The 211,722-nt window shown below is 41.1% G+C and overlaps 4 protein-coding genes and 3 long non-coding RNA genes across 16 annotated transcripts; 4 read left to right on the top strand and 3 right to left on the bottom strand.

The window, feature by feature from the left end:
* The first annotated feature begins 7,301 nt into the window (after positions 1-7,301).
* On the top strand, positions 7,302-75,669 carry hecw1a (HECT, C2 and WW domain containing E3 ubiquitin protein ligase 1a). 5 transcript variants are annotated; one of them, XM_028025813.1, is made up of 30 exons: positions 11,394-12,308; positions 12,393-12,752; positions 13,989-14,310; positions 14,588-14,695; positions 16,107-16,201; positions 36,842-36,917; positions 37,504-37,673; positions 39,799-39,941; positions 40,073-40,173; positions 46,342-47,246; positions 48,515-49,091; positions 51,707-51,805; positions 52,736-52,889; positions 55,265-55,350; positions 56,461-56,567; positions 58,341-58,526; positions 58,935-59,069; positions 61,094-61,208; positions 63,067-63,163; positions 63,597-63,680; positions 64,316-64,422; positions 67,607-67,721; positions 67,817-67,930; positions 68,015-68,167; positions 68,883-68,981; positions 69,287-69,416; positions 72,020-72,166; positions 72,745-72,859; positions 74,330-74,528; positions 75,036-75,669. In XM_028025813.1, exons 1-30 carry the CDS (start codon positions 12,306-12,308, stop codon positions 75,145-75,147), a joined length of 5,214 nt encoding a protein of 1,737 aa, XP_027881614.1. In that variant the 5' UTR covers positions 11,394-12,305; the 3' UTR covers positions 75,148-75,669. The 5 variants fall into 5 exon arrangements, with proteins under 5 accessions (XP_027881616.1, XP_027881614.1, XP_027881615.1 ...); XM_028025815.1 differs by lacking the exons at positions 11,394-12,308; positions 12,393-12,752 and adding an exon at positions 7,302-7,387; XM_028025814.1 differs by lacking the exon at positions 51,707-51,805.
* On the bottom strand, positions 55,745-56,400 carry LOC114149826 (uncharacterized). The gene is made up of 3 exons (XR_003596592.1): positions 56,185-56,400; positions 55,918-56,107; positions 55,745-55,836 (listed from the first exon to the last, which is right to left on the bottom strand). It is a non-coding gene; the product is annotated as an uncharacterized LOC114149826 (long non-coding RNA).
* A 10,871-nt stretch (positions 75,670-86,540) lies between the features above and the next one.
* On the top strand, positions 86,541-114,343 carry stk17a (serine/threonine kinase 17a). The gene is made up of 7 exons (XM_028025896.1): positions 86,541-87,047; positions 96,387-96,599; positions 100,262-100,409; positions 109,807-109,933; positions 110,029-110,077; positions 111,581-111,760; positions 113,054-114,343. Exons 1-7 carry the CDS (start codon positions 86,851-86,853, stop codon positions 113,442-113,444), a joined length of 1,305 nt encoding a protein of 434 aa, XP_027881697.1. The 5' UTR covers positions 86,541-86,850; the 3' UTR covers positions 113,445-114,343.
* A 5,818-nt stretch (positions 114,344-120,161) lies between these two features.
* Positions 120,162-143,089, top strand: vopp1b (VOPP1 WW domain binding protein b). 4 transcript variants are annotated; one of them, XM_028025927.1, is made up of 7 exons: positions 120,338-120,370; positions 133,307-133,365; positions 134,602-134,736; positions 134,813-135,030; positions 138,156-138,233; positions 140,303-140,436; positions 141,240-143,089. In XM_028025927.1, the coding sequence occupies exons 4-7, from the start codon at positions 134,996-134,998 to the stop codon at positions 141,440-141,442; spliced, it is 450 nt and encodes a 149-aa protein (XP_027881728.1). In that variant the 5' UTR covers positions 120,338-120,370; positions 133,307-133,365; positions 134,602-134,736; positions 134,813-134,995; the 3' UTR covers positions 141,443-143,089. The 4 variants fall into 4 exon arrangements, with proteins under 4 accessions (XP_027881727.1, XP_027881725.1, XP_027881728.1 ...); XM_028025926.1 differs by lacking the exons at positions 134,602-134,736; positions 134,813-135,030 and having other exon boundaries at positions 120,162-120,370; positions 138,156-138,224; XM_028025924.1 differs by lacking the exons at positions 134,602-134,736; positions 134,813-135,030 and having other exon boundaries at positions 120,162-120,370.
* Positions 143,090-149,499: 6,410 nt separating this feature from the next.
* Positions 149,500-150,248, top strand: LOC114149845 (uncharacterized). Its single transcript, XR_003596611.1, has 2 exons — positions 149,500-149,740; positions 150,003-150,248. It is a non-coding gene; the product is annotated as an uncharacterized LOC114149845 (long non-coding RNA).
* Positions 150,249-158,126: 7,878 nt separating this feature from the next.
* lancl2 (LanC lantibiotic synthetase component C-like 2 (bacterial)) lies at positions 158,127-176,513 on the bottom strand. 3 transcript variants are annotated; one of them, XM_028025900.1, is made up of 11 exons: positions 176,009-176,513; positions 174,328-174,612; positions 171,692-171,809; positions 170,767-170,805; positions 170,598-170,670; positions 165,946-166,093; positions 165,044-165,190; positions 163,990-164,172; positions 160,228-160,404; positions 160,062-160,134; positions 158,127-158,788 (listed from the first exon to the last, which is right to left on the bottom strand). In XM_028025900.1, the coding sequence occupies exons 2-11, from the start codon at positions 174,490-174,492 to the stop codon at positions 158,712-158,714; spliced, it is 1,200 nt and encodes a 399-aa protein (XP_027881701.1). In that variant the 5' UTR covers positions 174,493-174,612; positions 176,009-176,513; the 3' UTR covers positions 158,127-158,711. The 3 variants fall into 3 exon arrangements, with proteins under 3 accessions (XP_027881701.1, XP_027881698.1, XP_027881699.1); XM_028025897.1 differs by having other exon boundaries at positions 170,598-170,805; positions 176,009-176,509; XM_028025898.1 differs by having other exon boundaries at positions 170,598-170,805; positions 174,328-174,524; positions 176,009-176,509.
* Positions 176,514-182,835: 6,322 nt separating this feature from the next.
* Positions 182,836-183,314, bottom strand: LOC114149849 (uncharacterized). The gene is made up of 2 exons (XR_003596614.1): positions 183,271-183,314; positions 182,836-183,167 (listed from the first exon to the last, which is right to left on the bottom strand). It is a non-coding gene; the product is annotated as an uncharacterized LOC114149849 (long non-coding RNA).
* Between the last annotated feature and the right edge of the window lie 28,408 nt (positions 183,315-211,722).

The raw sequence follows: 211,722 nt of genomic DNA, 5'->3' as shown, positions 1-211,722 counted from the left end.
ATGTGTTTGGTATGTCGTACAGTGTTCCCTTGACCAACTTCTTCACCTTTCTCCAAACAACTGTTTACAACATAGATGTTGGAGAAACAAAGGAAACTCCCAGAGTTGCAGAGTTGAGAGCAAGAATGCTCCATTAGTGTGACATCAAACAATGAAGTGTTTCATCTGCAAATGTGACAGTGATGCACCAAACAGCCTTGTTAAGCACCTTAAAGTAATCCATGGTCTTTGTTCTGGCAGGACTCTCCATATTAAATGTGGTCAAGTAGGATGTTCACGTTCTTTTGGTAGTTTTTCTGGTTTTAGAAAGCATCTAAATAGATGTCATCTTAGTGGTTCATTTGAATCTGTAGAAGATGGGGAATTTTCACCTTACAAAAATGTTATGGACACAAGAGATGCCAGAGATGTTGAAATGGTGACTGAATCTTTAGAAGTTGACACAGATTTATCTTCAACAAACATTGTAAATAGTTGTGCATCAGTAATTTCAGATATGGAGGCTGCAGGTGTTGGTCAAAGTTTGGTGAATTCTGTTGTGATTTCCATGGAAGAGATTGTAAAAGACATCCAACATCACGCTAAAGAAACTGTAATAAAGAATGTATTTAGCAGTGAAAGAGACACTGTAATGTGCAAGAAAGTTGAAGCATGTTTTGAAGCACTTGAGAATCCTTTCACAATTCTTAACTAGGAATACAAAAGATCAAAATTTTTGTCAGGCAAGTGGGAAACTGTAAAACCAATTGAATGTGTAATTGGATCAAGATTTGATACTAGACGAAATAAGAAGACAGGAACATATGATCAGGTGGTAGTTCAAGACAAGTTCATGTATGTTCCACTGCTATCTACTTTGGAGTCTATATTTAAAAGTCCATATTCTACTGAAATGTTGAAAAGCTCAACTTTTGATGACTCAACACTTAAAGATATTTATGATGGATCTTTTTTTAAGGGTCATTCTTTGTTTTCAACTGAAAAGCACTCAGTGCAAATCCAGATGTTTTATGATGATTTTGAGGTAGCAAACCCTCTTGGTTCCAAACGAGGTATTTACAAATTGGGTGCAATATATTTTACATTACGTAACTTCTCTCCAAAATGGAATTCTCTTTTGGCTAACATACACCTTTGTGCCTTGTTTCATGCACAAGATGTTAAACGGTATGGCTTTAGTGAAATTCTTGCACCTATTGTTAGAGACATTAGAGTTTTGGAAACTGATGGAATTTTTATTCCGCTGTACGGTTGCCATGTTCGTGGGAGTATTGTGCAGGTTACTGGGGATAATTTAGGCCTACATAGCTTGTTTGGCCTGGTTGAGTCCTTCAGTGCAAGGTATTGTTGCAGGTTTTGTTTGGCTGAAAAAGGTGACTTCCAAACAGAATTTTCCGAAGATTCTTCCAAAATAGTGCTGCGCACCAAAGAAATGCACACTGCACACTGCCAAGAAATGTCTTACAATCCCTCTCTTCCTTATATTTTTGGTGTGAAGCGTTCATGTATTTTAAATTCACTCATGTTTTTTCACACAACTGAAAACTTCTCAGTTGATGTGATGCACGACATTTTTGAAGGTATTGGCCAGTACGAGTTGAAAATTTTGTTTGAGTATTTTAAAGAACACATTACTTTGGAGGAACTGAATTTGAGAATACTAACTTTTGACTATGGATTCATGGAGAGGAACAACAGGCCAGTGGCCGTGAATTTATGTGGAGAATCTAATGATCTGGGACTAAATGCAGTTCAATCATGGTGCTTGCTGAAGAATGTTCCTCTTATGTTTGGAGATCTGGTAACATTTGATAATCCACACTGGGGCCTCCTCCTTTTACTACTACAAATTGTAAATATTGTTCTTTCTCCAATGTTAACCCAAGGTCTGTGTGTATATTTAAAACATTTGATTGTGGATCATCACAAACTGTTTAAAAAGTTGTATCCACAGAAAAAACTTTTACCAAAGCACCATTTTCTCATCCATTATCCTAGGTGCATTCAGAAAATTGGCCCTGTACTTCATAGTTGGTGCATGCGCTATGAAGGTAAACACAATTTTTTTAAGAAACAGTTAAAGTCATTTAAAAACATTACCAAAACACTTGCTAAAAAACATCAAAATTATATGGCACATGTTTGGCAAGCTTCATCAACTTTTAATCGATTGGACATTGGACCAGGGAAAATGGTATCTTTAAACATGGTAAAAGGAGGTTCTGACATTTCTGAGGCAGTGCAAGTGTCTCTTGAGGTTCAAGTTATGAAAGTGAACTGGGCAAAACACAGTGGGTTTATTTACCATCCTCATCTGGTTATTTGTGGCAAAGTTGAATCTGAAATGCCTGTCTTTTACCAGATCAAGTCTGTGTTTATAATTAAAGACAAATTGTTGCTGCTTACATTGCCTTTATGTACAGTATCTTTTCATGAACATTTTCATGCTTATGAAGTTACTAAAATGATGCAAGGTTTTGTTGTGTTTGATGTCAACCATCTATGTTATCCGAAGCCCTTTGACATACAAATGTCATATGGAGCAAATGACACTGCTCTTTTTGTTGTCCCATATTGCTATCTTTGGTGAACATTGTTTTGAAGATGGTTAAACTGACACTGTTACAGTAATTATGTCACTGGATCATAAAGTTGAATAAATGTTGTGACTGTGAACTTAAAACTTTGTGATTATTGTGATTGGTAGATTTTATAAAAGCCATATAATGCTAAAATTTAGCATTATATGCTAAACAATGCTAAATTTTTAGCATTATTTAAAAAAAACTGGAGAAAGGAAGAAAAAAAAACAACACAATAAAGTGTACATTTTTAAGTAAATTCAGTGTAAAATTAACTCCATAAAAATAACAATATTACTCTGAAGAGTGTAAACAAACAATAGTGTTAAATAATTTGACTCATTGACTTGTTGATTTTGACACTAAAATGAGTAAAATTAACTCTGAAAATTTGACACTGGCTATAGAGTACATTTTACACTATTTTCGAGTGGGACCAAATATTATCTGAAACAGAGTTAAATTCAACTCTATAGGTGTTGAAATGACACTTCGTTTTTTACTGTGTAGCATTGCATTTTGGGAATGATGTTAGATTCAACGGCAAGGAGGCTCTCTTTAAACAGAATGCTACTGTATTTCTCAAGAAGACACGTCGTTGTGACATGTGGAAGCAACCTCTAGAATTTTCTTTACAAGGACTATCCATTTGAATCCTGCATTTTATGAGCCAATCCGGTAAGTTGGAGCATAATTTATTTGTCAGATGATGTTGTCATACAGTTGTCATTTTTAAGCAGACTGTAGCTGTTTGAAAGTTAGCTTAGTTAATCTGTCATGCTGTAATAAGTATGCTAGCATAACATTTTTTGATATATCTTGACCCTGACTCCTTAAGCATCATATGCTAATCTGAAATTACTGCATTTTCAGGCACTTTCTTGATATCAACCCTGAAAGAGGGACCAAGGCCAGCTGTGGCAAGATCGTCTCCAAGAGGACAGGAAAAACTGTTCAAAAGAAGTCGGTCACTGTCAACCCCCGTGTTTCAACTCTGCTAAAAAACCTCATGGACTTTGAGTGGAATTTCATATAGGTTAGTGAGAACTTTCTAACCAGGCTATAGATATTGTTGCCCCTCTGCGCAAAAACAAACAAACAAAAAACTATACAGGCATGAAGGCAACTTATCCCTGAACAGGAGTGTTTTGAGAGATTTCTTTTGGTTTCAAGGTCAGCATAATCTTAGACATCTCTTTTAATTTATAGCATAAATTTTGTTAAGGCTCCCACTTTCTGTTCTTCAGATGTAATTTGTAATTTTGACTGTACAGGCACAATGTTTAACTTATCTTGGCAGTGTGTTGTCAAATATTGTTTCATTGTTTTATCATTTGAAGTTGGAGCTCTGATTTTGCCCTAAAGGAAATTCAAGTCTAAATGTTTCATTTAAATTTTTATCAAACTAAAATTTGCAATTTTTTTCTATGCTTTAGATTGAAAGTTAAATGTTTCATTTGTTTTATGTTGCATCATATTGTTCCTCACTTCCACTAAAAGTAGTATTTTGTATTGAAAAAGTAGTGTGCTGAGTTGTACAATGGATTATTTCATAATTTCTTTCATACTTATTTTATTTCAGACTAATCAAAAGGCCACAATTCATGCTTTATTCAAAAACTCTTTAAATCAGTTATTAAGAAATTTATTTTACAAAATAGATGGTGATTTTCTTACTGTTTTTCCAGAATACGACTTACTTTGGGCAGTTTACCCTCAACATTCTTGTAGAAAAGGTTTAGGTTTGAGGCACACATACATTGTCATTTCAAAACCTTCTTCTTTATTATGTGGCCACTAAAGACTGTGTATGAGTCAGTGTTTGAGTTGGTTCTTTTTTTTCCCCAAATAAATGTTGGTTGACATGATGGAACTTACATTTTCTAAGTGTTTTTTTTATGTTTCTATTTTGTATTGGAAATTTACAGTAGTAAGCTGTATGTGAATTCAACAGTAATGATACCATAGAAAAACTGTAATATACTGGCAACACAGCTGCCAGTAGTCTACTGTAAATCTGATAAAAACAGCAATGTGCTGTAATCAAAATATTTCTTTTGTGACAGTAATATACTGTAAAGTTGATTACAGTAAGGGTACTGTATAATTAACAGTAAAATGCTGGCAACCCTGCTGCCAGCATTTTACTGTAAAAATACAGGGCAATTTGTTACAGTCTATGTAATAGGACTGTAAGTTAGCTTTAGGTATAAATGTTTTGCATAGCATCCTGCAGACTGTTTTATGCGTTTGCCCACATTTTTCTGTCAAATACATAAAGTCAAACAAATAAAAAATCATGACCTGTGACCATCAAAGCAGAAGAAATTGCAGTTTACTAAGATGGGACATAAATATTTCTATAAAAGCAATGCTTGACAAAAGACATCAGCAAAATTGCTGCACATCAGTCTGGGAAGAATAACAAGGCCATTTCCTGACCTTAAAGTCTTTCAATCTGCAGGCAGGGGAAATTATTTTCAGAACAATCACCAAAAGCATTTGCCAATCTTCCCAGTACTGGAATTTTCAGAAAATCCATGATAAGACCAGAGTTTACATTGCTTACAGAGAAACTGGACCATGTGACATGTGCTTCTTGCAGTCACTGAGACACCCAGCTTGTCTGTATACCAAATTTGGGGACATATTTTTGATAGATTAAACTTTATGTAGACTATGTCCTCAAAAAAAAAACAGAAAAAAAAATTACAAAAAAAACAGGAGATTCACAAAAGAATAGCTTAAATAGGAAAGAATGCCCCAGTCAATGTTCAGTCCCTAAATTGAGTGAAATGTTTAGATGGGACCGATACCAGAAAACATCAATGAAATGAAACAGTGTTGGAAGGAAAAAATCCTCCACGGTCCTTCCATAATGAAATCAGAGCCACATAAAGTTAGACCAAAAGGAACTTAAGACGTAGATGCAGACTCAATCAACCTCAACATGAAAACCTCCAACCAGATGGTCTATGGAGCTTTGCTGTTATTCAGGTAACTGTTGTGAAACAGTGTGCAGAACCCATCATAGTAGAACTGGCAGCTGAAGCAGTTTGTGGACTGGTGAGTATTAAAAAAAAGAGGATCATTTAATGCTAGCTTTGGATAAAACGTTTTGGCTCTTTCCTCTTTTCTCTTCCGAGTCCTTGGCTAGTGACGTTCCCCGTGGGCGACGTGCAGCGACGGCGTGCTGCTAAAACGAAACAACAACAAAGCGTGTTGACGTCACAGATCACAGAGTTTAATTCCATACAAAGCAATGAACAACAAAGCTGTAGAGGAACAGAGATATGCATTTTTCTCATAAAAATAAAGACACACAAGGGGAGACAAACAAACACGAAACAAAGACAAAAAAGGCAAAAAATAGCGGCCGCTCTCTCTCTCTCTCTCTCTCTCTCTCTCTCTCTCTCTCTCTCAGCGTGCTGACCTGGAATTTTTAAACTAAAGAGGTGTTTCCCTATTTAATATATGCAGTCAAGGCGTTCCGTTCTTTGACCAATTAGAAACTCCCTCAGCCCTCAGAGAGACTTGGAAACTCCCCTCATTTATGGCAAAGGTGTCTGGTTTTTGTCTAAGTAAAAGGGCGGACCACTTCGTGTTCATCTCTGTCTGGTACGGGGAGAGGCGCCAAAAAGTCTCTTCCCCCCTTTGAATGTAAATTTTATTGCTTTGTGTATGGGGGAGGCAAAGGGCCCTGCTTGTTTAAATGTCTGCTATTTTAGCTCCCACATGCTCAACAGAAAACTGTTCCAAATCAGAGTGTTGGCTATATCTTTACACATGTCGTAAGATTAACTGTATTAAGCACCAAAATAATCATTATTTCTTAACATGAGTAACTATTTTCACAACTTTAGAGCTTGATTGGGCCAGACCAACAGCATTTTTGGCAAAGTTGTTTGGTGGTGTTGGTTTGAACTTATGGCAGAAGAATAAGTTGGAGTGAATGTAAAAATGTGTTTAGAAGACTAGTAGGAGACTACATATATTTGAAAAGAATAACAGTAAATGACTAGTAATGGAAAAGACAGGAGGTAAAGTATTTGCACAAAGACAATGTGTTGAAGACAGCAGCTGTCTAGTCCCTAAATTATCAACCTAACAAAAGTTAAATTATTGAAATAAATAATTTAAAAGTCAATTTTTATAAAGTGCAGCACCAAGTGGAACGGGAGACTAACGTGAAGAGTGAGACTATCGGAATCGCAGAGGCCATGTAGAAAAGGTCCGCGGGTGTTTAAAGTTTTGCAGGACTCCATAAATGCCATCTTAGTTCCAAGATGAGTTGAGGATATCTATTGTACTTAGAAATAAATATTATGATCCTTTAGGAAATAAATCAAACATAGCTGTTCTCAGAGCAGATGTACTCCTAATAATTGTTTTTTGGGGGGACACAGAGCACGTGAACTCTCATCAATGTGCATGAAACCATGTGTTTGATGTTTTAAGTTTTGAGCAGATGTTTCATTGTAAATGTAAGTTGCTGTCTCTTTGTTCTCTATGTCTTTGTCTCTTCTTTGTTGTTCTGCTTGCCCACCTGTGTTTCCACTCATTTTTGGTAATTTATATTTTCATCTGAACCAGATGAAATCTGAAATGATTATGACAGGGATGTTTCCTCTTTGCTCCAACATGAGAAAGCACAGGTGTCTCATACTTGACTCTCACCTTCTGCTGCCACTGCTATGTGTTTCTGTGTTTTGTAACACACCACCGTTCTCCTCCCGCTTCCCTTTAGGTTTTGGTCTGCTTTGGGTTACCTGGTCGTTATGCTGATGCAGCTTGGTAGTTTCAAGGTCAGTGTCCCCCTTTGACCTTCCCTCTTACCCTGTTTTCTTTTTGCATCCACACAGGCCTAGTTTCTTTACAGCGTTGTGAGACAGTGAAACTTCATGATAAAGACTTGCTAAAACATGGGGCTATATTCTCAGTGTCCTTACAGGATGTTCCCATCATAGCCCTAAACAGACCTAGCTTCAGAAAGATTATTTTTTGCTGCTGAAAGTGACTGAGCCAGGACATGACAGAAATTCCCATATTAGTGAGCAGAGGTGGTTGACCCCATTGCTAGGTGTGGTTGTCCTTTTCCCAGGCACTGTAACTGGTTCCTCTTCTTCTTCTACTTTTGTTGTGATTGGCAAATAAATTAATAGACCATTACCGCTACCCACTGGAAATAACCAATCAATTATGTGGACCAAATAAAAAAAAACCTCTTATCCTATTTTTCAAAATACACTGTCTTAAAAATAGCATATGGTAGCTTTTACTTCTATAAAGTCTTTGGTTATGTTCACACAAGACTTGATGCTCAATTAATCTGATTTATTTATTTTTTGCCCGATCTTTCATTGTACTAATTAAATCCGACCGCACTTAGACTTATGTGTGAATGGTTTATGTTCCCAAAGCACCCCGCTTGAGCTGAAGAAGAACATTGGTGTCACACAGCAGTGCACTGTTTATAGAAGTAACAATGGATGGAGCCATTTTCGATTTTATAGTTTATTCAGCAATGCGAGCCAACGGCATTGTCACAAGATCACTCACAACAACATGAAGGAAGCTGATAAAAAGAAAGCTCAGCTAACAAGAACAGCCCTTATTGGAGCATTTGCTGCAGCTTCTATAGAGAAGTCTGGTTGGATGTGAAGTCAAAACAAGGAGTGGTCTGATTGTGATGTGCTTCAGTGTCACAGATTTCTTTCATCATTTCATAATCATAATATAGTCATTGTTTATGTTAAGATTTACAGCGTCTGGCCTTTTCTGGTGCAGAATTATGACACGACTCACTTCAATGACATGAAGATCAGATAAAATGCGACATGACCATTCAGACTGCAGGCACTGTGCGATTAATTTCCTATTATGGAGGTGGAACACATTCGATTTTGTTTTGGGTGAAACGATTGGAATCGGGCTGTTCAGACTGTGGTAAAAAAGCCAGATGTAGGTCATATTTGGGAAAAAATTTGAAGTATTAACCTGTTGTGTGAATGTAGCCTTTCTGAACTAAATTAATAAGGTCGAATTCAGGCTGTAATCACTTGATACATGGAAACCTCCAGATTGAGAGGAGCCAGTTGGATGCCTCCTGGGAGCCTCCCTGGTGAGATGTTTAGGGGCCCCAGGACATGCTAAAACATTGTCCCTACTGTCCTGCTTCTGCACACCTGAGTCGAATAATGTTATTTCCCTTTGAGACCTAAAGAAAGATATCAAGGACATTATAAATAAAACATATTATTATTATTATTATTATTATTGGGCTGCACAGTGATGCAGTTGGTAGAGCTGTTGTCCTGCAGCAAGAAGGTCTTGAGTTCGATTGAGCCCAGGGTCTTTCTGTACGGAGTTTGCATGTTCTCCCTGTGCATGCATGGGTTCTCTCCGGGCACTCCGGCTTCCTCCTACAGTCCAAAAACATCAGATTAATTGGTCTCTCTAAATTCTCCCTAGGTGTGAGTGTGTGTGCATGGTTGTGTGTCCCGTCTGTTTCTGTGTTGCCCTGCGACAGACTGGCGACCTGTCCAGGGTACCCCGCCTCTCGCCTGGAACGTTAGCTGGAGATAGGCACCAGCACCCCTCCCAACCATTCTAAGGGACAAGGGTGTACAGAAAATGGATGAATTATTATTATTATTATCATCAGGACTCTGGAGAACTTGATGGCATAGTGAGGAGCTAATTCAGTTATTTGATTCAGGTGTGTGGACCAGGAGGGCATCTAAATGTTGCAGGACACCAGAAACTTTTAGTTTCTTTGTACACCAAGTGTACAAAGGTACACTTTGTGTTTAGACAGTTTTTCTTGATGTTGAGCTGCAATCCTCGTCCATTTTGACCAATCAGTCAAGGCTGGCAGAGCTGTGCCCTGAAGCTGCTTTCTAACTGGAGCAGCCTCTCACCTCATCTGGGCTTCCATCATAGTGAGCTATCTCGCTTGTTCTGACCATTTTATACATGGATGATCTGGTAATGGTGTTATACTAGGATCAAAGCATTTAATTTAATTTAATTTAATTGTTTATTTTAATAGGACAGTGCTCATTGATCAATAATATTCACAAACAAAAATCTACTTAACACCTCATTGTATAATTCATAGGACAGAAGACAGTAGTTCTGTTTACACAAGAAATAACAGACTTAAGCAATCGAGAATAAGACCCTCTAGAGCAGTGGCCCCCAACCTTTTTAGTCGGGCGGACCGGTCAGCCCTTAGCAATTTTGCTGCGGACCGGTGGGGCGTGGGGGTGGGGGAGGACCTTCGTTTTTCTCGGAGATTACGTTCCAAAAAGAACCTGTGATAGGCGAAATCCGCGAATTAGGAACCTTTATTATACAATGAAATATTTCATAATACATTGAAACTAAAGAACAGAACCTCTTTACTACTGTACTGTAAAATAATAATTTTAATATGAACTGAAAGCGGATTCCAGTGCCCGAATTGCGGAGATCAGCGCCGCCCCACCGCGACCTGAGTTATTGGATTAGAACGGGAGAAAATAAAAAATTATTATGAAAAAACAAAGTACAGTAGGACAAATAGTGACTCACGTGTATTTCATTGCACTTCTGACTGAGCCGCTGCATCCTGACTCCGCTCTGTAGCGTTTTTTTTTTTTTCTTTTTTCTTCTAAAACCCGCGGTGCAGGTGTGTGTTTTCGAGAGAAGAATATAGTTATCGGTAGCTGTTGTCGCTCTTTTTTCTTCTGGGCAAAATGATTCTTATAAACCGACATGCCACCATCGATTATGTTAAATATGGCAAGCTGTTTTACGTACTTGTACATATTATACCGCAACGTTGTTGACACACAGGTGAAGAAGCGAGAGACTGTTTAGCGAATCAGAATGCAGAACACAATGCACGATGCAAATCCGCGAAGCAGCGAGAACGTAAAAGGAGCTGAGTGAAGCTGACACACTCAGCTCGTAAAAGGTGAACCGCGAAATAGGGAGGGTTCACTGTACTCAGATGTTGTTTTGTTACTCATTCTGCTGCAAGTTGGCTCAATTCAAGACGTAACCGGTAAAATCCGGTTTAGGATTTTCAAAATAAAAGATCCGAAAGTAGTTCATTATTTCTTGCGAGGCCCGGTGGTTGGGGACCACTGCTCTAGAGTACAAGACCCTCAACAACAAGCAGTGGAAATCACTGTGAATGAATACATAACTGGTTTGCTTTTGACCAATGCTTGAGTTTCTTTTTAAAAATGATACAGTTATCACTTTCTGTGATAATACGCTAACCGTGTCCGTTCTATTAATGTCTGCCTCTGATAGATGCCACATTCTGGCTGAACTGTGTTTTGCACCTCAGCATGTTGCAGTCTCTTCTGGTTTATGATTTTTACAGTAGTGAAAATGGGATGGTTTCTTGTCAATGGTTTTAATTGTCCTCTTGAAGAGAGACATGATGGGTTTTAGTATACTGGCATAATTTCAATATATTTACATTTTTCCACCATATGAAGTCTCTCTCTTTTTGTGTTAATGATAACACTTGGTTCCTGGCTGGATGATGAGAAACAAACATGCAGACAGCTCTGCAGTTCTGTGGAAATCTAGCTGACATCTATTGAAATATCAGTGCGGCTCGATGAGTCCAGAACTGTTACTTGTCATTTGAGGCACATTGAAAATAACATAAATGACCAGTGTATAATTAAAAAACCGTTTGTATTGGCAGTGATTATTGGTGACACACAGACATGTTCCATCAGAGTAATGGATTGAGTACATCTTCTGGGTTGAATTCTGTCGTATTGTCTTGCATTTTCTATGGATTTCCTGTATGTTAGGAGTGGCCCTTAGCGGGAGGCTGAAATAGGAGTCTGGAGGCAGGGGTAGTGCAACCAACCAGGTGTTTTAATCTCCAACATTTAACAAAGATGACATTCCTGCTTACATGGTCATGAGGTGTCGCAGCACCCGCACCTATTACTCCTATCATGTGGCCAACATGCAGGCTTTGTAATCCTGGGCGGCACCAATTAACACACTTCTCAAAAGACAGGGTAGAACAAACCACATATACACCAAACAACCAATCTTCAACACATAAATAACAAACATTCTTCATGGTTACATACTCATTTGCTATCTAAAACTACCCTCATATAAATATTAATTTATTCATCACTTCTAAAATGCCTCAGGCTTTGTTCCCCCTCTTCCATCTGCACTTGGTCTCTTCCGGAATCTTTATCAGGTGTTCATGGCCCCCGGGGACTCTTTTCGCCTGAACACCCTACAGAGGAACAGACAGAGGTAAGCCATAATCTACCAACATTTGTAATACATTTCATAATTACCATACCTACTTCATTTATATTATTCCCCCCAGGACACCCTCAATACCCACTGAGATGTCCTGCATAAAACACCCAATAAAATACTTCAATCTATTTGTACCCGTCTCATTATCATTTACACATAATTAAAGTGTTATCCTGACCAGTAATGAAGACCTTCATTACACTGTAATTACCACCCACAGTGTTGGGAACCAGGGTTTTGGTTTTCCTTGTGGGTTTTTTCTCTTGCTGCTTCACCATTCATCCACCAGATAGCATCAGAGGCTGCCTTTTCCTGGAGGGGCGTGCCCATGGTTCAGCGCACCTGTGTCCGATTATCTCATTACTCCTGGAGTTCAAGAAGAGCTGACTGCCAGTACTTCTACGCCTGAGTGTTTTGCCAGCAATGGTACTCTGAGCCCCCCAGAGCTAGCTCTCTGTGATTTCCTAGAGAAACCTTCTGAGTAATCCTTCTCGTGTCCTCCTTCTTCAGGTGTTTCTTCGTGAAGCCGTGGATTCTCCTAGAGAAGATCTTGTCCTGGTTATTTGGATTCCCTCTCCTTGTGACGCCGTGAATATTACCCACTGGTTTCCCGAGTTCCACTATCACCTCTTCAATCTGATCACAAGCATTTCCTGGATTCTCCAGCTATCAGTCGGACCGCTCCTCTGTTCTCCCATCACGCCTGAACTTACCTGTCCACCGTCCACCGCACCCTCCGCATCTCCATCCGGATCCTGCTCAGCCAAGCTTCCCCTCTGGAACCTGGACCGACTCAAAGATATACACAAAGAGACCAAAGCCCTGAACCCGCTGTCGACCCCTCCCAGACCGAGATCATCATTCCAACAAGTAAGATCAGTTTAATTTGTCTCACAGCTCCCATTTCTGATTACCTAAAATTCACCATCTGTTTTTACTGTCCCATAGTGTGCCGACAACTCTGTGAGCCTTCCCCAGGGACCATACCTTCACCACCCGCCTTGTCTTTGTATTTCAATAAACAACCCTTAACTGATTTTCTGTTCTCCTGTGGTGTTCTGCATGTGGGCAAGGAAAGTAGATCCCAACATGACACACAGTCTAAACACATTTGCATACAGATTAAATTATTGACATCATTGATAAATTAACAAGATAATTAAAGTAGATGAGGTGAAATGCATATTTCTATAAGTCACATCCACATTTATTATTATTATTAGAAATTATTTGTTCCTCAGATCCGTAAACACATTCTTAACCTTCTAATTTCATTGTTGGTTAGGGTTACTCTTCAAAAATCAGCTATCAGCTGCTCATCTTACTGTGGATGACTGTAAATTAAACTACCTTCCAATATTGGATGCTTCAGATGAAAACCCAGCTGACCTGATACAACAACCATGTGCATTATTAGCTTTTAGCATCTATCAGCACATGTAATATGTATTATTAATGTGAAAGTTTTCATATAAAATGCATAGCTATATAAAGCAGGCCAAAACAGCTGGATAACATCTATATTTTGAAATTTAAAATGTTTTCCACACGGGAATATTACCAAATAAATAGCATCTCATTGGCTTGCTCCACTTTATTCATGGGGGAATTGAAGGCTGTTCTAGATGACATTGCCACTCTCCAAATAACAAAAACAATAGAAGTACAGCTAGCTGTGGATGACTAACAGACTGAATTAACACTGATTTAGCAGCTTGCTTTGCTCACGCTTAAGCTGCTGAATCATTTATCTTCACACATTGGAGATGTTTTGGCTATCACAAACTTCAACACTATGCCTGGATCCCAAAATGTAATCATGCAGGAGAGGCTAATTTGTATTGCATGCAGATCCTCTATTTAATACTAGCATGTAATAATGTCACTATTGCCATTACAGTGTGACTAGTATTGCTTATAAAAATAATTAATAGGAATAAGAGGAATAACAGGACAAGGCTGAGTGTCTCTTTCTCTCAGCAAGTTTCAGAGTTTAAGGGGTATTAAACTGATGCCAGCAGCTGTAGTTAGTCAATAAGAGTTCATGCACTAAAATACCAACAAGAGATCCAGTCACTATATTTTCTGCTGCGTATGTTTATGCAGAACCTGTACCAGAACCGGCTCCTGAGCCTGGCTGCCATGGCCTCCCCGACCCGCAGTGGGCAGCCCCGCCAGCGCTGCAAAGGTGCAGTGCGTCACAGCTGTGGTCCAGACACGTATGCAGTCAATGGTTTGAACCAGGAGGCCTTTATGCTGGGGTTACAGCGCTCCACCAGTGACACCGACTTGGTCTCACCCGACACCCGCTCCACACTCACCATCAGCTCTGCCCACTACACCATTGGCCAGTCTGAAGATCTGCTCATCAAATGGGACATCAAGGAGGAAGTGGATGCTGGAGACTGGATTGGAATGTATCTTGTTGGTAAATTAGACATGACTTATTTTTATTTCCACTATTTTCATGTTTTATTGAACATTTATTTTTTTTCTTATATAAATATTTCTCAAACAATACCATGGTTAAACTGTTTTGTTTTGTGTAGGAAATTGTTCCAAAATTCTAAATAAAACAATGTTAAAGTTCATAAAACCGTTCATATCTTATTATGACAGTAAAATAAATGACAAGAGGGAAAATAAAAGTGAACTGTGTTAGTGGCCGCTCAGTGTGTAATAATCGATTTTATTTCTCTTTCTAGATGAGAATCTTTCAGATAACTTTCTTGATTACAAGAACCGAGGCATCAGTGGATCTCACAAGGGACAAATAGTTTGGAAAATTGATTCCAGCTCCAACTTTAGAAACTGTAAGTATCTCAAAACAACAGCAGCAACCAGAAGATTGAAAGAAACAATAAAAAATCCAAACTCTATCTATGATCCTCAAACAGCAGGTTTAATATTCATGGTTGTTTATTATGGAGGACCTGCATGCAGCCATACAAGAGAGATGTCTTTTTAATAGAAAAAAATAACAAAAGATGACTTACAGCAAAAAATAACTGATTAACATAGAATGTGGAGAGGAGACTGGGTAATCATGGAGAAATATTGTGGAAGGAGCCAATGGAGAACAATGAAATCAATAGGCTATCCTGTATTTATACTGAGAAAGAAGTGGAGAAATGACCTGAAAACCAGTGAGTCTAACGAAATGAAAATGAGAATAACTGAGGGAGCTATGAGGTGACAGAACACAACTAAAGCAAGCTAGCAGATAGAAGGACGGAGAAAAATAAACAGAGCAGAAGAATAGAACTAAACAAAGGGAAAATCCTGAAAAGAACACAGCTAAATCTAAATGCACAAATAAGAACCCATGCAGAGGAACTAAGGCCATATCTAAGCAAATAAATGATAAGGTAATGATAAAAACAGATCATTTCTGGGTGTCAATTTGGGCTCAATTTGATGCCCAGATAGTACCCGAAGTACAAATACAATCTAACAGAGAGACAGACACAGATGACTGCATTTGCTGTTGCCTGTCTGTTTGGAGTTCTGAGTTTGTTTGTGTCAAAACAGTGTAATTAAACCCAAAAGTGACTTCTCTGTGAGACTAAGCTCTACAGTGACAAGAAACACACTCTCTGCTAGCTGCTTCAATTCAGGTGGCATCCGATGTACTTCAGCCTAGACACCATGGTGGTGTATAATTTATTAAAATTAATGCTCTGATTAGGTCTTTCAGTTCCACTTGGTGAAATTATCAGACATCATAGAAGTATTTAATTTTTAGGCTGATTATGCTAAGCTAATACCTATGTTTAAATTCTGGTAAATGCTACCAACACATCCACCGAAATTATAAGGTTTGTGTTTACTGCTCATTAACCTTGATAAACAGAGGATCACTGAAGCTTTTTCATAGCTCATGCAGTACTGTTGGGGCATCTCCTGTCAGAGTGTGTCTGGTGAAGTGAAAACAGACAAAAAAAACATAAAGCTTTACTATGACCCTAATCTCCCCATGTTTCCCACAGAGCTGGTTTTTAACATTTGCACACAGTTTGCAAATATCTTTAAAGTAATTACAATAGCGCAATCACTACATTTTAACTTAGATATTCAGTTTTGACTCATTTATTTCTGTTTAACTCATTTATTTCTGTTGATCATTTTTGTGTTTCTTCTGTCTTTTTTTGTCACATATACAGACAATATCTAGCAGAGACCAGTTCAGAAACTTTAATGTCTTGTCATGTTTTTCTCACACAGCTGAGACCCAGGTCTGCTTCAGGTACTACCACGGTGTCACTGGAGCCCTGAGAGCCACTACACCCAGTGTGACCATCAAGAAGGGCTGCCCACCTGTGAGACTTTTTCACCTCATTCCTTTTCATAAAGCTATGCATGTGCAAATTGTATAGAAGCTAAGCTCCCTATAAATACTACAATAAAACAGTCAGACACATCTTTAAAGAATTTTATTTGACCTAAAATCAGCAGAGTGAAACTGTTAAAGCTAAAGTAGGTAATATTTATAAAATTAGCATTGCAGAAAGCAAAGGGGAGGGTTTGTCACAAATGCATGATTGACAGACCCTCCTCCCATCTCTGATTGGCTCTTTCTGACCAGGAGCGAAGTATTTCTGCAGGTGGCAGACCACAGGGAGGTGACAGGAGAAATTAATTTGGTCACAGGTTATTTTTCTCATATTGTACTGTCAGGACATAGTGGCAGTTTTAATAAATATGTAAATGAAACATTTTTATGAAAAGTTACTTACTGCAGCTTTAACTACACTTTAGGACTGTCATCAGCTTAGATGCTTAAGAGAAACTTTCAGAAATTTCCTTGGAAATCAGAGAATAGATTTGACTAAAACCCATAGTATTTAGTTGATGATTGAACATCTATTGATGGCTTTGAACTAACTGTTCTTTAGATTACAGAGTCAGGCTTTTAATAAAAATAAGAGATTGGTTTGGTTTTTCATTTTAAACTATAGACATTTACACCATATTATCAAAAGTATTCCATCTGAAAGTAGACCACATCAAATGTACTGCAATGTCAAATGCAAATTGACCAATGGCTGTGGAAGTGATTGGAACACCTGAATGCAGTTATTTGGTTTGGTGAATAAATAAGACAGAACTTTATTGTCCACTGACGTTGAACATTTTCTTTGGCTTTCCAAACAAGCCAAAGAATAAAAAATTACAACTCCAGTTGTAATTTGATCAATATGTTTGAATACATCTAACCATGTTACTTTACGTACTGTAGTTAGATGTAATTAAGCTTGGTTAAAAATGGTTATTGCATTGGGAATAAATGATTTCTTCTAAATGTATTTTATGCATGTATTTCACAGAGAGGCTAATTAGTAACTGATTTTAGGAATTTTTACGGTAAATTCTTGTTGTCCCGTTGTCCATCAAAAGCCTGCCAGTCATTGAGAGAGTGTTTAGCAGACGATTGAATTTCCATGGTAGCCTTGGCATTGTGCTGCTGTGTGCCTCTGAAAAATGCTGATTAATCCAAAACCTGATATCTTCTTTCTTCCTGGGAACAGAGAAATATAAATAACTGCAGCCAAGGAGGCAGAAAAGACAGGGAGCAAGCAAGCACAGATAGCACCAATCAGTCCCGTCAATGTAAGCCTGCCAGTTGTTTGGAGTCCAGGGACAGCACTGTCTCTTCCTCATCAAAAGATGAAGGAAGATTTGGTGAAATGTAACGGAGGTTGAGGAACATTGATCCAGTCTGCTTGATGCTTATTGTGGTTGGTCAGAACCTGTCAGGTGGTGCAGTCAAAGAAGATCTCCTCCTTATCTGAGTCTGTGTTATGGACAGCCTGTGTCTCCAGCTGGGAATATTGTTCCCAAGTCAGCCTGGGAAGAGGACAAGGCTCAGCTGGATAACCTGGGTAACTTCAATGGTTCATTATGTGTTCCCAAGTTTCCTAAGTTATATCTAGACTTTTTTTCTGCAGCAGCTTTAAAGTCACTGATGTTCAGAAGATCTTTAGGTAAACTCATTTACGTGTGCAACGCATATGTTGTTGCCTTAATCTTGTTTTAGACTATAGCCTGTCTGATATAAAGCTGGAACTAATTGTTAGTCAGGATGAGCTGTCTGGACCCCATTTCAGAAGGCAGGGTTAACAAGCTCTGAGTAGAAGGTAGATACTCTGAATAAACCTACCAGCTCTGTGACACTCAGGGTTTTCTGTTTCAGAACAGGAGATGTTAATTAGGTAACTCAATTCCGAGTCAAGTTACGCCTGAGCACGAGTATAGAAGAATCCCTCATCAATGGGAAGCAGATAATGCGATTGACCACAGGAGAAATATAAAACCCTGAAAGTGTGCATGTCTTGCCAGAGGGCAAGACGAGAGCACAAGGGGAATATCAAATCATATTTATCAAAAAATATATAAAACAAAAAAACTCTAGCAGCAATGTTGATGCTACAAAATGGCAAAAGTTAGCAACACACTAAGTTAATGCATGATTTAGTAGATGTAATGTTTGTACTGCAGTACATAAAGGAAGCCAAGTCTTTTAAAGTTATCTGGTTTATTAACTAATAGCATCAGTCATTATACCCTCTGGTTTTTACCCGCTCCCTTCTCTGGCTTCCTCGTGTCGCCTTTTCTTTAATCTTCTTGCATCACCACCTACTGGTGCTGCATATCATTACATCCCCGTTTCAAGCTTGTTTGTTAACGTGTCAACTGCTTTCACTAACAGAGTCACCAGTAACAACATCAACAGTAACAACAGAGTCACCATACAGACTCAGGAGTTAACAGAACTTCATAATAACAGAACTCCACCCTGAACAGTCTAACACTGTTTCCACTTCCTTAACCTTGTTCAATCAGTCTCTCTGGTGGCCTTTGTGTCCCAGTTGACCTTCTTAAGACATGTGTTGAACTAGTGTTGTTTGGTAAAGCATCCTTACCCACACCGTGTGGGTCTGTCGTCTCTCTGGCCTGATGGCCTGCATCGCTCTCATCCTGACCCTGTTTCTGTGAGTCTTGTTCCTGAGTCTTGAGTAAACTCCTCCGGTTTCTCCTGAGTACTTGTCCATCATCCGTCTGCATCTCGTATGACCTGGGGCTCACTTCCTTGAGGACTGTGGCCTTTCGCTCCCACGTGCCTCGATCCTCGACTCTCACTGTGTCATTTTGTGCCAGAGCCCTCAGCCTCCTGGCTGTTTTATCATAGTTCTCTTTTTGTTTCTGTTTGAGCGCTGTTTGCTTTCCTGTCAGCTGTTTTGTGTTAGTCTTTAGTGATAGGTGTGGCAGCGTTGTACGCAGCTTGCGACCCATGAGGAGCTCAGCTGGGGAGAACCCGCATGCCAGTGGTGCAGTGCGGTAGCTCAGCAATGCAAGGTAAGGGTCAGATCCACTGTCACTTGACTTCTTTAACAGTCTCTTAATGATCTGGACACCCTTTTCAGCTTTCCCGTTCCCTTGTGGATGCAGTGGACTGGACGTGATGTGTTGAAACCCATAGTCCTGTGAAAAACTTCCTGAATTCTCTGCAGTTGTACTGTGGTCCATTGTCACTAATGACAAATAAAAACAAAATGGCGCCGGTTTAGCTGGCTGCTTGCAGTTGCAGCTCCCGTTGTATGTGTGTTAACCTGTGTATATTTCCTGTAACCGATTAAGGATCCGTGCTTAAAGAACCCATAGATCATCAGTTAAGCTCCCACAAGGGCTGGATGTGGTTCTGTCGGTTCTGTTGCTGTTCTTCACGGAGTAGAGGCATGATTGCTACGGAGAACCTCGCCGAACGGAGCAGGGGCATTGTTTACACGCGTGAACGGCTGATTGCGCTATGTAAGCATCTGCTGCGGCCCAGAGACAGGCCGGTGGTCCCAAAGGAGCTACGGAGGAGACGACGGGGCTGCAGGGCTGGAGCTAAATGGAGGCGTAAGAGGAGACGGCACAAACCGGCGATACTGGCGATTATTATGGGGAACGTGAGGTCTTTGAGGAATAAAACAGATAAAATCACAGTGCTGGTTAGGACCCAGAAGGAGTACAGGGAGTGCAGTATCTTCTGCTTCACGGAAACCTGGCTACACTCGCTTATTCCGGACTGCAGCATGGAGGTTCCTGGATTTTCCTTGGTGCGGGGGGACAGGGACTTTTCCAAGAGTCGGAAGAAGAAGGGCGGCGGGATTGCACTTTATGTGAGTGAGAGGTGGTGTAATCCCGGTCATGTTAACGTGAAAGAACAGATTTGTAGCCCGGACATTGGATTTCTGGCTGTGGTAATGCGGCCGTATTATTTACCGAGGGAGTTTACGTCCGCCATTTTGATCGCTGTTTACATTCCCCCATCAGCTGATGCAGCGGTGGCCTGTGACGTCATGAGCGCTACTACAGCCAAAATACAGACTAAAAACCCGGACGCCTTCATGGTCATCACAGGTGACTTTAACCATTGGACAAAACTCTAAACAACTTCCAGCAGTATGTTGACTGTCCCACCAGGGAAAACAAAATGCTGGATCTCCTGTATGCTAATGCCAAAGATGCATACAGCGCCACAGCCCTGCCTCCCCCTGGCAGGTCGGACCACATCTTGGTAAGGATGACTCCCAAGTATGTCCCCTTAGTGAGCAGGCAGCCTGTGCGCATCAGGACGGTGAGGAGGTGGACACAGGAGGCAGCTGAGGCACTGCAGGACTGCTTCGGGTTGACAGACTGGGATGTGCTCTGTGGGCCTCATGGGGAGGACATCGACAACATGTCTGACTGCATCACAGAATACATCAGATTCTGTGAGGACACTGTCATGCCAGCCCGGACCGTTCGCTGCTTCTCCAACAATAAACCCTGGATTACCAGCGACCTGAAGGCACTTTTAAACAAAAAGATGGCTTTCATGTCTCAAGATAAGGAGGAGCAGAGGAGAGTCCAGCGTGAACTCAGAGAGACACTGAGGACATGCAAGGACAACTACAGGAGGAAGCTTGAGTCCAAACTCGAGCAGAACAGTGTGAGAGATGTGTGGAAAGGAATGAAGAACATCGCTGGAATGAAGGGGAAGGACACACAGATGTCTGGGGGCCGGGATAGAGCAAACCAGTTCAACCAGTTTTTCAACAGCTTCAGCTCACCTCCTGCTACTCCCATACCACCACCATCCCCCCACACATCCACACTGCCCCAAGTCGTTCAATCCACCTACCGGCATTCTCCAGCACACCACCTCTCCTTCAGTCCCCCCCCATCTCCACTGCAGACAACAACACCCACCCCCAGCTAACGGTGACTACAGGCCAGGTTGAGAGACAGTTGGAGCGATTAAACCAGGGGAAGGCTGTAGGACCTGATGGCATTACACGACAGATCTTGAAGACCTGCTCCATCTAGCTAGCCCCGGTACTAACACACATGTACAACCTCAGCTTGAGGCTGGAGAGAGTCCCGCTGCGGTGGAAGACATCACATGTGGTTCCTGTTCCCAAGAAGCCAAGGCCAGCCGACCCAGAGGACTACAGACCAGTCGCTCTCACATCTCATGTGATGAAGGTCATGGAGAGACTGGTCCTGGCCCTGCTGAGGCCTCAGGTGAGGACGTTTCTAGACCCCCTGCAATTTGCCTACCAGCCCCACTTAGGAGTTGACGATGTCGTCATCTTCCTGCTGCAACGAGCACTGTCGCACCTGGATGGTGGAGGAAACACTGTGAGAATCACATTCTTAGATTTCTCCAGTGCCTTCAACACGATCCAGCCTCTGCTGCTGGGTGAGAAGCTGCGGAGGATGGGTGTCAACGACTCAGTGATCTCCTGGGTGACTGACTACTTGACAGGCAGGCTACAGTTTGTCCGTCTGGACAGTGTCCTGTCTGATGTGGTGGTCAGTGACGTAGGAGCTCCACAGGGAACTGTGCTTTCTCCCTTTCTCTTCACCTTGTACACCACTGATTTCCAGTACAACTCTGAGTCATGTCACCTACAGAAGGTTTCTGATGACTCAGCGGTTGTCGGGTGTATAGGGGATGGAGGGGAGGGGGAGTACAGGACACTGGTGGACAGCTTTGTGGAGTGGTCTGACCAGAATCACCTGAAGCTCAACATTAGTAAGACCAGAGAGACGGTGATTGACTTCAGAAGGAAGAAGATACCTTCACGGCCACTAAAGATCAAAGGGGAAGTGGTGGAGGAGGTGGAGGATTACAAATACCTGGGAGTTGTAATCGGCAACAGACTGGACTGGGCATCTAACACTGACGCTGTGTGCAGGAAGGGGATGAGCAGACTCTATTTTTTAAGGAAGCTGAGATCCTTCAATGTGTGCAGCAAGATGCTGGAGACCTTCTATCACAGTGTTGTTGCCGGTGCCATCTTCTTTGCTGCTGTGTGTTGCATCAGAGCCGGCGACTCTAATAGACTAGACAAAATCATCAGGAAAGCTGGCTCTGTACTGGGATTAAGGCTGGAGTCCCTGGAAACTGTGGTGGAGAGGAGGATATTGAAGAAGGTTCTGTCTGTTATGGACAATAAACAGCACCCTCTCCACAACATAGTGGACAGACAGCGGAGCACCTTCTCACATAGGCTGCTCCAGCTCCGCTGTCATAGGGACAGATACAGGAAATCCTTCCTGCCACATGCCATCTCACTGTACAATAAAAGCTAAATCACTGTTCTGGACTAATCAGTCCAATTTCGCACAATGCACTGTGGCACACTTGCTGTACATATATTTACATATACATTCTGTTCTGCATTTTGAATCCTTGCAAGGACTACTCTAAGCTGCTTTTTATATTGACAGCATGTCATATTTTATCTTGTCTATATTGCTACTCAGTGGTCGTTGTTGTGTGTCTTGTCTCTATGCTGCTGTAACTGCGAAATAATTTCCCTGCTGGGATGAATAAAGTAATTCTATTCTATCCTATTCTATTCTAAATAAGGGAATCCCATGCTGGGAGAAAACACTTTTCAGATGAGTAATTACTCCAGCAGCTGATGTGTTAGAAAGCTGGGCTATTTCTGGATAGTTAGAGTGATAATCTATTATCACAAGATAGTCTTTACCATTCAGGTGGCATAAGTCAGTTCCCACTTTTTGCCAGGGTCCTGTGGGTTCATCAGTGACCAGCATGGGCTCTTTGGTCTGTTTATATTGATGTTTAAGGCACGTGACACATGTGAATATCCATCCATCCATCCATCCATCCATCTTCTTCCGTTTATCCGGGGTCGGGTTGCGGGGATAGCAGCTTCAGAAGGGAGGCCCAGACTTCCCTCTCCCCGGCCACTTCTTCCAGCTCTTCCGGGGGAATCCCGAGGCACTCCCAGGCCAGCCGAGAGACATAGTCCCTTCAGCGTGTCCTGGGTCTTCCCCGGGGCCTCCTCCCGGTGGCACGTGCCCGGAACACCTCACCAGGGAGGCGTCCAGGAGGCATCCTGACCAGATGCCCGAGCAACCTCAACTGGCTCCTCTCAATGTGAAGGAGGAGCGGCTCTACTCTGAGTCCCTCCCGGATGACTGAGCTTCTCACCCTATCTCTAAGGGAGAGCCCAGCCACCCTACGGAGAAAACCCATTTCGGCCGCTTGTATCCGCGATCTCGTTGATCCAAAGCTCATGACCATAGATGAGGGTGGGAATGTAGATCGACCGGTAAATCGAGAGCTTTGCTTTTTGACTCAGCTCTCTCTTCACCACAACGGACCGGTACAGCGCCCGCTTGATGGCAGACGCTGCGCCAATCCGCCTGTCGACCTCCCGCTCCCTTCTTCCCCCATTCGTGAACAAGATCCCGAGATACTTGAACTCCTCCACTTGGGGCAGGACACCCCCCCTGACCCGGAGAAGGCACTCTACCCTTTTCCGGCTCAAGACCATGGCCTCGGATTTGGAGGCACTGATCCTCATCCCAGCCGCTTCACACTCGGCTGCGAACCGCTCCAGCGAGAGCTGCAGATCACGACCTGATGAAGCCAAAAGGACCACATCGTCTGCAAAAAGCAGAGATGAGATCCTAAGGCCACCAAATCGGATCCCCTCAACACCTTGGCTGCGCCTAGAAATTCTGTCCATGAAAGTGATGAACAGAATCGGTGACAAAGGGCAGCCCTGGCGGAGTCCAACTCTGACCGGAAACGAGCCCGACTTACTGCCGGCAATGCGGACCAGACTCTGACACCGGTCATACAGGGACCTGACAGTCCGTATCAAAGGGCCCGGTACCCCATACTCCCGGAGAACCCTCCACAGGGCTCCCCGAGGGACACGGTCAAACGCCTTCTCCAAGTCCACAAAACACATGTAGACTGGTTGGGCGAACTCTCCCATGCACCTTCCAGGACCCTGCCGAGGGTGTAGAGCTGATCCAGTGTTCCACGACCAGGACGAAAACCACACTGCTCTTCCTGAATCCGAGGTTCGACTATCGGACCCTCCTCTCCAGGACCCCTGAATAGACCTCGCCAGGGAGGCTTAAGAGTGTGACCCCTCTATAATTGGAGCACACCCTCCGGTCCCCCTTTTTGAACAGGGGGACCACCACCCCAGTCTGCCAATCCAGGGGAACAGCCCCCGATGTCCATGCGATATTGCAGAGTCGCGTCAGCCAACACAACCCTACAACATCCAGAGCCTTAAGGAACTCCGGGCGGATCTCATCCACCCCTGGAGCCTTGCCACCGAGGAGCTTTTTAACTACCTCGGCGACCTCGTCCCCAGGCTTAGCTTCCCCAATGGAAGGCATGTTGGTGGGATTGAGGAGGTCTTCGAAGTACTCTGCCCACCGGCCCACAACGTCCCGAGTAGAGGTCAGCAGCACACCATCCCCACTATAAACAGTGTTGGCGCTGCACTGCTCCCCTGCTCCCCCCCCTGAGACGCCGGATGGTGGACCAGAATCTCCTCGACGCCGTACGGAATTCTTTCTCCATGGCCTCTCCAAACCCCTCCCACGCCCGAGTTTTTGCGTCAGCAACCACCCGAGCCACATGCCGCTTCGCCCGCCGGTACCCATCAGCTCCTTCCGGAGTCCCACAGGCCAAAAAGGCCCGATAGGACTCCTTCTTCAGCCTGACAGCATCCCTCACCGAAGGTGTCCACCAACGGGTTCGGGGGTTGCCGCCGCGACAGGCACCGACAACCTTGCGGCCACAGCTCCGATCGGCTGCCTCGACAATGGAGGCACGGAACACAGTCCAGTCAGACTCCATGTCCCCCACCTCCCCTGGGACGTGTTCGAAGCTTTGCCGGAGATGGGAGTTAAAGCTCCGTCTCACAGGGGATTCCGCCAGACGTTCCCAGCAGACCCTCACAACTCGTTTGGGCCTGCCAGGTCTGACCGGCTTCCTCCCCCACCACCGGAGCCAACTCACCACCAGGTAATGGTCAGTGGACAGCTCCGCACCTCTCTTCACCCGAGTGTCCAAGACATACGGCCGCAGATCTGATGAAACGATGACAAAGTCGATCATCGAACTGCAGCCTAGGGTGTCCTGGTGCCAAGTGCACAAGGCCTGGTGCCCTTATGCTTGAACATGGTGTTCGTTATGGACAATCCATGACGAGCACAGAAGTCCAACAACAGGACACCGCTCGAGTTCAGATCGGGCGGGCCGTTCCTCCCAACCACGCCCCTCCAGGTCTCACTGTCATTGCCCACGTGAGCGTTGAAGTCCCCCAGCAGAACAAGGAAGTCCCCAGGAGGAGCACTTTCCAGTACCCCCTCTAAGGACTCCAAAAAGGGTGGGTAATCTGAACTGTCGTTCAGCCCGTAAGCACAAACGACAGTCAGGACCCGTCCCCCCACCCGTAGGCGGAGGGAGGCTACCCTCTCGTTCACCGGGGTAAACCCCAACCTACAGGCGCCGAGATGGGGAGCAACAAGTATGCCCACTCCTGCACGACGCCTCTCACCTTGGGCAACTCCAGAGTGGAACTATGTCCAGCCCCTCTCAAGGAGACTGGTTCCAGAACCAGAGCCATGCGTCGAGGTGAGACCGACTATTTCTAGCCAAAACCTCTCGACCTCACACACTAGCTCCAGCTCCTTCCCCACCAGAGAGCTGACATTCCACGTCCCAAGAGCCAGGTTCTGCAACCGAGGATCGGACCGCCAGGGTCCTCTCCCTTGGCCGCCACCCATCACACAATTCACCCGACCCCTTTGGCCCCTCCCACGGGTAGTGGGCCCATGGGAGGGGGGGCCCATGTTTCCTCTTCGGGCTGAGCCCGGCCGGGCCCCATGGGTAAAAGCCCGGCCACCAGGCGGCCGCCATCGTGCCCCCCCTCCAGGCCTGGCTCCAGAGTGGGGCCCCGGTGACCTGCGTCCGGCCGAGGGAACACCAACTCCAAGATTTTCATTCATAATTGGGGTCTTTGGGCTGCGCTTTGTCTGGTCCCTCACCTAGGACCTGTCTGCCTTGGGTGACCCTAACAGGGGCATGAAGCCCCAGACAGCATAGCTCCTAGGATCATTGGGACACTCAAACCCCTCCACCACGATAAGGTGGCAGCCCAAGGAGAGGATGTGGACATGTGGATATCATATTATCTATTTCATTATTGATTCCTGGCCAGTACACTGCCTCTCTGGCTCTTCTCCTACATTTCTCAACCCCGAGGTGTCCCTCATGAATGCAGCACAGCATGCCTTGTCTCATTGACTGTGGGATCACCATTCTATTGTGTCGGAGCACCAGGCCCTTTACCACACTCAGGTCAGCTCTGACTGGATAATATTGTGGACAGCTGCCCTTCTTCCAGCCATTTTTTAGGTTGTCCATCACTCTTTTCAGAGTAGTGTCTTTTCCTGTTTCCTGTATTATCTTTTGCAGCATGACATCAGACACTGGCAGACCTGACATCACTGTGTCCACATGTACTGTAACATCTGCAGCACTGGACGAAACTTTGGCATCAGTGTCAGGTAAGGAGGCCCTGGACAGTGTGTCAGCCACAACTGTGTATTTTCCTGGCGTGTAAACGAGGTCAAAATCATATCTTTGCAACTTCATCATAAGTCGTTGGATTCGAGGAGACATCTCATTCAGATTTTTTTAAAAATTGAAATCAGCGGTTTGTGATCTGTCTCCATAGTAAAGGTAGGTAATCCATATACATAGCAGTGAAACTTTTCACACCCATAAACTAGCCCCAGAGTCTCTTTCTCTATCTGAGCATATCGTTGCTCGGTGTCCGTCATTGTTCTAGAGGCATAGGCCACAGGTTGCCAGGTGTCACCAACTGATTGCAGTAATATGGCACCTAAGCCCTCCTTTGAGGCATCTGTTGAGATTTTTGTCTTTCTTGCAGGATTGAAGAAGGTAAGGACTGGCTCGGTAGATATCGTGTGCTTTAGCATTTTCCACTCTTTGTTATGTTTCTCTGTCCACTCAAACACGGTTTCTTTTGTTAGCAATTCTCTCATGCATGTTGTTTTGGATGATAGATTTGGAATGAATTTGCTCAAAAAATTGATCATCCCTAGAGCTCTCAATACACCTCTGTTATCTGTGGGGTGTGGCATCTCCTGGATGGGTTACACTTTTGAGTACAGAGGCTTGTCAAGAAAATCCGAGCTCATCCCACTTCCCCATGCTGGAGATTTTAGTTTAACAGTAATAATAAATAAAGTTATCTTTAAAATGAATCACTCAAGTGACATCTAGGCCCAACAGTAGACTTAAGTGTCAATAAAATAAATCTGGTTGTGTGTGTTGTTTTTGTCTCATGCAAACTTTGCTTTAATTCTACTTTTTTCTATCTAATCATAAGAAATCATAGTCAGTCAGAGAGAGTCATTAAACAGGAAAAGCAGGTTTCCTGGAAAAAGAGGAAGTTTCCAGCCTGCAGATTTATAAAAATAGCTGAGACTATTCCTTAGTTTAAAGCATGAAAGTTTTAAAGAATGAAATCTAAACATTATTAGTAATTGGATAAGATTCAAAGTAAAATACTTATATTAATATTGGTTTACTTGTAATAATACTTACACTTATATTTGTGGGAACACTTACAAGAAAAACAAGTAACTGTAACTTTAGTAGTAAATAATTAGAATCATGGATTATTCTTGGTTTCTTTTCAGAAAAATATCTGTAATAACTCACATTAAGATCATAATAAGAGTAACTAATAAGTTATGGTTATAAAATCATAAATGAATGCTAAATCAGAGAAGCTAAAGAAAATAAATGTGATATAAATGTGATTTTGACATTGAACTTGAAATGGTGTAAAAGGTGTAACTGTAATTAAACATCACTGATATGTTGGAGGTAGAGAGTAGGTGAAAGGTTGTGCAGGCAAGGGACACAGGAGGTTGAGCAACCCTGAGACATTAGCACAGACATCAGGAAATGTCTGTAAGACAGTGATGGATATGAGATCATCTGTCTAAGCAGACAGCAGGCGCACCAGGGGGGTGGATAAACCCTATATAAGGTGGGTGCAAAAGAGGAACCTTTTGTTGGATCCTCCGGGCAGCTTCGAGCCAAGATCGAGATGGACAAAGAACTCTGCAGCTGAAGAAGAGCCGGGGCCACAGAGCCGAAGACTGTCCTGTGCATGCATGGGGACCAACCCGTCTGGCCCACAATCTGTGGCTTCGAATCGCACTTCTCTCATCGGCTGGGTTCAGACCCCAAAGACAAAGATGAAGACAAAGGCAAAGACAAAGAAGAACTGGTGCCTTTTTTCCTGCCAGCACCAAGTCCTGTGTGACCTCAGCATCCATGCGGAGAGGAAGCTCATCAGACCTACAGAGATCCCTGCCTTCGCCGATCAACATCTTCCTCCTGCTGCAGCACCTTCTTCATCATCAAGCCAGGTCTGGGGTTCGAAACGCCAAACTCCGTCCGTCTCTCTCAAAGGTTCCCTTTTTTAGTTCTCAGTGTCAGCAGTAGGGAAAGATAGACTAGATGATTGATTTTACTTATTTGATTATTTCTGCTACTGAATTAAGCTGTACTGACCCTTGCAAAAATGCCTTACTAATAAAATATTTAGCATAAAGAAAATCTAAAAGATGTTGTGGACATTCAGTTAATGAGTCACCTTAAAGTTCTTTGATGGTTGTAAAATAGCTGTGATGTTTGATTCTGGAGAGGAAAAAGTGGAAAATGTTTTTAGGTTGCTGGTAGCCCATATTTAAAACATCATTCTTGGGACTCGCCCGAGTTACTAAACCTACCTGGTTCAATAACAAATGCAAGTTGTAAAATAGAGAACGAGCGACCGTTAACAGGTGTGCTCTGTGAAACTAGTTGGCTGTAGGCTGCTCAGTCTGGCTAATTCACAGGGGGAAGAAGGGTGGGACACCTGGATGTAGGCCGTCAGATAACCAGGCGAATCGTTTCTCGAAACCAGCTTAAACAGAGTTTACTTCAGTTCTGGACAGGGTAAATCCCAGCAGATTTAGGAAACTCAATTAACCCGTTAGAAGGAGAGCTGGTAGCACATCTCCCCTCTCAGAAGAGGAAGTATGAGAGTGAGAGAGTAGAGACAGAAAGGAGGGGGGGGGGTGTTGCGCAACAACAGGCTCCACACCCTCTCCTGATATCTTGTCGCCCAAGAAGACAACCTCCCTGACCCCAAACTGGCACTTCTCTTTATTAAGCTTCAGCCTGCTCTCCCGGATCCTCTGTAAAAGCCTAGTAAGTCTTTCATCGTGTTCCTGTCGTGTTTTTCCCCACACCACTATGTCACCAATGTAGACTCTTGTGCCTACCAGACCCTCTGTTATTTGCTCAACTGCCTTTTGAAAAATCTCAAGTGCTGATTTAATGCCAAATGGCAGCCTGAGAAAACAGTACCTTCCAAACGGGGTGTTAAAGGTGCATAGTTTGTTGCTTTCAGCATCTAACTTCATTTGCCAAAAACCCTGCGAGGCATCTAGTTTGCTAAAATACTGAGCGCCTGCCATCTCGCTGGTGATCTCCTCTCTCTTAGGAATCTGATAATGTTCTCTCTTAATATTTTCATTTAGATCTTTGGGGTCTAAGCAAACTCGTAACTTTCCATTTGGCTTTTTCACACAGGTGATTGAATTTACCCAGTCTATGGGTTGTTCAACTCGCTCAATGACCCCCAGTTGTGTCATCCTGTCCAGCTCTTTTTTCAGGCTGGAGCACAGTGCAACTGGCACTCTCCTTGGGGCATGCACAATGGGCTTAGCGTCACTCTTAAGTTGTATTTTGTATGTGAATGGCAGGGTGCCCTGTCCTTTGAAGATGCCTGGGAAGCTATCTACAATGTTATACACCCCTGCACCTTGTTCAGTCACGTCTACAGTGTCTTTGTTGAGCTGATATATTCTCCTGACCAAACCCAGATCCTCACAGGCCTTGTCTCCCAGGAGTGACTGTCCCTTAGGAACGACTACAAACATTATATTGTGCACATTACCCTTTATATTCACTTTAAGTCTGCACACACCCTCTGTTTCTATGCTTTGCTGGTTATATGCCCTGAGTGCAACTGTATTTTTTCTTATCTTAGGTTTCTCTTTAAGCTCTCTAAGATCATTAACATTTATAATATTCGCCTTTGCCCCAGTATCAAGCTGAAATGAAATCAGTGTCCCATTTACCACAAGTGGTGCCACCCATTTATCTCTTTTGTCTGCGTTCCTAGCTTGATGTACATCAGTATTCTTTGTTGATGGACCCTTTCCATCTTCCTTGTTTACCATACTGATAAAAAGTGAACCACTATCATCACTTTGGTCACCACTATCATTGTCATCCTGAACAGTATGGACTTTTTTTTATCTTTGGACATACACATTCTGGCAAAATGATGTAAACCTCTGCATTTTGAGCATGCATTTCCAAAAGGTGGACATTGCCTCGGTTTATGATCACTTCCACATCTTTTGCAGCTGAATATGCCATCATTCTTGTTCCTATTCTTGAACTTAGCTGTGCGCTTCTCTCTGATGGAGACCGCGTCCACTCCCTCGCATAGCTGACTGGCCGCTGCCGCGCCTTGCTCTCTTTCGGCGAATGTCTTCGCATATTCTCCTGCCATCTCACTGGCTTGACCAATTTTGACTGCTGTTTCCAGTGTAAAGAACCCCACTATACAGTAGGGATGTCCACAGTTTTCAGATAGTGTCATGCTTTTGGAAATCTGTTTAACCCACATGCAGAAACACCAACTAGAGATCAGAACAGTAATTTAGCTTTATTTACAACAAGTTGCTACAGCGTGTAAATGCAGGTGCCCAGTACTGAAACAAAACCCACATCGGGAGGCTGGCTCAGAACTCCGGGGACGAAAGAGATACTTGAGTCCAAATGAGATGCTGGAGCAGTATAGTGCAGGAGGCACTTACTGGTGCTGGTAGGGGGATCCACTAGGGAGGGGCAATGTGGGATTAAGAGGAAGAACGGTGGAGCTGGGACCAGCCGGGGCAGCCGTGAGGGCGGGACCGCTGGGGATCACGGCGAACCAGAAGAAGGAATCCACAATCTGGATGGAATCCTAAGTGCTGCGTACCTAGTAGGGCAAAACACAAACATAGGTGAGCTCAAAACTCAAAAGACTTCAGACAATGACCTGAGGCTCTGAGGGGCTGGAGATACCACATAGGCAAACAATCTGGCGTCGGAGGATCAGCAGCCGGCTCTTCTTATGCTCCACCAATGAAAGACAATGAATCGCAGGTGTTTGGGGCAACCTCAGGGGAATCTACTCCCATCCTGCTCCCTGAAGACATCTAGTGAGGGAAGGAAGGGACTTGCAGATGATGACATAGATTCCCAACAGATAGTGAGTTATTTATAACATTGTGACTTGAATGACTGTTGATCATTCAAGTCACAATGATCAACAGTGAGAGGGGTTTTGTCTGAAAAGCTCTTTTATAAAATTGACCTAAAACTAAGTTATTTGTGCACAAACATAAAAATAATATCTTTAATGACGAGTCGGGGATTGAATTCCGGCGTCCCACATGACAGCTGCAGACACGCACTACATTTACACATTTGCTGTATTTAAACAGTATTCCTGTATTCTTGACAGTATTAAAACCAAGTGCAGCACAAAGAAGGTCCTCATTGTGTCACATGAGTGATGTGAGACTGAAATTTCACGGAGCTAAAATGGCTAGTGAAAAAAAGTAATGGTCAAAAATATATATATTTGGAAATGACAAAACATCCAATCGTGGTTTGATCGCCCTGTGTAAAGGGAGATTTCTGCAGAGTATTTTCTCTCCAACATCTGCAGGTGTGCACACTTTTCTTGTGCCAGCTCACAGCTACAAAGTACCACAAACTCAGGATTTGCTCAAACAATCCTGCTACCGAGCAGGATTGGTTCAAGGAGTAGGTTTGAACGTTTTGAAACTGAAAACCTAGGAAAACGTCTTGCAGAATCTCCTGTGAGACGGAGCTTTAACTCCGGCAGAACTTTGAAAACGTTCTGGGGGAGGTAGGGGAGTCTGAGTGGACCACGTTCCGTGCCTCCATTGTCAAGGCGGCATATCGGAGCTGTGGCCACAAGGTTGTCATTGGCTATTGCGGCAGAAATCCTCAAACCCGTTGGTAGACACCTTAGGTGAGGGATGCTGTCAGGCTGAAGAAGGAGTCCTATAGGGCCTTTTTGGCCTGTGGGACTCCAGAAGCAGCAGATGGGTACTGGCAGTCGTAGCGGCATGTGGCTCGGGTGGTTGCTGAGGTAAAAACTCGAGCGTGGTAGGAGTTTGGGGAGGCCATGGAGAAAGACTTACGCACGGTTTTGAGGTGATTCTTGTCCACCATTCGGCATCTCACGGGGGGAAGCAGTGCAGCACCAACACTGTTTATAGTGGGGATGGTGTGCCGCTGACCTCGACTCAGGACGTTGTAGGCTGGTGAGCAGAATACTTCAAAGACCTCCTCAATCCCACCAACATGCCTTCCATTGAGGAAGCTGACCCTGGGGACTGGGTCGGGCTCCCCAATCTCTGGGGACGAGGTCACCGAGGTGGTTAAAAAGATCCTCTGTGGCAGGGCCCCGGGAGTGGATGAGATTCATCCTGAGTTCCTTAAGGATCTGGATGTTGTAGGTTTGTGTTGGCTGATGCAACTCTAAAATATTGCATGGACATAGGGGGCAGTTCCCCTGGATAGGCAGACTGGGGTGGTGGTCCCCCTGTTCAAAAAGGACAGAATGGACAGAGTTTCTAGGCACAGCCAAGGTGTTGTGGGGATCCGTTTTGGTGGCCTTAGGATCACATCTCTGCTTTTTGTGGATGATGTGGTCCTGTTGACTTCATCAGATCGTGATCTGCAGCTCTCGCTGGAGTGGTTCGCAGCCAAGTGTGAAGCGGCCGGGATGCCTCCAAATCCAAGGCCATGGTCTTGAGCCGGAAAAGGGTAGACTGCCTTCTCCGGGTCGGGGTGGGGGGAGGGTGTCCTGCCCCAAGTGAAGGAGTTTAAATATCTCAGGATCTTGTTCACAAATGGGGGAAGAACGGAGCAGGAGATCGACAGGCGGATTGGCGCAGCATCTTCAATGAAGCGTGCGCTGTACCGGTCCTTCATGGTTAAGAGAGAGCTGAGTCAAAAAGCGAAGCTCTCGATTTACGTTCCTACCCTCATCTACGGTCATGAGCTTTGGGTCATGACCAAAAGAACGAGATCACGGATACAAGCGGTCGAAATGGGTTTTCTCCGTAGGGTGTCTGGACTGTCCCTTAGAGATAGGGTGAGAAGCTCGGTTATTCGGGAGGGACTCAGAGTAGAGCCGCTGCTCCTTCACGTCGAGAGGAGCCCATTGAGGTGGCTCGGGCATCTGGTTAGGATGCCTCCTGGACACTTCCCCTGTGAGGTGTTCCAGGCACGTCCCACCGGGAGGAGGCTGCGGGGAAGACCCAGGACACCCTGGAGGGACTATGTTTCTCGTCTGGCCTGGGAATGCCTTGGGATACCCCCGGAAGAGCTGGAACAAGTGGCTGGGGAGAAGCCACTTGCCCAGCTTAAGAAGGACCTCCTTCTTAAGCTCCTACCCCCACCACCCGACCCTAGATAAGCGGAAGAAAATGAATGAAAACCCAGGATATGCTCATAGTTACTACAGAACTTACTCAGAATTTTCACTTATCCTGCTTTCTGAAACAGAGACCTGGTGTCTAATGGCTGTTGTTGTGCATCAATAGGTTCTGGATTAACTATGAATAACTACAAATGGTAAAAGGTCTGTACTTGTAAAGCACTTTATCTAGGCCAGAGGACCGCAAACTGCTTGACACTAAATTCAGTCATTTATGCATTCACACACTGATGGTGGTAAGCTTCTAGATTGCAGCCACAAAAACAAACACAAAATAATTGCTGGTGTCATTTTTGTATAATTATTAACAAAACTAGTAATTTAGTTCATAATTATCATGTTAGCGTACCACCTGATTATCAGAAAAATAATAGCCACATAGTTCAGTCTCAGTTATTGTTTAAGAATTCCTGACTGGTGATGTTTTGGTATTATAATAATAGATGGCATTCTTCAAACAGCAAGACACTACACATGTATGAAATAAACACAAACAATTTCTCTTCAATATACAAGAGTTTACTAACGCAAAGAACTTGGAAATTAGTCCAAATTAGACCTATGCGAATAAAGCATTCATCAGCCCATTGTCGTCTCTATGTGACTGGCAGAGTCCAGTCACATAGAGTCTGTTGCCTCAAAACAACCCTGTACGGCCCTCTGGCTTTGTGTGATTATTTTTTCAGTACAGGTCCTTTTCATTACAAGTTGTCTCTGAACAATGGGTTTATATTTTGAGCACAGAATAACAAGACCTGATTTCCCAGAGGATGTCTTACTTTCAAGATATATGAATCCTTGATATTTGCACATAACAAATCCAATGTCTTGTTAAGAAATTCAGGAAGTCATTGAGATCTATCAGTCTGGAAAGGTCTACAAGGCCATTTCTAAAGTTTTGGGACTCCAGTGGACTACAGTGAGTCATTATCACTGTAGTAATGTTTTGACAAATGGCCAAAACATGGAACAGTGGCAAACCTTCTTAAGAGTAGTTGGTAGGGGTTGAACGACTACATATTTTTTAAGGTCGACTACATCATGATAATAGTCGAGTCGATGTCGACTAGTCGCGGTGACGTCATAGTGACGTAAGCGCAAAAACCCTTCACAACTACTTGGAGGCTTTATTAGCTATTTTCACGGCAAATATTGACCCCCCCACACACACACACACACACACACTCTCCCCTTCTCCTGCTTTTACTAAGACTATTATGGAGATTCTTCGTGAGCAGCGGGGAAAAGTTTGTTGCACAAAGTCGGGTCTGACTTTTTTTTTCTAAACACCGGCTGATGCTGATGATCTCTGGATAGTTACTATAGGAGTCAAATTATCACACTGACTACGTGGTGCTTTTGGAACATCACAAGCCAAACTTGTTATGAACGGATCCCGTTTGGTTACAGCTGAATTCAACGAAACCACCTGCTTCTCCTCCGCCCGATGCGCGGCAGGAAGCTCTGCTGACTCAGCAGATTGAACGATTTAAGATATTTTCTAGTCAACGTCAACATGATAAAAGTCGAGTCGATGTCGAGTTGACTAGTCGTTGTGACGTCATAGCAACGCAAGACGCAAAGCTTTGGAGTAACGTACAGGCTTTATTACCCGTTTTCACGGAAAAATACGGCATTTACACAGAACAGTTAAGCCAGAAGAGTCATCTTTAGTGAAATATTTCCACACTGTTGACGAATTTCTACCTGTTTGACAAGATCCGGGCTTGTCCTCGATCTGTTTTGAAGACGCCATTTTGTAGCCAGTGTTCTGTCAGATCTGCTGTCAGAGTGTCATACACTTCTGACAGCTGATCTGATGACACTTCTAAGCACAAAGTGTCATTCTTAGCACGAACTCACGGCTATATATATGTCAGACAAGTATACACTGTCATTACCAACTACAGGCTTTTATTTAATCAGCAACATAACATCATAATGTATTAGTTAGATCGTCGTGACAAAGACACTCGCGAGCCGGCTAAGTGACATCCTTAGCGGGAAGGGGGCGAGTTTTAGATGGCTCGTGTTTTGTAGTGGACTGCAGCTGCAACTCCATCTCCTTTTAAAAACACTGTAAAACCACAAATATGCATCCATCTACATATCATTTAAACTAATGTATTAACTTATTTTTCTTGTGTCTTGTGACGTATACTGTGCTGTCAGATCAGCACAGGCTGTCACCACCAGCAATCACATGACTGCGACTAGTCGACATGAAATGTAAAAACTCGCGAGACGTCCTAGAGTCGACTAGTCGACTAATTGGTTCAACCCCTAGTAGTTGGCCAACCAGAACTGTCTCAAGAGCTCAGTGACTACTCATCGAAGAGGTGACAAAAGAACCCAAAACAACACCTAAAGTACTGCAGACTTCACTTGCTTCAGTTAAGGTCAGAGGTCATGTCTCCACCATAAGAAAGAGACTGGGAAAAATGACTACATGGCAAAGTTCCAAGAAAAAAACACTGCTGAGCAAAATTGACACTAAAGCAGTTTTTCCAGAACACATCTTGATTATCCAAAAGCATTTTGGCAAAACTTTCTGTGGACTGATGAGAGTAAAGCTGAACTCTTTATAAGGTGTGTCCTGTTACATCTGGTGCAAAAGTAACACCACATTTCAGAAGAATGTCATACCAGCAGTAAAACACGGTGGTAGTCGTGCAATGGTCCAGAGCTGTTTTGCTGCTTCAGCACGTGGAAGACCTACTGTGATAAATCTAAGCATCTACCTATAGTGTTGATGTGTTTTTGTTTTGTTTTTTTGCTGGCTTTAGCAGGAATTGTTATTTTCTTTCTGTGTCCCACTTTCACCACTATTAAAGATTTATACATCAGGTATGAAAAGACAGAGCAGGTTCAGTGGAGCGGCAAGAACTGTGTGTATTTTCTTGTTCTTCACATACAGGAACAGATCTTAACTCTTCCCATTTTGTGTGTCTTAAGGTATTAAAGCCTGTGGTTAGCCCTGAGGTGAACCATGGACTGGGCAATAGGAGACTCATTAACTTTTCTCTGTCAGGTACACTGCTAATGTTGTTTAATGCCTGTTTTTCTCAACACAACATCCTCATCAGGCCTTTTCTTTTCTCTACAGGATGTATATTTTTGAACAGTTGAAAATGTGAAAAGGTTCCCCAAAATGTGTGTGGTTATATACTCTGTAAAAGAAAATGTCTTTTACCAGCAGCTGTGGTTGCCAGTATTTTACTGTAGTAAACATGGCCATAGTATATCAGACATTACAGTTGGATACACTTTTATAATATAGTTTGTGCAAAACATTAGGTGTATACATACTTTTCTTAGAAACTATACACTCTAAATTCTAGTGTGTGACCCAGTTGTGTATTCTATACCATAAATACTTAGACAGAAATCTTAAATTGAACTCTTGAGCAGAATCACACTAAACCTTATTGAAACCATATTAAGTGTTAATATTTAAATTGCAGGTTAGTTCATACCAGTAAGTTCATAAGAGCCTAGATGGCTGGTTTCTGGTCAGTTTATGGCTGAACACAGTCTGATCCTTCTTTTTTATTATATTATTATATCAAGAGATTACCCCTCTTTGTTTCTCTGTCTGCTTGTGTCCAATGTGTCAGATGTTCAGGCTGTTGGACTGAAGAAAGGAATGTTCTTCAATCCTGACCCGTACCTGAAACTCTCCATCCAGCCTGGGAAGCACAGTATATTCCCCTCACTACCACACCACGGCCAGGAAAAACGCTCTAAAGTGGTGTGCAACACAGTCAACCCACAGTGGAGCTCAGAGGTTTTCACACACATGCACACGCCCTCATCTCTGACAGTGCTTAACTTACGTGTAAATAAAAGGTGTTTAAACAGTAACTTTTTAAAAATGTTATGACTATGTCAACCAATGGCTAACTGGGACAAGGATTAAATCATAATGCATCAATCAGTCAATCAATCAATCAATCAATCAATCAACCAATCAATCAATCAATCAATCAAATTTATTTGTACAGCCCATTTCAGCAACAAGGGAGTTCAAAGTGTTTTACATCATAGAAACGCAAGAATACATAGTCATAGTAAACGCCATCCTGTCTGCAGTTGAGAAAACCAGTAAACATTACATTTTGATGAATGCCATCACCAAAATCATAAATATACATCAAATAGATTGATGAATGTTTTACTTATTAAGATTCAAAAGCAACTCTAAACAGGTGGGGTCTTAGTCCAGATTTAAAGGAGGCCAGTGTTTCAGTTGTTTCTTCAGCTGTTTGAGGATTTGTGGTGCATAGAAGCTGAATGCTGCTTCTCCACAGTTGGTTCTGGTTCTGGTGTCACAGAGCAGAACCAGAACCAGAACTAGAAGACCTGGGAGGTCTGGAAGGTTGATACAACAACAGCAGGGGCTTCATGTATAAAGCGTGCGTATGCACAAAAAATGTGCGGCGCCACATTTTACGCACAAGCCGCCAGGTATAAAAATTTACCTTGTGTCAAAGGAAAAATATACTCACACTTTTTTCCTGGATTGAAAATGTGTGGCAGCCACGCAAACTTTTTCTGTGAACAATATCAAACTACAAAGTGTCAACCCTCATCTTAATACACTAAAATCTGACTCCATTCAGTTATTTAGACCAAGAAGCATCAAACCCGATGTTTCTTTTTATTATTTTTATATTTTATTGTTTAAACGTAAACGATGAAACTGAACAACAACATAACAATCCTCAGACAATAACATAACACATTGTTGGAGAATTATCCGTTCTCCATGCTGAGTTCTTGATGTATGAAGTCAAAGAAGAGTCAGTGAGTTGAATTCATGAATTTCATTTAATACCAAAAATACAGCTGGCCCATTATGACCTGCTACCTTTATGAGCTAACAGTCAAAATAGCATCCCACAAGAGTTTCCCATTCCCTTTGTCTCTCTGAGCTACGCCCCAAAGAGGGCATTACCTAGTGTGTCATCCCTTACCACAGCTCTCATTTACATTTTCTAACGTGATTTCCTTTAGGTTTAGCTTAGCTTTAGCTTAGCAACTAGCTAAAAGAGATAGAAGGAAAACACAGAATTATTTATCCTCAACAACACACACAAAATAAAGAAAATAAAAATAAAAGGATGTGAAAACCTCGCTCTAATGTAAATGGTACTTTTTCTCACTTTTTGTCTCATAAAGATGTAACGCATCGGTCTGTGCGCATGAAATGCATCTGTGGGATAATTTCATTTTCACAAAAAAAAACAAAAACAGGGTTGGATCAGCAGATTAACTCCAAACAGGTTTGATTATTTTAAGGTGATGAAGGTGTGTAGATCAATATGATCAATCAAGACACAGGGGAAAAAGCTGTGTAATATGTTGAATTAGACCAAAATTATCAAGAATATCAACCAAGCCCAAACAATTGAGGTCACACACTAGACCTGGTTATCAGGAAGGGTGTGAATATTTCCGATGTCTTAGTAACTGATGCTGCCCTGTCAGATCATTTCGCTGTTATCTTTCAAAGCACAATCAACCAATCAATCAAGGAATTTTGTGCATGTAAACATGACTACTGTCTCACACTTCATAAAGGGATTTTCTTTGGTATTTTTCTGTCTCTGAACTGTTGAGCAGCTAAGAACTTCACATCTACACATCTATATTGGTATATACATTTAAACCAAACCTCTAGCCTCTTTTGTCCTGGTAACCTTCACTGCCTTGCAAAAATATTCATATATTTTGGAAGTTCAAAATATTTTGCCATCCACAAACAGTATTTGTTGAGAATTTTTTGTAATAGATTGTAACTAACTTGTGCATAATTGTGACTCTTTTTGCAATAATAAAAATCTAACTTAAAACACATTTGAAAGACCATGTTGTAGGCAGTCCACCAACACTCTCATTGTTCCAAACAGAGATTCAACTTTGTGTCTCTGCCCACGGATGTCCTGGAAATTGAGGTGAAAGACAAGTTTGCCAAGAGTCGGCCAATCATCAAGCGCTTTCTGGGGAAGCTTTCTGTCCCTGTCCAGAGGCTGCTGGAAAAACACGCCATCGGGTAACATACAGCACTTCCCTCTGTTTAATGCTTTTTAATCTGAAGATAGCTGTCGCAGCTTGCGCATTATTGTTTATTTCAGTTCATCTTTGTTTATCTCCAATACTCTTCTAATATTTGTCTGTGCACAGAGATCGTGTGGTGAGTTACTCTCTGGGTCGCAGGTTGCCAACAGATCATGTTTGCGGCCAGCTGTTGTTCCGCTTTGAGCTGACCTCTTCGATTCATCCAGGTACACATCATCCAGCAGCAGGCAGCATCTTTTAATATTGTTTATAATACAGTGTTGGATTTCATTGAGACTTTAAAGTGACCAACAACCTTGCCTAACAATCCAGATTTGTGGTTAAATGGTGTGTTTAAATGCTGGTGGAAAGCTGGGTCATATGATTTTTGTTCGGAGTACAGTGTTTTCATCCTCTGAACATTTGTCACTGTGCTTGTGCCGAAGTGGCAAAGACGATATTACGTTGGAAAACGGAATATTTCAGTATTTCTTTATAATACGGTAAATGTTGCAGGACACCAGACATTGATGCCTGGATCTGAGGATCCTTATTAGAGGGCCAGTGTGTTCGTGCCACTGCTCCATTGGATCCGAGGGTTGATGAGATTTGAAAGACCCTGATCCTCCAATAAGGAAAATAACACGAGACCTGATCCATCAATCAGCCACTCTGTCCTGTGTAGAGGTAAATAAAGATGTTACTTATACATATAGAAATTCAATCAATTAGAATTGAAAGCCAATTTATTTCACTTAATTATATTCATGCCCCATATACCATGTCCCTTGGGAGCCATGTGGGGGGTTCTCCAGGAATATGGGGTACCGGGCCCTTTGATACGGGCTGTCAAGTCCCTGTATGACCGGTGTCAGAGTCTGGTCCGCATTGTTGGCAGTAAGTCGGGCTCATTTCCAGAGATAGTTGGACTCCACCAGGGCTGCCCTTTGTCACCGATTCTGCTCATTACTTTCATGGACAGAATTTCTAGGTGCAGCCAATATGTTGAGGGGATCCATTTTGGTGGCCTTAGGATCGCATCTCTGCTTTTTGCAGATGATGTGGTGTTGTTGGCTTCATCAGGTCGTGATCTGCAGCTCTCGCTGGAGCGGTTCACAGCCGAGTGTGAAGCGGCCAGGATGAGGATCAGTGCCTCCAAATCCGAGGCCATGGTCTTGAGCCAGAAAAGGGTAGAGTGCCTTCTCCAGGTTGGGGTGAGGTGTCCTGCCGCAAGTGGAGAAATTTAAGTATCTCGAGATCTTGTTCACGAATGGGGGAAGAAGGGAGTGGGAGATCAACAGGCAGATCTACCCTCATCTACGGTCATGAGTTATGGGACATGACTGAAAGAACAAGATCACGGATACAAGCGTCCTAAATGGGTTTTCTCCCGTAGGGTGTCTGGGCTCTCCCTTAGAGATAGGGTGAGAAACTCGGTCATCCGGGAGGGACTCAGAGTAGAGCTGCTGCTCCTTCATGTCGAGAGGAGCCAGTTGAGGTGGCTCAGGCATCTGGTTAGGATGCCTCCTGGACGCCTCCCTGGTGAGGTGTTCCGGGCACGTCCCACCGGGAGGAGGCCTTGGGGAAGACCCAGGACATGCTGGAGGGACTATGTTTCTTGGCTGGCCTGGGAATGCCTTGGGATTCCCCAGGAGGAGCTGGAACAAGTGACTGGGGAGAGGGAAGTCTGGGCCTCCCTTCTGAAGTTGCTACCCCCGCGACCCGACCCCGGATGAAGCGGAAGAAAATGGATGGATGAATATATTCACTTGGTGAATAAAGTAAAAGGCAAATCAGAGTATTTCACACACTACACAAATATTATCAATCAGCAACGTGACTTAGGAATTTGATTGGAACCTGTTAGGCAGAACAAATACTGTAAGAACCACCATAGAGATTTTATTTATTTTTTTACCCCTCCAGGGAGTCTTTTGTGGGCTCGAGTGTCCCTATATGAAAGTAGGCTGACAGGAAAGGGGGAAGTAGAGGGGGGAAGACATGCGGCAAATATTGTCGGGTCCGGGAGTAAAACCTGCGATGACCGCGTCAAGGACTCAAGGCCTTCAAACATGTGTTGCACTATCCCCTACGCCACCTTGGCACGCCCTGTAGAGATAATTTTAATGGATCAAATATACTCTCTTAAACTTCACTTAAGTGTTGACACTGAAGATGCACGGATTTAGCTACCAACAGCTAAAGTAGTATAGCTCACATAAACATTAGCCCCCACTAACAGAAAAATATGAGGAGGACAGAGTATCAAAATACCAGATATATAAAAAGTAATCTAAAATGATTTATAATTGCTCGATGTATCATTATAATCGGCGAACAAAGCGTGCAGATTTAACTTATTTCTGAGGGCAGACCACCGGGAAGCTCCGTCTTGTTTGACAGCCTGTTTTTCCAGCCAGCGAACCATTCCTCCACCCACTGGTCGTTTCTCAGACCACATAATCTCATCTGTACCGCTCAAAAATGCACAATATGTCTATAAACAATTTTGGAATATTATAAATAAGTACTGAAATATTCCGTTTTCCAACGAAATAACTTCTTTGCCACTTTGGCACAAGCACAGTGACAAACGTTCAGAGAATGAAAACACTGTACTCTTAACAAAAATCATATGACCCAGCTTTCCACCAGCATTTAAACGCACCACTTAAGCACAAGGGACCAGACAAAGCGCAGCCCTAATACCCCAATGATGGGTAAAAACATTGGACTTCGTGTTCCCTTACCCAGAAGTGGGGTCACCGGGGCCACACTCTGGAGCCAGGCCTAGAGGGGTGGCACGACGGCGGGCGTCTGGTGGCTGGGCTTTTTCCCATGGAGCCCAGCCGGGCTTAGCCCGAAGAGGAAACATGGGTCCCCCCTCCCATGGGCCCACCACCTGTGAGAGGAGCCAAAGGGGTTGGGTACATTGTGAGATGGGTGGTGGTCGAGGGAGGGGATCCTGGCGGTCTGATCCTCGGCTGCAGAAGCTGGCTCTTGGGACGTGGAATGTCACCTCTTTGGTGGGGAAGGAGCCAGAGCTAGTGTGTGAGGTTGAGAGGTTCTGGCTAGAAATAGTCGGTCTCACCTCGACGCATGGCTCTGGTTCTGGAACTAGTCTCCTTGAGAGGGGCTGGACATACTTCCACTCTGGAGTTGCCCAAGGTGAAAGGCGTCGGGCAGGAGTGGGCATACTTGTTGCTCCCCATCTCGGCGCCTGTACGTTGGGGTTTACCCCGGTGAATGAGAGGAGAGGGTAGCCTCCCTCCGCCTACGGGTGGGGGGACGGGTACTGACTGTCGTTTGTGCTTACGGGCCGAACGGCAGTTCAGATTACCCACCCTTCTTCGAGTCCCTAGAGGGGGTACTGGAGAGTGCCCCTCCAGGGGACTCCCTTGTTCTGCCGGGGGACTTCAACGCTCACGTGGGCAATGACAGTGAGACCTGGAGGGGCGTTGTTGGGAGGAACGGCCCCCCCGATCTGAACTCGAGTGCTGTTCTGTTGTTGGACTTCTGTGCTCGTCACAGATTGTCCATAACAAACACCATGTTCAAGCATAAAGGTGTCCACACGTGCACTTGGCACCAGGACACCCTAGGCAGCAGTTCGATGATTGTCATCGTTTCATCGGATCTGCGGCCGTATGTCTTTGACACTCGGGTGAGTTGGCTTCGGTGGTGGGGGAGGATGCCGGTCATACCTGGCAGGCCCAAACATGTTGTGAGGGTCTGCTGGGAACGTCTGGCAGAATCCCCTGTGAGACGAATGTAAGAGCCTTATGATTGAAATAAGCAATTACTGATGTGGCAGGAGCACACGGCTTTGACACTTGGGTGGTGGGTGTGTCGAGGTGGGCGTGATTGTCACTAAGGTATGAATGGGAGCCATACTGGCGCGCTGATTTGTATGTAGGAGGAAGCGGGTGCGCCGGTGGTGGTCATAATTTCTGTTGACCGTGTTGTAATGTCGTTTATTGTTAGCCACATTGTATGGTTTAGCCTGGTCAGTATGTGTCAGTCCTTGAAAGGTCTGAAGTATGGCTGTCGCAGTGGAATAAATTGATGATTGCAACAACCTGAAGCGACTTGGAGTATAATGAAGCACGAGTCGGACAGTTTGAAATTCACCGCGTTAACCCAGTGCGGCCCTCTACAATATCGCTAGTTTGCCGCACATTTAACGGAGCTTTAACTCCCATATCCGGCAGAACTTCAAACACGTTCCGGGGGAGGTAGGGGACATTGAGTCTGAGTGGACCATGTTCCGTGCCTCCATTGTCAAGGCGGCTCATCTAAGCTGTGGCCGCAAGGTTGTCGGTGCCTGTCGTGGCGGCAACCCTCGAACCAGTTGGTTGACATCTTCGGTGAGGGATGCTGTCAGGCTGAAGAAGGAGTCCTATCGGGCCTTTTTGGCCTGAGGGACTCCAGAAGCAGCTGATGGGTACCGGTGGGCGAAACGGCATGTGGCTCGGGTGGTTGCTGAGGCAAAAACTCGGGCATGGGAGGAGTTTGGAGAGGCCATGGAGAAAGACTTTTGTACGGCTTCGAGGCGATTCTGGTCGACCATCCGGCATCTCAGGAGGGGGAAACAGCGCAGCACCAACACTGTTTATAGTGGGGATGGTGTGCTGCTGGCCTCAACTCGGGATGTTGTGGGCCGGTGGGCAGAATACTTTGAAGACCTCCTCAATCCCACCAACAAGCCTTCCATTGAGGAAGCTGAGTCTGAGGACTCTTGGTTGGGCTCCCCAATCTCTGGGGACGAGGTCGCAGAGGTGGTTAAAAAGCTCCTGGCAGGGCCCCCAGGGTGGATGAGATCCGCCCGGAGTTCCTTAAATCTCTGGATATTGTAGGGTTGTGTTGGCTGACGAGGCTCTGCAATATCGCATGGACATCGGGGGCAGTTCCCCTGGATTGGCAGACTAGGGTGGTGGTTCCACTGTTCAAAAAGGGAACCACCCTTCCCAAAAAGGGTGGTCACACTCCCCCTATAATTGGGGGAGTGTGACCCCCCAATTATAGGGCGGTCACACTCTTAAGCCTCCCTGGAAAGGTCTATTCAGGGGTCCTGGAGAGGAGGGTCTGTCGGATAGTCGAACATCGGATTCAGGAAGAGCAGTGTGGTTTGTGAGGTTGTAGTTATAACAAGTTAGCTCTGTCGTTAAATCGAGCTTTTATCACCTGCGGATTTTAGCAAAAGTTAAATCTTATTTTGGTTTTAAGGACTTTGAAGGACTTATCCATGCCTTCATTACATCTCGTTAGGATTATTGCAATTCCTTATATAGAGGCATGGATAAATCACAGATGCAGCGACTTCAAATCATCCAGAACGCAACAGCACGACTTCTTACAGGAACCAGGAAGCGTGACCATATAAGGCCCATACTGGCCTCTTTACACTGGCTGCCTGTTTTTTATCGAATAGATTTTAAGATTCTTTTATTAACTTATAAAGTTTTAAATGGATTAGCTCCCCCTTATCTTTGGGACCTTTTAAAATTTCAGTCTGTGTCCAGAACCCTACGTTCAAATAATCAGCTTTTACTGACAGTTCCTCGGACCCGACTTAAGAGGAAAGGAGATCAGGCTGTTTCTGTAGTTGGTCCTCTTCTATGGAACAATCTTCCTTTCCAAATTAGATCTGCCCACAGCCTGGATCATTTTAAATCGCTTCTTAAAACTCATTTTTATTCCTTAGCATTTAATTAAACTAGTGTTTTGATACTCTGTTTTTATTCATTTGTGTTATTGTCATTCTTGTACAGCACTTTGGTGCAGTTTTATGCCTGTTTTTAAAGTGCTATATAAATAAATTTGACATTGACATTGACATTAAAAAGTTTGTATGTAGAAATTTAATATTTGTAGAAATCGTAATTGTGTATGTGTACTTTTATTTTGTATTTGTAATTTCTTCATATTTGTGACCCCATATTTACAAGTACATGGAGTTACGCACAAATATTCTTTTTACGATTTACAAATCATGTTTCACAGATACAACTATCCAAAGTTACACACAATACGAGTTACAAGTCCATGATTACACACTTCACAAGTATTTTGAGACTATTTTCACTCCATAGATGCCCACTCTATAATAAAGAAGCCCCTTCTCTAGTCTTGTACGCTAAAATGAAATTTGCTGAGAGATTTTAAAACTGCAATTTCAACCGCATGTTGATTGGAAATAAATCACCAATTCAATCAGTTATGCTGTCACCAACACAGAAGATGTCCCTGCCACTTATAAAAGAGATCATGTGTCTCTGAACACCTCAAAGTAAAACAGTGTGTGATGAGGATATGCAAACTTTTGACTATCGATGCAGCTCTGATTAATCAACGTCTAAATGTACATTTAATTAACTGTTGTATTCTGGCTGCAGATGATGAGGAGGTTTCTCTGGTCATGGAGCCAGCTTGCAATGAGGTGGAAACTCCTGCTGAAGGGAACCATGCAGCCGATGCACCAGATGACGACACACTGAGTGTGAGCCTCGATATGCCGGATCTCCCTCTGGATGCTCCTCTGGACACCAACACCTCAATGGCAGGAGCACAGAGCCAGGACGTCCCTTTTACTGTTCGGCAAGAAGACAACAGTGCTGCAGAGGTGGAACCAGGAAGAGTGGAGCAGCAGAGCACAGTTAGGAATGAGACCTCAGCTTCACAGCCTGAGGGAGAGCCAGGGGATGGGGCCTCACCTGAACGGCAGGAGGGCAATGGAGAAGAGGAGCAGGGAGGGGAAACTGGAGAGGAGAGCAAAGAGGCTGAGGGTGCAGCCCAACCTGAGTCAGACTCAGACTGCCATATAGAGGCACAGACAAATGGAGGGGCCACTGGTGCTGCTGTATTGGCTCCATCTGTGGAGGCGGCCCCAACACAGGAAGAATGTGTAGACTCTACCCCAGGAGCTTCACAGGAGCCCAATGAGAAAGGAGAAAGCAGCTGTGAACCCTGCTCCTGCCAGTCTCTGTTCTCCAACTGCAACTTCCAAGCTTCGTCACGGCGTAAAGCACGGCCCTGCTCCCTGCCTGTGTCAGAGCTGGAGACGGTGATTGCCTCGGCGTGCGGGGAGCTAGAGACGCCAAGATCCCACTACATCCGGATTCACCACCTCCTGCACAGCCTCCCATCAGCCAGACCTCCCAGCCAGGAAGAGGAGGGGGAGGTCACCAACTCCACTGTGGACTCCAACGCTACAACCTCCCCAACCCTGAAGAGCTCCAAAGAGGAGGAAGAGGTGGAAGAGGAGGAAGAAGAGGAGGACACAACACAGTCCCCATCTCAGGTGAATTTGGATGAAGTTATATTTAAAGGAGAGCTCAGGAAAGCAACACTCAAAAGCCCCTATTGGACTTCAGTGCTGGGCCCAGGCTGAGCAGAAGAACAGCATGTGTTGTTATGTTGAGAGGGTGGAGTAGTAGATGGCAGGGAGGGGCCGCCCAAGTGAACGATGCTGCCACGTGGGGGATTGCATCAGCCTAGGTTACCATACTGGGGGGCAAAGGATAGGAGGTCCTAGTTGAGGGTAAGGGGATGTTTATAGCTATTCATATGTGTGTGCATGTATGCATTTGTAAGTAGCCCCTCCGCCCCCCTCACCTCCTCGGCCATGGTTCTTGATAGGTGATAGAGCGTTTATCAACAGCCTCAGTAGAGCTCTGATGCAGGCCCATAGATGTCATGGGAAAGGGAACGGTAATGGGAGCAGAGCGTCTTGTTTACATAATATCATGCAGAATTTGAGATAGCCATCCATTCAAGGCTTACACAGGGGGAGCCAGTTCAGATAACAATTGTTTTGGGTTAGACTGGCTACATTAATTTTCCATCTGCCTTAAAGTTTCACTGATGTATCTCAGTGGTGACTCTCAAACAGCCAAATTTGTAGTTAGTCCAGCCGAGCCAAGCTTGTAACCTCACCAAGGTGCGTTCCTTCCTGCCAGCGAGTTTCAGGTACCACAGCTGGTCTGAGACTCTCAGCAAGAATCGCTTCCAGTTTGCAATTCTGCTGACAGTGTCTGAGTCTGAGTTTGTAGCCTGGCCGCTTGTCAATGGTCCCAATAGTTGCTGACATGACACTTCTCGATATGCTAGCTAACTATAAAATCCAAAAAGCAGAAATCCAATTATATAGCCATCTCCAACATCCTTGGATGACAATATGGACAGATGGTCTTGCACTTCCCCCAGGAATCCTTAATGTATCCAACAGCATGTGTCACGTTGGGGCAAGAGGGCTCTCCTTTGCCCACTCTTCTTGTCGAGAAAATTAGATCAATTGCATTGAGAGATCAGCTGTCCAGATCCATAATTTGCAATTTTAAAGGTATGCAAAGAGAGGCTCCAAAAGAAAGACAGCACAGAACACAGAGCCAAAACAGGGCAGACGGGGGAGGTAGAGAGTACAGAAAAAAGTGTCTCCAAGAGCACGTTGCTTACATATACAGTAGTGTAAGTAACGTGATAACATGGAATTGTTCAAGCAGTACACCTATCTTCACAGTGTTTTCTTATACTGTGAAATTCCTTCAGGCTATATTTCTGTTCTTGTAGGTCCCAGAGTGTCCAGGCTCATTCTGCCGGCGCTCTCTGCCCCGTAGCCTTTCCATTGAGCGCCTGTCTGAGTTGAACCAGCTGCTGGAAGGTGAAGGAGGACGAGGAGGACATGCAGTAACAAGAAGGATCTCTCCATCTTACTTAGATAATGAAGAGGGGGATTCTAACTTTGAAGGAGGGCCCAGGATGTGTAGCAGGACCCATAGACCTCCGGGAGAGAATGAGTGTGAGTTCTGTGACACGTCCTGTTACAGCACCTCCTGCTACAGCACTTCCTGCTACAGCACCTCCTGCTACAGCAACTCAGGTTACGAGGAGCGGGGCCGCTTTTGCAGCCACAACCGCCTGTCATCAGTGGACAGCAACCGGCTCTCCGGCAGCACCGTCTTCTCCTCCCAGGATGAAGAGGAAGATGAGGAGAGCGCCTTTGAGTCTGTTCCCAACCCGGTCCAGAATAACTCTCAGGATCCGGGTGGGGACGGGGGAGAGAGGAGGACTGGAAGATGGAACGAGGCTAGAAGAAGGGAGCAGGGAGAGCCAGCAGAGGCCGGACCCAGTGATAAGAACTGCATCGGTGAGACTAAACATGAGCTTCCTGTCACCTTTCTCTGCTTTATTCAGAGCCCAGAGTGCAGCATCACTCTCTGGCAATGATACCGCTAAACATCTCCATGACAATGACTTTCAGCTTTTTAGTTCATCCTGTGAAAGTTCATTAGCATTAGATTAAGTAATACAATATCAGCCTTTAATAAAAATTTTACCACCATAGCTTTTAAAGTTTTTCATATCTTGCAATCTGCATATTTCCCTCATGCAGATCATAGAAAATTATATACAGTAAGTTGAAAATATTCAAACTGTGCTTACTCTGAGATTGCTTGCAGAAAATGACATTTGTGTGTTTGCAAAATGGAAAAAGAATCTGCAAATAAAAAGCAAACCAGGACATAAAAACCCAATTTAGAATAAATTAATAAATGAAATGAATTGTGAGTTAATAAAATAATAATTTTTAAATAAATAAACAATATGAAAAAGCTTTGATAAAGAATAAATAAGAAAAAAAGGAAACTGATAAAACAATAAGATTGGAAATAAAATGAAAAATTTAATAATGGTGATAATGTTAAATAAATTTTGCTGAAAGCAAAACAGTTTAATTTATATGATTAGACAGCCTGACTGTATAATCGAATAAGTTGGGAAAGGTTTTCTGATGCAATATTTGACACATTGCTTTATCAACCCATTTATTTATTTATTTTATATTGTTATTGCTAACTATGTCAGGAGCCATCCCCCATGGTAGATGATATCGTGTTAAAATTAATTAACTTTTCCATTGTCTAATTCATTATAAAACACAATAAAAGAAATCTGTTTTGCATTTGCACATTTTGTGTTTATATTGTATTTTGTTTCAACTGATGAACGATCTTGGTCAGTTGACTTTTGTTACAGGTAAATGTATGGACTGCTGGGCTGTATTGAATTGCCCTTAGAAGTTGATGAAGCTGTCTGAATCTGAATTAGAATTAAACAGAGGGGGCAAGTGAGAGATTTTATAGTGGCTGTTTCCCTGCAGATTGTAGTGAACCGCAGCAGCAAAAGAAAAATCGTATCAAACCAAAATATCATATTAACTTTCTGTTCTCTAGAAAAAAATATTTTTGTAGTGTGGTTTACGGTTTTACACTGTAGATCAGGAAAATCTGTAAATTTGTAACTTTTGTTGACTTTGGCTGCTGGCAATATTAAAGGCATTTTTCTATGGATTTTGCAATTTTTAAGATTTTTACAATAAATTTCTCTGTTTTCTACATTCCATAACTGTAAAAATAATTTCAAATTTATGTTTCTTGAGTTATGGTAATTCATTGAATCTTCCGTGGTAATATAATTTTTTACAGTCTGTAATTGTTGGTATTTTACACTTTTAAGCGTACATTTTATTTATTTATTTATTTTACTATGTAGTTTTCAAGCGTATCCTCTGCAGAAAGTTGAAATATTAACAAAACTGGAGAGTAGTAGGAGAATGTTGCAGCGTGAGGAAGGGTATAGTGGTCATTATATGACCACATTATACTCTACACATTTTCCTGCTGCTTATAGCAGCAGGAACATGTGCCTGCTGCCTGTGTGTTTATGCCCCTCCATTTCCTCTGTGTTTCACTCTTTATTCTACTCATCATACATTCTCCTACAACATTGCAGTTGAAATATTAACAAAACTGGAGAGTAGTAGGAGAATGTTGCAGAGTGAGGAAAAGTAGAGTGGTCATTATATCCTCCAGCAGCCTAAGTCAATGCAAAGATAGTTCAGGATGGCTAAGCCAGTCTAACTATTAGCATTATCAAAAGGCTGCCTCACATTCTAAGTCTGGGAACTGGTTCCACTGGAGAGGAGCCTGATCTGTTCACATTCCACTTTTGTAACTTCTTCATTGGTAAACCTGCAGTCTGAGAGTAAAGGGTTCTGTTAGTAACACTTACTGTTCAGTTTTTTCGTGTGGGTTAAAAGTGGGGCTGTTAACCTCACTGTACCTCTAAGTTTGTGGTTTAAGAGCTCTTGTTCTGCAGGAAAACTGCTATGTTTCTGCTTATGGTCATGCATCTTCTCATCATTATTGGAAGGCTTCTTGAGTGCTATAATCATCAGATTGTATGAATTACATTTCCATCAGCTTGCTTAATTGTCCCATTTTCCCCCAGTCTGAGTACTCTCATTCCCGTAGGGTTAGGGTTAATCTAACCCCTAACCCTACCCCAGATCACATATTCTGCTAGAAATAATATTATAGGGGCGCTTGGGAAAGCTAATAGTTTCAGTGGCTATTTTGGCACCATATTCAGTGATAATGGAGGAAGGAGTTTCTTGAGTTAAGATCTTCATGACTTCCAAAATACAGACCCAATCCAAATGCATCTCAGAGGTATTTTGAAGGGCAGTTTGTTACAGCTTTGGATCATTTCACAGTTTCAATACATATTTTCTTCAGGTGTTTGAGAGCAGAATTGAAGATGCAGACCAAAAACGCAGATCAAAAATGGATACATTTACATAATTGTAATAAACTTGTCCCACCTTTCATTAACAACATTGAACAAGAAAATATATAATATTTTAAATAACTAATTTATAAATAGTAATCCCCAACCATGTGTCTCTCTGATGTTCTGTAGGTTCAGATCTCTCCCCTCCTGTTGGCCATCTTCCAGTACTGCGACCCAGCCATGACCCAAAACATTTTCCTGCTGCCACTGACCCAGCCTTACCTCCAAGTAAGAACCCAGAGCTCCCATTCTTACTCTGGAGTCTTATCCTAAATTCCCAGTATGCTGGAAAATGTGCCTGCTGCCTGTGTGTTTATGCCCCTCCATTTCCTCTGTGTTTCACTCTTTATCCTTCTCATCATACATTCTCCTACAACATTGCAAACAGCTTCATTCTGCTCACTGCTTGGAAAAGTTACTGGTCTAATTAAGGAGTTTGCAAATGTCTGGATCCTGAATTAAATGTGACCAAAAAAGCAAAACTGTAATGCAAAAGGGCATTTGTCACTCAAATTCGTCTCAGTGGTGAGGTGACTTTGTGTACAGAATAACTCAGCTTATTGCTGTAAACATGTAGATTTGTGTTATGGCCAAAGACTTAAATTTAGGTCCAGTCTTTGTAAGAAATTTTCTCCGGTGTTTGTTTCAGTGGGGCAAGCCTTTCTCCTGCCAACCATTTGAATCAAGTTTCTACCAGACAAATAGACTATTTGAACCTTTATTTAAACAGAAGCTGGAACTTTAAAGGGAGAAAGACCAGAAACCAAATTGTTTTTGAATTTACAATGATATCTTATAGACTTAATGGAAATAAATAAATCTTTGAAAACTCAAACTTAAGCTTGAGATTTTAACTGCATTTGGCAGGATGTCAGACTGAATTAACATTGTTCCTCAAAAGTTCAAATAAATGCAACCATTAACATAATCTGTTTTACTTGAAGCCAAGTTAGGAATAAGTTCTAAATGTTACAAAGCTCTCAATCCAGAGTAGTCAAGTAATGATATTGAACCAAAGCTTTTTTGGTTGGTTGTCTTCAAAGTTTGTGATGCTTAGGAACATCAGTATTCCAGTCCAGCTTAGTAGAAGGGGTTCCAGAACCAACAACTGGATTTAAATTAGGCTGTCTGCTTTCTCTGCCTTCTCTGTTCCCTCAGACTGGGAAGCTCGTGTTGACAGCCATGGCAGGGTCTTCTATGTCGATCATGTCAACAGGACCACAACTTGGCAGAGACCAAGCCATGGTGCCAAGTGCAACCATGGCATCCCTCGCTCGGGTTCTACACAGCAAATGGAGCAACTCAACCGGAGGTACACTGGGCAAAATTCATGCTCTGTTCTGCTTAAATGATATGCGTGTTAACATATAAGATGACATCCTAAACTGTAAGTAAGAAAAAATGGTTTTTAGGCCTGAGAGAAATTTTCACAAACTTTGCTGCTTCATTGTGAGTTTTTTTTGTATGATGTTTTTAAAGCATTCCTTGACAAAAAAAAAACTTCAAGTACATTTCTTGTGTTTTTATTATTATAATATTGTGTTTTTTCTTAAAAACACAATATTAGTTTGGCACCATTCCCATACGGTCTTAGCTGAGGTGTCCAAGATGTCATGTTCACCTATTTAGGGAAATAATAGATTCAAACCAGGAAGAGCAGACAGAGGGTTTAGAATATGGCTGAATAAAGGCTTAAATAAAATATGGGACTTTTATAGTGAAGGAGTTTTGATGTCCTTTGAACAACTGGTAAATAAATACAGTCTGCCCCAAAAGCATTTTTTAACTATCTACAGATTAGAAACTCTGTTACTGCCTCATAGAAATCTACTGCCGAACCTCCGCTTTCTACCATAGAGGATATAGCCGTTCACCATAATCAGAGTACAGGCCTACTTTACCGATTCTGTAATATTTTACTTTTAGCCTCAAAAGAAAATAGTATCTCATATTTACAAGCATGGAAAACTGATCTACAAACGGAAATCTCTGAGGATAAATGGAATAACTTATGTCTATTGGCACAAACTCAAACTGTTAACACAAGGTTTAAACTAGTACCTTGTGTGTTTTTTTGGGGGGTGGTGGGAGGGATTGTACTGAATGTTTCTTAATTCTCATCTTTTTTTGTATGTCAGTATAGCATAAAATTCTAATAAAAATATTTGAAAAGAAAAAGAAAAGTGGCCTCATTTTCACCCTTCTTCACAACAGGTCAGTGTTGTGCCAGAATTATCTGTGAACAAAAAGTAAAGTTTTTTTGTCTATTATTTTCAACTTGTCCCACCTGAAACTTTATCTGATTGGATTTTTCTCTTGCTATATTATTTTCATATCATTGTTCATCCCAAAAAAATCTCAATCATTTTTTGAAAAAAATTGTTTAATCAACGTAGTGATCGTTTATACAGAAACATTGTATACTTAAGAAGCAAACCCTTAGTCAGGAGACAGCTCTGCCACCTGCTGTATTCTCTTCATAAGCCTGAAGCTTTTTTCACAGCAATTTGTTGCTGTGAGATTTGCTGTATGTGAGAGGCTGTAAAATTCAGCTTGATTTAAAGCGGAACTCACAATATACTCAAGGGGGATCTGTCACAGGAATCAGCTAAAATATGTTACACCATTGAATTTGATAAGAAAATAAATATCCAACCACTCAATATGAAATTTGTTGATTTTTAGCAACAATGATTTATTTTTAAAAAATCACAATACTAAGAGATAATAATAGTTCTTCTGATAAATAGATCAGTAACCAAAAATCCCTCAAAAAATAATTATAGGTTAGATTTAAATCACTCAGTTTATATAAGCAAAAAAACCTAAATAATTAAATGTCCAAAAATTCCCGTTCTTTTTTGAGGAGAATAATGTCCTCAAAGGAGTTCCATATCCTCAAAAAAACAAAACAAAGTTCTGGAAGTATTTCTCCGTTTTAATCCAAAGTCCCAATCCAAAATGAAAAATCCAAAACGTCAACCCCCCCCCCCCAAAAACAGTTGAAAAAGAGTGGTACCACCAAAAATGCCCAAAAAGAAATGTAAAGTCCTGATCTCACCTGGAGCATCTTTCTTCCCCCTCAGTGGCGTCCTCTTGCACCGGGTGGCGTTTCATGGGTGCAAGCTCCAATCCAGTTTCTAAATGCACGATCTGCGGCGCTGGGGCAAACTTTGATTGCTGTTTTATGTCTTTTCTTTGATTTTTTACTTGTTTTAAACATTCAAGTGAAATCTTCCGCTGCACAGATCTGACGGTGTGCGTCTTCCTCTTCGGTTGCACCAACGCACATGCCCCCTTTTTATTTACTAATTTCAACCACACCTAAAACCAGCATAATGCTGCCCAAAATCAGTTTTAAACAGTGGAAATACAGTAATTATATAATTTTAACAATGAAACAACAGCAACTGTTCTACAAAACAGTTTGATACATTTACTCTTTAATGTATTTATTCAGAAAAAACAAACAAACATGATGGTTATGTTACAAGGCTACCATTTTTTTTTCTGAAGTGCTAACTCCACTTATCTTCTGGTGTTTCTTATTTTAGGTGAACTGCCCAAAATGTCTCCCCTGACCCCCCTCTCCCACCTGCTTTTTGGTCTTGTAATTCACCACTTCTTCATATGCAGTGCACATTTCATTCTGTCTGCTTCTGACATGAAGCTATGATTTTCTTATAGATACCAGAACATCCAGAGGACCATGGCCACAGAGGAGGATAGTGGGAGTCGGAGTTCAGATGGTGAATTGGAGCCTGTTCAGACAGGTACCTCTTTCACAAACCTGTTTCACCAGCAGTTTAACTGCTGATGAAACCCTTTGAAATTTAAAGTTTGAATCGCCAAAGCTAACTCATTCAGAATTAACTAACCCTGATAGACATTAAAATCCCTTGGCCTATTGGAAGTTGAAACCAAAGCAACATTTAGTGCTTTTACTAACTTGAGTAGTTTAATGTTTGCTATTGAGTTCAGAAGTAAAGTGTCACTAAAGGAAAGTTGTGTTGAAGAATTATAGCAACTGTCAGTTTTGGCTTCTAAATCAGCAGACCGTTTGGGGTTAGGATTATTTTGATTTGCTTATTGCTTACCAGAAACATGTTGTCATGTTTGGTTCCAGTTTACGAACCCACATGCACGAACACAATCAGGAGACGCGTGTGCAAAACAATAATGAAGTTTATTGACAAGAGGGAATAGGGTTGGGGAGAAAACACGGAGCAGGAGTCTGGAAGGGGCAACCAGTTCAGCCACTGTCAACGAGGAGAAGCTGTTAGAATATACGAATCTAGGAAGGTGGATGAATATATATGTTGACGCAGGGAAAGGCTTACTAGGAGCGGATGGATGTTTCCTTTGGAGCAACAACGGACCCAGGGGCGGCGTGGAGAGGCAACGAACCGTTGGAGGGCGGACAGGTAAGTCAGAACTGAGCGGAGGAGCGAACTGACGGCTGGTCGGAGTCCGGGACAAACGACCCACAGAACTCTCCTCTCGGAAAACTCCGGAGGAATCCAGGTAAACCTGACAACAGGAAAAAAACACAGGAGGCGATTATCTCAGGAAATGCTCAGAGGGCCTACTCAGGAACGATTTGTTACCAAGGTAAACAAACACTCAGGCAAGGAAGTGTCAGCTCGCCGCTTCTTAAATACTCCCAGCCTCAGTCAGACAATGCGCCACAGGTGTGTCCCCGGGTTCGACCCCACGCCTCTCCAGGGGCTCTGCTCCTAGGCGGCATCTGGTGGAGGAAGTGGGAAGCAGCAGGCTTCCACAAAAAACAAAACAAAACACCGATCCTGACACATGTACTAAACACAGTGCAGCCATCATTCTTGATCATTACTAAAGAATAATAGTTCTCTTTTTGTTTGCAGCCCCTTCCTCCCCGGTCAATCATCAGAAGATCACATATCTCCTTCAGTCACCGGCTGTCAAGTTCATCTCACACCCTGAATTTTTCACTGTGTTGCACAGCAACTATGTGAGTGCTTCTTACAAGAACACACACGCACACAGCTATTTGTGGAAATGAAATGAACACCATCTTTGAACTCATCAACAGAGATGTTTAGCCATAACTCACAACATCATGTTTGGAGAAAACTTAAAACAAAAGCCAAAGCACCTTAGGAATAGCTAAAGCTGAACTTAGTAGTTAAAAATATTCCATCAGTAACTTCACACTTTTTTGTCTTTGGATTAGTTTTCTTTAAGTCTTGAGGTAATTTTGCTCCACAAGCAGAAGATAATCATTAAGACCAGATCAGTATAGGTTTATAACAGTGGTGTACCTGGCTATTTGAAACATTCAGTGGAATAAAGTTTGATATCTGTGTTTTGGTTATCCTCTGTTTAGAACTCTTTAAGTAGACGTTTATATTCATGCTCTTTTTTGAAGTCTGTTTACGCAGCAAGTCTGTTTCCTCTCCTCATGTTTTTTTAAATAAATCTTAATGAGTAAGTGGCAAGTATGCAAGAAACAAATGAGTTATGCAGTAGGGTTGTTAATACACCAAAAATTCACATGAATTGTTTTGAAAGCCTCACTATCTCCAGCCATGATTTAGAGCAGCAAATTATATTAATTTTGTACCCAGAATGCTTTGCTGTGGTGAATATAGAGCTTTCGCATTATCTTCTGCCAAATACCACGTTAGTATTGACCCTATACAATGATTTCACTTAATCCCGCAAGGCACCAGGTCTTCTTAAGTGAGAAACGGAGGGACTGAGATCATTTTCCCTAGTTGTTTTTGTTAATACAGTCATGGCTTCTACTTGTTCAAGTGGAGCTAATTTGTCTGTGGAAGCAACACACCTAGTTGGGGTCATTGATGGTGGTTTTCACTAAAGTTGGAAATAGCAAGCTTATGAAAAGTGTTCACTACATATATGGAATTACACTGAGGGCTACCAATCTTTATGATTGAAGACTGCCATCTATTACCGCAGTATCTTTCCTCATTAAAATGACAAATTTGGTTTTTATCATTGTCTGTTTGTGTAGCTAACCGCACAGCACACTATGACAATTTTTACAGTGAAATCAACTAAATAAAAGAGATATTAGGCTACCAACTGTCTGTTTTAGACAAGCCTCATATGAGCGCATGTTGGATGTCTTTATGTCTGTCATGGCAGAGTGGGCCGTGTTCCAAAGAGCATGACGTCACGTGCAAAAAGGTCAGTAGTGTGTTAGCAGATCTAATGTTTATGACCAGTCCAGTAGGTGTTGTGGATAGGTGAGGGGCAGGATCACATGGTGTTATTAGTGATTGTAGATCACCTCTTGCGGACCTAGTGACTTTAGTGAGTGGGTGATGGGGGAGGTTTTACTTTTTGCTGACCGCCTTTTGCTAATATGGTTTTTTGTCCTTGATCACTGTTTAAACCTGCGGATCCAGTTTTAATACTCTTTTGGACACTGTTCTTGGATATTGATAATATGACAGAATAAAACCATCTTAATTGCATCCTGGAATGGCGTTTTTTGATCAGCTGGCGCGTCAACAAGGATTCCCCTATTCAGCTGCTCGGCAACTTTGTTTGACAGTCACTAATAGTAGGGTTACAATAACTAACTAATAACTAGTTATCAGTGACCACCATTGGTTTTTTGTATATCTACATCTGATTTTACAAAGCAAAAAATTATCCAACACAGGTAGTGATCACACAACTAATTATAGAATAGGAAACATATAACTTTCCTTACAGTCACTTTCTTAGTACTTCTTACTGGTTTCCTCCACAGGCAGCTTACCGTATGTTCACCAGCAGCAGCTGTGTGAAGCACATGATCCTGAAGGTGCGTCGTGATGCCAGAAACTTTGAGCGCTATCAGCATAATAGGGACCTGGTGGTCTTCCTTAACAAGTTTGCAGACACACAGCTGGAGCTGCCAAGAGGCTGGGAAATCAAGACTGACCCACAAGGAAAGGTAGACTACCCCCTCTCAGATTTCAGATTTTTGCCTTACTGTTACACTTTAATGTTTGAGATCATCAAGTACGTTTCAACATCCAACAAACATAGCCCAAATGTGAAGCACTGTTTTGTATTGATTTCATTTATTAAGGGAAAAAGCTTTCTTTACATGATAGAAAACAGTAATTGCCTCCTTTGTTAAATTATTAATGGACTACAAAAAGTATGTTTGATGGGTTGTACAGTGGTGCAGATGGACTGTTGCCTTGCAGCAAGAAGGTTTGAGTCCCAGCCTGAGTCTTTCTGCATAGCTTTTGTATGTTCTGTGTACACCGGCTTCCTCCCACAGGGTTAGGGTTAACCTTCACCCATCATCTAGGAACAGTTTCACTTGCAAGATTTCTGCCTTTTATTTCTCTAGTCTTTCTTTGTGGATCACAACAGCCGAGCCACAACCTTCATTGACCCTCGGATCCCACTGCAGAATGGTCGACTGCCAGGCCACCTGGCCCACAAACAGCACCTGCAGAGACTCCGTAGTTACAGCGCTGGAGAGGTACACAGCCAACACACGTCTATCTGTCTGTGTATCTCAGCACCTTCCCTAGGAGAAACAGAGTTATCCAAAAAGGAACTGTAGCTCCTCCTCTGTCTGCATTAACCAATGAAAAGTGCAAGATATAAGTTTAGTTCACTAAATTAGGTTTACACAAGCAGCCAATCTGTAATGGTCACCTGGAGACAGACTCCACATGCCTTGCTGCTCTCATGTCCTTCAGATGGTTCAGCAAAAAGATGTCTTGACCCAGTCATGTGGTGACAGACCACATGACCCCATATTGAGGTTACATGACTGCATCATAGGGTCATCAAAGACCCCATGATCATTTCTTGAGAACTTTGATAATACTAGAGCGTTTGAAGCAGGAAGGAATCTCTCCCAGCTGGGTGTAGTATATTGGAGGAGCAGCTTATCTACAGCTAAGGAGGAGGATCAGGTTAGAACAGTTCATTAGGAAGTCCATCTCTGTGCTAGCGTCACACTATATAACCAACACTCAAACAATCTCGATAAGTCTATATGACTCTGCTGTTCTTTTCACATCTGTGTTTGCACACTTTTTTCGTTAACACTTTATTTGACGGGTTGTGAATAAGACCGTAATGACACCGTCATAAACATGACATAACACCTGACATAACATGAGCATGAGTAAGTCTTCATGAATATTTATGACTGTTGTCATAAAGTGTCATTAAGTAAATCGTGACACTTTTAATACATAGTGGACATTATTCAAAATGTCTTTATGACAACTTGTCATTAACCAAGAAATCATGATCTGATATAAACTTGTTATAAAAGTATTACTGATTAAACTTTAAAAGTTATGTAGCTTTATGTTATTAAAGCTAAAGTTTAATCAGTAATACTTTTATAACAAATTTATGTCAGATCATAATTTCTTGGTTAATGTCAAGTTGTCATAAAGACATTTTGTCATGGTGAGAGGTTACCAGGACTCGAAGGCAAGCAACAACTACGGACACCAAGCGCAGTTTAACAGATTTATTGAATAATGAGTGCAAATGGGGAGAAAATAGAGAGGCGTTGATCTGCAGCAGCAGGGAGGAACCGGGCCAGAGGAGGAACTGAGGAAAGGTGAGTGGTTAAACAGGGAAGCAAATGAAGGGAATGATGGTGTAACCTGGTGATGGCTTACTGGCTGAGGGTTAGGATGAGCAGAGGTGGGTACATGGGTTTTCCAGCAGTCGGTGCAGTGTGGGATTTCCAGGTGGAGGAGTTCCAGCATGAGACTGAGGGTGGACAGGCAGCAGCTGGCTGGTGGTCGTGGAGGTAGCCAGGAGCGGAGCAGCGAGGATCAGGTAATTAGGTAGTCTGAGCACTAGGGGGTGATCAGAGCTAGTTCTCTGAGGAGGGAATAGATGAGAGAGGAATCAGAACAAGTTAAACACAGTAACAGCAGCACAGAGAGCCAGAGTGTACCACTATAGAAGCAAAATCATCTGGCGTCTGCCTCAGGGAAGCCGCTCCTATTTAAGGCCTTCGCTGATTGGTCTTGATGAGCACCAGCTGGATCCCGTCAGCCTGCCACCCTGTAAATGTAGAGAAACCACTCCCCTGCAGAACCCAACACATTTTGAATAATGTCAACTTTGTATTAAAAGTGTCATGATTTACCGAATTACACTTTATGGCAACAGTCATAAATATTCATGAAGACTTACTCATGTTCATGACAGGTGTTATGTCATGTTTATGACGGTGTCATTACGGTCTTATTCACAACCCGTCAAATAAAGTGTTACCACTTTCTCACTTCTTGTAAACACCCAGTTTTTTTGTTTGTTTTTTTAATTTGTAGGCTGTGTTTTGAATTTACAGAAAGTTGAATTGGATGTAGCTAGAACTAAGATGTGTTCAATTTCCAAAACAATTTTTGGTCCAACAAGTATAAGACAAATGAGACCATGAGGCTCCTGAAGTGACTCTCCAACTGCTACCGATCAGTGAACACCAATCAGTGAACAGTGTCTCCTGTCTTGGTTTGTACTCAGGCCTCTGAAGTGTCCAGGAGTCGAGGGGCGTCTCTGATGGGTCGGCCCGGTAACAGCCTGGTAGCAGCCATACGCAGTCACCGTCAAACTGACCCAAAGCAGCTGACTGCTCTCTGTAAGGGCTGAAATAGCATCTTGTCCTTGACATGGAACCACAGAATACAATACAGTGGGGCAAAAAGTATTTAGCCAGTTTTAGCCAGCCACTGATTGTGCAAGCTGACAACAAGGTCAAACAGCTGCCATTGACACAGGTAATGAGTGGAGAAGATAAGAGGTATGTAAGAGGTAGAAGTCTTGCTTATTTGTGGATGACCAAATGCTTATTTTCCACAATAATTTACAAATAAATTCCTTAAAAACCCTACAGTGTGATTTCCTGAATTTTTGCCTCTCATAGTTGAAGTGTACCTATGATGAAAATTATAGACCTCTCTCAAATTTCTAAATGGGAGAACTTGTACAATCAGTGGCTGACTCAATCTGTTTCCCCCACTGTACAGTACTGTATCATATTTTGTAGAAATTCTTATGGATTAGCTTTTTCCCACCCTTAAATGTTTCAGATTATCAGATGTCAGTAGATAAGTTCATTGTTTTGAAATTATAATTTTATGTATTTAAAGACATAATTCTTTGCAAATAGAATCATTCCAACTTGTTAGTTTATACATTGAATGTGAACAACCATATTTGCCTAAATTTCACTCCTGTCCCGATTACTGACTAGTGTGTATTATCAAGAAATCTCTTAAAATAACCTATTTGACTGCATAGAGTGGATTAAAGAATCTAAACAACAACCCTCACCCTCAATCTCACATTTACCCAAAACATATACAGTGAACCCTCGTTTTTCGCGGGGGTTGCATTCCGAAAAGAACCCGTGATAGGCGAAATCTGTGAAGTAGTTATCTTTATTTTTTTACAATTATTATACAGCATAATTAAATACTCTACATTGAAACCAAAGAACAAAACCTGTTTTCAGGCCTAAGCATTTTTTTAACAAATAGAATGCTTTCTTACAAATAACTACAGTAAAATAATAATTTTAATCATCAATACGAAGTACAGTAGGGCAAATTGTGACTTGCACATTTCACTGTGCCTCTGACACTGCAACCTGACTCCGCTCTCTAGTGGCTTTTTCTTATGATGCAGGTGGTGCAGGTGTGTTTTTTAGAGAGAAGAACATAGTTATTGGTAGTTGTTGTTGCTCTTTTTTCTTCTGGGCAAAAATATTTGCCAAAATTTGCCAAGCTGTATATTTAAGTACCGTAACGTTATTGGCACACAGGTAGAGAAGAAGTGCTGAGACTGTTTAGCCAATCAGGACACACAACACAATGCACTGTGAAAAAAAAACTGCACAAAAAACACTGTGAAGCAGTGAAAGGTGAACCGCGTTATAGCGAGGGTTCACTGTATTGATGACCTCCAAAACCTTTATAAAAAATTTTCTGTAGACTGATGGGACAAAACTGGAACTTTTTGAAAGTTGTAAATTTGTGTATTCATTTACATCTGGCATATAAATGAATGAATAAATAAATAATAATGACAAGGACAACTGTCATGAAGTGCGGTAGAGAGGTGGTGAGGCAGACGCTGAGGACCCAGGTTGGAGTGAATGATGGTTGTTTAATGATGAAATAAATTACAAAAGCATAATAATCCAAAGTCTAGGCAGCATAGAATGAATGGAAGGCTAAGGCTCAAAACTGGTAGCAACAGGTACAGTAGACATCTGACAAAAGACTTGACTGCAAGACAGCTTGACACAACAGATTTGACAAGGACTCAACAAGGAACACAGGTGGGATTAAATAGACAGGGAGACAATCAGGGGAAACAAGAGACAGGTGCAATTAGGTTTGAAAACAGAGGAAATATGAAATCAGGGAGTAAACATTTTTAACTGCAATGTATACCAGTTAGCAGTTTGTAATTTCTGTGTGTATCTGTTATAGCTTACAATGACAAGATAGTGGCATTCCTACGACAGCCAAACATATTTGACATGCTGCAGGAGCGCCAGCCCAGTCTAAGCAGAAACCACGCATTAAGGTAAGCATAGACAAAAAGGGAACTACATCTGCAAAGTATGACCAGAAAAATGTGAGTTGTTTCTGTAGTATAAAATCCAAGTATTTTACATTTCTTTAAATTTGGTTGCTAGAAGTGAAGAAAAAGTCTTTTAGTTCCAACATCATCTTTTTACACAGATTTTAGCTACAATATGTGCAGTTGGGCAAATCCCTTAACGCATAGATTTGATGTTCTGTTGATGTTAAGATCACCGTGTCCTAAAATCCCATGTTGTTATTATGTTAATAGCACCAATGAAGGCTGCATGGTAACTGAACATTATCAAAGTCTTTTGTAGTTAAGCAGAAGAAGTATCCCAAATATATGTTAGTTAATATCTATTTCATAAGTGAAATTAAACTACTTTATTGTATAAATAATGTTTTTTTATCTTTATGTCTTTTTGATGTAGAGAAAAGGTGCACTACATCCGGACAGAAGGTACTCAGGGTGTGGAGAAGCTGTCATGTGATGCAGACCTTGTAATCCTGCTAAGGTAAAACTTCATGAAGGTCACATTTGCAGAGCTGGTACAAGTCATCATCTGTTCACAGAATTGAACCAGAATGTTCATCCAGTTCTGCATTAGAGTTTTTAAAACTGCCCTCATTTCTAAATGAGCTTGTCATATTGGTCTTGCTCAGCCATGTTTTTATCACCTTTTGTGAACTGCTGCACATTAAGGTTAGGACAGGAGGAGGTTAAAGTGCTCTCACAGAATCAGGAGCTCAAACTTTTCCCAAAGTAATTTGCTCTTCAGAAGTGTTTCTCTGGAACTAGAGGTCAAACACAACTTGACTCCCAAGTTGGATCTTAGAATTTCTATGTGTTTGACATAGAAACACTAAGAAAGCTTAGATCTAAGAAATCTAAGCTTTCTTAGATTCTAAGAAAGCTTAGAATCTGCACTTTATAAATTCATAAATAACTCAAAACACCCGCAGGCAGACTTGCCTGGAACTAATCAAGTTCCAGGTTTTATTAAGGTCAATCAATTTCAGAGCAAAACCTGCATCAGACATGATGTGATAATAAATTTTTAAAACCTTTTATCAACTTGACCCATGTCCACACAACATTATGTTCCGACTTTTTGTAATAATGTATCTTCTTCTGCTTCTGTCTTTGCAGTTTATATGAAGAGGAAATCATGTCTTACATTCCACCTCATGCCGTCCACCCTGGGTTCAGTTTCTCCCCTCGCTGTTCACCCGCTTCCTCCCCACAGAGCTCTCCTGGTTGGTTTTTTTAACTGTTCATGTATCATTCTGGCATCAGGGCTTTCTTAATGCACTCTGGCACATCTACTGGAGGCCACAACGCACGTGTGGGGGTGTGCACGCATGTGTATATACTGAAGGGAGATTCTAAAAAAGGAAGTTGGGTCACAGCATCAAACTTTAGTCTATAATTGCTCTTCTTTCTCTGCTGTTCTATTGTCTTTGGGAAAAACATAAAGTGGAAAAGCTGTCAGCACACACCAGGGCAAGATGAATGTAGGTTTTGATGTCAAACTACTGAGCCAATTGTCAGGGAAAAAGTATTTCATGCTAAACTGACTCTTTGAACCCAATGTTGAAGTTTTTTCCCCCTTTTCTTGAAAAGGAAAACCGAAATGAGTTTTACTGATCGAGTCTGGGTGGACAGTCCTGACTCAGCAACAGGTCTACTGCATAATATTGAATAATTGTTTCTTTCAGAGGCACAGAGAAGACAGAATGAAAATGCATCATGCCAGTTTAGATTTGGGGACAAAAATGTTTGAAGTTCCTGGATGGATTAACAAATGTATGCAAAATGGGCAATTCCAGTATATGAACACTTGTGTTTTGATAAATTAAATACCTGGAAATAGTTGGGATTCAACCACCAAACATACATTTATTTATATTTTGGTGACTTTGCCCGCATAGTTTTCAACACAGATCTACAGAAGACAGCAAAGATATTTTTCTGTCTGATTTTAAAGTGACAACCTGACAACATAAGATTACTGACTCCGAGGGAAGAGGCAAACAAATCCTGAAATATTTGCACTGCCACCTCATGGACTTAACTTTACAAATACTGTAGGTTCAAACCTATTGTATAATTACTGCATGGGTGATTATCTTTAGTCCCTACTGATTTGTATTTACCCTGATGCTATGAGTAGTTTCATTTTATTTCTAAAACACTCATGTTGGAATTAAGAGTATTTCCTCATTGAAAATGCAAAAATGAACTCAAAAGATTAGGACTGAACAAATGTGGATCATTAGCAAACCACTAATCAGTAGGCTAACAAGACGTAAAAGCTTCATATGGGACCTGAAAGACAAATGACTGAAAATACAGATTTACAATGCTGACTGTTAGACAGCCTGTGCATCCAAGATATCTTAAAATGTTGTATTTCATTGGAGTTGTGTTCTCCTAGTAAAACTGGTTGCCTGGGATCTACCTTCCAGGCAGATCCTTCTGCCCCACTCAGCTTCTACTTTTAGAAGCTCTGGGAACCAGCAGTAAACCTGCAGTATGAGAGCAAAAAGCTGTTAGGAACATATGGACCAATTAGGCCTGTGGCATACGATAAATTAAAACTATCGACGTCATTTTAATTATCGGCATTATCGTCTCTTCCGGCCTTTTTCTCTTTCTGTTGATGACACCGAATGAAAAAAGGCTCAACTCCGGTGCTCTCCACTGACTCCCCCTTCCTCATTTTACTTAGTGTAAAGCCCAGCGCCATGACACGATCTTACAGCTGGGCCCATTTTCAAAACCTGACAGATCACACATTAGCCGACAGAAATCCTAGGTATATCGGTTCGATCGGTTCGTTTCTGCCGTGTGGTTTCCAACAATGGGCACAAAATAATGACTAAAAGTTAAGTGAACTAATTTTAAAACCAGGCATTAATCAATGCTTTACTACAATCTACCTGCAATGCATGTGGCTAGTGTCAGCGTAAAATCCTGACTGAATGAAAATCATTATAACCTATTTACGTAACGAAATACAGCTGAAACGTTACCGGGTTGCAACTGCGGTAGCAATTTCACTCCAACTCCTCCCCTTGTCATTGCTATATTCTTTGCATGCTGAATAGACATTAATGTTGTTTCCACATATCATCTCCAATGTCCGCTGGACTTCGGGTTGCGTCTGTCAGCTGTTTGGGATTCCCCTCCGTAATTTCCCCTCAGAAAGCACAGAGGGAGTCCACGCTTTCTGATTGGCTACCTGTCACATTCAACAGGCTGCGTTAACGCTTCCTGTGGGAAAACTCCTGATTTGGATCGGAGCGGCAACAACGATCTACCGTAACACACCACACAATCTTAGAAAGACCAACGTTCTAAGATTGTTGTAAGGGGAAAATAGGAGCAAAAAATCCCGTAGTGTGAACTATTGCATCAGGTAGTCGGATGTGCCCATTTTCTCTATTTAAATCTAATTATTACTGAAGGGCAACATAATATACAGACTTCATAATCTGCACTCTTTTGGTTGAATGCAGTATTTATTTCCACTTTGGCTTTATGTTGTTTAGTTGTTTTTTTTCAATTGAGTTTTTTGTTAATGGAGACTGAGAATCCATTTTATTTCTGTTTTTGGTTGTTTTGTTTATTTTGTTTATCAGCTCAAGTGTTAAATGTTCTTTTGAAAATAAAGTGTATCTATCTTTGGCAGGAAATCGCATGCATTATTACGTCATTTCCATTAAATCAGTGTAAAAAGGTCTTCAAACAATATTATCGTTTATCGCAATAATTTTTGAGACAATTAATCGTTGAGCAAAATTTGCTATCATGACAGGCCTAGGACCAATCAGATATCTGATGCATGATGAAGTTTGGTTATTCAGAGCTTGTAACAGCCGTAATTGTGTAGTGTCTCTTTAAGACACTCTAGTGTTGCTAGTGACGTCACAAGTATGCGCCACGGCTTCTCTGTAGAGAGTGTGGGAGAAACGTGCTACGACAGGTTAGCTTTCCTTAGTAATGTTACGGGTTGTTTGGACTCTGCTAATTTGCATGTTTGATATTATAGCAGCCGTTCAACCGGGCTTGTAAGGTTGGTGAAGAGAGTTTATTAAAAGACAACACTGTGGAAATTCCCAGTACCAGTGTGGCTGTGCGTTTTTGATCGCCCAGACGAGTCTGCCGCCTCCTCTCCTCCCTTAAATACAACCCGAGCATTACAAGCTTCTGGGAAATAATTTCTTCAGGTTAGTATCAATAAGGCACAGTGATCATAGTCATGTCTACATCAGGTATCATGAGGTCTGTAAACAAAATACAGAGAATTACTGGCTGAGCTGAAATAGCCCCGAACAGCATGGAGGTGTTGTTATGAGGAATGTAGTACCTACATCAAAGACTGAAAATAATAAGTTATTCTTTAAGAGAGGTTTTGTTTCATGTGTACACCTGCAGGTCTGCAGAGAGCCAGGGCCCCAGCTCCTTATCGCAGAGATTTTGAAGCCAAGCTGCGAAACTTCTACCGCAAACTAGAGGCTAAAGGCTATGGCCAGGGACCGGGCAAGATCAAGTAAGAACAAGCACTCATCACCTTGTTGTGACCTCAAACTGAAGCTGAAATGCAATTGGATCAAAGGAAGTGCTGTGTTTGGTGTGTTCTTACAGACTGCTGATACGAAGAGAACACCTGCTGGAGGGAACCTTCAACCAAGTGATGGCGTATTCACGCAAAGAGCTGCAGAGGAACAAACTCTATGTCACCTTTTTAGGGGAAGAAGGGTAAGCGTTGCTTCGCCACTCCGTACAGCTCTGTGTATGTTTCTGAACTGAATATGAGGACGGCCTTTATCTTGTCATCTATAGATTAGATTACAGCGGTCCATCCAGGGAATTCTTCTTCCTGCTCTCCCAGGAGCTCTTTAATCCATACTATGGTCTGTTCGAATACTCAGCCAATGACACATACACCGTTCAGATCAGCCCCATGTCAGCTTTTGTTGAGAACCATCTGGAATGGTAAGTAGAGCTTTAACAAATTGGGATTTAGATTACTAAAAACTTTCACTAACTGTGACTAACACCAATAATCGACTATGCAAAAGCATTCAAGATTTTAATGTGACAAGACAAAGTGGTACATACCGGTAATTATGATGTAGAATAAAAATCTTACATGGTTTTAAACATTATGAATAAATTACACAAACATTCATAAACCTCAAACTGTACTACTTGTTTTAATACTGTGTCCTGTCTTTGTGCAAACCCTATTCCTATGAAGTTGGAACATTGTGTAAAAATAAAAACAGAATATGATGATTTGCAAATACTTTTCAACCTATATTCTATTGAATTCACTACAAATACAAGATATTTAATGTTCAAACAGATATACTTTATTGTTTTTTGCAAATATTTTCTTATTTAGATTTTGGTTCATGCGACACAAAGTAGTATCATGTATCATTAACCTTCCACTCCAAATTGCTGCACTACTTTACGTTGGTCTCTCAAATAAAATCCAATACAACTTTGTGGTGGTAACACAACAAGATGTGAAAACATTTGAAGGTAAACATTGAATGACGGTAGAATATACAACACATACATGACCAGTCAGATGTGATGTTGGTGTTTTATTCTGTAGCTTCCCTTCTTTATACTATCAAATTATGATTATCTGGATACAAAAACTTTTTCATTTCATCTAATGCATGTGTGTCTGGTTCAGGTTCCGTTTCAGTGGCCGTATTCTCGGCCTGGCTCTGATCCACCAGTACCTGCTGGATGCCTTCTTCACCAGACCCTTCTACAAGGCTCTGCTCAGACTGTCAGTACAACATGCATGTGTCATTTTGATTCAACATGTACCACATATGAAAATATTCCCATTTTTGGAGATGTAGTAATTCCTCATGGTAGATTTGGAATTTGACAAAGTGATACATGTCAGTTTTTTAAATCACTGATATATTAGAGTTTAAGGATTTATTAAAGAAGCCATGGAAAGCTAAAAATGTGCCTCATTTGAACTTCCCTTCTTTCCAAGACCACAACATGTATGTAATGCAGATAACCTGCCTGACCCCAGTGCAGCAGTGTGGACTGTCAAATTGAGTTGTGTGTGTCTTGCAGGCCCACAGACCTGTCTGATCTGGAGTACCTGGATGAGGAGTTCCACCAGTCTCTCCAGTGGATGAAAGACAATGACATCACTGACATCTTGGACCTCACCTTCACTGTGAACGAGGAAGTTTTTGGCCAGGTTAGAACACATCTGCCAGCATCAATTAAAATGTATTAAGTAAACCATCTTCTTAAAGATATACATCTGTAATTAGACATGCTATTCAAGTAATTTTCATAGTTTAATGAATTTAGATGAACTTGGAGTGCATGGAAAGGTTGTACTCACTTGAGACACTTTTCCACTAGGCCACCTCTAACAAGTTAGGTCTCGGTTCGCCGCTGCCCAATTAATTTTTCATTAGCAAATCCGACGAGGCTCAGCCCGGCTGTTCTCCGAACTTTATACCTACTTCAGGAGTAGAACTAGCAGCACTGAGCAGGGTACGGCACCAAAACTATTTGATTAACAGCTGACCGCATTGACTGATTGGCTCATGATTTATGTCACTGAAAACAGCAAACAACATTTAGCATTTAACTGTGGACCACTGACATGCCATCTATCAGAGAGCTGCTCAGTATGGAGTTTATTTATGAGTTTAATCAGGAGCACCAGCAGGAACACATACTGTAACATTTGCAGTAGAATGACTGTGAATTCGCAGCGCTGCAATCCGGCAAGCGGTTCTTAATATGGACTGTAATAAAGAAGAGAGACACACTGCAGATGTGGTCAATTTTATGACGTTGCTGCTGTTTTGCGTCAACAGTGTGAAACACTGGAACTACATAATGTTAACTTGTGAATTAAAAAATAATAATAAAGTTTATGCATGACTATTGGTTGCTATTGGTTTATATCTTTTGACTGCATTACCAAAATCCAAAGGGTTGCACATTTTAAAAAATAAAGTGCCAGACCGTAATTATAGGCACAGTAAAAATAATCAACTGATCTGAGCCTTTATCTTTATTATCTTTGGGCCAGCAATAAATTTCTATAAGACAAAATTAAATATCCAGATTTGTTTTAGTCCATCAGGACCAGAACCTCGAGGTTCTACATTACTGAATGTCTGCAAACATCAGCAGAGAGTTGACCACAGCTGCTGCTGCTCATGTCCCGCCCACAATAGTGAGGAACAGAGCACATAATGGGGTGACACATGGGGTAGGACCAACTGCACACTAACAGAATCCATTTATGTTGACTAGTAAGTGATAAAATGGTAAATTACAAAATCATCTTTTTACAATATAAAAAACAAGAATCAACAAAGTAGATTGTTTCAATGGGAAAAACACGCCCTCCAAAGGTTGAGCCTTTACCTTATGGACAAAAAATATATAAACACCCCATGGCTCTGTCTGCAAGAATAATGGCAATGCTGCAGGCTGCAATGCTAACAGGAGCCGAGTGGAAAGACAATAACCCCTTAATTTGCTATCTGTCTATAAATATTCCAAAGAAATAGCATCTCAACATATCTAATTAGATCAGTCACTATTTGTGGTGGAAAATACATTTATACATGGCCAATAATTAGCTATTAGTTGTCATATACTACCATAACTTTGTGACACTGAATCATTTATTGAAATGAGCTTGTTCAAATTAATGGCATATGTAGTTTAATCTGTGACTGATTTGCCATTAATTGTGTGAACACCAGTTTCTAAACAGTTGCTCCTTATTCAAGGACAAAGGCAACAAATGGCGTGTAAAAAAGTACCTTCTGAAGTGTCTTGATACCACACAGCACAAAAGTAAAGCAGTCTCTGAAATAGTGCTTATACAACTAACTCAGTTCAGTCATTCCCACAAAAGCTAAAACTGTAAAGGAAAAATTTAGTAATAATGTTTAAATAAATTTGAGTGTACACTTTATGATGTTTTTATTAAAGGTTTGCACTCAGTTGCAGCTCAACAGGACATATGCTCTTCTGACCCTCCTCAAATAAGTTAAGAACAGGGTGTTCAGCGGTTAGAAATGTGAGACATGGCTAAGGTGATAAGCCTATTTTGTAGAAGTTCAGTTACTAGTATCTGTTTAGCCATCAGCAGAGAGGCTTTTTTGGATAATGCCTAAAGTTGAATTGTGAATGTGTATGCAACCCTGCTCAACTGAAACTTACAGATAAGTAACTTATAGATTTTTGCCTGACACTTGAGCCAGGGGGTGTGACTAAGTAATGTGTGATGTATCCTATCTAGAAGAGGGGACGTTCAACTCCAAGTCAGAACTCATCCGATTCTCACTGAGATGTGAGCTTTGTATGTTTTCTCCATTTGCAAATATTAATTAAAGCTGTGTTTGTTCTCTCCTAAAGCTGAAGTTTGGTCTCGAATTTTGTGCAACTTAACAAAACTTTAAGCACTTTTCAATTAAAACAAGTTTGAACAGCCATTACATTCATGTGTCCTCACTCTCTGTGTAATGGTAACAGTTTATATTGGGGTTTTTTCATGCTTTAGTTGGCTATAGAATGTGCAGTGTTCCCAATGCTTTGATGTGAATGTGAAATGTTATTTAATCACTATGTTAAATACGTTGCTTTTATGTTGAGTACAGCTGTTGATTCTAACACACTCCTAATAGAATGAGCTCTTCAATGCAAAAGTGCCTAAAAAGAGATGGATCTGCTAGAGGGGTACATATTGTTTCCACTTTGGTATTATATCTGGTTTAAATCAGTTTTCTAAACTCGCCTTTGGAAACATTGTGGCTGTGTTGCTAGGTGACAGAGCGGGAGCTGAAGTCAGGTGGCTACCACCTCCAAGTGACGGAGAAGAACAAGAAGGATTACATTGAGCGAATGGCGAAGTGGAGAGTGGAGAGGGGGGTGGTGCAGCAGACGGAGGCACTGGTCAGAGGCTTCTATGAGGTGAGCATGAGTTCTCACTAAAACACCACTGCTCTAAACCAAAGGGATACACTGTAAAAACACACAATCCATAACATTGTTTTCCTAACTGTCAGACATTAAAATAGATTAAACTTCTCCTGTTTTTATGTAAGGATACTTTTTCTATTTGTTAATGTCATAATGTTGCAAAAGATCTTTTTTTTTTTGTCTGTCGGTCTTCAAATCCAAAAATGTATAGATGGTAACAGAAATATAGTTATTGAGTAAATATTCTGAAAGAGTTAGAGACTCCATTTGAGCTTTTAAATATTGAAAAAAGATTGACCTTTATCAAGTAGATTTTCTTCTGGAAAAATAAAGTTGGTCTGTGCACATGATTTGGATTTCAAAATAATTAACTTTTAGGGAAGTTATTTGTCATCTGTGTGAGAATGAGCATATATTTCACTATATTACATTCAAGTTGTTAAAAAAAAAACTAAATACAATTTCAAAAGGGTTATTATTCACAGCTAAACTTCAATCAGGAATGTGATAAATTGATCCTAAACTGCTCGGCTTCCGGCACCAACTGTCTCCGCTGTGCTCCTGCTCAGGTGGTGGACTCCAGGCTAGTGTCGGTGTTTGATGCGCGGGAGTTGGAGCTGGTCATTGCTGGGACGGTTGAGATCGATCTCAGTGACTGGAGGAGCAACACGGAGTACAGAGGAGGTCTGTGTCATCTGTTCAGTTTCACTCCCAGATTCCAGACAAGATATGTGCAACTCAAGTCACATACTTGACATTTAGGCCTAGACACACTCATTTGTTTGCTTTGTTTTTTGTGGTAAAAAGTAAGAATCCTGTTGTCAATGTTGGGGGATGCAACAAAAGTACAAATGCATATGTAAATGAAATTGATGTCTTGCAGTATCCTCTTTTTTTCACCGGTTATTGCATGTAAAGGCCATCAGTATTAACAAACAATAAAACTGGAACTTGTTTACAAAATAGCAAAATAATTAAACTAAAACAATAAAATTAAACAAGAACAACAGAGTGGTATGAAAAATAAAATGTTCAACTGTAACAGAAAACACAGAGGTCAAAGATGGAATGGAGTTGAGCAGCATCGCAAAAAATGATCGGTTTTAAAACGTTTTTGTACACTCTGATTAGATTTTTATTTTTTTATTTTTGTTGTTGTAGTGAAACAGGGTTTTATGTTTTGAGAGATTTACATCATGTTATGTCATTCCCTTATTAAAAATCTACCTAAAGTGTTGCCTTGATTTTTTTTCATGCATGTTTAAGAAATCCTTGAATCTCCCATGGCAACCATTCTGGGGTGCCTAAACGCTTGCTCTCATAAAACTGTGATGACATGCTGCAGGCAACATGTTAGAAAGAGCAGGAGCTCCTTAAAGCACAGGTGTCAAACTCCAGTCCTGGAGGGTCACTGCCCTGCAATTTTTAGATGTGCCTCTGCTGCACCACACCTGAATAGAATAATTAGGTCATTAGCAAGGCTCTGGAGAACTGATCTACACAAGCAGGAGGTGATTAAGTCATTTCATTCCAGTGTTTTGTAGCTGTGGCACATCTAAAAACTGCAGGACAGCGGCCCTTGAGGACTGGAGTTTGACACCCCTGCCTTAAAGGGACAAAGGCCAATTTTAACATTAACATAGTTACTTGTTTGTACTATGTGCGTAGAAACTACATAATACTGTCCCTTTAATCTGGAATCACACATAGATATCTTTGGTAATAGTGGAAGAAAACAAGATAAGAATAGGATATAAATAGAAACAGGATAACTTAGAGCATGTGTCCTGATGTTATTATCTGGTTTCCTTTCTTCTCTGCTGGTGTTTCTACTAGTGGGTGTATTTCTTAACTCACCAGCATTGAGATGCTGCTCAGAACTGTAGAAAATATTTTAATGAAATATTCAAAACAAGGATCATTTTGAATTAATCATTGAATTTTGGTAAAAAAGTATCTTCTTTATAGTGTTAATGCTTCCTTTATTTGAAAGTGGTGTTATCATCCATCAGTTTAAATCATCCTTTATTGTTTTCAACAGAGGAGTCAAGTTAAGGTGGAATAACTATGATAGTTTGAGAAGGAGAATTATATCTCCAGGAGTTACAGCCCAGCATGTCACTGTATTAACAATTAGTGTGCTATCCCTGCCAGGTTACCATGATGGCCACATAGTAATGCGATGGTTCTGGGCAGCGGTGGAGAGGTTTACCAATGAGCAGCGTCTCCGCTTGCTGCAGTTCGTCACAGGGACGTCCAGTGTGCCGTACGAAGGCTTTGCATCCCTAAGAGGATCTAACGGCCTCCGGCGTTTCTGCATTGAAAAGTGGGGCAAAGTCACATCACTACCCAGGTATATCAATGTTTAAAAAAAAGTTACACCAAAATATCCAAATTTGCACAGAACCATCTTGGTTTATCTGCAAAAAAGAGAGTTGTTTTGAGTTTTAATTAATCTTTAAAATATTTTGTTTTAAAAACATATCTTTTATAAAAGCTAGACACCGCAGCTTTACCTAAATGTCATCTGGTTATTATGTCTGAGCTGGACTGGCTTTTGGTTCAGCTGAAGCCCTGCTGCTTGCAGGATGAGGAAATCCTCTCAGTCAGAGAGTCTTGCTGACTTCTGATCACTTTCATTGTCCCCACTGGGAACTGAAGAATAGAGCATCAGCAAGAGAAAAACACAAAGCAGTTGTTTGGTTTCACTCTGAGCTATTTGATCAGTTTGTTTTTTGAAATCTTAGGGGTGATTTTGAGAACAGTGAAACATCATGTATGTTCTTCTGAATGAATAAAATGCCTCACCCCTAGCTGTCACCAACACCAGTCACTGTGTGTATTTCACTTTCTCTCTCAGGGCTCACACCTGCTTTAACCGCCTTGACCTTCCTCCATACCCCTCATACACCACTCTGTATGAGAAGCTGCTCATCGCTGTGGAGGAAACCAGCACTTTTGGCCTGGAATGACCCATAGGAATCAAATGGTTTCACTCTGGCTAGGCCTGGAAGCTGAAGGAAGGAGAGCAGCCCATGTTGGCTCCAAGTCTTGTAAAGATTTGTGAAGTGTAACAGACATTTGGTGAATTGGCCTGGTTGGGTTCTCTGTGTTCAACTATCAGTTCACTAGAAGGAGGTTTCTGACTGCAGCCATATGATGACAGTTCTAGTTTTATTAGTGGTAGTGAAACACCACAATGACTTTTCAAAACTCATTATGTCTATGTCTGTATGAAGGAATCCAAAATTCTTATTTGCATGAACCAAAGTGGATCAGCCCTCCAAAATACCAAAATGCTCATGGTAACAAATAATAAATGGAAAACAGGCAGATAAAGTGCCTGTTTTCCATATGACTGGAAAACAACAAAATAGTTCTCAAATAAGACTTCTACAAATCTAAGATTGTTGACATTGTTAGATTTACCGATATTCCATCCATCCATCCATTTTCTTCCACTTCATCCGGGGTCGGTTCGCCGGGGTAGCAGCTTCAGAAAGGAGGCCTAGACTTCTCTCTCCCCAGCCACTTGTTCCAGCTCCTCTGGGGGAATCCCAAGGCTCTCCCAGGCCAGTCGAGAAACATAGTCCCTCCAGCGTGTCCTGGGTCATCCCCGGGGCCTCCTCCCAGTTTGATGTGCCCAGAACACCTCCTTGGCACTAAGGGACGCCAAGAAGGCATCCCTTGGCATCCTGGTCAGATGCGCGAGCCACCTCAACTGGCCCCTGTACCCCATACTCCCAGAGAACCCCCCATAGGGCTCTCCGAGGGACACGGTCAAACTCCTTCTCCAAGTCCACAAAACACAAGTAGACCGGTTGGGTGAACTCCCATGCACCCTCCAGGACCCTGCTGAGGACGAAAACCACACTGCTCTTCCTGAATCAGAAGTTCGACTATCCAACCCTCCTCTCTAGGACCCCTGAATAGACCTTGCCAGGGAGGCTTAAGAGTGTGCCCCCCCCTATAATTGGAGCACACCCTCCGGTCACCTTTTTTGAACAGGGGGACCACCACCCCACAACGTCCCGAGTTGAGGTCAGCAGCACACCATCCCCACTATAAACAGTGTTGGTGCCGTACTGCTTTTCCCCCCTGAGACGCCGGATGGTGGACCAGAATCGTCTCGAAACCATGCGGAAGTCTTTCTCCATCGCCTCTCCAAACTCCTCCCCCACCTGAGTTTTTGCCTCAGCAACCACCTGAGCCGCATGCCGCTTTGCCCGCTGGTACCCATCAGCTGCTTCCAGAGTCCCACAGGCCAAAAAGGCCCGATAGGACTCCTTCTTCAGCCTGACAGCATCCCTCACCGAAAGTCTCCACCAACGGGTTCGAGGGTGGCCGCCGTGACAGGCACCAACAACCTTGCGGCCACAGCATCGATAAGCCGCCTTGACAATAGAGGCACGGAACATAGTCCACTCAGACTCGATGTCTCCCACCTCCCCTGGAACGTGTTCAAAGTTCTGCCGGAGATGGGAGTTAAAGCTCCATCTCACAGGGGACTCCAGACGTTCCCAGCAGACCCTCACAACATGTTTGGGTCTGCCAGGGCCCCCTCCCTTGGCCGCCACTAACCTCACTTTGCACCCGACCCCTTTTGCCCCTCTCATAGGTGGTGGACCCATGGCAGGGGGGACCCATGTCTCCTCTTCTGGCTGAACCCGGCCAGACTCCATGGGTAAAAGCCCGGCCATCGTGCCCCCCCTCCGGGCCTGGCTGCAGAGTGGGACCCCGGTGACCCATGTCCGGGGGAGGGAATACCATGTCCAATGTATTTGTTCATCATAGGGGTCTTCGGGCTGCACTTTGTCTGGTCCTACACCTAGGGCCTGTCTGCCTTGGGTGACCGTACCAGGGGCATAAAGCCCCAGACAGCATAGCTCCTAGGAACATTGGGGCACTCTAACCCCTCCACCACGATACGTGGCAGCCCAAGGAGAGGAGATTTTACTTAACAAAAACTAAAAACTGAAGCAATTACAGAATTTTGAACACGCTAATAACAGATTGCTCCTTTAAACGCAAACTGATTAATTCTAACATTTTAGATGAATTATAGCTAAGTTCTTGGATCAAGAAAAAACCTCTTGTTATTTATTGTTGAAAATTAATTGGCAAATAAAATCTGAGAAGGAAAGGTTGAAACTTGACTCTGCCTTAGCAATATCATATAAATTTTGGACCAACATACAGTATATGCAGAGCTTCAGATTTTTATATAAAAAGAACACCTGAATTAGTGTTCATTTTATTTCAGTACTGTTACATAAGAGGAATAATCCACTCAACAGTGTAATTAAAATTGTGCACCCATTTAAAATGCCATGAGTTTATTTAGATCTTTCCAAACAGAGATTTGTTGTTATTAAGCTATGTAGAGATTAATTTATCTTAAAAAGTTAATCAGATATAGACATAAATTTAACCTAAAATAAATCTGGGAATATTCTAACATACATATAGGTTAAAGCCATTCACTCGGGTTCTCTGGTTCTGCTCTTAGTGAACAATCACATTTGTGTTTTAGGTCTTGTGGGTGTACTAAGAAGTTGGATGCAAATACCCAACATCTCTGGAAGGATGACATCATGGCCAAGTCCTGCTACATGGAGGTTCATTTGTCAAAATGCAAGAGCACCGGTTTTCATTTAGGAGAATGAATTCTTATTTTCTCTGATACATTGTGCAGTTCTCACTCAAAATTCTCCCCTCACAGTTAAAAAAAAATCTGAATATTCAATGCTGTCTATCAGAATTTCTGATTTTATTTTTTTTCTTCTCTCAAATTTGAATTCTTTCAAAAATTTGTCTTCTAGTTCACACTCACACAGAGAGACAAACACATGCTCATAGCGGTGTATTTTAACAGGAAAGAATATTCATACAATAACAGGCTTTTATTATATCACCCGTTACAGTTAATTTCAGTGGATGGTTATAAACTCAACAAAAACAAACAATTTAGCCTCTGTCCCTACAAAGAACTGGTGTCATGCAGAATGCTCTATATCTGGACGTGCAGCTTTTCAGTCTGGATCTCTAAGTTCAGTGTAACATAGAAACATCAGCTGGAGACAGACTTCATCTTTGAGAAAACAGCATCATTAAGGACAGCTGTCCTCCACAACAGTCCTCCTCTCTAAGCACTTCTAAACGACCATGATGTGATTAAATCAGTCATCATTTCCCATCATTTCCAACTTAAGGACTTCTGAGACCTTCTATGGAAACTTGGGGGATCACATCGTCCAATAAGTGATGTGCTCCCCCACAACACATCGGAGTGCATCGGCAAACCGTGCACTCCAAGGTTTGCCGATGGCTGTTTATGGTCCGGTCCCAAGCTGTAATTGGGGGATTTCAGAAACTCACCAACCTGTTGAGGGATGCTGCAGCTTTGAACTGCTCTTCTGCTGTTTGAACAGGAACTGTCATGTTCTAGTCTTCCACAGATGACTGCTTCATCTCAGACTGCCGTTGCTCTCCAACTTGTCACTCATCATCATATCAAATGTTTTGAACTGTTGCAAAGCAGCATGCAAATGTCCAAAGGCTCAAGATTAATGGACACATTTACCTTCTAAACCACTATGTACCGGAGCTCCAGGACAAACCAGTGTAATGTATGCAATAATAGAGACTTTGACTCCAACATGTACCACAGTCATCTTGTCTCTGACGGTGACTCACTGCAGACTCCTGCATTCATCCCCTAGTTTTTGCTTCCATGTTTCTCTGAATAATGAAACTGTGCCTCAGTAACTTACTGCCTCAGGCGTGGTGTGTGGGGTTACTGGGTTTCAAACCTGGCGTCATTTTTGGTTCAGTTATTTGTATGCTTATTTTTGTTTGTGAGTGTCTTCTCAGTCAGGTGGACTTGGCATTCTAGAGAGTGCTTGTTTTATACATCATGTCTGATTAATATTATTTTGATGCTTTAACAAACCTAAAGATATCAGGAGTATTTATTCATGGTCTTTGAAATGAAGAGGTAGTAAACTTACCATTTTACAATCATGTTGCATTTTTTATATATAGTAAAAAAAAGAAAGCCCGCAAGAAAAACTGCTCAGGTTGCAAATATCTGTCATTTTCATTGAGGAGATTTTTCTTGCCACAGACAATTTCTTTGTTATTTACATTGTTTTTGATTGGTTGAATTTCATTGTTTTGGTTGATTTTGTTTTCTGTTTAAATACACTATATTGCCAGAAGTATTTGCTTTTCTGCCTTTTCACGCACATGAACTTGAAGTGCCACCTCATTTTCATCTATGACAACATTTTGGGTAACCCTTTGTAGCAATAACTGCTGCAACTCCTCTTGGAGGGTTTCCTCAAGTTCATCATTTAGCGACAGAGAATATTCATAGATTAAAAATAAAATAAAATAATAATTTAACCTAATCTGTCTTTCCCTAATGCTGACATTGTAGGATTCTAAATGGAAATTGAGTGTCTTGGATGTCCCAGTCAGGCTGGATCTTCTGGAAAACCACTTGCAGATTTCTTGGACAGAGTCCACATCCATCCATCCATCCATTTTCCGTTCACCCTTGTCCCTAATGGGGTCGGGAGGGTTGCTGGTGCCTATCTCCAGCTACATTCCGGGCGAGAGGCGGGGTACACCCCGGACAGGTCGCCAGTCTGTCGCAGGGCACAGAGTCCACAGTTTAAGTTTTTTTTCTTGACTTGGTGACGTAGATGGCACCTAATGAGTTCTCTTACTGTAGTTTGGCTCCATTCCTATTGAGACCTGCTGCTTCAGCATCACATGGTCATTCACTCATCACTTTGATGCAGTAGTAATCATACGCACATATGTTATTCTGTTTTCAAGATCATTGTCAAAATCACAACTTCTTTCATCCAAAATCTAATCATTTTGGATATATGCAATAAATGTGCAATTATTTCTCTAATGATTGCATATTTGTCCCTTAACAACTAAGGGGCCATTATATCTTAAGTTATAATCATCATCGTCATAGTTTAATTTAATGCAGACTATTAAAAGAAACATAAATCATTAATTATTTTAATTATTTGTAATCAAAATCATAGTTGCACACCTCTATAAGAGTAAACAATGCTAATCCATGATTTTTACTTCCCACTTTTATTTATTCAATAAAGTGATAGTACTTTATTCTTTAATCAGTCTATGCATGGAAATAAGTAATTGTCTCACCTATTTTTGACAGATGTTTTGCATAGCTGTTGACAATGTTAGCTATGGTCACTTATTCTATGAAGTTTTATATTCACTGCTCTCAAGTCAATCTAAAGGCTGCATGATATTTGGATATCCATAGATATTGACTTTATAAAAAGTTACAGAATTCTCCACAATATATCTGCTGACCCAGCTCTGATTGTATCTGATCTACGGCTTCATGGGTTCCCAGTAACTTCCATTTTGTTCTAATGTTAGTGACAGTTGACATCAGAATATTTAGTGACAAAAATTCAGCTGGACCTTATTACACAGGAGCTGCCCTTTGACAATAACACAGTGGAATCCATGAGTCTGACCCATATTTTTATGTTTGTAGAAGCAGTGTGCCTTTGTGATGAACTTTATTTACATATGAGAATAGAAGTCATTTCAAACACCTGAATTCAGAGATTTATGCAAACAATTATGGCAATATACAGTACAGACCAAAAGTTTGGACACACCTTCACACATTCAATGGGTTTTCTTTATTTTCATGACTATTTATAAGGCAAGAAATCCCACTTATTAACCTGACAGGGCACACCTATGAAGTGAAAACCATTTCAGGTGACTACCTCTTGAAGCTCATCAAGAAAATGCAGAGTGTGTCAAAGCAGTAATCACAGCAAAAGGTTGCTACTCTGAAGAAACTAGAATATAAGGGGTATTTTCAGTTGTTTTACACTTTTTTGTTTAGTGCATATTTCCACATGTAATATTCATAGTTTTGATGCCTTCAGTGTGAATCTATAATGTCAATAGTCATGAAAATAAAGGAAACTCATTGAATTAAAAGGTGTGTCCAAACTTTTGGTCTGTACTGTATATATTTCATACTACTCTAAGTTGTAAAATGTAAATTGGTCCAAATTACATAGATGATATTCACTCGCTGGAATCTACATTTTGAAAAGATCTCCATAAAACTTATGCAGTAGTGCATTTATTACCAAAGAGAATCCATTTTAACATAGCTAAGTATTTTTTGGAAGAAAAAGCTGATTTTTGAAGGAGCATTGCTTGAGAATCATAATTTGTGGTAATAACATTATTCTCTATCTCAAAACAGTTCTTACTGGAGATAAAGGTCCAAACTGACAGGCATGGATTGACTAGATGCACTGTGGTACAGTCAATGTGCATTCCCCTTTAATTAGCTAACCCAGATATAATTGTCATTGTAAACTGTTATTAAACAATTGTAGGCCCGGGGTGGAGAGGTGGGTGGTGAACATTTGTACCACGTCACCCAAATCAGAAACCTGCGCTGTAAAGTATACACTGACATGAAATCTTTTCACCATCACCTAATTTTAGATAGAATCGGGTACAAATTCAGATAAGCAAAAGATTGGCTTAAGAGTGAGCTGGCATGTACACAAGGGGCCAATCAGAGTGCATCAGTGAAAACATCTGAACTACAGCAACTGAGTAACCTACAGTTGCTGGAGCAGCTGACAGTCACTGAAAACAGCAAGAAAGTTTCTAAGGGCCTGAAATAAAAAGAAAAACTGGCAGTATTGATATCTCATCACATGAGAGACAATCAGAATACCCTTGTTAGTACTTATTCTTTCAAAGAAAGTAAATTTTAACACTCTCTGGAAAGTGCAGGCTATTTCTCTGCAGAGGAAAGGTGAAGTGGCAATAAATGAGAAAGTTCTCTGAAAAAGGAAGAAATTTAAAATCTCGCAGCAAACAGAAATTACAAGATGTTCAATATTTTTGCCTCACATTCAGAACTAACAAATGATTTTTTTGGGCAGTATATTATATTTTCAGAGTTAGACCTGTGGATCACAGCTGAATAAGTGAAAGTTGACCAATTCCATTATCCTAATTCAGGAGTTATTTCCATTTTGGGTCTTATCAAGATCATGAGGACATTCATGATAAAAGGGTTAAATGAAAAAAAAAACAACAACTACCAATTAACAAACTGTTAAAAAAATAATAAATAACTCAGTAATTCTTAAAATGCATTCATATTAAAAATGTTTTCACATTGATGTAATTTGGCAGTACAGAGATTAAAACAGATTTGATAAAAAAAATAATTTTTAAAGCACACAAGAGTTACCTTTAAGGTTCTATTTATGTGAAACACTACAGTCTTTAGGGACAAAAAAGTTTGACACATGTCCTAATCTAATCTCATCTAATCTAATTCCTCCCTATCACAGTACATTTCTAGATGTTACATAACAATGAACAAGACCGAGGTAGGTCAGGAACTGAATACGTTCTGTGACAAAAGTTTGAGTCCTGGGCGAGTTTGAGACTCATGATGAGAATGAGTAGTTTAAGACAAACGGCTCTAATGTGGAACAACAACTCATGTAGGAATCCATAGAGTATCGCTTTGGCTTGGATTAATAAACTACAAGATCTCCCATAACATTAGACAAAGAGGAGGCCTCAAAGACACAATGAGATGGGTTTACTCTATCATCAGCAAAATCTCTCATGGTAAAATAAAGATAACCAGGTCTTTGGTTGTTAAATACAACCTGGTCCAGTGTGACAAACATGAATCGAAACAGTTCCAGAAATGTTACAAAGTGAGCAGTGTGAATGTTGTGATCTCATTATGAGACCTGCAAGTTCCTTTAAAATCTAAACCTGAACAAGCCCATCAGTATTTGGTCACTGTGAACCAAATTACATCTAAACTTAACTGTTCCAACTGGGTGCCCATCTTATTGCTGACCTTCTTTTTATCCAGACGAATGTAAACTATCCTTCCTTGTGAATAGTTAGAGTTAATGTTCATATGAAGATGTGTATAACTCATATTAGTATATAAATAGAACACAGACCTTAGCTAACTTTGTATCCGGTCAAAATTTCAAGTCACTGCAATTCAGTTGTCCCAGACAATCTGCTAGAATTGGTAGGTTGTGTTTCCTAAAATGCTGTGCTAGAGGGAAAGTCTGCCTTCCATCACAGCTTACAATTAATTCTGTTTTCTTTTTAAGAATGTTTTTGGCACTACTGGCCTTTATTCAATAGTGATCTGACAGGAAGGGGGGAGAGACATGCAGCAAGGAAACCAAGGAAAGGAGTCACACTTGGGACGGCAGTGTAGGTCTGTGACCTCCACTCTAACCACTGCACCACACGATGGCCCAATTTTGTTTTCTTAAGACATTTAAAAACCTCTTCCAATTGCCAGAGACTGAACCAACAATTCCCTCTGTACTTAACATGATGACAATCATTTTATCTGACCTAAACCACACTGTTGTCACTGTGTATTAGTGTAGACAAATAGAGCAAGATTTGTGTAAATTCTGAATAATCTGTGAAAAAATTTATCAACTGTCGTATTCCCCTGGGAGCAGCTGGAATTGGGCTTTTTACACTTTTGTTTTACTTTTATTTTGTTACTTTTGCAACAGAAAATGTGATGACATTTTAAAATTAGAACCACTGGACGGTAAAATTAAGAGATTAAAATATTTTGCTAAGCCATTTGTTAAGTGAGCTCAAGTACTTATTGAAATTGGAGGAAACTAATTTACAAATCGCACACTCTTTCTTCTGTTGAAGCCTTAATCATATTTATTGCATCTCCACAAGATGCAATAAATATGGTTGTTTTTGTGTCACCTCACAGATACCCACTGCCTTTGTCCACTCCTTTCACTGCAGGCACCCTCAGTTGTTGTATCTCCTATGTCAACATGTCTCATCTTGTCATAGCTTTCACTACTGCATATCCAGCTGGAATATTCTATGCTTTGGAGGAAGATTGATGGATGCTCTTTGGCAACCATAAGAAATACTCTTTTGATACATTATGTTCTAATTTAGATTAATGCATAAACATTTATTCATTCATATAATGTACCACTATCACTGACCTGTAAATGTCAAATGAATAAACTAGAAAACAGTTGAGGTTTCAACAGAAAGGTATGGGAATGGATAATTGTAGCAACATTCATTTATTAATTTATTTTTAATTTTACATTTTAAAGTCAGAATTCAATAAAAATAGTTGTAAAGAAAATATGATTTAATGGATGGAAATGTTGTGTGAGGTGACACTGAAGCATGCAGAAGCTTTTGTTTTTACTTTTGTTATACTTGTTTTATCTGTTATATATCTGTGCAGAATTTTGAAAGGTGCAGTTCTGAAATAAGTGATGACGGGTTGCTAAATACTCAGGCTGTACTAATATCCACCATGCCATACAACTGTTTATGAACCTTAATAAAATTATCACTTTGTTACTGCGCTGCTGCTCTGGGGATTTATTCTACATGCACAGTCGAGTAGGAATATAATATAAAGATGTTAATCTTTGGGGTAGGGGGAATCCTTACAAGGAAATTTCACTAGATTTTCTTTGAAGTTCTGCTGGAGAATCAAAGCCATATTTGCCAAAAGCTGTTTTACAATCTTTGTAGCTTCAGTGTTTATGGGTTAAAATTTTAGTTGTTTTTACATTATTGTGCAGAGAGATCAGAAGTGAAGAGGTTGACCAGCCTAGAAATTTTCTGTATAAAAAACTTGTTCAGATGTAGTTTTAAACAGAAATTATTAGATTCATCTGAACATAATCAGCCCTTCAGACAGGTGAAGCTGTGAAAGTCAACATGTAGACAACTTAATACTGAACATAAGTAATAATCTATCCATCCATCCATCCATTGTCTGTTCACCCTTGTCCCTAATGGGGTCGGGAGGGTTGCTGGTGCCCATCTCCAGCTACGTTCCAGGCGGGAGGCGGGGTTCGCCCTGGACAGGTCGCCAGTCTGTCGCAGGTAAGTAATAATCTAATATTGTTATTTTTTAAATGTTATTTAAGTTTACATTTTTCTCTATTCACATAAAAAGAATGAAAAAAAGAACATAGCAACCAACAGACCAAGATGTGGTTGGTGTTACAATGACACCAAGTGGATTATAGTTTGCATTGCTCAATGACTCTTAATATAATGAGTTAGTCTTTAATGGCCTGCCAAGGACTTGTTGTCCTTAAGCCACTATGTAACTACTTTACTTGTAAGCTGGTTATACATAGTTCTCATGTGACATCACACTTCCAGGAACTTTGTAGGTGACAGCCATCTTGGTATGCAGTTGCTATGGAGTTGCTATGACAACAAGAAATAAACCACAAGCTTATTACTTGCTCTTACCTAGTATATTATAACTATTATTCAATCACAACTTTTGAGTACTCTACTCACCTCTGTGTAATACTTCAATAAATATCAGTGATATTTACAGTAGTATTTACTGCCAAACTAGCTAAATTAGCTTAGCTAATGTAGCTTTTATCTTCAAGCCAAGACGGACATGTAGCCTATGTGTATGTTACTGCATGTACTTACACTGCCAGTCACCAGAACCTTCTTATTCACACAAAGAGTTTGTATGTTCAACGGATTTAATAAAAAATCCGTTGAAACATTGATTGTATGTGTCAGTGGATTTCAGGTCATGAACTTCCGCCATAGTGTGCACTCTTTATGTTCACAAAGTAGTGAACTTTGTCATAATAGAATATCGGAGGCAGGTTGTCTACATCATCTGACATGCTTCCATAATCTGTTTCATACGGGTTGATCCCAACAGCAGCAATTTTGTTGATATTTCTCTTGCACATTGGTTGAGAGTGTCAATATCCTTTCTTTGTCAAAGGCATGATTCATCTACACTTTGTGCTGCACTTGCCTACTAAGATGGTGCAGATCACTTCCGGTTCAGACTTGTGGGAAAATTCAACTAAGAATCGTTAGCAGTGAGACGGTTTTAGGCCAAATATAATGCCAAACTAAAAGGAATTGCACGAAAACGTCACAATTCACACAAAAAACATAAAGAAAGGTTGATTTGGGGGCAAGAGGCAGAGTATGGCCTAGACAGGTGATCCATCGCAGGGCAACACAAAGACTCAAACCCAGGACTTTCTAGCTGCAAGGCAACGGTACTTTGGCCACTGTGCAGCCCTGAAACGCATCAGTGACTTGAAAACAAGTACCAGTCTGTAATTAATGTATTTAAGTTAGTATATTATCTGAAGAAGATACTTTTTTAAAATCAATACTAATTTATTAAATATACGGTCATATAAATATATGTTTTGAGACAAAAAAATCGATCATCATTGCTCCTGCTGCTAATTGGCCAGGACACCTGTCTGTCACCAGGAGTTGCCATGGTAACAGTAGAAGAGCACCTTTGCTCCACGGAGTGCCTGTGAGCAGAGCCAGAGCAGGGTCGCATAGTGGAGCAGGATGAAGGGGGTTTGGCAGAACCTCACCCCAATGAGGCGCTCAGAGCCGGTGTGTGACAGGTTTCTACGCAGTGCGAAGCTTCCTACCGTCCAGCCTATCGGACAGTGACACATTTACGAAAGTTTCCTTTTCCAGTAGCCGCTTAGTAAACGAGATAGTTTACTTGTTCTGCAAAAGTTGGACTCTCGAAGCGCGCCATGATTCCCGAATGCCCTCGCGCCGGGGACATGAGAAGCAAAGCCCACTTCCAGACGAACCCAAGTCCGGTTCCTGTCGCAAGAGGACCGAGCCACGCTCACCCCGTCAGCGGCTTGCTTTCGGAAATCCAAACCTCCATTAGGAAGGAACCTTTCAGTGTGCACTACACAGTCACCCCCGGCAGAGAACTGGGCAGGTAAGTACCAGTTATCTGGAAGTATTCGCTCTTTAGTTGTCACTGGCTGTTATTGGAAACAGAAATAAGTCTGTTTTGAGCTTGAAATATTGGATCGGATACAGGATACACCTTAAACATGAGCTTGAATATTCTATTCTATTTTAAAAGGTTTTAGTTCTCCTTCTATTGGTTTTTACCTGGAAATATTTCATTTTTTGATTCTATACAATCAATCTCAAATCTGCGGAGTACCACGGACTTTCCACTAGTATTTTGTTGTAAAAAATAAAAAATATAAAAAAAGGAGTTGCCACATTTTTGGATCTGGATACATGTGAAAAAGAAAAATAAGATTCTGGGCAATCTCTTTTACAAAACGTAATCATTTATCCCATTGTGTTTATGTTCATCCATTTATCTCTGTTCTTTTCTTAATTCCTTCATTCATCCTTAATTTCATCTTACTGTATTTGTTCCCTCCCTTTCTTAAACAATGGAAAAGATTGTGGCTCCTTTGAAAATATTTATTAGAAAAGGGAAGTGCCATGGTAAACCAAATAGAAATATCAAAACATCCAGACCTCAAAAGCCTTGAGGACAAAAAATTAGGAACAAAAAAAGACACATAGTCATAAACAGGAGTCAGTTTTTAAATTGTAAGAAATTGGCTGAAGGAAAGAAGTTGAACAACCTAACTTGAACAATTATTAATCCATAAATGGAAGAAAGCAAATCAGATGAATTGTGATTTTCCCATGTTCAAGCAAGATAGTCAAATGTTTGACTAAATCTTAAATTTTTCCTCTGTGATTTGAAAAAAAGTGCCTATTGGACCCTACTACGACATGTGCCAACTGAAGGTTTCCTCAACCTTCTCGTATATGCTATGAAGCCTTGTTAGTACAAAGCAGAGAAAGCACTTCATAAATCACATTGACTGAAAAAACCTCATAAGCTATGAGGTATAAACACCCAGATGAAGGCAACAAGTAGTGTGTGTTGTGTATGTCATTTGCATCGCATGACCTGACATTGTGACTGACATTAGCTTCCACAGATCAACATGAAAGGTTACAGTCTGCAGTGCAGCACTGGAGAAGGCAGATCAGCTGAGACATCATTGTTAGTATTATGGCAACATTTTCAAGAATGATTTCATTTACAGTACTCTCCCTTCAAATATTTGACCCTTTTTTAACACTAGGAGTCGAAGGGTTTTCAACCTGTCCCCAGACTTACTGAAACAGAGCCAAAAGACCCTGAGTCCAAACTGACGACTCTGATGGCTCAAATTAGCATCCCTTCTTCAATTGTAAATGTGGCCGTTGACCGTCAGGCCAGAAGGTAGGAGTGTGAATAGTCCATGTTGGGGGTGGGTATCTATGATACCAACAGGAGATCAGATCTCCTGTCTAGTTTTGAAGCATACATGAAGTGTTTTTGGAGAGATGTGACCTTTTGCAGCTGATCCATGATGTTGTGCTGCATTATCCAGGTCATTTTGCCAAATGTACACAGAGTTTGCAAAACATACAATCTGTTTCAAGAAATATGCAAAGATTTTTCTGAAAGAAATTAGTAATGTTTTTCTTTTAAATAAAGCTAAGTGGGTTTAAAATGACAGTTTAGAAATAAACTAACCAAATTAATTGTGTTGATCCACCTCAAAAAATCATGCAAAAAGTGTAAGCAAAAGAAATCTGGGAGACTTTGCACATGCAAATTTGCATGCAGCCTTTTGTGCTGTGGAGGATAAATAGGTGACTGCTTCACCTATTTAGTTCACAAGAACTAATGGCATTTATTTCAGTCATTATCTTGCGAGATTGACCAAGGTTCCATCACTATGTGACAGCTGGTCAGCAAACCTGGCAAACATGATTGACATGGCAGCACTGAATGCACATGTGCTTTATCAGGCATGCATTGGGGTGCAGGAGAGACGGGTGGACGTCCTGGTTGAGCTTGCAAAAGAGTTCGGTAACTCTCATGTGAGTGAGAAGAAGGCACACAAGGAGAAACTGCTTCGGCAACAACCTTCCACACCCAGCTCAGGCAAAAGGGCGAAGTGTCAGGTCAACCATCGATGCAGGATGCGTGTCCTGAGGCCGAAACATCATCAGTGACCCCTCACACCCCCACCATGGACTGTTCTCCCTCCTGCCCTCTGGAAAGAGGTTCCGCAGCATCCGGTGCAGGTCCACCTGGTTCCGAAACAGCTTTTTCCCACTTGCCATCAGACTGCTGAACTCTTAACTGGACTGCACTCAAAAACTGGTCTCCACTTTATACCTTGCACATGTATAGAGCTAAATAACTTCTATTTTACTGTCAGTCCTGCACTTTATATTTTATATTTAGATTTATATTCATATTTTATACTGTATTTTATTTTACTCACAACATTGGAACCTCAAACATTGTCCTGAGCCGTATGCAATGAAATTTCGTTCTGTATACACCCTGTGCATGCAAAATGACAACAAAGTCAGTCTAAGTCGAAGTCTAAGTCTAAGGAACAATTGTGCAACTGTGAGATGCGTTGAGGCCATTACCAGGGTACTTATAAGGTAATGGCCTTATTTACTGAACAAAAGCACCTACTAGATCGGCGTTTCCCATTTCCGGTCCTCAGGCCTCCCTGCCCTGCATGTTTTAGGTGTTTCCCTTCTGCTACACACCTGGATTGAATATATGGGTGATCAACAGGTTTCTGCAGCACTTGATGGTCATGCAATCATTTGAATCAGCTGCTCTGGAATAGAGGCACATCTAAAACATGCAGAGCAGGGAGGCCTGAGGACCGGAATTGGGAAACACTGTGCTAGATAAAATCCTTCAGGCCAGTTGGCCCATCTCTGGACTCCAAAGGTAGAAATGCCAAATGGCCTTTCTCTAGTACTTCCAGTGTTGCTTTTACAAATCAATCAGTGAAAATTTTATTTGTATAGCACATTTCAGCAACAGGGCATTTCAAAGTGCTTTACATAATAAAAACACGAAGTCATGCAACATAGAATCAACAGTTGAAACATTACATGTAGTCAAGTGGCATCGTTAAGTTCTTAATCCATTATGTTTCAAAAGCAACTACAAACATGTGGCTTTTTAGTCTGGATTTAAGAAACTCAGTGTTTCAGCAGATCAATCACGATTAGCAAAATTTGATTGGAAATGTTCTTCAGATGATAGAAGACCAACTTTGTAACTGTCTCTATGTGGCTCTGAAGGTTCAGATCAGAGTCCATCACTATTGGGCGTGGTCACTAGCTTCTAGCTGTAATAACTGAGGTCAAAAAGGGGGGGGAGTGAGTTTCAGGCGACTGCTTGCTGAGGTGGCTGGTTGCGTTCTGTTTGTCATTTTAATTGATCAGTAAGGTTGGTTCATTTCCAAAACCTGTGACCTTGATGTTTACCTCCAATTGATGAAACTTAATTTCTTTCTCTTCAGTTCTCTGCAGTATCTTGTCAGGCCTCTGTGCTTAACAGAAACATTGTGTTGTAAGATGTAAAGAAACAGACTACATGTGTAAAACAAAGCAGAAATTGTCTAGAATGTGAGAAACTCCACACACACTGAGGGTGTGTTTTTAAAATGACTGTAGAGCAGAGTGATAACTTTAATATTTCTTTTCATTGCTTATTCTTAAAAAAAACAAGATTTTAATGAGCTACACAAAGGAGAGGCTTTGAGAATTTATATTTTAGTGCATTTCTTAATTTTTGGACACCAGCAAATGAGTAATTCCATTTTTGTTCCATTGTCCTGTAATGCCATATTCACAGATGGCTTTACAAATCACAGATCATATGATCCATCAAACTGCTTTGGCCAGCGTCATGACCGCTAACTTGCTTTCTGTTTGCACACTCACACCAAACAGGCACACACACTCTCCGTTTACGCATGTGAAAGGTTTTTTTCAGGGTGTAGTCTGTGAATGAAGCTGCAGGTTTTGGAAATGTGCTGATGCTGCTTTGCCAATGGCTGTGTGGCACAGTGTGGTGGTTGTTAAACTGCAAACTATGCTGTTCATTGCTGAATCCATCCTGCTCTAACATCCAACTTCTTCTCCAAGGACTTTAGAAATGAGCTGATATGCCACTAATTCCATATTTGCTTTTCATTCAGAAAGGCTCCTGTCTTCATTGTTGTCATTTGTTAGTTTTATGTTTGAGACGGTAGAAACACATTGATTATAGGAACACTCAGGTGAGTGGACACTGCGGGCAGCTGCACTGTAGTTAATGCTTAATGTTAGTTTTACGGATGAACCGCAAAATAAATTTCATATCATCCCGGTCTCAACAAAATGGTAGCGGAACACATGGCGGTGGCACATCGCTGGTAGATGTGTTTCTGTGTGTGACGAATAAAGGTGTCAAATCCTGTTGCTAAAACGGACACAAGAGCTATAAATAGCTGGGCAAGGTGAGAGTTAATCTGTTAAATTGGCTGAAGATGTATACATAAGCTAAAAGCTGGAGTATTGAAATTTTTTACAAGCGTATTTGTGGGCCTGCATCTTTATTTTCAAATTGAATATAATTTCGGATTTTTGTATAACTTTTCTTCAGGTTAACTTAGAAAATGAGCTATTATTGTTCATTTTCTAAACTACAGAAAAGTGATTGTTAGAGATGCTCAAATATGAAAAATTGGACTGATGTTGATATCCAATAGCAAAACTGCTGTTAGATTTACCGATTTACCGATATTCCATCCATCCATCCATTTTTTTCCACTTCATCCGGGGTCGGTTCGCCGGGGTAGCAGCTTCAGAATGGAGGCCCAGACTTCCCTCTCAACAGCCACTTGTTCCAGCTCCTCCGGGGGAATCCCAAGCTCCCAGGCCAGCCGAGAAACATAGTCCCTCCGGCGTGTTCTGGGTCTTCCCCGGGGCCTTCTCCCGGTGGGACGTGCCCAGAACACCTCACCAGAGGCATCCTGACCAGATGCCCAAGCCACCCCAACTGGCTCTTCTCGACATGAACAAGCAGCGGCTCTACTCTGAGTCCCTCCCGGATGACTGAGCTTCTCACCCAACTCTAAAGGGAAAGCCCAGACAGCTTACAGAGAAAACCCATTTCGGCCGCTTGTATCCGCGATCTTGTTCTTTTGGTAATGACCCAAAGCTCATGACGATACTTGAGGGTGGGAACGTAGATGGACCTGTAAATCAAGAGCTTTGCTTTTTTGACTCAGCTCTCTCTTCACCACGACAGACCGGTACAGCGCCCGCTTCACGGTAGACGCTACGCCAATCTGCCTTTCGAACTCCCGCTCCCTTCTTCCCTCATTCGTGAAGAAGATCCCGAGATACTTGAACTCCTCCACTTGGGGCAGGACACCCCCTCCTCCCCGACCTGAAGAAGGTACTCTACCCTTTTCCGGCTCAAGACCATGGCCTTGGATTTGGAGGCACATCCTCATCCTGGCCGCTTCACACTCGGCTGCGAACCGCTCCAGCGAGAGCTGCAGATCACGAGCTGATGAAGCCAATAGGAACACATCATCCGCAAAGAGCAGAGATGCGATCCTAAGGCTACCAAAACCGATCCCCTCAACACCTTGGCTGTACCTAGAAATTCTGTCCATGAAAGTAATGAACAGAATCGGTGACAAAGGCCAGCCCTGGCGGAGTCCAACTCTCACCAGAAACGAGCCCGACTTACTGCCGGCAATGCAGACCAGACTCTGACACCGGTCATACAGGGACCTGACAGCCTGTATCAAAGGGCCCGGTACCCCATACTCTTGGAGAACCCCCCACAGGACCGTGCTGAGGGTGTAGAGCTGGTCCAGTGTTCCACGACCAGGACGAAAACCACACTGCTCTTCCTGAATCCCAGATTCGACTATCCGACGGACCCTCCTCTCCAGGACCTCTGGATAGACCCTGACCTTAAAAGTGTGACCCCCACTGTAATTGGAGCACACCCTCGATTCCCACTTTTTGAACAGGGGGACCACCACCCCAGTCTGCCAATCTAGGGGAGCAGCCCCCGATGTCCATGCAATGTTGCAGAGTCGCGTCAGCCAACACAACCCTACAACATCCAGAGCTTTAAGAAACTCCGGGCGAATCTCATCCACCACCGAGGACCTTTTTAACCACCTCGCCTTTTTAACCGTCCCCCCACCCGTAGGCGGAGGGAGGCTACCCTCTCGTTCACCGGGGTGAACCCCAACGTACAAGGGCCGAGATGGGGAGCAACAAGTATGCCCACTCCTGCCCGATGCCTCTCACCGTGGGCAACTCCACCTATGTCCAGCCCCTCTCAAGGAGACAGGTTCCAGAACCAGAGCCATGCATCGAGGTGAGACCGACTATTTCTAGCCGGAACCTCTCAATCTCACACACTAGCTCCGGCTCCTTCCCCACCAGAGAGGTGACATTCCACATCCCAAGAGCCAGCTTCTGCAACTGAGGATCGGTTGCAGAGGGAGGGCGGCCCCCTCCCTCAGCCGCCACCCATCTCACATTGCACCCCACCCCTTTGGCCCCTCTCATAGGTGGTGGGTCCATGGGAGGGGGAACCCATGTCTCCTCTTCGGGCTGAGTCCGGCCAGGCTCCATGGGTAAAAGCCTGGCCACCAGACACTCGCCATCATGCCCCCCCTCCAGGCCTGGCTCCAGAGTGGGGCCCTGGTGACCCGCGTCCGGGCGAGGGAACACCAAGTCCAAAGTTGTTTCTCATCATCGGGGTCTTCAGGCTGTGCTTTGGCTGGTCCCTTACCTAGGACCTGTCTGCCTTTAGTGACCCTACCAGGGGCATAAAGCCCCAGACAGCATAGCTCCTAGGATCATTGGGGCACTCAAACCCCTCCACCATGATGAGGTGACGGCCCAAGGAGAGATTTACCAATATTTTATTTCATAAAATTTTTTCTTAAAAACAATTACTCGATTAATCGTAAGAATAATCTTTACAATACTCAATTAGTAAAATATTAGTTTACAACAGCCCTACTCTGTTTAATATGTCAGGTGGTAAAATTTTTGCGAATTAGAGGCTGCACACTTATGCACAAACATTATTATGGTTATTATATCCATCCATCCAACCATTATCCAACACGCTTATCCTTGAAGGTTCGCCAGGGGAACTGGTGCCTATCTCCAGCAGTCATTGGGCAGGAGGTGGGGTGCACCTGGACATGTGTATCTTTCTGAAAGGACTTGTAACTTTGTTTTTTTTATATTACATTCATTTGACATTTTAACAGGTTTGTGTGTACTTTTATGTTCACTGTAATTTATCTTTGATGATTTCTAGAAGCAAATGGATTGCAATTTAAAACACGTTTTGTTTTTAACTTAGCAAATATTGCATTATTTGAAAACTATTAAAAATTTGACCAGAAATTTTTGCCTGTCAATCGAACACAGTTGCACTTTTTGTGAGCTGTTATTGCAACTTAAAATGATGTAATACCAATTTTAAAATGTTTTTCTTTTTATTAAGATTGGTGGGTAGATCTAAGATATTTTGAGTATTTAAATGAATTAATCTATTTCGATGCTCTTCGTGTGATGGGATGTGATGCTTCTAGGCAGCAGGATCCTCCTGACTCTCACATGAAGCTGCTGCAGCAGCCCACGGCACTGCACAAAGCCCATGGTGGGTAACAATAATAAATTTTATTAGAACATGCTTTTCAGGTCATTAAAGGTCACCGAACACTGAAAGTACAAAACAATAAAAAGATAACAATATAATCAAACGCAATAAATGGTTACAATAAATAATGACATTAAAATGAACAAAGAAGTCTGAAAAAGTGAGTTTTGAGGTTAGATTTAAATGACCGACATTGAATGACAGGACATTGATTTTAGATGTTCTTATTTCCTATGTTATCTCCTGGCTGAGTCGTTGGTGTGCTCTTGGAGTAATTTCAGTCAGCCAGCAACTCTTGGCTCGACTAAAACTTTGTTTCTTACCGGCTCTTAAATGTTGCTATTTGAGATCCTGTAGCCTATTTCATGCTTTTAGACAGGTTCTATTGAAGCAATTGCTTTCTTCTTTAGGACTGAGGTCAACTTGTAATACACTTACACTTGTAATATTACAAGCACTGGTAATAACTAAGTGCTGTTACACACAATGAATTTATGTTTTCTTTATAAGGTCAGGTAAGTTTGGTTAGTTTTCTTCTCCTAATGAATAAAATTAAAATTTGAAAATTACATGTATATTTACTCGTGTTGTCTGATAGTAACATTTGTTTCATGATCTGAAACAGATCAAAAACCTATAAGGGCAAAACTTTTTGAAGGCAAAGCAAACTGCTTAAAATACATAAGCATTGAAACAGAAGCAAATTGTCAAATTATAGAAAGATAGGGTAATACACATTAAAGTAAGACATACAAATTCTGGAGTTATTTCAAGTTAAACTGTTCTTTCTTCCTGAGTGATTTTCAGATGTTTTGTTAGCAAACCCAAAGGTAGTTCATTATATTTCTTCAGTTTTTATTTTCCAGAAAGGTTCAGATTCTGAAATATATCAAAGTGTACTCATGGCTCACTGTGGGTTGTAGCTGGTGTCATACAAGCATGTGCAGTGTGTTCTGTTTTTGGGTCAGTACTTTAGCCAGGCTGATGCTGCCGACTGCCAGTATTGATCAGAAGTCTGGCACCATACAGACCCATCATGTCCCATCATTTCATTTCAGAGGCTGTGCCTGCGGCGGTATGTGGGACATTGTTCCACATGAGGCCACCTTCACTGTGCCAACCTTATTTAGGTCATAGCAAATGGCAAACTAATAGAAACACTTCCAACATTCTTCAAACACTGTTTACCAGATTCCTTTCAACTACTTTTTCATACTATACTGAATTCTTAGCTGCTGCTTGACAAATTTTCTCTTTCTATGTATAAACCAGAACACCTTTGGGTGGAGTCAGTCAGTGAGTGTTAAAGTTTACCCAAAACCAGTGTTACCAGTGGACCCATTTTATTTAGTTTTTATTTTTGTCTTCTCTTTAAACTTGTCCTGTTGGGACTGTAGCAGTCAGAATTATTTTCTTAGTACCAAGGAGAAGTCCAACATGTTACGGTAATCAATAATCAATCAATCAAGTTTATTTGTATAGCACATTTCAGCAACAAGGCAGTTCAAAGTGGTTTACATCACAAAAATGCACACAAAAAAAACAAAGTTGTAGAACACACAGTCATCAATTGTCAAGTGCCGTCATTACACATCAATATGATGATTAATAAACTCTAAACAGGTGGGTTTTAACTATAAAATCTCAAAACCTTTGGTTATACATGACAATAATGTGGCTATAAATACTGTAGATCTTGTGCTTTGTTCTGAGATTGTTCCTCTCTTTTAGGGGGAAGTTTTCCGTGGTTAGAAAGTGTATAGAGAATTCCACGGGGCGTGAGTATGCTGCAAAGTTCTTACGGAAGAGGCGGAAAGGACAGGACTGCCGGATGGAGATCATCCATGAGATTGCAGTGCTTGAGCTGGCCACAGCTAGTCCACGCATGGTCAAACTCCACCAGGTCTACGAGATGGCCTCAGAGATGGTGCTTATTCTGGAGTTGTGAGTACAGAACATAAACATAAAAACACATTTATTCCATCTCAAATGTTAAATGTTTAATATTAAGGGAAGAAAAGGGCAAACTTTAATGATCAGCAACAGTTATTCATTTTATCACATTTTTTCCGTGTGGGCCCCATTCTCAATATGTACCGTATTTTCCGCACTATAAGGCGCACCACATTATAAGGGGCATAGAATAGACGCTACAGTAGAGGCTGGGGTTACATTATGCATACATTAGATGGAGCTGCACTAAAGGGAATGTCAACAAAACAGTCAGATAGGTCAGTCAAACTTTATTAATAGATTACAAACCAGCGTTCTGAAAACTCCGTTCATTCCCAAAATGAATAAAAAGCTGTTTTATTATTTTCTCCGAGGTAAAGTAAGTGACGTGGTATTTTCGTGACATAGTTTATCTTTTAACAACAGCAAGGTATAACATATAGTGGAGGGGAACTTTTCCTCGATTCAATAAACATGTAAAAAACAGTCTGATACTGTTACGGTAAATCAAACATTAGTGCAATCACAATATATATCCACTTCTGCACCATTGATTCGTTCATGTTAAATTCTCTCGCTGCTGCTCTATTCCCATGCTCTACTGTGTGACTGATCGCCTTGAGCTTAAACTCTGCTTTTGAAAAAATTGAAGGTTTTTAGGTGCGCCTTATAGTGCGGAAAATACAGTAGTTCCCACAAGAACAGACCGGAAGTCAATGCCCTGGAAATGCACCATCTTGATAGAATACCGGTAAATAGCATTGCCTATGGTTTTTTTTTTTGTTTTTTTTAATCTTTGATACTTTGTCTTTTAGTTTTTTGTACTTGCTGTAACATCAATTGCCCATTTGGGATATAAATCAATCTGAATCTGAATCTATGCAGCATTATGATCTACACTAGAATGATTATCTGTGCTTGACCCCGCAACTATTACCAGTATTTCTGCAGACTTATAGTGACTTCCCAGACTACTGAATGTAGTGTGAAGTGCTTTGGGGTCCTCTGGGTTTGAATAATCACTATACAAGTACAGGCCATTTTACCGTTTAACATTTAATTATTAAGTTGTCAAGTTACACAAATGAACTTAGATAAACCTAATTCCACTAGTTATCAATTGAAGCAGTTTATTTTAGTTAGATCAACTATTCTTTTCCTCAGAGCAAACACACACAAAATGCTGTTGACTGTAGTAGCTGTACCAGTTGTCAGTGTTCTCATCACACTGCTTCACTTACTGTAGTTCTTATAGTATGTGTGTGCATGTGTTCATTCATGCTTTATTGATCAAAAAGGCCTTTCTGACTTCCTGTGTCTCTCTTTATGTCATTGTCTGGCCTCTGTTCTGCTTATTGGTATTGTTGTCAATAATTATTAGCACCAATAGTATTGAATACTGGTTTATAGTGAATATGTTTATGACCAAGAATCATTTGGACCTTTTATTTTTCTGTCTGTTTTTTTACCCTGCCAGTGGTTTCGAATGCATTTTGCTGCTCACAAGGCCTCCTCTGTTCCTATCCAGCTTCCTCTGAGATAAAACTTAATACACCAGTTCTCGTAGGGGACACTTTGTATGTTCATGATTGCCGCTATTATCACTTTCTTTGACAGTTTTTTTAAAATTATTATTATTATTCATAAAAACTATCACAGGTCAGAGGAAATTAATCTAAGTTAGACAGAGGGTGAAGGTTTCAGTGTCTTTAGCATTATTTTTTCTGTTTTTTGTGTTGACCTGGGATGAAAGTGATCTGAGAACTATGCAAATGGCCCCATTCAAGTGGACCCCATAATTACATGACTATATTTGATGGTGCTTTGCTATTTCTGCCACCACCTCAAGAAAATCAGAACACATAATCAGGCTGGAGAGGATTTGATTTCATAAACCAAACACCACAAGTATTGGCTATAGGACAGGTTTTATGCCCATTTTGGGGAGGTTTTGTATGAAATGGGAATCAAAGAATGTCATTTGGTTTTTCTGTGGCTCTCTTGGTTTCCGTCCACAGTCTAAACACAAACTGTAAATTACAGATGCATCTGTTGGTCTTTAGCTGCGAATCCTGCCTTCATCCTCTTTAAGGTTCACACAGTGGGGAATAAATACCTCAAGTGAACATGGGGGAAAACAACAACTTTTATTACTTTTTATTACTTTTATAATAGGCTAATTTGCTAAATACGTTTTCATTGCACTATTACATTGTTTACAGTAATTCCACTTTACTTCTTCTGTAATTTCACTTTCCATGTAAATCAACCAGTTTTATTTCAAGTGAGTTGATAACCTCTTAGCCAGGCCACCATCGTAAAAAGAGACCTGGGTCTCAATGGGGTTTTTTGGGGATTTTTAACCTGGTTAAATAAAGTTTAAGACAAATAATAAATATAGTGTAACAATTGCACATTTATGAAAAATACATATGTTTCTAATGTAGCTTAATTATTTTATTATATAAAGTGTTCCAATTGTGCATTTATATAACTCTTTTTGTAATACAGTGAACCCTCGTTTTTCGCAGGGATTAGGTTCCAAAAAGAACCCGTGATAGGCGAAATCCGTGAAGTAGTTACCTTTATTTTTTACAATTATACAGCATAATTACTAAAATACTCTACATTGAAACCAAAGAACAAAACCTGTTTTCAGGCCTAAGCATTTTTTTAACAAATAGAATGTTTTCTTACAAATAACTACAGTAAAATAATAATTTTAATCATCAATACAAAGTACACTAGGACAAATTGTGACTCGCATATTTCACTGTTCCTCTGACTGTGACGCTGCGGCCTGACTCCTCTCTGTAGTGTCTTTTTCTTCTGAAGCCTGTGGTGCAGGTGTGTTTTTCCGAGAAAAGAACATAGTTATCGGTAGTTGTTGTTGCTTTTTTTTCTTCTGGGCCAAAATTTGCCAAGCTGCATTACGTATATTTAAATACCGTAACATTATTGGCACGTTACAGTATATAGAGAAGAAGCGCGGAGACTGTTTAGCCAATCAGGACACAGAACACAATGCACTGTGAAACAAAAACTGCACAAAAAAATCTGAGAAGCAGCGAGGCCGTGAAAGGTGAACCGCGTTACAGCGAGGGTTTACTGTAAACGTTTCTTTTTTAGGCCGACACCAGGAAGAGTAGTGATTGTTACGGCTAATGGGAGTCCAAACAAACAAACAAACATTACTGAATCTAATATACACATATGCATGAATGAAGATATTAACATTAAGTGTTGTTTACTGTTTTGCCAAACTTGGAAGTGACACTTTTAAATTATAAATATTTTTAATGAGGGCTGAAATCCTCTCTACTCAATAAGGTAAAAATATTGTAATGCTATAATTATATTTTTTCTCATAATTGCAAATCAGTCTTAAAAAACTGTTGCTGCTATTTCCAAAGTTGAGACTTTTGAGTATTTTTCTTAGTATTGGTATCAGTTTCAGGATTCAAATTGTGACTTTAACGATGGCAAAGTTGCTTTGCATGATTGGAAATTAATCATTTTGAATGTTCATTTTGGCAGTATAATATATTATTTGCTCCTTTATTTGTCCATTGTACATCTCAGAGTATTGAGATTTATTGCTAGCATAATAAGAGGGTAAATCATTTCTACATCATGTTTGAATTGGCTTGCAGTGCTGCTGGAGGAGAGATCTTCAACCAGTGTGTGTCAGATTGTGATGATGAGGCCTTAAGTGAAGAAGATGTGAAGAGACTAATGAGACAGATCCTAGAAGGAGTCTCCTTCTTTCATCACAACAACGTGGTTCACCTGGACCTGAAAGTCAGTAGAGTTAAATTACATCCCAGCCAGCACACCTAGATGGGCCCCATATGGGGAAAAAATTTACGAGGGCCCACGTAAATATAACTGGACTAGAATATGGGTAACAAGTGGGTTTGTCTGCGGTTTCCATGGTGGCCCTACATGGGTTTACCCAGGTATTAATTTTAATAGACTTTGACTTGGTTTTCAGTGGGACCCAGATGGTTGACTTACATGAGGCCCATAAGGGTGCTTTGAGAAATATTTACCTGGGCCCTGATTGGGTCTGAATTGGGCTAGAATATGGTTAACAAGTGGGTTTGCTCGAGGTCTCCATGGTGGCCCTATATAGGTTTGCCCATCCCTACACGCATACATACATATAAACACGCACATACATATACACACACACATACATACATATATATATATATATTTAATGTATGTAAATTAATAGTAAGGTATTGTATCTACACTTAGAAAAATGAAAGTCTTTATTATTGTTATTATTTTGTGTTGTTGGTGAAATGTCTGTCTGAAATAAATTATCATCATCTCTCTCTCTCTCTCTCTCTCTCTCTCTCTCTCTATATATATATATATATATATATATATATATATATACATACACATGTATGTACGTATGTATGTATGTAAGTGACGTGGTTGGGCCTGTCGCGATAAACGATAAATCAATTAATCGTACGATAAATTAAAACTATCGACGTCATTTTAATTATAGGCATTATCGTCTCTTCTGGCCTTTTTCTTTTTCTGTTAATGACACTGAATGAAAAAAAGGCTCAACTCCGGTGCTCTCCACTGACCCCCCCGTTCCTCATTTCCTTAGTGTAAAGCCCAGCGCGCACGACACGATCTTAGAGCTGTCGGCCGATTGTCGGCCCATTTTCAAATCCTGACAGACCACACATTAGCCGACAGAAATGTAACTGTTCGATCGGGTTCATTCCTGCCTTTTGGTGTCCAACAATGGGCACAAAATAATGGCTACAAGTCCAGTTAACTAATTTTAAAACCTGTCACATTCAACAGGCTGCGTTAAGCTCCCAGTCGGGGAAAACCCCTGATTTAGTTGTTTCCACATATCATCTCCAATGTCCACTGGACTTCGGGTTGCGTCTGTCAGCTGTTTGGGATTTCCCTCCGTAATTTCCCCTCAGAAAGCACAGAGGGAGTCCACGCTTTCTGATTGGCTACATTCAACAGGCTGCGTTAACGCTTCCTGTGGGAAAACTCCTGATTTGGATCGGAGCGGCCACGACGATCTACCGTAACACACCACACAATCTTAGAAAGACCGTTCTAAGATTGTTGTAAGGGGAAAAATAGGAGCAAAAAATCATGTAGTGTGAACTATTGCATCAGGTAGTTGGATGTGCCCATCTTCTCTATTTAAATCTAATGATTACTGAAGGGCAACATAGTATACAGACTTCATAATCTGCACTCTTTTGGTTGAATGCAGTATTTATTTCCACTTTGGCTTTATGTTGTTTAGTTTTTTTTCAAGTGCGTTTTTTGTTAATAGAGACTGAGAATCCATTTTATTTTTGTTTTTGGTAGTTTTGTTTATTTTGTTTATCAGTTCCAGTGTTAAGTGTTCTTTTGAAAATAAAGTGTATCTATCTTTGGCAGGAAATCGCATGCATTATTACATCATTTCCATTAAATCAGTGTAAAAAGGTCTTCAAACAATATTATCATTTATCGCAATAATTTTTGAGACAATTAATCGTTCAGCAAAATTTGTTATCGTGACAGGCCTAGATGTGGTATTTTCGTGACACAGTTTATCTTTTAACAACAGCAAGGTATAACATAGTGGAGGGGAACTTTTCCTCGATTCAATAAACATGTAAAAAACAGTCTGATACTGTTACGGTAAATCAAACGTTAGTGCAATCACAATATATATCCACTTCCGCACTATTGATTCGTTCATGTTAAATTCTCTCGCTGCTGCTCTATTCCCATGTTCTACTGCGTGACTGATCACCTTGAGCTTAAACTCTGCGTCGTAAGCGTGTCTCTTAATAGGAGCCATTTTGGGGTCTTTACACAAAACCCACCATGCACCGCGCGCTTCTTCTTCTACGGGGGAAAATGAAGTCGGCGGCTGCTTACTGTAGTTGCGAGACCTGTTGTGGCTCATTATTGGTCCATATATAAGGTATTATAAGGTGCATTCTCTGCTTTTGAGAAAATTGAAGGTTTTTAGGTGCGCCTTATAGTGCAAAAAATACGGTACCAAATAAAAAGCCTTGACCAAAATAAATTTTTCATCTCTCTTCTTTTTTTTTTAGAAGTTTTATACTAAAGCATTTTAGGACTTTAGTTTGTTGATCAAGATTGCATATATATGAATGTAATTAACTTCCAGGTTAGGTGAGAAAGACCCCATTGTTCCTACAAGGATAAGGCATCTGGCTCCCACTGAAAACCCAGTCCATATGGGCCTATTAAACCCATATGGGCTAAAGCATATGGGTCCGTCATGGTAAATGTGAAAATACACATTTGTTACCCATGCTAGCCAGTTGAAGTTCTATTAAGACCCAGTAAACATTCCTGAAAGCATATACATGGGCCTTATGTAAGTCAACTATCTGGGTTCCACTGAAAACCCAGTTAAAGCCCATTAAAATCGTCGTGTGGGGATGTGTAGGGGTGTGCGTGCGTGCGTGCGTGCGTGCGTGGGTGGGCGGGCGTATGTATGTATGTGTATGTACAGTATGTGTATATAGATATATATCTATATCTATCTATAGATAGATATATATATGTATGTACTGTATATTTACATACACACACCTATATATATCCTTTTGTCAAACATTTTTAAGAATAACCTATATGCCACATGCATGAAATCTCTCATACATTATTGAAACTGTCCATCTTGAAATACCTGCCCACCTGAATTTGAACTAGCAGCCTCCCTAGTCGTTCTAACTTGCCTATTTCCACCTCTGTCACAGGCTCCAGTAAACCACTTCGAGAGTGCCTTTTCCGTAGATGGATCCATTTCTTTTAAGTGATAAGATAGATATCTTTTAAGATAGAAAATGTTTAGTGTTTTACTTTAGTACAATGTAACATTCATGAGTTTTTCATCTCCCCCTTCAGGGGGCAAAAATGCTTGCAGAGATATGCCATAATCAAAAGCGCTCTTGAGTCATTATTATTTTGTACATAAACTATATTCTTATTGTAAATTTAAAATATATCCATCTATATAAATCAACTACTGGCATAAGAAAGGTTCTATCATGGTTTTGTAAAGTTATTTTGTTAATATTGTTTGAAATACAAACAATATTACCTTCACATTTTGTCATCTATCAAAACTTATGTTCTTAACACAGTGAAAGAATACTATGCAAATAAAACAAAAAATTTAAGTCTCAGTTTTTAACCTTTTTAACCTAAAAGATTACTAAAAATGACAAACAAAATGCATATAACAACCAAAATAAATTAACAAATGTTTAAGAAAGAAAAGTGGAAATAAAAGGTACTCCATAAAAATGCATATTTACCATACACAACATCAAAGAGATGCTTATGTTTCCCATGTTGGCCAAAAAGGTTCAACTTTGACTGCCAATTCGTTTGACATGAGGAAGCTCGTGGTATTGCATCATCTAAGGACGCTCTTCCAATTTCTGTAACCATGGCAACCTTAAGTACAATGACAATAACAAGATAACATTTTGAAATCAGAATACATGATACATTTTGTTTTTATTAATCGGTTTGTTATTATTTCACACTTGTATGCTTAATTTTACTAATGTATTAATTTACCTTTTTCAAGTTGTTAAAAGGTGATCTTCACAGGTTGATGCTCTTGAAGTCTGCAAAAAGTATATATTTTATTAGTGCAGTTCATATAACATTTGGGCTTTTCCAAAAAATAATAATACAATATTTAAGGCAAAACAGCCTTTGTATTGATTAATCACTGAACCCTTATATTGTTAACACTGAACAGTTTCTCTATTGCAAATATCCTCATTTAAAATCTTTCTGTGACAGGACTAAGATAGTAGTATTAATCTTAAGAGTAGTTTAGAAAATCACTAATAAATATTACTAATAAATCCTAAAATATTGCACATATAAAAGAACAAGAGATACACTTAAATATAAGTACATTTCACATAAGTGCTAGCAAAATATTGCAAAAACATCAAAGAGAAATTTTTCATCTTTCAATCTTTGACTCAGGCTTGGCCACTGAAGACTACTCTTCAGTGGCCAGCACAGGGTCCCCTCAGGGCTGCGTCCTGAGCCCTCTGCTGTTCACTTTGATGACACACGACTGCGCCCCCAGGTTCGCCACCAATCACATCGTGAAGTTCGCGGACGACACAACGGTGGTGGGCCTCATCAGAGACGACAACGACCTGGACTACAGAGAGGAGGTGGAGCAGCTGGTGGACTGGTGCAGAGACAACAGCCTGATCCTGAACGTTGACAAGACGAAGGAGATGATCATCGACTTCAGGAAGAACTGGCCCAGCCACGCTCCACTGCTCATCAACAGCTCGGCTGTGGAGGTGGTCAGCAGCACCAAATTCCTGGGGGATGCACATCACAAACGACCTCACCTGGACTATGAACACCACGTCTCTGGTCAAGAGGGCACAGAAACGCTTGTATTTCCTGCGGAGGATGAGAAGAGCACACCTGCCCCTGCCCATCCTCAAGATGTTCTACAGAAGCACCATAGAGAGCATTCTGACCAGCTGCCTCTCTGTGTGGTGTGGAGGCTGCAGCGCCTCCGACTGGAAGAACGTGAGGAGAGTGGTGCGGACCCCCCTTCCCTCCATTCAGGACATTTCATCCCAGCGCTGTGTGTCCCGAGGCCAAAACATCGTCAGTGACCCCTCACACCCCCACCATGGACTGTTCTCCCTGCTGCCCTCTGGAAAGAGGTTCTGCAGCATCCGGTGCAGGTCCACCAGGTTCCGAAACAGCTTTTTCCCACTTGCCGTCAGACTGCTGAACTCTTAACTGGACTGCACTCAAAAACTGGTCTCCACTTTATACCTTGCACATGTACAGAGCTAAATAACTTATATTTTACTGTCATTCCTGCACTTTATATTTTATATTTATATTCATATTTTATATTGTATTTTATTTTATTCTGGAGTAACCTCATAACATTGGAACCTCAAAACATTGTTCTGAGCCGTATGCAACGAAATTTCGTTCTGTATACACTCTGTACATGCAAAATGATAATAAAGTCAGTCTAAGTCTACTCTATAGACCAACACACAACAGTTGCAGATTGAAACAAACTCTGACTGAACAAAACCTTTTAAAGTGATAAAACAAACATCATTTAAAAATATTAACTACTATGCCTTCATTTTATTTACAAAATAGCTTTTAGGCCCAATATACTGAAACCACGTGGGCCCCATATAGTGTTCCCATTTCTGTTCCATTCCCGGTTATTCTTGTACGTTAATGCTGAATAGTCACTATACATTTAGCCCAAATGGGCCAACAATATGGGTCTCATTTTACGTTAACCATATGGGCCTCATGCAGTTAGCCCAGATAAAACCCATGCCCACTCATTACCTATATAGCCCACAACAAAACGATTCAATGCAGTTTCATAAAAAACTGCACCCTTGCATGGGTGGGTCCCAGCCAGTTTGATTGGCTGTGAGATTTTTTAATTTTTAATTAAAAGCCCATGTACACAGAATGATAGCAGAGTAGTTACTTTTTTTAAATCATGCAAGTGGTTTTATCTTCCCAAGACACTTTGAAACAACCTCTGCTAGCAACTTAGATTCTTTAGTAAACCGATTTTATTCTGCCGCATTGGCGATTAAATGAACCAATGGCGGCCCACAGTAGTGCGGAGTTTGAAATCACTCTGCACCAAAATGTGCTTATTGTGTGGAGGGGAGGGGGGATGCGTGCGTGTAGGCGTGTATGTGTTAACAATATCAGAAAAATGATCACCCGAAAGAAACGCAAAAATAATAATAATAATTAAGTCTCTTTTGGGGTTTTCCGGTCATTCGAACTGTTACGAGCAGCAAATTTTTTTAACTAGCGAATTAAAATCTCTCCCTAAAATGTGGTACAATACAGGTAAAATAGACAGAAGAAATGTACTTACAGATTCTTTTGTAGGACAGCCAACCTGCAGACTCCATGCCAATGGACTGATGAAGAGAATTAGTTTGATTTTGAAACTGCATATCCATCCGCAGTTAACAATTTTACATTTTCCAAGTTTATAAGATTAATTTTGAGAGTGTAGCACATACGTTCTCAATGAAAATAAATAGATATAGTCCTTACGGGCTGCACAGTGGCGCAGTTGGTAGCACTGTTGCCTTTCAGCAAGAAGGTCCTGGGTTTGATTCCCGGCCCGACCCTGTGACAGACTGGCGACCTGTCCAGGGTGTACTCCGGAATGTTAGCTGGAGATAGGCACCAGCACCCTCCTGACCCCACTAGGGACAAGGGTGTTAGATGGATAGATGGATGGATAGTCTACTTCAATTCACCAACCTTTATTGGCAACGGTGCCAACAGAGCAAAAATGAACAAAAAGGTTAAATTGCAACCAGATTAAAAGATATAAAATGGATCATTAACAGAAATGTTAAGTTTTTTTATTTTATTTATGCTGATTACTTGGAAAATGTTTGCAGATATATGAAAAACAAAATTTTACTTTGTTTTGTTTGAATTTATTTTCTAAACATTTTGTTATGTTTTTCACAATGGTCTGATCTGAACTAGTTCTCCAAATAAGAATTTAATCCTGCTGCGAACAGGCTGCAAGAAACACTTTGGATGTCTGAACATCCATTTGATAAAAAAAATAGCAAGGACAAAAGTAAACTCTGAACCATGACCTATTGAGTAAGCAGCAGAAGATGAGTTTATGTACACATGGCATGGCGCACATTTAAAACAGATGTCACAAAAATGTTAGAAGACATCCAGGCTGGATTGGACTGGACTGTTCTAATGTAAAATAATAAAAAGAAAAAAATTTATGGGTTCAAAGTGTAGCTAGAACAATACTCAACTGGTTTAAAGAATAAAGCATTGAAGCATTATTTTTTAATGGCAATATCCTGGTCCTCTGGTAGCCTAGTGTTTGTAAATACTAGATCATACAGTGAGCATGTTTTAAGTTCAATCATTAGCCAGGCATGGATGTTCTGTCCTATCAGCAAAATATATTCTCCTTGGATGGTGACCTCCAAGATGAGGTCACCATCGTCTTTTTGACCTCAACAATGGTCGAGGTCACCAAGGTTTCCCTTTTATAGAAGGAGAAACTTATACAATTGCTTCTACAATTTACCTTATATCAACTCCATTAGAGGCCAGCTGAGTAACAATTGCCTTGGCAAAGACCATCAAGCTGACATCTCAGGTAATTTTTTCCAAGTTTTGATAATCTTTCTCTTGCAGCTTTTGCTTTTGACATGTAGTAAAAAGTTTGAAAGTGACAGGGTAACCACATTGTCTGTTAAGATGTTCTACAATTTTGTCCCATTAGTCCACATAAAAAAGTACTAGGGCCTACGTATTCTTGCCCAGGTCCTATCCATATATGGTCAGCCCATGCTTATGTCATGTGGGTTCAATGTGGTCAGCCCACGTGGGCTTCCCATGTTGGGTCTATGATACTGAAATCACATGGGTCTCATATATCGTTGCCTATTTCTGTCCCATTCCCAGTTAGCCCACATTAATGCTGAATAGGGCCCATACATTTAGCCCAAATGGGCCAATAATATAGGTCCCATTTTAGGTTAACCATATTGGTCTCATGTAGTTTGCCCAGATAAAACCCGTGCACACTCATTACCCATGTAGCCCACAACAAACCCAAGTGGGGCCCACCCATGCATGTTGGCTGTGATTTTAATTTGATTTCCCATATTGTGTGTTTGATCTTTGGTCGGGAGTTAGTTTGGTAAGGAAAGAGTTAAAGCTACAGGATCTAACTTTTACAAAAATATGTTTTTGACATAGGTTTTTCTGCACCACTTCTGATTGTAAACAACCCAATCAGAGCCAGGCGGAGGATCTTAGTGTTGTCGATCAACTTCATGCATATGCTGCTCAATGTTCTGACAGTGGAGAAACATCTTAAGTTCCATAAAAGCTCTTCATCCACAGTCATTGGTGGCCATGGTAACTAGCCTGAGCATTCATAACAAGCTCTGTTGTGGTGTACCTGGTGGCCTTGTGTGGTTGTTTTTTGACTGAGCGGTGCATTTGTTCAGATGACAGTAGGTCCATAGGGAAAAGGCAGAGATCGGTCTTGTATCATACTGTCACAACAGAGTAATGGTTTTAACAAATATATGGGGAAAAAACATATTTTTTAACTTACTTAGTGCTGCTCCAGAGGGGACCAATTATGCAGAATCCATTTTTGTTTATTTTTTTACTTCCATTTCCCATTGGAAAACAAAAACCTTGTTTTGCTTTCTACTGCTTCTAGAAACCATCAAGAAACAAAACAGCCATCCGTTTTCTGGCAATTTAATGTTTTGTGGTGTGTAGAAAATGAGCTGTTTCAAAAACAGTTGGTGGGTACTGCCCCTCACCTAGCACATAGAGCTGGTTTTACTACTGTATTAGATTTACAATGGCTGCTAGGGGAGATAAGAGTTTTGTCTCCCAGTACCATCCAGAAAGCGCTGCTGCATCCCAGATTGATGTACAAGAGGCTCCAATTCTTCTGCTTCTGGGTCTGACTCGGTGTCAAAGATCTATTGTGTCACCTGGACCTGAAGTCGGTAGAGTTAAATTACATTTAACAATATCCGTCAGGTCACAGATGAAATAATGTAGGACATTTAAAGTTTTAGTGTTTTATGTGTTTCATGGGAAAGAAATAAGTAATCACTGACTGACTGACCAAAGCCTCTGCCACTTCAACTTCATCTTGGTTTAGTTTCTAGGGCAAATATCTTAGTTCACTTAAAATAAGACAAAACTAACTTACAAGTAACTTTTCAGCAAGATATATGAGCTTGCTTTAAGTCAATAATTCCTTAATATTGATGAAAAAGTTTTAGTTCCATTGACAGATTGTTTTATTTATAAAAAGACATTTTTCCTACATTATAAGTGAAGTAATATGCCTATAGAACTAGAACGTTTTCATCAAACTTACTACTTGTAAGTTAGTTTTGTCTTGTTTCAAATGTACTAAGATATTTGCACTAGAAACTAGACCAAAACTACTTGGTAAGCTTTTGTGTTTTTGCAGCGTAGAATGAACAAATAAATGTGGAACCTTTATTCTGTGCATGAAGGTGAAAAGATGCGCCTCCAGAACGGTTGCAGGCTAACGCTAGCATGTGCTGTGTTGTGTCAGCCTCAGAACATCCTGCTGACCAGCAGCTGTCCTCTGGGGGACGTTAAGATTGTGGACTTTGGGCTGTCCAGGAGGGTCAGCAGCCACCATGAACTCAGGGAAATAATGGGAACCCCAGAGTATGTTGGTGAGCCACATCCTATGTTGATCTCTGCTGCCTGAAATATTCATACAGATTTGATTCTGAATGATGCAGCTTTATTTCTCTGATTTCCATTTCAGCTCCTGAGATTCTCAACTACGAGCCTATAAGCACTGCAACAGATATGTGGTACGAAGATGTTTCAGTTTCCAGCAACAAGTACTAGGGCACATGCCACCAATTGTTGGAGCTTTTTGAAAGCAGACCTTTCATTTGTGTTGTCTTCTGTTCAGCAGGTTGTTTAAAATTTCTGTATTTCCTGAGGCCCCATTTTCAGTCTTTGACTAGATAGTTTTGTCTGGGAAAAGTTAAATCGAGACTGTTTGTTCTACAAATGTGTGTCCACTGAGCCCTTAGAGCTCTTCACTTGATCCTGTTAGAGAGTACAGTAGGGAACACACAAAGAGAAATGTCTGTTTCCTTCACTCTGATGAAGTGGCCCATTATAAGTAGAGATGTGGTCATTTTATTTCTTTACTTATTGCAGTTGAACTGCTGCGACACATGCTTGTTTTAGCACATGTGACACGCCACGGCAAAAGTGGGAACAAGTCAGTAGAGCTAGTTGAAGATATAAGGAAACCATGACGTGCTTTGAATACTCCATGATGAAGAGTATTCTTTAAAGGTTCACAAGACAGAAGCTGAAAACCTTTAAAAATATATATTCTCACCTGGATGAAAACTTTTGTCTGCACGCCTTCCCAGGCATGGCCTAGCTGCTGACAGACAATGCTGGGTGGGTGGGGTTAATGCACAGTTATGTAAATGAACAGTCAGGTAAAGTTGCTCCTCAGGTCTGAGAAAAAACTCAGACCTGAGGAGGTCTGAGTTTCCTAAATTTTGGAAGCTGTATTCTCTAAATTTTGGAATTCAGACTTCCAAAATTCAAATGGCCATATTTTTCTTTTCTTTTTTTATTTTTTATTTCCATCTGTTTGACATTATTACAAAACTTAAGAGTTTACGCTTTTAGAATCTGTAAATGACTCAAAACACCCCTGAGTAGACTTGTACATACATTTCAGGTGATTGATTACTTAGAACAGCCACACATTTACTGCTACCTTAAGAAGTATTTATTTATTTTAAGAGTATATTCCGAAGAGCTGTCAACCTTCAGAAATAGGATTGTAGCAGATCATGAGTCTTGTAACTAATACATATATACATCATAATTATATGATATATATATATATATATATATATATATATATATAAAATACTTTAAAATACATAACCAGACATGTAATAAAAGACTAATAAAACAAGCAGAAGCTAATATCAACATCTCACATGCCAAGGCAAACAAAGGAGTTTTAAGAACTCCTTAAAACTCCTCTGTTTTAAGGAGTTTTAAACAAACTCCTCACACTGAGTTACGGCCAGTGTGACCGTAACTTATTCCACATTTTAGGACTTGCCACAGCAGAGAAACTTTCCTCACACACTGCTGTTGATTTTAGAAACTTTTACATTCTCAGAAAATGATTGAGGATGTGGGTAACATCAACTAAAAACAGCAATCCAGGATTGATAAGAACATTTTGGCAGTTGTGAAGCACAGAGCATGTGGTGAGGGATGAACCTTCAGAGTTAAAACCCTTTAAGATGCCTTGTTTCTGTGCTCAGGAGCATTGGAGTTCTGGCCTATGTGATGCTGACAGGAATCTCTCCGTTCCTTGGCAACAACAAACAGGAGACGTTTCTCAACATCTCTCAGTTGAATGTAAGCTATGGAGCCGAGGAGCTGCAGCAGCTGGACCAGGACGCTCTGTCCTTCATCCAGATGCTGCTCCGCAGACAGCCACAGTGAGTTCAGACCTTCTCCACAGACACACGGCAGCTCATCTGGATGCAGCGCAGTGCTCACACTGCTTCAGCTTTTCCAGTTTGATGCATTTTGGGGGATTCCATATGGCATACCAGCACAAAATACTGCAAAAGTGTATCTTAGAAGAAAAGCTCTAGATGTTTTCTGAAAAGTGTGTGTGGCGTACTCTGCTGGTTGATTTGTAGAATCATGATGCCACCTGGCAACCAGTCCAATGGTTTGTCAGCAACTGACCAATCAGTGGTCAGCATGGAAGTGAAACGCCCCTTACCTGGAGAATAAAACCTGCTTCGTGGGTAAACTCCAACATGTTGGAATTTATGGTTGCAAATGTGCTGCGGTCATAGAGATTTGGTGAAAAATAATCAGAAAAAATGGTTAAACGTTGTCAGTGGGAAACATGCACTTCAGACGTACATTTAGAAGGTAGAATAGAGTTTACTCCAGTTCCAAACCAGAGTTTGTAAAAATGTAAAAGATGAAGGTCTGCGGCTGACCTCATGGACAGCTGAATGTTTCAGCAGAACTACCACTAAATTACTGTCTGTATGAAGGTAACTGCTAGTAAATCTCCCATTTTTTTGTCATCATTACATATGCTTAATGATGAAGATTAAAGCGCAAAGCTGTGTCCAAAACAGTAAATGTGAGCTGTGGCTTCAAATGGGAACAGTTTCTTTAAAGCAATACTTTTTCAGGCAGGTGGTACAAATATTTCTACACAGTCTGACATGTTTGATCAGCGTTCCACCGGTACATCTGGATGCTCTGGGTCTAAAGCCCAGGGGGAGCCGCAAATTAAATCTGCTGCCTGTTCCACAAATTGTGGGGAAAAGATGTGCGTGGGACAGGTTAATGCAGCAGGACGGAAGTTTTTACTTTTTATTTAACCTTTACTTCAACAGAAAAATCCCATTGAGATTAAAAATCTCTTTTGAAATATTTATGTAATAAAAAGATGAAAAAATACCACCTTTAAACTTTAATATTGTGCCATGCTATTTAACAGAAGATAATGAGTATTAAGAGCCACCAGAGAGCAGAAACCCATTACAGTCAAGAGATTGAGACAAATATCAATTTCCTTATTTCTATAAATATAAAATAATTGCCTTCTCAGTTAGATCTTCAAAACTTGGAATATTGTTTTAAAACCTAACTGTTCTTTCAACTTATCCATGTATGTGGTTCTAAACAGACAAAATGTGAAGAAGTTCTTTGGTTGGCTCCACTTCCAGGCAGTGTGTGCTGGAATGTGTGTGTGTCTGCAGAGAGCGGGCCACAGTGGAGCAGTGCCTTACACACCCCTGGCTTCAGAGGACAGGCCCCCAGAGACCCATGATGGAGGAGGAGATGCTCCCAGTACAGGATCCAGAGACACCCAGCATTACCAGCAGCTCCACCCGCAGTGCACCACCTGCCAGCAGCAGCAGCATAGCTGAGGAAGAGGAAAGTGAGGAAGGAGAGGCAGCAATGACGGAGGAGCTGATCATTCTGGCTGCCTACACCCTGGATCAGGGCCACCAGTCTTCCAGCTCAACCTCTAAGGAGGTGATGCTGGCTGCAGACCAGAAGGCGATCTCACAACGCTTCAGGTTTGAGATCCTTCAGCGTCCTGGAGAGAGACTGCATCTACTGACCCCCACCAGCACTCACATCTAGAAAACAGCACATACACTATTTAAGCTGTTTGATTTTAATAATGTTCCTTTATTTGCATTTATTTCTTCCCATAGTGCGTTTTAGTTCTCCTGCAGCAGCTATTGTTGCTTGATTGTCAACTTTGCTTGATTGTTAAATTGTATTTTTCTACCCGGATCCAGACCAAACAAAGACTGAACAGTTTCAGGCTGATCTCTCTGTGGGTTTTCATGAGAGACAAAAGCCTAGAACTAACAGGCACTTCAAGTACAACTCAGTGACCGTTTGGACAGACTGCTGTCCAAACAGAGAATTCAGAACAATGGTTGGAAGAATTTCACATGAAATGTAGAATATTTGGGTTTAATGTTTTCATTCATTATTCATTTGTGCCAACTCCACATTCACTTACCACCAGCAGGTTGTGCAGATATTAAAGGACATATGGTAATATGCTGGAAGCATCTGTTCCTTTAAACAGTGGAGAACTAAAAGCAACCACAAATTCAGCCATAAGATGTAAAATTTAAATCTTTTAACAGATCTTTTAACCTTCAGTCACACAGGCAGTGCCTTGGAAGCAGTCTGAGTCTAGAACCAGGAGTTTCTTCCTCTCCTGCTGCTGCTGAGCTCACCCACCTTGGGGTTCATGGTCTCAGAATGTCTCACCATGAATGAGTCAAACTGGCTGGAAGAGCCCCAACTGTTAGCATGTAGCTACATCACCTAGCAACAGCTACAAATACACTAATGAGTCCCAGAAAGGGTCACGAGGGTGTTGGTGTATCCAGCTTTGGATGGACCCCATGAAGCTTTAGGTACGGAGCCCTCTAGGGGACATGGGGAAAATATTTTCTTTCGCGTTCCCTCGCAAAACCTTTGCGTTCCCTCGCAATACTGTACTGATCAGTTATACGGCATAATTGAATACTGTAAGCCTTTCTTACGGTGGCCGTCGTACTTTCTGCTTTAATATAAGGTTATGTAAGGTTTTTCCATGAATGTTAATATCTTGTGAAATATTTGAAGTTTTATATCTTTCTTTCTTTAGGATAGAAAGGCACCACAAACCTACAAACAGAAACTTTCTGTGAGTAGGAAAGAAATAAAAAATACATCCTAATTTGGACTATTTCTGAGTTATTATCGTGGGGTAATAAGTCATCTGACAGTTTTGATTGTGTCTCTTGTGTTCGTAGTCTGAATGGTTTAAAGGGCCGTTTTCATTTTCAGTTCCATCTCAACCTTAACAGACATAAACATGCAGTGAGTAAATTGATTTTCAATTTTTTTTTGCACCAAAGACTTAATAATAAAAAACACGACAAACTAATTATGTTAAAGGGCCGCACTGGGGAATGTCATCTGTCCATGTATCAATCAACTCCAAACAACTTCTTTGTTCTGTCACAATTATCGATTAATTCCATTTTGATCATCATGCTCCAAACTTTGCAAGGACTGACCACCCCGCTCACCCGCTTCCTCATACACACAAAGCCAGCACGCCAGTAACCTTCAATTCATACTTGATGACAGCCACGCCCACATCGACAAGCCCACCACCCAAGTGTCAAAGTCGCCTGCTCCTGTCATATCAATAATTACTTATGTCATTCATAAGGCTCTTACAGAGCCTCAGTGAAAACTTGTTTACTATTATTAACTGTTTGGTGCAAAAAACTGATTGAAAATTGATTTATTTACTGCATGTTTATGTCTGCTAAGGCTAAGATGGAACGGCACTGAAAGCATCCCTATAAACCATTCAGATTATGAACACAACAGAGACACAATCAAAACTGTCAGATGAGTTATTACCCCACGATAATAACTCACAAATAGTTTGGATGTATTTTTATTTCTTTTCTACTTATGGAAAGTTTTTGTTTATATCATAGGTTTGTGGTGCCTTTCTATCCTAAAGAAAGATATAAAACTTCAGATATTTCACAAGATATTAACATTCATGGAAAAACCTTACATAGTCTTGTATTAAAGCAGAAAGTGCGACGGCCACCGTAAGAAAGGCTTACAGTATTCAATTATGCCACATAACTGATCAGTACAGTATTGCAAGGAAACACAAAACCTTTTGCGAGGGAACGCAAAAAAAAATAATTCCTCATATCCCCTAGAGCAGTGGTTCTCAAATGGGGGGTACGTGTACCCCTGGGGGTATGTGGAGGTACTGCAGGGGGTACGTGAAGCTTTTCAAAATATCTTTAAAAAATCAGTAGGCTCCTCATAATAAGTCTTGGGAAAAATTATTTTGTAAAAAGTTCGATAAAATATAAATGTGTGTTCATGCACTGAATTTTATATTCAGTATTTAGTTTCAATATCCTTTCAAATAAAACGGTTTGACTGGTTTTATACCTTCCTGGTGGTCACCGTCTTCTGTTTTTCTTTTTTGTTTAACCATGCAATGTTTGCAATATGGATGTATTTGTCAGGTTCACTGATATTAGTTGTTTGGCTTTAATAAATCAGACAGTGATTTTACAGCACTGTACCTCTTTTTAATTCCAAAAATGTTTTGCCCGTGTCAGGGGGTACTTGACTCAAAATATATTTTTAAGGGGGTACATCACTGAAAAAAGTTTGAGAACCACTGCCCTAGAGGAACTCAGGCAGCTGAGTGTTGTCTGAAATGATCTGCATTGCATGTCTTTATGCACTTATTATATTTTATTAGGGTCATTGTAGATGAAGAAGTAAATATGCAAGAAAAAATCTCAAACTCTGAGACTAATCTTTGAAATTTTCTAGAAAAAACTTGGAAATTTTCTGAGCTCATAAAGTCAAAAAATGTATGATTATCTACAAAGGCCCTAATATACACTTGTATCTTTAAGCCAACAAATGTGTTTTGGTTCTTGGTTTTATATCCATTGTTTTATTTAGCCACAAGGAAAAAGTCACTAGTTTAACTGAAGAAGACGTCTGCTGACCTGTTTAACCTATCTGATGTTTTCTGATTTCATCTGTCAGTCGGTACATGCTTGCTATTGAATTAGGATTTAGATGAGTCTCTACAAACACTCAGTAACATGTTCATGATCAAACTGTCTCCTATCTGTGCTGCTGTTTCTCTGAGACGTCAGGGGAGTCTCAACATTCACACACAAATGCAGCGCAACTCAGGCCAGAAGCAGCTTGGAAATCATGAGATATTTGTGTTTGCATCAAAAATACAATTGTGGATTTGTCCATTTGGGGGTCTTGTCCTGTGCACTTGTGAATTATGAGACTGATTTAGCTCCATAGATACAAGATGTGTCTGTTTTTCTCTGTGATCCAAGATTTATTACTATGGGAACATATTTGTAGCATAAATGTTATGTATTGTGAATAAATATTTTCAAATTGTCAAGAGTTGTGTATATCTGTGAACATCAGAGCAGGCAAACAGAAGAACAAATGGCAGTTTGAGCATATTGTAGTTCAGAGGAGACAGACAGAGGAATTCTCTGGGTTCATTAGATGTTCTTTAGAAATGATTAGCTGGAAGATAAATTCCTTGATTTCTGGTTTGGTATTCCTATTTATTTGAAATGACTTCAAATTAGCACTAGGAGGCAGAAGCAACATACAGAAAGACAGTCTCTAGAGTTGAGAAGCTTTTCCATGAACCAGTGCCATTTTATGTGGCTAGTTAAAGCCGTTTTATTTAAGAAGAAGAAGAATTACTTTATTCATCCCAGCAGGGAGATTATTTCGCAGTTACAGCAAGAATTTTTTTATACACAGTACACACACGACAGGAGCTGCGTCTGCAGGCATCCAGCTGAGCCTGCGCCATTTTTGAAGGAGGACATGCGGCAAAGGTCTTCGGGACCGGGAGTCGAACCCGCGACGTCTGCGGGTCTAAGGCCTCCAAATGTGGGGCGTGCTGTGGTGGCGCAGGGGGTTAGCACGCCCCAAAGAGCATTTTAAAAGCAGGCTCAGGAAGGATAAGCTGTTACAGCTGATGGGTATAAAAACTTTAATGATGAAAACGATGTGAGGATTTTGATGATCAGTTGTTTTGTCAGACTAATGAATGTGGATGCCAGGTATAGATTTTTTTTTTTTGTCTCAGGTTTCTTCAGGTTTCCGCCCAGTGGAAAAGTAGCACTGCTGCCTTGCAGTGAGAACGTCGTGGGTTTGAATCCCGGCCTGGGGGCTTTCTGTTTGCATGTTCTCCCCTTTCATGCATGAGTTTTCTCCAGGTACTCCAGCTTCCTCCATGGTCCATAAAGATGACTGTTGGGTTAATTCTTTTTAAATTAGCCTGTTCCAAACTTACACTGATGTACATTATAATCTCTATAGTATTTATTGTATGTTGTATGTACAGCGACTGTGACTGTAAAGGTATTGTTACAGTTTTTCTAAGTCAGTTCTAAGTCAGAATCATTCTCTACATTTGCAAAACAGTAAGTGCTTTTCTCAAAAATAATTCATACAAACTGCAAAACGGCATGGATTACCTCCAAAAGCCAGACTCTCTCAAACTTAGACCAGGCTGAATGATTAACAGATAACCGCATCCTGCTTTGTGTCACAAACCAAATCCTGATGATGTCAGAGCGATATATGACCTCAACCTCCTCTGGCTCTCCTGTTTGGCCTCCTCTTCCTCCTTTTCTTTTCTCTGGCTGTTGACTCCATCCACATCGTTTTCCGTTGTCAGAAATGTGACATCATGTTGAGTTCCACTCCTGCTTTTCTTGTCATATTATGGCAATTAGATGAAAAAAATACACTTGGTGTTAACGTATTTTAGATTAAAATAATTTCGCAGATAAAGGCAGACATATGTGCTTGAGATCTTAATAACAGGAAGTGACATCATTTGATGTAATTTATATAACTGGAGTAATTCCACAAATTTATAGGGAAATAACCACATTATAATTTTATAATTGCATTGTATTTTATGATTGTGTATAGCACTTTGGTCCTGTCGGTGTATAAAGTGCTTCATAAATAAAGTTGGTATGGTATAATAGATTTGAAAATATATTCTCAGACACAAAGTTTTTAAAAATTTTATTTAGCGCAATATTAGATAGATAGATAGATAGATAGATAGATAGATAGATAGATAGATAGATAGATAGATAGGGGCGTGGAACTCCAACATTAAAACAACACAGGTCCGGTCCGACACAGCTTGCTTCTTTCTACGGAGCCCTCTAAGGGACATGGGGAATTTTTTTTCTTTTGCGTTACCTCGCAAAACTTTTGCGTTACCTCGCAATACTTTTGCGTTCCCTCGCAAAACTTTTGCGTTCCCTCGCAAAACCTTTTGCGTTACCTCGCAAAACTTTTGCGTTCCCTCGCAAAACTTTTGCGTTACCTCGCAATACTGTACTGGTCAGTTATGCAGCATAATTGAATACTGCCAGCCTTTCTTACGGTGGGCGCCGTACTTTATGCTTTAATATAAGGTTATGTGAGGTTTTTCCATGAATTTTAGTATCTTTTTGTGAAATATCTGAAGTTTTATATCTTTCTTTAGGATAGAAAGGCACCACAAACCTACGATATAAACAGAAACCTTCCGTAAGTAGGAAAGAAATAAAAATACATTATAATTTGGACTATTTCTGAGTTATTATCGCGGGTAATAAATCATCTGACAGTTTTGATTGTGTCTCTGTTGTGTTCTAGTCTGAATGGTTTAAAGAGCTGCTTTCAGTGCCGCTCCATCTTCGCCTTAACAGACATAAACATGCAGTAATAAATCGATTTTCAATCAGTGTTTTGCACCAAACAGTTTTTACTGTTAACAAGTTTTTATTATTAAAAACACGACAAACTAATGATGGTAAAGGGCCGCACTGGGTTAACTCTGGGAATCTCATCTGTCCGTTTATCAATCAACTCCAAACCTTTTCTTTGTTCTGTCACAATTATCGATTTATTCCATTTTGATGATCAGGCTCCAAACTTTGCAAGGACTGACCGCCCCGCTCACCGCTTCCTAATACACACAAAGCCAGTATCCTTCCCATTCATACCTGGTGACGTCACGCCCACATCGACACACCCACCACACAAGTGTCAAAGCCGCTGCTCCTGTCATATCAATAATTACTTATTTCATTCATATGGCTCTTACAGAGCCTCAGTGAAAACTTGTTTATTATTATTAACTGTTTGGTGCAAAACACTAATTGAAAATCGATTTATTTTTTACTGCATGTTTATGTCTGTAAACTAAGATGGCACTGAAAGCAGCTCTTTAAACCATTCAGGTTACGAACACAACAGAGACACAATCAAAACTGTCAGATGATTTATTACCCGCGATAATAACTCAGAAATAGTCCAAATTATAATGTATTTTTATTTCTTTCCTACTTACGGAAGGTTTCTGTTTATATCGTAGGTTTGTGGTGCCTTTCTATCCTAAAGAAAGATATAAAACTTCAGATATTTCACAAAAAGATACTAACATTCATGGAAAAACCTCACATAACCTTATATTAAAGCATAAAGTACGGCGCCCACCGTAAGAAAAGCTTGCAGTATTCAATTATGCTGCATAACTGACCAGTACAGTATTGCGAGGTAACGCAAAAGTTTTGCGAGGGAACGCAAAAGTTTTGCGAGGTAACGCAAAAGTATTGCGAGGTAACGCAAAAGTATTGCGAGGTAACGCAAATGTTTTGCGAGGGAACGCAAAAGAAAAAAAATTCCCCATGTCCCCTAGAGGGCTCCGTACTAGAGGGCTCCGTATCTTTCCGCTCCGTCCTGCGCGTCATTCGGTGTCTCCGTGTTTCGGGCAGCGGAAGCCCGATGAAACCGACTCAGTGAAAAAGGAGCGCTTCTTCTCAGTTCTTCTGCCTTTCAGCAGCAGGGCGTCTACTACAGCTGCCGCCTCCGTTAGCAGCGGAGACATGAGGAGCCCACTTGCCGGCGGTGTTGCCGTGACATTGTGGCTGTTAGTAGAGGTGAGTGCTGTCTGCCATTGTACCGATGTGTGTGTGGCTCCAGTTGGCTGTCAGAGGGGGAATGTGCTGGTTGTTGTGCCTGAGCTTCGGCTTTGCTCCGCCTGTGATGGAGCTCTGGTGGTGGCTTTCGAGTATTTCCATGGCTAGTTGCCAAATTCTACTTAAAACTGGTACCATGCAACATTTCTTCTCTCTGGGCAGAAATCAGACAGATAGTACAGGAAAGCCCTGAGTATTAGCCATCACTATGTCGCTGTCTACCAAGTTCAGCACGCAGCTGATTAGACAAAGAACCAGAGCGAAATCCCAAAGCTTGAGCCGGAGCAGCGGCATCCAGAGCTGGGTTGGCCGGCAGCAGTAGGCTGCTCTGACCTCCGCTGCTTTGTTTGGTAGGGGAAACTACCTGTCACCCTTTGTCTTTATGTTCATCCCGCCACACACACACACACACACACACACACACACACACACACACACACACACACACACCCACACACACACACGACCCCCCTCCCCCAACACACACACACATTTGCTCACTAAGGACAGAAGCTCTGTTTGATGAAGTTAGGAGAGGGCTGAGTATTGATCTAAGCTGTTCATATTCATATTCATATTTGTGCCATATCACATCACCTAAGGTGAATGAAACCACAGCTACCCCTGAAGTCAGCACAATGTGGTCCACCATGACAGTGTGTCCATTCATGGAATATTAATCCTCATGATTATTTTATTTGTGTAAGCTGAGTGTGTCTGCATCACTAAGACTGGAGGACGATCATGTGGCCTTCTGCCTGCATTTTACCCAATAAACTTGAAAAGTCTGTGTAAGTTTCAGCAGTTGGTGGTTTGAATTTAATAGCCAATTATTTTCATTAGGATCTTATCAGCTGTAAGACTCTGACTATATCACATAAACAGTAATTTCTCTATCAGTGTGGGGTATTTTCCAAAGAACAATGTGGACAGTAGTCCAAGCCACATGCATCCATGCTCTGCATGCTGATTATGTTCAGTCAGATATAGATGCTCACACCCGATTGTTGTCAGAATGCTGAAGTATGAATAAGGCAAAAAAAAAAAACAACTTTATTTCACTAGATAAAAATCACAAACTGTTTCAGCAAACAGGCTAAAATGGCAGTATCATGCCACAGTTTGGCCACAGGACTAGGAAGACTTCTATAAAGGTAGAAAGTAGAATCTATTCAGCAAAATCACAAGATAACATGATTACACTTCAAGATGAGGTGAAAACCTGGAGAGGAAAAACTAAATACTGGACCTGAAGGCTAGGTCACGGGGTTCTGACAGAAGGTTGGATAAATGATCTACGGATCAGAGTGTATTTTCTTAAAGAGCTGGCTGGCCGTCATCGGTGGACCTCCACTGGCCACCAATGGGTGTAGAGGCATGTTATTTCTCCACCTGTAGCATATTGAGCAGCAGAGGTGATTAACAGCGCTAAAACACTCCTCTTGGCTCTGATTGTTTGTTTCTGATCGGGAGTGGTGTATTTCTACAGATCGCAATAGTAGCACTGGAAGGAGAAGGAGGGCCTTAATGCTCTTTTTGTTATAATGTTACGACATAGTAACAGTTTGAACACATGTAAAAAAATATTTTCTTAAAAATTAAAGCTATTTTATTTTTGAACAAAGTGAAAAGGAATGGCGAGAGTACAGTACCCTGTGGTGCTCCTGTGGTGCTAACCAGCTGGTCAGATACTCAGTTCTTCACTCTCACAACCTGTGGTCTGTTTGTGAGGTATCTCAGATCCAGGTGATTGTTGAGGTGTCTTCTGGAGTTTCTCACAGATCAGATGAATTGCGTTAAATTCACTGGAGAAATCAAAGAACATGATCTTCAGTGCTGCCTGCTTTGTCCAGATGACAGAGTTGTTGAAGCTGCAACCGGGGCAAGAAGAAGATTTTACTTAATCTTCTGGGTGACAAAAGTTCATTTTACAGCCTGTCTTTTGCTGTGGTATCCTTACAGAGAATCTGTGACTCCTCTTGCTGGAACAGTTTACATATTATACTACCCTAACCCTATCCCCTGTGAGACGGAGCTTTAACTCCCATCTCCGGTAGAACTTTGAACACGTTCCGGGAGAGTCGGGGGACATTGTGTCCGAGTGGACCATGTTCCCTGCCTCCATTGTCGAGGCGGCTTATCGGAGCTGTGGCAAGGTTGTTGGTGTCTGTTGCTGCAGCAATGCTGTCAGGCTGACGAAGGAGTCCTATTGGGCCTTTTTGGCCTGTGGGACTCCGGAAGCAGCTGACGGCGGGCAAAGCGGCATGCGGCTCCCACGCCCGAGTTGCAAAATCTCGGGCGTGGGAGGAGTTTGGAGAGGCCATGGAGAAAATACTTCTGCACGGCTTCGAGGCGATTCTGGTCCACCATCCGGCGTCTCAGGAGGGGGAAACAGTACAGCACCAACACTGTTTACAGTGGGGATGGGTTGTGCTGCTGACCTAAACTGTGGGCCGGTGAGCAGAATACTTTGAAGACCTCCTCAATCCCACCATGCCTTCCATTGAGGAAGCTGAGCCTGGGGACTCTGGGTTGGGCTCTCCAATCTCTGGGGATGAGGTCACCGAGGTGGTTTAAAAGCTCCTCGGTGGCAGGGTCCCGGGGGTGGATGAGATCCGCCCGGAGTTCCTTAAGGCTCTGGATGTTGCAGTGTTGTGTTGGCAGAATCGACTCTGCAATATTGCATGGACATTGGGGGCAGTTCCCATGGATTGGCAGACTGGGGTGGTAGTCCCCCTGTTCAAAAAGGGTGACCGGAGGGTGTGCTCCAGTTATAGGTGGGTCACACTTTTAAGCCTCCCTGGCAAGGTCTATTCAGGGGTCTTGGAGAGGAGAGTTGGATAGTGGAACTTCGGATTGAGGAAGAGCAGTGTGGTTTTTGTCCTGGTCATGGAACACTGGACCAGCTCTACACCCTCAGCAGGGTCCTGGAGAGTGCATGGGAGTTCGTCCAACCGGTCTACGTGTGTTTTGTGGACTTGGAGAAGGCGTTTGACCGTGTCCCTCGGTGAGCCATGTAGGGGGTTCTCCGGGAGTGTGGGGTACTGGGCCCTTAGATACGGGCTGTCAGGTCCCTGTATGACCGGTGTCAGAGTCTGGTCTGCATTGCCGGCAGTAAGTCGGGCTCGTTTCCGGTGAGAGTTGGACTCCGCCAGGGCTGGCCTTTGTCACCGATTCTGTTCATTACTTTCATGGACAGAATTTCTAGGCGCAGCCAAGGTGTTGAGGGGATCCGCTTTGGTGGCCTTAGGATCGCATCTCTGCTTTTTGCGGATGATGTCGTCCTGTTGGCTTCATCAGGTCGTGATCTGCAGCTCTTGCTGAAGCGGTTTGCAGCCTAGTGTGAATCGACTGGGATGAGAATCAGTGCCTCCAAATACGAGGCCATGGTCTTGAGCCGGAAAAGGGTAGAGTGCCTTCTCTGGCTCGGGGGGGTCAAGTATCTCGGGATCTTGTTCGCGAATGAGGGAAGAAGGGAGCAGGAGATCGACAGGCGGATTGGTGTAGCGTTTGCTGTGAAGCAAGCGCTGTACCGGTCTGTCGTGGTGAAGAGAGAGCTGAAGCCAAAAGGAAAGCTCTCGATTTACCGGTCAGTCTACGTTCTCACCCTCAGAGGTGAGAACGCTTTGGGCCATGACCGAAAGAACGAGATCGCAGATACAAGCGGCCGAAATGGGTTTTCTCCGTAGGGTGTCTGGGCTCTCCCTTAGAGATAGGGTGAGAAGCTCAGTCATCCTTGAGGGACTCAGAGTAGAGTCGCTGCTCCTTCACATTGAGATGAGTCAGTTGAGGTGGCTGGGCATCTGGTTTGGATACCTCCCTGGTGATTTGTTCTGGGCACGTCCCACCGGGAGGAGGCCCCGTCGAAGACCCAGGACACGCTGGAGGGACTATGTCTCTCAGCTGGCCTGGGAACGCCTTGGGATTCCCCCGGAGGAGCTGGAACAAGTGGCTGGGGAGAGGGGAATCTAGGCCTCCCTTATGAAGCTGCTTCCCCCGCAACCCGACCCTGGATAAAGTGGAAGAAAATGGATCATCCATCCATTTCCTTCTGATGGACCTTTGTCAAACAATCAGTAGATATGTTTTTTTCTTTTGTGGTGTATTTCTTTTTAAAAAAAATGAATTAGCTAGAATTGGAATCTGTTCCCAGATTCTCAATCAGGAAATGAGAATTTAGCATCTGCTAATAAAAGTTTGGTCCCTATTCTTCGAGTTTGACTCGATCTTTGAAGTGAATGGGAAGAGTCAGCGTCAGCTAATAGTGACGCTCTTAATACTGCAGATGAAATGTGGCATACTCTGTGAAGGATAGGGATGCCTTTGTGCCTGGTACATAGTGTCTGACTTACAGTCAAACATGACTGTACCTTCAGCTGAAGAAGGAACAGCTTGTCCTGCTCTCTCTTGTCCTTACTGATAACTTTGCCTGAGTTATTTTTTAAAGTGACAGTTTTTAAAGTTATATTTACATTATCAACATCATAACTGGATTACTTCAAATCTAAGGACTGGGGGATTTTCTTACTTTTATTTTTACCTTACTTTTCTTCATCTTCAAGTTGAACCAGGGCAAAATGGCTCTGGACGGCCCCAGGGACATTAGCAGTATTATACAACGACTTCAGTCTATAGAAATGAAGATTAAACTGCTGGAGGTGAACTTTGAGATCAACGCTACCTGTGGAAATGAGACAACTCTTTCTCAATTCAACGGAGAGGTCGTACGCCCCGCATCAAGCAGCCCACCTTGGAACGCTCTGGGTGTCAAGCCAAAGCAAAAGTCTCACATCGCAGATCCGATGAGGCGACTGACAGGGAGAACCCCTCACCTGGACGAATCAGCGTGGCCGGCTCTGAGCCGAAACCCATCTTCAACTTCAACACCTGCTCCACCAAAGAAAAATAAACAAGCAGCTGCAACCAAAACGGTTCCACCGACCCCGCTCCCAAGGACAAAGCGACCAGCCCGGGCCTCAAAACATTCTGACACTCTGAACACTCTGTGGGAATCCCACTGAAAAACAGATTTTCTGTACTCCAGCCTGAGCCTCTGAGTGAAACCTCGCCTTCAAACATCAACAATGAGGCAAGACTATCACATCCACCCCCCAAAGCCCCAAAGGACAAAGCGGCTACCAGGAAAACGAAAGGTATCCCAAAAGTGCTTATTGTTGGAGATGAGGCAGTAAATGGAATCAGTCACGTTTGCAATCCCAAGAAAACGAGAGCGATTTCTTTTCCTGGTGATACTGTATCTGATTTAACACGCAAAGTTCTCTCTCTAACCACTGATCAGCCAGATATCGAGTTTTTAGTTGTGCGTGTTGGAGCCAACGATCTGGCAAAGCAGAAATCTGAGATTCTGAAAAAGGATTTTAATATTCTTCTGAACACTATGGGAAAATTCAAATTGAAGTTATTTCTCAGTGGTCCAATTCTATCACCTCAATGGGGAGACGAAAAACACTCCAGGCTGGACATGATAAACAAATGGCTGATTAAAACCTGCCCTGCCAGCTCAGTGACCTTCATCGATATCCTCTGGATCTATTGGCAGTGCTTTCACCTTTTTGGAAGAGGCGGATGCAATCTTAATAAACATGGGATAAAGCTACTCACTGCAAATCTTTTTCATTTTATCAACAAGGACAGCAACATGATCATCGCTTCAGAAGAACAGGCTCAAGGAGTTCTGACTAGGATGGAACCCTCTGCATATCAGGAGCAAACCGTTCCAAAACAAGCTGATACATCGACTGCAGACAGAGCGACTGGTTCACTTCCTCCTTCCCCCCTCCCTCTCTGCTCACCCACTCATTCACAGAATTCACAAAATACTTATGACGAAATGTCTTCTGGACCGGAGTTTCTTAAATTTACAGATGGAATGAATCAACAGGTTCGCTTCGGCACGTCTCTTTTTAGTGCTCACGTAGCAGACCTCACTTCATTTAAGCCACCTGACTCTAACTTCCCAGAGGATCCATCACTCTGCTTTTCTGAGGTCTGAGACCGGGGTCCAGATATTATCTTTTCACCCGTCTTACTCCAGAATGTGTCTGGCCCCCCGGCACTACAAAACAGGACATTACCTGTCCGGATAACTACAAGAAAATTTACAAAATACAGAAACATAAAATACAGCAGACCTAATTCGAACCTCAGACTGTTCCCCTGCCTAAAGGAACCTCAGACTGAAGAACTTTTGGCCTCCAAGTCACTTAAACTAGCTCTTTTAAATATCAGATCTCTCTGTGCTAAAGCCCTATTAATTAATGATTTTATCACTGAGCATAATATCGATGTTATGTTTCTGACAGAAACATGGTTGAATGACAATAATGAACCAATTGTACTAATTGAATCAGCGCCTCCTAACTACAATTTCTTAAGTGAGAATAGAAAACATAAAAAAGTGGAGGCGTGCTTCAATATAACAGGACGTGAAAAACGGACATGTCCCAGGAAATACGGACGTTTGGTCACCCTACTTTAACCCACTTGGACAAACAGCAACCATCACAAAACATTCTCTCACAGAAAACACAGCAGAAACATTTAATCAAATCTACTCTTCTTCCTCACCCTTAAGCTGTAATGACATAGATAAGTTGGTAAATGATTTTCTGTATAAAGTTTCAGATATCATTGATTCCGTTGCCCCAATTAAAATGAAGGTTGTGTCTGATAGGAAGAAATCTCCATGGAGAAATGCACAAACAGTTAGATCTGCAAGACAACTCTGCCGTAGGGCAGAACGAAAATGGCGTAAATCTCAACTTCACGTTCACTATGACATCTATAAAGAAAGACTACGTAACTATCATTTAACACTAAAACATGCAAGAGAGGCTTTCTTTGCAGATGTCATAAACAAAAACATTAACAATGCTCGAGCTTTATTTGCAACAGTTGACAGGCTCACAAACCCTCCTATGACGTTACCACCTGAATTCCAATGTATTGCCACCTGCAACCAGTTTTCCAGCTTCTTTTCAGAGAAAATGTAAAAAATCAGATGATTAATCTGCACATCCACTTTAAAACCAGTACCAATGCTGTGCCCAAACAAAACAAATACAGGAAAAATGACCCAATTTCAACTACTTAATTATAAAACCCTAGAGGAAATTATAAGTCAATTAAGCTCAAGTTCCTGCTGTCTGGATGTTTTACCCTCACATTTCTTTAAGAAAGTCCTGCTACTATTATTGATCTGATCCAAATAGTAAACTTAATGCTCTCATCAGGGGTTTTCCCCCAGGCTTTGAAAACAGCAGTAATCAAACCACTTATAAAAAAGAACAATCTGGACAAATCTCTACTTTGAACTACAGGCCGATCTCCAACCTCCCATTCATCAGCAAAGTTATTGAAAAAGCTCTGTGTAAACAATTAAATAGTTTCCTAATGATAACCAACCGCTTTGACTCCTTTCAATCTGGTTTTCATGCTCACCACAGCACAGAGACCGCCCTCGTAAAAGTGTTCAATGATATCCATATAAATACAGACTGTGGGAGAACCACAGTGCTGGTTCTGTTGGACCTCAGTGCAGCTTTTGACACTGTTGACCATGACATATTACTGAATCGACTGGAGAGTTGGGTCGGACTCTCTGGTCCAGTGCTTAACTGGTTTGAATCTTACATAAAGAACAGGGATTTCTTTGTTTCAATTGGAAACTTCTCATCAAAGAGGTCAAAGGTCACATGTGGGGTACCCCAAGGTTCAATCCTAGGACCCCTCTTATTTAATATTTATATACTCCCACAGAGTATGCTCTGTTATAACAGAAAATAATATTAGCTATGCAGTTGACACACAGCTCTACATTACGATGTCACCAGGTGACTCAGAACTCATCCAATCACTGAACAGATGCTTAGAACAGATAAATGTGTGGATGTGCCAAAACTTTCTCCAGCTGAACAGAAACAAAGCTGAAGTTATTATTTTTGGATCCAAAGAGGAACTATCTCAGGTCTTTTGGTTCTGGTCTGCTCTGCATCCCCAGAACCAGAACCAAACAAGGAGAAGCAGCATTCAGCATCTATGCACCACAAATCTGGAACATACTTCCAGAATACTGTAAAACAGCTGAAACACTGAGTTCCTTTAAATCTCGACTAAAAACCCATCTGTTTAGGATTGTATTTGAAACGTAATCAATTACACATTTAATGATGGAACCTGACTTAATGTCATGATCTGATTGTTGATTCTATGTTGAAATTGCACAAAAATCTGTGAGGGACGACAGAGTCCCAGAGCAAAATTCCGTGAAAGAGGTGTACAGAGCCTAGGGCCAGAAGAAAAACGGCGAGTGACTGAGGGTCACTGCGCGTAACACAAACCCTGTAAATTCTAGACACTAACGGGTACCATAGAATTGCACAAAAATCCATGAGGGATGGCGGAGTCCCAGAGCGAAATTCCGTGAAAGAGGTGTACGGAGCCCCGTGCAGGAAGAAAAATGGCGAGTGACTGAGGGTCATTGCGCGTAACTGAAACCCTATAAATTCTAGACACTAACAGGTACCATAGAATTGCACACAAAAAAAATCCGTGAGGGACGGCGGAGTCCTAGCTTGAAATTCCATGAAAGAGGTGTACGAAGCCTTGTGCCAGAAGCCGATTAAAATGGGCTTCTGGCACATCGTTTTAAACTGTGTGATTGTGAGCGTGAGTGAGAATAAAAATAGCAATAGGTATTTTGTTCCATATAACACAGTAGGAATGTAACAAGTAAACCTTTTATGGATGCAAACTCGACTAAAAACCCACCTGTTTAGGATTGTATTTGAAACACAATCAATTACAAATTACAAACCTGACGTGTTTTGATTATTGATTCTATGTTGCATTGTGTTTCTGTGTTTGATATGATGTAAAGCACTTTGAAATGCCTTGTTGCTGAAATGTGCTATACAAATGCAATTTGATTGACTGATTGATTGAATATTATTTCCTATTCCATGTGACATATCATTCTGAGTTTATATCACTACGTATAAGATCTAAAACAAGCTTGTAGTGTAAGAGTTTTTCTGTGTGTGTTTGTGTGATGCAGAAAAAGAGAGGTTATGTGTTTGTGAAAGAAGAGAGAAAACAACAAAACAAGCAGCTTCTGTAGCATTGATCTCCTGTGTGTCTAGATGGTGACACCATGACTTTCCTACTTTAACTTTATCACAGTATTCAAATTTTCTGAGACGCTGAATTTGAGGTTTTCATTGTCTGTAAGACATAATCGTCACAATTACAAGAAATAAAAGCTTGAAAGATTTCACCGTGTGATAAATCTGTATAATCAGCTTCATGCTCTGAAATCAGAAACTTTATAATATAATGATTTTTTTTACTGTGTATCAATAAAGTGTAATACTAATGTTTAATTTGTGAAAGCATAGAATACTGAGCTTTTTCTTTGCTTATTTGGCCTTCAGGGCCACTGTAGAATGAGACAAGCATGAAAATCACAAATTTATAGATGGTTACTTTACTATTCTACAATTCAATTTGGTTTTCAAAATTACAATTTCTGTAGTCTGCCCTGTTAGAGCATGAGTAAATGACTGTGTCATTTCAGAGATTGGTTAATCGTTATGGTAACGCCTGTCTGCAGCCCTGGGATACCCAGAGGGGGTTTCCACAGTGTGATAGCTCAACAATAGATATCACTCAGTGATATCTATATCTATACTCTCAGTGATCCATTCTCACTGAGAGTATCGGGTGTTTTCCCCGCTTCGTACATTTGCCATTTCCTGTTTACTTCAGTCCAAATACACCAAGTTTATGAAATGATGATCGCTGGGTGTATCCTGCTTTTTGATGTCCAAGGCATCATGAGTGGTCAGGAGACATCAATAAGACAGGAAGGAGAGGAGGAAGTGGAGGGATGGGAGATCAGAGAGTGTTGGAGTGAAAGAGAATGTTCAAATCAAGCAAATGTGTGTAGTCAGTGATTGAAAGTAGTCATTGTTACCACTTACCTTTTCCATATCAAGTTCTAAGGGCTGCAATTATAAGAAGAATTGAAGAATTCAAGAATTGAATGTTTGACATTCTCTCTTCCTATGAATCCATGCAACTTCAAAGGCAAAAATCATCCAGATCATTGCACACTACTGCAGTTCACTATGTACATGTTTGAGCTCTTGACGCCCCAGATGTCTCCCAGCCAACAGCCAACTGATCTGCCTTTATGGAATAACAGGAAAATGCATGCTCTAGTTGTGTGTAGTGGCAGCTTCTGTCCTATGGGAGCTGCAGGAACAGTTTCCTGCAGCTCAAATCGTGCAGTCTACAAAACATCATGCCAGCTGAGGTAGCCAAAAAGCAAATCAAAACAAAAATGGGTCAGAAGTATATCATTTAAGGATTATTTTTTATTACTTGGCATAGAAAGCGAATAGTGCTTATCTCTAGTTTTATCAGCAGATATCAATTATGATATGCTGATACATTATTGATGTATCTGGGATTCACCCATCCAGGTATGACACACATACTCACAGTGGCTTGGGAAAATATTCACCCCTCTTTGCATTTTTTCTGCTTTCTTACATTCCAACCTGTATTTAAAAGGTTTTAATCTACATTCCACATCATGCATCTGCATAAAATTTTAGTCTGTGAAGTGAAAACATTTTTAATTAAAAACTGAAATGAATAAGTATTCACCTGTTTCTATGTATTCATACGTAGAAATCAATATCCTCTTGGACAATTGATTCTTCGTCTATTGATCAGTCACTGCAGTGATAGATCTAATTTAGTATTTTTAATACTAAAATGGTGGATTAAACATCTTAAACATACATAAAGATACGAGTTCTACTGTTTTAAGCACTGTTGATTGCTTAAAATAGTTATTTTAAGCAATAAAATAGTTATTTTAAGCAATCAAAACACCGTAAAAAACTTAATTAATTGTTTATGAGCAACAGCGATTCCCACGGTTTTCTGCATGAGCAGGAAGAAGCCATGTTTGGGATTGCAGGAGATAGCAGAGCTAGCTCCTGCAGCTTTAGGAGATGGCTCTATCACCAGAGTAATTAGAAAACACCACACACTTTGTGAACACCTGAACTCCACTCTGACACGGCCTACAGAACCAGAACCAAACATGAAGAAACAGCTTTCAGCTTCTATGCACCATAAGGTATAATTCAGAAAATTAATCAAATAAACCAATCATACACTCAGACAGGATGACTCTTCAGTTGGTCATATTTCCCACATGTACTGTGTAAAAGAAACGTCTCCAGTAGAGACTGTAACGATCATAGGTGCAAATATTTCCTCCTTCCTGAAGCTGCTGTTTCTCATCCTAAAACTAGTTTGAGATTCGAGAGACTGAGGTATATACTGTTTTTTATTCATCGTTCATCCTGCTTTCTGTCATATGCAAACAAGTTCTGTTATTGATCTGTGTTATTAATGCAGATTTCCCACTGTTCTCCATAAACTAATCCATCACAGTTGGCCTGAGTTCTGAATATTTGGTATCCAGGCTGCTGCTCATTTGGTTTAAAAGGACATTTAAGATTTTGTTTGCAACGTACAAAGTATGATTAATGCCAGCATTAAAATACAAAATGTGTGTCTGTTAATGTGATACCTGTGAGAAAATATCACAGCTTGTCTCTTTAGCTCTCGGGTGAAGGCAGACGCTTTTTTCCTCTACTCTACCCATTCTGACCTGCTCTAGTTGTGTGTAGTGGCAGCTTCTGTCCTATGGGAGCTGCAGGAACAGTTTCCTGCAGCTCAAATCGTGCAGTCTACAAAACATCATGCCAGCTGAGGTAGCCAAAAAGCAAATCAAAACAAAAATGGGTCAGAAGTATATCATTTAAGGATTATTTTTTATTACTTGGCATAGAAAGCGAATAGTGCTTATCTCTAGTTTTATCAGCAGATATCAATTATGATATGCTGATACATTATTGATGTATCTGGGATTCACCCATCCAGGTATGACACACATACTCACAGTGGCTTGGGAAAATATTCACCCCTCTTTGCATTTTTTCTGCTTTCTTACATTCCAACCTGTATTTAAAAGGTTTTAATCTACATTCCACATCATGCATCTACATAAAATTTTAGTCTGTGAAGTGAAAACATTTTTAATTAAAAACTGAAATGAATAAGTATTCACCTGTTTCTATGTATTCATACGTAGAAAAGATAAACATTTTACCATTTTTATTTTTGCTCTGTGTAATTGCTGCACATTTTCGACCTGCATGGTTGATCTGCAACATTTCCAGTTTTCTGAAACTTGCAAATAAGTTTTTCCACAGTGTCGTGTGTGATGCTCGTTCCATGTTTTCTATTAAAGTTTCGTGCAACCTTGCGACTGCTTCCTGATCCAGCCATCAGTATAATTTCAATTTGCTCTTTTGTCAAAAGCATCTTCTTGGGTATCTGAAATATAAAAGAAATATACATTTTATATTCTCCTATGTATGGAAACTTATGGCCAACCTTGTAGATTGTTCCTCTTTATGTCCAGAGATAACTTCAGTTTTGTTTCTTTCAGCTGGAGAGAGTTTTGGCACATCCACACATTTATCTGTTCTAAGTTTAGTGATTGGATGGTTTCAGTCACCTGGTGACATCATAATGTAGAGCTGTGAAAACTAATCTAATTATTTGTTATAAAATTTCACATCTCATATAATATCTCTTATCTTACTGTCTCTGTCCTGATAATGCTCAGAATTCTAACACTTTTTTGGAGTTTTCTTTATTCACCATTAGTCAGGCAGCAGTTCTGCTGCTTTTCTCATGCAGGTTTGACCTGAAAGCTTTTGTTTATGTAGTCAGTTTTATTCACATTAGTCAATGTTACCCTAATTATAACCTTATTTTCTTTTACAGTGTGTTGAAGCCAAGAAGTTTTGCTGGTATTTTGAGGAACGATATCCTGCATATTTTGTGTAAGTCCAATTCCATTTTTAACATTTTTAACCTTTGCAATTATCTGCATATTAAAACAGGCATTGGCATATAAAATGAATTATAATAACTTGGAAAGTTATTTAATTTAATTCTTTAAATGAAAAAGTACAGGCAAACTTTTTTGTTGATTAATTGCACACACAGTGATGTAGTTCAATCATTTCTTTCTCTTCAATATGGTTTTACTTCTGACAACCCAGAAAAAAAGTGGTAACACTTTATTTGACAGGTTGTGAATAAGACTGTCATGACACCATCATAAACATGACATAACACCTGTCATGAACATGAGTAAGTCTTCATGAATATTTATGACTGTTGCCATAAAGTGTCATTCAGTAAATTATGACACTTTTAATACAAAGTTGACATTATTCAAAATGTCTTTGTTATGACAACTTGACATTTAACCAAGATATCATGATCTGACATAAATTTGTTATAAAAGTATTACTGATTAAACTTGAACAATTATGTAGCTTTATATTATTAAGGCTAAAGCTTAATCAGTGTTACCAAAAAAGTTCTCCAAAAATTTGTGCATTTCATAAGATGGAATTTTAGATGTATAATGAACTTATGCATAGACACCAATAAAGTTTGAAAAATCAATTTTGAATCTATTTATCAGTTCCTCCATTGATATTGTAAAAATTTGGAGTAGCAAAATAGCAGACAGGAAGTGTTTTTACTCACAAAATGGCATCTTAAGCAGACCTAATGTTAACCTGCTTTTAGATGGAGGAAACAGAAACCAAGGCATTAAGAGAAGACATCACCCTGCTGACTTTATCTGGATGAGCTGTGAAATCACATCTGTGTGCATCAGGATAAACTTTGCAAGTCATTGACAACTGTAGACCTGTTGCCCTGACAACAGGTACTGAGTAAGCAAACAAGCACATATCAGGACCCCTGCAGTTTGCTTATCAACTTCTCACCAACATTTATATGTTGGTGAGTCATACTCACCAACATATAAAATAAAATAATTCAACCTGACAGTTAAATACTTTAATCAACAAACTCACTAAGCTAGTAACTAAACTAAACCAGAGAGAAAAACATGCAAGAATGATGAAAACTAAACTACTAACAGTAAACAATAAATAAAACCAATAATAGTCATGTTCAATAAACAAGAATATTTGTGCCACTTGTCAGATTAAAAGTACGTTTTGAATATAATAAGCTTTAAGTGTTGGGTTCTGCAGGGGAGTGGTTTCTCTACATTTACAGGGTGGCAGGCGGACGGGATCCAGCTGGTGCTCATCAAGACCAATCAGCGAAGGCCTTTAATAGGAGCGGCTTCCCTGAGGCAGACGCCAGATGATTTTGCTTCTATAGTGGTACACTTTGGCTCTCTGTGCTGCTGTTATTGTGTTTAGCTTGTTCTGATTCTTCTCTCATCTATTCCCTCCTCAGAGAACCAGCCCTGATCACCCCCTGGTGCTCAGACTACCTAATTACCTGATCCTCGCTGCTCTGCTAAAACTAGCTCCTGGCTACCTCCACGACCACCAGCCAGCTGCTGCCTGTCCACCCTCAGTCTCATGCTGGAACTCCTCCCCCCGGAAATCCCACACTGCACCGACTGTTGGAAAACCCATGTACCCACCTCTGCTCATCCTAACCCTCAGCCAGTAAGCCATCACCAGGTTACACCATCATTCCCTTCATTTGCTTCCCTGTTTAACCACTCACCTTTCCTCAGTTCCTCCTCTGGCCCGGTTCCTCCCTGCTGCTGCAGATCAACGCCTCTCTATTTTCTCCCCATTTGCACTCATTATTCAATAAATCTGTTAAACTGCGCTTGGTGTCCGTAGTTGTTGCTTGCCTTCGAGTCCTGGTAACCCCTCACCATGACATTAAGCAGGTATTAAACATTCCTTTCATTAAGCCCACATTCTTCAAAGCACATTATGTTTTTAAGAATTGTTGTCATATTCTATTTTTGAATGTCATGTTTTCAATATCTGTAAGTGGAAAATTATCATAATTAACAAAAAAAATTTAGGCCTACAACCATCCATCTGTTTGTAGTTAATGTGCTTCACTTAGTAAAAAAGCTCCTAAAATAAATAAATTGATTGGGTCTGATGAAATATCACAGTTTAACGTAAACTGTGAATGTCGAGAAATCAGATTTATTTAGGAAGTGTTTGTAAACGAAACTAATATTTACACTAATTTAGATCATGTGAACCAGAAACACTGTGGGCTCTCACTCTGCCATGTAAAGAAATGACTCATAGGATGACATGTAGTCACAGTCCAGTATAAATATGTATGCTTAAAAATTAAGGTATGTATCGGTGAGACCAAATGAACTCCATATTTTTATTGATTAGTTTAGACGTATTCACACATTTGGTTTGTGTTTCAACAAGTTCACAATGCAAAGCAGAGGAGAAACAAAACATTCATTTGAGATAATGTTTGATTAAATTTTGCTGAATCAGAAATCAATATCCTCTTGGACAATTGATTCTTCGTCTATTGATCAGTCACTGCAGTGATAGATCTAATTTAGTATTTTTAATACTAAAATGGTGGATTAAACATCTTAAACATACATAAAGATACGAGTTCTACTGTTTTAAGCACTGTTGATTGCTTAAAATAGTTATTTTAAGCAATAAAATAGTTATTTTAAGCAATCAAAACACCGTAAAAAACTTAATTAATTGTTTATGAGCAACAGCGATTCCCACGGTTTTCTGCATGAGCAGGAAGAAGCCATGTTTGGGATTGCAGGAGATAGCAGAGCTAGCTCCTGCAGCTTTAGGAGATGGCTCTATCACCAGAGTAATTAGAAAACACCACACACTTTGTGAACACCTGAACTCCACTCTGACACGGCCTACAGAACCAGAACCAAACATGAAGAAACAGCTTTCAGCTTCTATGCACCATAAGGTATAATTCAGAAAATTAATCAAATAAACCAATCATACACTCAGACAGGATGACTCTTCAGTTGGTCATATTTCCCACATGTACTGTGTAAAAGAAACGTCTCCAGTAGAGACTGTAACGATCATAGGTGCAAATATTTCCTCCTTCCTGAAGCTGCTGTTTCTCATCCTAAAACTAGTTTGAGATTCGAGAGACTGAGGTATATACTGTTTTTTATTCATCGTTCATCCTGCTTTCTGTCATATGCAAACAAGTTCTGTTATTGATCTGTGTTATTAATGCAGATTTCCCACTGTTCTCCATAAACTAATCCATCACAGTTGGCCTGAGTTCTGAATATTTGGTTTCCAGGCTGCTGCTCATTTGGTTTAAAAGGACATTTAAGCTTTTGTTTGCAACGTACAAAGTATGATTAATGCCAGCATTAAAATACAAAATGTGTGTCTGTTAATGTGATACCTGTGAGAAAATATCACAGCTTGTCTCTTTAGCTCTCGGGTGAAGGCAGACGCTTTTTTCCTCTACTCTACCCATTCTGACCCTGCTTGCTGTTTTTGAGCATCATACTTCATAGAATCAAACATGGAGAATCAACATTTATCTTATGCCTACCTTTTTATCTTTTTTCTTTTTTCCTTTGGTTTGTTATTTTGTTTGCATTTCCTTCTATTCATGTAAAGCACTTTACCTTTTTGCTGAAAATATGCTATGTAGATATAACCTTAACTTGTAAAGTTAAGGTTATATCTTAACCTGGAAATCTGGAACAAACTTACCTTATCTTGATGTAAAGCAGTTGCTTTACATCAGGGAATGAGTTTGGTGTCTGCTGTATGGTCCCATAAATTATTTACTGACACACATTAATGGTTAAAGCAAGTAGCCCCTAATCTTCCAACATTCCCCCAAACATTGCAGCTTTCTTGCTAAAGTCACCAGACTCAAAGTGAATAAAGTTCCAGCACCTGACAGCTTACAGGAGTTTCTTGTTCCACTCTAACAGCTGAGTCAGCACTTCTCTCAGTTGCAGGGGAAAGAAGGGGTGGGGAGGGGGACAACAACAAGCAGCTTACAGTACCTTGCTTATCAATGTGGAGCTGAAGATTCCATTATCCATCTGCTGCAACAAACCCATTGTCATCTGAACAAAGCAGGCATGTTCAGTTATCTTATAATGACTCTTCAAATAATTGTACAACAAGAGAGACTGTGAAGCTATGTCCACACTAAAACATGCCACATGAAACATTGTTTTTGGAGCTCATAAAAAAATAACAACAATGCTCAAGCATTGTTGATATTTTATCTTCAACAGTTAATAGGCTCACAAATCCCTCCTCTGACTGTTCCGTTTGAACTCCACTCTAACACAGCCTGCAGAACCAGAACCAAACATGAAGAAACAGCTTTCAGCTTCTATGCACCACAAATCTGGAACAAACTTACAGAAAATTGCAAAACAGCTAAAACACTGAGTTCATTTAAATGTAGACTAAAAATCCACATGTTTACAGTTGCTTTTGAAACATAATAAATGGAACATTGACCAATTGATGATTTTGATGGTGACACTCATTGAAATGTTATATTTGGGGTTTTTTTCTCAATTATTGACTGCATGGTGATTTGGTATTTTTGTGTTTTTAGCACTTTGAACTGCTTTGTCGCTGAAATGTGCTGTATAAATAAACTTGACTGATTGACTTAATTTCTCTTTGTGATTAATAAATTATTTTGGAATTGAATCTAATTAAAATGAATATAACAGACCAGACTTTGGCATGGCCCTTTAGCATGTTCTTCTTCTTCTGTCTGTGACCTGTTGGTCTGTCTGTCTGTTTTGTTGCAGATGTCGCTCCTATGAGGACTGCTGTGGAACTCGCTGCTGTGTTAGAGCCTTGTCCATTCAGAGATTATGGTATTTCTGGTGAGTTCCCCTAATCTACTTCTGCTTTACACCTAAAATAACAAATTATCTTAAGATATTCAAGCTGGCAGATTTTTAAAGTCTCGGTAAAATGCCTGGTGTTATTAAGATCCACTTCAATCTGGAGAGACTCAGACGGAGATAAGAAGACAATTAGAAGAGTTTATTGACAAACAGAATTTAAAGTCTTTGGCGCTCGGGCCCCGGCTGGGGATAACGGTTATCGCAGCGTTAGCGATAGGCTTCAGATGAGCATCCCGATGCTGTTAGGAACGTCATCCCCAGGGCCCGGCACTGGTGGTGGAGGTTGAAGAAGGGTGCGGGCCTCAGGACCGGGCGAATGGAGGAGAAGGGGTGGTTGTGGGTTGAGCTCGGCTGGAGAGCGAAGGACACCATGAATGAAGGTCCTTATCAGCTGGGACTTGGTCGATGATTGGACGTGACGTGGCTTGGTCCGGCGTTGATAGGTCGACGATTGTGGGCAGGTCGCTTCAATTAACGGGGGGGATAAAAGAGTCTTCCAGTTTGAATTTGCGCCTAGGCTTCATTACAACCATGAGCCTAGCAGACTCTCTGAATTGGGACAAGCGGCTTCTCTTTTTCTTGTATTAATTTTAACTTTTGATATTTTTTGCTTTTTAGTAGTTATTGTATAAACCCTGCTTTGTTTGCTGTTGCCTGCCTTCACAGCAGAGTTACTCTTAAATTGTAAGACTCTGTGGATTGTTTTATTATTTTCTGATCTACAAGTTTAGAGTCGTGATGAAAATAAAGAACTATCAACTTGGAATAAATTTGGAGGTAAATGCTGGACATTGAAATGACTGCATTATCCTTACCACTGATTCAAGCAAATGAAAGGACTGACAGACAACTATTCACCCCTGGAACAATCAGAAATCTAGAAAGATAATTTTATTCACTCAAAATCAGGATGTTTATCAATGACTGCTGTTTGACATGGAGAGAATACATACAGTAGGGCTGCTAATAATCAATAAATGGCTTTAAAAAGCATGCACTGCCAGACTGGACTTTATCAATAACTTTAGAGTTTTCTGGGAATGTCAACATCTCTTCAAGGCAAATGGATTTTGTCTGAATAAATCTGGACTTCAAACATCTTTTGCTCCAAACAGCGGGCCTCAGTCAGATAATATGAAGATATGCTGAACCTCAGCTTCTGCCTTTCTGAGATAACAGGAGAACATCAAGGACAGGTGGCCAAGACAGGATCTCTATATCATAATAATGGCTGATAGGATGGAACCAACAAATGGATTCAATCAACTCAGTTTATTTCTATAGTGTTATTTCACAACAAATGTTGTCTTTACATAAAAAAGTCTTTTAACACTTAATAATAGTCACGCATACTTTCCAATTGATCCTAACTGTTGAGCAGTGCATTAAGGTCCGTTAATTATTCAAAGTACGTAATTTAAAACGTTTTCTATCTAAGGAAGCCCAGCAGAACTTGGAACCTTTGACTTCCAGCACTCTCTCCTCCTGGATGACAATAAGGAAGTAAAGGAAGTAAGAAAATGCTCAGGTAGCCAGTAGCCCATGGAAGTAGCTCAGGATAACCTAAGTCAGTCTAACTATATAAGCTTTAGGGTTCCATGTTTTGCTCCAGGAGACATAAAAGGTGTGACGTGTTGGAGGATGTTGTTCTGTTGTCTTCACACCAGGCAGGCAAATGGTGGCACTCCAAATAGGCGTTGTCTTCCAGTCCACAGGTGGTCAGCCCAATCCCTTTGATAGAATGTGATTCTCCCATGTGACACTAACCTTCAGAGCAATAGATTATGAATCGATCCCCACTTGGGAAAGGAAGGGACTTCGTGTCACTATACGTTTGCTGTAATTCCAGTAAATAAATTGTGATGTTTCTCTCTCAGCAGAAGAATTTTAAAAACGGTATTGGACTGTAAGTGCTAATTTGGGATTAGCACTCTGGTGTTGTGATCCAGAGGTAACATTGAGGCACTCTACTTGGGACTGAAGCAATCTGTTTGAGGAGCAGCTTCTGTACTTTAATATTACAACATGTTGTGTTTTCCTCTCAGGGTCCTGCTCATGATGGGGGTGTTGTTCTGCTGCGGTGCTGGCTTCTTCATCCGCAGAAGGATGTATCCTTCTCCTCTGAGAGATGAGCCAACCTTCAATGTGTCCTTCACCAGGCAACCTGTCACCTCGCCAGGTAAAGCCTTGTTGTTTTCAGTTGCTATGCTGCAAACAGCTGTTGTAGTTATTGCTTGTTGTCTGTTCAATAAAAACTGAATACAAAATGTTTAGCAAAGACATCTGAGCCTCTGTTGTGATTGCAGAAGCTTTCACTACGTAACATCACACCCAGTGAGGAAGTAACATTTGAGAAAGAACATCAATCTGAGAAGGACTTGAAATTAAACTTTTTCCTTTCTGTGTTTCTCTGAGACTGAAGAAATTAAACACAGAACAGATTCTTTAAAACTAGTAGCAACATTGTCTGATTAAAAAATCTACTACAGTGAAATATTCTCTCAAGTTTGTAGTGCTATGTTAAAATAAACTCAAAGGTTATTAATAATAGAGCAGACAGGGGAATACTGTTATTGTTTCACACTTAATGTCAGCACAAGGTCACAAAGTGGATAGGGCTGTGGCTTCTTTGAGTTAAACCATTTGAGTCTATGGTAGAATTAAATTTAGCCTTTCACCCTCAATATCAACATGAATGTTAAGGCCTCTGATATAATGATTGTGTTTAACACTAAACTAGACTCAAAAACATCTGATCAGGCGGTGAACGTGGGATAGATATGACTAATTAGCCACTGAAAGGCTAATTAGCCAAATTTTCCTGGTAAATAGTTAGCTATATTCTTCACAAATCCTGTTCATAGTCGTTAATAGACACAAAGCTGCTTCAGTTCCAGCAGCTGATCACTCGTTCTGCAGTCCAGTCTTATCATGTGAAGCTAAACTCTTGTTGGTGTGTGTGGGGGGGGGGGGTGTTTGCAGTTTCCCAGCAGCCAAGCAGCATACAGAGCTTTGGGGTGAACAGGATGGCTGGAGGTGACCCTGGGATGACATTGACCCAGGCTGCGTATCGTTCACAGCCGGGCTCCACCCAGATGATGATGTGGTCCTACCCGCCACCTCCATCCTACTGTAACCACCCACCACCACCTTATGAAAAAATCATCCAGAATGACAAGAAGTAGTGTCTTCAAAGAGCTAACCAAGTGGAACATGAGAAGGGAAGAAGGGTGATGGAGACAAAGTGCAGCTAAAGCTGAGGAGAACAAGGACCAGTCTGCTGTTTGCAGGTTCATGCTAACTGACTTTGTGTGAAGACTAAATGACACAGGTCTACCGTTGAAAATAAGCACAAAAATAGACCCACGCACTCTGGTTCTGTTTAGAACACACACACAGCCTGACTGGAACTCATCTCACTGCGTCTGGGCAGAGAAAGTCATGGACGGTTACTATGGACTAAAATGTTGCAGAAACTGGTCTCTCTCCACCAAAAAACATTTTAAAAAAACCCTGGAAGGATGGCACAGGTTTCCCAGCATGCAACATGAGCTTCTTCATCAATAAGTTATTGATGTATTTTCTTTGTATATGATGATGACTTGATGTGGTAGTTGGTGACTAACATTAAGTGTCACCTAAAGACATCCTAGTGGTGACAAAAGTGCAGCTCCAGGTGTGGTTGAACTCATTTTCACTCTTGAGCATCATTTTAATGGAGTGGTTCTGTCTTCCTGCCATATTATCCATTTGATTCTTTGTTCAAAGAAATAATACAAGAAACTTGTTGATTTGCGCAGGGATTATTGGGAACTGTGATCCAGTTCCTTGACCCAGTGCAGCTTGATGCTTTCTTTCCTAGTTTTATTAAACAAAAAACTAAAGCTTAAGCTGGAGTTCTCTTATCAAGTTTGTGAGTTCAATAAAACCTTTTGTCCCTTAACATTCATGTTGATTCACTTGACTTTTTGGTCTTCAACACCCTCAACAGAACAGCTTGGCCCCTGCCAGGGATCCTGACTTTTATCCATTTTCCTTAAGTGTTGTGAGTCAAGTTTAAAAATGAATTTAAAAAAGGGAAGAAAAAACTTTACACTTTACCTCATGACAATGTTTTAAAAAGATAGCTACAGGTGTCAAGAGGACAAGAAATAGAGCTGCCATTAATATTTACCATCTGTGCAACATGACCTAATGGACCTAAGTTTAACATTTCTGTCCGTCCGTCCATCCATCCAATGGAAACAGAGACACTGTTTTCAAGCTTATAGGATGAACTAGAGAGCAGACTAGGAGAGAGTCGGCCTTAAACACTGGGAGACAGAACCAGCTGGGTCATTTGCAGGACGCTACAGTTGACAGCACAAGCTCAACCAAGCCTCCTACGCCCCCTACCTTCCAGGAAGTTACTACAGCTGAAATAAATGTAAAAAGGATAAATACTTGCAGATTCTGTTTCTAATCTATTTAAACAACTTTGAAAAGTGTGAATAAGACACAGTAGAGCTGGTATGTACAAGGAAAGGTAACCTTATTTGGAAGCAGACTACATGTAGCTAAACCATATTTTTTTATATTTAAGCCTGAATGAATAATTGTTGCAATGTGTGAATCAGAAAAAATATAAAATAAGTTAAAAGTTACCCAACATGTTTTGTTTTTGTTAGAATTATTATGTGTTAATGTTAGGAATATTATGTTTTGTTATCACTCTTACATTAGTAGTTTTACATTGCCAGTTTGTTTTTCATTTAAAGGTTTTAAGTGTTCTCGTCCTCTGGAGAAAGAACTTGATGAACTGTGTGTAAAAACAAAACTTGCTTTTCCCTTAACCTTGAACATGTTTTTGCAGCTGATTTCTTATCTACCAGAATACTGCTTACTTGTGAAACTGCCTGTGTGCAGAATTTAGTATCTGTTTCCCCTGCTTTCAAGATAAAATCTTGTCTTCACTCTCTCCCATTCCCTTTCACTCCCTTTCAAGGGTGCTGCCAGGAATCTTGGGCCCCATGACAAAAAATTCAATTGGGCCCCCCCATGCAGCTGCAGTTAAAAAATTTTGAGTCTATCTGACCTATCAAAAGCATCACAATTTTGCTTTCTTTAGTCCAATACTGATAACTAGCAAAATATTTACTGCTCATGAATTTTACATCCAACAGTCTGCATACAGCATGCAAGTACATTTTTTCTATTAGTTTTAGATTACTGAAATGTCTCTCCCCACCAGCAACAGTAATAGGCAACATGCAAAATACACATAAAGCAATCCAGACTTCTCAAAAAATCTATGTAACTTTAATTTTAAAAAAAGTTTTCTCCATATTTATTAAAGCTGTCACCATGTCAAGACAGTTTATGAAACAGATAATCTGTGAAAACAATCAATCTCCTCCACCTCCTCCCTGCGCTACTATTGCTAGCTAAAGTAATGTAACGACCCGACCAAAACAACCAATCAGAACCAGGAGGAGGGTCTTAGTGCTGTCAATCAACTTCATTCACTCACTGTTAAATGTGCTAATGGTGGAGAAACAACTACAGAAAAATCATTTATCTGCCGTCACTGGTAGCTATGCTAACTAGACTAAGCATTTACAACAGGCTATGCTAGCTGTTAGCATGAGCGAGGGGGAGAAAGGATGAGCAGCCACATGAGATTGTGATTGACAGCAGTAAAATTCTCCTGCCACTGACTGGTTGTTTCTAGCACTTTGAGAAAGCAAAGGAAATAGATTTTTCTATCTCTCATACCATACTGTCACAACATAATGACAGTTTAAACAAATATGTAAAAATATATAGATATATTTTTATAAAAGTTACATACTGCAGGAGAGGATGGGTCAGGAGGGATGAGCTGCTGCTAACTGACTCATCTGTTGTTGAGGGATAAGTTACATATATGAATATCTTAGTAATTTTTTTCCTTAATTCATTAGATGCTAGTGAAATGGAGGCAAACACTAACTATGCTAAATGGTTGATAATCTCACAGTCTACCCACCTCTCTTGGGAGAAAAACTGGGTTATAAATTGACACTCTTGCCTTTTTCTCTCTCTCACTCTTCTTTTTTTTCTGAAAACCTGATTTTATCATTTTTCTTAGCAGCATAATAATCGCCACAGTCGTTCTTGTTTTCTACTGACTGCTGCTAAGCACCATCACCGTCAAGCGCTCCAAGCAGGAACAAACCATTTCATGCAGATCCAGGTAGGTTCAGGGCAAATATGGATGTGTGTTTTTTGGTCTGGGAGGGGTACTTTTTACTGCTAAAAACAATCTTTGAAAATACAATATGATTAATTTTGTAATTGACAGGGCCCCAATTTTATTTTATTTCTATGAACAAAAAATAAATTAATAAATTGTGAAGGGCCACCTGTTGGTCAGGGGCCCTTAGAATTGTCACAACTTTTCTCCCCCATAGGGCGCCCCTGCACCCTTCCCTGCAAATAAAAGACAAGCTCTAACTGAAGGCTTTCGGAACGCATGGTGAGCAGCTTGCAGAAGTGGTTTGCTGTATCTTCTCCTTTTGCAAAAGCTTGGATGAAAACTAATAAACGTTGTCTGTGGTTCTTTTTATATAGGTTGAGAAAATACCTATCAGTTTTCATCAAAGTTCTTCATCAGATCGGTTCAGAAAATAATGGAAACTGTAAACTACTTTCTTGTTTCAACCAGCCACTCAGACCAGGCAGCTGGATGTTTGGATGATTAAACGTTATTTTGTTGTTGTTGTTTTTTTTTTGTAGTTTGGAGAAAGAAATGTTAAACATCTGGAAATGTGACTGAAAGGTATTGCACAACTATTTTAAACAATTTTTCTGTGTTACTGCAAGATGTTTTTTTGAACAAACAACAGAGACTCCTTTAGGATAGCAGACCTCGAAAACTAAACACAATCCAAATGCTCTTTACACAGCAAGGACTGATTTACAACACTGGACATTATTCTCAGATTTCCCATCCAGTTGTGCCAGTTTTACATTTCCTAAAAACTAAAATGGTTGTTTCTAAACCATTTTTACCATTACATTAAAATGCTGATGAAGCTGCTTTCTAACATGTGAGGCTCCATTTTTACATAGTAGAAAACATTAAAACAAAGCAGTTGTGGCCTATAAAAGCCTCACAACTGATCTGATCAACTGGTCTTATCTGTCTCTGTGCCCATCTCTGCACTGCAAGTCTTTTCTGCTGCCACTTTGTGTTGTAGTGAATGTTGAGTATCTGCTCTGAGCAGTTAACATGACCCGGTACATCTTCATGTCAGAATTTGTACCGGCTCAAAAACTGACACCAGTTTGTTTGGTGTCAGTTTTTGGAACTTACATTAACAACACAATAATATTTGAAAGTGCTAAGATTTCTATCAGAACTATGCAAATGCAGCAGGAAGCGGCTGATAACCTGTTGGTCGCCTGGGTTCTTTCTATTTGTCCCTCTCTCCACCATCTGCTTTCAGGCTTAAAGTTTCAGATGTGCTATATGAAGGGAAATGTCACTTTTGATAAATGTTGATTGTGACTTCCTTAAACTTAAATTCCTTAAATTTCCTTAAACTCAGCATCTGTTGTTAATTATACTAGTATTTGTGCATTCAGGCTGCAACAAAGGAAGAAACTGGAATCCTGGAAGGACTCAAGTTTGGGAGCTTAACTTCTCCTGACTTAAAGAACTCCATGGTCATAGCAATGGTCCGTCTGGCGATCACTACATTATAAAGTGATTAAAACCTAACCATCATTGTAAAAAAAAAAAACAAAAACAAAAAAAAAACAAGGTAAGACTGATCATCCTTAGATGTACTTGATGTTTGCAAACATCTAAAACAAAATAGGAAAAATATAAATAAATAAGTTTGAATATTTCAAAACAATAATTTTATCTCAAGGCATACTTTTTTATATATCAAGACAGTGAAGCTGTTTATGAGATAAACAGTGAATGTTTATCTCATTATGTCTAGACAAAAATATATTAGTCATACACACATCAGTTAGGTGCGTGTATGACCAATTATACAAAATATATAATCAAAATCAAAAACTTTACATGTCTAATGCAACTTAAAAAAAAACAACACATTAAGCTTAGGAAAGAACTGTGTGAAGTGTGAATATCCCCAATGCAATGAGATTCCTCTTAAAATCTCTGCATTTAATGCACATTCAGGATTTGTGCAGCTGCATATTTTCACAATGACACCAAAGTTGCTCAAGTGCAGACCGATCTGGTAGGAAGCTTATGTGAATAGTTACCAAATCAATTATCCACAAGTGGAAGCTAGAGCAAGACAGCTTAAAGTTATTTCTGCTTTTCTTATCAGTATGGAAGTAAATATGTGCCATCAGAATTTGAATAAAAAAATGCCTCTGAAATTTGAATGTTGTATATTAGTGCCTTCTAAAATGGCGGCGCCCTGTATGGCTGCGGCTGCATGGGCTCTCGACAACTTGCGAGTATTTGAGCAAAATACACCGCCTAAAACGCTACAAACTTTGCATCCACTCAGTAAGTTAGCATATGATCGCCAGTGTCTGCTGGAATTATGATTATCAAGTGATTTTGGACTCATAAATACGACTACTCTGGAGTGTTTACGTGACCTCGGAGTGCTACGGAGGCAAGACCCAGCGGCCCACAGCGCAGTGGACTCGCCTAGCAGCAGTAGTCGGAGGAGGAGCAAGCGAAGGCAGTGCGACCGGCAGCGGAAGCGTGGCTGTCAAAGTGGACTAACAGCTAAGCTAAACACTAACCCCCACAGATCGCCGCTTCCATCCATCTTCCTCTCCAACGTCCACTCTCTGGACAACAAAATAGACCATCTGCAACTGGAACTGTCGTCAAAGAGAGAGTTGAGGAACTGCTGCGCTCTCATTCTGACAGAGACATGGCTCAACTCGTCCATACCGGACAACGTTGTTAGCCTGGAGGGGCTCGCTACATTCCTCGCAGACAGGAGCAGCGCTCTCAGCGGTAAAACCCGAGGAGGGGGGCTGTGTATTTACATCAACAACAACTGGTGTAAAAATGCCATGACTGTCACCAGTTACTGTTCCCCGGACGTCGAGCTTCTGACTGTTAACTGCAGACCATTCTACCTGCCCTGGGAGTTTACTGTTGTTAGCATCACTGCTGTGTATGTGCCCCCCAGTGCTAACACTAAAGAGGCTATGAGTGTTCTCTACCGGACCATCAGTGAGTTGCAATCCTCACACACAGAGGGCGTTTTCATCATTGCTGGGGATTTTAACCAGGCCAACATGAAGGCTGTTCTCCCTCACTTCAACCAGTTTGTGAATTTTCCAACCAGGGGAGTGAATACTCTAGACTTGGCCTACACCAACATCAAAGAAGCATTCAGAGCAGCCCCCCGCCCCCACCTTGGCTCTTCAGACCACCTATCTGTCATGGTAATTCCTGCACACAAGCCCCTGCTGATCAGAACAAAACAGTGAAGCAGGTGAGGATGTGGACTGAGGGGGCCATGGAGGCACTTCAGGACTGTTTTGAGTGCTCTGACTGGGAGATGTTCAAGGCAGCAGCCACTTACAACGACCAGATCAACATCGATGAGTACGCCATGACTGTGTCAGCCTACATCAACAAGTGCACAGAGGACGTCAGCATCACTAAGAACATTATCACCCGGGCCAACCAACAACCCTGGATGACTAAGGAGGTACGGGAAATGCTAGAAGCACGGAACTCAGCCTTCAAGTCTGGCGACAAGGAGGCACTGAGGACAGCGAGAGCCAACTTGAACCATGCTATCAGGTTAGCAAAGCGAACCCACAGTCAGAAAATACAGGAGTTCTTCCACGACACCAGCAACACCAGGAGTATGTGGCAAGGCATACGGGCGATCACAGATTACAATCCATCCTCCCCCCCAGTGAGCGAAGTTGATGCTGACTTTCTCAATGGACTCAATAACTTCTTTGGGAGGTTCGAGGCACTGAACAGTACTCCGGCAAAGAAAACTGTTCCCCACCAGGAAGAGGAGGCACTCTGCCTGGACACAGCCGATGTGTTGAAGATGTAACCCAGGTTAATATAGCCTCATTAAAAATAAGCCTTTCCATAGAAACTAGCTATAAAATGCCTAAATAGGAAATAAATAAATAGAGAATAAATAGGTCCTAAAATAGTTAAAAATATAAAAAGTAATAATTACAAACATTAAGAATGCTGTATTTCATGTTATGATATTTTATTTGGTTAAAATTTTGTATAAAACAGAGTATTATTTTGTCAGCAGCTAAAACCGTCAAGTTGAGTAAAATCTCTTATTCTGAAGTGTCACATTGATGTGTAGCCCATGTGACTTGCTCCAGCCAACCGGGTTGCTATGTTCTCTGGCGCTCGAAGAAGAAGCAGAAAGAGCAAAGAAGGAGAGAGAACGAAGAAGCTAATAGTGATGGGATTTTCGGCTCCTTTTCGAGATGCGGCTCTAATGGCTCTTCTTACTGTGGAGAGCCGGCTCTTTGGGCTCCCAAACGGCTCCCCATATATATTTTTGACATTATTAATTAATTAATAGCTTAAACCTAATTTTATAATATTTTGTTTCATTATTGACATTGTTAAGCACTTATGACGAGTAAAAATGCCGCATAACAATGCTATAGCAATACCGATGCGTGTGATGTCCGCATGTGCAGGTTGTTTGTCGAGCCTGCACGATAGGAAATGCTGACTTTGCACAGTCTGCACTCTGCCCTGGAGCTTGATGTAGCATTAAAATGAGTCCAAATCTTGCTCCGTTTTCTGTCACTCATTATTTTCACCTATTCAGTTCTCACACTGACTCCCCTTCTTTCTGTCGTGCTTCTTGACCGCTGAGTGAGTGTCTGTGCATAAACACCTGCCGACTAACGCTATACAGCTTGGCCAATTGCCTGCCGTTTCCACAAAAAAAGTGGAGATAAACTTTTTTTTCAGTGTTTTCCCGCCACATTATTAATTGAAACTATGTGTGATTGGTCAGATGTGTGGAGCACACGCTTGACATGAGGGCAGTGGACCGACCGAGGGAAAAAAAACTCTCCGCTCTAGCACTGACAGAAGAGCAAAACGCGAAGGAGAGGGAGAAGGAGGAGGAGAGACAGCGAGGCACCGCGGGACAAAAAAAACGATGTGGGGAAAAACTATCGGCTCTGGCACTTGCAGAGCACAAGCACAACGACAGGGAGGCGGAGAGACAGCGATGTACTGTAGAAAAAAACCCGGCTCCCAAATAGAGCCGGTTCCAATCGTTCACTTCAAAGAGCCGGCTCTTAGAGCCGGATCGTTCGCGAACGACACATCACTAGAAGCTAAGAGTTGTGCTGTGAAAGAGAGAGAGATAAGAGAAAATGGACGATTAAAAAGTCTACCTGCTGACTGGAAACCTTTTCCATTCTTCGGAGGAGGAGCTTTCCGCATTTTTTTACTGACTGCGTTCGGAGTGTTATATGTTACAGAACTGGACTTGGTGAGTTAAAAAGTGTATTTTATTTTCTGTGAAGGATGTATTTGTAAGACAATTTTATTTAATTGAAACGGAAAGCTAAAGTAGCGCATTTATGTTGTTTTATGTTCAAAAACCGTGGAAGTACCGGATGAGCTGGTGTGGGTGAAGCATGTTTCCTCCACACACACGACGTTCAGCCGCCAAATCGGCGAGTATGTTATTTTATTCAGTACAAAGTAAAGCTAAAAGAACTTTTGTTATGCTTTGTTGGTTATTAAACCAGGCCTTTTAAGGTTCTGCTGGAAATTGGACCGGGAAATTCCGAGTCGATTGCTGAGTTGGATTCCGCTAGTGAGAAACAAGATGGCGAGCCGTAACCCAGGAGCCCTGTAACCGCCGTCTAGCAGGAGCTACGCCCTCTGCTGGACATTGCAATTCATCCAAACTGGTATGACCTGCCCATGTTTTCATGCTGAAATAGCACTGGATTCAGAGAAACGGGATTAACCCTTCAGGATCATCAGAAAGATTTGAAGCACAAGTTATTCGGTCTTTTGCTGGATTGTTTTTGTTGTGCTTTATTGTTTTTTCTTTTCTCGAACCACATTCAATATCCATTGTTAGTGTTTAATGTGAAATTGTCTGTTGATTATAATAGAAACAAGAAATGGTTAAAACAGGAAATTAAAAAACCTTAACTTCTTAAAAGAACTCTAAATAATTAAAATTAGATTTAAAAGATTAAAACAACCAAACTGTAAATTAAATAGATTAACAGTATCAACTTGAACTTACCTGGAACTATAACCTAGGTAAAAATAAATGGTATCCTTTAATACTTAACATTAGGTTTAAAATTTCAAGCAGGGATAAATACAATATTCTGAAAGAAACGGGGAAACTATTTTGGATTTAATTTTGTGTCATTGTACGTCAACTGTTTGTAATATTGTTGTTGTCAAGTTCTTTTTTAAACTGTGCAACTTCCCCACTTGAAAAGGGATGGATGAGCCCATGCAGATTCTTAATGACAGGGATTTTACTCGAAGGACCAAACAGTTTTCCTTGCTTTTACTTCCATTTATTTCAGTGTATGGACATGTTCACCATTGATCCAGAGGATGCAGGTAAAAACCTTTAAACAAACCCAAAAAATAATAATTACTAATCTGTATAAATTAATTTCACTTAGTTGCAAATTATATAAATAATACCAAGCAACCCATCACAAATTAAATATACAAAATAATCAAAATTAAATACACAAGTAACTAAACTTATGTTAGCTTTAACTTAACTTTAAAGTGCATTTCAAGTTAATATTTACATTTCATACACATACATTTCTTAGCATACAAACATCTGCTTCTCAACATTAATAATAAATATTTATCATAAATTTAGCTTTAAATTATTCTTTGAAGTTGATGATAAATTAATTAACAATTGAACTTGTTACCCAAATCCATTTCATCAATGCAATAATCAATTCAATCATAAAAGTCCATCAGTCAATGAACGGCAAGCGTCGCCGCTGCAATCCACCACCTCAGTTCAGCTGTCACTAATGATCCGATCGGCCAAACTGGATTGTAGACAACTTTGCGGTCCGATCTCATAACAACACAGTTTATGTCTTACCGGCTGCCTCTCTGCTCATCTAAAAGATCATCCAGTTGTACACAGGTTGACTAGGATCTGTGATTCAAAAGGTCCCAAACTCCTGTCCTCTTTGTTTGACGGCTTTAACTTCCGTCTTCTCTTTTTTTTCCTTGTCCGTCCCGCTTTTAGGTCCGTGTGGGAACGCACGACTTTTTTTTTTTCTTCTTCTTTCTGATTTGACTTCACACCTCCCACTCGATCTTTCCATTAATCAATGGGAAGATCGCAGCCCATTGTCATCTTGGTACATCTGGAGTTTTTTCTCTTTGGTTTGACTTTCCATTTGTTCCTCTACAGGTATTAAGACAATGAGCCTCCTAACATCCCTGTGAAGAATGGTGGTCTTGATTTTGTCTTTCTTTGGTGGATGAGTTGGTCTTTGCTCGACATGTCTTGTTATAGGGGTGCAATAACTTGGGACAACCTGGACATTTACGTCCCTCACAACACCCTTCTTGTCAGGACTTGCACTTACAACTTTGCCCAGCATAAACTGCCCTCTAAGTGCATTTTGGTCACACAACCAGACGATGTCCCCAACAGCCACATTTCTCTGAGAAGTGTGCCACTTGCTCCTCACAAAAAGGTTAGGACCAGCCAGTTGCCTCCAACTTTTCCAGAACTTGGTGACCTCATTTTGCATAGCTCCAAGTCGTTTGAATGAATAGCTGGAAAAATCAAACATTCTCACATCACCACTCTGAGATGCTCGTCCAAGCAAAAGACTGTTAGGTGTTATGTACTGAATACAACCCTCTCGACTTTGTATTCTCGCATCAATTGGGCGCTCATTTGCAAGATTGGCAGCGTTGTACAGAATTGTATGAAATTCACTGAAAGTCAGTGTAAATTCTTGACCAAGACTCTGGAAAGCTTTTTTCACAATGCCAACAGCAGCTTCAGCAGCTCCATTTCTGTGAGGTGAGTCTGCGGGAAGGATTTTCCACACCCATTCAGTCCCATTCTTTGCTGCTGCTTCTTCCAAATCTGATCTGTTTTGGGTGCTCAGGTATCTGTACAGTTCCTCCAAAACTGGTTTGGCTCCAACAAAATTGGTCCCTGCATCAGACCAGATCTTTTGTGGGTGACCTCTGATCGCAGTAAATCTCTGATAAGCCATCAGAAAACTTTCAGTGGAAAGCGAGTTTGCTAATTCAGTGTGAATAGCTCTGCTGGCCATACAACAAAAGACGACTCCCCAGACCTTAATCGTCACCCTTTTCTTCACGTCATCTCTGACATGATAAGGCCCGAAGAGATCGACTGACGTGAATTTAAAAGGAGGAGCAGGCTCAGCTCTCTCAGGTGGCAAATCACCCATCACCTGCTGACACCTCAGAGCTCGAGCTTTCCTGCAGATAACACAGCTGTTAACAACCTTTTGAGCTATCCTTCTTCCTTTTACAACCCAGGCTTTTTTTCTCATTCTCAGTAGGGTTCCAGCGATCCCATCATGTGCAGCATTGTGAGATTCTCGGCCCAACAATGTTGATACCCAGGCATCGTGGGGTATGATGGGAACTGCAACTTTATCTTCTCTGAAGATCTGTACTCTGCCACCACAGACTAATAATCCAGACTCCTTGTCTCGATAAACCACCAATCTATCTGTGGTCGTGTTGGGAAAGTTGGTACCAATCTGAGCAGTGAGGAAGATGTCCTTGAGAACATCTTCTCTTTCTCTTACAGAGATTACTCCTGCTGAGCAGACTGCCTCCCACTTTGGCTTACTTGCAGCTTGATTTTTTCTGATGAATCTTTTTGCCGCTCTCCAAACCCAGGCAATTGTCTTGACCAGTCGTGTTAAACTGCTAAAGCAGTTAACATCTACAAGGTTTTGTATGGGTATTGATGGTCGTTGCTTCTTTGCCAGGACCTCCATCTGATCTTGAGGCAGCTCTTGTTTGAGCTCCGACCCCTTTATCCCGGCCCTTGTTGTTACAGCAATGAATGCCTTCTTTTGCAACTTGGTGATGCTTTCTTTTGCATCAGTGACAAGTTGTTTGGATGATTTAATTGGCCACTTTTCAACTGGAAATTTTAGAAATGCTGGGCCTTGTTGCCACTTAGAGTCAAGATCAAGATCCTGAGGACTGGCTCCTCGGGTAATAATGTCGGCAATGTTTTGATCCCCAGGAATCCACCACCAATCTTGGATTCTTGTGTTGCTCTGAATCTCCCCAATTCTATTTGCAAAGAATGTTTGAAACCCATAGCTCTCTCTTTGAATTGCTCCAAGAACTGTTTGACTATCAATGAGATGATACCATCTCTCAATTTTGATTTGGCTGTGCATCTCAAAGTACTTCTTTACTCGTGATGCGAACACTGCTCCACATATTTCTGCTTTAACAGCCTCACCTTTTTGATCCAATGGAGTTAGCTTAGCCTTGGATTCCACCAGCCTGATGATTGGGTCTTGAACTGATCCCCACCTCAGATACAACACTGCTCCATAAGCATTCTCACTTCCATCTGAAAATGTAATTGCTAAACAGTCACTGCTGTTCTGAAAAGGAGTTAATGCTCTGTCAAAATGGATCTTACTAAGCTGAGTGTACTCTTCAAAAAGCTTTATTGCATCTTCTCTAAGATCTCTTGAGAGTGCTAAATCCCAGGTGTCTTTTACTTGGTTACTCACATTCTTTGCCTCTTGGAAAGCTTTCCGCACCAGGATTGCACCTTTCTGTTTTGCAGGAGTTACCAAGCCAACTGGATCATACAGACCAGACACCTGACTGAGGAGCTCTCGCCTTGTCAAAGGGTTTGGTGTTTGACTTCTAATTTGGTCCAACTGGAGGTTCTGCCCAAGTCGCAGTTTTTTTTTTCTTTTTGAAAAATTTATACTGACCATGACATGGAGTTTATCCTCCTCTACAATATACCCCAGACCGAGTGCTTTATTGTCCTCCTCCCGCATTTGGTTTGGTAGAACCATGATCTTTGGTTTCACTTCATCCTGCTTGTTGCAATCTTTCCTCCCACTTTGCCCAGAAAACACCCACGGTTTGAGTTCGAAACCTCCAGCTTTGAGAATGTTTTTCACATTTTCTGTGATTTCCTTTAACCTGTCTGGGTCATTGTGGGACGTCAGGATGTCGTCAACATAACTGTTATTCAAAAGGACTTGCCTCTCCTCTTCAAGATGAATAAATGAGGGTAAACTTGCAGTTTCCCGCATTGCCAGCTGTGCAATGCATCCTGCTGGTTTGTCTCCAATGTTCACTCTTGTAATTGCATAATCTCCAACTTTTTCATCCTCAGAATTCCGCCAAATAAATCTGTGCAGGTGAACTTCTCTTTCCTCCAGCCAAACAGAGTTGTACATTTTCTTTATATCTCCTAACGCAGCATAAGCTCCCTCTCGGAACTTTAATAGGACTGCACGGATCTGGTTCAGAACATCTGGGCCTTTCATCAGTAGGTCATTCATACTTATCCCCTTAAATTTTTGACTGCTATTCCACACAAGTCTGACAGGAGTTGTCACCGAGTGTGGATTTGGAGCAATTAAGTGGCTTACATACCACAGTGGGCCGTTCCATTTGTCAATTTCTGCCTCAGATAATTTGATTGCAGCTCCACGTTGAAGCATGTCATGCACCTGTTCAGTGTAAGCAGCTTTCCATGCAGGTTCTTTAGCCAGCTGCTTTTCTGTCCTAAAAAATGTGGCTTCAACTGCATTTCTGTTGTCTGGTAGAGATACTGGATCTTCTAACCATGGATACCTTGCATGCCAGTGAGGTTCGTCTGTGTGGCTGTCTCCTTCATTGTAGGTGAGGCCTTCCTTCACTACTTCAAGCTCCCTTTCTTCAGCAAGCGTCATTTCCTTTCCTCCTGGCTGACAGTTTCCACAACGGCAACCTCCACATTTAGGTTCACAAGCTGCGCCAATACTGTCCCATCTCCACCACTCCAAGAAATTTCGGCTTGTAGTTGCAGTCTTTGATGACTTGAGTTGGATGGAGACCGGGTGATTTAATGATGGACCTTGTGGGATTTCATGAATGAATTCCTCATATTTCACAGCAGCTGCCCTCATCGACCTTGCGAAATGGGTTTTGGTTGAATGAGCTGTCATGATAAGTTCCTCAAACAGTTCTGGATGAGTTCCTCCGACCACTTTTCCTAAGGGGCCATCCCAGAGTACAAGGTCCCCCACGACTCTAATTCTTTGTGGTGTCAACTGACCTTCCCTGTGACTTCACAGTTGTTTCTTTTCTTTTCAACAAATAATAAGCCGGCAGTTTAAACTTATTTTCTAGTCTGTGGTCATTAATACACCTGCACATTTCTCTACTCCCGTAGCCGAACCTAGAACTGGTCTGATTGTCTGTTCTATAAACTGTAAACACATCGTGAGTGTTGCAAAGACTCTGAAAAGAGTCAACCCATGGAAGGCCCCAGGCCCCGACAACATACCTGGGCGGGTGTTCAGGGAATGCGCAGGTCAGCTGGCTGGTGTCCTAACAGACATTTTTAACACCTCACTGGACCAAGCCACAGTGCCAGCCTGCCTCAAAACTGCCTCCATCATTCCGGTGCCAAAGAAACCTCAAGTCACCTCTTTCAACGATTGGCACTGACTCCCGTAATGATGAATACACTGTACTGATACACTGTACTTGGTGCTAGAGTGGCTAACACGAGTAACAGTTTAGTCCAAAGCCTTTTCTGCTAAAATAAAATCATTAGTGTATGTCAGATACAGTACACATTGCATATTGATCTGTTTAGCTAAGGTAAGACTGTAGCAGACAGGCTTCAAGGTGTAGAAGTTGTATCAGTATTGCCATTATGCTGTACTTATCTAACGGGTAGCGTGTTTGTGAGACTGCCATTCTTCCGCGTTACCACGTAGAATGGGCATCAACCAATGAAAAGCGGTCCCTGTGGTAAGGTCCATACCCTCGGTCACGTTACTGTGTGGTAATTAACATATGGTTAGTTTGACACATTTTTCTGAATGGACTTACACGCTTTTTAGCTTTATTTCATCCATCCATTGTTTAACACCTTTGTCCCTAGTGGGGTCCGGAGGGGTGCTGGTGCCTATCTCCAGCTAACGTTCCGAGCGAGAGGCGGGGTACACCCTGGACAGGTCGCCAGTCTGTCGCATTTTAGCTTTACTTGTAGTAGTTTTTCTGACTCGCCCCGTCTCGTATCCGCGGACTCCGGTTAGCTGAAATGGCGCTATTTATAACCTCGGTGGAGAGGGGCGAGCCAAGGAGAACTGAGGGATTCATTGTCCGTCAATGAAATCAACCAATGGGCTATTGCGGTCGATAAAAATTATATTAGATATATAGTTTTTATTAAATTATAACAGGCTAGGTATGTGCATCAGTCTGTAGTCCAGTCCGCCACTCCTTCCCTGGACAGAAGTTCAAACTGAATGCAGCTGGGGGTTTTTTCTGTTCAAATTGTCAACCCGCCACAGTGGCGGGTGAGTTGCTCCAATTTACATGCCACTTCATACTTTTACCTGCATTTGGCCAGTGGCGGGTGCAAATAATCCACAAGTTGAATTCCTCACAACCATGACAACGTTTGGTGTTTGCATTTATCTTGATATGAATATGAACTTTAGGGAATAAGATAAATCTATTACAGACTTAGAGATGTATCAATCATCTTTAATCAGCGACTAGAACTGGCCATATTTTTCCTAAGCAACTTTATTTATGATTGGACATCTATTCATTAAAAATAAGATATTGTCATTCCATATCCCCATCAGCAAGGACTTTGATGCACTTTTTGTTAAATAACAACGATAAAGTTATGGGCATAATGATTTCACGACTACTGTGCAATCTAATTCATTCATCTTTGTTATGTTCTATATTTTCTCTTCTTTTTTTGCATTATTGTCCTTAGGAAAAAATATCTGAATCTGTGTAAATTGGAAATGGTCAGACCTCAAGGAAAACTGGAGTCTGCCCTGAAATGACAACAGTTTTGTTTTGTAGAAGCATATGGATATGAGGCTTATATTGGAGCATTATCATGAGGTAAAGGAGGTCAACACTGTAATATTAAGAATATTAGTGTAACCTGGTTGTATGTCTCTTTTGTTATAATTACACAAAATGTATTTGTTTTGGTTATTGTATTGTTCCCTACCTGACTGAAAATCTGTCATTGTTTTAACCGTGTTACTTTAAGAGCAAAAGCCCCTCTTTTTTATTTCTTCTTCTGTGGTATTGTCTTTAAAATGTTTGCGTCCCTTAGGCGCAAACATTTTTGTCATGTTGTCCTGCAGGTCAGGTGTGTAATATTTATTTTCTATTTAAATACATATTTATTTATAGATCTATTAAGTTAATTTTTGTTACGTACTTCTGTTTTGTGTAGGGCTGTTTTGTGTAGACCAGCTTATAACACGGTTGTTTTCTGTTTGTTGTTCTCGTCCGAATAAATCGAGAAATCATCTTTTTAAAGACAAACCGTATCACGGCCTGATAACTTAAAACCAGCACAACGCAGAATGGATCCGGTTACATTAGCTCATCTGAACTTCCTCCCAGCTGTGTGACATTAAACACTGAGTCAGAGCTGGTACAGCAGCTTACGTTGAAACACCACCATGGTGCAGCCAGGCTGCAGACACACCAAACAGGAAAAAGCTTTCCATGATATCCAACCACTTTTCAGCCTGGCATAATGGAAAGCCTGGCTGTTGCCTGGGGAACCAGTTCCCACGGCAGGATCAGAGCAGCATGCACAGGAAAAAACACTCACATTGATTCTTCAATCCACATATATTGTTTACAATTATGAAATCAAAGATGACACTTTAGTACATTTTGACACACATGAATGGATTCTTTCAAACACTACAGACAGGACATGAGACACCAAGAGCTGCAATAATGAACATGCAAAGGCATTTTAACACCTGAACAGTATCACACCTCATTCTCTGTGCGATGGGGGGGCGGGGGGATGTGGGGTTGTCTCTGTCAGCTGACAATGAATCGTTCTGAGTGAGAAGGTTCTTCATGGAGTCCAAAACACCACCGGACGAGAGGGAAGAGCGACATACAGGTTTCCAGAAACCTTCCTGTTGCTGATCCACAGAATAATAATCTGTGACAGAAATCTCCCCTCCTATTCCCCCGAAACCTCTACCTCCTCCTCCTAAGAAACAACATTCATCATGCTGTTAAACCAGGAATTCTTCAGAAACAAACTGATTTCACTGAAATTCAGCTGCCAACAGGACTGTTCTGTCCAAAGCAACAACAAAGTTGTCCTGACACCTCCTTGACGACGCCCTCCCCATCTCCTGCCGTCCCCCCAATCCTCAGCCTCATCAGCTGGAGGGTTAAAGCTCAAAGGCAGGGAAGCTGGAGGCTTCAGGGTTGGCCATTTCCGACAGGTAGTGGATGGTTCCTGCCATACCTGAGTAGAGAAATACATCCACATCATCATCAACATCACGTCTCACTCTGTTTATACATAATACAGCAGTGAAGCTCCACCTGTCTTCACATTCCGCCCAGAGTTCTGCCTGTCATTGTATCTGATCAGAAAAGAACAATCTGGACAAATCACTATTGCAGAATTACAGGTCAATCTCTGAACTTACATTCATCAGCAAAATTATTGAAGGAGCAGTGCTCAGTAGAATACAGGTGAGCCGGTCAGACTGCTGAGGCATTGAGGTGTTAAGGAAACTCAAGTTGCTTTGGCTTGTCTACATTGTTGATAAGCCAAAGCAAGATCAGGTTGCTGGCTAATTAGCCACAGTGAATCCATGACCATTAAAGCAAGTATTGGTACTCTTGGGAGTGTTGGAAGAGGCTAAGTCCTGCTGAAAAATGAAATACCCAAATCCATAAAGACTGTGGGCAGAGGGAGGAATGAAGTGCTCTAACACTTCCTGGAAGGTGGCTGTAGACTGCCAGGAATATAACAAAGTTACTGATCTGTAGCCAAGAAGCTCAGTGTCCCTCTGAGGAATCACGAAGCACCCTAACACACTGTCCATCTGGTTGGTTTCTGCAAGGGTTTTACTCCCTGACAACTGATCCTATTGAAAAACAAGTAAGAGTGATATTTCACATGGTCTGGGTAGGAATTTAATTTTACAGGCAGGACTTTTCCTGCTCTGTTTCCTTTTCAGTACTGAAGTTCAGGCAAACTGAAGGCACCAGCTACTGAGTCAGCTGGCTAACTGGACTTTACCGTAAGGTAAAGTTGACCAAGTGTTGCCAAGTCTTTGACAGCGGTTAGGAAGACATAATCCTGCAGGGATTCCTCCAAAAACCCTGCTGAGCCTGCTGGTAGGGGCACCAGGACAGTCCACCAGTGGCCCACCACATTTATATGATGAAAAATGTTAAAAGTCACAAAAGTTCAGAGGTGGAAGAGCAGGCATCATAATTTCAAAATAATAGCATGAGGCCAACGAGCAGGTGCAGGGATGGAGCAATTGATGCCAACCTCCTCACACCCAGTTCAATGAGTTAACTATAAACCTATAACCCATCTTTACTGTTACTGTTTTATAAAAAACCTATTTAAAATAAACAAACCACACTTGGCTTGGTCGGGAGGCAAGTATAACCTGGTGGCCCATCAGATTGATAGTACACTGGGGCAAACCTGATCCTAGCCCTGGAGGAATAATACCAAAGACGTTTGTGAGGTAAACACAAGGAGATAGATGTACCTTCAAATAAAGAGTATGGTCTGTCTGGGATGCGACAGCCATGAGTCCCATAGTCCAAGCACCACTCAGCAAACTGGAAAAAAGCAATCACACCACCAGGTCAAGAGCTGGTCCAAAACCGGTCACCATGGTGAAGCTTAGTTCAGTTCCTGAGGCCCTGCCTTACCTTGCATGCTCGATACAAGTACTTTTTCTCCTGTGTGAGCTTATATAGGGTTAAGAAGGCATAGCCGTTGCCGGCGGTCCCATGGCAGATACCGTAGCCTTTCCTTAGCAAGCCCCGCTGCCAGATGACCTCAGCACAGTCTATTGCCTCCTTCAGGTATTTCTCCTCTTTGAACATCTGCAGGACATAGTCAGGGAGAAGGAACATGAGTACATCCTAACAGCTCAACCCAATGCAGAGAGGAATCACCATTTAGTTGAATCAACAGTTTAATGACATCTTCCTGCCAGGCTGGCAGTGTTTCCCTTCTCTCTGGAGGATGGAAGAGCAATGAGCTCTGTCATGAAAACTGGCGTAGGGTTGTGAGATCTTTCCAGGTACACGCAGAAAACAGAGCATAAAGGCCTGAGAGAAATAAAGTGATCTTGTGGTTTGATTTAAGTATAATTAAAGATAAATATATATGTGCATATTCAAATACTGAATGATTTTCTGAAATGTATTTTTGTATCTTGATCTGTAATGGTTACAAAAACATGATGATTATGGTTGATAATTAATAATGGATTACAGAACTGTGTTGGTTTAAAATCATACTCAAAGTTATGATGGATGTAAATGACAAGATGATTGTGTTAATGATTTATAATGCATTAACAGAAATGTGATGATTTAAAAAGATGGAGTTAAAGTAATGAGTGAGGTCCTGTTCTCAGGCTGTGTCGCAATAGGCAAGCTGAGCAGAGCGGGGGAGGAGGGAAGGTTCAAGGAAATAAGATTACGGAAGATAACAAGAAAGATAACCAGATGGCCAACAGAAAAGAGGAAGGTCATGTGATGCTTATCGCTGTAAGTTACGCAAGAGCTGACGGTTGGGGAAGGTTGGGACTTTCCATTGTCTCATCGAACGTTCAAGAGGGCAAGTACACCATCTTCCCATACACAACCATGGGTCGAGATAGTATAAAATACGGCAAAAAGAGGAACAAACTGTTCTTAGTCTGCGGCGCTGAAGACGAGTCAACAAGAGGACGCAGAGAAAAGACCAGCAGAGGACCGCACCCTGGAGCCACAGGGAGGTTGAGACTTCGCACCGCCAAAAAGGGACAAGATCCTTCAGCCCCCAGCCCTGGCTCCTGATTCTGCCGCCAACTCTGCCTCAACCCAACGATCTCAAACCCACTGCAACAGACTTGGAGAAAAGTCAAAGGTCCCGGAGGGATAAAGAATTGGGCGTTCAAAGGATAATGACCCGTTCTGCTTTGCTTCTATTCTAAAGAGGATTTTGCCACACAAGGAGCAAAGACTCTAACTGAGGAATTAAAGATTTCTGTTGCCAAGATCAACTGCTATCTGGGTATGAGTTGAACTGCTCCCCAAAAGCCTCACTCAGTTAATTAGTGACATAGGTCAGAGAGAGAAGTTAGGATAGTGTGGTTGATTTATGTTGATTTCTATCATTCTACTATAGTATTGTAATCACTGATAATTAATCTGTATGCCACTCGCCCCTGTTAAAGCTTGCTTAATAAATATACTTTTTAAAATTCTGTAGAAGTTGGTGGACATTGAAATTAATTGAGTCATTAATTATTTTAGTTTCTCCAGTTAAAGTAAAATTAGTGTACATGGTTCTAGTAAAGTGGTGGCTTCGGACTTTCCTTTAGTGAGTATAAAAATAATGACCCTGGGACTTGAATTTAAGTCACTAAATCTAATCTAGCCGTTTCCAAGTGCAGGTTATTTTAGAGAGAGGGCTACCGTTAACAGAAGTGGTTATTGGAGCTACGCAGCTGTGAGAGCTACTCAGCTGACTGTTTCTTAACTGTAGAGGGTCGTAACTTCTGGATTGAAGGTAGTTGGAGCTAGACAAGCCTCTCTCGCCACCAGTTTAGAATGATTATCTCTCATAGACCTCCTTTAGGGTAAGACCCAGGTCTTAGAGATATTCCGGACCTGTTAGACAGAGAACTGGACAGTAGTCAACCCTTGTTGAGGAGTGGGCGGGGCTGATTATTGCGTAATAACAAACAGCTCATAGTAAACTAAACCATCTCCCATTTTCATACATCAGTACAATCACATCTAAAACAATTAGAAGATTGCATAGAGGTGCTATATTTTTTCCCAGTCATCTGAGGAAGTGAATCATCAGACAGAGTGATATATTCCAAGCCTTGGTTTCTTGTAATTCTCATTATGGTTCATAGGTAATGAAAACAAAACATTCAGTGTCTCAGAAAATTAGAATACTGTGAAAAAGGTTTCCTATGCAGTCCCAAACGGTGATCATGGGATGATGAGGAAAGAACGGCATCTGTCAAATGATTCTTTGCTGTTTTTGCATGCTTGCTGTACAAAATACAGCAGATTATAGTCAGAAATAATATTCATTTTCAGCTTGAAAGTACAAGCTTCAATGCCATGAACAATATGTGAAAGATGTCTGGGTCTGCACCTTTCCTTGGTCTCTCAGCTCAGTTTTTGTCTTATGACAGTTATCTTATACACCCAGGTTTACACACTCTGTCCTCAGAGCTGCATTACTTATATACATATTTAAAGACTGTGGGATTTATGACTTTCTATTCTCCTCTGAAGTGTTTGACAAGCCTCTGCAGTGAAACGAAATGAGAGAAATGAAGATTCATGGACTTGAGGTAAGTGCTGGATATGGACTTGAGACATGGTTACCATTGATTCAAAGTAATGAAGAGTCTGATTGACAGATTGTTCAGTTATAAGTCTCCTTTCCTGTGGAACCAGTTTTTGTCTGGCAGCTTTTAAGGCTAGGCCTAAAATTGTCTAATAAAGAAAATAGCTACAGTAGCTGCTAGCTTTTTGTGCTACTTTCCATTTATGCATCATTTGCAAAAATGATTGCCAAAGGCTTTGTTTTATTTTTTTATTTCTATATAAAAGTATTTACAGTCCAATGATTCTTTTCTCCCCATGTGTCTGCTTATCTGCCTAATAAAACCCAGGTGACCAAGCTGGTAATCCTGGGTCAGGTTCTCTTGGAGCCACCTTTCTGTTAAGAGCAAGTTGTTCCTCTCCACTGCTGCTCTATGCTTTATCAGAATCATGCTGGATTCCTTGACACCTTCCAGTCAGTTGAATTCTGAAGAAATAACCTTGTCTACCATGATTCTATAAACCTGGATTTGTCTTGACAGAAAACCTGCTGAGCCTGGTCGTCTGTGCACCAGGGCAGTCCACCTGCTGCCCACGGTGTTTTAGTCATCAGTGAACATATCATGTTTACACAATGAAATAAATACACAAATGTTTGGGAACTAATCATTCCACTTCCGATTCATAATTACAGTTTGTTACTAAATCATACTGGTGCCAACAACAGCTGCTAAAGCTGACCTGAGATGTTCATCTGGTAAAATAATCAGTGGTTTCAATCCTGCACATAGTAAAACAAAAGCTTGAGCTGTTATGTACTGATGTAGCAGGCAAAGCATTCTGGGAAATCTGGTCTCCTATTGAGCGTTTCCCTCTGTACTGTGCTGGACAGCGCTACACATTAGTGAACGGAGTGAGACTACCAGAATGGACCAACAAGCAGACAACCTGCAGAGCACTTCCTGACAACAGGCTCAGTCTGCAGTCAGACAGAACTCAGTCTCAGCTGTAAAAGTGCCTGAAGAAGCTTCAGAAGTTAAAATTGATGAAATGACACTGAATGCAACACTGTTCCTACAGAGCGATGAGGAGTCAGGGTTGTGCTTGTGATAGACAAGAGCAGCTCACCTTGTAGGCCATAATGAGCATGTGGATGACACCCGGAGCTCCATGACACCAGTGTACCAGCCGGTCACTCTCGTTGCTTAGCGACGATGGGAAGTTCCCGGATCGAAACCTCTTGTGGCGGACGTAGTCGATGCTGGGGCGGACCAGCTCCGAAAGCATGGTTGGGTGGAGTCCGGCTCCGGGCTGAACAGAGAAACACTCAGGTCACTGCTCATCCATCTCCATGGTTACACAGAAGGATAACAGAACAGGAACTGGTTATGGCAGACATAGACCTAATTGACTTGTGAAACCTAAAGTTATGGGAAATGTGTCCTCCTGTTACCTATTTCTAAAATGTACTTTGCTAAGGGAACTTTCTAAAAACTAGTAATATATTAATTTAATTAAATACATAAAATAAGCTCACCATAAAGGAAATTATGTATCATTCTACTGAGGGAAAAGCAGCCATTCAGTGAGACCTGGGCAGTGACCATTATGGATTAGTTGTAAATGTTCAAGCAAACCTATTAAATCATTATATCATATTGTGAAAGTGTGATAGTTTTGATAAATACAAATTACTTCACAAGAAGAAATTATATTTTAACCCTTCAGCTGTTATATATAAACAATACTATTATGAATCAAATTGAGCAGGATTATGATTTCTGTTAATGTTGGAAAAATGTCTCAAACTCTTATGAATAAAAATATTTGGCAAGCAGTTTGTGGTATTGGTTCTATCCTACTATTATCCTAATATTTGTGCACTGATTTGCTGAAAAAGCAAAACAAGATTAAAACAGTTTTGTCAAAAGTCCTAATGAGTCTTTTTCATCATGTGATTATTTACTAATCCTGAGAAGACTAAGGCTTCTGATTAACCAACAACAATACATTCACACAATATGGAAATGGTCTCAATGTCTAACTCCCTTCACTAAACTACACCTGACCTGTTGACTTGTGAGCAGATCAGCTACTTTCAGATTTTACCTTATAATTTATAGATTTTCTGAAAATGTACAACTGAACCAGCTGAGCAGCTATGGTTGGAGGTTTCTCCTACCTGCATCAGAATGTAAAAAATGCCAGTGAGACCATGGGCAGCGCCAACATACTGCTTCTTGTGCCATTCATAGAGGAGAGGACAGCGATCCGTCTTCTTCTCCTCAGCTGACATGCTCTTTCCTGATTCCACGATGGCCGTCACCACCTACAGTTAGGAGACGATGGACAATCAAAGCAATGAGCCAAGTATATCCCAACAGGCATGTAGGTGTGACCATACATACTATACATACATACTATATATATATATACATACTATATATATATATATATATATATATATATATGTAATTCAATGGGTTTTCTTTATTTTCATGACTATTTATAAGGCAAGAAATCCCACTTATTAACCTGACAGGGCACACCTATGAAGTGAAAACCATTTCAGGTGACTACCTCTTGAAGCTCATCAAGAAAATGCAGAGTGTGTGCAAAGCAGTAATCACAGCAAAAGGTTGCTACTTTGAAGAAACTAGAATATAAGGGGTATTTTCAGTTGTTTTACACTTTTTTGTTTAGTGCATATTTCCACATGTGTTATTCATAGTTTTGATGCCTTCAGTGTGAATCTACAATGTCAATAGTCATGAAAATAAAGGAAACTCATTGAATTAAAAGGTGTGTCCAAACTTTTGGTCTGTACTGTATATATATATATATACATATATATATATATATATATATATATATATATAGATAGATAGATAGATAGATAGATAGATAGATAGATAGATATATACACAGTATATATTTATTTTTAAATGTGCAAATCAATACAAGATATTATTCCTGAAACACAGTCGTATGGGTGCAAGATAAGTACAAATCATAACTTCTCCACCAAGGTTCTTCAGGCTTAATGTTAAGCCATTGACTGTGTCAGTAGTGAGTGGGGATCACCTTGGTAATTGTTGCCTCATCCACAGCATCAGCCCCAATTTCTTTATTAACATACAGCAGAGCAAACAAATATCCAGTCCGACCAAACAGCAGTTCATCAGGCATCTCGTTGTCTGGACTGACGACTGAGCGTTGTAACTGGAAGAGCCTGGAGGAGATCCAAACGCTTTGATCAGGGCTAAGCTTTTATTGTGGGACAAAACTATATAAAACAAAATGCCTTCAGTTAGTATTATGCATAGAACACTATGGCAAAATATTCACTATTTTGAAATTTAAACAAGGGCTGTGTGAAATCAGAACCAGCGTTTTCCATTTTGGTGCCCAAAGCAAGATTATGAGCAGCTTTAACCTGTCATACATAAAACTTGAAGAAATACTAACGACTGAATTTAGCGTCAAATCTATTTTATCACACAACTTTTACCATATTAGAAATGTAAGGTATTTTTAATAATAGTTCCTGTAGGTGTTCTAAATTTATGATGAAATATGTAGCAAAACTGTTTTATGTTGCCCTGTCATGGACTGGTGACCTGTCCAGGTGACCCCACCTCTCACCCGTTGACCTCTGGAGATGGGCACCAGCACCCCTGGAAACCCCACTAGGGATAAGTGTGTACGATAATATTTGTCCTATCTGTTTAACATAAGAACATGACAAACAGACAATCATAATATTTTGTGAAACATATTTAAGATAACAAATGAGGGGTGCAGGGGTAAAGCACAACCCATATGTGCAGGCCTTAGTCCTCGATGCGACTATCACAGATTCAATTCCCGGGCTGATTACCCTTACTGCATGTCTTCCCCCTCTCTCATTACCTACTGTCCTGTCTGGCCACTCTCAAATCAAGGCCAGTAAAACCACTCCAAAAATATATGCAAAGATTTTAATGCAGGCAGATAATGAGGAGAAAATTAAATTCCTTCTGTTGTAGATAAATTATGCAGCTTACCCTCTGATGCATGAATTATGATCCTTTGTGTCAGAATTTTTTTTCCATTTTTTAAAATTCTTTTCTTAAGGCATAAAAAAGGTAGGAAATTTTCTTTTGTAAAAATAATTTTTTTATTATTTTTTATTTTTATGTGATCAATTGTAATTTTGTCCAAATACAAAGTTGTTATTTGAAAAATACATCAGTAGTATTGTTCCTTAGGGGTTATCTGATGTCACAATATTTTTTTTACTTGCAAGAGTCGTCTACAGTAGAAGGAGGGACCGGGTCGGTTCTCATGCTTTTTTGTCTGTCGGCCATATTGTATTTAACAAAAATAATTTCTTGCATTTGCAGCTGATGGCCAGTAGTTGATGGTATATTTTAAGATGCATTAGTGTCCACTTCAGTGGTTTGTGTGCATTTATAACATAAAAATCCACAGGAAGCACAAGAAAATGGCTTTTAGATAGCTGTCCACTGTAGTGACCACTATGCATGAAAGGGTTAAAGTCATCACATAGTGAACTGTCACATAGATAGTCTAAGGTGGGAAAACACCTGATAGTCCAGTAGACTGAGTTTGACTGAGGACCAAAATCACAAAACATGCTACATTTTGAGCTGCTGTGGTTCTTTTACACTGCACTGTGTCAAACCAACCGAACCCTATGCCCTAAGCAGCCTGTTCCCCCCCTTCGACAGTGGTGGCGCTGCACCAAGAAACACGGAAGGAAATGACACAAAACCCTCTGAAGAACACATTGAGAACAACTTCTTTCTTTACTAAATGTAAACGAAAATAGAGTAGCGTCAGATCTTAGTCTTTGTAAAATTTCTATGATGTCTTTGGCATAACACCTTGAGCCATTTCTCCCTCTAGCGCACATGTGTCAAAGTCAAGGCCCGTGGGCCAAATCCGGCCCGCTATAGCTTTTTATGTGGCCCTCTAGATTCTAGAATAAACACTAAGTGTACTAAAATACACTGCTCAAGAAAATAAAGGGAACACTCAAATAACACATCCTAGATCTGAATGAAAGAAATATTCTCTGAATACTTTGTTCTGTACAAAGTGGAATGTGCTGACAACAAAATCACACAAAAATCATCAATGGAAATCAAATTTATTAACCAATGGAGGCCTGGATTTGGAGCCACACACAAAATTAAAGTGAAATAACACTACACGCTGATCCAACTTTAATGTAATGTCCTTAAAACAAGTGAAAATGAGGCTCAGTATTGTGTGTGGCCTCCACGTGCCTGTATGACCTCCCTACAACGCCTGGGCATGCTCCTGATGAGGTGGCGGATGGTCTCCTGAGGGATCTCCTCCCAGACCTGGACTAAAGCATCCGCCAACTCCTGGACAGTCTGTGGTGCAACGTGACGTTGGTGGATGGAGCGAGACATGATGTCCCAGATGTGTTCAATCGGATTCAGGTCTGGGGAACGGGCTGGCCAGTCCATAGCTTCAATGCCTTCATCTTGCAGGAACTGCTGACACACTCCAGCCACATGAGGTCTAGCATTGTCTTGCATTAGGAGGAACCCAGGGCCAACCGCACCAGCATATGGTCTCACAAGGGGTCTGAGGATCTCATCTCGGTACCTAATGGCAGTCAGGCTACCTAATGGCAGCCCTCCATGTGCTGGTGAGCACATGGAGGGCTGTGCGGCCCTCCAAAGAAATGCCACCCCACACCATTACTGACCCACTGCCAAACCGGTCATGATGAAGGATGTTGCAGGCAGCAGACCGCTCTCCACGGCGTCTCCAGACTCTGTCACGTCTGTCACATGTGCTCAGTGTGAACCTGCTTTCATCTGTGAAGAGCACAAGGCGCCAGTGGCGAATTTGCCAATCCTGGTGTTCTCTGGCAAATGCCAAGCGTCCTGCACGGTGTTGGGCTGTGAGCACAACCCCCATCTGTGGACGTCGGGCCCTCATACCATCCTCATGGAGTCGGTTTCTAACCGTTTGTGCAGACACATGCACATTTGTGGCCTGCTGGAGGTCATTTTGCAGGGCTCTGGCAGTGCTTCTCCTGTTCCTTCTTGCACAAAGGCGGAGGTAGCGGTCCTGCTGCTGGGTTGTTACCCTCCTACGGCCTCCTCCACGTCTCCTGGTGTACTGGCCTGTCTCCTGGTAGCGCCTCCAGCCTCTGGACACTACGCTGACAGACACAGCAAACCTTCTTGCCACAGCTCGCATTGATGTGCCATCCTGGATGAGCTGCACTACCTGAGCCACTTGTGTGGGTTGTGGAGTCCGTCTCATGCTACCACGAGTGTGAAAGCACCACCAACATTCAAAACTGACCAAAACATCAGCCAGACATCATAGGTACTGAGAAGTGGTCTGTGGTCCCAACTGCAGAACCACTCCTTTATTGAGTGTGTCTTGCTAATTGCCAATAATTTCCACCTGCTGTCTATTCCATTTGCACAACAGCAGGTGAAATAGATTGTCAATCAGTGTTGCTTCCTAAGTGGACAGTTTGATTTCACAGAAGTTTGATTGACTTGGAGTTATATTGTGTTGTTTAAGTGTTCCCTTTATTTTTTTGAGCAGTGTATTATGTTATCAATGCAGTTTTTATCTGTTTACAGAAAATTTATATAAATCAGTCTGTATCAATTAGTTTTTTGAGAATTAGTGTGGAAATTCATGCAAAATAAATAAATCCCCACACTTTTTAGTGCATTTTTGACATTGTCAAAACTGTGTATTTAACTCAAAAATCGTGAAAAACTTTCTTGTTTGTACTAAACAGCTGTCTCAGCCTTAACTGATGTCAGATTATAGTCCATGATCTATGTAGCTTATTTATGACGGCTTATTTACCATCATAAATAAGAGCAAATATTTCCGAATTAGTACCACAAACACTTTTGCACAAAAAGCCTACATCTGAAAAGATGTTCAGTAATATTATTTAATTTTAAGAATTCATTTATATTTTAACAGTCCGGTTTGTGAACAGGTTTTATCAATGGATTCTTTCACAACTGGGCCTTTTTTTTTTTTACCCCTCCAGGGGGTCTTTTGTGGGCTCTAGTATCCCTTATATGAAAGTAGGCTGATAGGAAAGGGTGACAGAGAGGGGAAAGACATGCGGCATATATCGTTAGGTTCGGGAGTCGAACCCCCGACGGCCACGTCGAGGACTCAAGGCCTCCAAACATGGGTCGCGCTATCCCCTAAGCCAGTGGTCCCCAACCTTTTGAGTCGCGCGGACCGGTCAGCCCTTTGGGGGGGTGGGGGGGTGGGGGGCACAGTACTCCGATGTTGTTTTGTTACTCATTCTGCTGCAAGTTGGCTCAATTTTGACGCGCAAGACGTAACCGGTAAAAATTTTAGGATTTTCAAAATAAAAGATCCGGAAGTAGTTCATTATTTCTTGCGCGGCCCGGTACCAATTGGTCTGCGGACCGGTACTGGTCCGCGGCCCGGTGGTTGGGGACCACTGCCCTAAGCCACCACGGCACACCCACAACTGGGCCTTTAACAGCATTCATGATCTTGATTTGGCCCAAAACAAAAATGAGTTTGATACCCCTTCTCTAGCGCCAGAGTTGTTTATGCTTATATTTACCCAGAATGCCCAGCGCTTCCTGTTTTTCGAGCAGCAAACCAACAAGAGTTTAATTAAAGTGGACTAAATAGGGCTGGTGTGAATGCAGCTATACTCTACTACTCACCTGGACACACAGTCTTTACTCTCTGTATTGTTGTTTAGTTTGTGGTGGACCACAGCACCAACAGCCAGAGGTCCTGCATCGCCACACAGAAAAGTCACTTTGCGGCCATTCAAAATCCTCATGGCCCTCTTCACATAGTCCAATGCCCTCTGCAGGTGGGAAGCCTCACCAGAGACGCGGTGCAGCTGAAGGTACATTAAGGCAATGCCTGCAGAGACAGGAGAACATTTTCTACAGCTGACACACTGCAAAATGTTCTAATCATGCAGAGCAGGTCAGAGCTGCTCTTCATGCAGTTTTGACCTGCATGGGTTGTGGAGCTCATACAACTTCCTGCACAGAAAGTTATTTGTTGGAGTAACATTGCTTATGAATTCAAGTATATGGCCTAGGATAAGCAGAAAAGCTTGGAACACCATTTTTCTAATGAAGGGACCTTAACAACTAATATAAAAAATTAAAAGTGTTATTTTACAAGCTAAAAAATCTCAGAGGCATTAGTGAAGCAATCTGCTGCGTCTCCTGCAGGTCAGCTACTATCAAACATGTATGTTTTTGTGTAAACAATCTTCCACAAGTCATTAAAAGTCTCATTACATTAGTTGTAGAAGCTTTTCTTCTGTTGGGTTGTGTCTCAAACCTTGTGTTAGATTGACTTTTTTTCTGGAGATCTAAAGTTAGTCTGACCTTTAGATAATGACATAGCCTTTCCACCTAAAATGTACTGAATACAAAGTATTCTTGTGTCATTTGATTTCCTTACTGTGATTTTGTGCAAAGAAAGAATATTAGTGAGGGAACTTAGTGATCAGGGAATGGACCTTCTCAGCTCCACAAGTCCACTACCTCAAGGTGAGATGTGCTCTTCAGCAGGAAAAAGCTTAATGCATTGTCAATAAAATTCATTATTATTATTATCTTTGTTATTATTATTATTGTTCAGCATTTCACAATAATAAATGTAATGCCGCAGTGGGCGTGAAGGTTAGCTGGCAGGGATTTTGTTCCTGGTTAGGATATATTGTTCTATATTGTTATTCTTCTCCACAGCTCCTCTTTGGCTGCTGGCAGAAAGAAGCTCATCTGGCACAGACCTGTCCAGCCGGTGTAAGTGCTGAAGTCATGGGGGTCAGCGGTCTTCAGGCCTTCTTCCATTTGCTGCAGGAGATCTTTGATCTTACTCTGGACCTTCCTTAGAAATGCTGCATTAACCTGAGCAGAAGAAAAGAAATACTGCAAGCTATCAAGTACAGGAATTGTACAGTTCAGTTATGACTTGTGTTTTATAAGTTGTTTAGCACTAGAGGTGCACTGATTGCAGTTTTCTGGCCGATCATCAACTTTTAAAAAACCTGACCTGCCGATTTTGACAGATACCGATATTTTTGTGTCTGTAAGGTCGCTAACCATATAGTGACAAAGTTGCTAAGTTGGCAACAGTGGGGTGACTGTTGTTAATCACACACGTGCAGACGTGACCTGGTGGGAGGTCTGTCAGTCGGTCTTCTCTCATAGCAGAGCAACATGGGATGGTGGCTGATCGTTAGACCTTTGTTTAGTAGATGAAGACACTAGATAAGATCGGTAGATACATTTAGGCCGATTCCTGATCACCCAAAATCAGGGCTGATTATAGGTGCTCCCCTGTTTTCCAATGTGTAATGATTAGAATTATACACCGAGTGCAGATTATTAGGCAACTGAGCACTTAAGTTAATTTTTATTTTATGCATACTTTCCAACTTAAAGGTGTATAAAAGTAAATGCTTATTGGAGCTAGGCATAGCAGCTGATGTCTATTTATTTAAAGAGGGGGGTCTTAGGAGATCAACACATAACCTGTCACAATAAGCAAGTAATTAATCATATGATAAATTAAAATGAACACTGACTTGCCCACTAATGTGCAGTCAGAAATTGAATGGAGAACCATGGAACTAGACACAGTAAACAAATCACTGAGAGCACTGTAGCTCATCAAATAGAATTCCATTCTTTATAATGCAACTTGCCTAATAATTGGGCACACAGTACACAATTCCAAATTTTACATTCAATTTTAAAAACAAGCTTTGGATGCTCAAGCTTCTACTTAATTTCAAATTTATTTTCTAATCCAGATATTTTTGCATTGCACAAACAGGATATAAAAAATGACATCAACATCTCAATGATTTAACTTAAGCTCAAAAAGAGGCTTATGATAGAAATATGGGCACACCTGGCTTACAACAGGTTCTGACGTCAACAAAAAGGATAACATTACAGCATCTGGATGGATCTTGTCAAGAACCTAACCTAGAACCTGTTGAATTTGTGACTATCCCTAAAAGTCACATTGTTGCCAGGAAACCAATTCTACCAAGAAGAGGGCGTTTACTTAAGGAAGAATTGTGGTCAGTTGCTGTTCAATCCACTGGATTCATTATGGCACTAGAAGAAGCGAGATGTGGATGTAAAGAAGTCCATGTCAGTGAAGCACATCACACCTCATTCCCACCGTAATGATTTCAAGACCTACACACCACAAATCACCTACTTTTCTAACCCAAGCAAAGAATAGTTGGAATCAAATGTGGAAGTAGTTTATCTTAACTCTTCATTTATATATATATATAAAAAAGTAAACAAAATGTTATTTTGTTTTGAGCCAGAATATTCTACCATTTTTTAATTTCCCAAAAAACAAACTAAAATCTAATGTTCCAAACTGGATCCCTTAGCCATTAAAATAAAAGACAACACATCAATTACCTGAAGCAAACATTTAGCACAAAGATTGTTGATTGGTTTTACAAATACATGTAAAAACAGGAAAGAAGGAGGGCAATGGGAGGAGCTTGAATCATCCGGGATTTATCCAGGCATCATCTGGGAATCATCCAGCTGGCATGCAGACAACTTCCACACCTTACATCACCGGTAGACTGACTGCACTGTATCTAGTATTAAAGTTGGTTGTAGATTATCATAATCAACCCTATTAAATTAAATATGGGTGTCATTAGAGTATCATTAGCAAAATACTGGATCTGATCCCAAAACTGCAACTATAAAGATTTAACTATGAATGTTTATTTCATTTGATTTGTTTCACTCTCCATAAATATGAATAGTTCATGTAACAACTAAAATAAAATCTCATTTGAATATTGTTTAATTAAACAAAATGTATGCACTTTGTGCATGCAGGCATTCCAACAGTGCATTATTAAGAAATATTTTATTTAGTAATCCCTTTACCTAATTCTTACTTAAGATAGGAATAGTTTTGAACTTTCATATGACTTGTATAAGATTTCCATGATAAATATTCGCCAATGACAACACTCAAAAACTTACTTATTTTTAGTATTTTGTATCGCAACGTTATCAACATGTAATTGTGCATTAGCAAATGTTTAGAGCTACAAAATGTCATAGACTTCGTTTAACCAATATTTATGGATAATCAGTTACAATATAAAAAAATAATTGTTGTGAATTAACGGTTTCATGACATTCATAATGGAATGCAAGGCTGAAAGTGGAATAGTGGTTAAAGAATTATTAAAAAGCAAACAATGACAGCAATGATGTCTATCAGGTAACAGCATGTTGTACTAAGCAGCCGTTTTTAAGAAGGTAACCACTGGTTACTAACTAACCAGAACAGGTTATCGTAGCCGAAGCTAAGCTAACTGCAGCTACCGTTAGATAAAAATCAACATAAAAGCCTTTATCTTCCCACCTTTCCTTCAGCGTCAAGCGGCTCGTCAGAGTCCAGCTCAGCTCCAGCGTTCGAGACAGCGAATCCCTGGTCCCAGTCAGGATACTGGTTAGGGAAAGAACGCTCTTCCATCTCTGCTTCTGTAGTTGATACCAACTTCAGCCGCTTGGACATATTTTCTCCCATCGCTACGGCGGCTCGGGGGTGACACTAATCCTCTGCAACGTTGTAGAGGGAGACACATTTCATTCCCAGATGTGTGGAGTCTTTATTGTGCTGTACTGTAATGCGCAAATGAAGCTGTACCTGTTGCAGCGCATAAAGAATAAAATTTAGTCTACATTAATTTATTTGAAAAACATTAAAAAGAAGCAATCAATCCCGTCAAGCAGTTGATGAAAAGAGTTTTACTTCCAGTAGCTGCCGCACTGTATATCCTAAATATCCTAAAGTATTCAGTAAAAAGTGAATGTACACATTATACTTCTGGTTCCTTTTAACACTTTAATCGCCATTGCAATAAATTGAAAAAGTCATTTTCTTCCAAAGTTCCATTTTTTTCTGTGAGCTGACTAACAGTTTCCATCACATCATTGCATCAAAAATACTTAAACATAATTTTAACAAAAATATCAAATGTAACTTCACAGACTACAAGAGCAAGTCTGTGAAGTGAGCACAGACTTACTTACAGTAACTTTACAGTTAAATACTGTTAACGTAATAAAATAAATATAGTTAAATATTGTTAGCCATCACCATATTTAAATGTTATGATTCTGGTTATAATAACCTTCGAAATTGTTATTTAAATTTTTATCCATAAATTTAACCCCCCAAAAGAAGTGCTAAGTGTGTTAATTTTCATTTTTGCTCAGAATTTCATCACTTTTAGCCAGTTTGCTTTTCATGATGCGACACAAATAGCAAGCTGTTCTTAGCTGTTTCATTAATTGGATGATCATTTTTGAAGTCAGCTAGTTAACAGACATTTGTCTCTCACCCAGAGCTGATGGAAACATGCACTTAGTATTTTCTGAAATTGAATTAATAAAAATGCTTTAGCTTTAGAAACACTTTAGCATTACATAGGCATAAAGACTTTTACTAGTCTAACATGAAATAAATTGCTTTAGATACAAACTCTACTGCTTTACAAAACCTGAGTTGTGGAATAAAAAGTGTAAATTTATTTACTTTTAATTTTTATTGTATTATCTTGTGAAGTTGATGTAGGCCTATTTTCTTTAGAGAAGATAAATGACAATTTGCGATCATAATTTGTGATTTAAAGGTTTTGTAGATAAACAGAAAATGTGGCATATTCTTGGTGATTACAAGAAAAATACGTTTAGAGAAAGTTCTAATGGTACTTGTATAAATATATAATATAAATAATCAAATAAATGAGTTGATCTTTGAGCATGCACTTCAGTTCTCTCCGTAGAAACCCAAATAAAGCAGTGAAAGTCACCTTGGGCATATTTATGCTCTCAACAAGGCTGCACCAACTTCAAATCTATTGAATTTCAAATTAAAAACAAAGATTGATTCTTTTGTTTACATGTGAGAGAAAATTCAGAACAATGACAGACTGTGAGGCTGCTCACTGAACAGTGCTACAACAGTGATTGCTGGCCGCTATAGGCTGTAAACATGCGGTACTGCAGGTAGAAACAGATGGAGCTGGAGCAGAGCTTACCGAGGCGATGCGACCGGCTCGGTTTTCACTCCTTACAGCTCCAGTCACAGTCTGTCCTGATCCGTCAGCCTCTGGGCAGCCTCACTCAGTGCCCCGATGCCCAGCCTTTGCTTGTTCCGCTGGAGAGAAGAAGCGTGGGGACCGCAGTCAGAGCGTGCAGGCAGCCATGTGTTACCGCATCACCGAGTCGCTCCCTCCTCCGCATCTTTCCCGCTTTCAACGCACCGAACGATCAGGCAACGATCTGCTCAATAAAATCAGATCTCTGCGTCCCACCTGCACCCAGACAGGCGCAGTGCCAAGGCTGCAGAAGGCACGAAGCCCCCTAATCAGGCCAGTCGGACAGAACCCGCACCAGTAGCCGTCCCTCTCGGCAGCTGACTCCCGATGTGAATGGTGACAGATGGTGTTAGTGTGTGATGCTGCGTTGGCTGGATTAGGCAACACAGAGAACAAATTCTCTGTGTTGCAGCTCCAGCGTTCTGCACTGTGGAAGAGGACTGGTCTGGTCGTCCACCGGGAACATTTCAAAAATTTTCTTGAGGATTATAACAAGGGAGTTACTGATGCCACGCCATTTTACTTTAGCAGTATTATTCACCAGAGCAGAAATAATCCAAAAGTGTTATTTAATACTATCAGCAGTATTGTTTCTCTTCCAGCACATCATGTTTTATTGACCTCAAATGACAACTGCAATATGTTCCTCAGGTTTTTTTTTATAAAGAAGGTGATAGACCTGAAAACCAATATACCTTTGAGCTCATCTACTTTTCCTGATGAGCCTCAGTGTTCGGATTCATTCTCTTCTTTTGTCCCAATTACATTAAATGAACTGACTTCACTAGTTGGTAAAATGAAACTTTCTACTTGTTTGTTGGAAATATTACCCCCCTCTCTACTTGTCCAGGCTCAGACTCATTAATACACATTAAAATACCCATTGTATTTTTAAAAAGCAGTAGTGACCCCTCTTTTAAAGAAACCCAATCTTGACCCTGGTACTATCTCCAATTTCTGTCCCTTCTCTAAGCTTCCTTTTCTCAGTAAATTACTTGAAAAAGTTGTACAAACTCAACTCAGATCCTGGTTTAGTCAGTAACAGATTTCTGATCCCTTTCAGTCTGGCTTTCTTAAACACCATTCCACTGAAACTGCTTTAGTAAAAGTCCACAATGATCTTTTAATGGCTGCTGATGAGGGAAAATGCTCGGTGCTGGTTTTATTAGATTTTAGTGCTGCCTTTGACACTGTTAACCATGCAATCCTGTCAAACAGGTTAAAGGTCCTGTCTGGTATTTCTGGCTCAGCTTTGGACTGGCTGACCTCATATTTATCTCACAGGACATTCTGCATTAAGACGGAGAGGTTTTCCTCTGACTATGCCCCCATAACTTGTGGGGTGCCAAAAGGCTCAGTTTTGGGTCCACTTTTGTTTTCTTTTTATGTTATAAAAAACCATCTCCAATATATTGATGGTATTATTCAGTCCTTTATATCTCTTATCATATTTACGCTGATGACATTCAGTTGTATTTTTCATTTAGACTGCATCAACTGGACAGGTTGGCCATCCTCGTCTAATGTTTGTCCCATATCAGTGATTGGTTCTCCAGTAACTTTCTGGTTCTAAACACCAGTAAGACAGAAACTATGATTATTGCTCCCAGTCACCTTCACAACAATATCAGCCAGACAATTGCATCCTTCTGCCCATTAGTAAAATCAAAGGTAAAAAATCTAGGTGTTGCATTTGATTTGATTTATTAATAAACTTTACTTACTTACTTACTCTATGGCTTTCTCTTTTTGCATCAGTCATCCATCAACTTTCTACTTCAATTCCCTGAAGACATATTGAAATTTAAATGTATTACCAAGGAAACAACAAACAAAACTCATTTGTTCTTAGAACAAAAGAACATAAAACTTAAAGATCACATTATATAAGTCTAATACAGAAAATGCAAGAGTAAAACAAATCTACCACTCAGCATTTTACTAACTAAGCAATGTCTAAAGATATAAGGGTTTTTTTGTTGTTTGATGGAATTTTGGTCCATTTGTCTTTACAGTGTGTCTATAATGTCTTGCAAAAGTGTTCATAGCCTTTCAATTTTTCTATGTTTTTCACATAACAGCCTAAAGATATTGTGCTTCATTGATATTTTATGAGAAAGACCAGTATGAGGTAGTGGGCATGAAGTGTCAATGGTTTGCAGAGCAACCTTTTGCTTCAATATCACCTCCAGGTCTGTTTGTCTGGAGAGCAGCGGGATAAAAATATTTTCAAACCTTGGAAAACATTCCCATATAGTTTTCAGTCTGGACTTTGGTTGGAACGTTGTTCCATCATCAGAAAATAAAGAAAAACCCATTCCATTCCCAACACTTTCAAACAGCCAGACAGAACCTGCACCAGTTTGTAATCATAATGGAAAACAAAACAGACTCACTAGAGCTCCCCGAGGAAAACCATTTACAGCAAAAACAATTGTTTGAAAAACTTTGTCTTATTTGTACTTGTACTTATTGACAACTAATTCTGATCTTTTTTCATTTTATTAAGAAACCTTGCTTCCAAATCATACCGTATGCTTTCTTTGTCAGAAAAGAGCCGCCACACTCATATTAACTTGTGCTTTTCTGATTTCACGTTCTAAATATAAACAGGGTCCATAATATTTATGCTTTTCTCAAATCCACTGAGTATTTTTGATAAATATCCTCTCTTCTCTACAAAGTAGGTCAATTGTTCATCTATAATTTTCTCCATTATTTTACATATATGAGAAGTGAAAGCTATTGGTCTGTAACTTCCTGAATTTGACCACTCTTTACCTGGTTTTAGCATTGGAACTGTAATTGCTTCTTTTCATGCTCTACGTAAAAAGCTACTTCACAGATATTATTACACAAGTCTAATAAAACTTGTTCAGATGATTCACTATTTTTATTCATAATAATGTGAGAAACATTATCTTTTTCTTCTAGCATATTATATTTTCATTCATTCTACAATCTCTTCTCTTGTTTTTCTGTACATAAATTGCCACAGTTGTGAACTTCAACCATTTTATAACATATTTGCGTTCTCCTCTGTTACAGCAGTAACATCTAATCTTTCAGAGTTGGATTTCCATGTTCTATTTAAATTTATTTGTGTATACATTTCCACAAATTTCTATTTCTCTAATAAAAGGTTCCTCCAAGAAACATTTTTCTGGGTTTTAACAAGAGCGTGTAACTTTTTATATGGAATAAAATTCTAAATGTTGTTTTTTAATAATATAAAAGTTTATTTTGATATTTTATTGCAACATCAAATTACTTTGTCCACAATGTTCTTATGTTTTTCTGTTTTCCTTTGAATTGTTTCACATGCAGTACCCAAAATTACTTCACAAGCAGAAATATTCAAATTAATATTCAAATCAATACTAACCTTTGGCATTTCTCCTAACCAGTTCTTCAAAAGATCAGTCTTTCTTCACCTTCATTATCATATTTTGCAATGTCTAAACCAATTTGAATTAGTTTGGGATAGTGATCACTTCCTGCCTTTGAATCTCTTAAAACATTTGAATTACTAATCCCTGCAAGACTCAAAATTAAGTCTATTACTGATTCAGATCTATCTCTAATATTAACCCTTGTTTTGTCACCATCATTATGAAAACCAAGTTCTTTACATCCATTCTTTCTTCCACCACTGTGGGGTAGCATCATTAATACTACTGAGTTCAGATATGCAGTGAAATTGAAGTCACAATACCGAGTGCACTACAGTGCAATGTGAAACACCTGCTGGTAATGTCACAGAGCCAGATGCCACAACACGCCTTCAAGGATGAAGAGGAATTCATGTCTCGACTGAACAGGAGAACCACTCTTAAGAAAATGGTCACTTTCTTTTGACTAATAGGTTTATATTTTACATTTTAAATTAAGTTTTTTACCTGAGTGAAAAACTTAATGGAGAAGAATGGCATTGCTGATTTTGAGTAGTTATTTGATAGATACTAGCTCCCCCAAGTGGACCTTTTTTTCTAAGTGTAGAAGATAAAAATATCAGGTTGTCATCATATAAAACTGAACATCCGTCCTGTTTGCTTGAACTTCAGTGAGGGACATCATCTGGAGAAGTGCAAAAAATAACATCTGCCTGAGAGACAACAAACTTTGTTTCAGCGAAGACCTATTCAAGAATGACAAGGATGCCAGGTCTGCTCTGTGCCCTATCATCGAACAGGCTTGCAAGGATGGGAAGAGGGCCTACTTTGTGGGACGTAAAGTTTATGTGGATGGAAAGGAAATTGGGGTTCTGGACATTATTCTCCAGACCCCGTGGGGGTCTGGAGAATAATGTTTTTTACTCAGCAGTAAGCACTACTCTTTATAAGTGGTTAATTTTGGTAGTGGCTTCAAATTTTATTCTAGGAGTCATTTTAAATGGGTCACGTTTTATTAAACTACTTTTCTTTAACGTTCATAAAGCACAGAGTTGACATTTTCATCTATTAATAGGAGGGGTCTATGTAATGATATAAAAATAATTTCCAAAGAGGCAAGAGTGAATTTTGTTTTTCTTCAGGAACGCCATTCATGTTTAGAAGATTAATCTTTTTGGAAGAATCAGTGGAGCAAAGATATATGATTAGCACTTGGTTCAAACAAGTCAGGGGATGTAGCAATATTAAAAGATAACTTCAAAAAGTAAAGTTTTAGATGTTATATCTGATAATAAGGGCAATTGGATTTTCAGTGGTTGAATTTCATTCTTACATCTTTTTGCTGGGCAATATTTATAGTTATAATTCTAAGTCTTTAAATATTATTTTCTTAAAGGAGCTGGAGGACACCATGTTTTTTCTTGGCATCAGTAAAAGTTAATTTATGGGGAGTTTTTAATAAGTTTTTTTCCCCACTCAACTGGATAGACATCCCTCTAGACTTAGAAGTGGACAGGAGCATCAAATGAACTTCTCTAAAATGACAAAATTTATTAGACATTTGGAGACATCGTCATCCTACTGACAGACAATACACCTGGAGTAACAAAAGCTTTTCAGCTCAATCTCGAATTTACTTATGACTTATTTCAGAGGACATGGAGAGTCAAGTAAAGGAAATAAAAATTTGCCCTCCAACTATCTATTTCTTTTGGTTTTTCAAAATATTGTGATAGTTAAGATATTTGTGTTGAAGATCCTCTATGTATGTTAATGTTATTTGTTTGAAGTAAGGTGAAATATATATATATATATATATATTTATATCACATATTTCAAAAGAAAATAAAAACAGGAGCCCGCGGATAATATAATAAATAGCGCCCCCTTCATTTCCAGAGTGCAATGGTCCCATTCCAAATAAGGTATGAGACCGCCATGTGGTCTGTTCCCACCCCTTTCTGTTTGCCGCAACGAGGTCCTTCTCGTTGGTTTCACACATTTATTGTCATAATAAGCATGTCAAAAATATAATTTTTTGATGTTTATGCCTCTCATTCTCTCTTCATAAAAATTTATTTTGCTTACAGGGGCACCCCTACTATTCTATTACTGTAATGCACCATATGTACGAAAAGCATACATATGGTTGTTGCCTCTCAAGAAGTGAGGTGGTTGCCTGTGAAGAGAGGATAATTGTTACTCAGAGCAATAAGCTACTGGTAGGTAAAACTGAGCAAATGTTTGTACATAATCTGTTAAGTGTGGAGTGCTAATATGAAGTGACTCACCTGTCTTTTCTGTGTCCTCTCCAGGGTGTTTGGACAAATACTGTCCTGGGGGTCCAGACACCATTTATAGGTTCTGGGAGAGGCCATTGAAAAGTGTGTGTGTGTGGGGCGGGGGAATTGTTTATGGGTTTTGTGATGTTTCATTATGGTGTAATGATAAAACATAAAATATTTATAAAAAGTAAGTGGAAATGTTTGTATTCAGTAAAAGGTATTTTATGTAAATAGGGGGAGATTGATGAATTGATATCCCCTTGTGAATCAAAAGTGATTTGGTCCATCACAGCTGGGACTATTTAAGGCTGCAATTTCAACTGTGAAGTGATTTATTGATGCTGTGTGAAGAATATACCACTGCTGTTTCCACCCGACTCTGCCTCAACTTTTCATCCTCATTGTAAAATCCAACCGCAAAAGGCCACCTTGTTACAGGCCCATATTTTAAAAAATTGCTAACATCGCCTGGTAGAGATGGGCAATACCAGGAAATTTGTTATCGATCTGATACCAACTACATTCAGGGCCAGTATAAGCTTCGTAGATCCAAAGGATCCAAAAGACCTAGGATAGAATTTTGGCAAACATTATACATGACAACAAAATACTTTATAACAATCAACATTTCTGTTTAGAAACAATGAAACAGTAACAAAACAAAGTTTCCCTTAACATTAGGAAAATAAATTATGAGGCAGAAAATGAGAGATCAAAATACAAAATTAAAATTATCCCCTCACTGGATATCTTTTCTAGTTCTTTGTTTATTTTCTCAAATAGAATTGTTCTTAGGACAAACAATAAAAAAATAAGGATTTTTTTTTTCTTTCAGTGAAATTCAGTTTTTCTCCTGAGATTGAAGGCTGACAAACTATAATATAACAAAATTAACACACCACAATACAGTAAACAGTTTCAGACTTATTTTGATTTTCAAGTCAAACAAGACAATAAAATATCACAGCAAATGTGGAATTTCTTCCCTTCAGTACACTTCCAAAGTTTCTTCCCCAACTCTTTTTCACTCACAGCTCAATCTGCTGTGTCTAACACTGTGTGTGGTAGTATTTTCTTTCTTTCTCTTAGATGGCGCCGGCACAGCTGGCTGCTTGCAGACGCAGCTCCCGTGGTGTGTGTGTTAATCTGTGTATATTTGCTGTAACCGATTAAGGATCCATGCTTAAAGAACCCATAGATCCTCAGTTAAGATTTTCACAATGGCTGGATGTGGTTCTATCGCTGTTCTCCGCGTTCTTCTGCTACTTTTTCTACTCTTTGTTACGGAGAACCTCACCGAACGGAGTAGCGGCATTGTTTACTCGCGTGAACAGCTGATTGCGCTGTGTAAGCCTCTGCTGCGGTCCAGAGACAGGCCTGTGGTCCCAGAGGAGTTACGGAGGAGACGACGGGGCTGCAGGTCTGGAGTTAAACGGAGGGAGAAGAGGAGACAGCACAAACCAGCGGTACCGGCGATTATTGTGGGGAACGTGAGGTCTTTGGGGAATAAGACAGACGAACTCACGGCGCTGGTTAGGACCCAGAAGGAGTACATGGAGTGCAGTATCTTCTGCTTCACGGAAACCTGGCTACACTCGCTTATTCCAGACTACAGCGTGGAGGTCCCTGGATTTTCCTTGGTGCGGGGGGCAGGGGAAAGGGACTTTTCCAAGAGTCGGAAGAAGAGGGGCGGCGGGATTGCACTTATGTGAGTGAGAGGTGGTGTAATCCCGGTCATGTTAACGTGAAGGAACAGATTGTAGCCCGGACATTGAACTTCTGGCTGTGGGAATGCGGCCGTATTATTTACCGAGGGAGTTTACGTCCGCCATTTTGATTGCTGTTTACATTCCCCCCATCAGCTGATGCAGCGGTGGCCTGTGACGTCATCAGCTCTGACACAGCCAAACTCCAGACTCAACACCCGGACGTTGTTATTGTGTCTTGTCTCTTGTCTTGTCTCTATGCTGTAACTGCGAAGTAATTTCCCTGCTGGTGTAACCGGGTTCTGCTTCACTCCACTGTACCAGGCCGACCCCAGTAACCCCTCGACTCTGCGTTGATTTTTAAATGAAGACGAGAAGTTTCTGGTTGTTCAGGCAGTTTATTTCCTGAATATGAGGAGTTCAAATCAGTGCAACAGCTCCGCTTCATTCAGCACACTCTCGTGCAGCTTTCACAGACTGGCACTGAGTACAGTAAAGCATTGATATTTTCAATGTACATTGAAGAATAAAATAATAAATGATGTACCTGAATGGGAACATATGGGGAGTTCAAATCAGTGCAACGGCTCCGCTTCATTCAGCACACTGCAACAGAGCGTTAAGTTAGCCTTTAGCTTAGCACATGAAGTGTTTGATAATTTTAACTAAACTAAAACTACAAAAATTGGTGCTAGGCACACATCTAGTAATTAATAAATTTCACACTATTTGTCCAAGTTAATAAAAATGATGTTGCTAACACGTTTCTACAGTGTGCTGAAAAACGCAACTCACCTCTCGTGCAGCTTTCACAGACTGGCACTGAGTACAGGAGCCAGCAACATTTAACCAGCCACACTAAGAGGGGGGCGCTATTTCCCCATTGCACTGATCCATATAAGGCAAGTGGGATTCTACAACTTAAACCTAAACACTGTTACACTGGGATGAATAAAGTATGTCTATTCTATTCTATTCTATTCTATTTTCAGACATGTCTTCATCATGTTAGCCAAGTCATCATAAAGTTCCCACACTCACGGAGCTCTCCGGCACTATGCAGTGTAATGTCCCAGGCCATCTTTGGTCAAGCTTCCCTACAAAGCAATGTCTGCTCGCAAAGTAAATTTTTTTCCTTGGAAAATCATAATGGAGGGAAATTCACTCAAGGTAAATTCAGGTGGATTTGCAAAGTCAGTGTCAATCCATGCTATTTCTCCAATGCTGTAGGTATGAGAAACGGTCCCTGCGCAGATAACATTTCCTGAGGTGCTGGCTCCTGTTTTGAATTCAGCTGGACATTCTGATTCATTCTGTAGAGGTCGGAGGCAGGTAGACTGTAGAAGGAAGAGTCCTTTTTCTACTGAAGAGTCAATCAGAGTAATGCCAAAATTCTTCAAAATAGAAATGTCAGGAAAAACAAATGTTACTTCCCTGGTTGTTCAGAATTTTGAGATAAACGCTTGATACATTTCTCATTGTCTTCCCAATAACAGTGGCAATATTGCACTGGGCATCGATTTGGTGGGTGCCAGTGTAACCTCGATAATCGTGATAGCTCAGTTCAACTCAGTTCTGCGTTGTGTGAATAAGGGCCAGGAGACAGGATGAGATGAAATGATTTTTATCTGTATGGAACAGAATAACGACTGATCAGGAATCAGGTTCATCACAGCGGGTACAGCACCTCGCGCTCATCTCTCATGAACTGGCCAACGGGCGTATTTAATACATTAATATTAGACAGAAATACAAAGAAATAAAGCAATATGTACCTGCAGGGGCGCAACTCCATATTTTTGTGGTGGATGCGAACATATCTTCGGCGCCCCCCCATATATCGAATGATGACTGAGGCCTGCTCTTGCTTTGAAATATCAGGTGTGCAGTCCAGTTCCACTGCAAAGTACTTAGAGGACTTGATCTTGGCAGATATTTTACTCAAAACACACTCTGATATTGAATCTAAAAATTCATTCTGAGTGCACCATGTCAGATATCCAGTGGTTTGTTTGGAGACAGCCTTTCTAAGATGCTCTGCCAGTGTTACATCATATCGCGCTATGAGCTCAAGGATTCCCAGAAAATTTCCATTTTTAGGATTTCCTAACTGAGAATTTTTCCCCCTTAGTGGCAAGTTTCTCTCTGCAAGGAAAAGTATGCAGTCGATAACTCTAGTCAACACACTTCTCCAGTGTGCTTTTTCAGCTGCCATGGTTTTCTGCAGTTCACTATCAATAGTTTTACCTAGACGTAAGCGAGATGCCATTTCTTTCCACGTCAGATAAGCATTTATGTGAGAACTACTGGTTTCATGGTGCTTCAGTGTTTTTGAAAGACATCGCCAGTTATTATACCCCTCCACAAGGCATGTGTCAAGAACTTTAGCTTCACCAAAAAGCTTACATGCAAAACAATAGACTCTGTTAGTATTTTTAGAATACAGTAACCAATCTCGTTCAACTTTCTCTCCATTAGACAGTAAACGAAAACAGTATGCTTTGGAAAAACACCTCTTATTCTTCTCTGATCTTGGATATGGACCATCAGAAACTTTCTGTGGGCCATTTACAACCATGTACTACCTAAATGTGTCCCCCATTTTGTGTGGTAAAGGCCATTCAGATGGTTCTTCTGAATAAAGCCTTGTCTCGGCTCTCTCCTCCGCAGCTCTGTGCTTCTCTCTCTCTTCATCATCTAGTCCTCTCTGCTCTTCCTCTCCCTCATCTGCACCTTTCTGTTTCTCATTCTCCTTTCTCGTGGTTGACTCACCATGACTGCCTGCACTAATTTTCCCCAAAAAAGAACACGATCAAAGATGGTCATCAGAAACTCAAACCATCATGGTATATAGGTTTTTGTTGCTTTCCTAATGCCTACCTGATCTCATCACTTGTCTCCTCTATCACTGACCTCATGTCTGTCTCCTTCATCCCTTGTCTGTGGTGTTCTCCACTAAGTCATGTGGTCAAAAAAGCATTATTAGTTGTAAAAATTACAGATCTTACCGCTTTTAAAAATAATGTTTAAAAATTTGTGCTTGAGATGGACTAGTTGCTCCCTCACTTCCACCTGCATTAGACCAACCTGTTGCCTTCCCCTGTCTGTCCTGATTCTTCCTCTTTCATCATCTTCTCTTCTTTCTCTCCACCATCACAGCTGAATGACATCAATTTTGTGTTAAATAGGCTTAAAAAATACAGCAGTCAAACTACAATAGAAATTAAACTTTAATTTAAATCATCTCCTTGTTGGATAACAGTTACTGATTGGACATTACATCTGATCTGACTTATCAGATACATCACAACACCACTGTAGTGGTATTGAATAAGACATTTAAACTCAAGTGTCCCCCTGCCAAAAAGGTTGGTAAAATAAGTCACCAACCTTTTTGAGTTTAAGGGCTTTAGTGACTCTGATGACTAATTTGTCTGATACACGCATGAACTTGAACAACTCATCTTTAATTAAAGAATCCATAATATATATATGAGTGAAAAAATGCACCCAGGAGGGCTAAGTGTTGGACCATAGCTGGGCACTGCCGCCACAGCAGCTTTAGCTTTCCTGTGTTAATATTTCCTGAGTTTTATTTCGGTCATTCTTACTTAGTGCGCGGTTATGTGTCTGTGACAGGTTTATGTATCAGATATTCATAGAAATACAAAACAAATCGCGTCCCTTAATGGTTTAATAGGGGAGGCAACTTTTAACAGCCAAATATGGGACGATTCCGTATTAGGCTAGCTGCTAGCTTTAGCTAACTTGATTATTTACAACCCTCCTGTCCTGCTAATACACTGACGGTACTTACCTACTATCTTTCAACCACATTGAAAGGCTTTTTTTCATCCCGCCAACATCTTTATCCTTCTCCCTTTTCCTTTTTCTGTTTTGCGCCCCGGACAGCTTTTTTTTCTGCCGCTCCATTTTGTCAAGTGCACTACGAGTGGTAGTCTAAAATAAAAAAAATAAAATAAATAAAAAAAACGCGCCTGCATACTCTTAGGGGTGCGTGCACAGCCACCTGCATGGGAGGAGCAGAGGGGCGCCTAATCAGTGCTGTTCCCCTGTTATTGATCATTTCATTCTGTTAATTATAGAAAATGCCAACAAGAAAAAAACATTTTTCGAGACGGGGTTTTGGCGCCCCCTCTAGTGCAGCGCCCCTATGCGTTGCATACCCTGCATACCCACTTTTTGCGCCACTGTGTACCTGTATGGAACAGAATAACGACTGATCAGGAATCAGGTTCATCACAGCGGGTACAGCACCTTACGAGGAATAGCATTTCATCTTAGCATCAAGCTAACGTAACATTTTACCACAGTGTTAAACTCAGTGAACCTACCTCGCGCTCATCTCTCATGAACTGGCAACAAGATATCTGTGTTCAGCATATTTAACACTGCCAACCACCAGGAGGGGGTGCTGTTTCACCCATTACACATGAACCCAAACTTGGAAGTAATGACAAGTGGAATTCTATACAACATTAACTATGTTACACCAGACCTTAACTGTGTTTTTGCAAATATTGAACTAAGCAGATCTGCCCTCTGCAAGTATGTCTTTGGGGTCACACCATCTGTAGCTATGGATTTCACCAACTGCAAGAGTGTGTTGTCTAGGGTGACCATATTTTACTTTTTGAAAACCATGACAACCTGCGGGGGGGGGGGGGGGGGGGGGGGGGGGTTGGTGAAACCAGAACGCATTGGAGCGGGGGGAAAGGGGGGCGGGCGCTATAAAAGCGGGGAAACTCCATACATTTGCGCTTTTTCATGTTGTTGGCGCACTGACAGCCACGCTATCTATCTTCTGATTAAGAACAGGGCTGCCCACACTGACTCGGCTCAGGGATTACGTCACACGCAGCGCCGTGCGCAGTGCCCTAGTGCCTGTAAATTTAATGGTCCAATGAAGGAAATTTTAAAAACAGAACATTTCCTCACTTTCTCAAAAAAACCCGGGACGCCCGGGACAGGACGTGAAATACGGACATGTCCCGGGAAATACGGACGTTTGGTCACCCTAGTGTTGTCACTGTCATTTATGACAAAATTTTGAAATGCAGAGCTGTCACTGAAAGCACAGCATAAGTACTGACAAAAGGCATCAAAGGATCAGGTGTTTGACACAGAGCGCGACAATTTCCCAACTTTAACATTCTGATGCATGTTTCCATTTTTTAATTATCCCACTTTCAACCTTTTGGCCCCAGAAGATGGATCTGCATGAAGCAATTCATTGCAAGAAGTTAGGAATGAAGTCCTCTTCATTTAGAAGAATTTGTCCTCTCCACTCTCCACTCTCCGCTGGGACTGAGCAGTTGTCTCCCCTCAGAACACCTTGATATAAGAAGATGTAGCCAGATGTACCATTTGGTCATGCCAATATTCTGACAACTGAGCCAGCTGCATCAACGCAACACTACTGAGGGACATGTTCTGGTCAATGCCTTATACACATGTATCTGAGTTGGACTCCAATAGTGACAGAAACATTTATCCAGACCAATATCTCTTATACTGGCGCTGTTAGGTGTGCTATACTTTAATAACTGCAAAGATAGAGAGGGTTCTTTGTCACCTAATGCCAAATCTTTTGTCTTCTGCTTGGTTTTTCGTAGGGTTGCCAAGTTTGCAAGGTGACTTGGTTCAAGATCTCCAATATCCATCAAATCTGATGCCTTGCTGACCTCCATACAGCAGGTTCCATCCTGCTCTCACACAGCTCTTTTGAAACCCGTGCACAAAGGGTTCCTGACACGAATTTCTTGGACTGGTCAGTGTGCAGGGAGATATCAGTGTCTTCGATGGAACACTGGAGCACCATTGGACTGTTGACCATTGGCTCTCTGTCATATGTAATTTAACATTGCCTTGACACTCTTCATAGAGCCTTTGATATCTATGTAGTTACTAGTGACAGTTGGATAAACCCCTGCTCCTTGGAATACAAATGTACATGTGCTTTTCACCTTTTTCCAGACCAGATCGTTACTTATATGACTCCAAGTGCCACGTTTTTAAATTGTGTACTCCATTTTGCCAGATGACAAAAACATGTCATTGTATTCGACTTTTTCCTGGTATAAATTTAATCCATTCTTCAAATGGAATTTCAAGCTGAAAATCTAAAAATTGTCCAGGAGAAGCGGTGCCTGAGTCAAACACATGCATGTGTTTGATTCTTGTAACCCAGTGTTTTGGAAATGTTCCCAAAGTTACAGACTACTTGTGCTTGACCTTTCAAAGGATAGCGTTTACCTTCAAACCTCATGCACCACAACTTGACAAGAGGTCTAAATATTACAACTATTCTTCTATAGTGAATTATGAAATGGTGCTTTGGGATTAAGAGCCTCTTTGGGTACAATGTTTTAAATAAATTATGGTGGTCTATTATCAACTGCTTCAAAACCACTCCCAGTCTTTTTGTAACTACAGGTGTAAGTATTATGCTGCATATTTCCCTAAGAAGAGTTTCCAATGTAAGCTATGTAGACTAACATGGTCCCCCAGAATTTGACAAGATTTTAATTTGTCCTTAGATTTTGTCCTTAGCCATAATTAAAGCTCAATATTTTGTTGTTGAGCTGTTCTAATGTAAGTACTTTAGTTTTACTTCCAATAGGGCAACACTTTCTAGCACATCATGCATGATGTCTACACTTGTCTACCCTCTATAACATGAAAATATAGAAGTCAATTTAACCCACCTGCAGTCTTAAGAGATGGGGTTAGTACACGGGTGTATATATATATATATATATATATATATATATATATCCTCTACCAGAGGCCTGGGAGCTTGAGGGTTCTGCGCAGTATCTTGGCTGTGCCAAGGACTGCACATTTCTGGACTGAGATGTCTGATGTTGTTCCTGGGATCTGTTGTAGCCATTGGTCCAGTTTGGGGGTGACTGCCCCGAGGGCCCCGATGACCACAGGCACCACTGCGGTCTTCACCTTCCAGGCCTTCTCCAGTTCCTCCCTGAGGCCCTGGTATTTCTCTAGTTTCTCATGCTCCTTTTTCCTGATGTTGCAGTCGCTTGGTATTGCTACATCTACCACAATGGCTTTCCTCTGTTGTTTATCCACTACGACAATGTCTGGTTGGTTCGCCATTACCATTTTGTCTGTTTGGATCTGGAAGTCCCACAGGATCTTAGCTCTGGCGTTCTCCGTCACCTTTGGGGTTGTTTCCCACTTTGATCTCGGGGTTTCCAGTCCATATTCTGCACAGATGTTTCTGTACACTATGCCTGCAACTTGGTTATGTCGTTCCATGTACGCTTTCCCTGCCAGTATCTTGCAGCCTGCTGTTATGTGCTGGACTGTCTCAGGGGCCTCCTTGCACAACCTACACCTTGGGTCTTGTCTGGTGTGGTAGATCTGGGCCTCTATTGCTCTGGTGTTTAGGGCCTGTTCCTGGGCGGCCAGGATGAGGGCCTCTGTGCTGTCCTTGAGTCCAGCTTTTTCCAGCCATTGGTAGGATTTACTGATATCAGCCACTTGGGTTATTTGCTGGTGGTACATCCCATGTAGGGGCTTGTCCTCCCATGATGGTATCCAGAGGTGTGACCAAGTCACTGTGTTGCAAGTCTCAAGTAAGTCTCAAGTCTTTGTCCTCAAGTCCGAGTCAAGTCTCAAGTAAAGACAGGCAAAAGTCGAGTCAAGTCTCAAGTCAGGAACCTTTAATTTCAAGTCATTTCGAGTCGTTTTTATTTTTTTTATTTGCAATTATACATAAAATTCAAATAATAGACCATTTGTTCGTTTTAAAATATGTATTTATCTCAAATGATAGAACATGTGTAGCTGAACACAAAGTATAAAAACATTTTTAAATTGGACCACTTTATTGCGCAGTTCTGTTAAACTTGATATTCAATGAAAAAAAAGACGAAAATGCTGACATTTCCACAGCACAATACAAAGAACCATAACAGCAGTTTTTTCCTCTTTTTTCTGACCTGTCAAAACAATATATTGTCAATATAATTTCCCAACGTAGATGTCTTCAAATACACCAACCATCCTTAGATGATACTAGACCCGGCTCATCATCATGATGGGACAGAGAGACTCTGTTCCCTGTGTTCAGGTCCAGAATCTGCTTTCTGTTCCGGAGCCCCGCTCACTATCCACCGGCTTCCTGAGCTAACACGGTGCACATTATTTGTGGAGGCATTTGAAGGACCGGATTTATGGTAAATAATCACCAATTTAACCCGGAGTACACATGCTAACACGAAGTTAGCTAAAGTCAACTATCTTACAGCAAAAGAAAAGTGCCACCTACCGATTCTCGTGAAGCTTCAAATGCCGGACAAAGTTGGACGTCGTGGCATCTCCATCCGATATTCTCTTCTTGCATGTTTTGCAAGTTGCAGTTCGTTTTTTAGTCGAAAGTTCATAACCTATGTAATGCTGTAATGCCAAAAGAAATTACTCGCGGAAGCATATTCGAGCGGTTACTTCGTATTTCGTTCCCTGAGCTCTGTAGCTTTGCCGCGTTTTTTTAAACGTCCAAATCCTGTTAATCTGATTGGTTGTGCTGCAGCTACGTACACATACATACATAAGGAGAGAGGAAAACCATAGTGGCGGTTTGCGCATATTGATACGGAATGAGTGAAATTAATTAATGACGCCACTTTATAAATAATGTGTTTTAAATTTAAGACTTTGAGTAAAAAATATCAAGTCTTTTCAAGTAAACAGCTTCAAGTCGAGTCAAGTCCCAAGTCAATGGCATGAAAGTCAAAGTCAAGTCCGAGTCTTTCAGCATTTTTTCAAGTCAAGTCTCAAGTCGTGATTTTAACGACTCGAGTCTGACTCGAGTCCCCACCTCTGATGGTATCTCTGGCACCTCAACCTCCGTTCCCTGTTGTCTGAGATATTCACTGAGCACATTGTCTGTTGAGGCTTTGTCCCTGATGTATTTATGGATCTTAGTTGTTTCGTCCTGGACTGTGGTTCTCACACTCACTAGTCCTCTGCCTCCTTCCTTGCGGCTCGTGTACAGCCGCAAGGAAGGAGGCAGAGGACTAGTATAATAATAAATAATAAATTCCCTTCTCACCCACCGCGGGTGGTTCTTATCCTCTGAGCTCGGGTCCTCTACCAGAGGCCTGGGAGCTTGAGGGTTCTGCGCAGTATCTTGGCTGTGCCAAGGATTGCACATTTCTGGACTGAGATGTCTGATGTTGTTCCTGGGATCTGTTGTAGCCATTGGTCCAGTTTGGGGGTGACTGCCCCGAGGGCCCCGATGACCACAGGCACCACTGTGGTCTTCACCTTCCAGGCCCTCTCCAGTTCCTCCCTGAGGCCCTGGTATTTCTCTAGTTTCTCGTGCTCCTTTTTCCTGATGTTGTAGTCGCTTGGTATTGCTACATCTACCACAACGGCTTTCCTCTGTTGTTTATCCACTACGACAATGTCTGGTTGGTTCGCCATTACCATTTTGTCTGTCTGGATCTGGAAGTCCCACAGGATCTTAGCTCTGGCGTTCTCCGTCACCTTTGGGGGTGTTTCCCACTTTGATCTTGGGGTTTCCAGTCCATATTCTGCACAGATGTTTCTGTACACTATGCCTGCAACTTGGTTATGTCGTTCCATGTACGCTTTCCCTGCCAGTATCTTGCAGCCTGCTGTCATGTGCTGGACTGTCTCAGGGGCCTCCTTGCACAACCTACACCTTGGGTCTTGTCTGGTGTGGTAGATCTGGGCCTCTATTGCTCTGGTGTTTAGGGCCTGTTCCTGGGCGGTGTCGAGAAAACTGGTATGGGGTTTGAGATCTATCCAGGTACACGCAGAAAAAGGTGCATGAAGGCCTGAAAGAAATAAAGCAATCTTGTGTTTTGATTTATAATGATTAAGTTGGACATGTATGAGTACAATTGGTAAAATGACTGTGTATAAGTAGTCACTGAATGGTTCTGAAATGTATGAATAATGATCTGTAATGAGATAACAACAATGAAATGAATATGTTTGATGATTTATAATAAGTGAAAGAAATGATTAATGCTTAATGAAAATCTGCAAATAGTTTATAATATTTGACTGTGTTTAATAATTAATCAGAGAAAAGGGTGAGTGAAAAGAGAAGGGGAACTTGTGAGTTCCTGCTGTCGCAAGCAGTTCTGAACAGATGGCCAGACGCACAGGATGGGTGGGGCGGTATGGTTGGCTAAGATCAACACGCTGAGGGAAGGACGGGACTTTCCACCTCAGTCAGCAGACAGGAGGGGCCGACGGGGGTTTCTGCGAGGAAACCACGTAAACTAAACCTCCCCATACACATGCATGGCAGAGAAACGTATAAAAGCAGACGGAAAAGGAGAAGTTCTTGTTCTTTGTCCTCGGCGCTGAAGGAGTCGAAACGGAGAAGCAGAGGAAACAGCTACGGACCGCACCCTGGAACCACGGGAGACTTGATACTCAGCGCCGCCAAGGAGGGACAAGTTCCGGACGCCCAAGCCCGAGTTCCTGATTCGGCCATCGGTCTTGCCTCCACCCCGAATACATTGCAACAGACTTGGAGAAAAGACAAAGTTCCCGGAGGGATAAAGAGCTGGGTTTAAAGGATTTGAACCCGTTCTACTTTGCTACTATTCTAAGGAGGATTTTTCCGCACAAGGATAAAGACTCCGTCCAAGGAATCTGGACGTCTCTGCTGCCAAGATTCACCATCAACTGGGTGTGAGTTGCCTCTGCTCCATAAAATTCCATCTCAGAAACAGTGACATAGGTTAGGGAAAGGAGACAGCATGGTATAGTTATACATGTGGACCTTATTATACTGTTCTCAAATTTATGTACAATTGATTATTGATTTGTATGTCACATATTCCTGCTTAAGCTTGCTTAATAAAATTCATACTCTAAAATTCTAATGAGGTTGGTGGACATTGGAATTAATCGAGTCATGTAATCATTCTTCAGTTCTTCTAATAAAGGTAAAATTAATGTACATGGTTCTAGTAAAGAGGAGGCTTCATAATTTCCTTTGGCGAGAGTAAAATAATGACCCAGGGACTTACATCCAAGTCACTAAATTTAGTCTAGCCGGTTCCAAGAGCGAGTTATATTTTAGAAAGCGAGCTACCGTTAACAGAAGTGGTTATTGGAATTATGCAGCTGTGAGGGCTACTCAGCTGATTGTTTCTTAACTGAAAAGGGTCGTAACTTCTGGATTGGAGGTAGTTAGAGCTAGACGAATCGCTTTCGACACCAGTTTGAATAGATTATCTCTTATAGATCTCATTTAGGGTAATACCCAGGTCTTAGAGATTTTCCGGACCTGTTAGACAGAGAACTGGTCAGTAGTCAGCCCCGGAGGGTTGTGATGAAGTGGGTGGGGCTAGCTATTGCAGGATAACGGACAGCAGCCAGGATGAGGGCCTCTGTGCTGTTCTTGAGTCCAGCTTTTTCCAGCCATTGGTAGGATTTACTGATATCAGCCACTTGGATTATTTGCTGGTGGTACATCCCATGTAGGGGCTTGTCCTCCCATGATGGTATCTCTGGCACCTCAACCTCCGTTCCCTGTTGTCTGAGATATTCACTGAGCACATTGTCTGTTGAGGCTTTGTCCCTGATGTATTTATGGATCTTAGTTGTTTCGTCCTGGACTGTGGTTCTCACACTCACTAGTCCTCTGCCTCCTTCCTTGCGGCTCGTGTATAGTCTCAGGGTGCTGGATTTGGGATGGAATCCTCCATGCATTGTTAGTAGTTTTCTAGTCTTAATATCAGTGGCTTTTATCTCCTCCTTTGGCCAGCTAATTATTCCAGCAGGGTATCTGATTACTGGCAGGGCATAGCTGTTTATTGCGCGGATTTTGTTCTTGCCATTGAGCTGGCTTCTCAGGACTTGCCTTATTCGTTGGAGGTATTTAGCTGTGGCTCCTTTCCTTGTGACTTCATCGAGGTTGCCATTTGCTTGTGGTATACCTAGGTACTTGTAACTGTCCTCTATGTCTGCTATTGTTCCTTCTCGGAGCGAGACCCCTTCTGTGCGGATGACCTTCCCCCTCTTTGTGATCAGCCGACCACACTTCTCTAGTCCGAATGACATCCCAATGTCCGTGCTGTAGATCCTGGTGGTGTGGATCAGTGAGTCGATGTCTCGCTCACTCTTGGCATACAGCTTGATGTCATCCATGTAGAGAAGGTGACTGATGTTGGCCCCATTTTTGAGTCGGTATCCGTAGCCAGTCTTGTTGATAATTTGGCTGAGGGGGTTCAGGCCTATGCAGAACAGTAGCGGGGACAGAGCATCTCCTTGGTATATGCCACATTTGATGGACACTTGTGCAACTGGTTTCCAGTTGGCTTCAAGGGTGGTTTTCCACAGCTTCATCGAGTTTGCAATGAAGGCTCTCAGAGTCCTGTTGATGTTATACATCTCTAAGCATTCAATGATCCAAGTATGCGGCATTGAGTCATAGGCTTTCTTGTAATCAATCCAAGCCATGCACAGGTTGGTGTGTCGGGTTTTGCAGTCTCGGGCAACTGTGCGGTCTACAAGGAGTTGGTGTTTGGCTCCTCTGCTATTTACACTGATACCTTTCTGTGCCGTGCTCATGTGTTTATCCATGTGTTTGCTTATCTTGGCCGCTATGATGCCTGACATGAGCTTCCATGTTGTGGAGAGGCAGGTTATTGGTCGGTAGTTGGGTGGGACTGGACCCTTTGATGGATCCTTCTGGATTAGGATTGTCCGCCCTTCAGTTAACCATTCAGGGTGAGTCCCACTTTGTAGCAGCTGGTTCATTTGGTCTGCCAGTCGCTCATGGAGGGCAGTGAGTTTCTTTAGCCAGTAGGCATGGATCATGTCAGGCCCTGGTGCTGTCCAGTTTTTCATACCTGAGACTCTTTCTTGGACGTCTGTCACAGTGATGGTTACCAAGGCTTGCTCAGGGAGGTTATTATGGTCCTCTCGTAGAGAGATCAACCACTGTGCATTGCTGTTGTGGGACGCTTCCCTTTCCCATATGCCTTTCCAGTATTGTTCAGTACTGGATTCATTCTCCCTTGTGTATCTCTTTAGGCGGCTGGCCAAGGCTTGGAGCCTCTGTTTGGCAGTTTCGAGTGCTTCAGGTATGGGCATCTGCCTGTACTTTCTGGGTACTGGTCTTTTCATTGTACCCTTGTGGAGCTCTGACAGTTGGCTCACTTCTTTCCTTGTTACCTTGATTTTAGCCTCTAACCGTCTTTTCCATGGTGGGTGTTGGGTCTCATGGCTGCTCTTATAGCCAAGTGTCTCAAGGATCACTGATGCTGAGTTGTAGATCAGCTCATTGGTTTCTGTTATGGTGTTGGTAGGGATTGTTCTCAATGCTGCATTCACATTCTCAATGATCTCTGATGGTACTTCACTCAGCCGTTGTAATTGGCGCCGAGGAGGTCTGGTTGTCATTCGGGTCATGATTTTCTCTCTCAGGTATGTATATATATATATATATATGTAATAATTTCTGTCATAATATCAAAAACGCACAATTTCACTATGAATTGATTTGTTTTTACAATAATATATATTTGATAATGTATGTAGACATTATTTTATGGATAAAAAGAAAAGAAATTGCACTTGGCGACCCCTGGTGGCCTCGGTAGGCACCGCACGCTTCTCCGGTAACATGAGCTACCGTGCAATGTGCAGTGGGCATCCAAACGTCCAAAGCTCCCGTCAGAAGTTAAGTAAGAAAACCAATGTCTCAGAAAAGGACTTATCATTCAGGGAGGGAGAAAACAAAGAGGAAGAACAGAAAAAAGCCAAGATAAAGGTTTGTTTTAATGTGTCTTAGAATAGAATAGAATAGAATAGAATTACTTTATTCATCCCTGCAGGGAAATTATTTCGCAGTTACAACAGCATAGAGACAAGACACACAACAACCACTACTGAGTAGCAATTGTAGACAAAATAAAAATAAAATATAACATGCTGTCAATATAAAAAGCAGCTTAGAGTAGTCCTTGCAAAGATTCAAAAAATGCAGATACAGTATGTATATGTAAATATATGTACAGCAAGTGTGCCACAGTGCAGTTGTGCAAAATTGGACTGATTAGTGCAGAACAATGATTTAGCTTTTATTGTACAGTGAGATGGCATGTGGCAGGAAGGATTTCTTGCATCTGTCCCTACGACAGCGGAGCTGGAGCAGCCTATGTGAGAAGGTGCTCCGCTGTCTGTCCACTATGTGGTGGAGAGGCTGCTGTTTATTGTCCATAATAAACAGAACCTTCTTCAGTGTCCTCCTCTCCACCACAGTTTCCAGGGACTCCAGCCTTAGTCCCAGTACAGAGCCAGCTTTCCTGATGATTTTGTCTAGTCTATTAGAGTCGCTGGCTCTGATGCTGCTTCCCCAACACACAGCAGCAAAGAAGATGGCACCGGCAACAACACTGTAATAAAAGGTCTCCAACATCTTGCTGCACACATTGAAGGATCTCAGCTTCCTTAAAAAATAGAGTCTGCTCATCCCCTTCCTGCACACAGCGTCAGTGTTAGATGCCCAGTCCAGTCTGTTGCCGATTACAACTCCCAGGTATTTGTAATCCTCCACCTCCTCCACCACTTCCCCTTTGATCTTTAGTGGCCGTGAAGGTATCTTCTACCTTCTGAAGTCAATCACCATCTCTCTGGTCTTACTAATGTTGAGCTTCAGGTGATTCTGGTCAGACCACTCCACAAAGCTGTCCACCAGTGTCCTGTACTCCCCCTCCCCTCCATCCCCTATACACCCGACAACCGCTGAGTCATCAGAAACCTTCTGTAGGTGACATGACTCAGAGTTGTACTGGAAATCAGTGGTGTACAAGGTGAAGAGAAAGGGAGAAAGCACAGTTCCCTGTGGAGCTCCTACGTCACTGACCACCACATCAGACAGGACACTGTCCAGACGGACAAACTGTAGCCTGCCTGTCAAGTAGTCAGTCACCCAGGAGATCACTGAGTCGTTTGACACCCATCCTCCGCAGCTTCTCACCCAGCAGCAGAGGCTGGATGGTGTTGAAGGCACTGGAGAAATCTAAGAATGTGATTCTCACAGTGTCTCCTCCACCATCCAGGTGCGACAGTGCTCGTTGCAGCAGGAAGATGACGGCATCGTCAACTCCTAAGTGGGGCTGGTAGGTAAATTGCAGGGGGTCTAGAAACGTCCTCACCTGAGGCCTCAGCTGGGCCAGGACCAGTCTCTCCATGACCTTCATCATATGAGATGTGAGAGCAACTGGTCTGTAGTCCTCTGGGTCGGCTAGCCTTGGCTTCTTGGGAACAGGAACCACATGTGATGTCTTCCACCGCAGCGGGACTCTCTCCAGCCTCAAGCTCAGGTTGTACATGTGTGCCAGTACAGGGGCCAGCTGGATGGAGCAGGTCTTCAAGATCCGTGGTGTAATGCCATCAGGTCCTGCAGTCTACCCCTGGTGTAATCGCTCTAACTGTCTCTCAACCTGGCCTGTAGTCACCGTTAGCTGGGGGTAGGTGTTGTTGTCTGCAGTGGAGATGGGGGGGGGACTGAAGGAGAGGTGGTGTGCTGGAGAATGCCGGTAGTTGGATTGAACAACTTGGGGCAGTGTGGATGTGTGGGGGGCTGGTGGTGGTATGGGAGTAGCAGGAGGTGAGCTGAACCTGTTGAAAAACTGGTTGAACTGGTTTGCTCTATCCCGGCCCCTAGATATCTGTGTGTCCTTCCCCTTCATTCCAGCGATGTTCTTCATTCCTTTCCACACATCTCACACTGTTCTGCTCGAGTTTGGACTCAAGCTTCCTCCTGTAGTTGTCCTTGCATGTCTTGGTAATGTAATGTAATGTAAAAGATTTGTAAAGCTGCTAATAGAAAATTAGCTTGATAGCGACCTGGGACGGTCCAGTTCAACAGCCAAACATTTATGCTAGGGTCTTTGTGTTTGTGTGAAACTGAGTTTAAACTTTAAATGAGTCGATTCTCATGGTTGGCTATATTTCTGAGGTATTTTTGGCTTGAAAATGGCGTGTTTGATAACATTTGATAACAATAATTAAAACTTCTCATTGTTTGACATTGTCTAGTAAAATGCTTGTACGTCAGGCGACATCTGCTACATCGAGGAACTGCTCTATGCTGTAGTTGGGGATATGTTGTTTGCTGCTGAGCATAATCATTTTGTGGCTCAAACATGTTTACATCAACTTCTAAGTAATGTGGAACTTCTGTTAAAATCATCTGAAGGCTCAGAATCAGCCCAGTACCAATCCACATTCTCAGGGGAGAAAAGCTCACATGGTATAAATAAAAAATTTAGCTATTGGAGTAACGCTTAAGAGCAATTTATTTAATCAAAGACAGTCATTATTTATTTATCCTTCTTCATTTCTATCTTCATTTGTCTCAATCCCTCTTTCAATTTTTATCAACTGTATCTTTCTCTGTAATTATCAGGTTTATTTCCTTACCAAGTTCAGACAGTCAGATTATTTCCCCTGTTAAGGAAAAATGATTATTTTTGGTGCTTAATACAGTTAATCTTACGACATGTGTAAAGGTATAGCCAACACTCTTATTTGGAATAGTTTTGTGTTGAGCATTTGGGAAGGAGCTGAAATAGCAGGCATTCAGCCAAGCAGGGGCCTCCCCCACAGACAGAGCAATAAAATTTACATTCAAATGGGGAGAACTAAGGAAGTTTGGGGGAAGAGACGTCAGAGGTGTCTGTGAAATCTCATCTTAGGACTTTTGGCGTCAGGGATCTGCTCGTACCAGACAGAGATGAGCACTAAGTGGTCCGCCCTTTTGCTTAGACAAAAACCAGACACCTTTGCCATAAATGAGGGGAGTTTCCAAGTTTCTCTGAGGGCTGAGGGAGTTTCTAGTTGGTCAATGGGAGGAACGCCTTGGCTGCATAAATTAAATAGGGAAACACCTATTTGGTATAAAATTACGTACACAGAGCACGCCAAGAGAGAGACACAGCGGCCGCTAATTTTTGCCTTTTTTTGTCTTTGTTTTATGTTTGTTTGTCTTCCCCTTGTGTGTCTTTATTTTTATGAGAAAAATGCATATCTCTGTACCTCTGCAGCTTTGTTAATTGATTCATGCGTTGCTTTGTGTGGGATTAAACTCTGTGATCTGTGACGTCAACAGGCTTTGTTGTTGTTTCGTTTGAGCAGAACGCCGCCGCTCGTCGAGGATCCCGGAAAAAAAAATTAAAGAGGAAAGAGCCAAACATTTTGTCCAAAGCTAGCATTAAATTACCTCTTTTTTAACACCCCTCTGAGAGCCAAACTTGGTCAAAACTTTTATTCGGTGATGACTGGATTTAATGCAGGGCTAATTTGTACAGCCGGTCCTTCTCCATAGGAATAGGACAGTTCCTCCCGCTGCTGCTAGCTGGAAGCTAAAGTTGGTTCCGCTTTTTTAACTTCACATTCAGCGCGAGAGAGCAGAGCAGTCGCATTACTCGAGTAATGCTAGGGTGACCAGACGTCCTCTTTTTCCCGGACATGTCCTACTTTTCAGACCTAAAAAGATGTCCGGGGGGAATTTAAAAATCGTCCGGGATTTTGGACGGGATTTAACATTGTTAGGGTGACCAAACTTCCGTATTTCCCGGGACATGTCTGTATTTCACGTCCTGTCCAGGTGTTATGCCGAGAAGTGCATGCCTGCCGAAAATTGCATGCCCTGTCGCGGGAGCGTGCATCGCTCTAAACTCTCGCATATTGATGAGAAAACGGACTGAAATATGACCGAAGAGGACATTTTTGAAGATATTCGTAACATTATCACGTTTCTTAATCATGTAAGACATAAAACGGTGGGTTTTATTTCGCAGATTAATTGAAATAAATACGGTTTTTATACCTTTATTGAAACATCTGAGTCGAACGTTTTTCAGTCAGCGTCTGATGAAAATGTTCTCCGCAGATGGTTTGAAATTGTCCGATATTTCTTTTAACACAATGGCTTAAAGCATTACAAAACAGAAGCCCGTTGTGTAGAATATTTTATATCATCCTATAGTGTCTAGTCTATTAATGTAGGGGGGATGCATTTTAATTTCTGAGCCAGCCAATATTTGTATCCCCTGTCTATTGTCCTGTTGATATGAAACTTACAGAAGTAGCTCAGAGAACAAGTGTCATTACGTAGAAAAGGTAAAATCCCTCTTAACTCTTTATTTCTCCATTTTAGCAGGGGATGCATTTTTTGGCAAAGCCTATTATTAGCCTGCCGATATCTGCATGCCCTCTCTATTTTTCTCAAATATAATCCTATTGATATAAAACTCATCCCAGCAGTTCATAGAACAAGTTTGATTATGTAGAAAAAGTTATTCCACTCTTAACTCTTTATTTCTCCATTTTAGCAGGGGATGCATTTTACGGCAGAGCCTATTATTAGCCTGCCAAAATATGCATGCCCCCTCTATTTTTCTCAAATATAATCCTACTGATATGAAACTTATACCAGCAGTTCATAGAACATGTGTGATTATGTAGAAAAAGTTATTTCACTCTTAACTCTTTATTTCTCCATTTTAGCAGGGGATGCATTTTTTGGCAGAGCCTATTATTAGCCTGCCAAAATATGCATGCTCCCTCTATTTTCCTCAAATGTCATCCTATTGATATGACATTCATACCAGTAGCTAAGAGGATAAGTGTAATTATGTAGAAAAGGTAAAATCCCTCTTGACTCTTTATTTTTTCAAGTTAGGAGGGGGATGCATTTTTCGGCAATATCGAATTTGAGCCTGCCGATATTTGCATGCCATACCTATTTTCCCCAAATATCATCCTATTGATATAAAACTCATACCAGCAGTTAAGGGAACAAATGTGATTATGTAGAAAATGTTATTTCTTTATTATCGCTATTGCAAGGATACTGAAGGAAATAAATCTGACAATGCATCTTTGCTAAATGTAAAGCATGCACAAACCGTTTTTATTTTGGTTTAACATAAAAATTAAATCACTTTTTTTCATTAATTTCAACAAAAGAATATTCATAACAAAAATTTTTGGAAAACCAATTAAGTCAACAAAAATTATGTCACATGTTTAAACTGAAAATCCACTGAACTGCAGTCATTAAAGAATTAGATTGGTACAAACATAAAATCTATAAACACATTGCACAGCAGTAGTCTGTGTCGGTTTGTGGGACCTTAATGCAGCCTTGGTGGTACCACCAGTTGCATCTGTCACATGTGATCTGTAAATAAATAATACAAAATGGTCAAATAACAACATAAAGAATGTTTTTTTTAGTTCCTTATCTGTTTACTGAAGGTGATATTGGGTTTTGTCAACATAAAGCTTCTTCTTAATTATCAATATATGATTGGTAGAACTTTATTCCTGACATGTATGGAGGTAAAAAAATTCTAGGACCACAAGCAACTGTGTTTAATGTTTTACGACTGTACTTCATTTCAGTCCGTTTTCTCATCAATATGCGAGAGTTTAGAGCGATGCGCGCTCCCGCGACAGGGCATGCAATTTTCGGCAGGCATGCACTTCTCGGCATAACGTCCCGGGTTCTTTTTAGAAAGTGAGGAAATGTCCTGTTTTTTTTAATTTCCTTCATTGAACCATTAAATTTACAGGCACTAGGGCACTGCGCACGGCCCTGCGTGTCACGTAATCCCTGAGCCTCGTCAGTTCGGGCAGCCCTGTTCTTAATCAGAAGATAGTAGTGATGGGATTTTCGGCTCCTTTTCGAGATGCGGCTCTAATGGCTCTTCTTACTGTGGAGAGCCGGCTCTTTGGGCTCCCAAACGGCTCCCCATATATATTTTTGACATTATTAATTAATTAATAGCTTAAACCTAATTTTATAATATTTTGTTTTATTATTGACATTGTTAAGCACTTATGATGAGTAAAAATGCCGCATAACAATGCTATAGCAATACTGATGCGTGTGATGTCCGCATGTGCAGGTTGTTTGTCGAGCCTGCACGATAGGAAATGCTGACTTTGCACAGTCTGCACTCTGCCCTGGAGCTTGATGTAGCATTAAAATGAGTCCAAATCTTGCTCCGTTTTCTGTCACTCATTTATTTTCACCTATTCAGTTCTCACACTGACTCCCCTTCTTTCTGTGCTTCTTGACCGCTGAGTGAGTGTCTGTGCATAAACACCTGCCGACGAACGCTATACAGCTTGGCCAATTGCCTGCCGTTTCCACAAAAAAAGTGGAGATAAACTTTTTTTTCAGTGTTTTCCTGCCACATTATTAATTTAAACTATGTGTGATTGGTCAGATGTGTGGAGCACAGGCTTGACATGAGGGCAGTGGACCGACCGAGGGAAAAAAACTCTCCGCTCTAGCACTGACAGAAGAGCAAAACGCGAAGGAGAGGGAGAAGGAGGAGGAGAGACAGCGAGGCACCGCAGGACAAAAAAAAACGATGTGGGGAAAAACTATCGGCTCTGGCACTTGCAGAGCACAAGCACAACGACAGGGAGGCGGAGAGACAGCGATGTACTGTAGAAAAAAACCCGGCTCCCAAATAGGATCCTAAAACGGCTCCCATTGTGGAGCCGGTTCGTTCACTTCAAAGAGCCGGCTCTTAGAGCCGGATCGTTCGCGACCGACACATCACTAATTCGGACCTTATTCATTCACAAAATTACAAAGCATCTTTCGGGGCCCCCGAAGCGCAGGGGCCTCGGGCTGCAGCCCCAGTAAGCCCATGCTAAAAATCCGGGCTTGCATATTCACATAACAAAAAAAACAAAACAGTGTTTGACTTTATCAATATCTGCTTCTTTATGTATTTGACATTGGGTTGTGTAAACTTTCTTTGCAGTGTATAAAACAAGTTATGTGCTTTGGGCACATTGTAATTATTTTTGTCTATTTTTCTAGATTGTTATAGACTTTAGTTAAATGACTTTCTGTTTTCTCTTAATTTTTCTAGTTTGATTATTTTCTTATTTTTGGTAATTAATTTGATTACGTTAAGTTGTGGCTGTTGGTCCGCTTATAAATAGGCTGGGTTTCAGAGGTGGGGACTCGAGTCACATGACTTGGACTCGAGTCAGACTCGAGTCGTTAAAATCACGACTTGAGACTTGACTTGAAAAAATGCTGAAAGACTCGGACTTGACTTTGACTTTCATGCCATTGACTTGGGACTTGACTCGACTTGAAGCTGTTTACTTGAAAAGACTTGATATTTTTTACTCAAAGTCTTAAATTTAAAACACATTATTTATAAAGTGGCGTCATTAATTAATTTCACTCATTCCGTATCAATATGCGCAAACCGCCACTATGGTTTTCCTCTCTCCTTATGTATGTATGTGTACGTAGCTGCAGCACAACCAATCAGATTAACAGGATTTGGACGTTTAAAAAAACGCGGCAAAGCTACAGAGCTCAGGGAACGAAATACGAAGTAACCGCTCGAATATGCTTCCGCGAGTAATTTCTTTTGGCATTACAGCATTACATAGGTTATGAACTTTCGACTAAAAAACGAACTGCAACTTGCAAAACATGCAAGAAGAGAATATCGGATGGAGATGCCACGACGTCCAACTTTGTCCGGCATTTGAAGCTTCACGAGAATCGGTAGGTGGCACTTTTCTTTTGCTGTAAGATAGTTGACTTTAGCTAACTTCGTGTTAGCATGTGTACTCCGGGTTAAATTGGTGATTATTTACCATAAATCCGGTCCTTCAAATGCCTCCACAAATAATGTGCACCGTGTTAGCTCAGGAAGCCGGTGGATAGTGAGCGGGGCTCCGGAACAGAAAGCAGATTCTGGACCTGAACACAGGGAACAGAGTCTCTCTGTCCCATCATGATGATGAGCCGGGTCTAGTATCATCTAAGGATGGTTGGTGTATTTGAAGACATCTACGTTGGGAAATTATATTGACAATATATTGTTTTGACAGGTCAGAAAAAAGAGGAAAAAACTGCTGTTATGGTTCTTTGTATTGTGCTGTGGAAATGTCAGCATTTTCGTCTTTTTTTTCATTGAATATCAAGTTTAACAGAACTGCGCAATAAAGTGGTCCAATTTAAAAATGTTTTTATACTTTGTGTTCAGCTACACATGTTCTATCATTTGAGATAAATACATATTTTAAAACGAACAAATGGTCTATTATTTGAATTTTATGTATAATTGCAAATAAAAAAAATAAAAATAAAAACGACTCGAAATGACTTGAAATTAAAGGTTCCTGACTTGAGACTTGACTCGACTTTTGCCTGTCTTTACTTGAGACTTGACTCGGACTTGAGGACAAAGACTTGAGACTTACTTAAGACTTGCAACAAAGTGACTTGGTCACACCTCTGCTGGGTTTCCATGCATGTGAGAGACCCGCCCTTCCGCTCGCTCCACCACTACCACCGGGGATGTGTCCTGACGCGGTGCGCGCTCGTCTGCAATCTGTTGATTTTCATAAGGTCTCATGAAAAGTGTTTCATTTGTAATATTTACCAATATTTCCTAGCCAAGCATTTCAAAAATAAATAAAATAAACAATTTAATTCCCTTTCCAACCTTTGATAAGAAGTTGTTCCTACACCAAGGACAGGACTGGTGTTGTAAAGGCTGAGGAAGCTGCTGGACAGCAGAATTATAAAACTACAGACCTGAATGACCAGACTTGGCAAATAAAGCAACCAAAAACAAACGGTCTAATGAAACTTTCTTTATTCACATCATTTTCTACTCCAGCTATGTTAGAAATAAACATAATTATCAATCCTCTAGTTCCTATGTTGATCTCTCGTTTATCTGTACACGCTATTATTAAAAAAAAAGACTAGATAATACGCTTAAAAATCCAACAGTTTGAAGGTGTGGAGGCTTTGACAGTTTGAGAGGTTTCTGATTCATCAGTCCATCCCATCACCTCTAGCCTCTTCCACTCCAACTCTCTCCTGCCTTTTTTTTTTCTTTTTCTTGGTTTAAAAAAACAACAACAGAGGAAATCTGGCTACTGTGCCCAGAGCTCTGACAGGGGTTTAGACATTTGAAAAGCACTTTGACTGTACAGCTCACGCAGCACACAACAGGTCATATACAGAGCGGTGGGAAAAGAGGAAGAGTATACTGCTGGGGCACAATACACACACAATACAATGCCATCTGACAGAAAGTACCATTAAAAAGAAAATTTTTAAGCATTTCATAGAAACAAAAAGAGAGTAGTTGCAAACTTGGAGTAAACAAATCAAGCATATATACAGTGAGGTAAAACACATTGGTCTTCAATCAGAGGTATATTCTTTTTGATTAATTGACTTTTTCAATATGTTAATTGCTGTATGCTTTTCACAATATTTGTCAGCTTTTTGATGCCATTTATAAAGCTGTCAATGCAATCACACACAATTACATGCAATCCTGTCTTTCCAGGTGAAAAGTAAAACACTGATCAAACTTAGGCACCAAATAAAACATGATAAAGCTTTCAGCAATGCCTGGCACCACGCCGGCCTAACTGCAGCCCCACCTAATAACCCATGGCTCTCTGACAGAAACCACAAGGACAGAATGAAATGATCGCCGGCCCTGACTCGGCCTGAGTCACAGTGTGTCGACGGTGTTAGCATAGGTAGGCTGTTCGATCTGTGTGATCCGGAGGAACCCGACTCGCCCAGAGGTTGCATAAAAAAAAGACCCGTGCGGCAGACTGTTGTGAATGCCACTGTCTTTGGGCTGAGATTTGCAAGTTGTGCTTGTTGACTTGAGAGTGGCTGATATGTTCTTGACTGAGAGAAGTTGTCAGTGCGTAGTTTGAAGTTAGTTCATGTTCAGAGCCTCCATCGGTAGGGAAGGGAGAAGGCTTTCTGTGGCCTGAATGTTTGATTTGTTACCAGACTGATCTGCTTTATAGGGTTTAAATAACTAAACGACTCGGATAATGATTTTCCCGATATTTGTGCTGACGGATGCTTTACTCTCTTATATTGCATCTGATTTAGCCAACTGCTTCCAGTCATCCCAATATTTCCTGCTGCTGCCTATTCCACACAAATCAAGGACTGTACTGGATGACTTTCATCTAGTGATCAATTTTTCTTTTCCACACTAAATACCTAAATGTTCAAATATTGTGTGGCACTATTTTCAACAACCTGAATCTAATTAAGCATCTGCTTGACAGAAAAAAAACCAAAAGCATTTTCAAATAGTAAATTATCTGCTGAATTATAATGCAGAGAGAAACAGAGTATTGGTCATACAGGTAAACTGGATGCTTATTAACTATTTATTCTGAGCTACAAAGAAAAGCTGACTGGGTTTCTAGAAAATAAGGCTACGGCATTAGCTAATTAAAAGGAGGAAACATCCCAGTAATGTTGTGGGTCTTACAGAGGACTTCAGCCTGTCCAGTAACTGGGTCTCCAGTGAGCACACTCTGGGACCAAAGGCTTAAAGTTGGCATCAAAACAGAGGTAGCATCGGTAACATCAGTCAGTAACTGCGGACGTGCCAACTATGTTTCCAACAATCTGATGCAATGGCCAATTGTGTTTTTTCAAACTTGGTTTGAAAAAACACAATCACAGCTACAGCTCCTCTGGAAAGAATCCTATCTGTAAACCCTGACAAGCACACCAATTCAATTTTGAGCTAATCTAAACCTTAAAAGGGCAGTTAAGAAGAGTTGTGAGGAAAGGTTAGGAGTAGTTACCCTCCGTTAGGAATAGTTACTCCGACCTGCAGTAGATAGGATTCACCTCAGGTAGAATGAAGAGAAAGAAGTCTGGACAGTCTGGGAGATCATAACTCATCAGAATATCTTCTAACCAAAGTGAACTTTTACCCTCTTTAAACGATTCCAATCACATCATGCTAGAGGATTTAGAGTGCTTCTTTACAACTTGTGAGCTTTAGCAGTCTCAGCTACTAAAAATATCCATCTGGTGTTGGGATGAAATATTTAGAGTCCGTCCAACTGATCAAATATAATATTGACATGCAGAGGTTAAATGTCATGACACTTGAAGTATATGTACTACTAAATATTGTGTCATTTCAATCCTTTGAAATACTGCATGCATGATGTAGTAATTATGATTGGTACAGAAGTGTGTTTTGGGTGGAGTCCAAACTTCTTTTTCTTTTTCCAGATTCTGGTTGTTAAGAGTTATCTATAACAGGTTAGACACACAGGTTACAAACACTTCCCATTACATTATTTTAGAAAAGAAAAGCCTGAAGGCAGGGCTGCAGTGAGGCGGGGCCTTTGGTAGTTGGCAAATGTTAAAAGTCAATTGAAGAACATGGAATGACAAGATAGAAAGGCAATAAGGAACACAGGACAGAGAGATTCCTGTAAAAAGCAAAACATTTCTCTTTTTCCTCTCTCTTTACATTTAAGTTATCTTGGGTTTTGGGGAAAAATGTTACAAGGCTGCTGGTGACTTTAAGACAAAATGAATGTTGTTGTAGTAGAGGCATACTAGAGGTGCAGTTGAGTTGAGCTTGTTGTTGTTGCTAATCTCCCAGAGAATTACTTTACAAATGGAATAAATATGAAGTAAAGCCTCAGTTGCCACAGATTAAGAGCAGGGGACGCCATGGCTTCTTAAAGGGATACTCTGACATAGTCTTTAATTCCAATTTTTGACCTCTGAACCCACATAAACTAAAGATAAATGCTTGGACTTCATCAAGTATTTGGGAAAAGTACTTCAACCACTTCTGTAGATGTGACACTCTCTATCAGTACACTTTGACTCTGGGTGTATGACCTCCATTTGACCTTTTCTAATACTGCAACATTTTATTCTTTTAGTCCACAAGATATGGCATATTCAAAACTAAATATGCCATATCTGCTCCTGACCATTTTCCATGTGATTAAGAGTCATATGCTGATAGAGATGACTCAAATGAGTGTGTTTTTGTGTGTGTGTGTGTGTGTGGGGGGGGGGGGGGGGGGGGGATTGTTCTGATACACCACAGAGGTTGTATCAGAACAGAACAGGGCAGGATGAGAGGAAGTCCTGCCAGTATCAGTTTGGTGGGAAAAAAAACAATCTTTGTCTTGTCTTCCATAATTAATATAGATGATGGAACCACAGCTGATAAGTAATAAAAAGAGCATCAGAAATCAGGCTTACTACAGTGTTCCTCTACTTGAACAATTATATGTTACATCCTCTAGAGGTGCTGCTCTATCTATTTCTACAAACATCTGCAATGATCTCTTAAGATCACTTGCTACAAGGGCTTAGAAAGCAGGTTGCTCTGCAGGTTGTGCCGCCAACCTAAGAATTCATCATGGTGTGTGTGTGTGTACAGTTAATGCTGAGACGATAATCACCAGCTGACCAAGTAGGTCGAGCAACATGTCACAAAAATGATCCGATCAGGCAAAATGAGGACATTTACATGGAACCAGAGCACAAAGTCCACTCAGAGAGGCAGATAGCGGCACATTAATACATTATGAATCAAAGAACAATAATGCAAAGAGAAACAGACTGATGGAGACCCACACTGCCATACAGGTGGACTGAACCTGGGGTGGGCCTGAAGTGCACTTATTGATAAACAATCAAGAGAGTGATCTGGTTATGAAAATTACAATCTGGCACATAGAAGTAGTTGAATATCGATGACTTCCTGTTTCAGACTGGAGACTTGCTTTGGAGCTGTGTTAAAGCCAGGATCTGTTCATCTGGATGGCAGCGTGGGAACAGGCAGACGGACTCTTAAATCAGGTGCTGCATATACATCTTCTGTCTTTTACATACATCACTACCTTTATTATAGTAATCAGTTATATATAGATAGATATATGTATATATTTATTTATTTATTTTCTGAAAAACAACAACAAAAAAAGATTCTAAGAGCAGAAAGTGACTCTTTTGCGTTGGTCCCTTAAGGCTTGCTCAGCTGAAGTAACAAGGTTGTTTTCTATGAATCATAAATGTACATTCTGGTAGAAAAACACCATGCAACAAAACAAGATGAAAATAATAAACACCTGGAAAACCTATGGCTTAGTAAATATCAAGTTGCTTTGACTGAATCTACCTCACTGCTTTCTTGTTGCAAATTTCCAGGTTGAAGAAACAAAACTCTGAACAGAATCCATTTATAGGGAAACATCGGTAATGCTTCCAAGTCTCTGAGCGCCACTGACATGTGTGGCTGTTATTTTTTCTAAGTGCAGCCAGCTGGAGGTGCTGCAGAGCAGAGGAGGAGCTGGGTGGTGAGCGGTTGCTGAGGTGATAGGGTGGGGAGCTGTCTCTAATAAAATGGCACCAGAACGTCGGCGGGCCAAGTGTGGATGCTGTCAGGGATGGTGTGCTGTATGTGTTTCCTTTTGCTACTCGTCCCTACATCTGGGTGTGCATAGTAGAAGCTCACTATATCCAACAAGCACACACACACGCACACAGAGAACAAGCATGCCACAGCAGCCGACATGAGAGGAGTTAGGTTTTAAAGCACTGGCACTTTCCGGTTCCGGCTGGTTTGGAAGGCATGGTGGCAGCTGATTGTTGTTGGTCTTGCTGTTTATGCTTTAGCAGAGCAGAGTATAGAAAATAGACACATTTATCTACTGTATATTGCATATGTTGCAGCATGTTCACCAAAGATGAATGAGGTCACCATGTCCGGTTCAGTTTAGCACAAAAAGTCCCCTACCACCAGAAAGAAAATCCAAAAACAGACACAATAAATTAAATTCACCTGTATGACTGAGTGACGACATGATGAAGAGCTTTAGCATCACAACCTGACCATGGGGCCCCTGATGGGACCCCTAGGTCTCCATCCAAGGTAGGAAACCTGTACAGTAGGGCTGCAAACATCATCCCTATTCAAATCTGTTAGAATAAATAGAGAAAGCATTCATCAGCCTGTCAGAGAGTCAGAGAGCTCACAGCTACCAGCTCAGAGTGGACCACAGGGGTGAGGGCTGGCTAGCTAACCCAGTAACACCTGCTTGGTGAAGAGCTGAGTAGCAAAACAATCATATTCTGGCCATCTGAAATCCAACAGTTAAGATCAGCACATGTTTATATTCTAGTAGGATGAATTACTAACAAATATCCGTTTTGTAACCATAAAATATTTGAGATCATTTCAGCAACAGTACCAATAATTGTTGCTTTTCTGATTGAAGTAAAATCAGTTCCTGTACATGTTTTTGCTTTGAAGTGTAGGATGGTAGTTTATGAATTAAAGCTGCAGTGAGAATGTCCTGCAGGTCAGAGGTCTCTGCTCATTCACAGGTTCTCTGATGTTTGT

Source organism: Xiphophorus couchianus, chromosome 8 (assembly GCF_001444195.1).
Source record: "Xiphophorus couchianus chromosome 8, X_couchianus-1.0, whole genome shotgun sequence".
NCBI classification, from domain to species: Eukaryota; Metazoa; Chordata; class Actinopteri; order Cyprinodontiformes; family Poeciliidae; genus Xiphophorus; species Xiphophorus couchianus.
This window is presented reverse-complemented; position numbering and strand designations above follow the sequence as displayed.

What these genes read in the sequence shown, in the direction of transcription:
- hecw1a (XM_028025813.1), top strand. An exon ending in CAGTGATAAGAACTGCATCG is followed by an intron (nt 49,092 to 51,706) that starts GTGAGACTAAAC and finishes GATGTTCTGTAG; the next exon opens with GTTCAGATCTCTCCCCTCCT. An exon ending in AAAGCAGCTGACTGCTCTCT is followed by an intron (nt 61,209 to 63,066) that starts GTAAGGGCTGAA and finishes TATCTGTTATAG; the next exon opens with CTTACAATGACAAGATAGTG.
- stk17a (XM_028025896.1), top strand. Translation starts at nt 86,851, where the DNA reads ATGATTCCCGAATGCCCTCGCGCCGGGGACATGAGAAGCAAAGCCCAC. An exon ending in ATGGTGCTTATTCTGGAGTT is followed by an intron (nt 96,600 to 100,261) that starts GTGAGTACAGAA and finishes ATTGGCTTGCAG; the next exon opens with TGCTGCTGGAGGAGAGATCT. An exon ending in TGGTTCACCTGGACCTGAAA is followed by an intron (nt 100,410 to 109,806) that starts GTCAGTAGAGTT and finishes GTGTTGTGTCAG; the next exon opens with CCTCAGAACATCCTGCTGAC.
- vopp1b (XM_028025924.1), top strand. Translation starts at nt 120,317, where the DNA reads ATGAGGAGCCCACTTGCCGGCGGTGTTGCCGTGACATTGTGGCTGTTA. An exon ending in CATTGTGGCTGTTAGTAGAG is followed by an intron (nt 120,371 to 133,306) that starts GTGAGTGCTGTC and finishes TTTCTTTTACAG; the next exon opens with TGTGTTGAAGCCAAGAAGTT. An exon ending in CGATATCCTGCATATTTTGT is followed by an intron (nt 133,366 to 138,155) that starts GTAAGTCCAATT and finishes GTTTTGTTGCAG; the next exon opens with ATGTCGCTCCTATGAGGACT.
- lancl2 (XM_028025897.1), bottom strand. Translation starts at nt 174,492, where the DNA reads ATGGGAGAAAATATGTCCAAGCGGCTGAAGTTGGTATCAACTACAGAA. An exon ending in TTTTTTACATTCTGATGCAG is followed by an intron (nt 164,173 to 165,043) that starts GTAGGAGAAACC and finishes TTCTCTGTTCAG; the next exon opens with CCCGGAGCCGGACTCCACCC. An exon ending in ACCATACTCTTTATTTGAAG is followed by an intron (nt 158,789 to 160,061) that starts GTACATCTATCT and finishes TTCTCTACTCAG; the next exon opens with GTATGGCAGGAACCATCCAC.